This window comes from Neofelis nebulosa, chromosome 6, assembly GCF_028018385.1.
Source record: "Neofelis nebulosa isolate mNeoNeb1 chromosome 6, mNeoNeb1.pri, whole genome shotgun sequence".
Taxonomy (NCBI): domain Eukaryota; kingdom Metazoa; phylum Chordata; class Mammalia; order Carnivora; family Felidae; genus Neofelis; species Neofelis nebulosa.
The window spans coordinates 148294085-148582442 of NC_080787.1; the positions used below are offsets into that span (position 1 = coordinate 148294085).

Below are 288358 nucleotides of genomic sequence, written 5' to 3' on the forward strand. Positions count from 1 at the left end.
GAGGTGACAGGTGAGTGGTAGGCACCGCCGAATGAGCTCTTGAGGAGAAAGCATCTTTGTCAGAAGGTGACCTTCCAGCAGTTAGTTCTCTAAACTAGCCCAAAGTATATGTCATTGATGGTGTTCTTTAGTTTCTTTTTTGCGATTAAGTTTTTAAAAGATTGAGCTTAAAGCTTCCTGAGATCTTTTCGGAAGCTGACACTGAACGGCTGACTCTGGGAGACTCATTTCTCCGGCACGTTGTGTGTTCACCTTCCCTCCTGGGCGGTAGTCCCCTTCAAGAGATGAATGGCCAGAGAACGTTGGCATCACAGCAGGATTATACAGACACTTAGATTTTTTAAAAACATTTCAGCTCTTTCAAACAGCTCTTTGAGGTAGAATTCACCTGATCTTGGACGGATACCATTAGGTGACTCTCCGTAATTAGTTGTACGTTTGTACAGCCGGCCGTCTTCACAGTCCATCTCAGAACACCCCTCCACGGAGAAGCCTCGTATCCGCTTGGATCCCCCTTCCCTAGCCGTAGGTGACCACTCAGCCACCTCTTCTGATAGCTCGCCCTTTCCGGGCATGCCATTCAGACGAATTTGACTGTACGTGGTCTTTTGCGTCCGGCCTCCTTCACTGAGCTTGGTACTTCTGAGGCTTATCCGGGCCCTTGCACGCACCGGGACTTTCTTCCTCTGCGGTGCCGAGCGCTCCAGTGAGTGCAGATGCTGCACACGCGACTTCTTCACCGACGAGCTCCATGCTTTGCTTATTCGGGGGCAGCGCTGCTCTGAACATTCACTCGCACGTGTTCGTGTGGACAGACGTTTTCATCTCTCTCGGCAGTGGGACTTCTGGGCCACGTGGCGAATCCACGTTCAGTATTTTAAGAACGTGCCAAACCGTTCCCACAGTGGCCACACATCCTGCGCTCCCACCGGCCACGTGCGAGGGTTCTGGCTCCTCCATAACCTCCACGGGACTTGTCGTTCTGATCGCGTCCACTCTGTGGGAAACGCTGGCTCACTGGGGGCTTGGTCCGCATTTCACTGAGGAGGGTGAACATTTTTTCTCCTGCGTGTTGGCCATTTGTATCTTCTTAGGTGACATGTCTGTTCAGGTCCTTTGCCCATCTTTTAATTGGGGTATTTGTTGTCATCTGATTGAATCGTGAGAGGTTTTTATATATTTTGGATACAAGCCCTTTACCAGGGATATGATTTATAGTCGCTTTTTTCTCCCCGTCTGTCTTTTCTCTTAACGGTGTCTTTTGAAATCTGGCTCATTAACTTGTTCTTTATTGCATGCTCTCTTGATATCCTATCTAAGAAATCATTACCGGGCCCAAGGTCATGAAGATTTACACTTAGGTTTTCTTCAAAAACTTTTCATAGTTTCTGCTCTTATGTTTAGGCTCACCGTCAGTTTGTAGGTAATTGTCATGTGTGACGTCGGTAGGGTTCACCGTGCACTTCAAGTGACTCGTTCCCTAACTTCCACTGTGGACGAGACAGAGAAGTGGAGGAGGAGCTGCCCCACCCACCGCCACCCCTGTCCTGGAGCCTCGGCCTTTCTGCCTCAGATGCGCACCGCTCGTTCTAGACGCTGCCCCGTGTGGGCAGGGGGTGGGGTCCTGTGGTTTTGCGATGTTATTTTGCATAAACTTTAGAAGTCTGAGCCACCCTGCACAGGTTGATCACCTTTGTTAATTCTCTCCACTGCTCTCCTTCCTCATCGTTTGCAAACATCCAGATGGAAATGGCTCTGGGCTGCACTGGTAACTCCTGATTTCCTAAAGTGCTTGGGAGGGATCCCGCTAGAGACTACAGAGCAAGAAAACGTGCGATTTGTGTGGTGTAATGCAGTTTTGAAGTCCAAAGGGATTGTTATTCCAGAATCCTAACTTTGTATTCATGCTGCTTACCTCCTTAAATTTCAACAGAACAGAGATGCCAGAAATGTCAAAAATACCCAGTTTCTCCAACATGCAAAATAAGACTTTCCTTTCATATGAAAACAAAATGTTAAAGGTAAAAATTGTATGAGTCTTATTCAGTGGGAAGCTTTACTAACATGGTCGTAGGAGTATTTTCTAGATACTGAAAAGATCTAAGTAGGTACTTGATAAGTGCTTGTCAGACCATTCAGAACCTTAATATTGAAGCAGAACGAGGCTGCAGGGGCTGAGGAATGCCTCGTTTCGAGCTGCTTATCCTTCACTGGAGAAAGCTTTGCTTTTTTTCACCACCAACTCTGCTTCAACGTACCGTGTATAACGTCCTGGATTTTATTTTGGCCCGTTTGCATTTAAGAAAGGTTCTTACTTTTACTTCAGGAAAGGGAATCAAAAGAAGACCATGGAAGGTCACTTACTAAAGCGTCTGAGTCACGCCCCCTTCATCTCACCAGCCTTCCCTGAGTGCCCCGTGCCCCGGCCCTGCCCTGGAGGGCTGATGCTCTCAGGAGACATGCGCTAACCATTTAGGTCAAGTTTCCCGTACTCTGTGTCTGACACCTTAGCAGTTGGTGACAGGTGCTGGGAGTGGTACAGGATGTCATGGGTCTAGAGAAACCTGAGTACGTGAGTCCCCTACCCTCCTCTCAAGTTGTAGGGCGGTGCTTGGCAGCACCGTTGCCTTAGGACTAAAAGCCTGGAAGCCTCTGGAGTGGTTGGTTTTCGTTTACCCTTGTGGAAACTCTGGAAGTACTCAAAACCCAAGCCAGGGGTGCGGGAGCGCGTTGCAGATTGTGGTGTGCGTTCTTTCGTGGCTGACGTGCCAGGCTCCTGTGCCGCTCGGGGCGCTCGGTGCCGAGGGAGCCTCACACGGGCCCCTTGGGGCGGGGGGGGGGGGGGGAGGGAGGGCAGGGGGGCTGGCCTTGAGAAGGGACTTGCCCTTCCTCTGGCATGTCGATCAAGGAAGTGAGCTTCATTCAATCCTGGCAAAAAATTAAAAAATGGTTTTAAAAATGGTTTTTAATTAAATCTCTAGGGATACTTTTAGGAAATCCTCCTCCTCCGATGCAACCAATTCTTTATCTGCGCAGCCACAGTGTCCTCGTAGAGGCGGGGAAGAAGCCACAAATGAGGGAGTTTCAGCAGCTGGCGTGACATTCCCACGCGATTCCTTGGCAAAGGCAGCAAATGACCGTGAGTCTGGCCCTGGGGGAGGGGCCGCGCCCCCGTCCAGGGCGTCCAGCCCCACGTCATTTGTCTTAAGAGCCCCTGAGCTGGCTTCCCAGTTTGCACACGCAGCAGCTCCCGGCCGTGTGGACGCACGGGAAACCTGCGCACGCGCGTCACGGAGCTGCGTCCACCGGGGAGCCGCCTCTCGCCCCCGCCCTGGCAGCGCTAGGCGTTAGGACCCGTTTTGTCAGAGGAAGAGCATTTACGAGGAGAACCGGGGCCGGGAAGGCGAGCGGCCCTGCGGGGTCGCAGGTGGGGCGGTGCCCTTGCACCATCGCCGCCGCCCCGAACACCGTCCTCCGCAAGCCCCGCGCCAGAGCCGCTTCCGCGGAGGCTGCAAGACCCGCCCGCTGAAGGAGGGCGGACACCGGGTTCCCGGGGGAACCCGGCGCACGGTGACCCGGGGGCTGATACCGCGGGCGCCCTGCCCGGAAGCTCCGGGAAGGGCGGGGTGGTTCTCGGCCAGTGCGGACGCGGCCGGCAGCCCGGTGGTGCGGCCCCGACGCTCCTCCAGTGGCCGCGCTGGAAACCGGCTGCCCCCGGAGCATTTGTCCTCACCTGGGCCTAGCAAGTCGGTGAAGAGTCTGACCAGTGCCTCGGGGCAAGCTGGGTTGGTTAAACCGCGTTTTGAGCAGAGAACGGGTACCCTTTGGTCACTTTTGTCCATATTTAGGAGTAAGTGCTACACTCTGCAAAGCCGAATCCGTTTCGCATGGGGACCAGCCAGGCCGCTGTTCCATTCTACCGGCAGAGAAACCGGAAGCTGCCAGGGCCCCTTCCGGTGACGTCACATCATCTCTTTCTACGTCATGGCTGCATGATTAGCATTGGATTTTACTGCTAAGTCACTGTGTTTCAGATCCACTTTTACGGATATGTTGGGAAAATATTAATGGTTTTAATTTTTAAACACCAGTGGCTACTACTTTTACAAGGGTTTGCATGCACTCATTTAGAGAATACAGCAAGTCAAGAGATACTCCAATACTACTGTGTGATCCTATGAAAAGGGTTGTGGCCTCTCTTAAAAAAAAGCAAGATGATAGGCTCACAGAGCGCATGAGTTCCTCCTCCACAGTTGCTCCTGGTCCTTTAGCAGGCCCAGAATCTGTCCACTGCCCCTGGCTGCAAGCTGCATTTTGGATGGCTGGGGATTTTGGTAAAGAAAGTCACTCTGCGGAGTTGGCTTCCTAGAAGTGGTGCATCAAACTCCCTGCCTCAAGGCTGCAGGAAGCCCGGGGTGTGGCTGTCCAGAGTGCAGGAAAACGGTGTTTTCCTCTGCTACGCTGGATCCCAGCGCGGGCTCTGGGCAGGGCTGACCCAAGCTACAGTCGGATGAAAATGTCAGGACGTGAAGCTCCTCATCCAGGGCACGCCACCAGGGAGCACTACAGGGGGCTTAAACCCCAAGGGGTCTTAATTCGGGGACAAATCTACATCCTGGGAGCCAGAACGGCTCCTTGCTGAAGAGAGTCTGGCATCTGTGAGACCTGCGCACAGGTTAAGGGGCCCAGGGATGGGTCTTTCCAAGGTTCTGTGCTCGTCTCTGCCATTACAGCAGCAGGGTAGGAGGAAAACCAGATCCCCGTGCCTCCTGACAAAATGCTTCTTCGTGGGAGGGCAGACAGCCGAAGAGAGGACAGGCTCTGTCCCCAGTACCCCGCATTCTCTCGCTGCCTAAGGCAATTCTGAGAAGTTGCGCGACGAGTCCTTTCCCAGGAGAGCATTCTGCCTGCCCTCCTCCGACCTGGACCCACGGCACGGGTGCGCAGCCTGCGTCTGTCTGCTTGTCAGATCCTGTGTTTGGTCCCAGAACCAATTCAGAAAAAAAATAAATGTCTCAGGGCCCCTTTTATGTTCTGAAGTGAAGGCAGGGTATATGTTATTAGAACTTAATCACCACTGTATTGAATGGGGGGGGGGTGTGACAGGAAAGTGACACATTTTTGGACACCTCAGGGTGGTTTCTGAGCACTTTGGGAAGTCGCGAGGTGGAGGGCAGCTTTCTTATCTCTGATCCCTCTTTTGTTTAGTGCTTTAGAATTCTTACAGTGTGTTTACCCTTGAAACAGCCCAAGAGGTAGGTGTTATCACCTTCGTTTTACCAACGGGGAAGCTGGGACTCGTGGCAAAATGACTGGCCCGAGGTCTTGGAGCGAGTTAGCGGCCGAGTGCTGTGAGGGCGGACCACACAGCTCAGGGATGACGGACTCTGACCGCTTTACTCTGGTCCCCTGCAGAGCACGGAGTCCCCAGCGGAGAGCGGCCCCCACATCCAGGTGCAGGTTGACACATGGGAACACGTATACAGACACGTAAGCCGCTCCAGGGGCCTGCGGGGGATCTGCCCACACCTCTCTATTCTTTTTGCTTTGTGGGAACCGTGCGTCTGAAGCCAGCACGTGGCCTTACGCAGGGTGAGCACACGCGTGGGGCACATCCACCCTGCTCTCAGGCCCGGGCCTCACCGGAACGCCCGTCCCACAGCCAGAGTTTGTTCCTCTTCTCCCTTCTGCAGCTTATGTCCACGATACGTTACTGTCCCTCGAGCAGAGAGAGCTTCTGTAGAGATGACGCCTTTCAGTACTATTTGCCCAGCTTCTTCTGGGAGCACAGAACAGACCTCTGTCCTGAGCAGCGTGTCGCTGAGCACAGAAAGGCTTCTCCCGCTTAACTCTTCGCGCTTGGAAGTACCGTCGGTCCAAGTGCCGTCACGTCTTGACCCGAGAGGACACAGTGGCCGGTTCCTACGTGTTCTCCACCAGAAGCGTCACTGCCTCTCTTTCGTGTTTTGTGTTAGGCCTGTGGGGCCTGGCGGCGGCTTGCAGAAGCCCTGCGTGTGCCCGTCACTCCCAAGAACACCTTCCATGCCCAGGAGCAGCCCTCGTTTGTGGTGTGAGTCTGGGCTTCTGGGAGAGACGTGGAAGCCCAGGGAGTGCTTGTACCCCATGTCTGCTCCAGCCTGACCCTGCTCAGAGGAGTCCCGTGGCCCCTGCATGGTGTTTGCACCAAAGGAGCCTGTCCTCGTTTGAGGGACCCAGTTTCTACCGGCTACTGAGGTGGGCAGCGGACGTAAAGTCATTTCTCAAATCACTGCAGACCGGAATGCTTACGATTTTTCCATTCGGTTTCCTCAGGGAACCGGCCACATCTTCAAGGCTTGGGCCAGGGAGACTCCAAAAACCAGACCTCACTGGGCCTCGCGCTGTGTCCGACAGCCGCGCTCAGCCCGCCCCCGGCACCGCCACACCCCTTGAGCACGCGCTCCGGGCTCCTGCCCCTGCGCCTCCTGCCGGGAGGGCCCCTTCCGGCTGCCCCTGGCGTGCGGAGTCCCGCCTGTCCCTCCCGGCAGTGCTGCGGGGTCACTGCCACCTGGACACCAGGGCCACGGCAGAGAGCCGGGTGGAAGCGTGCGGCGGCCCGTGTAAACACGTACCACAGAGAGCCAAACACTTTAATTGGTTTGTTTTTTTTGGAGGCATAATTTAGTCATCTTACCTAAAGCGCCTTTCACTCTCTCGCGATCCAGTACAGAAAACTCAGCACCAAAGAATGAAGGGGAACCCCTCTGTTCCCCATCCCTGCCCTCCCCCTGTGCCTCAGATCCCCCCCGAATGATCACAAAATAAGGCTTACACTCAACCGCACACCATTCTTACTCATATGTGTTCTTTCTCTTACACTCACACACACACACACACACACACACACACACACACAAAGAAAACCAAAACCCACTAAAGTGTGATGGGGGAAAAAAGATTTAAGAACATCTTCCTCCCCATCTGGCATTGAGACCAGACTCCCTGGCTTCCCAGCAGGGGCTCACCCCGCTTCGTCCCTGGGTCCCACTAAGGATGACAGCGTCCACCAGTCCCCAAGGTCCCCTCTGGGTGCTGATGTGTCCGGGGTCAGTCGTTCCGTTTCTGCTTGCTGTCGATGTTGCCGTAGGCAGAGCCCTTGTCGATTTCTGTCACCCCAATCATCCATCGGACTCCCATGGAGGCTGCGGAGATGGGAAGGCAGGGACTTAGGAGGAGCCTTTGAGGGAGATGCCGACGGGAAAGCCATCTGCAAGGCTGCAGCATGAGCTGAGGGGCTAACCTGGGCCCGTTGCGTCCTGCTGCACGGTTACCCTTGAGTACGAGCGTCAGGATAGACTAAGTGACACTAAAACAGAGCAAGGCTGTTCTGCTGGGGGGTTTTATGCTCCTTCGACCCTTCGAACTGCGTGAGCCACGCTCCACTATACGCACAGGCTTATGGAATTCCTCTGCTTCCCGTGGGGCCCCCGAGGCAGAGAGTATTCCCTCACGAATGCAGGGCAGGTGCTTACTAAGGCCCCTCAGCGAAGCCTGATAGCCCCCCCAGGAGCCTGGAGATTGCTAGGGCTCAAGTATCTGTTCGGTGCCTGGCACTGCTGTTGGTATAACTATAGAGCAGAGAACAAGGAAAGTCTGCAGAAAGCCTTTTCTCCAAGCGAGGTTTGGCCCAGAGAATGGGAGGGACCCTCGTGAGAACCCAGCTGAGCCACCAGGAAGCTGGCAAACAAGGCCAAGTTCAGATGCTGTAGTTAAAGCTACTCCCTCCGAGAGGGCAGACTTGGTGAGCTCGCTCAGGGCAGGGAGCTCGTCTTAATCACCCTGATGAGCCCAGCACCAAACACCCCAGGCCCGGCAGACTGTGTCGCACACGTTTCAGAATGGATAAATGGGTGACAGCTGAAATCTCCGTGACGCACGTGTTTAAAAACGCAAGCAACGGGGCGCCTGGGTGGCGCAGTCGGTTAAGCGTCCGACTTCAGCCAGGTCACGATCTCGCGGTCCGTGAGTTCGAGCCCCGCGTCGGGCTCTGGGCTGATGGCTCGGAGCCTGGAGCCTGTTTCCGATTCTGTGTCTCCCTCTCTCTCTGCCCCTCCCCCGTTCATGCTCTGTCTCTCTCTGTCCCAAAAATAAATAAAAAACGTTGAAAAAAATTTAAAAAATAAATAAATAAATAAATAAATAAAAACGCAAGCAGCGTGGCCAGTGAACCATCGGTCAGGCACCCGTGGAGCTGACTGGCGTGCCTGAGCACAGCCCGGCCTGATGGGGCCCGGGTATCCCACGGGCCAGTTACAAACCAGCCGGGCTTCAGCCTGGGCCAGTTCTAAGGAGGACCCGTTCCAGTGGCCGAACCACCGTGCGGTGGCTGCGATGAGAGCGTAGAGAGTAAAGAGCTGCATAAAACATCAGCCCCGTTGCCCAAAGGCCTTATAAGGGGAACAAGACACACGGCAATCCAAGACAGAGTGCAGGGAGGCTGGGGCTCGCAGCTGATGAGGCATAGGGGCAGGGGGCACAGGGCAGTCTGCTCCTCCAGAGCTCCTGGGGACCGCATCTCCTGGGGGAGAGAGTTCAGCCCGTTTTGGCTGTCACCACACACCTTCATCACCAAGGAACCAGGTTCTCCCAAAGGCACGGGTCTCTGCCCCCTCCCTCCTCCCTCTGGAGACCCTGACCACAGGAGCTGCCTGTCACCCAGCCAGCAGGCAGCAGGGGGCCCTCTGGCCTGTGGGGGAGGGGGACTTAAATCATTGGAAACGGGGTTTCTCTTACACCCCCTTTTTTCTACAGAGAGCAGGTGTTATTTTAATTTGCAACATGAAAATAGACCTTTTAATTTTTAAAAAGACCAGAGTAAGGTCTGTTTGGGGAATAACAGCCAGTTTGGCCTGTTGTGAATAGTCTAGAATTGGTTGGTTTGACCCAAAAGGATGAGAGAGGTCTCGTGTGCTGTGACAAGTGCAGGGGGCCGCAATTTAGGAGGTGAAAACACGGAGCTAGGGGAAGTCCCATCTGTGTGAATTTACATACGCACGTGTGCGCGCATCTGGAGGAACGTGAGCCAAACTGCTAGCGATGATCATCTCCGGGAAGCAGGCTCACAGGGTGATTTTGTCCCGAGACGCTTTCAATTTGACACGCTTTTATACTGTTGGCGCCTGGCGCGTTCGTTCGGCGCCTGCGTGTTTCGCGGGAGTAACTGCGCCTGCCCCCGGATCGCGGCACACGCGTCTGCTCCGTCACAGGGAAGCAGGCTGCCCTCTGCTCACGCTTTCCAGTCCCGAGAGAGGATGCCTTTCCTCCCAGACTCGGGGCGACCGGCCGCTTCGGGAGGCCTGGCTCCCGGGGGATCCTGCCACGTCTCCCTCTGGCCCCAGGGGCACCTGACTGCAGGGAACCTTGGTGCGAAGAAACCACAGCAGTTCGAAACTGCTGTCCGTGAAGCCAGTACGGCTCAATGAAAACGCTGTCACCAAACCCCTCTCTCGGGTGTCGGTGCGCGTGGCAACGAAGTTCAAGAAGCACGCGCACGTCCCCGAAGGGGCCTGGACCTGCTTCGAGTGGCCAAGAGCCTTTGTCGGTTTCTGTCGGGCCCCAGGAAAAGGGTTTTCCTGGGGAGAAGGCAGAAACGACTACAGTTGAGCGGTGCTGTCCGCAGAGACCCCGTGACCGGATCTCCTGCCTCGCCGGGCCACGGGGAAAGATTCCTCCAGGCCTGGGGTCCCGGGTGTGTGTGGACACGGGCCCTGCGGTCCGCTCCTCCCTGTGCACCTGTAGCCTGCGCCCTCACTCCACAGGCCGTGCGGCACCCATGCGGCACCAGAGGTGACCCCCACTCCTGCCTCCACCTGTCTCCCCGTCAAACGCTCCTGGAGGTGGCGCAGGTGGGGTGGTCCCTACTTCCGGGCCTCTCGTCTTTACTTACCCACAAAGAAGACGAGGACAAAGCTGGCCAGGGTCAGGGAAGACCCACTGCTGATCATGTTGGTGAGGAACCGGAAGAAAGGGTAGAGCAGCAGGGAGGCCCAGAACAGCCAGTTGATGAGCGTCCAGGGCCGCCGGGGGGGCACCATGGGGGTCTCTGGGAAGGTGCCCGTCCTGTAGTACTCCTCCTGGAAGGCATCCTGGGAACAGAGAGGCGACCCTGAAGCACTTCCCTCACGCGCGACCCCGGGCTGATGCGGGCCCTTCCCAAGGCCCCGCTTCTGGGGGCAGCTCATGGCCCCCCCCCCCCCCCCCCGGACCCTCCCCCCCTGCCTCTGGCCAGGTGACCGGCCTCTGAGGCCCAGACTCCCGGTCTGCAAGACGGGCAGTTCTGCCGCCCAGGACGGGCCAGTGGGGAGCGAACTGAGGCGACGCGCTGACCCTGGCCCTCAGTGGACGCCCGCAGAACGGACCAGAACCCCGGGGCTCAGGAAGAGCCAGGAGCTCGCCCTCTTGCACCTGACCCACAACACCGCTGCACTGTCCTGATCGTCTGGCCCGGGCACCCCGGCCGCATGACCACGAAGGGCTGTGGGGGCTGCTCGAGGGAGGCGAGGTGCTCACGGAGGAGGCCGGGCAGGGGAGGGCTCAGTGCCCAGCCCAGGCCGGCCTCCAGTGGCAATGCTCTCTGTGCCTCCTTCCTTCTTCCTTCCTCAGGATCCAGCAACCGTGTGCAGTGGCTGTCAACACAGCCAGATGGCCAACAGCCTCCTGTCTTGACATTTCAGTAGATTCTCATCTACTGAAGACCCGACCCGAGACTAAATACAGGAGTTCCTCTCCCGCCCCTTCTCTGCGGGCTCCAACCCCGCCCACCATGGACGCCTGCACCTGCTGAGCCCTACACATGCCGCGTCCTTCCTGTATGTAGCCCTTGTGCATAAGAGAGGAACAGCAGTAACAAAATAGAGCAGTTCCAACAACGTTGTAACCAAGGCTCCGTGACTGTGGTCTCCCAGTGCCTTCACGCACGTACCCTCCCTCCTAGGGACGGTGTGAGATGATGAGATGCCCACGGGATGAGACGAAGGGAGGAACGGCGTGTGAGCCGCCGGCCTGCCACTGACCGGGTGCCGAGTCAGAGGAAGGATCGCCTGCTTCTGCACCGCCACCGATCGCGGGTCACAGACCGCGGGTGAGGGGACGGCCGGTGGTCCAGTGTGTGTGTGTGTGTGTGTGTCAGCGGGCCATCACGGGTCTCGGTGGGGGCACGGCGAAGCACAGGGAGCCCCGAAGCCGGTCCTGCGCAGCGAGCTCGCCCAGCTGCTCCCCGGAGCCCCCAGGTGGGAGTGAGTGACACAGTGGGACCAGGAGGCGGCCCCGAGGAGTGTGCTGCCGGGAGGGACGGGCACCAGGACACCGATCGGCACTTCCCGGCACCGTGTGAGGATGAGGGCCGGCAGCCGTGGGCAGTTTCCCCATTTCTGAATATCGGCAACAAATTAACATCTCCTAACAACACCCCGGGGGCTGACAACACGCATGCTGCCCCAAACCCATCTCTGGGTCCCGCGAGCCCCGTGTCTCAGCCCAGTAATGTCCCTGTTGTCTAAGGAGGCGAGGGTCCTGGAAAACAAGCCTCCATATGCCTGCGACTTACACCTTAGGTACCGAACTGTTCCCTTCAACGGCTTGAGATAGAAATCTCTAACATACATCCCACTTCTCTTTTCTCCCAGTCAGGAGGTACTGAGGAATATGCTTTTTGACCACTCAGGGTCATTATTAAAATGAGTCCGCAAACGGGCCTTTCTGGAAGGAGAGCCTCTGACCCCTTCTCTGGGGATTCAGGCGCTCTGCACCGCAGCCCCTTCCCAGGCCCGGTCCAAACTTTCCTCCTGCGTCTCTGCGCTTGGGCCAAATAATCAAATAATTTTAGGAGAACCGACCTGTGTGCTGAGTGCTCCCGACGCCCAAGTGACACAGAGCCTGTGGCCACAACAGACCACCTGATGGGGACATGCCCGATGCCCAGAGAGAGGGCACCTAACTCCGTCAAGGCCTCCCATGGTCCCTCCCTGCCATTAACTTGGCTGATGCTTCTCATCTCAGGTTGGGGCCACGGGAGCCCAATAACCAGATAAGGGGTTTGCTGCGGACTGATTGTGCCCCCCGCAGAATCTGCATGTGGAAACCGGATCCCCAGGGCGGTGGTTTCAGGAGGCGGGGCCCTTCGTGAGGATGCAGCCCTCATGATTGGGGCCCCCCCCCTTAGCACAGGGGCCCCAGAGAGCCCCTGCACTCCGTCCAGCACGTGAGGACACAACAGCCTGGGCGGGGGGAGGCCGGGGGGGGGGTGCTGGCCTGGCCTCCTGAGCTGCGAGAGGCAAAGGTCTGCTGTGTACAAGCCACCTGGTCCCTGTCACTTTGTCATACAAGCCTGATTGGACAAAGACAGGAGGGGGTACCTTTGCGCCTTAAAAAAACCCCAAACAGCTTTATTGAGGTGTCATTTACATATCATAAAACTCCCTCATTTTAAAAAGTGGAGTTTTGGGGCGCCTGGGTGGCGCAGTCGGTTAAGCGTCCGACTTCAGCCAGGTCACGATCTCGCGTTCCGTGAGTTCGAGCCCCGCGTCAGGCTCTGGGCTGATGGCTCAGAGCCTGGAGCCTGTTTCTGATTCTGTGTCTCCCTCTCTCTGCCCCTCCCCCGTTCATGCTCTGTCTCTCTCTGTCCCAAAAATAAATAAAAAAACATTGAAAAAAAAAAAATTTAAAAAAAAAAATAAAAAAAAATAAAAAGTGGAGTTTTTTTTTTTTTTTTTTTTTTAAATTCTTCTCTTTAATAGTCTTGATAACAACTTTTCTCTTGTGATATTTCTGCAGAGGGCCCGGTGCCACTTTCCCCATCTCTTGCCAGAAAGACACTGGCTAAGCCAACATTTATTTGTACCTCTAGCAAGAGGAAAAAGCCCTGCTTTTTCTAGGGGGTCAGAACTAATTCAACCCAGAGTTTTCTTTGTCTCTGTTTCGTTCAGAAAACTAAGACCCTTCACTGCCCCCACTGACATGGCTGCTGCAGTAACCCTTGCTGGCCTCCCCGGGGGCGTCACAGTGACTCTGTGACCCGGCAGGGTAGCCCCGAAGCACGTCTGGGGCCAGACGTTAGCTCCAGCAGCATTTATGGCCTCTCTTGGTCACGTCCCTTCTTTTGCAACGAAGTCCGGCCCTACGGGGAGACGTCTTTGGTTCACGACGCTTCCAGTTTTTGTTTCCGTGTGTTAGGATCACGTGGCACAGGAGAGGCTGGAATTGGGAAATGTGTTTAGTGAAAGGGGAGTTGATTTGTTTCCAGAAAGAGCCATCAGCCCAAAAGCGTAAAGGAGGAGGAGGCCCCCTGACGCAGGGCAGAGCCCCTGAGCACACACGGTGTGCACACAACCAGAGCCCCGGGAGGCAGGTACCACAAGCCACGCCGGCCAGAAACAGCCCGGCTGGTTGGGTTTTCCCAACGTTTGGCTCAGCAAAACGAAACGTCTTCGATGGTGCTGGGGGAGGAAGGAGGGAGGGAAGGGAAGAGGAGGAAAGAACGAGAGACAGAAAGTAAGCGCGTCTGGGCAGGAGGGACATTTTCAGAGGATGCCTTCCCCGGCGTCAGCCTGACATGGGGGCAGAACTCCGGCCTGGAGTGTGCTGTGGGCAAAGGACGGTACCACGGGGCCAGGCCAGAGACCCTGCCGCCTTTCCAAGGAGCGATGCCCTCAGTGTAAGCGCAGAGGCCCTGGCCAGCTTGGAAAACCCTCAGTTCTTATGCGTGAAGAATTTCCCGCTGGCTTCTGCACCCCACACGGAGAAGCTGCCAACCGTGGCCCCTGTGGCCCCTGCACGCCCACGAGACGGCTCGAATGCCCCTTTCCTTCACCCACTTTTCATCTGGCACCATTAAGGACTAATTCTTCACCCCTGCAGCAGACTTCAGACTGCACGCCAGGGAACTGAGTACTTTAAGTCACAAATGAAAAGTTAGCGGGGTGCCTGGGTGGCTCAGTGGGTTGAGTGTCCGACTTCGGCTCAGGTCACGATCTCGCGGTTTTTGGGTTCGAGCCCTGTGTCGGGCTCTGTGCTGAGCGCTCAGAGCCTGGAACCTGCTTCAGATTCTGTGTCTCCCTCTCTCTCTGCGTAACACTGCCCACCCCCCCCGCCCCCCCCCCCCCCCGCCACTCACACTCTGTCTCTCTCTCCTCCAAAACTAAATAAACATTAAAAAATTTTTTAAAAAAAGAAATGAAAAGTTAGAATTTGTTTAAGCCACATGACAGAGGAACCATCATGGCTCTGGGGAAGGTGATTTGGGAGCTGCTGTTGTCCCCAAAGGGGTCACCTGAGGGCGTGCCTGGTTTCTCAAAGCCCACACCCTGCAGCCGGCAGCAGTCCTGAATGCTGACAAGTGATCAACATTGTGCATTTCCGAAATGCCAAATTTGTTCCACTTAAAGGATGGCCCGGGCTTCAGAGATGATGCTCTTCCTATTTTAGGGTGTTAAAATGGCAGTCGTAGCTAATGGGTTTCTATCTATCTATCATCTATCAATCCATCTATTTTGAGAGGGGAGGGGGAGACACAGAATCCCAAGCAGGCTCCGTCTGCACCATCGGCCCTGAGCCCGACGCGGGGCTCAAACCCACAAACCATGAGATCATGGCTTGAGCCAAAATCAAGAGTCGGACACTTAACCGACTAAGCCACCCAGGCGTCCCTAGTGGGTTTCCTTTTGTGTCTCTGCTGGAGCAGAAGAAAGTGTCAGCACATCCCTGTGTGGCTGCCACCACCCTGTCCCACACTGACAGCCACTTTACTTGTCTGTGACATCAAAAGCCTGAGAATTACTGCCTTAAAGTCCCAAGCTCAAAGTCAACAGAATTGTCTTTCAACACCATACATCTGAAAGATGACGATTAAAACAGAGCCCCACTCTGACAAGCGTGGTGGGGCACCGAGATTTCTGGTATGTAAAGAAAGCCCCAGACCCAGCTAGGCTCCTGAGGAAACAGGGCTGACAGAAATGAAAGGATGCCATTGTTCCCTGCCATCTGGTCACATCTCGTCTTGGAGGCACTGCTGACCCTTGCAGTTACTGCCTAGCGGTGTTCCCTCCAGGGAAAAGACCCGCCTCAAAGGTCTGCTCACCGGCAGACACAGCCCTCCATAGAGAGGAAGAACTTGGCCTCGGGAACCCGGCTTTATTAGTGAGCTGCGAAGATGGACAAATGATGTCATTCCCTGGACCTTAATACCCTCATCACTAGCCTAAGAGCTTGGAGCCAGATGATTGTTTCAAGAATCCTCTCCAAACTGAACGCTATCATTTCTAATGCATACATGGTTTAGGGAAAACCTTCCCGAGAGAGGTCGGCAAGAAGGAAAGGTGCCTCTCCACCAAACACCCAAGTGGCTCGGTTCACACGACGGCCGCCGCTCTCGCGCCCGAACACAGGAGACAAAGGGCCGAAGGAGAAAAACCTCCTTTGCTTTGGTGAGTTTTGGGTCCTGTGCTTGTTAGATTTGTGTGGTTCTTTACAAAGCGATTCATTTCTTAGGCTTTTGCTCTTAGCACGTTTTTCTTCTTACTAATAGCGACATTTTTTTATACTGCCTAAATGACTAAACCACAAAACCGCACAAGGAAAATGCTGCCTCGTGCATGAAACCAGAGGAAAAGAGTTTGTATTCTTTGTGTGTTTCTGTCGGGCCTGGGCCCGTGGCAGCACGGAAGTGTGATAACTGGGAATCTTGCTAAAAAGCATCTGCAGTGCATTTCCAAGGGAGGGTCTGCAGGCCGCGTGTCAGAGGCGGCCTTCTAGAAATACACGTTTCCAGGGCTCCTCAAACCCACTGCATAAATCTCTGAGGCTGAGGAAGATGCATGGCTCACACTCCGTGACAGGTGTTTACTGTTGACTATTCGTAAGAGGAAACTGGATGCCCATCCCTATTACTCGTCCAGAAAAGACACGAAGCAAGTTCCGTGAATGCGCTTTTAAAGGCACCATCGGAAAATCACTTCCTTGGGAACACAGGAGCGACTTCTTGCTAAGACAGTATGAGGATCTTGATCCCCAAAATGGAGCCTCTACTTAATCTGATGGTAGTAACTGGGAAGGCTTTGGGGCCAAAGCACATTGGCAAAGGCAGGATTAAAATTCCTACCCCACTGTAGGGGACAGCCCATAGAGTTCTGGGCAATTATCTCTAGAGGGATGGGTCGGGGGGGGGGGGGGAAGACAGCACATTAAAAAGGCAGGCAGTCTGTATTTATGGAGTTTGGCAACAGGAAATCAGTATCCTGCTTATTGAGCTCGATTCTAGGTAATAAGCTGGTTTGCCCTTAAAATGTACGATGAATCAGAAATAAGTCTTTATGGGCAGTGAGGCTTGGTCATAAGGACGCCTTCCTCATAGGTGGAAGCTAGCCTTTTCTCCTTCATAAGATCAGGCAGTTGGGACAATGATAGTTAGCCTGCCTCTGCCCTGAGCAGGTCTTTGAAGAGAGAAGCCAACGGAAGGTAAGGTCCTGCCCAGAGGAAGCAGAGACGGTGTGTGTGGTGGTGACGGGGACGCGGGGGGGAGCTGAGGGGCTGGAACAGACAGGAGGCAGGGGGGCGCTGCACCAGATCAGACCAGCAAAGTGGGTCCTTGCAATGCGGATGCTGGTGGTTTTGAGACCACAGGCAGCCACGCTGCAGGTCTGGAAGCCATCGGGATCGTATGCATTACTGAAAGAACATTCCACCCCCAAGTTCCAGACGCGGGCTGTTGGGGCCGTCACTTCCTCTTCTGTCCACTACACCCATCATTCTTCCTGTGAAGCCCCTTTGACACATATTTTGCTATCTTCTTTTCCCCACTGTTGAACAGAGCGTCAGCCCCAGGGCAGCTGCTAACTAGGCAGTGGGGTCTCGCCACCGTCAGCTCCCAGAGGCCCCCACGGCGCGCCCACAGCCGCAACTCGAAACGGGGGTCGTTGGGTCCCACAGAAGCACCCGCGGCACTGACCTTCTCCTGGTAGAGTTTGTGGAGCCAGGCTGAACACTCATCCTCGTCTTCTGGGACTTCTTCTAAAGGAATCCGCCTGCAAAGCAGAGAGCAGCTAGCAGCAGGGAGGCCGACGCCAGATGCCCCCACCACGGTTTCAGAGTAACAGTGCTCGACCTCTCTGGGCTTCTGTTTAGGTAACCTGACCATGTGGCTGTGAGGAGCGCAATTCAATTGATACAGGCCCAGTTGTAATCATAGTTCACGAAGGAGTGGCCAACGGCAGGTTCAGGGACTCAGACACCTGCCTCTCTCCGTCCTCCCTCCCTACCTCATGGAAAGGCTCCCAAGACCGGCTGTTTGCTTCTCCAAGAGAGGGCAGAACTGCCTCCGTTCCCACATGTTAGAATCCAATGTATATGCAGAGAATCTACGTGTAGGTGGTAATCTGCTAATACTTCTGCCAGCCAGGTAATGACTAAATACGGTGGTGAAGTGTCTCCCATCAAATGATTCCTTTGACCTCTTGGACAGGTTAGAGGTGGATCCCGATGTAAGGATTTCGACAAACAGAAGGACGTGTATGTTGGGCAACTCCTGTTCCCCGCAGGATGGGAGAGATAGGGGGTCCTGGCCAGGCCCTGGGGCTCTTGGCTCACCAGAGGTGGAGGAGATCCCAGGGTGGCTCTGGGCTGGGGGCTCAGCCACTTGCCAACAGCCCCACTGAGCAAGGGGGAGTCACCGGACCATGTCTCCTATTGTACATGCATTTCTGTGTGTTCCCAGGTTGCTGGCTTTTGCGATGCCCAGCCGTATTCATTCACACCTGATTTTATCCATGTAAAATTCTACATCCCTCATGACTGCCATGGGTGGACTGGGTCCTCTCTCCGGCTTTGGACTGTCTTCGCACGAAGATACATCTTTAGAACTTATCCGTCACACTATAGCCCGTTACGAGAACATGCGATTTCGTCTTGTAACAGAGGCAGTATTGTTCAGGGTGAGAAATCACCCGGTAGGCCCCTACAAATACTCCCACCAATACCCTACTCCTGCGCTCTTACTGGCTCACCCTGGTTTGGAAACCGGATCTCTCAATGTGTTTCTTGAAAAAGGTTAGAAAGCCTACATGCTATTTATTCCAATAGTAGGAGTTTAAGGCAATTTTTCTCTTTTCAGTAACTTATTTGACATTCTTCACCTTGCTTTTTGAACACTTTGTATTGCGGTAAAACACAAGAAAGCCTCTCTCATTTTGAAAGGGCCCCTGCACCACGAGGAGTGGCACGGTCTTCGTCGGAAGCCGTGAGGGTGTACCAACTTCCGTGGGCCTGCTGGGTATCGCATTTACAACCGTCATCCGTACATGTGCTCCAGAGAGGTGCAGTTACCCGAGAGGTGGCCTAGTAGAGGTGCAATAATCTTGCATAGTGGGCGAAGTTTCCCCAAATAGCAGGGGCCCAGCTGGCCGCTGAGTGGCGCTTCTGCTAGGTGATAGAGTTCAGGGGACAAAGCCTCCTTTACTTCTGGAAGGAGGCCTCCCTTGGGAAGGTTGCGTTTCCTACCCTCATCTGCCTTAAACTGAGTGATAAGCCAGACTGTTGGCCGTGGCCTTAGAAAACAGTAGTATGATGCTCCCTCCTCTTTGTAAGGGGGAGCCGAAGTCATTTCCGGCTAGAAAGCTGTTTAATCCAGGCTGTCAGTCCTGGAAGGTTTGAGCTTTTTCTTGAAGCCCCGTGGTGACGATCAGCCACCGAATTTGCATCCTGTGTTGACTTTAGCATCTGTAAGGTCTTTAAAAAAATAATCAGAATGCTATAGAACACTTGGCTAGCTCTCCAGCAGTGGGCGTGTCTGAGCACCTTGGTTCGCCTTCTGGGCAGACCACCTACTGCACAAGAAACCAGCGCGATCCCTCAACCTGGTCACATGGGGTTTCATGCGTGTGCACCATTGTGTTTTACCACCCGCAGTGTCTTTCAACGGTTTCCCATTAATCTCGACATTGCAGACGACCAGGGTGAGATCCATTCTGTCAGTTGATAAATGGGCAAAGAGAACTAGCTTGTCTAAAATCTCGTGAAGTGTTTTCAATAAAATCGTAATAGCTTGGAATCTAACCCATAAGTAAGATACTGCTAAAATGGTCTCCGTTTGTTTCTAGACCTCCCTATAAATTACACACCCTCTTATCTGCGGACATCTGTGTGCAGCAGACACATCCTCCAGGAAAAGGGGTCAATGAAATAATCTCTTCACACTCAATCTCAAAATGACTATAAAATGACTAGGCTTCCGTCTGGCTAGCCTGAGCTCTACGATGAGTATGAACTGGTCAGAGAGAATCAGAAAGTAGCTGAGAAGAAACGAGGCCTCCCCTGATTATTCCCATGAGTGGCCTGTGTCTTGAGTTTCTAATACTAACACGGGTAGTGAATGGGTCCGTTTCAGTACAGATTACAGACAAGAAAATATTAAACAGATTCTCCCGGAAAGAGGTTGGCCGGCCATTTGGGATTTATTTACTTCGATGGGCGCTCTCTTTTTTGGAAAGAAAATGGAACCCACTTACCTGACGTATAAATCTGCATGATATTTCTTCCCGTTTAGGACCCCCAACAGTGTTGGATTTTCATTATTTCTGAAATTGAGTGTACAGTCATATACAGCTGAAACTATAAAAAAATAAAACAAATACAAAGCAGTATATAGCGTGTGAACCCATAGATACACACATTGGAAAACAATACTGAAATCTGCTAACTGGGTATCTCAGGATGGTGGGATTACTGGGTTCCTCTTCATGCTTTTCTATATCATCCAAATGCCTTCACTGAACACACATCACTTTCTGTAATCAGACAGCACACTAACTTAGTAGCTGAGAACAGAGTTATTACCGAGGTCAGATCAGTTTAAAGCAATACTGCGATGTCCCTTCTAGACGTACTACAACAAGGACCCATATTTCGACAAATACCAATAATAAGGTCAACGAATCTAACGCAGGCTAAGGACATGTCTTAAGTTGATGGCAGTGTAACCATTTTACCAGCGTTTCTCCCTCTAGAAAAATAAGATAGCTACAAAACTAGAAGTGGATGTGGGGAACCTTTTAAGGAATTGAACTAGAGTCGGCTGAAACATGACAGAGAAACAAAGAAGAACGTGTGGTTTCAATGCGTCTCCCAGGCGGTGAGTTAACCCCGCAGCTTGCTGTCAGAATTCACTGTTGCAGCTTACTGGGGGGAGGCGGGGAGGGATGCAGAATGCCCGAGGGAACAGCCGTGGAGAGGGAAATACGGAGGGGAGACAGATGCCATTCCTGTGGCGTCAGGACGACAGGACGGGGCAGCAGAAGGAACAGGAGTTGTGGAGTCAGGCTGGTGCCTGCGGGATCTTTTCTCGGACAGGCCACCCAGCCTCCTGGAGCCTAGCCCCCCCTGGACCCACGATGCCCTCCTCCCACGCCTGCTGAGCTGGCGAAAGTCACCACTGTCCGCAGGGCTTGGCACACTGTGCCGGGGAGACTGTGCGCCTGATACGGTACCGAGATCCTGGCATGGGTACGGCTACTCTTCATAAAGTGGGCAGGAGGATGACGGGATGTCTTGGTTCTAGTTGGGAATATGAAGAACCAGCATTCAAAACCCGGTCAGAAAAGCACTGTCCATTAGCTTCGACCTGCTGCCTGCCCGCCAGCGGGGTCTGCGTGGGGCGCTGTGGCAGCTGGAGCTGGTCTTTGCTGAGGAGAGAGGGGCTCTGGGGCTGGCTCGCAGGAGTGCCCGGGGGGGGGGGGGTGGCCCCCCACCCCCCAGCAACCCAGACCTTTGCCCCATCCTGTCATTCCGGTGGGGAAAGGTGTGGCTCTCCAGGGGCGAGTGAGGCTGGTGGAGGCATTATGGTAACAGGCATTCGGGCTGCACCGGGTGTGGCTGTGGGGTCACCGGGTCTGGGAGCAAGAAGGGCGCGTGTGGCTCATGGAGTTCAGCGGGCTTCAGCCTCCTTCCTTCAGACTGGCTCCTACACACAAGTGGGGTGGCTTTGGTTAATTAAGGACAGGGGAGCGCCAGGGGGTCCCCAGAAGACAGCCTAAAAACTAATGACTTGCACAGTTCTCTTCGTTTCCAGAGGAGTAACCCCAAGAGAAGCATCTTGAAGGGACACAACGGCCCAGCAGGAAACCCATCTGCCTGCAAAGCCCTTGAGCCCCAGCCTCTGTGGACTAGTGGAGCCATTTGGAATAAGTTCCTTAAATTCTCTGTAAGCCCCAACTTCCCCACCTGGAAACTGGAAGTAAACAAAGGGTTGCGTCGCTGGATCTGGCAAGCACACTCTGGCCGCGCCACGCGTGACGAGCCTGCGCACAGGACAGATGACAAGTGCCCTGCGCACGCTGGCGCTCATTCCGGGGTGGGGGGAGGGGCGGGGCGGTGGGCGCACGGATGCCGCGGCCTGCAGGCCAAGCTCAGCCAGGGGGTCCGTCTGGGCGCGGCGCCGGAACCCCGCGGGGAACACCCCACCCCGAAGCTGGGCGCCCCCACCAGGGGGCGAAGGTGAGGCGAGCAGGGTGAGGGCTGAGTAAACGTTCAGTGCGCGCCAGGCCCGGGGCCGAGTCCTCTACCCGTTTTCTCACTTAACCCTCGCGACTCCAAGAAGCTTTGCAAGGTGATGCGCCCGGGGCCCCACGGCGCGCGCGCAAGCCCCCCCCCACCCCACCCCCCGCCGCCCCCGGCACTCAGGGCTGGGTCTCAGGTCTGCTCCCGACTCCCCGACTCCCCGGGGCGGTGCAGGACGCGAGCAGCTGGTGTCTTGGGAGGCCGAGGGAGGGACCAGGAACCAGGCGGGCGACCTCGGCCCCGGGGGCAGCGGGGAGCTCAGTGACGGGGTCTAGTCTCCGGGCAGCTCTGCAGGCGGACCGGGGGGGGGGGGGGGCCCTCGGTGCGCGGCCTGGGATCTGCGAGCGGCTGCCCGGGCTCTCCTTTCTCCCCCCTCCCCGCGAGCCAGCCCGGACTGACGTGCTGGTGTCTGGGCGGGAGGAAACCCCGGGTCAGCCTTGCGACCGCGAGGGGACCAGGGGGTGGGGCCGGGCCTGGAGCAAGGGAGGGGGCGGCCGCGGGGCGGGGCCGAGGGCCTGGGAGGCTCAGCTCCCCTGCGGCGGCGGCCGCGGGGCGGGGCGGGGGTAGGGCCCCCCCCACCCGAGGACTGGCTGCCCCGCAGGTAGGGGCCCGGCTCGGGCGGGTCCGCAGGGGGCCTGGGCGGGTTTACGCGCGACCCCGGGCGCGGGCAGCGCCGCAGGAGACCCCTCGCCGGACACTCAGATCCCTGTGCTCCCAAGAGGGAGACGAGACCTGGGGGCCTAAACAAAGAAGACCGTGTGCGGACAGAAGCTGTTGGACCGGCTGCCGGACTCCGGCCCGGGCGGCGCCTGGCCCCGGGGGACGTGGGCCACGAGGGTCACCAGCCTCGCTCAGGGCAGACGAGGAAGGGGGTGAACCTCTGGGAGGGGGCTGGCTGCCCGGGGATTTAAGATGAGACGGAGTCATGACCGGACGCTGGAAAACAAATGCTCCCAACTCGGGGTCAGCGGGGACAGATGGCAAGGTCACAGGGTTCATCAGCTGGAGGCAGCTGGTGCCACCAGATGGGCAAGAAATGCCACACAAAGCAAAACGGCAACAAAAATCTGGGCTAAGCAGGCGTGGGGCCTGGCTGACCCCAGGTGAGGACCCGGGAATCCACAAGGTCAGCACAGCCCTGCAGTCCCGGTGCTGAGCAGGAGGGGGCGGTGTTTGCGCAGAGTTCGTGCGCGTGTGCGTGTGCGTGTGCGTGTGCGTGTGTGTGTGTGTGAGAGAGAGAGAGAGACAGAGAGAGAGAGAGGGGGGGGGGAGGGGGGGAGAGCGAGCATTGGCCTGGATCCTGGCAAGCCATCCTTTGTCCCCCGTTTGCCCTCCCAGCGACCCGCCGCCATCAGCTGGGGCGCGCTGCCAGGGGACAGCCATTCAGATCGGGTGCTGGGGCTCGGTCTCCTTGCTGCAGGGGATTCTGGGATCTTCCTTACCTACATTTCTCAAACTCCTCACGGTGACGGCGAAGCCTTTGGTGCGTGGCAGCAGGTGGTACTTGAGGCTGGGCAGCCCCTTGGCTCGGGCCACCTGCATGCTGATCTGGTGCTTCTTCTCCGTGAAGCGAGTGCCCTCGCAGTGAATCAGGAACTGGAAAGGACAGGGCGACGGTCACACACAGCTGCCGGTCTCACACACAGGGCCCCCGGTCACGCTCATTCTCAGAGTCACGTGCTGCCCCCGGTCACACGCCTCGGTCACACACGGTCCCCCAGGAGCCCTAGGGAACGGCCCGAGTGGGGACAGCCCGGCGGCTGCGTGGCCCCCGGCCTCAGGTGGGGCGCAGAGGTGGCCTTCCTGTCTCTGAGCTTTGGAGACCAACGTTTACCCTGAGGATAGAGGAGTGAATGTGTGAGTGTGTGACATGAGTGTCCCGAGTGTGTGTGACAAGAGTGTCCTGAGGATTTATTTCTGCACCAGTCAGTTCAGAGGGAAGGACAAGTGTGCGACCGTGGGGAGGCCAGCGGGGCAGTTGGCAGGAGCGAGGCGTGTCGGGCCCTCAGAGCACCGGGGGGCGTGGCCCCGCGGGGTCGGGGGTGGGGGGTGGGGGGTCTCACGTACAAAGTACTTCTCGGGGTAATCCCGGAGGTGCAGCAGGCTCTGCGAGACGGTCTTGCGGTCTTGCTCCCACTTGCGTGTGCAGAAGACCATCTCGGTGAAGTACCACATCCAGCCGATGATCGGGACGTAGGCCAGCTCCTTCTTGGCCAGGACTTTGGAGCCCTGGAACAGAGGAGGGGGCCCGGGAGTCCGCGAGGGGGCTTTGCGGGGCCTCTCCCACGGCTGTTGGAGACGCTACTAGAAAAAGGGGAGAGGACGCGCTCTCCGAAGGCCTAAGGGGACCATCCCACAGCACAACGAAGCCGGAGCCTCCGCACCGGTTAACTCGAGGCCAAGTTTGTGCTAAGTCTGCGGGGCGGGGAGGAGCGGGGGGTTCTTAGCAGGGGTGCGCAGGCATCTGGGCAGCGTCTGGAACGGCGAGGGACATTGAAGGGTCATCGATGCTCAGCTCATTTTCCAAGCTGGCCATGCAGTTGTAACACCAAACCCTTTCTGTAGGTCTCACTCAGTCCTCAGGCAAACTTGGCTGTGCGGGCAGGGCAGGCATGATCTCCTTTCGCAGACTAGGAAATGGGGTGGGGGTGGGGGCGGTTCTCTGCATCGTAGAGCTGCAAAATGGGGGAGCCTGGAGTTGAGCGTAGCTCACCAGATCGTGTTGGGGGCTCCCCACCCATCCCCTCGCTGGCTCATCTCTAAGGCTGGCAGTGGGGTCGAGACATCCGCCCGAGGCTGGCTCAAGACGCAAGGGCTTGGCCCACCAACCGGCGGGCCCCTGAGGCCGCTCAGCCAAGGCCCCTAACCAGCTATGCCAGTCTACGTGGCCTGTGCTGGCCTGGGGAAGACCAGGGGTCCAGGCGGATGAGGGGAGACCCAAAACTGCCTTACATCTAGTGGGTTGGGTTCTATATTTTTCACCCTTAATTTTGGAATTGGCCAAGATACTCTTCGAGATAGCCGTCATTGATGAACGGCATGGGAGACCGAGGCAGTGATGCGGACAGTCGGGCAGCCATACGGACTGACGACTGTCTACTTATGCCCTGAGCCTACGAGACTTGTCACGTCCCCAGCAACCACACAGCTGCAGCTAGGTGAAGACCAATAAGCCGATACGTATCCCCTTATGCACCTGTGCAGACTGGAGAGCGGCAAAAAACAGCCACTTGCCCCCTTTATGTTAAAGCAACAACAAACATCTTGCCCCACGGTGGGGAAGACAAAGCACAGACACCGTTCAGGTTCAGTGTCTCTATGTTTTGATGGGTTTTGCTTTTGTTATTCTCACAAACCCAACATGCAAGTTATCTCGAAGAGAACCAAGCCATAAGATCTGGGGCCTGTCCCCCGAGGACCTAAGAGGCCAGTCCTGCTGGGTCAGAGAACCCGCTGTACGTGGGCGGGGGGGAGGGGGGACCCACTGTGTGCCAGGCATGGGCTGTGCACTTATATAAATTCTATTCAATTTGAAATCAAGAGAAATAGCCCCATTTTATAGATAATCAAACTGAGGCTCAGAGATGTGAAGTAGCTAGCCCAGAGTCACGTTGCTAACCGCTATACCAGCCTGGTGTCCCCTCCTGCATCCCTCAGCTTAGTGTGGGCACTGACCCAGTTCTGGCAAGGTGGCTCAGAGGTCATGGTGCCCATGTTCTGGGGCTTCTGGAAGCTTTTGCTCCATGACAAAAAGAGAGATGGCCAGGAGGCCCGGCTCTTTTTCTGCCGTGAACACGGATGCCAAGTGTCTCATGGCTTTGACCATCATGTTGTGGCCCTGAGACAACAGCCTAGAAATGCTGAGGCCACTGGGGCCGCTGGGCCAGCCCAGAAGGCGTCTGGCCACAGCCCCGCTCTCCTCTGAGGCGGCAGAATGTCTCCCAGGCCAAAGCCCCTGGGTCAGGGTTTCCGTACATCTCCAGCTGACGAGGGCCTGTGACAGAGCATCAATCACATTACTGGTGAGAATCTTTCCTACGGTCAGCTTTTTTTTCTTTTCAACATGGGGTTGCTTTAAATCCTAAAAGCGTGAACGAATTATCCTGACTTGTGCTCTCTCGCACTAGGACTGAGAAGGAAGTGCCTGTCACTCAGAACGCAAAAGCAAATGGCCTTGGGGATCATCACTCTGCCCATAGGAGCCATTTAACAGTCCACCTGGTCTGTCCACTGCCAGCTTTCAGGTCGTGGGAGGCCCTGCCTCCCTTCCCTCAGCCTCCTCCTATTGACAGGGATGTTCTCATGCTCTCTGTTTCCTGTTACCTCCCTACTCACAGCCTGTGAGATGGAAACAAGAGAGAAAATCCCCCCCAGTGAACTAAACTTACCTTCTTGGTAGGTTAGGACTACTTACAAAAATTACGTATCCTTGAACTCATCCCCAAAATACCTTGTGTCGGCGTGAAGGGATTCTAAAACACGATCTGTTCTATAACGGAGAAGGGGATCATGTTCTATAAGGTAGCAGCCACTGGGGCTAGGAAGGTGAGTGGCCCCATGCTGTCAATCACAACGGCTGTCTGGTGGGGAAAGTACTCTCAGGGGCATTTCCTATTAATGGCCTATCCCACCAGACGCAAGTGGGCCTTTGGTAACCTACTGCTGAAAGGCAATGAACTTTGACAGTGATGTAGGATCTATGTGTAGACCAAAGAGGGGAGCTCAAGAGTCTATATGTCCATCACTGTCCTACTGTGTCAGAACACCGCGAACCATCTAAGTGCCCCACACTAGAAGGGCTCGATGAATTATGGTATATATGGCAGACTGTATATACAGTGCATAATATGATAGTATAGAGCAGTTACTGTAGCCCGTCGGCCAAAGCGGCTCCACCACATGCTTTTATAAATAAAGTTTTATTGGGACACAACCACTCTCCTTTGGGTACGCACCGCTTATGGCTTCCTTCACACTGCAACAGCTGAGTTGAATAGCTGTGACAGAGGCAACATGGTCCATAAAGCCTAAAATATTCACTGTCCCTCCAATTACAAAGTCTGCCAACCTTTCATTTGGAGCCACTAAAACTTGTTTTCTGCAGATAACTTAATAGCTGGGGAAATGCTTATTATATGATACCAAATTTTTAAAAGGTCTGGAATGAAAGCTGAGTCTATAGCCTGATTATGACTCCATGAAAAAAGTAAAACAGTAAAAAATAACAGTAGTTACAGCCGGGTGGTCAAATCAGAAGTGATTTTTTTTTTTTTATTTTGAGAGCGAAAGAGAGCAGGGGAAGGGCAGAGAGAGAGGGAGAGAGAGAGAGGGAGAGAGAGAGAGAGAGAGAGAGAGAGAGAGAGAGAGAATCCCAAGCAGGCTCTGAGCTGTCAGTGCAGAGCCCGACATGGGACTTGGACCCATAAATCATGAGATCATGACCTGAGCCGAATCCCAAGAGTCAGATGCTTAACCAACTGAGCCACCAGGCAACCCCCCCCCCCGCCCCGATTTTATTATTTTATTATATTTTCCTGTTTTCTTTCACCAACAAAATATTTTGCAGTGTTAATAACAACTACCATTTTGGGAAGTTCTTGACATCGGCACATTTCAACCACTTAAGTGAGACTGGATCAAAGCAGCCCATTTGGTGATGATCAACAGGGACAGAGGAGGTATTTCTGTTTTTATGGGGAATTAATACATCTTTCAGCCTTCAAGTTCCGGATGTTATCATTAGGCCTAGGCCTTGATGCTGACTATGTTTACCTGATATAAGAACTGTTTTAAAATATTGAGGTAGAAACTTTTGCCTTTCAAATCAAAGCAACTTTATTTGATTTCCTTTCCTTGGCAAGGATAACAGGATTTGGAAAGCGTTGACATCAGTCCTGGTTTCGGCCAGGCTCTACCACGGCTCGGCCGTGTGACTTTGGTCCGGATACTTAACCTTCCCGAGCCTCAGCATTCCCAGCTGTCTTCTGAGGAAAGTCATACTTATCGCGACGTGCTGTTGTAAAGATTGAATGCCACATGGAAGCAGACACAAAAGTGCCGAGTTGAGAACCTGACCACGGGTGTTCAATAACGCATAGCTGTTATTATCGCCACAGAGTAAGCACAGCGGCGAAACGTCCTTTTTTATTCCCCCCGTTTCTGAAACCATGCTTCAGCATATGGTAATAGCGAAAGGCTGCAGTTATTACAGGGCTCCCTGAGAGGCAGTGTGCGAAGAGATTTACCCAACTTTGCTCTATTTCAGACCAAGAGACTAGAAACTTTCTCCTCAGTGTGCTTACGGTCCTCCCGGAAACTCAATGTGCCATCACTATCATGACCCCCCCAGGCCACGCAAGGGTTTCTGTGTGTGGACGGTAACGTCTTCAGGAAAGACACTGTACAAAAACAATACCAATTTTGTTGACTCTGGATTTATTTTGAGGGTAGACCTGAGAGGATTTACAGAGGAGTTAGATTTACCACAGGCCCCTCTAGACACTTTGCATATCTGGAAGATCAAAACTGTTCATAGGAAGCGCAACTTCCTGTGAGGAATCCACAACGACAAGGACCTGGCCGTTTCTAGTAGCTGTGGGGAGTTGCTGATGTGATATCGCGTTCTGCAGTTTATGAAACTTTTGAGTGTGTGTGCGTGTGTGTGTGTGTGTGTGTGAGAGAGAGAGAGAGAGAGAGAGATGGTGTGTGTAGAGAGAGAGTATGTGTGAAAGTATGTTATCTATATGTGTGTGTTTGTGTGAGAAAGAGGGAGTGTGTATGAGAGTGATTGTGTGTGTGTGTGTGTGAGAGAGAGAGTGTGTGTGTATATAGAGAGTGTTGTGTCAGAGAGTGTGTGCGTGTGAGAGAGAACCATCTTACTACAGCTGCCCAAGAATCTAATCAATCGGCCCATAACCTAGTTGGGACCACCCAATAGCTCAGGGAAGCAGCCAACCCCACAAGCCCCTTCAGCACCTCCAGCCAACTGGTCGACCCCTGTGCAGACACCGTGTGGTGCCAGAAAGAACTGCTCTGAAGATACATCGAGATCCGGTCCATTCCAACCCTGAGACCGTGTGGCTCTTGCCTCACTTTTCTCAGCTCCACAGCCTCTGTGATGAAAACTGGGCAGAATCAGGGCTTTCTAGCTGAGGGCTTTCTCCAACATGGCCACCCGCCGACTGATAAGATGAAACTATGAAGTGTCCATGCTGGGTTTGTAGGACGGTTGGAACAGGTAGGGCATCCTTTCTTTCCACGGCACCCCCGCCTCCTCTGACCGCTCCGAAAACACGATTAGGGACTAACACTAGTCAGTAGGATGGTCCCTGGTCACTGTGTTGTTTGTATAAATATCTCTTCCTGGTTTCCAAGCACATGGGCGTTCCTGGAGGTTGACCAGTACAGTCACCAGTTAGTCATTTGGATTCACCCCAGGTCACGTATTTCTATTAAATATATGAAATACCTGGCTGGGGTATCTTAAGTGGAACTCCGAAAGCCGGCTAAAACATCCACACTTCAACCCTTTGGATGTTTTCTTGACTGTGAGTGAGGCCCCATCTCTGCAGAGGGCTAGCAAGTCAGCCGACGGTGCAGCCTCTTTTCTGATGTGTGGGCTTTACCATCAAGACTGTTCTGCTGGGGCGCCTGCGTGGCTCAGTCGGTTGAGCGGCCGACTTCAGCTCGGGTCATGATCTCGCGGTCCGTGAGTTCGAGCCCCGCGTCTCAGGCTCTGTGCTGACAGCTCAGAGAGTGGAGCCTGCTTCCGATTCTGTGTCTCCCTCTCTCTCTGCCCCGCCTCCACTCGCACCCTGTCTTTCTCTCTCTCAAACATAAATAAACATTTAAAAAAAACACTTAAAAAAACCCTATTCTGTTCGGTCTATGCAACAAGTGTCTGTTAAATACCTCCTTTGTACTGGGCACTGTGACAGGTGCTGGGGACACAGAGATGAATAAGGTTACCCACGGCCTTGAGACGCTCAAAGTGTCGTGGGAGGAGAGAAACAGAAAGCTACCAACTTCTGTGTTACCTGTGCCACTCTGCGAACGAGCGGAGCACACGTGCTCTCTGGCAAAAGAGATCGGTGCAAGAATAGAAAAGATGGGGCTGGAACGTGTCTCTGAAATGTAAGTCGCTCACTACAATAAAAGGCAGGAGATAAGACTAGAGCTCAAAACAATGAGCCGGGCGTGTGTGTATGTGTATGTGTGTGTGCGCACGCGTGTGCACGTCAAAAGGTGAGACTCCGTTCGTGCCAACTGGGGTAACGTACACGTGGCCTCATTCTGCTTGCCCTCATTCCTTTCTCTTGCTGTCTCCCTTCTCTGATGCTAAAAAAGAAAATGCTGGGGACCTCGCACTACCAGAAAAATCTCCGGAGAGCCTGAAAACAAAATGAACACTGTTCCACAATTAGTCACAGCCACAGGGAAATGCACAAAACAAACAAGAGACAAAAGCACTCTCTGAGAATTCATCTCTCTTCGACCGGAAATAAACGTGCGCCATTTATCCAGGTGGAGCACGACACTCAAAGCTCTTCATAGCATCTCCTCCCGCCCTCCGTCCCCCCTCCCCAGTCTACACCCCTGCCCTTACCAAACCCAAAGCTCTCCTTAGTTTGCCTGGTGCGCAGATGCGGAGTGGGGAAGGAAAGGGCATTTGCAGGCAAAGTAAACTCTCGGGCGTTGGGTATTTATCACACTTGACTCTGCTCAGCGGATCGGGGCTCCCTGTAAAGCAGATGAGAGAGGAGCCCCCCACCCCCACACAATGCCCTGCTCCTCTTTCCTGAGCACAGATCCGTGTGTCCCCTTCCCATCCTCTATTCTGAATGGCCCTCCTGAGTCCTGCCCCAGGTGGCCCCGGGCCTGGCCAGATGGAAAAACAGAGCACAAGAAATCCAGGGGCGGGGCTGGGGGACCAGCGCTCCGCAAGGGCAGAAGGTAACAGGACAGCTATACCGCCAACCTCTTGTCACCAGCAGGTGTTTGATAAGCCATTGAAGAGGCACAGGGAAGATGGGGGCATGGAGGGCCCCGAGCACCTTAGGACACGGGCGTGACAAATAGGGAGCAGTTACTGGGGCCCAGCACAGTCAGAGCCGGTTCCCATCACCGGCTTGGGAGGTCTGCTGAGGGCTGTGTGAAGAGCAGGGAGGAAGCCCCATGGTAGGGCTGCTTAAACAAGTCTGGATTTACGATCGGTTGGTGTAATCCAACCCTGGCTTGTTAAAGACATTGCCAGAGGATCCTGTTTAATAAAAAAAAGACCTTGGTGTGTCGAACTCGGCACTACGCTTTTAAAAATAAAGTGTATGCTAACATGGCCAGGAATATACTCAGGTAAGAACTCAAGGTGCATATCTGTATTTCCACGGAGCTGCTGGCTTGTGTCCTTAGCCAGTGAGTCATGAGGCCCCCCGGGTTGTAAGGGGCCTCCCCTCATCACTATTCTCTCGGTCTCCTTATCTGTGTCATGCCAGATCCCTGCATGCCTGGCCTGATAGGTCAATACTTAGAGGCAAAGAGTGGCATCCCTGCCCACTCTTAGTATAGTGGGTGGTACCCGAGTGCAATATGGAGGCTGCTGATCAAGCCCCTGAGGGTGGGGCGGCGGGGGGTGGGGGAAGCATGCTTCCCTCACGCCGTGTGATACTGGCATTGAGCGTGGTGCAAACTCACCCTAAGGGAGCTGATAAACCATAGCTGCAGGTGTATCTGATGGGAAGGAAAACAAAACGTTTCTCCCCATCTAGAAACTTCCAATCTCTCTGGGGCCAAAAGGAACCTGACTGCCATGTATGAAGAAACCAAGAGAGAGCGAATACAACCACACTTTGCATTGCACAAAAATGATGGGATGGGGGAGGTGTCAGTTGCCTGGGGGTCTAGCACCAGCCAAAGCCCACTTCATAAAACCTTTGTTCTCTCTTCTGTCTTCCATACCCTTTCCTCCTTCTTGTAAGATGAAAACATTCAATGAAAGGAAACTAATTAGGGTTAAGGAAACTAATAATTTTTGCACGCCTACTTTGTGCAAGGCACTTGAACTAACTATTTTACTTATACTCATTAATCCGAGGCATATATCCATTAAGCCCTATATATTTACTAAGCCCTTACAACACCACATAAATGGGAATTATTAACTGCGGTTCAGAAAAGTCAGATAACCTCCCCAAGGTCGTGCAACTGGTAAATGCAAGAGTCAGGGTTCCAAGTCCCAATCTGTGCGACTCTAAGACATCGGGTTTTTGTGTGTGTTTTGTTTTTTGTTTTGTTTTGTTTTGCCTATACATCTATGTCTCCCCTGCCACCCTCAGGAGAGAACTGTTCTGGAGTAAGTAGAGGGAAAAAGAAAAAATTGCTCTTGATATCTGAGCACAGAAGGCATGGATTCATCTCTCAAAGTGTCCACTTTCCTATTAAGTTTTACATGTTTGAACACAAGACCCAGGAAACCTACAATTTGAAGGAATGTTATAGTTGACGGAGGTTTATAGGTAACAACAGTCGTGCAGCCTTTCTAAACAAATATGCGTTGGTATTTTTCCTGCAGGAAACCTCTAGTGAGAAAAGGGCTCCTTTTCGTAATCAAACATGGAGAAATGCTGGTTTTCAGATACATGTCAACCTTTCACAGAGAGAACCATATTCAATGTTACGGGCCACAAACGTCTTGGCAAAATTAAATCGGGGCACCAACACTTTGGGTTCCGTTCTTGTTTCAGCCCCTGAGTGATTTCCTAGGGCTTTATGACATCTGCTGGCCGTGTTACCCGGAGCTGTGCAGGCCTCCACCTCGGCCCAGATGGGTCCGCCAAAATGGCAGCAGCCTGCCCACACCCTTCTTTCTGACTTGCCTCAGTAAGTCTGAAAGCAGCCCACAGTGGCCTTGAGCTGGCGGCCCGTGACACGAGTGGGAAAACTAATACGCACTCCTGGCCACGCCCAGACGGCGAAGAGGGGCGTGACGGCTGGCAGACGGGGGCCTATCTCTCAGGGTCTCCCTTTAGGCACCTTCCCACCTCTATGATCATCCCTTCATCTACATCTCCCGTGGCTCCTCAAATCATGCCCTTGAGGCCTTGGTCCAATGCTATCACCTTCTGGAAGTCTTCTGTGTCCCAGGGGCCCCACAGCCCATGTGCTGGTAGGCACCAGAATGTTACATCGGTTGTGAAAATATTGAAACCCCTCCCCACAGTTTGGTCAACAGAGCTGCCCCAAATACCCAAACTCACCCCCCAATATCCCACCTGTACCACAGTGAACCCAGCTCGTCCCCAGGCCCTCCAGGGCTAACAAAGGGGTGATACTCGGAATGACGGAGGCCCCCAGGATAGTGCTGTAGGGCTGACTGGTCTGTGATTAAATGCGCCGAGTATCACCACCGCCCACCCGCACCTTGCCGCCCCAAGGGAACCGCTCAGCCCTATGTTGTCACCCTCTTCAACCCCCTGTGTCCTGTGGCAGGCGAGTTCCTTCCTTACCTCTCTTGATAGGTTACAAAATCACCGAAGGCAAGGACTGTATTTTCCGATCCCCCTTTGTATCTTCCTAATGCCCAGTGGTATCATCTACAGAAACGCAGTCCCCTTTTGTTGGGAAAGTATTTTGAAGATGCCTCAGTGGCTGTCGTCGCCATCCTGAGAGCTTTGTGAGGGACATCACGGTGCCCTCTGCTTAGGGTAATGATTCTACTACTCTCCTTATACTTCTCCCTATATGAAGAAACGCAACAGAAATTCAATCTGTTCTCAGGCTGAGCTATCATATACTATGTTTATGTGAGGTCTGAGAGCAGATGTCCTGCCGTGGTGTGGTGGCAGGGTCTACACTGGCCTCAGTGGTCCTCGCCTCCTGGTATCGAAGCTCTCCTGTAACCCACCCTACTTCCTGGAGGGTGGGCTGGACTCATCTGCTCACTTCGGACAGATACGACGTGACCAAGCGATGATGCCACTTTGGAGTTTTGGCCACAAAAAGGCTGTGGGTGCTGTCTCGGGGGCCTTTTCCTGTTCTCTCCGGGACAGCTCCCCCTGGGGTAAGCCAGTGGCCACGTCCAGGGGAAAGCTGAGGAGAAGCCCAGGGGAGGGGTCAGGCCTGGCAACAAACACAGGGACGAGGGTGGAGGCAGGTCACCGCACGGCGAGCCTTCCGATGAGACCACCACCCTGGCCGGCAGCTTGAGTACAACCTCCAGAGAGACCCTTGCCGGGACCCCCAGCTGAGCTGTGCCTGGATCCCAGACCACACGGGCTGAGCCAATACGTGTTCATTGTTTTAAGCTGCTGTGTTTGGTGGCTTGTCTCACTGCCACAGATAGAACAGATCTGGGCTCGTTAACAATCTAAAGGACAATATCCCAGTTGGCCTCCACATTAACCTACAGGCCGCACCTACCCAGCAGGTAAATATTGACCATAGCCGCTTCTGTGTATGGAACGCTCACCAGGCACCTGGTGTCGCTCAAAGACCCAACAAATATGACCTGGGGTGACCTGCCAGGGCCACTATGAAGTGACACGTATGTATTTTGCTGGGACAGAAAGAGAAGCTTCCGGAAGCTCCGGAAACCTGGCCCCTCTGCATTGTATTTTTGCTGGACGCTTTAGTGATTCATGCTCTTAACTGTCCACCGGCCACGCCCGTCCCCAGGCAGGAGGGAAGCACGTGTATTCTTCAAAGTGATAACTGGAGCCTTTGCCATAACCCTGGCCTGTGCCACGAAGTGCCAGCTCTGAGGGGAGAATAGGCCACTGGGATGACTGTGTGGGTCCTCAGATGCTTATAAAAGGCAACAAGTCTTTTTCCTTTTTAAGAAAATCCCACCCCTTTCCCCCCAAAACCAATTTCATATTTAATGACCCCATTCTCAAGAATTTCGGCAAATTTCATGGCTTCACTATGAACGCACATCCTCGTGGGCAGTTGCACGGGCAGGTGAAAACTGCCCCCTTAAGAACTCCGTCTTGTCCCTTCTTCTCTAAGAAGCTTCTCTAAGAAGCTCTGGAGCTCCTTAGACTCCAGAAGGATCTCGTTGTCACGTGTTATTTATTTAGTCATTTATTTTGGGGGGCAGGTGATTTAAGGCCAAAGGGCACTACTGAACAATTAACGTAACAAGACACTGCTCTGTGGACGCTGAAGGGTGGCAGGAATAAACGTGCCACTTTGGAAAGAGGCCAAGCGGCTCATCTGGCATCACGGCCGCTGCCTGGACCTCGGCTGCTTGAGCAGCACGTGTGGATGTGAACTGTCTCCTGCAGCGCAGACAGGGCAGTCCCCGGGGAGAAGAGTCTGGCGGCTTCCCCCTGACTTGGCCCAACCCCCGACCCCGACAAGGGTCGCTGACACCTCCATCACGCTCTCCTGGCACCAGGTACCTGGCCGGCACGAGGCGACCTTGGAAAGTGCAGCCACACCACAGGCCAGTGCTCAGTGCTGGAGGACAGGGGAAGGCGGCCACCTCCCGTCCCTGGCTGTACTCTCCCTCCCGTCCCGGCAAGGACTCTGGGGCTTCCGGAAGCTGAGGCCCCACTGAGTAGGGCTCCCCAATTCCAGTGAGAATGGGACATTCTTCACCCAGGCTGAGGCTTCAACCTGCTTCACAGCCAGGCAGCCTCCGAAACCTGTGAGCTCCTAGAACAGTCTCTGATGCTGGGGCTCACACCCCCTCACAGGCAACCCTGGCTGCTCAGTTTTCAACAGTAAGGAAGGAAACCCGACGGACAGGGTATCCATTTACAGAATCACAGCTGGAGGTGAGAAGTCCCTGTGCTGTTGGCCAGATGGCGGTGTCCTGTTAATAACCTTCCGGCCATCAGCACTCTTACCACTGTGCTCCAGCCTGGTCCCTGTCCTCAGGTAGCCCCGGTCATTTTCTGACGCAAAGGCTCCAGGGTCCCCAGGGCCCCTGCGTCTCTTCCTCCTACCACCATCGGGGGAGAAGAGCAGAGCTCTGAAATCAGATGTGCTAGTTACACTCCTGGGACAAATGATTTAGCCAAACTGAGGCTTTGGGAGTTTATGGAGTGTAAATAATGACAATGTCCTAAGAATTAGAAATAGCAAAATCCAGTGAATAAGTACCCAGAAAGAGCTGGTGGTCATCGAGCTACAAGGGTACGATGTGAACTGGACAGTGCCACCCAGATCATATGCGTGCTCACATCCTGAGCAGGAATACCCCCAAAGCCTTGGGAAGCCTGGAAAACACCAACTGTCCCTCAACCACACCCGGAGTCCCGGGCCTGGGGGGACACTGGCACACCAGGAAGTCTAGCTCGGAGGCAGTAGAAAGAACGTTCTAGCAGTCAGGACGCAGAGAGACTAGGCACCCTTTCTCCCAAGGCAGAAGAAGGACCCTGTCATGACCATTCGTCTCCGTGGTGGGGTTCGGATTGTGACACGTTAGGGGGTGGTCTCCTCTCGCAGAGAATCAAAGCACAGAACTGTAGCTGAAACCAGGAGCCCGAAACAGAGAAAGGCAGATGCTAAAGTGTTTGGTCTTGTTCCTGAAAACATATTTAACACCAATGTGCACATAGATACCAAGTCAGAACTGGAAGAATAAATAGGAAAACAAAGGAGAAAACCGTTGGCCGGAAGGCCTGTCCCTTTCCTAGAAATCCCTTCCGTGACTCGCTCATAGGCAACCCAGCTTTCTTGAAGTCTTAAGGTGGCAACGGTGAAGGAACACACTGTTTCTATCTCTTGAAAAACTGCTAAAGACCTTGCCTGCCTTTTGATGGTTTAAGTGCCTAAGAAGGAGTCTCATTTGTCCCAAAGACATGAATGGGACTTGATTCTAAACACATTTCCTTCTCTCTCCTTCTGCCCCCAATTTAAAAGTGCATCAACGTTTAAACGCAGATACAAAATGTAATCCGTGCAGTGCAGTCCTTCTTCATGAAGGGTCTTCCCAAATAGGCAGTCACAGGGCCCCCCCAAGTGCTGCTGGCGTCTCTGAGACTCCGCAGGCACATCGGGGACTAGACCCAGGCAGCCTCCCCACCGAGTCAGACGCGTGGACCCCATCAGCCCCACCAGCCTCCTAGGCTTCAATCTCCGCCCCTCTGAACACTACCATTTTCTCTCCCTCGTCCAAAAACAATGTGAGCAGACACCCCGTCTGTCTGCAGGAGTTGTTCCCCGCAGACGGTGCCAAACAGGAGCCCCGAGTTCTCGCTCAAGCTGTCCCGGCCCTTCCTCGCCCCAGGCCGGCACCCCTCATCCCGGTCGGGACGGCTCAGCCTAAGCACCTAGACAGCTCAAATTCGCTGATCGGATCTGGGCGTGACTACACAAAGTGATGTTTTCAAGATGATGAAAGTCAACCCAGAAAGCCCAGTCCCAAAGGCGTGCAAGAAGTCAAACTACTTGGGGGCGGGAAACAGAAGTTCGTATTTATTCTCAACTCTGACATTGAAACTCTCTGGCTTGGGGACTCAGCGTGCTGAAGCCCACAGAGGGGAAGGTGCACCCTGGAATGACTCCTGGCCGGTAGCCGGGAAAGCAGTGGAGTGCAGAGACGAAGGGCGCCTCAAACCAGAGGAGCCCGAGTCCAAATCCACTTGATAGCTCTGTGAGCTTGAGCAGATCATTTAAACCCTCTGTCACTTAGGTTGTTAAAAAGGGGAGGGCATATATCATCTATTCATAAATGTTTCTATAAGGAGCAAATAAACTCACGGTATATGAAATACCTAGCACACAGTCGTCGCTGAATAAATATCACTGTCGGTCATTAGAAGATGTTCATCTTGGGGCACCCGAGTGGCTCAGTCGGTTAAGCATCCGACTATTGGTTTCAGCCCAGGTCATGATCTCACGGTTTGTGGGGTCCAGCCTGTGCTGACCGTGCAGAGCCTGGGGGGGGGGGGTGTCTCTCTCTCTCTCTCTCTCTCTCAATAAAAAAATAAACTTAAAAAAAAAAAAGAAGATGAATTTCATCTTGACTCCAAGCAGGAATGAAAAGCAATTGGTTAAGAACATTTCATCAGGTAGAAACTGTTAATGCTTCTGCAATCCCGAGTGGTTGAGAGAAAAGGGCAAGTCATGGTGTTGCACAACGGAAGTGTGTGAGGCGGAAAAATGTGAATCCAACTTACCCCTAACACCCCAAAGCGTTCGGCCAGGCTCCAACCACAGAGAAAGTCAATCTCAAACTTGTGGTTCAGAACCACGATGGCATTTTCCTTTCCGTACTTGGGGTAGGCCTGGGGGTCTGTATGGATGATGCATTCCGTGCCCGACCACCACTCCAGCAACATCACCAGCTCTGGAACAAACCACAACAACAGACAGACGTTTATTTCACGCGTCCTTGGTGACCAAGGCTTGGTTCTACCGGGCCGGGCAGGAGCAAGGCTCTACCCTCCCGGCTGGGGCAGAAAGCAACTTCTAGAGGTCACTTTCTAGATCATTTCAGCCCAGACCCCTGTCCTTGAAATGGCTTAGAAGCAGAAGGAAAACAAGGAAGACTTCACAACAGGGTCCGGGGAAGGAGAGGAAGCGTTGAGAAGCCAAATGAGTTGCTTGCATTCCTTGATTAAGTACCTTGGGGAGAAGTAAATCAGAAAGCCAGAATCCATCAAGAATGCCTGCCCTCGTGTTTCCAGCGCTCTGAAAGGCAGCGTGAGATGATGCACAGAATTCTTAAAAGCCTGCAAAATGACTAATTGGGATTCTATTTTTTTTTAATTTTTTTTTTAACGTTTAATTATTTTGTGAGAGACAGAGACAGAGCATGAGCTGGGGAGGGGACAGAGAGAGGGGGGGAGTCACAGATTCCGAAGCTGGCTCCAGGCTCCGAGCCATCAGCACAGAGCCTGATGCGGGACTCACGAACCGTGAGATCATGACCTGAGCCGAAGTCGGACGCCCAACCGACTGAGCCACCCAGGCGCCCCTAATCGGGATTCTTATAAACTCCATCAAAGAACACTAAATACCTAATTTCTCTCTCCCATTCACGATGTTTGTGTGCACCTGAAATAATGAAGACCCACGGTGTCAGGAAGCCAGGATACATTAGAGCCATCGTACTGCAGGCCTTAGTGAAACTGTTCAAATATTCTTTACAGGAAGGAGCTTGTGAAAATAGAGAAGTCCTTCCCCCTCCCCCTGCCCCAGGCAATAATGACCAATTTGGCTTTATTCTTCAGTGATAGCTTTATTCCTGGTGACCCCTTTCCAACCTGGTTGCCTCAGGAAAAGCCTGCCTCGATGGTAGAAATGGCTCAGAAAAATAGTTGCATGTTGGGGATTAAGACTCTATCTACTACATGGCAGCCTTAAAATGAATTTTGAAAGTTGAAGGTGTTCAGCAGGTGGATGGGTGGTATGTGAGGCCTGTGCCCCAAGGCCATAGCCCTGTTTATCACCGGTTAGTGGGGTACATATCTAGCAGAAGACTCACTCCTCACCCACCCCCTACACACACACGCGCGCACACACGCACACATGAGCAGGTGCAGTCTTGACTGGAGGTACACCTCCTGTTTTAAGGGCGTCAGTGGCTGCCCTTGGAAACCTTTCTCCTTGAGGCTGGAGACTGATGCTTTCTAACTGGAGCCCTAGAACTCTCTAGAAGGCATTACAGGCTAGTTTCTAAGCAGTGAGCACTGTGGGGCTTTGGACAAGTGAGCCTCCTGGTGCCTCAGTGTCCTACTCTTTAGAATGGATTCCCTGAGGATTAAAGAATACAGCACACAGGGGCCGATCCACACACAGTACACAGGAAGTTCCCAACAAACCAACCACTCAGGATCCAGCACTCTCATGACAGACAAACTGACCTGCTCCCTTTACTTGGTAATGAAAAGTGTCTGTCTAGTCCTCAGAGCTGAGAAAATGCCAAGTCCCCGGTCAGTTGTCCCACAGGCAATGACATCAGTGGGACCTAACACAGCAAGTTGGCAACAAGGTAAGTGTTTAGGGAGGGCAGGAGGGCCGGGCAGCACCACCCAGGACAAAGGACAGTTGTTTACCACTGGGTAGGAGGAACTTATATTGCTGTGCTGATTTCTTCTAAGAGCTTGGGTGGGCAGGACCAATCTACCCCATTACTGGCCACGGAGCACAGATAAGCCCCCAAAAGCAGAACTACGTGGGAGTCTGCAAGATAAGGCTGTTGTTCAGTTCCTGTGACTCGCATCCCACGGCCATTCTGCAAATACCCCCTGATTGCCTCTCTGGGCTCCACACCTCCCTACTGGGGGCCAGGCTGGGCTGATTCACACGTGCCGCCCCCCTGCACCCTGCCGGGACTTAGTGACAGAGCGTGAGACCAGCTCCCCTACTCCACAGCACAAGCCCTGGGAGCAAGGACTGCATCGTTGGGGTCTAATAACCCTAGCTGCAATCCAGAACCCAGCACGGCACCAGCACAGTCACGCTTTCAACAAATACCAGTGACCTAATGTGCGCGAGTTCCATGCGGGGCATTGGAGACGTGGCTCAGATGCCTACCCTCCCAGAGCCGACTGCCCCGGGGAAAGCCCGTTACCCACTCACGAGGCGGTGTGACAGGGAAGGAAAGACTTGTCCCCAGGATGGATGGTTCTGAACATCATGCTCATGGGTATGGGGGTCAGACACTCCAGACTCCGATCCCGGTGGTGCCGCTCGCCCCTTGCTCGTTTCTCTATGTCCCTAAGTCTCGGTGTGCTTGTCTGTAAACTGGGCACAGGAAAAGCTTTTAGCCTGTACCCCATGCCGTGGGTATTTAATCAGATGACATCGTCAAGGCACCTAGCAAATGCTGTGCACAGTAGGTGGTCAGCCAGTAGCCAGCCATGAACTACTGTAATCTGCATGGTAACTTTATGGCACCCACAAGGCTCTGTGACCACTGAAGGCGAGAGGGAAGAGGTGGGGGGAGAGAGACAGAGGGAGAGTGTTACAACGACTTCTGGACCAGAGTGGGGAGCTGTGATTTATGGCTTCATAATGAAAGCACTGAGAAGCCACTGGAGCATTTTTAAACAGGCACACAGCAGCATCTAATTTGCATTTTGAAAAGCGCACTCTGGCTGAAGGGGGACCAGACTGTGAGAGTCGGCCAGAAGCAGTTAGGAGGTGAGTGCAGTCGCCCAGGGAGGAGGCGATGGTGGCCGCGGCCAGGCCAGGCGTGTAGCAGCGGAGAAATAGATTCTCAGGACACCGTCAGCAAGAAATCCAAACGTTAGATCTCACTGGGAGGAAGAGTTTTCTTTCCTTGTTTTTTTTTTCACCAAGGGCTTTCAAATTTTTTTTTCATTCATAATAAATACATTTTTAGGGTCACACTGTAAGAGAATTTAAAAATCCAGATGTATATAGAGGAAAATGTGACATTTCCCCCTTGATGGCCTTGTGGCCTGTCCCTTAGGCTAGGCTGGACTAATCTCCCAGACTCCCTTGTTTGGTTTGTTTCCAGTTGGGGGGGGGGGGCACAAACACTCTTGGGAGGTCTGGCAGGTGGAGGGGACAAAGCGGCATTCTGTAACACACACACACACACACACACACACACACACACACACGCACGCGCGCGCGGCTGCAGACCTGCTGATTCACCTCTTCCGCCTGAGGCAGCATCAGCGCTGGGTCTCCAACTGCCCCTCCCCCCGCCCCGCCCCCAGCTCGTCTGACTCCTGGGCCAGGTTCTGTGTGTCCCCTCACTGACGCAAGCCCTCCTAAGGCTTCGGGTTGCACTTGGCGGTTCCAACCCCTTGATCTCCCCAACTTACATCCATCACGCCTTGATTGCCTGCCCTTGGGGTTTCAGGCTCCAACATGAGCCGCAGAGATGACACCCCCAGCTGCAGAGACAGCCTGACCCGCCCCATGGTGGAATAAGGATGGGTCCCTGAGACCAGTCCCTGAACAGGCGGCTGCCTTATCTCCCAGCAGCTCTCCTCCCCTTCCCCCTCCCGCTCCCTTCTCCAGGGTTCACCTCTAGGAAGAGTTTGGAAGGAAGCCTTCTAGTCCGTTTCCTAGGCATTTACTCAACGACGCACACACACTGGCTCATGTGTTTCCCACCCACAAATGGGTTCATATTTCATCCGCCTTTGTAAAAATATAAATATAGTGATTTTCTCCAAATGGTGTATTTTGAATCTTTCCATGTTGACACATATACATAGTGATATTAGCACACATTTGTTGGGCTCCAGCCATGTGCTGGGGACTGTCCCAAGGGCTTTGCACGTGGTATTGCATGAAATCCTCACATTAATTCTATGAGAGTAGGAGGCACTATTATTATCCCCATTTTGAAGATAAACACAGGCACAGGGATTTCTGTTCAATATATGAAACTGCCATTTGTTTTAGGTCAAAAATAACCAGAATGACAATTTCATAAAGGGTAACATAACAGCTGTGCTGTTCATGCTATGGATATACCACGATTTATTTAGCCATTCTGCTACTGATTAGCATTTTTACTGTTACAGATACGGCAATAAACACCCTTGAAAATGCATGTTTTAGAAAAAAAATATTTGTGAAAGTATTTCTCCAGCATAGGTATACACAAAAGTAGAATTATGGGTTGAAGAGTACGCATATTTTCAAATTTTATGGGTATTTCCAAATTGCCTTCCAAAAAGATCCTACCAATCCACGCTTGAATCACCAGCATGGGAGGCAGTCCGTTTCCTACCTGTCCGGGCTAACACTGAAGCGCCTAGTAGTCTGGGACCACGCGTGTCCTTCAACACGAATTCCCACAGAGTGTGGGGCGATTCTTGTCAGTTACCTCATGACACCCTCCAGGCAGCACCCACGTCCCTTCCTCTTCGTGTCTCCGCCACCCTTGTCCCAGTACCCACCCTGGTAGGTGCTCAAAAACCTTTAGTCGAATGACTCAGCAGTTGATGTTTTAGTGAGATGTGCCATGTGAGTAACTACATGCAACTTACAAATACCTCCCCGAGCGAGGTTTCATTCACCCTCTGGTGTGGCTGCTCTCGGCGCCGTGGGTCAGGGCCTGGCTCTGCGGTTTCCCAGCCAGCTGCCAGGCAGCCCCGAGAGCACCTGCCCGGTGGACTGCTCCCATGGGAGGGGGGCGGGACATCGGTCACTCGAGCTAGATGCACTCTGCCCTGTGGCGTGTTGAATGTCAGGGTTTCTGGCGGCTCAGGGCGCAGGATCCTGGGAGGTCTGCCAGCAGCTCCCTCAATGGCCTGTCTCGCGGGCTCTCACCATCTGCCCAGGATGGCAGCAGATCCTGGGATTGCTCTGACCCTCTCCCTCCAAACGACCCTGGACAGGTGAGTGGTGCCAATGACGCCCATGAGAAAATGGCGGGAAACATCACTTGTCAACTGTTGGGATTTGCAGGCCCATCAGCTGGCATTACGACGCCAGGGGGCAACAACAAATACTACCAGGGCAAATATAAGAGATGCGAAATGAGGTCTTTGCCCCCAAAGCACTGACCTTCTTGTTTGTGTATCCAAACCAACCCTCATTGAGCAATCGGAAGGAAAAAAAGCAATGGAAGTTTTTGCCTCACGAGAACTGGAGCCAATAACTGAGCAGTTAATTGAAAAATAGTGCAGCTCGGAATTAAAACAATGCATCACATCAAAACCGAAGCAGAAGAAGGGGGAAGGGGAGCTCCTCTGCCAGCCCCAGACAAGAGCCTAGAGGCTAGAGGCTGCAGCGGTGTCCTGAGAGGGCTCTCTCGGTGGGAAGATGCTGGAAGGAAGGAAACCAGGCCAGCAAAGTGCCAGCAGTTTGGAGGTTCCCAGGGCCTCCCCAGGACCCGCTCTTCCATACTCGGCGGTCATATCTTGGCCATGAGGGTGAGCGAGTGCAGGGTCTCTCCGTGGACACGTCCACTCAGGCTACCGCCCCACACATCACCGACCACGGGTAGACAGTAGGAAGGCACAAGGGAACAGGACCACTGGGGCCCCTGCCCAGGAAAGTCACTTGGGAAGGTGGCTGGGATTTGACTCTTCCAAGGTCAGGTGCTACAGGTAAAGAAAACATCCAGACAGACCTGCTGACCTCCAGGCTCCTGATTGTTTGGTGAGCCAAGGAGGTCACCCCCCTGAGGCTGGGTCATCCACGGGGGGCCTGGAAGTACTAATGGCCACGAGACAGAAAAGGCAAAGACCAGCAGAAAACTTTGGAGCGTGGAGAAGCCACTACTGTCCCTCAGTGATGTCCCCACGGAGCACCTCACTAACTAGAGCCTTTGGGTGATGCCGCCTGTGTCTCCTTGATCAGCCCGTACCTGCACTCTGGAAAAAGTGAGTGACGAGTGGACCCACGTGCGACGGAAGGTGGCTGCAGCGAGTCGTACGGAGACCACGAGTCACACAGAGACCACGAGCCACCCCCACATAGCGTCCTCAGACCACCGGAGCCACCTCCCTCCCGGCTCTTCCCGAGGCCTGCTGGTTGGGCACATTTTGCTGTAGGTTAGAATAACCGGGCTATATCAGTGGCATGAAAAAACTTCCTTCGCTGATCTAAGAAGGGACCTGGGGGTGCGGGCGGGCGGGTCCCTCCCTCTTCTTTGCTGCCCTTCCCCCAAGGAAGAGTCCTCTCCATTCTGTCCCTGAAATCCTTCTATCGGGTGGCACTGCCTTAGGTTGGGGACTCCACACGTTTTTCTGTGGCCTCTGCGGTGGCCGAGATGCTAGGGTGACAGCAGGCCCTGCAATCCTGGGACATGGGGGTGGGGGGGGGTGGGGTCTGCTGTGGCCAAGCCAGGAGCTTCCTCACCACACTGGCTGAAGTTCAGTGGGTGCAGAGACTTCTGGACTCACACTCTGTCTGGGTTCCGTCCTTAGTACCTTCTCCTGTCGGTCTCGGTCCTAGGTCCTCGAGAACATTCCCATATCATCATCAATGCAGACAGCGCTGGGTTTTGTGGGTCCCGCCCTGCCCCAGCCCCAATCCTCAAGCCCCTTTGCTCTGACCTCAGAATAAATCTAAATGGAGATATCAGTGTTTGTTCCAAGCAGACGACGGAATAGATGCAGGGGACACAGGAGGAAGGGAGGCACGCCCCTCACCTGCAGTGAAAGCCCCTTTGAAAAGGGAGAGGGAGAAACGTGAGTTTCCCCTGGATCTGCAGGGCCTCAGTCCTCACCTTCGCACCGAAACTGGTTCCTCCCCAAGCTCTTTCCCTCCTCACCCATCCCCTCCCACCCCCTCCCCGCCCCTCCTGTCCCCACCCATCCCCTGCCTCCCCTCTCCTGTCCCCATCCAGTCCCTCCCCTCCCCTAGGCAAACCAATACCCAATTTATCACATTCCCTTCCCTCCCACTCCAGCAGCCTCAAGCTGCATGTTAATTCCTTGTGGGAGGGAGGGACACCCAGTTCACCGGTTCTCCTCAGAGGCACCGAGTGAGTGGCAGGGCCACTGTGAGTGGCAGGGCCTTCGGCCGTCTGAAACCTATGACAGATAAGATTTGCTTAAGATTTGCGGCCAAGGTTCCTACAATATGATACAGCAATTTTGAAATTTCTGTTCCATCTAAAATTTTTGGTTTGCCGGGGGTGACCCGGTGGCTCAGTCAGTTAAGCCTCCGACTCTTGGTCTGGGCTCAGGACATGATCTCACGGTTCGGTTCGGTTCGTTTGGTGACATTAAGCCCCACGCCAGGCTCCACACTGACAGCCAGGAGCCTCCTTGGGATTCTCATTCTCTCTCTCTCTCTCTCTCTGCCCCTCCCCTACCACCCCTGGAATCTACACTTGGGGCCATACCTGCCTCTGCCCACCACTGGGGCCCGTTTTACCAACTCCGTTTGGAGAACCGGTGGGGGCCAATTCCCAGTTCTGCGAGGCGATGGCCAGGAGGGGCCTGGGGCGCAAGAAGTGACTTTCACCGCAAAACCCCATCTGCGGTCTAGGATCTCAGGGGCCGATGGAAGCACCAATGCCAGGTGGCTATAGAGACAGACGGTCCGGAGCACAGATTTACGTCTATTCTGTTTGCTGCGGCGCCGCTCCGCTTAACCGCAGGTGGGAAACAAGAAGTTAGAGGGACAAGGGGCGCCTGGGTGGCTCAGTCTGTTGAGCGTCCGACTTCGGCTCAGGTCATGATCTCACGGTTTGTGAGTTTGAGCTCCGCATCGGGCTCCGTGCTGACAGCTCAGAGCCTGGAGCCTGCTTCAGATCTGTGTCCCTCTCTCTCTCTCTCTCTCTGCTCCTCCCCTGCTCACGTTCTGTCTCTCTCTCTCAAAAATAAATAAATGTTTAAAAAAAAAAAGAAGTTAGATGGACAAAAGGAAAAGTGGGGTAGGAGGGGAGGCGCCTATTTTCCTGTCTGGGAAGAAGGGTAAGAAGTAGCACACACTGAGTTAGCTCACAGCATCCTGGAGAGCCAATGTCCCTGCCCCCATCTTGCCGGTGAGGACAGGGAAACGGTGGGGCAAGGCAGCCGGCCACACTCCCAGAGCGGGGACGTGAGCCTGCCGGGTGTTGAACCCAGAGCTGGGGACACTGGTGCCCGCAAGGCCCCTCCGAGGTTGCACAGACACTAAAAGCCGTGATTATAAGGGGTGGCGTAGGGGAAAGAAAGAGAGCATTTGGGGAGGGGGGCGGATAAGAGGAAGATTACGGTGAAAGGTCAACCCTGGCCTCAGGCAGACGGTGGTCATTCCTTATCTATAAGATAATCAACTCAGGGCTTCTGGTGAAGGTGAAATACACTCAAGTATTTAAAGCATTTAACCTGCAGCCGGCACACGGCTCTTCTCCGGTGTCTCACTCAACCAGCGACCAGACAGCCCTGAGGACCAAAGACGTAATTAAGAGATAGCGGAAAAACAGCCAGTTAAGAAATGATCAACCCACCAGGCGGAGTGTCCATGTGCGGACCGCCCCCCCATCTGTCATCCCCAGACACCCCGTCCTCAGTCTCGACATCCCTCTGGACACAGCCGATGCTGAGCCCACCTGACTCCGCTCTGGCGGGGGTGCTGAGCGGAGTTCTCATCACACACGAGAGGCAAACCGGCTGCAGAAAGGACCCTGAGATCCACACTGTTGAGCAGAGCTCATTGTTCGAACTTGCGTCAACAATACAGCCTCCCCCGCATCCGGACACGGGGGAGAGATGCTACAAAGCGAAATAGTAGTTTCCTAATTAACTTTATCTAATTTAAAAAATTGTACAATCACGTCCATGATGATATGTAATCTATAAACTAATACGTATATACAATTATGGGTTTATAACCGTTTTTATAATTTGATAATAATTAGGTTAAAACTTAAACCTCTCGTCTTCAAAGGACCCCAAAAGGCAAAAACAAAACTCTGAAGCATCTGGTGCATGACGTGCTGTTGTGTCTCCATCCTGTACGGAAGGCAGGCGGGGGACACGCCTCTGCCCTGGCCACGTGGCACTGGGGCCTGGGAGGAGACGGCGACATTCTCCGGTGCACCCGTCCTGTGCCCTTCACCTGGAAGCCATTCATCAAGTCGCAGGCGCCCGCCCGCACTCTCTGGGCCCCGGGCAAAAATTGGAATAAAAATATGAAACTGAAGATTTACTGGGAGCTGAGGAAACAGGGAGGTTTTGCCTGGGCTGTGGCGCCCAGCGGGGGGTCTTGCTGCTGAGCAGGTGCTGAGCGGCACGCACAGGGTCAAGGGCCGAGCGTGTGGGCCCGGGGACGGTCAAGCGAGTGAAGTTCCGTAACCAAATGCGCCCGACGCAGCTGCTGGGGTTTCTGACCTGAGAGCAGATCCTACATGCCGGTCCCCGTCCCCCTCCAGGCTCGATGTGCAGCCGCCTACCCTCCTCCTCGTCCTCCTCACTCACAGCCGGGCCCAACCAGCTGCAAACTGGCTGGAGCCGGCTCCTCCTACACCCACCTTCTCTTCCTTCCCCACTCCTGACTTCCCACCACGTCTCTCCATCCTTCCAGGCTCAGGGCGTGCCCAGATTTCTGTGACGTCTCAGATCCAAGGCCACGGAGCCAGGTCTCCCTACCTTCCCGATGCTAAGTGTGTCCCACTCATTTGGGCACTTGCTTGTGTTTTGTTCTGGGCCACTTCCCGTGAGCTCGGCGGCGGGCGCCTTTCTGCCACAGCCAGCTTTCCCGCCGCCTTCCCACGACACCACGCGGGGAGCCCAGTGCGCTCGCCACACTTGCGTCCACGCCCCGGAGTCAGCCCGGCTTTTCCCACTTCTGGGTCCGGGTCATCGGATGACGCCAAGGCCAGACGCCCAGAAAGGCACACACGGTACACCGGTGCTGTTGCCGTTTCATGGGGCCGCTGAGGAAAACAGCGTCTAGAAAGACACTGTCGGGGAGAACGAGGGAAGTTTGAGAAGCCCCGCGGCACGCGTCTGATAGAAACTGATCTGCCAGGAGCGGCATCGTGCGAAGCCACTTACTTTCGACCACACGCCCTCCTGCATCACCGCCCCTCTCCCGGCCCCCGGAAAGGAAGTGCCTGTTTCCAGGCAGGCTTTGCCCTTGGCAAGGTACGGGGGAAACGGACTCGACCTGGTATGTTCTTGGAGCCCAGATCGTAAGAAGGTAATGTTGCCGCGCCGTAACTTTCTCCTGAAGCCTTGAGCGGGGGGGCGATGAGGGGCCGTGAAAACATGCCTGAACCGCGCAAGGTGAGGGGGGTGCTGTTTCCTTCCCCACAGTACACAGAGCCTTCCAGATGAAGAAGAGGGGGTTGGGTAATGGATTTTGAGCTAGAGGTGGACTGAGAGTGCCTCACGGACTTCACAAGTACGAACGTCACAAGACTTCACAGTATGAACGGTGGAGTGAATCATGTTAAGGGTGAAAAATCAGCCTTTTATCAGGTGGAGTCAGCACTCTGCCTCCAGTTACTGGGTCAGTCTTTCAGAAAGGCAGGATGTCAAGAAGCACGACTATCTCGAGAGAGAGGAGTGTAAAAGCTGGGAGAAGCCCTATGCTTCCCACCCTCAACCAGAACCTTCAGATGGGAGGAGAGGGAAAGAAAGGGTCTAGAACCCAACCTCCCCCCCCGACCCCGCACCCCACCACTCTGGTGCCCTGACGTCTGGCTTCTCAAAACTCCCTTCCAGTTAAGCAGCTCAGAGATCACTGGGCTGTGGTATCTCCACCATCTGATTTTCCAGGCCTGGTTACGTGAATGACCTTACTTATCCAGTCATCAGATCCTGGGCCCACTGGGTACCCAGCACAGTCGGAGGTGCTGGGATATGGCAGTGAGCAAGCAAATTCCAGCCGGGGAGATACAAACGCACGGCCACAGAAACACGTAACTTAGAAGGTGGCTGTCAGTGCCGTGGGGACAGCAGGGGACTGTTGAGAGGGGGGCGAGGCTGATCTTCCAGTGGGGGTGCTCACAGGAGACCTCTCTGGCTGTCGTGGGAGTTTAGCGTGAAGCGCACCGTGACCTAATTGAATGTGAGCTGCTAGAAGGTGACCGCTGCCAGACGAGGGGCTGGTTTTGTCCACAGGGGTGTTTCCAGGGCCTACAGCTGGGAACACAGTTAAGAGGTGACAGGCTGCTGTCGGGGGAATAATGTCATTAGGTTCAGGGTGGAGACCAGAGAGCGGGCTGTGTGATCAGCCAGGGAGAGGGCAGAGGGCGGTGGACATGTGGAAGTGTGTTGGGTTCCAGCGGGTGGAACAGACAGGGTCTGTGGATGGGCTGGGTGGGGTGCAGGACAAGAGAAGGTCAGGGAGAGATTCTGAGGTTTCAGCCTGAGTAGCTGGGGTGGACGAGCTGGGAAACATGGGGCAGGGAGGGAGGTGCGGATGCCGGGGGGACGGGGGCGGGGGTTGGCACGTATTTGTCAAGTGAAGGGATCCTGCAGTCCTGGCTTGGACCCATGCAGTGGTAATGGTGCTATCCCACCTTGGCCTTCAAGCCTCCCCCTCCCCTGGCACCACAAGCCACTCTGTCCCCAGGCCCTGCCCCACCTCTTCTCTCCCAAATGCTGCTGGTCATTCTCCTTAAAACACTTTCCCGCTCAGTCACCATGTTAGGTTTCAACGCCTTCCAGGTGCTTGGCAGGACAAGAAATTGAACTTCACTAGGTCTGGAAGCAGCGATAGCTCAGGATTAGCAAGCACCATTAGCACCTGGATTTTGTTCTCTATAAACTGCCCACAGGGAGGAAAAACAGCCCTGCCGCTAAATGTTCTCTTGCACCACACGGAGCCTGGAACCATGGAGCGTTTATGCCCGACTCCCAGTTACCAGGGAGGGAGGAGCAGGTAAAACCCCACCCCCATGAGCACTCACACGCTCAGAATGTGGGACCTTCCGCAGGGCAGAGGCAAGAAGGGAAAAAGGGTGAGAGGGGTCTGTTCTAACATAAGAAAGACTTCTAGACATAACAACCAAATGCAGTATATGGACCTTATTCAAGTCCTGATTTCAACACTCCAAACGTTACAAAAACAAAAACAACTAAAGACAGCTTGGAAGCCATTGGAGAAATCTGAATCTAGATGGTATAACATGATACTAAGAGAATGTTAATTTTGATAGTGCGATAATATCGGGGTTATGTTTTGAAGGTGTACTTATTTTTTTTCTTTAATGTTTATTTTTGAGAGAGAGAGAGAGAGAGAGAGAGAGAGACAAAGCATGAGTGCAGGGGGCAGAGAGAGAGAGGAAGACACAGAATCTGCAGCGGGGCTCTGTCAGCACAGAGCCCAACATGGGGCTTGAACTCCTAGGCTGTGAGATCATGACCTAAGCCAAAGTTGGACTGAGCCACCTAGGTGCCCCAAAGTTGTCCTTATTCTTTATAAAACATGCCTTGTGATAATCTGGAGTGGTATTTCATGATCTACAAGGTCTGGGATTCACTTTATAGATGTCAGTATGATGAAAAATTAAGTCTAGGTGCTGTGAATATGGGGAATCCTTACACTATGTCCTCTAACTCATATTTATTTAAATGTTCCATAATAAAAAAGCAAAAGGAAACAAGTTCCCTCTTCTATAGAAGAGTATGTTCAGGAAGCACTGAGTCCAGGGTCAAGGGCATTCCCCCAAACACCTTAGTCCTGCCTCAAGCATTCACTGCCGCTTCTCTAGACGCAACAAGGAGAGAGAGACAAAGACGAAAATCTTATGAAGATACCCACGTGTAAAATGTAGACCAGCCCTGCAAATGGATTTCTGGTTTTTTCATTTCTGAAGGAGATGAAGATTAAAGTACAATTTGAAAATAGTTTGCATTTCAATGCCACTCTATTAAGCGATGAAAAGGTCTAAAGTTCTCCAGAGTATGAAAGCCGTCACTTCTCTGCTTTCCTTTGCTTGCTCCGTGGAGTAGCAGTTCGCTCTCAAAATCTCCGCTGTTCCGCTGTTCACGCTATCCCTGAGTCAAGTTCCCAGGCCTTGAGGCCACATGGGGGTCAGTCCATGGAAGTTGGACCCCTGAGTTTCACCCCTTCTCAGCAGAGTGACTTTGGGGAGCTCTTCCCCCCATCTCAGTCTCCTGATGTCTAAAGTGGGGACAAGGCCACCAGTAGGCTGTGGCAAAGCTCTCATGTCAGTGGTACATAAAAGCCAGGTGACTTCTTGTTAATGGTTATTGGCTGTGGACGATGTTTCCGACCTTGATCAAATAAGTCTTGCTAAGTGCTTTCTCTGCCAGGTCTGGGCATTGCAGGGTGGGCTGGGAGGAAATCCTCCAGGCTTTCCCCCAGAACGGAACCACCAAGCGAAATGGGGATTTATCAACACCTTGCAAAGGGTCTGGCTGACAGCAGACTCTCAAGGGCAATAGACTCTTACCTGTCTCCTCCATCCAACCCTGGATACACAGACACCTCTCTGTTTACCTGATCCAAATCCTAGTGCCCTTCAAGACCCCATCAAACCTCCCTCCTTTGGAGAGCTACTCCAGACCCCAAATTGAAGTGCCCTTGACTTGTGAACTACCTGGTCTCTGTGCCTTCCGCTTAGCGGTGGGAGGTTCATATGCCTCTGGGCTCTTTTATATCCTTGAGCTATGACTAAAATGTGTTTTTTAAATTGCCAGAGGTGGCTGAAGCTCAGACTTCTACTGCCTGCTCCTAAGGTCTCAGTCAGAGTGGTCCTCCCAGAATTACTTGCTAAGTTGTTTTAAAGAAAGAACGGTTTCTTAAAACCAAGAAGTATGAAGGCCATGGTCATATTCTGAAGTGTTGACCTTCCCATATGCACAAAGATGTTATACCCTTGTTAAGCCTCAGGTCCAAATGTTCTCCTTGAAGATAAGAGTCCTTTCCCTACATCCTTGAATGGAAGTTCAACTTTGCAAGCTGGGTGTACCCTACACCCGTGTGGGCGAAACCCACATTCAGCACTGGGTTTCTGCCAAAGAGCCTGGAAATAAGGCGCAACCTGGTGCTCTCACGGTAAAACTGTAAAAACATATACCAAGGGACGATGCAGGCATGTACAGAGTCACCTTAAAGAGAACCAATGGTTTCCTGGCCAAGACTCAGATACCAGCTTCACTTAAAGAAATGGATACAACTGTAGGAAGAATGAATCAACCAGAGGCATGCTGGTCATTCGGGAGTGAGGCCTGTCCACATGGCAGATACACCTCTACCACTGCATACCCATCCAAATCCCTTTGCTGAGATTGCAAATGTACTCCTCTACCTCCTGAGTGTAATCTGAACTCAAGTGCAGATCAGCTTTCAGGGTAAAAATGTATTGATCAGCAAATGTCAGCATTCACTTAACCTTATTGTCTCCATTGAGAAATAGATTAACTGCATTCTAATTTTCCTGCATAAGTGTATCAGAAGATTGCTTAATATTAGTCTGTTAGAGCCCGATTAAAATAATAATAAATCAGTGTCACAGCCTAACAAAGTGAGGATTAGACTCCGGAATGTGGTAACTATTCTGAGTACAATCAGCCTACGCGGAAGACCATCCCTCATCCTGCTATCTCTGGAGCTCCTCTCCAAACAGCCATTTATTGTGGCCAGGGATTTTCACTTACAGCTCACCCACGGGTCAACTGTGCACCCCACTATAGTTCCCCCTGCCATCCACTGCCATCGCTCCAGTCCCCAGTCCTGCTTTGCCCACGTCTACTGCTATCCACCCTCTTTTCCATTTTCAGTGGTGCCCTGTCACCCCGATGACCTTCTATCTGGTCTGTCTGCCTCCAGTGTCACATGCTCCTCTCATCCAGCCTGTGCCTGATGCCAGCTTTACCCTGTCAACACCCTTGTTGGCTCCCCACCATCCGCAGAGGCAGGGAGACTCCTTCACGAAGTCCTCCTGCTTGGCTCACCTCATTAGTGCACCTCTTCCTCCCACACACCTTGAGCTCAAGTCCAAGTGAATTACATGCTATTCCTGGAACTACCTAGAACTCAGTACCTACCCCAAGGTCTGGCCTCTTGCTCAAGCTCCTCTCTTGGCCCAAAGACCCTTCCTTTCCAAGGCATGTCAAAACCTGATCTGTCCACCAGGTCTCTGCTCACCTGAGCTCTGCCCGTGAACTTGTCCTAGATGCTACCCAACCCCTCTGTCAGAAGTGACCTGTCTCTCTTCCAAGTCCCCCCCCATTTAGGGACTCTGTGCTGATAGTACAGCCAAGTCAGACGGACCTGATTTGAAATCTCACTCCATCACCTACTAGCCTTATAACATCAGCATGTTACTTAACCTCTCTGGCCCTCAGTTTTCCCTGTAAAAAAGGAATAATGTAATATCACTCACAAAATTGTTGTCAGCATTAAGTAAGACTAATGTTTGTAGAAGGACCTACAGGTAGCAATGGCCAGTCAGCCTGATTCTCTTCTTTCTCACATTCCAGAGGCCTGTTTGGCTGGTATTTCTCCCCCCAGAGAACACACATTCCCTCGAGGGAGGGTTCGGGCTTTGCCCACTTTGTCACTTTACTGCCTACGGCACACAGAACAGGGCTTGTACGAACATCAACAAATATGTCATTCATCAACCTGGGGAACAGCACGAGTTTTGGGTAGGAGAAAATTCACAAAAATCCAGATTATGTCAAAAGTCAGTTAAGGAAGGTAGAGTCCTCAAGCCCATGACATTTTTTTTTTTTTAATTCTAAAAGCAACATTAAGAAATTACTAATCACTTTGAGAGCATCTAAAGCAAATTTTAGAATCTACTTAAGATAAATACCTGCTCTTAATTTTCATCTCTTTGCTGTCTTCGCTCACTTTCCCTTCATCGAAATATAATTCGGCTTATTTTCATGCCTCAAATTTGCTACCCACAGAGAAATACGTATAGTGTAATTTTGAAAAGGATAAAAAAATTAAGATGCTAAAATATACACAAATCCAAAAATAATTGTTAGGGTCATGTGAAGGAGAGGCTGTCTTGGGATTGTTTTTTAAAAAACCTTTTCTTCAGGGCACCTGGCTGGCTCACTGGGCAGAGCATGTGACTCTTGATCTCGGGGTCATGAGTTCGAGCCCCATGTTGGGTGCAGAGATCACTAAAAAAACAAACCTTAACAACAACAAACCTTTTCATCACATGAGACACTCCTTCTCTCAGCCTAGGACGCCACGAGGTACTTAACTTTGTTTCTTTAATACAGGACCAACTTTGGTGGAACGACGTTTAATTATCGAGAATAATGTATAAATTGGTTCTTCTTCACGCAGAACTGATAAATGAGGCTGCCAGATAGTTCTGAATCTATCCTAACACCAGCTGTTTCAAGTGAAACATCTTCCTAGTGTTTTCAACAAGTTAATATTCTGTCCCTGTTAAGGTTGCCAGATAGAACACAGAGCGCCCAGTGAAACTGAATTTCAGATAAACTACAAATGCTTTTGCAGCATAAGTATGTCTCCTGCAATAGGAAAGGAAAGAGATGGTGAAGTACGAGCCATGGGCTATCCGGGGCGAATTCACACTAAAAAATTACTCGTTGTTTATCCGAAATTCAAATTTCACTGGGCATCCTGAATTTTTATTTGCTCAATCTGGCAGCCTGAGCCCTTAGCAAGCCGGCAGTAGCCATGGCAACGAGCGATGATGAGGCTCTAGAAAGGCAGCTCTGGGATGGACCGGAAGCTCTCGGGGCTGACCAGCCTCGACGGTCCCACGGGCTCTCATGATCACCTCGTGGAACCCTGACAGCCATCCGGGAGACGGGCTTGCCCCCATCCCCCTTTCCAGATGACAAGATGCAAGGTCCAGGGCCCCCCAAGGTCACAGATCTGAGGGAGCAGGATTCCGGCTGCCATCTGGAATTCCTGGTGGTCGACGGGAGAGTTTTCTCACCTCGCTGATCTCACGAATATGCACAACACGTGTTTCTTTGAATTTTAGCAATTGTTAAATAATAAGCCTGTCTTCAATTATATCCCAAACTTTCAAAGGTCCCCGAGAAATCATTTTACTGGGGTTTGTCTGAGCTTTACCTAATCAAGTTGGAAAGCCAGTGAGTGGCACAACGATCCGTCACTAAACCCTAATTGCTCCCCGGCCCTGGGGACACCAAGGCCAAGAATTAAGAGGCTTTGCTGTCTGTGAAGTGTCCTAGGTAATCCCCACCAGCTCTGACTGCGAAGGCTACTTCCTGCAGGCAAGCCCAAGGCTGACACGAGGGCTCCGGCATCTGGGACTCACGAGATGCAAGGTAAGGGAACCCAGCCCAGGTTGACTGGGGGATGGAGCGCGGGGTGGCGGGGGGAGGGTTGGGGAGACAGTGGAAGGACACAGAGGGATGGTGCAGGAGGTGAGGGGGGGAGTCAAGGAACGAAGGCAGAGGGGAAGCACACATCGTGGGCAGGCGGTGAGCAAGGCTTGTCACACGCCGTCACCCATTACCGAGCGCCAGGGTCACCTGTGCGGGCCTGGACTCCATGTCACATTTTTATCAGTCCTGAGATGCTATTTGTTCTCGTTTTCACATGCCCGAAGGCAGGGCATCTTACGGTCAGTGGCGCAACTCGGCGTAATCGCAGTGTGTCTTTTTCTTGCTTAGAGATACCTAAGTCATGATGCACGTCACAACTGGTGACATCTTAGATTCTGTGAAAGATAGGAATTTGAAAAAAAAAAAAACTGACCTTAGGAAGCCGATGTCCTTTAGACAGGCTGCATCTGAAATGCGGCCGTGTGTTAGAGCAGTGCCAGCGGTCAGGGTAGCAGGGAGGAAGGGAGGGATGAACAGGTGGAGCGCTGGGGTGTTTAGGGCAGCAAACTGTTGTGAACGATACTGTCATGGCCCATACATGATATTATGCATCTATCAAGACCCAAAGAATGAACCCTGATGTCAACCATGGGCTTTAGTGAACACCAGCATATCAGCACGGGTTCATCAACTGTACCAAATGTACCGCACTCACGCAAGATGCTAATGATAGGGAAACTCCGTGTGTGTGTGTGCGTGTGTGTGTGTGTGTGTGTGTGTGCGTGCGTGTGTGCGTGTGTGTGCGTGCGTGTGTGTGCGTGTGTGTGTGTGTGCGTGTGTGGGGGGGGGCCAGTGGTGGAAGTGAGGGTTCCATGGGAACTAACTGTGCTTTCCACACAGTTTTCTGTAAACCTAAAACCATTCTTAAAAAATAAAGTCTATTAATTAAAACAAGCCAGGGTGAGTTGATCCTTTTATATTTCTTTTTATATTTCTTCCGTAAAAAAAATGTTACAGGGGCGCCTGGGTGGCTCAGTCGGTTGAGCGGCCAACTTCAGCTCAGGTCATGATCTCACTGTTCATGAGTTAGTTCGAGCCCCGAGTCGGCTCTGGGCTGACAGCTCGGAGCCTGGAGCCTGCTTCGGATTCTGTGTCTCCCTCGCTCTCTGCCCCTCCCCCGCTCATGCTCTGTCTCTCTCTCTCTCTCTCTCTCTCTCTCTCTCTCTCTGTCAAAAATAAATAAACATTAAAAAAAATTTTTTTTTAATGTTACAGAAAACACATAAACTATTGTTTATGTTTCTGCCCTTGCCGGTTTCTCTCCCGCCTTTCAGCTGGTGTGAGTTCTCCGTGGCCCATCAACAGCAGGCTGATGAAACACTTTGTCATGAAGAAAGCAAACAGAGGTGCTATCAGATCCCTGGCTTTACAACGCTGACGGAGAGAGGAGAAAGACTCTCCACTCCACCTTCACCTCCAACACATCAAATCTCTGCAATCATGGGGACGCGAAAGGGAGATCAGCAGCTGCCAAGCCCCAGTAGGTCCAAAAGAAAAAGGAATGATATAGACATGACCTTAAATATCCATCTCTCGGGTAAAGGCAAGCGGAAAGGAATCAATTATTATGAGAGTCAATGGCTTTGGCTCTTGGGCCATAATTTGATCTATTTAACGAATAGATAATATAATCTAAGGTCATAATGGTAGTCAAGGCTTGTTATTTGTTCTTGACAAATATACCCAGTCTTCCCAATCTAGATTTCCCACGAATAGAGGTCTATTAGACTCACTGCTACTTCTGGTATTTAAATCTCCCAGCATCATTACATTGGTTTCTGAATCCCTAAAGAATATAATACTAACAAGGCTAATGACCAGGTTCCAGGTATAATAATGTATTTATTAAGTGCTTGTTACGGGCTATGGGTAGTGGCAACGTTTACAACATTATCTTATTTAATGAAGTAGTTATCGTATAGAACATGAAAATACCAAAGTATAGAAGACTTGAGTAGACACACAGGGTCACACAGCCAGACTCTACCTAGGCCCAGTGGACTCAAATCCCACACCTTTTTTTTTTTATGTTTATTTATTTATTTGGGGGGAGGGGGAAGAGAGAGAGAGAATGCACAAGGCAGGGAGGGGCAGAGCGGGAGGGAAAGAGAGAATCCCAAACAAGCCCCATGCTATCAGCACAGAACCTGATGTGGGGATTGGTCTCACAAACTGTGAGATCACGACCCGAGCCAAATCAAGCGTCAGATGCTTAACTGACTGAGCCACCCAGGCGCCCCTTTGACCCCCCACACTCTCAAACACTATGCTGTATGAAAATTAGGAGAAATATGTAGAACAGTAAAAATTTGGTAATTAAGAATGGAAAGAAACTAGGACAATTATACCATCACAATATAAACTCAAGTATAGGGAAGTAAGTCTATGACCAAGGGAGACAACCCCCCAGACCACTGAAGTTAAGATAACAAGTGGCAGAAAGAAAAGAGGCCAAACATCTCAAATACAAGTGGAGAGATTTTCCACTTCTAGTAGTTTTTTTTTTTAATGTTTATTTATTATTTTGAGAAAGAGACAGAGTGTGAGTGGGGGAGGGGCAGAGAAAGGGAGACACAGAATCCGAAGCAGGCTCCAGGCTCTGAGCTGTCAGCACAGAGCCCAACGCGGGGCTTGAACCCATGAGCGGTGAGATCATGACCTGAGCCCAAGTCAGACGCTTAACCGACGGAGCCACCCAGGCACCCCCCACTTCCAGTAGTTCTGATGGCTGGTGACACTAGAGCCAGACAAGATTAAAGATGTGTATATATTTTCCCACCTGTCATAGTCCTGGAGACATTGATTGAGTCATTAGAGTAAGGACACAATCAAGGTTAAATTGCAGCCGTTTGACTGTTGTCGATTGACATTAAAATATCAATAACAAAGATTTTTGTCAGATGTAGATTAAGGGAACTAAGAGAGTGCATCCGCATCATCCCAGTGGGTAAAGATGTAGTTTCCGAAGAAGAGTTCCAGTTAATGTGGACAAAATTAGACCCCGACGGGGTTATTGTGCTCACGTTAAGTTCAAACTCTGGAGTCAGCACAGACTGGGTTTGATTACTGACTCCACTTCTAGGTGACGACTTCGGGCAAGTCATTTGTTTTTCTTCAATCTTGAAAGCTGAAATGATGCTTTCAGCTCAATGCCCACAGCCTAGGCTATTGTGACCAGCGCTATACGGGGTCTGGGGTGGTGCACTGCTCTCCTACCTGGACTCAGAGTCACATTATTCCTCCCACATTTCCAATGTGTCTTTCTTCTCTCTCCTTTGTTGCCTTCTTCAAAATGATCAGAACACTCTTGGCTCCTGTCTTCTCTTAGATTTTATCTGGTATGTCCTTAGTGTCTTGACAGCATTTTGATACTTTGAAGAAGATTTTCAAAAATATTTTTTACTCAGTATAAAAATATTTAGGTTGGTTTTAATTTTTAGGTTAGGTTTCAGTTTTTAATCTTTCTTCTTGCAGAAGAAGAGTGGGCAAAATACCCTAAGTGGCCATATTGAAAGTGGCTCAGTTCTCTTCAAGGTAGTTAGCTTTTCGAAGCCCCAGTGTCTCCATCTGTAAGACGGGGATGATAATGAGTGTCTACAGCTGTGTTGTCCAGTGGCTACACCAAAGGGAGGTATGCTGTAGGTGTATACACTGGGGTTTAAAGACATAGAACAAAGAAGAGAATGTAAAATGTCTCAATATTTTCTTATAATGGTAACATTTTGAAATGAGAATTTGAATGTATTGTGGTGGCAAGATATATTATAAAAATGAATTTCACCTGCTTCCTTTAATTTTTTTAAATGTGGTTACCAGAAAATGAAAGATTGCCTATGTGGTTCTCGTTAGACTTGTAATGGACAGCTCTAGTCTAAACGTTAGAGCTCCTTAGCATCTTGCAAAGACCCTTTATGAGCTGCTCCCATGTCCTTGGTGAGCCTCACTGCCAAACTTGGTCACCATTCTTGTGTGTGTGTATCTGTTCTCCATAAGACTGTTATTTGGGGGAAGGAAACACTTTTTTTCATCTTTATGTTATCAGACTTGGTGCCTACTACAGAGTAGAAGGCCAGTGAACATTTGAGTAATGAATGACTGAAATACTTTCCAAGGTAAGTCATCTGATACTCTTTATTTTTTTAATGTTTATTTATTTTTGAGAGAGAGAGAGAGAGTGTGAATGTAGGAGGGGCAGAAAGAGAGAGAGAGAGAGAGAGAGAGAGAGAGAGAGAGACAGACAGAATCTGAAGCAGGCTTCAGGCTCTGAGCTGTCAGCACAGAGCCTGACGTGGGGTTTGAACTCAAGAACTCCAAGATCATGACCTGAGCTGAAGTCAGAGGCTTAACTGACTGAGCCACCCAGGTGCCCCTGTGATCTGATACTCTCAACTTTCAGATGGGAACACCTCTCCTGACTTCTGGTTTCTCTAAGCGAACACTTGCCCTTCCAACAGCCCTTTACTCACCTGACCCAGGAGAAGTGGGGTAATTTACATGACTGGTGAGTTGGGGAAAGTTAAACCGGAATTCTTGACTTGGCTCTGCATTCCGTCTGAAACTGAGCATTCCTCTACTCTCCAGGAACTGCCGTCTTTGACCTTGGGAGGCTGCTCTGGGCCAACACTGCTTGCCCAATTCTGGGGCTCAGTCAGCGGGCCCGTTTGGCTCTTACAAAGCTACAGCTTCCAAGACAGGCTCCATCAGGGACACAGGAAATATTCTGGCCACCATCCTCCGTGTCTCTGCTTATATTCAGAAAAATAACTGAGCACAGTACTATGTATCAGGACCTCTTGGAGATCATCATCCTCGAGGTCCAAAATGACACAGATCCTTTGCTCCAAAGAGAATATAATACAATTTAATTTGACTACGCTGGAAACATTATTCAGAGCTTGAAGCGAACTCCCCATTTAACTCAAGATCAAGTTGAAGGGTAACTCAAGACCAGAAACGGGCTATTATGTTCAGGGTAAGATTCTGGCTTTCTCTTTCCAATGTCAGTCTTCCCAAATAAAGGGGGGAAAGCAATTAGCCAGAGAAGACAAGCACTGTAGGACCACGACTAGAAGGCAAACTGGAATAAACACTTTTCAAGCCAACATTCATCGTGTGATGTGTCCTGCAAAGAATACACGGTCATTCCCAGGTCTAGAGCCACCTCGAATTACAGGGATTTCGTGATCGTTAGAAGTAACACCTCGTACAGCAACCAGTCATCTTTGAAAGGCCAAAGAAGGTTTGTAGAGTGCGCTCGATGTCACCGTTCACTCAGCGTGTTCGTGGTGTGTGCAGCCAAGGCATACTTGGTAGGACCTCCTTAAAAGACTCAGAGGTTGACAAGAAACCCTGAGATAGGGGATGCCTCAGTCGTCTTTCTTCTGAATAGAATACAATTCTAGGAAAGTCACCCTCTATCTCTCAGATCCCCAAACTTCACATGCATGGAAACTTCCGACATGGGGACGGTTAACACTCCCGACGGGCTCATTCAACACACACAGTCACTCCCGATTGCCTCTTCTTTGCAGGTGCAGTGGCCAGTGGGCACGTCGATTCTTTGCCATCAGGCGTTAAGGCAAGTCCAGAATGTGACACTTCTCAAGGTTTACTCCAATCACATCTTCCCTGAAGCACTGTGATCACGTGAAGGCTCTGCTCGCTCTTGCAGAGTGACCCGTGCACCCCACTCGTACAAGGTTTCACGATTCACGTGCTGCTACACGTCTTGATAGTCAAGAGCCCTTCCAGGTGTCAGTTTTAGGACTAGCGTAGCTTAACAGACCTTAACAACCAGTCACAAAACAGAAAGGTCAGGCTTCTTGGCTGGGTTCACCATCGTCAAACACGTTTTCTAGGAGACTGAGAAATGCAGCAGGTAGGGACATGGTAGGTTACACCGTGGACACTGAGGGCTGAATTTTTACCCACATTTAAAGCAACATTAAGAAAAATCCAGGAACTGGTGAGTCCAGGAGTCTGGAGGGAAGGCGGGAGAAAAAAAGAGAAGGGAAAATTTCAAAAGACGGAAGGAAGCGGTCATGTCACGTGCAGTAGGGAAATCACATCAAATAACACATGGTGACTGGGCGGGGGGGCATCACCTCTGACAAACTGGACCTGGAGGGGAGGACATAGGACCCCAAATAGGTCTGAAGCAACAGATTGAGGGGAAGACGAGAGTTAAGGGCCAGAGTTCAATTTAACGTGTTAAATCCTAGAAGCAAGGAGAGGAAAACTGGCAATGTGAGTGTCGGGAGGGTTATATCAGGATACAGGCACTGAGCAGGCTGGGTGGCCGGCTCGGAAATTCAGCCATGAACGAGAAAAGCAAGCATCTGTCCTCTTAGACCTTGCACACTATGGAGGTGACACTGGGGGAGCAGGGAGTGGTGCGCACATTACGGGAAAGTTTGGCAGGTGAAGGGGAGTATTGGAGGAGGAGGCGGTCAGGGAAGTCACCTGGGAGGCAGTACTTGAGCGCCTATGATGTCGTCGGTAGCCAGGGAAGGGTCTCCAGCACAAGGGACAGAAAAGGCGAGTCTTGCCAGTGGAGTGTGCACAGAGAATGCAAGTCCCTGTGGGAGGGTACAGTGACTGAAGCGCGAGGTGTGAGATGGGAGTGGGAAGAGGGAGTCAGTGGACACAGGCCAGGCCAGGCCAGCCTCAGAAACCACTCACTAGAAGAACTTTGGATTTTACTATAAATGTGATGGGAAGCCACGGAAGGGTTTCAGCCCTGGAAGGACTTCATTCACCTGGTGTGATTTTAAAGATGGTGTGAGGCTGGAAAGTGGGAAACGGAGAGGTTGGGTTTCCGACTAGAATATGACTCTGTTTCTTCAGATGGGAAGAGAAAAAGAGTGGAAGTTGGGGAGGGGAGCTTGTGGAACGTAGGGTTCAGGGCGGTCCAGTCGCACCAACGGACCTGTGTCACAAGCCTCTTCCAGAAAAGCTGATCACAACTGGTCCAAAGCATGCAGACTTTACCCACACCCAAGAACACTTTCCCATACTCTGCCCCACGGAACCCCAATTCAGGAACACTATTAGGTGACATTAACAAGTGTTTGGGGAGATCGGCATTCAGGGAAACAAACAAAAAAAAAGACACATATCAGTGTCTTCACCACCAGCCTTCTCAGGACACAATGTGCTGATGAGACTTTTCAGAGACGGGTCTTGGCACCCACCTCCTGACCTCACACTACGGCGCTGTTAAGGAACTAGTATTCCAGAAACCGTAATCCCTGATGGAGTAAGTGTACCCGTCTATCGTGATTTCTTAATGTTTTGTTTCATGTAATCTTGGCAAAAAGTCTCAATGTCTAAACCTGGTTGCCCCATCCTCTGGGAAATCTCCCAGAGTACCAACCCAGCTCCCTCCTGCCTCGGCAGGCAGGCCTGGATGGAGGTACTGACATGGACTGACTCACGTTCCTGTTTTTATCTCCCAAACCAGGTCTGGAGTTTCCCTGCTGCTCTTAACCCAGAGAGGTCATCTTGCAGAAGCTCCCGGAAGGATGGGGACACGTGCGGGGGGGGGGGGGGGGCAGGGGAGGAGAGCCTCTGATGACCCAGCCCCTTCTCCCAGTGAGATCATGGCGGAGGGCACCGGCCAAAGGGTTAAGTGCCTGCGGGCCCTCAAGTTCTGGGAACACCTGGGCTTAAGCGGAGATCGCACAATCAGCCAATATTCACTAGTGACTGATTGAAATTTGGTCCTGGCCTCACCGTCACCAACCTGAGCAATCCTGCATAGTTGACCCAAATTCAGGCTAGCAACTTGTTAGCTCCTTTTTAACGTGCTGTCTGTCGGGGAGGACGTATTTTCCGCTTCGGTTTTTAACCCCTGCTCTTCCTCAACGTCCACATCTCTTTCTTCCTCACTCGTCGTGTATTTTGTACCTTTATGGTTGTCCCTCCCCTCCTTCTCTAACGACTGAGCATACTTCCATTGCAATTACTGACACGCTGATAGAAAAGTTCTGTGTTTCTCGTTCTTCATTTTAAAAGTGGATTAGGTACAATGATTTACATACTCTTTCCAAAATGTAATAAAAGCCTAGAGATTACACAGCTTGCTTTGCATCCCAGTGTGGCCACCAGACGGCTTTTCTCTCTCCAGCAGTGGTTTTTCAGCTGAGAGTGCCATTTGGCCACGTCTGGAGATATTTCGGGTTGTCACGACTAGGGGGTGGAGCACCACTGGCATCAGGGAGTTGGGGCCAGGGTGTAGCTAATCCTAAAACGCGCAGAGCAGCCCTTGTGACAAAGACCTACCCGGCCCCAAATGTCACTAGTCAGCAGAGGCCGACAAACCCGCTTTATGACCGTCGACAGTGAAAGAGACGGGCCGGGTTGGCCACACAGTTTTACGGTTGGATCTGGATCCGTAATTGCTTGGTCTGCCTTGAATTCTAGCTCCATTGTTTACTGTCGTGAGACCCTGAACAGGCTATTTGACTTTGCGGAGCCTCAGTTTCCTCCTCTGTAACCGATCTGAGGTTTCAGTAAACTAGCACATATAAAGGACTTGGGACGGTGCCTGGAGCATTTGCAGACTGTTGTTTTGTTTTGTTTTATTTCCTTTTCTTGGGCAGATTGTGTGCATGTTAACAGAAGAAATGACCCAGAACTCATCTGTGTCTGTAAATGAATACAGAATTACATAGCTTGTTAAGGAAAAGATACCTTACATTATCCAACACTTTATATTTTAAACTCTAGAAAATCCTCAAACCCTCACATACCGGAATTCCTGCTAATATTAATTCATTCTCTGAAGTCCTAAAACTTGTTTTTGAAATCCATGGTGCAGTAGGCCTTTGGAACAGATTGTCTACATTCTCCACATGGCTCACTGGCCTAGGACAGAACATCTGGATATGACATGCCTAACAATGCAGGTTTTAAGAAGATTCTAGTTGGGTAATTGTAGAGAAATTACAGAAAACATTCATTGGTGTCTCTTCTGCATAAATGATGCGTTACGAGACCATGCATCAGACTTGCACAAACATATAAAACCCTTCCTGCAGGACTGCGAATGTTTTGACCAGGCATTCGTTTGCCATTTCCTCCATGCATCTCCTTGTCGCACTCCCCCCTCCTACTGCTCTTTTACTGTTCAAAGCACAGGGCCAACGAGGCCAGAGTGAAGGTCTCTAATCCCACATGGGCACCGTGGCTTCGTTCCAGCCATGGGTCGTGTGATAGCAGGCTTCTGTGTTAACTTGTCTGGGCTGCGGTGTCCTGTTATTTAATCAAACCCGATCTAAATCTAGGTGTTGCTGCTGGGAAAGGGCTTTGCAGACGTGGAGATTATTATTGTTTTGTTTTGTGTGGGAACCTGACTGGTGCCGTTGAACACACCAACCCCTTACTGAACACAGTGGCTGGCCAAGAGCCGGGGAGGGATGGCCACATTCATCACCACCACTGGAGAAACTGCCTGGGTTTATGCACTAGGCAAATTCTTGCATGAAGAATACATACCCCTTGGGGCACCCGGGTGGCTCAGTACGTTAAGTGTTGGACTTCAGCCCAGGTCATGATCTCATAGTTTGTGAGTTTGAGCCCTGCATCGGGCTCTGTGCTGATAGCTCGGAGCCTGGAGCCTGCTTTGGATTCTGTGTCTGCCTCTCTCTCTGACCCTCCCCTACTCACTCACTCTCTGTCTCTCTCTCAAAAATAAAAAAGTTAAAAAAAAAAAAAAAAAGAACGTATACCTCTTGGCCTCCAGGAACATGAACTTGCCTTTTAAAATCTCGCAGGACCACCATTCTTAAAAAAATTTTTTTTTAACGTTTATTTATTTTTGAGACAGAGAAAGACAAAGCATGAACGGGGGAGGGTCAGAGAGAGGGAGACACAGAATCTGAAACAGGCTCCGGGCTCTGAGCTGTCAGCACAGAGCCCGACGCGGGGCTGGAACTCACGGACCATGAGATCATGACCTGAGCCGAAGTCGGCCGCTTAACCGACTGAGCCACCCAGGCGCCCCGAGGACCACCATTCTTGAGCACGAGCACAGTGACAGAGAGACTGAGGAAAAGGCACTAAAGAGTGTTGCCGGGAAACCCAACTTTGAATTGGGATGACTCCAGGCATAATGGGGAAGGAGGAAACAAGGAAAGAAAGAAAAAGGACAGTCTTCAGCTCTGCATTTAGACCCTGTAAACCTGTATCACTTCCATGAGAAAATCACACTAGAATACTGCTAATAATATTAGTGTTAACATTTATATATTTACTACTCATATAGAAGGCATTCAGTAAGTGTTATTAAATTTTTAATTAAGCTCCGTGTACCAAATATTACAATAAAAGATTTACAGGCCAGGGGCGCCTGGGTGGCGCAGTCGGTTAAGCGTCCGACTTCAGCCAGGTCACGATCTCGCGGTCCGTGAGTTCGAGCCCCGCGTCAGGCTCTGGGCTGATGGCTCGGAGCCTGGAGCCTGTTTCCGATTCTGTGTCTCCCTCTCTCTCTGCCCCTCCCCCGTTCATGCTCTGTCTCTCTCTGTCCCAAAAATAAATTAAAAATGTTGGAAAAAAAAAAAAGATTTACAGGCCAGTAGGTAATGGAGCGGGCTGATTCAGAGAGTATTATCTTCTTTTTTTTCTTTTTTAACTTTACTTATTTATATTTTGAGAGAGAAGGAGAGAGAACGTACAAGTGAGGGAGGGGCAGAGAGAGAAGAAGAAAGAGGGAATCTCAAGGAGGCTCCACACTGTCAACACAGAACCCAATGCGGGGCTCAAACTCATGAACCTTGAGATCATGACCTGAGCGGAGATCAAGAGTCGGACACATAACCAACTGAGCCACTCAGGCGCCTCTAGAGGGTCTTTTCTTAAACAATATGCCATTCCATCCCCAAATAACTGTAGTAAAATTCTAATTATCTGAGAAGATTTGCATTCTTTTTCTCTCCTTCCATCTCTGTCCAGTGTCTTACCAGCCTAGGACTGGACAAGGAGAGAAAAAGAAACACGTGTCTTTAAGCATGACAGTGCCACATAATCTCATGTTTTGATTGCTGAAGAATACTTCGAATTTATCTATGCCTATTGTCCTCTTCAATAATCATGTTTATTATGCTGACTGGGTATACCAGAGGTCCCTGCTTTCCTAGTAAAGAATGAGGGACAAAGTCTTCCAAAACATACCAGAGGGGACTCTCCAAACTCATTTTATGAGGTCAGCATTATTCTGACACCAAAAACAGACAGGAATGCCATAAGAAAAGAAAAGTATAGGCCAATATCTGTAAGGAACATAGATGCAAAAATTCTCACCAAAATACGAGCAAACCAAATTCAACAACACATGAAGAGGCTCATACACCATGGTCAAGTGGGATTTATTCCAGGGATGCAAGGATGGTTCAACATCTGCAAATCAATCAAGGTGAAACACCACATCAATGAAGTGAAGATAAAAATGATACAATCGTCTGAATAGGTGCAAAAAGAGCATTTGACAAAATCCAACATGAATTTATGACAAAAAATCTCAACAAAGTGGTTACAGAGGGAACTTATATAAGAAAGGCCACATATGACAAGCCCACAGCTAACATCATACTCAACAGTGAAAAGCTGAAAGGCTTTCCTCTAAGATCAGGAACAAGACACTCTCAGCACTTTTATTCAATAGTAGCACAAGTCCTAGACAGGGCAATTAGGCAAGAAATAAAAGGCATCCAATTGAAATGGAAGAAGTAAGGTTGTCACTGTTTAATAGACAGGATATTATATTTAGAAAACCCTAAAGATTCCATCAAGAAACTGTTAGAGTAAATGAATTCAGTAAAGTTGCAAAATACAAAATTAATATAGAAAGATTTGTTGCATTTCTTTACAGTAATAACGAACTATCAGAAAGAGAAATTAAGAAAACAACCCCATTAACAATTGCATCAAAAAGAATGAAATACTTAGGAGTAAATTTGACCAAGAAAATGGAAGTGAAAATATACTGAAAACTACAAGACATTAATGAAAGAAATTGAAAAAGAAACAAATAAATGGAAAGCTATTCCATGCTCATGGATTGGAAGAATTAATATTGTTAAAATGTCCATGCTCCCCAAAACAATCTATAAATTGAGTGTAATCCCTATCTAAATTCCAATGACATTTTTCACAAAACTAGGACAAACAATCCTAAAATTTGTATGGAACCACAAAAGACCCCAAATAGCCAAAACAATCTTGAAAAAGAACTAAGCATTATGCTCCCATTTTTTCAAACTATATTACAAAGCTGTAGTAATTAAAACAGTATAATATGGGCATAAAAACATAGATCAATGAACAGAATAGAGAGTCCAGAAACAAAGCCATGCATATACAGTCAATTAATTTATGGCAAAGGAGCCAAGACTATGCAATGGGGAAAGGACAGTCTCTTCAATAAATGGTGTTGGGAAAACTGGACAGCCAAATGCAAAAACAATGAAATTGGACAAGTTTACTATACCATACATAAAAATTAACTCAGAATATATTCAGACTTGAAACCAAAGAAGTCCTAGAAGAAAACATAGGTGGTAAGCTTTGTGACATAGATGTTGGCAATGATTTTTTTTAACTGACACCAAAAGCAAAAAAAAAACCCAAAAAACAAAACAAAAGCAAAAACAAGCAAGCGGGATTGCATCAAACTAAAAAGCTTCTGCACAACAAAGGAAACCGTCAAAAATATGAAAAGGCAACCTACTGAATGAGAGAAAATATTTGCAAATCATATATCTGATAGGGTCTAATATCCAAAATATATTTAAAAAAATACTCCTGTAACTCAACAGCAAAACAAACAAACAAAATCTGATTAAAAAATGGGCAGAAGATCTGAGCAGACGTTCTTCCAAAAAAGACATACGATGGCCAACAGGTAGATGAAATGATGCTCTACATCATTAATCACCAGGAAAATGCAAATCAAAACCACAACGAGATATCACCTCACACCTGTGAGAATGGCTAGTATCAAAAAGACAAGATAACAAGTGCTGGTGAGGATGTGGAGAAAAGGAAACCCTTTTCCCATTCTTGGTGGGAATGTAAATTCGTGCAACCACCGTGGAAAACAGTATGGGGGATCCTCAAAAAATGAAAAATAGAACTACTGTATGATCCAGCAATTCCATACTTCTGGGTTTCTATTTACCCACAGAAAAGGAAAAAACTAACTTGAAAAGATACATGTATACTCATGTTCATTGCAGGTTTATTTACAAGAGCCAAGATACGGAAACAACCTAAGCGTCCATCAATAGGTGAATGGGGAAAGAAGATGCGATGGGTGTGTATTTTACTATTATTATTCACCAATAACATTTTTCACCAGTAATGTTATTCACCAATAACAAAGAATGAAATCTTGCCCTGTGCACCACCACACATGGACCCCAAGGGCATTATGCTAAGAGGACTAAGACAGGGAAAGACAGATATCGTGTAGAATCTAAAAGTAAATAAACAAGCTCATAGAAAAAGAGAATGGCCAGAAGTGGAGGGTTAGAGGTGGCAAAAATGGGTGAACCGTTTCAGTTTGTTTTTTAGTTGAAATATACTGAACTTAGAAAATGAGTAAAAAAAAAAAAAGTATCAGGGACGAACAAATGACATGTTTAATTCGAAGGAGGATCCATCTGTTCTGGGCCATTTGGCGCACGGCCATCACATGGCTCTAGTCTCTGAGAAGGGCATTCTATTTGGCCATACGACCTATCCAAGTTCATAAACATAGAGATCTCCCACCACCTCGCTTCAGAACGACTCCCTGTCACAGTTCGGTTCACTGCTCTCAACCGAAACAACACATCCAGCCTGGGACTGGCAAGCACGGGGCTACACCAGCTGGAGGACCCTTCCATGAGCAGAGAAAGGAGAGCGGCAGCTGCTAACAGAGGCAGCCTGTCCTCACTCTCCAGCCAGCCGCCAAGGTAACAGCTGAGCTGAGGAAGTCGTCATGAATCGGGCAGTGTTACAAAGGAAATCTTGTCCCATTGATCAGCTCGGCTTCCTCCACAATATTGATCTTCCAGGTCTTCCTGGAGAAAAGAAGCTGGCAGGGAAGGGGGGGCTGGAGGCTTTTCAAGGCAGACTTAATTCTATAGCTCATCAGAGAAGGCGAAGGTTAGGAAGTCATTCAGGAAAAATGACGGTTGGCCCTGGGGACTGGATTCATGAGCGCCACAGTCCTAAGGGAGATGTCGAAGTACCAAAAAGAAGAGGAAATTACAGGAACTGATTCCCCCCCCCCTTTTTTTTAAGTTTTATTTTTATTCAAAGAGCACTTTGGGTTAAAAATAGAACACAGAAGTAAGAAAGTCGATTGCGACAACCAGGCAAGATGGCTTTCTGCTTCTTATATTAGTCACTGGTTTTCAAGGCCACCATGTAGATTTCCCCACCATGAGCTCTACCTATGAGGTGCCAGGCACCCTGCAGACGGGCGGGGGCGGGGGGCGGCGTCCGTCCCGTGTAGCAGGGCCTCTCAAACTTTCATAGGCATGTGCACCACCTACAGATGGCTTTACGACATAGTCTTCGGTCTTCAGTCTTAGGGCTTAGATCTGCCTTTTTAACTCCAGGCTGATGCTGAGGCTGACCTAGGGGAGACAGGTAGGTGGATTACCGCACCCCATCTAGGGCCGGGTCCTGCTCTCGGCTCTTTGAATATATTAGTTCTCTTCAGTCTCTGAATGGTCCAAGAGGAAAGCCCCATAACAGACAATTAGTTAGACTCCGGTCACTGTTCACCCATAATTCTGTCCCTATTTCCATTGTTCTCAGGTGGCATTCCCAGGTTCATATTCCTTAGCCTGCCATTCCCAGTCTGAGCCTTTGAAGGTTCGTCACATGTGTTTCCTCCTCCAGGAAGCCTTCCTGGCCCACCAAACCTAGACAAGGTGGGCCTCCTATACATGCCAACACACGCTCCTATATACTTGTTGTACAAGATGTGTTGGTTATTTATCACTTTGTAACAAGTGTACCCCAAAACTGAATGGCTCAGAACTACAAGAAACACTTACTATCTCTGAGAGCTTCTGGGGTCAGGAATTATTCAAGACTGACAGGACCGAGTGGTTCGGGCTTAGGGTCTCTTGGGAGGTTGTGGTCCGGATGTCGGCTGGGGCTTGACTGGGGTTGGAGGGTCTACCTCTAAGGCAGCTGTTCACACAGCAGGCTGCCTGCCGGCTACAGACCCCAATTCTATTTACAGGCAGCTTGAATGTCCTCCTGAGGTGGTGTCAGGCTTCCCCAGAACAGGAGCAGCGGTGAGGGGAGTGAGGGAAAGGAGGAGGGGAGAGGGAGGGAGGGAGGGAGGGAGGGAGAGAGGGAGGGGCAGAAACTATACTTTTTATGGCTGAAAATTCACAGAGCCTCATTTCCATCACTCAGTTTGCTAGAAGAGAGTCACTAAGTCTAGCCAGAATTTGAGAGTTAGAAGAATTAGGTCCCACTTCTTGTAGAAAGGATTGTCAAAGACATATTTAAAAATTACCATCCTGCAGCCGGTTGAATTTTTCACAGATAGCTGCAGCAATATCTCCTATGCCCCATAATCTTCTAGAATGGGGTCATTCCTCCATCAAGAAGTAGAACAAATTCCCCACCCCTTGATTCTGAGAGGGCTGCCAACTTACTCATAACCAACAGAATACGGTGGAAGCAAGATGCGACTTTCAAGGTGAGGTGATAAAAGGCAGAGCACCATTTGCCCTGGGAGCTAGGACAGGACACTCACCTGGGAGCCCTGAACTACCAGCTAAGAAATCCTACCCCCCAGAGGCTGCCATGCCACAAGGAAGGCCAGATCACATGGATAGAGTGCCCAGCCCCAGCCGAGGTCCCAGCCAACAGCCAACATAAACTGTTAGATCAGCAAATAAGGGATCTCCCGCTCATTCTGGCCCCCAGCTCTGGAGTCTTTCCGCTGAGAACCAGACATCCTGGAGCAGGGTATAGCTGCTCCCACGGACCACTGTGCAGTTTCATGGCCCACAGAATCGGTAGGCATCACGGAATGGCTGTTTTCAACTGCTAAGTTTTGGGATTCTGGGCTACACAGCATTTAGTAACCGGAACATACTTTGCATTATAATTGTCTGTGCTCTCTCACGCCCTCCCCCGATACGCTATTAGGCTGAAAGCTTTCTAGGGCACAGAGCTGTGTCTTACTCCTTATAAAGCACCCAACATAGTGCTTGACATGTAGTAGATGCTCAACAAATGTTTGTTAAACGAATAATGAATGAATAAGAATTCATGGAATTGTGAGGCGTCTGGGCGGCGCAGTTAGTTCAGCTCAGGTCATGATCTCACGGTTCGTGAGTTCCAGCCCTGCATTGGGCTCGCTGTTGTCAGTGGTCAGTGCAGAGCCTGCTTCGGATCATCTGTCCCCCTCTCTCTGTCCTTCCCCGGCTTGCACGCTCTCTCTCTCAAAAATAAATAAACATTAAAAAAAAGAAAAAGAATTCATGAAATTGTGGCAGAATAGTTCTCATTGGCTGGAATTCCTGAGATCCACTGGATAGCAGTCCTATAGTAGAGTTACCACCATTTACCAGTCCAGCTCACGTGCCCATCTCCCTGCCCCTCGCAGAGTTGGTGTTCCTTCCTTATCTTCTCATCCCACCCTTCTTTTGACCTTCTAAATTGACCCCGAAAGCATTTAATCAGGACTCCTTCTGCTTCTATGCAAAGACTTGCATACTATTAGCATAAATAAATAGTAATAACGATCATAAACATGGCTGTGGCCTCAAAGTCAAAAGGTACTTCCATTTATTTATTTATTTATTTATTTACTTACTTACTTATTTATTTATTTATGAGAGACAGAGCACGAAAGAGGGAGGGGCACAGAGAGGAGACACAGAATCCCAAGTAGGCTCCAGGCTCAACACGGGGCTGGAACTCACGAGCTGTGAAATCATGACCTGAGCCAAAGTTGGGCACTCAACCGACCGAGCCCCCCAGGTACTTCCATTTAATTTTGATTCTAGGGTAAATGTTTGGAAAACAATTTTAGGATTCTGGAGTTGATTTTACCTTCTCAATTCCAAATATAGGGGCTGGAAGATGTGTTTGAAAAGATTAAATTTATAGGGGCGCCTGGGTAGCTCAGTCAATTCAACATCCGACTCTTGATTTCAGCTCAGGTCATGATCTCACAGTTCGTGAGATGGAGCCCTGCATTGGCTCATAGCAGGCGTTGGGTCTGCTTGAGATTCTCTCTCCCTCTCTCTCTATCCTTCCCCAGTTCAAGCGTGCACACATGTGCTATGTCTCTCTCTCTCTCTCAAAATAAATAAAAACATTTTAAAAATTAAATTTTTTTTTCTCAGTTGCATTCAGAGGAGTTGAATGCATTTAATCCTTACGTTAATGAATGTATAAAAAGGGGATTGTGTGTTTATTAACATTTGTGTGTCTTTCTACATATAGAATATATTAAAATATATATTTCTACATAAGTATAGAATACATTAAAAAGTTTTTTACTGTTTTTATTTATTTTTAAGAGCCAGAGAGAGACAGAGCATGAGTGGGGGAGGGGCAGAGAGAGAGGGAGACACAGAAACCGAAGCAGGCTCCAGGCTCTGAGCTGTCAGCACAGAGCCAGACGTGGGGCTCGAACCCACACGGACTGTGAGAACATGACCTGAGCTGAAGTCAGATGCTTAACTGACTGCGCTACCCAGGTGCCCCTAGAATACATTTTAAACATGTCTGATATTTGAGAAAATGGTGTTTTAGTCAGTCTGGATAGACATTTCAACTCGCTTGAGCCTGTGACTTTATTTATCATTTTATTGGATCTGATAACAATGAATGCCTTCAATTTAATATTCATATACCCAAATTTATAACTGGCACCAGGCTTGAAGGTAAATACCTCAGCTTCTACTTAATCCCCAACCAAAATTTCCTTTTCCTTCTATATTTACCCTGCAAAGACAATTATCTAGAAACAGCTTGGTTCTCATTATCTCATTATGTCATGATTAAGTTTAACTCTCCTAAATTTTACAAATGCTAATTCAATCTAAAAAAGCCAACAAAATGTCAATCAAAACTGATCTACAGTTGTCTGTTGCCAGCAGCTGTTTAAAAAAAAAAAAAAAGAAAAGAAAAAGGTTGTTCCTTCAAATTCAAGGAATTTGTGTGCATCAAGTATAATAGATATGGGTACACTCTGATGTAAAAGAAGCAGGATTTTTGACCCCAGGATTAAACACATACTTGGAGAGAAGTAAAGCTTCGAATGACTTTTCCTCTCTTCCTTCCTCCCCACGATCGTCCTGTGTTGTAACTTCTTCAGAATCCACCGTAGAAATAAGTAAGTTGTGGTTAAAAGAAAATGAAAACCGGATGGCCCCCATCTGTGAAAGATTGCCAAGTTTAACAGTATCCCTGGCGTAAATGCCCATGTGGCATTATTGATGGTGAAATGCTGGAGGGGAACCAAAGATGGCACCAGCCTCAACCCCACCACTGGCGCTAAGCAAGAGGAAATCGACACGGGGGCAGACAAAGGTTGATGGCCTTCCACGGAAGGGTGCATGCAGGGAAGTTTTACCTGCGGACGCCCTGGGCGGTAAGGCAAGCGTGAGGAGCACCGCGTTGCCGACTTGCCCAGGGTCGAACAAGTAATGATTCACTGGCATGACTGCTCCTAAAACGCAGGCCTTCCACCTGCCCCCTCCAGGCTGCCCAACAGATAGTGGGCGTGCATGTCCCACTAACCTCCAGGTCCCGTGCCAAGCAGCTCTCCAGCCTCAGCCAGAGAAACTGAGGCCGTGACACCAAGGGGCCAGAGGCAGTCCAAACAGGAATCAAGGGCAGTCCTGTGCCCCCTGGAACAAGGGCACATCTCCCTCGTGTCTCCTTCCGCCTCTGTTCCCTGATGCTGAGGTCAGAGCATTCTCTTCCTGCATCAGCTTTGGTCAATAACTCAGGCACCAGATGGATACCTGGTTCTGAAGCAAGAAACGATAGCACTTTCAGGTGGTGGGGGTGGGGAAGCGGCAGCACGAATCTTCGTACTGGCAAATCACAAAAAACATCAAAACAGAGTGGAAGTGAAATCAATTTTCAGGACTAGATGAGAGGGGAAAGGAAAAGAAACTTTGTAAGAGTTGAAATTCAACAACAACAAACGTGCCGACCTAAAACTCCCTATTCTTTGTCGGTCCCCTTTTCAAAGTTGGACAAATTCTAAAACAGGACATTACAATAGTCCTTCTAGACTTCTGGTTGTGGGACAAGATGGAATGGACGCGCTCGTTCAGGGTGTTGTGTAGAGAAGGGGCACGTGAAGACCGAAAGGTGGAGGGAAAAAGGCAGGGGCCAGGATCAGAGGAAAAACAAGGTGGTGCATTCCCTGGTGTTCACATAGACTTTATCGTATATCCCAGACTGGGTGCCGTAGGCGTTGGCAACCTGGAAACGCCAATGGGATGCAGATGAAAAAAAACACCCTCCCCTCCCATCCCCCCACTCCTGCCCAAAGCCTCCTCTTTATTTCTTTAAATGTTTTTATTTGTATTAGAGAGAGAGAGAGAGAGAGAGCGCGAGCGCCAGTGGGGGAGGGGCAGAGAGAAAGGGAGATAGAGAATCTGAAGCAGGCTCCAGGCTCCGAGCTGTCAGCACAGAGCCTGATGCGGGGCTTGAAACCATGAACCGTGGGATCATGACCTGAGCTGAAGTTAGACGCCCAACTGACTGAGCCACCCAAGCGCCCCAAAAGCTTCCTCTTTCTAGCTCAAGGATGAGGCAAAAAGTAGTCTGTAAGACAGTCTATAAGACATTAACCGCCCTGCTCCAACCAAACATTATGGAAAAAACTGTAGCCCTACTCTGATTCATTTCAGGAAAGGCCCGGTGGGGGGGGCATGGGGGACCACTTTCAGGCTATAATGAAACATTCCTCTCAACTCCCCCACCTGCTGGGTGGTTCTGGGAAGGCTGATATTGGGGAGCTGGGACTTTCACTATCCTCCGCTGGTCATGAACCTTTGAGCCCCCCAGGTGACAAGGCAGACCTCCCTCTCCCAGCCCGGGTATGGTCAGTGGAGGCCTGGTGGGAAGTCTCAACTCCCACCTTTGCTCAGCACTAGCAAGGAACCCTTCCCTTCGGGGCGTCGGTGGTACAGCGAGCAATCTGCACTTACCCTTGCTGAACAGTAAGTAGGAAGGTGGCAGCTTTTCCCCCACTAACACAATGTCAGAGGAAACCTGTTAAAACAGGTTTAAAGAAGATCCAGGGGCGCCTGGGTGGCGCAGTCGGTTAAGCGTCCGACTTCAGCTCAGGTCACGATCTCGCGGTCTGTGAGTTCGAGCCCCGCGTCAGGCTCTGGGCTGATGGCTCAGAGCCTGGAGCCTGCTTCCGATTCTGTGTCTCCCTCTCTCTCTGCCCCTCCCCCATTCATGCTCTGTCTCTCTCTGTCTCAAAAATAAATGAACGTTAAAAAAAAAATTAAAAAAAAAAAAAAAAAAAAAAAAAAGAAGATCCAGAGTCTCAAAACATGACACCCTAAATGTCCAGGATACAGCTGGAAATTCACCAGATGTACCAAGAACCAAGAAAAAACTCAACTTCTATGAGGAAAGGCAACTGACGCTTATCCACACTGAGATGCTATAGATGTTTGGCTTATCTGGCAAGAGTTTTAAAGTGGCCATGCCAGAAATCCTTCGGCGAGTAACTGTGAGCTAACTGTGAACACGCTGGGAGGAAATGAAAAGTAGAAAGTCTCGACAAATAAACAGAAGATGCAAAGAAGAATCAAGTGGAAATTTTGGAATTCAATAAGCAACAGCAAAATAACAAAGTCGCTGGTCGGGCCTAACAGAACAGAAGCAGAGAAAAGAATCCATGAAGTCAAGGGCAGAACAACAGAAATTCCAATTGGAGCAACAGGGAGAAAACTAAGGCAGAAAAGCAGTCCTTCAAGTTACTCAGTGGAACATTCCAAGGAATGCCTGGGTCCCTAGAAAGTATAAAGCTATGATCCAGGCACCGTTTCCAATGCAGACATGAATTTAAGAGTCTCGTGTTTCCACAAAATCTATGCAGGCTGAGCCCATCTCTCTTCTGCAAAGAGTGAGCAATCCATTAGTGATTCTAGAAATCTGGAGGCACAATTGCTAAAATGTCTTTGGCTGCTTAAAAGTGCCAATGGAATCAGTCACGGAAGAGATAAGAGCCCTCTTGCTCCTGGTGCACTGGATTGTGCTGCTCTGTTCTCCAGTGAGTACCAGGACCCTGCCTCACTCTGGGGTGGATCTGGGTGAAACAAAACAAAACGGAACAGAACAAAACAAAAAGCTCCTGGGTCACATGATTAGCCTCCAGGCTGTTTTGGTACCAACTGTCATTCAGAGCACTGGCCTATGCTATGAAGACGCTGTAAAACTGGGTAAACACATTCAGTAAGAAGATCAAACAAACATAATGCAATGAAGGAATTCTTCCAACAAACATTTACTGGTGCTGCTAGTGGAAAGCACTGCTCTGTAGAGTTGGAATACATACGTGAACTCTAGACAGAAGTCCCTAGAATAAGCTCAAATTCCAGGGACGTGAGGGGTAGGCGGGGTGCAGAGAGATGACCGTTAACAATGAACATCAAAAATAAATAAATGAGTATTTAAGAAAATTATAGTCCTCTGGTTGAAAAAAAAAATAAAAAAGGAAAGAAATGGTGGGCTAGTATCAGGGGCATGCAGGGGGAGTGAGCACTGGATACGGGCGAGGGAGATGTAGAGTCACTGAGAGCCAATATGGCAGCCCATGGGCTGAGGCAAAGAAAGCCCTATGAGAAGCAGCTAATGGCACAGGGGTGAGGCTCGTGTAGGAGCTGCGGACTGAGAGATGTGGATGTAGAATCATCTGAGGGATGCCTTGGGGTATTTAAAAGAAATTTTTTTTAATGTTTACTTATTTTGACACAGAGAGAGAACAAGTGGGGGAGGGGCAGACAAAGGGGGACAGAGAGATTCCCAAGGAGGCTCCATCAGGTGGGGCTCGGACCCATGAACCGTGAGATCTGGACTTGAGCCAAAATCAGGAGTGGGATGCTTCACCGACAGAGCCACCCAGGAGCCCCTGCCCTGAGGTGTTTTACTTTACATATTCTTACCAGAGGTAAAAGAATGAGAACCAAAGGCAGTATCGGCAATCCTTTCGTGGGCTTTTTAATGTCCCCCTTACTCACAAGGTGAGGCTGAGTTCCAATTCTTTTTTTTTTTTTTTAACATTTATTTATTTTTGAGACAGAGAGAGACAGAGCATGAACAGGGGAGGGGCAGAGAGAGAGGGAGACACAGAATCTGAAACAGGCTCCAGGCCCTGAGCTGTCAGCACAGAGCCCGACGCGGGGCTCGAACTCACGGACCGTGAGATCACGACCTGAGCCGAAGTCGGACGCTTAACCGGCGAAGCCACCCAGGTGCCCCGGCTAAGTTCCAATTCTAACAAGGAGGAAACGGTCAGTTTAAAAAGAAACAGGTTTTCTGAAAACCAAGGATATATTTTACGTTCCAGTCTTGCTTTTTTGTACATGAACATTAGCTACCAAGAAAAAGCCCGCCGCCGTACTACAGAGTAAGCTAGTCGGGATTCCGACAAATCTCTCAGGACGTTTCCGACATGGACTTGCCCTCATGGCACGCTCTGGCCTGTTCATCATCTCGGCACCTGTGGCAACGAGGCTTCTCTTTGTTTCAACCTTGGAGTCCTTTGTTCTCAACAGCTCGTGCAACATCTCAACAGATGTGCAACATCGTACACACACTCGTGTCCGCAAAAGTACACAACGCACGCATGCCAGACGGTACTGACATCCACAGATCTGAGTTGCTTTTATTTTTGTTCACAACACTCACAAAATCTAAGACAAAATCCAGTAAGGCACACAACAATTCCTATCTCCACGGGCCACGTTAGAATTCACGCAAGTCAACAATAACGAAAATGCCTGCAAAGAGCAACTTGGTTGAAAAAGTCGCGATCGCTCGTCACTTACATCGTCAAGAGTCACAGCCACGGAAAAAGATGGCAAGACATGGCAAATAATCAGGTGTGCTCAAAAGGAAATGATTTGTGGCTGATTGGTTTGAATAAAGATTTCTTTTCCAAGTATTTACATAAGGTACAAAGTGAATTTGCATTCCATGAATTTATAATTTGTCACACTCAAATAGAAGCCAGGACGAAATGTGTCGCCGCCCAACAGGAAAGGGCGGTTAATAATCAGACAAAACGTGCGATCAGAATCACCCCGGGGACCATAACTGGGGTGGGTGTGCAGCACTGGGAGTGATCCCTGTAAACAGCACCACTGCCCCGTGTGTCAATTACCGGGAGGGCATGAGTTCATCTCACCGGGAAACCTGGCTTCCTCAAGGAGACAGAAATGCAAGCCAAACGGAAAAAAGTTGGGTTGCCCATAAATCAGCTTGAAGCCTGGTGACGAGAGGGCAGAGCCGTGCTTTCCTGAGATGCAGTCCCCAGGGGGGTGGAAATCTGATGTGTGGATGACACTGTCTCCCTCTGGAGAACAGCTCAGCAGAAAGGCACAATCAGAAACCCCGAGCCTCGCCCAGAGGTGATGGCCCAGAGGTCTGTTTGCTCCTCTACTGCGCTTGAGTTCATCCAAGCGCTCACATCACCGTCTCCCACGGCTGGTGATCCAGCACGTGGCACCCGGCTGGATCAATGCGCTTAAACACCGCTCATTTACGAGGGAAACGTTGCCAAGCCCCTAGAAAAAGTTTGCACGAATTTAGCTATAAAATATATTAATGACTTAAAAAAATTTTTTTAAGGTTATTTATTTTTTGAGAGAGAGTGAGAGCGGAGGAGGGGCAGAGAGAGGGGGGAAGACACAGGAGCAGGCTCCAGGTTCTGAGCCTTCAGCGTGGAGCCCAATGCGGGGCTCAAACGCGTGAACGGTGACATCACCACCTGAGCCGGGGTCGGACGCTTACCTGACTGGCCACCCAGGCGCCCCAAATATGTTAATGATTTTAACAAAGGCAGAAAGATGAGGGAATTTTTCTGTTCCTTTATTACCAGCCTTGATAGTCTACACCCAATCTGACACACGCTGAGGAGCTGGGACCAGCGGGACAGGGGGGCATCTGAAGCCACGGGCCAGGAGAAACCTGGAATTTATAGACCTGCAAGTGGGCGGGGTGGGGCTGGAGAGCGGGGTTTGGGGGGCTCACAAGTAGCAGGACCCCGCGTCAGAGGCTAGTCGACTCCTGGAGGGTCAGCAGCCATGCCCACGGGGACGGAAGCCCCAAGCGAGAGGGAAGGTGTCCTCAGTGGTCTGCCCGGCTCCCAGGACGGTGGGCCGCAGAAGCAGGTGCTCAACAAATGTCTGTTAAGTGGATCAAGGAGGCCAGTCAAGGCACAAATACAGGTGAGGAGTTGGAGACCAGACAAGGATGTGCTGAAGAACCCAACTGCCAGGAGGCAGAACAAGGTGAGGGACGTGTCCAAATCCCCAGGTGACAGCTGGGACGGAAAGAAACAGGCAGAAGCCCGGAGCCTAGCTGAGGCCAGATTAGCTGAGGGTCCAGGATAAGTCAACCCTGGGGCCTCGGAGCAGTCTCTCGGAGGCAGAAACCGAACCAGCCTGGCCGGCCTGGGTCCTGGAGCTCATTGGGCATCTGCCTGAGGGGAACCGAATAAGGGAGGGAGTCGCTTCTCTGGTTCGCTCTGTTTCCCTATTTATGCACCGGAAGAAGTCCGTCGGCACCATTTCCGGCTACCCCTGCCTCGGAGGGGCTGCCAAAGACCATTCAACTCTCAGGCCAGCAGGGAGGTGCCTGGTGCCTACACTCAGCCCTCAGAGTCCTCCCCGGGAACGTGCCTGCAAGAGGACCGTATGGGGTTGGGCTGCAAGTTGGTGTCTCTCAAAACTATGCTTTTGGAGGCTCCCAAACCTGTTGGGCCAGCTTCCTTAGACAGGCCTGGGATAAAGGCAACTGGGCCAGCCACCTGCAGCCTCCGCAAGTCGGTTCACATCCAGCTTAACAGTAACAGTCGTTCCCTTAGAGAGGCTACAGCTATGGCCTCTCTAGTATTTTAAATACTGACTTTAAATCCCCCAAAGGGAACATCTACAGACACTTCTCTCTTCCACAGACCTCAATACAAGTTGAATACTAATATTAAAAGAGTCTTCACGATTGGACATGACAGGCTAATCCTATTTAACTCAGGAGGCCACCTCTACCTACGCCTAAGCTTTGCATTTCTCATCGGTTGCTGGCTTTGAACGTGACTTGCCAGACGTGAGTTCCTGTATACGCAGGGGTTGAAATGTCTGCCCGGCCCAGTGGGCAGACTTGTGCCGGATCTCCAGCTCCTGGGCGTTACAGCTCCTCCCTTCTCTGCTACTTTGCACACTCCTGAATCTGCTTGATATAAAGATCCAATGATGGGGCGCCTGGGTGGCTCAGTCGGTTACGGGCTCGACTTCGGCTCAGGTCATGATCTCGCGGTCCGTGAGTTCGAGCCCCGTGTCGGGCTCTCTGCTGACAGCTCAGAGCCTGGAGCCTGTTTCAGATTCTGTGTCTCCCTCTCTCTCTGACCCTCCCCCATTCGTGCTGTGTCTCTCTCTGTCTCAAAAATAAACGTTAAAAAAATTAAAAAAAAAAAAAAAAGACCCAATGACCGTGACTCAGCCCGGGCTGGTTCCCGCGACTCACGCGGAAATATTCCGGTTCCGTTGCATGAGTGCTTCTCCCGGGTATGTCTTTCTGGCACAGAGAGACATAGGCAGAAACTGGATTTTAACCCATAATAAGTTCTTTGTGAACCTTAAACATCCTAGTCTTTGATGTCCTGGAGTCAAGCACACACATGAGATACAGAGATGTTTGCCAGAGAGAAGAGGCCCATCGCTTGAACCACCCAGTAGAGAGCTCTCCCCCATCTCAACAAAAATCCCGAGGTTCCTATTGGTGGCTCAAACTCTAAAAGTCTCAACACCAGTCTACTATAACGTCCCTTTTCTTTAAGTTTATTTATTTTGAGAGAGAGAGAGAGAGAGAGAGAGAGAGAGAGCAAGCGAGGGAGGGACAGAGAGAGAGGGACAGAGAGAAAGAGAATCCCAAGCAGGCTCCGTGCTGTCAGCACAGAGCCTGATGCGGGGCTCGAACTCACGAACCGTGAGATCATGACCTGGGCTGGAACTCGAGAGTCGGACACTTAGCTAACTGAGCCACCCGGGAACCCCTACAACATCCCCTTTGTAGGTGCATGTACCCACTTCCTTACTACTGACACAGCATTACCCTCAATGCACACCAAATTGGACGGAGGAGACAATCGAGCTGATGTCTGTCTGCAGGAAAGACTGGCATGCACCCTTCCACGAAGGGCTGTCAACCTTTCCCTGCCCCCAGAGCTGGGGAGCTGTTGCAGTTCAGACAAGCTTGCCTCTCTCTCTGCTGCTCCAAGTCCTGTTGACAGGGATTACAGAAAACAAACCGAAAATGACATTCAACTAAAGCCAGATGCGCGAGGCCACCGAGAGCTCACGGGCCTCCAGATCTGACAAGGCTGCTTCGCATCTGACGAAGGAGGGACTGTAAGACACCTCCACCCAAAGACTAGATGCCTGGTTCAGAGTCCTGACCCCACGCTGGGGTCATGGGCTGGGCTGAGAAGAAACTAACGGACGAGGGACACAAAACTAGGGCTCTCAGGGCTCCTGGAAGAAAGCTGTGAGGCAGAGAGGCCACCCCGTTGCCAGCCTCTCTGTCCTCAGGGGACCCTGTGAAATTCGCAACCCTCTTGCATCAGGAGGGCAGACGACCTGTACCCCTGCCTTTGTGAACTCTCTCGGGCTCTTCCATCCACACAAAGGGTTTCCACGCACCCCCTCCCTCCCCACGCGTCCCCTCCCTCCCCACGCACCTGCTTTGCGCTACTCATCGAAGCTCCAAAACTGCTTGGGCAGCATCTGGTACCCCAACTCTCTCTTTTAAGGTAATTTCCTGAGTGATTCCACCCCCTGCCTTGACTTCCTCCAGTCCCCGGGCGTGGGCTTCCCTTCTGCATTTGGCCTCATCTCCCACCTGCTGATACTGCCCCCACGATGCACTTGCGCTTTGCTCCCAGGCTTTCCCATCAGGATTTCCTTTTGGGCACAGCATGGCTCTGGGCTGACTCACAACATTTCTGAATGATGAGCAGATCAACAAGGAGGCACGCTGGGGGACAGAGCAGGGCAGGCGCAGGTGTGGAGACGCACAGAGACAGGAGTGCCGAGGGAAGCGCGGTCCTTTTGCTGGGAAGCCGCGGCAGGGGAACGCAGCGGAGGGTGGAGGTGGGGGGCACGAGGCCCCTCAGGTCGGAACCTGGATCCCAGTCATCTGTGGGCGCCCAGCACCTAGAGCACAATGCCTGCGACGTGCTAACAGTAGGCGCTCGATAAATGTTTACTGAAATGAATGGAAGGCATTCCATTGTTTGCGTGTGCTTTTCAAAAATGAATCGGGTGTCAGGTGGAGGATGCGCTGGGGGAGGGCAGGGGCGGGGGCCTCTGTTCAAAGCTCATTGCAACGATGCCCACAACATGGAAACCTTTCCCTGCATCTACCTGGAGGGCCAAGCATGCGTGTGCTGACCCAACGTGAAGGTGCTTGACTGCATCTTACCTTCTCTCTCATGAGCCCCGCCTCTAGTGGGGAGATAGAGGGCTATCATCTGTTCCTTTCTGCTTAGAGATATACATTGTACGTGAGTAATCACCTATTTACGAGCATCCAAACTGTCCTGGTGAAAGCAATGGCCTGGCAGGGACATCTGCTCTACTTGGCACATGGAGATTTCCAGTGAGAAACGACCCACAGCCTTGGAACAGAATGAAAGAGTGCAGCCAACAGCCTCCCTTCCAGCCCAGCCAGGAGGCTCCGTGGCCAGGGGCTATCCCGGGGCACTCAGCACAGCTCTCCGCATGGCTGGCACTGCCTGCTCCCTGCGTGACCCCCACGAGATCGTGGTTGGGCTTCAGGATGGTTTGTCATTTTGGTTCCCCTGCCTGCTCACCTCTTGGTCTAGAGCCTGTGCTACGGTGATACCTACCCAGGCCTCTGAATGTCTACTCGTCCATCACTGGATGCGCTCTGTGCTGGCTGGTGTCTTTGACCAGCTGGATCCTCCTTTCTTCGAGTAATAGAAGCATACCCTTCAGTGGCGGGCACGTGACCTGGACAAGGTCACTTCGGTAATCTTCCCTGTCCAGAGTGACAGTGCAGACAGCAGTGTACTGGGAAATGTTTAACAACTAGCTCTCCAGGGGCGGGGGCGGGGGCGGGGGGGAAAGCCTCGATTTATGGCTTTGCCGACTTCCACGGTGTAAATCTGCCCACTGCGGTTAATGTCAAACTGCCAATTTGTAACCATTGGATGCGGAGTTATATAGCATTTTTACCGTATGTATAGGGCTGATATAAATAACCTCCAGAAGAGACGAGGTAATGGTAAAATGCAACAAATTAACTAGGGAGTGACAAGTTTGGAATATTTATTACCTTTGTTTTATAATGTAATATATTGTGAGTTTGTGATGGCTGTGGTTAATTGACTTGGAAAACTGCTGATTTAGCAGCTCGCTCTGGTGACCCAGTGCTCTGCTGGTTATAGAGACGATGGGCTCGTGACTCAGCTTGGGCCAGGCACTGGAGCTGGGGGGTGGGGGGTCCCGTTTCCTTCTCGGTAGCAGAAGTGATGAGGACGTGGGGGGGGGGCGGGGGACCCCTTTCCTCCTTGGTAGCAGAAGTGAGGAGAATGAGAGTTTGGAACTTCGGGAAGCCATGCTGGGTGACGAAACCCCACGTGCGAAGAAGCAGGGCCACCAGCACAGAGAAGCTAAGTGAGCTAGTCTGCCAGCCTCCTGGCTGCTGTGGCCAGTGGACGCCGATCCGAGCCACCCTCCCTGTAGTTTGCTATTGTGGGCTGGTAAAGTCCCGACGGGGCCTTCAGCCCAGCTGGGCGTCAGCCCCACGCAACTGAGAGTCCTGGTGCACGGGTCCTCTGTCCCTCTCCTCACCCCGGGTTCCCATTCTCCGAGGTCCGGCTGACATCATTCCCTTTCTAGAGCCTTCCCTGACTAGTCCAGACTCTACTAACTAAAATCCTACAAGACTCAGGTCTCTCCCATATTACTTTGGAATGAGTAACATAGTCTTCTGTTCCCTCATGTGTGTAATACTTAGTTGCACGGGGAAACTAGACCAGTACCCAATAATAAACAGCCTTGGGCTCATTCAATAATTATGACTTGAGAACACTGAAATGCAGCCAGTGCCTCCGAGTATTCCAATCACCCACACCTGGGGGCTACATAAAAATGCCTTCAGGGTCAAGCGGGGTGGTCCCTGTGCACAGTGGCTCACTCTAGGACTGGGGTGGGGCGTCCCCTGGCTTATCCACATGACCTTCACAGAAAGCGCTCTTGCTCTGTGACAGGAGGGTGCTGGCTGCCGGCCCCACGGGGAGGATGGACAATCAAGCCTCGCTGCCCCCAGGAAGTTCACATTCCCTACAGCAATGAGGGAGGTCAAGGCAGAGACAAGTGCCCGGGAATCCTAGGAAAGAGAGGGACTCATCTTTTGAGTCATGGTTTGAGGGTAGGAGCCAACATGGGCTTCCCAAATGGCGGGACTGAGTCAGAGTTGCCGAATTAAGACTTCAGGTGCTGAGTCACATACTAACCACTGGTCTTCACTGCACACCAGCCAGGACCTTTGCTGGAAGGCATCACCTTATTCCTTGAATGTGGTAATCCCCTCTTTTAGTCCAAGAAAATAATCGTAAGCACCTCACACATTATTTTGATGCAATGACGTGGAAGGTTTTTTCCACTTGCATATCTCAGCCAGGAACTGTCCGATCTAGTCCAGCCTTGGCCGAAACAGTTATGAGAATAGCATGACAATGACCTCCAAGGCAATGTCAGCCAGGCATAGTCGCCCTCTAAACAAAAACCTCACATTAAAAAAAAAAAATTACTGTTGAATTTACACAGCTCCTTTATAAAGCAATACAAGTGAAGGCCATGTTTACAAAACCCAGATGATTAGCCGTCAGGACGTTCAAAATAAAATGTCACGTTGGAGTGTCTGTCAAAAGATACTCCTTTTGAAATGAAAAGCGGCGAATTCATATGATAAAAGGCAGGTTCAGTAAAAAATTAATGCGTGGGCGTGCACACAACCATAATATTTCTTGTCCTTGGCCCAAGGTCACCCACAAGGAGCAGACAGTGAACATTAGCTTGTTTCCTTAGTTCTGGAGATGGGTTTAGGCCTGGGTGGCTGTGCCTGAACCCAAGTTAAGGAGATGAACTTGTTAGTTTACCTGGGGCTGTTGGGATGGTAAAGTTGGAAATCCCACATCCTGGGGATCCTGCCCCTTGGAGGCAAACCCAGAAGGCTGGTCGCCCTCAAGACCCTCCACTGGAGTGAATGGAACCCATAGGGAAGGAAGAGGCAGGTGGGGGGAGGGCCCTATTGATGTGGGAACTCTCCCCTCCCCCACGCCCATCACCTCGCTCCTGGAGCCATGGTTAGGCGAAGCAGTCACCAAAGGAGGCCTCTCCTTTCTAACCTTCTGGCCGGTTCAAAACGTTATTTTTCTTACCAAAAGTATTTGATTCTATCGTCTTAAACATAATTTGTTAAGTGCCTCCCTCTGCCCATCTAATGGAGGCCATGCCAGCCTCTCCCTCCCTTAGCAGGGAAACATGACTTATACCTCAGTCATCTTTTCATCTGTCCCACGCCTACTTCTTCTGAAGCAAGTCCCCGTATTCTTGTAATCGTTTGTTGAGCTCTGAGGGTTACCTCAGCAGAAAGCCTCCAACACTGTCTCCTCAGCACCCACGATGTGGCAGGCACCCTGCAGCCCTGTTTCCCCATGAACGTTCCTGACTCAGATTCTTAATGTTGGAAGGGATTCGGAAGGTCGTCGAAGGGATTCGGAAGTTTTCCACGCAGACAGGTGGTTTGAAGAAAGCCCTGTAACACATTCCCCGCAAAGGAAGGTCTCCCGGTCTCCTCAGAGTCCAGGGGATGGGCTCCCCATTTCCTAAGCCGCCTTGCTGCCCCCAGTCTCCACCATTACAGATGTGACGGGGATGGCCGTCTCCTTCCTTCCCAGGCTATGGGCTACATCGGTAGTCCCTTCTCCACGTAATGTCCTGCTAGTATTGACACAGCTATGGCGCCTCCCAGGCCGGTCTCCCTTCCCAGGTTCCTCCACCTTCCCAACCACTCCCTCCTCCCCCATCCCAGGTTCCCAGAGCTCCTCGTAGGGCATACTCAACCCCATCTGGCCCACACCTGCTGACTAAGTGCATAGTAACACCAAGAATACCTTCACCTTACATTTTTATAGTGTGTTAAATTTTATTTCCCTCATTTTGCACATGGAAAAACAAGTCCCAGTCACCAAGCTGGTTAGGCCAGTGCACAGGAAACCAGGACGCCGGGCTCCAACTGCAGTCTCCTTCCGGGAACACCAGAGCAGGACGCCCCCCACCCCTGCCCCACAGCCCTAGACACAATACATCCAAATAAATCTACCCCGGAACAGCTGCATGGGGACCGCGAAGGCAGCCCGAGAATGAGAGAGAAGACCCACTCTACTCCATGCTTCCCACGGGATGGACACACTGAGATGGACAGTGGCCAACTATTATGATAAAACAGTGAAAAAATCATTATTTTTCTCCAAAACAAAATGCGGAGGCGAGGGAATACTTTTAATCTGATATCTCCCCTCCTTTCTGAAGACCCAGGAAAGAGCCTGAGAAAGGATGCTTCAAACTGTTTGAAACTGCCTTGTCTCCCATCTGGACCCAAGATAAACTGAAATAGAGGAAAACAGGGAAATACTTTTTGCCATTAGTCTTTCCGTTTCTTTGGAACTCATGTCTATGAAGCCGGTTTCTTCCTTGCCTCAAACTCTGTGTCACTTAAATTCTATCGTCAGTATGCTCGTACCCAAATCCACACGCTAAGGCAGTGGTCTCCAAATGCTTTTGATTGGTTCAGCAAAAGAAATTAAATATGCACTATTAGCACATGCAAATTGTTATGTATAAAACAATTGATGTTTTATATAAAATACTTTAAATGTCTTTTATCTTATCCGTGTGTATATGATCAAAGAAACAAATTAGAAACAGAAATTTCTTTCTATACCCTAATGGCTTCTCTTGTTTACCTCCTGGGGAACACCCACACCCCATCGTCTTCTGAAGTTATGAGACACCCAAGTCCAACTTATAACCTAATTTGAAAGTTGTAACTTAAGTCGCAAGTGAAACTTAATGCTTGCAAAAACAAATGTCAACCTTGGCTGAGAATTAATTTATTTATAAACCACATCAACAGCTAAGACACCTTGCTCCAAGTCAAGCGTCTGCTCATACAATTCAATATCACATAAGTATTCCTAATTTTGCTGTCTTTTTACTACCCCTATTTGAAATTTGGAGCACTCAGGCTCCCTATCTAACATATAATTTCCAGGGGCAGCTGGGTGGCTCGGTTGGTTAAGCACGTCTGACTCTCGGTTTTGGCTCAGGTCATGGTCTAGCGGTTTCATGAATTCGAACCCTGAGTCGGACTCTGTGCTGACAATGCGGAGCCTGCTTGAGTTTCTCTCTCTCTCCCTCTCTCTCTGCCCCTCCCCACTCATGCTGTCTCTCTCTCTCTCTCTCTCTCAAAATAAACTAAAAAAATAAAATATAAAGTAAAAAATAAAATGTAATTTCTTATACAAAGGATTCTATATATTATATGTAATATATATCTCTCTACTGTGTGTGAAACGTATATGCACACACACACATATATTTAAGATACGGAAACGGATGTGACTCAAGTTGAACGTGGCATATGCTCTATAGTTACATTGCTCTTTAAAAACTTTTTTACAAGTCCGGTGCCACTTAACATGCTCCTTTCACTGAACCAGTTACAAAAGATACGACCAGTTGGCTATTTAATGCGCTTGCAATCGCCAGGAACACGAAGCACGGGGCCGAGCTATTTCTTGAGGGGACTGAGCTAGTAACATACTTCAGTCGTTGGATCTCAACCCCAATACCTCTTCGCCCCGAAAAAAAACCCCAAAAAGGTGGCGGTACAAAGAACTAATTTTGTAACAAGCTTTGCATGGTAAAGGCTAGCAAAGTAAAAAGGTCAGTTCTGCGCTAACGGTCTCATCGGGAGGTGCACGGAGTGTAACACTGATCACAAAGAGACGACATCGTATCTGAACGAAGCTGGGCAGACACCGTCCTTGATACTTGAGAATACAAAATCCAGGCACATGGAGGCCAGAACAGACTGCCTCGCTGAGATTGCTTCATCTGCTATGACTTCTTTATGCAAGGCAAGTAGGGGAAGAAAAGATTCGTTACCTCCTTTATGGCAGAGAGGTTATTACTCAGACAGACTCAAGTATTGCATTATATGTAAGCGATTCCCTTTCCTTGACACTTCTGAGACCTTTCTCCAGGGTTGAAGAACCATTTAATTCTATTTTTCCCAGGCAGATTGCTTTTGGTGGTTAGCCAAAGCAGATCTGGACTTGAATAGTGTACTTAAAGTGATAAAAATAAACGCCAGTTGGAAATACAAGAAATAAAGAATGAAAGAAGCATGCAAGCCATCTCTATCCACTGGAAGATCCACATGCCAATCAAGGCTGGACCCGAGCCGGACTGCCTCCTCCGGGCCAGCGCGTCACCGTCCGCGTGCCGTGTCACCAGCCCCACTTCACCGAGATCCCTGACTTTAAGGGAGTCCTTGGCTTGGTCCACAAGCGAGGACAAGGCTAGCTGCGTGACCTGTTTCTTGTGCTTCCAGTAAAACAAGCCAGGGTGGGCGGAAGCCAGGCGAGGGGGAAGAAGGTGAAATAAACGCAGTGTCCACACTTACTGGTGCCCATGGATTGGGCTTTACTTTGTGTTTCACAGCCACAGTGGAAGGAAAAGGACTTAGAAAAGGAAAGTGTGCTGGTTTGCTGGGGGCGCTATAACAAACTATCCCCAACCGAGGCGCTCAAAACCAGAAATACAGTGCCAGTTCTGGAGGCCACAAGCCCCACATCAAGGTGTAGGCAGGCTGGCTGTCACTGAAGCTGCTGGAGAGAATATGCTCCAGGCCTCTTCCGCCTCGGGTCTCCCCACGTGTCTCCCCGTGTTTGCTCAGTGCACATCTGTCACGGTGTCCCAATTGTCCCTTTTTATAAGGACACAGTGCTAGTGGATTAGGGTCCACTCCACTGAATGCTTCCTAATTTGATGATCGACAAAGACCCTATTTCTTAATAAAGCCACATTCACAGTCACGGGTGGTTACGACTTTGCAGGCTCTGGGGAGGCGGATGCAGCTCAACCCATAACCTGAACACGCGGCTCTCGGGTCACATGTCCCTCTCACTTCCTTTCTACTGAATCACTGCAGTATTTGTGATGGGGTTCACTGTGCTGTATGCGATCCCGGGAAGGTAGGGCCCGAAGATCGTCACCCGGGTCTCCCTGACTTTCGCCACACCCAGCCTATACCCAGCCTTACCACACAAAGGACTCACTTAATATTTCCCCCCTCGACTGCCTTCCATCAGCCACTCTCTATTTAGTTCTTCTTAGTGTTTGGGTTTTTATTTTGTTTTGGTTTCTTTTTTATTTTGTGGGTTTTTTTTGGTTTTTTTTTTTATTTTGGTTTTTTATTTTGGTTTTTTTTGGTTTCTTTTTTATTTTGTTTTGGTTTCTTATTTTGCTTTGGTTTCTTTCACTTTAGAAGACATGCTCCACGTATGAGATAGAAGACATTCGGAAAACACAAAGTCAATTAAAAAAATTTCTAATTATAATTCCTAAAAATGGCACTCTGATGAATTTATGTCCAGTCTATATTTATGAGGTTGGTATTATATTGTACAGTTTTGCATCGTGCTATTTTTACTTAATATTATACTTAGGGTATAAGATGGTTCAAAGAAATAAAGACCCAGCTGGGTATCTTTCTATAAAAGATTATGTGTGAACAGATTTTTCAAAAAAAAAAAAGAAGAAGAAGAAGAAACCAAATTAACAGTTTCTCAAGGCACATTTTGAACAATGCTGCTTAGAGCAAAACAGAAATAAATCCTGACGTAAACTGATGTTCATAACGCTTGGAATTCCCGAGGACGAACACTTGGGGTTCATCTAGGAGACCAGGAGCTTCGAGTCCACTCTGCACACGTGTCTTTGCTGTCCTCCTGGCCTGGGGGGCTGCAGCTGGCTCCAGTCTCCTGACACAGGAAGGTTCTTGATGGGATTTGGTAGGACCCCCTCCTTTGGATGGCCGACGGCCTGAAGAAACCCATTTGTCCCTTGGAGACGCTAAAATAAGCCTTTTCCTCAGGCCAGACCATCCTTCCTCTTCTTGCTAACACACTGCAAATCCTCCGCATTCCATAACACCTGGCTAGTGACATGTTTCAGTAGAACACGACTCTACCCTCTCACGGGATGGGCTGTCCTTTCCTCTGTTCCGAGTTCCTCCACCTTAGCTTTTCTGTCATGCTCCACAATGGCTTGTGTCCTCACGCCTTCCTCATGAGACTGGATCTCTCTCAGGGCAACCGACCAGAGCACCTGCTGAGCAGGGACAGGCATCCTGTAGGGTCACCTGGGGCCAAGACTGTGACTTAACATGCCCAGGGTGGATCTTAGCAGATGTTTGTTTGACATTAGCCATGGGTGTTAAAAGAAGAAGTCTTATCACACACTATCTATGTTTGTTTCAAAATATGGTAGGAAAAAAATGCATTTTGGGACCTCAGCTCTCCTACTTACTAACTGACCTTAGACAAGTCACCTGACCTCTCGGAGCCTCAGTTAACTGAGCCACAAAATGGGGGATTGTCTCAAAATCCCTCAAAAGAGGGATTATAGCCTCAAACAAGGTAAAGGATATAAAAGTTTTAGCATGATGCCTGATTGCCGAATACAGAGTCAACACACAGACCGCAGTGACAGCAATGATTAGAAATGAAAATAACTACCCATTATGATTTCCCTTTTCCTTTTTCCACGGCCCTGCAGAAGGTCATGTACTACAATCGCCACTTGGACATTTGGCCTCAGCCCAGAAGCCTGGTCCTCAGCCCCAAGGCCACACTGGTAGCCCGGCAGAGAAGTTCTGTGCTGAGACTTCCTGGATATAATCACGGTTTCTCCGCTTCCTGGGTTACCCTGGGCAAACTGCTTAACCTCTCTGTGCCTAAGTACTCAGAGCAGTGTTAGAACAATAGGTGCTCTTGTCCTATTAGCTGGGCAGAAGTCCGCAGAATAAAGGGGGCGGACCTGAGGTTTGTTCCGCTCACCCTACACGTGCCAGCATGCCCTTACTTTTCTCCTGTGCATCATTCTGGCATCGTTTAAATTCAGACACTCAAGTTCTTTTACTCTGGAAGGAATTTTAAATGAGATCTAACCTCAGTCAATTTCTGGATCGCTTCGGCTATATTCCTGTAGGAATGCTAACTTGCTAACCTGGTATGGTTTTCTGTTTGTGCTATCCAAGAGGCCTTACTAAGTGAGGAGAAAATGGAGGAGGTCTGCTTCGCCCAATCCTGGGACAAACGAGAAGGTTTGGGCCCGGGAACAATGACGGCTGTGGCATGTGGCAGGCAGGACGCATTAAAGATGCCTTTGTAAGATGTTATGATGAGACCTTTAGAAGACCAGACTGGAAGCTCCCTGGGGGCAGAGCTTCCTATCTCACCACTATGTCCCCGGGACCACAGTGCCCAGCACATGATAGGTGCTCAAAACTTGTTGAATAAATCACCAGAAAAAAAAAAAACCAAAACGCTACGGAGCATAGGATCTCTGTTGCTTGATCCTTCTCATGTCATGGATCTTGTCTTTGGATTCTGCTGTCATCGCCTGGGTCGACACAGAGGTATACTCCTTAGAAGGGGGGATTAGGAGGAGGAGGACGCTCTTTGCCGGTTCCTGAAAGCACTCGTTCAACATCACCGTGGACGTTGAGGAATCTCCCAGGTCAAGCCACCAGAGGGTGACTCCAGGTGAAGCCAGCAGCGTTTGCTCGGTAAAGCTGGGGGTGGGGAGACCAATGCACTTCAGGGGACACAAAGGGTGCCAGCGGGTGACAGAGCGCAGAGAGGAAGGGGTCCCCATAGAGAGCTGAAGGTCCCTCAGGGAGCTAGGCTTTGCCTTCCAGAATGGTAATCCATAGGGGCGGCGCTGAGGCACCTATCATGAGTCCTCAGAATCCCTTCATTGACCACTCTTCGAAGCCACCATCCGATCACAGAGCTGTAGCAGAGGAGAGAGCGCCAACCGTAGGCTTTTCTGCTTCTGTCCATCTACAGCCCGGCATCTGTGCCCTCCGGGGAGGTGCTCACTGCCTGGCACCTGCGAAGGATGCAGCCGGAGACCTGTGATGACAACGCCCAGGTTTCGGGTCGTGGCTCCCAGCGGAGGTACTGGCAGGTCCCCCCCAGACCCGCATTTCAGCAGGAGCCGAGACAGCGTGTGCAGGGTCAAGACTGGGAGCTTTGGGATTATCTGACAAAGAGCCTCTCTGACATCCTGGAGGAGAGACCACTGTGGCAAGTGAAGGGGTCAAACCTCTCCAGGACTGAAGAGTGAGAAATCAGTTTGGACTGAAATGAGAAACTCAGCCCCGCCCTCAACCAGGCTGGGGAGAGAGACATGGATCAGCCAGCTGCCAGGTTCACAGGACGTATCGTTTCTCCCAAGGTCATGTCGGAAAAGGTTACGGGGGCGCCTGGGTGGCGCAGTCGGTTAAGTGGCCGACTTCAGCTCAGGTCATGATCTCACAGTCCGTGAGTTCCAGCCCCGCGTCGGGCTCTGTGCTGACCACTCAGAGCCTGGAGCCTCTTTCGGGTTCTGTGTCTCCCTCTCTCTGACCCTCCCCTGTTCATGCTCTGTCTCTCTCTGTCTCAAAAATAAATAAGTGTTAAAAAAAAAAAAAAGAAAAGGTTACAGCGGCCCCTTCTTTGCTGGGTCACTCTCGCACCCATGACTCGTGCTGGCTGGGGGAAGAATCTGGTCTCTGTCTCAGGAGGATGGGGCTACCTCCCTCTCCCCATGGTCTTCGATTCACACGCATCCCCGGAATCGAATGCCTCGGGGACACACCGCTTCGTGGGCGTCTCAGACCTTCCACCCTGCCTGCGTGCGCGTGCCTTTGTTGAGGCTGTTCTGAAAAGTTCCTGAGCCCCGATCCTTCCAGAGAGGATCACAGACTGACTTCTGCCAAGCTCACCAGACTGCCGAGCCCTCTTCTCAGGTCACAACTCCGAAGTGACGTACACACCCCAGAGTCCATTGCCAATGTGTATTATTATTACAGCAGGAAAACTAGCGTCTGTTCCAAGGCAGGACACATGTAGGTGGTGACCGGAAGCTCGCTTCTCTCGTCATGCTCAACCACTGCCTACTACTGATTAGGTGGCCATCAACCAGGTCAGGGGAGCAGCAGGGGTGGCAAAGACAGGAGGGAACCTCTTCCCAAGGGCAAAAACAAAAATCTAAACCCTTACCTAGAAAAATCTTGGAATCTTGGTCAATTCCACCCCATTCCTTTTCTTCAAATGTGAGTTCGTGTTTTGGAGTTACCTATCCAAGGAGTTAAGTGCCACCGTGGGAGAAGTGAAGAGTCAGGCTGTAAGCAGGAAGGTAGGACATTCTCTTGTACATCTTGGCACCGTAGATGCTGGCTGCCCCCTCGCCACCGTACGGCCTTGGCCCTGGAACTATGCGTCAGGCAGGCATCGTGACCGTGGGTACCTCAGTCCGGAGGAACTAAATGGCATTGCAACTGCACAGGGCTAGTGAAGAGCAGCAGGGAATTTGGCAGTGAGGCCCCGGGGCTGGGGGGGTGCGGGGTGGGGGAGAGGGAACAGGGGTGTCTCCATTTTGCTTTGGGCTCACCAAGAGTCCTTCCCTTGCTGAAACATTAAGTCATCCGTAGTCCTCCCCTGCCCCACCCCCTCTTAAAAACTCTGCCATTAACAGGTTCTTTTAATCTTTGGGGTTTTTTGTTGTGTTTTTTTTTAAACCTGCAGTGTCAGAAGGGAAGAAAAACAAGCCAGCCAATCTTGGCTACCTTTCCCTGGATATTAAAAGGCACATCCTGTGCAATGGAAAGGTAATTCAATTCTACTCCTTGCCTCGCATCTTGTCACTTTCTTCCTGCTTCTCTCCTTGCAGAAGCTGACTCCACCCTGTCCGTCCCCACTCAGCTGCCTGCCTGTCTTAGCCTTTCGTGCAGGCAAATCTAGGGGCAAGTGAGATACAACACCCCTCCCAAACCCAGCCATCTAGATTAAACATGCCTTCAAATTGTTATTCATGATGTCAGTCCTGGCCACTAGACTGAAATTCTCTGCACCGTGTGTCTTGCCAGTAACCATGCTGTCTTTGCTGCATTTCGTCTCTACTTGTCATTCACATCCGTGTGGCCTTTGGCACGTGCGTTTCCCCACACCAGGGCTGCGGATTACTTCAGATTTACCTGGCACAACACCAAGCTCTTAACAAACATTTAAAGAAAAAGGGATGATGACACAGCCCTGTTGGTAAAGTGAACAGGGTGAGGGAGGGGGCCTGAGTCTCCAGGAGACAATTTATTCTGCCTTTTTTCTTAAAATATCAGTGGCCAGGGATGGCTGCTGCCGATTTTCTAAGCTTCGGACTGATTCATACGCCAGAAGGCACAATCAAACCCCACAGACAGTTTTCATCTCAACTTGGAGAGAAGAGGAGGAGGGTGAAGCCAACAGAAGGAACCTGACCGTCTCCTACTCCAAGCTGCCGAGGAACCCACGGACCATAACCCGTGACCTTCAACGGCCCACAGTCTGTGTGTTACACGTCCTCTGTTGTGGTTGTGAAGCACTCAGGGAATAAGGACATCTACCAGCTAGAACAAGTGAAAGGAGAAAGAGAAGGAGAGTAGCTTTGCCGTGTAACACATGCCAGGGCAGCAGGGGTGAGGAATCTGCTTTGCATGGGACTCGTTATAATGAGGTGCCCCCAAGCCGGGCCCGGGATGCATTGCCCTTCTCTCCTACGACGTTCTCTTTCCCCAGGAGCCACGGCTGCTCCTTCTCTTCTCTATTCACATAGCTGTACAACGGCCCTGCTTCTATTCAGTCCAGAGCCTGCGGGAGCTTTCCTCTGGGACCATAGGCACAGAACACTGTGGATGGATGTACTCCCAGGCCTTGTAGTGAGACTGTCTGTCCATCACACTCTGTGTGGGGAAAATGCTAGTTGTCTTGGATGGTTAGTTCCTGAGTTCCATTTGGAATTATTCTAAAATCACTCCATCAATTTGTGATGGGTAAAAAATGCACTTGCTTTCTGAATTTGTCCCCCATCTTAATTTCCACCAGAAACAAGTGGGCTAAAGCACTCTCAGAAGAATTGGACCTTATCCTGCCATAGCCTTGGGTGTCTTCCCCACCTACTACAAGCAAAATCGAGTACTCTTGGGAACTCACCTCCCGAATTCTACCTCTTTCTTCTTGACTCCAAATGAGAAACCCAATTCCGAACCACGTGCTTGACACTTGGTTGGGGTTGTGACAGTGCCAACAGGCATGGTTTCAGCTTGCAAACTGACAGATGTTGGTATCTCACAGGTGTGTGCGCGTCACATAAATACAGGTTTCGATGAAGAGCGCAATCAGCGTTGCTTTGTTAAATGTGAGTTTTGTTTAAAGAGATGCCGATTACCGGAGTTAAAATTTTACCTTAAAATCATAAGGTACGTCTCAGACAGTGATCGCCTTCTCTCGACTATGCAAACTCTTCTCTCTTCAAACAGCTACAATTCAGCTCAGACATCTCTTACTACGGCCACTGTGCTCTGAAGAGTCGTTCCCTAAGTACCACAGACCAACGTGAGAGTAAAATGTATGACACGGAGACTTGCATTATGTACTGGGGCATCGGGTACCGCATCCAATATGCCATAGACACATGGCTTCAAGACTCTCTCTTTTCTTTTTTGAAGTTATAGCTTGCCTTTAGGATGTTATGAATATTTTCAAGACATATTTATATAAAACACACTAATAAAAGACTTAGGGGTCTAGCACTGACACCCTATCAGAAATAGTATCAGAGAGATTTGTAAGTTCTGAGTTGGTAAAAGAAATCACGGATAAGGATGTTTCTATCATTTTCTTGTCACAAGTCAGTATGTTGAGGTTTAAATTAATAACTGATTGGATCAGTAGTAATCCATTTGGATAATTGTAAGCAGCCTGTATTGTCTGGATTCAAATTCACATTTAATTGCTTCATTTAAAGGGTTTCAGGAAGATGCCAATAATTTTGGACTCTTGGTGCATCTAATATAGCTGAGATTTTTAAATTGCCTGATGTGAAAGAGCTCATATTTTTAAATATATTCACACCCATATATATAATTGGTAATGATACACTGCCTTCCATACTCTTGAGAATAGGTACAGGTTTAAGGTCAATCAACAACAAAACTCATCTCCAGGCACTCCCAATATTCTGATTTACTTCTTTTCACTTCAGTTTTGAAATTCGGGCCAGTGGAATTAGTCACATTTAAAATAGCTTAGTATTGGGGCGCCTGGGTGGCGCAGTCGGTTAAGCGTCCGACTTCAGCCAGGTCACGATCTCGCGGTCCGTGAGTTCGAGCCCCGCGTCGGGCTCTGGGCTGACGGCTCGGAGCCTGGAGCCTGTTTCCGATTCTGTGTCTCCCTCTCTCTCTGCCCCTCCCCCGTTCATGCTCTGTCTCTCTCTGTCCCAAAAATAAATTAAAAAAACGTTGAAAAAAAAATTAAAAAAAAAATTAAATAAAATAGCTTAGTATAATCAAACACAGACACACAAACACACAAATCAGTGTCCATAAAACTGGAGAAATCTAAATAAGGCTGGTGGATTGTGTCACTGTTGGTTTTCTTGTTGGGATATTATACTGTAGTTATGCAAGAAGTTATTTCTCACTAGGGAAAACTGCCTGGAGGGTATAGGGGAGCTCTCTGTGTCATATCTCACAACCTCAGGTACGTCTACAATTATCTCAAAATAAAAAGTTAAAGATGCAGGGCAAAAGAACAATACGTTACATTGCCATTTCACTGTTAAAACTATTATGTATCCAAACATATCCACGGAGACCCACCTGCATACACACATCAGAGCCATAAATCCGTAAAGATCTCAGTACACAAAATAATGCCATTTCCATAAGGGCAACTAAGAAATCGTTAACACTGGTTGCTGCTGAGGAGGAAAATGAACACACAGACAGAATGTAGATTTACTTTCCACAAGCTACCCTCTGCGCCTGTTGAGCTGAACCGTGGGCTATTGGCATCACTCGGTCAAAAATTAGCTTTTGAAGAGTGAGGACAAAGCAGACATTCCCAACCTAAAACAAAGGAACGGACACAAAAGAACAAAAAGCAGCTTGGGCCGCCGGGCAAGCCCGGGGAGCCGCTCCAAGCCCTGTCTCCGACACCCCGCAGCGGTGAGGATACAAACAGAATAAACGAGACTCTTACGGCTGGAGACGCAGTAGGACAGTCTGCAGTTGATCCTCCTGAAGAGCTGCTTGTTAATTGGCCAGAGAAGGAGGGTGAAGAGCTGAACGGTGTTGATTATTAGCCCCGAGGCGATAAATACGTAACAGAAGACGAGGTGGCACAGGAACTGAGACTTCAGCAACCCGAGGAGGTCCATGGCGCGGGGTTGCGTTGATTCAGACAAATAAATACTCGCAGGAGAATATTTCCAGAAGGAACCAAGGTCCGCCACCCAGGAAAGTGTCTAGAACACAAACCAGTGTTACATGTTACAAAAAAATAAGACGTGCTTTTAGAGTCAGGGGGGGAAAAGAAAACCCTCTTAAAATAGACTCTTACGATGAAACACTTTGTACACGAGTTGGTTTCTTTTTATTCGGCAGTCACGTGGCGCTTACTTATGTCAGGCCGGGTTTCAGCCCTTTAAAAGTTAATAGTTCCTTTCATTGCCCTAACACCCCGTGAGGCTGGGACTGTTAGCACAGAGGAGGGGACCGAGGTCCTGGGAGGGTAAGCAGCCCGGCCGCGGTTCCACGGCTTCTACGGCTGCCAGCTTCACAGGTGGCCGAGCTGGCTCGAGTCCTGTGGCTCGGCCGCTGTGCGAGCTCCTGTCTTTGGTGATCACAGCAGAGGCTGTGTTTCCGGGTGTCCCCTCCTGCTGCCACCTCTGCCTGAACACCCTCCCCCCGCCCACTTCTCTTCCTCCAGATCTTGCCTGCTCCAACGTCCCTTCTGGCAAGCTGGCCCGCGTGACGTTAGGGATACCCCTGGGGTGGCCTCTGCCTGCCGAAGCACCTGTCCCAGTGTGTCCCTGGAGGACACCCTCTGCTCTTCCCCCTTCCCCCACTGTACCGTCACTGCTCCCAAGTACACGGTTCTCCTGAAGATCATCATTTTCTCTCCAGTGACTGGAACAGTCATCGGCAAATAGCTGGAGCTTAATTTTTTTTAAAAAGTTTATTTACTTATATTGAGAGAGAGGGAGTGCACAAGCAGGGGCGGGGCAGACAGAGAGGGAGAGAGAGAGAATCCCAAGCAGGCTCTGCACTGCCAGCACAGAGCCCAACGTGGGGCTTGAACTCATGAACCACAAGATCATGACCTGAGCTGAAGTCGGACACTTAACTGGCTGAGCCACCCAGGCGCCCCTCGGGGAGCTTAATTAAAAAAAAAATGTGGAATGATTTAATGAAGGTAGACAAGGAATGGGCTTTGAGATATCAGTAAACACAAATGACCAAGTATGAAGGCAAGAGAACCACGCCCACCACACCCCACACATACACACACACACACACACACACACACACACACACACACACACACACAGTTCTAAAATCAGAAAGAAACTCAAATAGCAGCCAGGTATTGGCTGCTAACCAGTCTCCGATCCCAAAATGGAATAATGATATGACTTTACAGTGTAATCACGGCCTGGTAATCAGTCTCCGACCCCAAAATGGAATAATGATATGACTTTACAGTGTGGCAAAAAAAGCCTTTGAGGGCAAGCGTGAAGGCAGGAGTTTCAAATACTCTGATGGCAAAAGGAAGAAAGCTGAGGCAGTCACGCACAGCAGCCTGGTTCTCCTGGAAGCAGGATCTCACTGCAAACTTCTCTAGAAGCAGCCCAAACTTAGCATAAACCCTCCAACAGTAATAGTGGAGAGATCAGTCTTTGTTAATAACACCAAAAAATCTACATAATAGTTTCACATCTATTATATCATTCTAAGCTTCCCATGAATCTAATGAGAAGAGTATTATTATTATCCCATTCTTCAGAATAAAAAACTGAGATGACTCACAGGTTGGGTGATTTGCCTAAGGTTGTCACTGCCCATAACTAATCATAGGTCTCTGTCTTATCTCCAAGTTCTTTCTTGTGCACCTGCCTGGGCTGCTTTGTTCCCGGGGTGGGAGCTGGGGAGCTCTCTTGGGCTCTGCGGAGCAGCTCAGAGATGACCCCAAAGGCAAAAACGAGCGCAGCCTTCAGTGGAGTTCAAAGTCACAAGCTATATTCAGAGTGGGGAATGGGACTTGCTTCTGGTCACCCAGACTGGTTTTGAAGATGGCCGTGGGCAGCAGGACAGACATAAGGTGTGTTCCTCTAGAACATTTACACTTGCTTAGATGATCTGGAAGGTACACGGTACTCCCGCATGGTTTCCATATGTTTCTGGTAGGGGGAAGTGGAAAGTAATGTTGGGGCTGATTTCTCTGGAGTCAGCTGAGACACCTGACCCCCCCAGAAGCCCTGCTCTCTGGCACAAAGCCAAGGGTCTGCAGGGACTGATTGATGCATCATGTCTCTGACCTTTCCCAGGTGGCTTTTCCCACAAACATCTCCAGGTTGTCAAACTCCTTAAGACACACTTGGTTCCAACACACGCAGTCTCTCTCTAGTGAGCAGGCATTAAGCTGGCAGCCCCCTTTCAATGCACTTGACTTTTAGGAGCCACATAAAGAGGAGTGATGTACGTTGGTTTACAGTGTGGCAGCAGTTACAGGATGATGTTGAATATTCATGCGCTTTATTCACTGTCCCTAGATGAGCCACTAAAAGCTTCCAGACAATCTGGCCAAAAGAAGTAGGATTCTTCCCTAGGTTTCTACGATCTAGTACGTGTGAAGTATTTTGCAAATCCTTTGCTATGCTGACTTAACACTAAGAAAAGGAAGATAATGGACTTTGGAAACGCAGGGAATTAAATGCTGCCTTCCTCGACTTCCAGTCAATAGTAGGACATTACAAAGAACATGGAAGATTTTTTTTCCTTGTAGAAGACCAGGAACCACCATGCCCTCAAGTAAAACCTTCGCTAGTACCGCACGAAGCAGGAGTCTATGTAATACTGGTGATGTTTAAGGGGGAATCACAGGCAGGCGGGCCTTGGTTGCTTTGGTTTTGCACACACTTCCTCAAATTCTCTTCCTAGACTAGTGTGGTGGCCGAGCGTGGGCTTGGGTCCAATTGTCTGGGTTGGAACTTCTGCTGTACCTCTTACTGGTCATGTGCCTTCAGGTAAAGTAACCCTTCTGAATCTCAGTTTCTCTATCTGTAAAGAGGGATCAAAATTCCAAAGAGACTATTGTTTTTCTTTCTTTTTTTTTTTTTAACCTAAACCGATTCTCAAATTTATAGGCAAGAGCAAAATAAAAGACTAGCCAAGGAACTGCCTGAAGAAGAACAAGGCTGGCAGGTGCCATGAGTTTGTTAAACAATTTGACTGACTTAGTCTCAGAGCTGATTAGTAATAAAGAGACACAAGGCTAAATCATTTAAGGAGGTAATCTGTTGGGTAAATATGTGTTGTGTGTCTTAAGTTTATTCCAGATGGAAGTTTGGGGGGCCACCCTACCCATACTGAATAAGGAACAGCTTTTTTTGAATGTGGTCATCAGCCAATTCGGTGCCCCACTGAGGAGAGATGATAGAAATATCTGACCAGTGGAGAAAGCAGTTAAAAATACTTTGCCTACTTCCCTTTCAGATGCGTGACTACCTAGAACGTTAGGGGAAGAAACTTTCCAGCAAATTCACTTCAGCAGCTTATACGAAGCAAGGAAATGACAAAGAATTTTATTTCACAGACTGTCAGAACAAGTAATTTATGGAGTTTGTAAATCAACAAATAACCATGAAGCTGTTTCTCTGTCATATTGCTGTGAGCAAAGATATTTCTTATCATCAAGGGCAATGATGAAGAACCTATGTGCCTGAAAGCCCAAACGAGATGCTGCCATGGTCTGGTTGGGATTCTTGCACAGGGCAGAGTGTGGACGGCACATCAGGGGCTCCCAAGTGGCCTTTAACCCAGTCCGTGGGCCCCTCCCTGGCACTCGCCCACAGGCCCCGAGAGCTGACTCCAGGCTCGTGAGGTAAAGCCCCTTCCATCATGTTCACGAAGGTAAATCCAGCCCAGGTCATCTTTGAGGAGGGGACAGAGGGGAGAGGTGACATGACTGGGGCTTGGCACACAAGCTGGCTGTGCTGAGAACAGGAGCAGGGGTCTTGCCAGATATTGAAGCCCAGACCAGTCACAACCCAGGGAATGCAGGTGACATGTAGGAGGAATTGCCAGAACAAGAAAACATTTTTTTAAAGTTTTATTTATTTATTTTGAGAGACAGAGACGGTGAGTGCGAGCAGGGGAGGGGCAAAGAGGGAGGGAGAGAGAGAGGGGGAGAGAGAAGGAGAGAGTGGGAGACGGAGAATCCCAAGCAGACTCCACACTCAGCATAGAGCCCAACCTGGGGCTCAATGTCAAGAACTGTGAGATCATGACCTGAGCCGAAATCTAGAGTCGTCCGCTTAACTGCCTGAGCCACCCAGGTGCCCCTGAAACATGAAGACATTTTAAAGAGAAATCGTAGAGAACAGGGAAAAATGCCAGAAAACCCAACCTGTATACATTATTTGGATTTTTCAGAAGGTAGAGTCCGACCATCACCTGAAAATTCCTGAACCAGCATTGTAAACACAGACAGAAAGCTCCTGTCACCAGGAATCAAGGTTCAAGGAGGGTAATAGGTTCAAGGAGGATAGTTTACTCCAAATTACCTTCATTTCCCAGCTACTGATGTTTAGCAGAGTTTGAACTTAACTCATCATTTGAAAAAGTCTCTGGCAGTCCTTGAGGGCACATTGTTGCCCACGAGTCTGTTAAATCGGCTCACAGCTGTTTGAAAAAGCTGCCATTAATGTTGGAGGAGGCCTCTTATTCAATGGAAGGAACCTCCTGAAGTGCCACTGGGAAGTAAAGAAGCTGTTCATCCAAGGAAGGGAGAGACCTGGGGTCATACACATGGGGGACGTTGAGCGACCATGAACCAATTGTATAACAGAGGCATTAAACGAGCTGGTATAGGCCCTTGAAGAATATGAGAAGACACTGAGTGAAAAACGGTAACAAAGAAGCATGATTCCGATTTGTAAAATAATAATGTGTATATTTATATCATTCACATCTCTGTCTATTTCTATATTCATGGCTGTCTATTAATAGTGGCTAATTTTGGGTGGAAGAATTCTGGCGGTTTCTTTTCTCCTGTTTTATTACTCTTTTCTTAGAATGAGATGAGCTCTTCCTCCTCTGGACACAAGAAGGGACCCAATCCCGGCCTGCATTGCGGTTCCTTGTGGTCAGATGACGGAGCCCGTGTGATGCAGAAGGGGAGACAGCCCAGGTCGTCGAGGCAGAACAAGTGTGCTGCCTACAGACCTGATGAGAAGGACACACCCCCTGTCAGGAGGGCGCCAAGGTGAGAATCCAGGCTCTGACCGTGTGGAGGCTGGATGCCACCCTGCATCCCAGCACAGGTGCCTGGGAGGAAGTTGGGAACAGGGAAGGTTAAGGGGCCATTGCGAGTCCGGCAGCTCTGGCTAGAAATCCAGGCTCAGCCCATCGGCAGCTACGGAAGTTCCTTCCGTGTCTGTGAAATCAGAGCAATACCTTCAACACCAGGCGGCCATGGGGCTCAGATAATAACGCATTTGAAACACTTTCCGGAATGCCTGCCACACAGGCGGCGCCCAAATAGTGGGAGATTTTTCTTCTCGTGGCAAGAAAATAAAGAGGCAAAGGGGCGCAGCTAAGAAATGTGATTTTAGCATTTCTGGGAAAGCAGAGAGATAGAAATCGACTTAGTTTCCCTTCTCACTACGTATCTAGAGCCTGACATTTTCCTGAATTTACCTCCAAGCGTGTGAAAACATTTCCTCCCCCGTTTGTTTTCATTGTAACCTCTACTTTTCCGTCGGTGACTCAGAGACGGGAAACGATGTGTTCACGAGAGCTCGCGGCTCTTCACCTTCTTCACTGAGGAATAATCTTCCCAAGTGTGGAGTTGGAGAAGCGGACCCCAGAAGGAAGGCAGTCCGAGCCGGGCCATGCTTTCGGGGACGCTGCGTTTCCCACGCAGCATTCCCAGCAAGGAACTGAGCAGACACCGAGGAGAGGAGCGGCCGTGCGCCCCAGCAGCCAAGCGCACCCTAGAAGCCGCGCGCACCCCAGCAGCCCTGCACAACAACCCCCCCCAGCAGCCCTGTACACCCAGCAGCCACGTGCACCCCAGCAGCCGAGGGCACTCCAGCAGCCCTGTGCACCCCAGCAGCTGCGTGCACCCCAGCAGCCGAGGGCACCCCAGCAGCCCTATGCACCCCAGCAGCCGCATACACCCCAGCAGCCAAGGGCACCCCAGCAGCCCTGCACACCCCAGCAGCCGAGGGCACCCCAGCAGCCCTGCACAACAACCCCCCCCAGCAGCCAGGCGCACCCCAGCAGCCCTGCACACCCAGCAGCCACGTGCACCCCAGCAGCCGAGGGCACCCCAGCAGCCCTGCACAACAACCCTCCCCAGCAGCCAGGCGCACCCCAGCAGCCCTGCACACCCAGCAGCCACGTGCACCCCAGCAGCCGAGGGCACCCCAGCAGCCCTGTGCACCCCAGCAGCTGCGTGCACCCCAGCAGCCCTGCACACCCAGCAGCCCTGTGCACCCCAGCAGCCAAGGCACCCCAGCAGCCAAGGCACCCCAGCAGCCGCGTGCACCCCAGCAGCCCTGCGCACCCCAGCCCAGCACACCCCAGCAGCCGCATGCACCCCAGCAGCCACGCGCACCCCAGCAGCCGTGCACACCCCAGCAGCCGTGCGCACCCCAGCAGCCCTGAGCACCCCAGCCCAGCACACCCCAGCAGCTGCATGCACCCCAGCAGCCATGCGCACCCCAGCAGCCCTGAGCACCCCAGCAGCCGAGCGGGGCCCCGCGGGGCTCCTGAGCCAGTTCAGCTCGGTCAAGCAGATGGCACCACACGTTGCCCAGCCTCCGTCAGTGGAAACATAAGCAAATAAAGAAAGCTCGGAATGTCCCCAGGAGAGAATTCAAACTGCATCCTCCTCTAAGTGCGCACAGAGAGCTTCGACGGAAAGCATTCGAATAAGGCGACAGATAGAAGAGACTTCGTGAAGACTTAGGTCCTCTGCCTTCCTCACTACTCTGAAACCATTAAATAAGCACGACCTTCAGGCTCAGGCAGGAAGAGAGAAGGAGTCTGAAACGGGTTTAAGTCCTTCAGTAGCTTGTTTCTCGGGGTTTGGCTTGTTTGTCACACTTATTACAGCGCCGAGCCAGGGCAGGGTTTTAGAAGAAGCAAAACGTTCCTCCAAAGAAATCAGTCCAAGTGGAATTGCTAAAATAATACCCGTGACCAATGTAGTATCATCACTGAAATCAAAACAACCCCTCATTTTAGGCTCTTTTAACTCCAAGCACCAGAACAGGTCACAAAGCAGAAAGAAGATACGAGAAATGCAAATACTAAACAAACAGAACCTTTTTTTTTTTTTTACATTCCAAACTAAAATAATAATACATTCTGAAAGACTTGAAGGGAAGTGGGACTCTCACCCTCCTTGTGAGAACAACCGCTCAGTCTTTTTAGAAAAGCAACTTGACACGCGTACAAAGCCCTGAAACGTCTTCGTACCGTTCAATCTCGTAACCAACTTCTGGGAAACACTCTTAAGGACAAAATTAACTTTTAGACTATTCTCTCTGCCTGAAGATGTTCAGCAAGCATTATTTATAAGCACCTAAAATTAGAAACTGCTTACATTTCCACATGTGGAAACAATTAAGTGAATTATGGCAAACCCACACAATTTAAGTATCACTGTAATAGGTTTATAGTGAAATGGATACATTTTCAATGTATTAAGAGCTAAAGGACCCCGAATCATATCTATGTATATATACATACACATATATAAATAATAATCACATTAAAATCAAGTATAGAAAACGTACTGGAAGCCAAGAACGCCTTACGAAAACACTAACAGTTATTTGTTATAGACACACACAAACACACACACACATACACACATCCCACACTTAGACACGTCAGCCAACCTGGAGTCTGTTGGGATGGCCTCACTACTGCTTTAGAATTTTCTTCCTTAGGAAGACAGTGAGTAGGCGAGCTCCAAGATCTTTGACAGACAGAACAGTCTCTGATTCTAATACAGGAAATGTATGTCCTCACAAATCAGGTTTTCCGGTCATTTCAGTGGGGTCTCCTCAATAGTGATTAAGGAGATCCTTCTCTCTTCCTCAGCTCCCATGTACAGAGAGGGCTCTCAAAGGGGCATGGTCAACTGGATGGAAAGAAAAAGAAAACTTAAGGGTTGGTGGAGAGTAACACGGACTAACGTGCAGCTAGCTGGTGAATTTTGTCTCTGGACCAGTATTTTTGGTCGGTAGAGCACAGAATGCCCGGGGCCAGTGGTGGTGGCCCTGGAGGAAAGGGACACGGATGTAGTCCCAGGGGGAAACGAGTGAGGTATGTTCTGCTCTTGGAACATTCAGATTCTGCGTGCCCCGTGAGGGTGAATGGATTTAGCAGAAATCTCCAAAAGGGCAGCGACTACCTTGTGGAAGCCTGAGGCTTCCACTTAGGGCTTAGTCCTGACAAACAAGGATAAATTTAGTTTTTGGATTCCTGCGCGTTAGACTGGCCCAAGGCCCAAAACAAAACAGGAGAGAAAGTGTTCTAGACTGAATTTAACTGTCTCTGGGACCATCTGTAACTAAAATACTCCTCAATTAAAAAAATGATCCCCATCGAATGGTTTTGCAGAGAAGCCTATTAAAATTAGCTTATGTTAAAATTTTATGGACCAGTCCTCTGTCCAATATCCCTGTACCGTACATGATGTCCATTAAAACAAACCAAGCTCCGAAGGAGTCATAAATCATACTCAAGGTTTTCATTACGTCCTCTAATAAATAACACCGAACCTTTCTCCAAAGTCTAATTTTAGGATGATAAAAACTTAGGTCTATAGAAAATTGAGGCTTCTGAGTTTATATTTAATAGTTGATTCTGAGTAGCTTATAAGAGCAAAACACATTCTGAAGAGCTTTTCTGTCCAATCCAAGGAAACCAAGACTCTGAGATAAACACTGATGGATACCCTAGGTACCTTTTTATGAGAAAAGAACAAAGATAGAAGGAAATTTAATTAGATATTCTCTAAGGCCTTTTGTAGCAGTAATGACTACAAGATTAAAATGTCCAGAGTTAAACATGAGATTTTCTGAGTAGTAATCAGCACAGTGAGGATCAGCACACTGAATGTTTCACACACATTATCTCAGTCACCGTCACAAAAGCCGACCATGGAAGGTATTATTATCCCCATTTTATAGATGAGGAAACGTGGGATTTAGCTAGCCTAAGCAGTTAGACTATGCAAGGGTCAAAGAGTGAATAAATGTCTAAAATCCAAACTCGTGCCCTGAGCGATATTATGCTGCTTTGACACAGCTGAGGTAGCTGGACTGCACATGAACTTGGGCCTTCATAGCACCATTCCATATTTCAATTCATGGTCCCATTTCTGACACTGGGGAGATCATGGGTTTTGAGCTACTGCCCCGCCAGTCGGTCCTGCCCAGCCCTCAGGAACACCCTCACTTCCAGAACAATGCCTGCCATTTCTACACCCCAATCCAGCTCTCTCACGGTCACAGGGTACGGGGGGCCCTGACTTCACGACGTTTGGGCAGTCCGAGGAGCTAGCTGGTGGGTTGCATTTCCAGCAACCAAGAATGTGTGAACTATTTTACTAGGTACTCTGTGGAAAATGCATTGTGAAATTATGTTCCACCTTTGGAAGTTTCCCCAAGATCCAGTATCATGAAACCAAAAACTGAAATGAAATGGGGGAACACTAATCTTCCCATTCAGGAAACATGGACATTTCTGCTTTAAATAAGAATATTCCAATTAATAATGAAGCCTTTTCAAGTACAGAACGAAAGCAAGATGGATGTTGAATGCAAATTGTTGGTTCTTCATCACCACTCTTGTTGTGGCAGATCGGTGGCCATCGGTCCAGTAATCTACCTGTGACGGTGGAAATAGGAGGGAGCAGTTAGCCCCTCAGGTCTCTCCAAGTGGGGAAATGGCCCGGGACCAGCCCTGGGCCTACTGAAGCAGGCGCAAGTTCGATGCAGCACCAGCTGGCACCAAAAACGAGAAAAGAGCTTTATTCAGCGTATAAACCACCTCCTACTCTAGTCCCACTGTCACCAAGGCAACGTGGTCAGGACTGCGGTCTTCCAATGCCTCCTTCTCCCCTTCCCACATGGGCCGTGACAAAGCCGGGTGGCCAAACCAGAGATGGAGAAGCTCTGCAGAGAGATGCTGGGTTTAACTCCCCACTTCCTAACTGCATGACCTTGGCCTCGTCATCTCAGCCTCAGTATCCGCGTCTGTGTAATGGAGGTAATAATCCCCTCCTTCCAGGAATCGTGGGACGCTGACCTGTGCCAATGTATAGAAAGAAAGCGTCAAGCTCAGGCCTGCATGAAGCAGCTCCTTGGTACCGGCGGCCCGGGCGTGTCTCCTCCTCCCTCAGCTGCTTTACCCACGACCCCAAACCGTCCACCATCTTTTCTTACTAGCCTTTCCACTCTGCAGTTCTCCTAATCCATTTCTCCTGTTTGTTTTAGTAAGATTCCTCGTGTGCACATTTGTTTTTTCTGACCCCCACACACTCCAGGACGAGGTGAGGTGACTTGTAAGACCCCCAAAGTCCACTCGCAAGTTTTAGTTAAATGATTCGGTCCTCATTCCTCTCCTCAAGTAAGATAGTTCAAAACCATTGGTTCTGAAGCTCTCTTCAAAACGATGGACGATACCAGTGAGTTATCTATATAAACTGCATGGAAGGAGTAAGTTGGACGTACGATACGTGACTTGCTTTTACACCGTGGAAGAGAAACAAAAACCAATATTGACAAGATTAAGACCACAGTCATCTTGGTGCCCTTGGAATGTCACAGCATTTCCCTGGAGCCTTGCAATAAGAAGCTAAGGACACACACACACACACACACACACACACACATATATACAAGATATATATATATATATATATATATATATATATATATATACACACATACACAAGATAGATATACATATATATAAGAGGGAGCAGATAATAGATGTGTCTGTATCCACCAGGAAGCAATGTGCAGGGGGCTGACTTCTGAACAGGGTGAGGTTGGGGACAACTTACTGGTGCGGACAGACAGGTGCTTAGGTCATCAGCAAATCATGGCGCCTAAATTTTTTTCATAAAATCTGACCTTTAATGTTTCAAAATAGGTAAAATAATAATAATAATAATAAAAAGCCTTTAAAATTAAGACTTGTGGCGGGGCACCTGGGTGGCTCAGTCAGTTAAGCATTTGACTCTTGATCTCAGCTCAGGTCTTGATCTCAAGGGTTGTGAGTTTGAGCCCTGTGTTGGGCTCTGCACTGGGCATGAAGCCTACTTAAAAAATTAAATTAAATTAAGACTTAGGGCAAAATGTAAAATTTCATCAGAAATTTCCTTAAATTTATTTTATAATTTAATATTTCCACTCTCAGTACCCATTGAGAGAGTGGTACAACTCTAATCTTTTCAGTATTTAGAAGCTCTAACCTTAAAGCAGGCTTCAGTTTGGCCAGACGACACATGGTCTGGGAATGGCCAGGCCAGGAAACTGTGAGGACACTAGTACTGAATCACCAGAGATAGCCAAGCACATTCTCTGGCATTGTTTTTCCAGTAAAGTTGATAAGATCGCACAAATCTCTTCACTTATTCTGGCCTAGCCCACCTAGTCTGTCTGGGTCAACAGCTCATTAGGAGTCATGACTCTTCGCCGTTACGCGCAGGACAAAACATTGTCTGTAGCCAGGTAAACAGGGCCTGTAACCAACAGAGGTCACCAGCCTCAGACAAATGCCCAAACTGCCAGTCCTGGGGGAGTTCTGAGCATTAGATATGAAGTGAGAAAACCAAGAAGATGTGAAGTGATAGGGAACCAAAGCTTGAGGGCTATGTAACAAAACCACATGGACATGGGATGCTCCTGTACACAATAGCTAACTTGATGCAAATACAGGGGGTGCCGGGGGTGATACACTGGGAACTTACCTTGCCCTGGCATGTATCAACCAGACTAGAATTCTCTTTGGGAAGGTAGAAATCATGACTCTACCAGTGGTCCACAACATAAGTACAGAAAGGGAAGCACCAGTATTGACTCGGGTCTGGATTTGACTCTTGGCCGTCTGTGTGTCTGCATCAACCTGGCCATTGGCCTCCAGGAATTTCAGCTTGGTCATCTGTCAATTGAATATGACAGATTCACTGGCCACGTAGAAGGGTGGTGGGAGAGTTCAGTGAGGTAAGGGATGAGCAAAGGCTCTGTCAAACCCAATTGTGTGGCTCAGAAAATGGGAAATGGGGACACTAGTCTACATGCTGTCAACCACAGTGCTTCTGATTCATAGGAACTGCCATAGCATTAATGCCCTGGGGTCCCTACCAGGGAGTTGAGCTTGGAAGAAGCCCTCCACTCGTTCTGTCAGGATCAATGGGGCTTATTTCAAGGTGGGTAGGTTCTGTGAGGGTCTGCTCAGAGGCGGTAACTCCGGGCAAAATAAGCAAGTGGCCTTTTTCTTCTGTGTCTCAGACACCAGTAAATGGGCTCTTTTCTCTGGCGGGTTCCTCACTGTTGGTTAAGCACCCTTGACCTTTGAGTTCTTGGAGGCCCTGTTGTGGCCAACTCTTCTTTTCTGGTAAGAAGTGTGTGGAAGGTGGGAGATCAATAAGGCTGGATTTTAAATCTTTCATTTCTTTGATTTTCATAAAGTGATGTCAATGAACCCAGGCAATTTCCCCGACTGGATTCATGCATAATGGACCCGAAGAGGGACTTATTAGAAAACAAAAGCACTTAAATGCTTTCCTGACATGAATCATTTATTGAAGACAAAAATGCTGGCTGTGAGGGCCCAAAATAAGTTGACTTACAGTATCCTTGTTTCTAGATAGGTCTGAAATATGACCACAGAATATTGAAGTACTCAGACAGGAACAATGCTTTTGAGGTCATTACAGACTGGCTATTCCTCGAAAAGTTTCATTAATAACAGCAGTGATAAAACATGAAGTGGGCCTCCTCTCTCTCCCTTTCTTTTTCTCCTTTTGTCACAAAGCTCCGGAACAGAGGATGCTTCGTGAAAGCAGGTATGTTCTTTTCAACTTCTGTTCAGTAGAATCCAGGACAGATATTCTTGGACCCGTGCAAACATTCATCAGTCCATTGATAACTCCATTCATGCATTAGGTTGTCCACAAAGCTACTCATTCATCCATTCAGTTAGAAATTCATTGATTCGTATTTATTGTTATAACTTTATACCACTGCATTAGACTTCTGAAGGTAAGCACAGGGGATTGTTACAGAACCCCTCTCTGTGTCTTATGTGGGTCAGCACTGTGCACAATAAACTAAAGCTTTTTACAATAAAACTAAACACAAAAAAACTAAACACAATAAAACTAAACTTTAAAATAAAACTAAAGAGTAATATTTCCAGGCTCAGGAGGAACCTCCACCCCTTCCCTTTTTTTTTTTTTTTTTTTTTAATTTTTTTTAATTTTTTTTTTTTTAACATTTATTTATTTTTGAGACAGAGACAGAGCATGAACGGGGGAGGGTCAGAGAGAGGGAGACACAGAATCTGAAACAGGCTCTAGGCTCTGAGCTGTCAGCACAGAGCCCGACGCAGGGCTCAAACTCACAGACCACGAGATCATGACCTGAGCCGAAGTCGGCCGCTTAACCAACTGAGCCACCCAGGCGCCCCCACCCCTTCCACTTCTTACAGAATAAGTAGATACACCATAAATGGTGACTCAATCGGAATTTCTAGACGATCTAATATAATTTAATCTTTATACCAATAACTCCGGATCGTCAGAAGCAAAGTGCAAAAGCGAAAGCATGAACTGATAAAGTCCTAGGTTTCTTTCCCATTAAATTAAGCACAGGTCAGATGACCCAACAATTTATTCTCCTTGCAAAAGCCATGCAGATAACCCCCCATGATTGCTCCCTAACCCATCAAATCGTGTGTAACAAGCATAGAATTCTCTTTTACAAATGCTAAAATTGCATGAGGCAATATATCAAACTGACATGAAAATAACTCAAAATGAAAGCAAATTACCTACTTGAACTCCAGTAGGGGAGCTCAGATGTTGGTTGGGGACCAGAGCGGACTGGTTTTGTTTTGTTTTTTTTAAACAAAAACTCTTCTATTAAAATACAAATCTGATAAAAGTAAAGGAAACTATATGCTCTATGCAAGTCACTAAGCCATAGTCATGGATATTTTTAAAGATTATTCTCCTCCATTATAACAGTAATTCACATTCATTATATAAAAATTTGTCAAGTTCTAAAATGTAGAAATTTTAGCACCTAAAACTGTCACTGACATTTTGGTTTATTTTCTTTCAGTCTTTGGTGAATGCATAGGCTTTTTTCCTTTTTTCTTTTTCTCTTTGTTAGGTAGAACTTACCATAAAAAGGCAGACGCCTTTTTTGTTTTTAAATATGTTGAACTCTTAGGTCGAATCAGTTTTATATGCCCTTTTGTTAAGCTTTAGTGAGATCATTTTCAATGTGTCCAAATATCACAGTATAACTCGTCTAGTACTTATACTGGGCACATCATGATTATTACCTTACTGCCTCATCGTTGTATATTTAGACTTCTTTTTGCCTTTTTAATACTAAAGCCATGATTAATAATTTCAGGCATAACTTTTCTTCTGAACCTTGAGTTAGGTCTTTAGAACATATAGGATATCTGGGTTCAAGGAATAAAAGTTTAAGGTATCTGGCAAATATTGCCAAATCATTTTCCAAAAGTTTTGTGGTTACTTATGTTCTTAGCAGCAAAATACAAAAATACCCATTTTATCACATTTATGTCAACAATAAAAATTCTCATCTAAAAACAACAAAAACCAGACTTGCTCTTCATACATTAAAAGTGTGTCACATTGTTTTAATTTTTGGAGTGACAAGTAAAGCTGGATATTCTTTAACATTTATTAAACTATGGCTTTTTCTTCATGACTTGCCTTTTAATTTTTTGCCCATTTATCTCTTGCATATTGATTTTTAAGAGCTTTTCATCTATTAAGGAGAATAACATCTTCCTATTCCATTTAGAATGACCATTTTTCTAGTTGGCTTCTATTTTTAGCTCATTGGGGCTTTAAATTATTGTGAAGAACAGTGATTTCTTTCATAAAGTTTACACTTAGAAAGTTTGTCCTTCTACCCTCACTTTTCAAACGGCACAAAACACATGTCACTGTTTTTCCAGGATTAATTTATTTTATTTTTTATTTTTTAATGCTTATTAGAATTTTTATTTAAATATTATGGTCCAGAATTAATTTTATTTTTAACTGGTTAATCTATAGCTGACATTTATTTTGGGCTATGATAGTCCATGAAGATCTAAGTGGGTCTCTTTCCAAATATTTCACCAGTTGTATCCAAGGCACTTATTGAAAGACCCTTCCTATTCCATTAATTCATACTATAATTTCATCTATTAAATACCAATAAAAAGAGACTGCAGGGGTCAATACTCCGACTACTCATTTTCTAGATGAAACATTGGCCATCGAGACAGTCAGGTGACTGGCCCCATCACGTCACTGGGGGGTAGGGACAAAGCCCTGAGTGCTCTTTCTTCCTGGCCCTGCCACCAGATGCTATTTTCCTCTCTCAGAGGCAGCAACTGTTACTGAGTCACAGACCAGCCTTTTTTCAATCACTAGTTAAAAATCCATAGGAAATCATGAAGCTGTACCTTGGAACTACACTCATGCCGACATAACCTCAGCTGGGAGTGAGGGGAACCAAGGTGAATGCAGAAGCCACTGCCTGGGCCTTCCTTTGCCCATCCAAAGACCCAAGAAGTACTCTCACTACCTGTAAGGGCACTGCCAGTTCTGATATACTTAGCTACCTATACGATAGATTCTGTGGAAGGAAGAAAAAACAAAAGCAGAGAGGCAAATTGTTTAGATTTGTAAAGAGACACACTACCATTAGAGATTAGGGAATGGAAACCCTAGCACAGCAGGGAGTTTAGGTCGTGGTCTTAACTGGTGCATCTCCAGAACCCACATCAGGAATGCATCCAGGAATAGAGGGGACAGTAAAGCCTCACAAGGCCTCTGGGCCACTTCCTGCTGAAGGACTGACAGCCTAGGACACAGTACAAAAGGGAGACCAGAGACACAAGTAAACCGCAAAGCATCCTGGGGCACAGGGAACCCACAGAACATCCTGGGACACAGGCAAACCACAGGGCATCTGGGAAACAGGAAAAACTGAAGGGAGTCATGGGCAACAGCCAGTGACAGAGTTTGGGTCGCCCGAGGATGGGCGAATCCTCTTTCCAAGCCAGGCACTTGTTTGATTAATTGTTATTTTTGGTCATAGTAAACTAAAGTTCCATACTGACTTCCCAAATTTGAGGAATTCCTTAGGAAACTCCATGGGTTCTTTGTGCCCTAATTAAAACAGACTTTAATTTCACCTCTGCTTTTTAGGTTATGAGCTCCTTCAGTGTCAGAAACCAAATATATCTTAGGCGGATTAGAAATAATTTCGAATTACAAATAAATAAGTAGAAAATAATTGAAAAATATTAACAGGAAGCACCAGCAATTTTGTTTGTTCTAAACATTCTTCTCTGAGTAAATAATTAAATTGTAACAGTAAGACTTATGAGGCACAGGGAAAAAAAAACAATGAGAATGTATATTTAGTGACAAAAGACGTTTACAATATGCAAAGTCAACAAAAACATGCCCAGCACAGGAGCTAACTTTTGTGAGACAAGAAAAGTGTTATCTCTATGCTTAGGAAATAGTCTGGATGATAAGCCATCAAACGTTTTTTAATTTCTGAAAAAAAAAATTTTTTTTTGAGAGAGAGAAGAGAGAGTTCAAGCAGGGGAGAGAAGGGTAGAGGGAGGGAGAGAGAGAGAGAGACAGAGAGAGAGGGAGGGAGAGAAAGAGAGAATCCCAAGCAGGCTCTGCACTCAGCCCAGAGCTGGACTCGACCCCACCACCCTGGGATCATGACCTGAGCTGAAATCAAGAGTAGGTCACTCCATCGACTGAGTGATCCGGGCACACCAATTTCTGAAATATTTTAAATATACAAAACGTCCGAAATGTTTTACCTCATTGATATTTAGTCACATTTGATTTTTTTTTTTTTTAAGGAAATAACATAGTGTAGATACTGAAACCACTTCCCCAATCTGAGATTGAAATTCGTGTTTTCTTCCATGTGTCTATTCTTCTACTGGATATATCTGTATTCACAAACAATCCATAATTTTTGAGTTGTAAAGAGGTGTGAAAATAATATTTGAATCCTTCTGTGATTTCCTTTCTACACTCACACTATTTTTTTTGAAATTTTATGCATGTAGTTTCGTCGTTTTAAGTGCAGAAAAGTATTCTTTTCTGTGACTACACCAAATATTAATGTATTATCACACTGATGAACACTTAGGGTATTTCCAGTTTTTTTTCTCTATTCTAGACGACGTGTTAATGACCACTGGAGTTGGAATTGCTGCATTATTCGGACAGTGCCCTTCCAGCTTTCCGAGATATCAACAAATGGCTTTTTTTTTTTTTTAACGTTTTTATTTATTTTTGAGACAGAGAGAGACAGAGCATGAAGGGGGGAGGGGCAGAGAGAGAAGGAGACACAGAATTGGAAGCAGGCTCCAGGCTCTGAGTCATCAGCCCAGAGCCCGACGCGGGGCTCAAACTCACGGACCGCGAGATGGTGACCTGAGCTGAAGTCAGACGCTTAACCGACTGCGCCACCCAGGCGCCCCAACAAATGGCTTTTTAAAATGGTTGGACAATTAACACTCCAGAAGGATGTTCTGAGTTAGAGATAATGGAAAATAGTAATTTTCTTCTTGATGCTGGTAAATACCCCTGGTAGAAGGGTATTGGGGTAATGCACTACCCCACTTGGGTAATGTATTTTATTTTATTTTAGGCAATGTATTTTAGTTTAAAAAAAAAGAGCTCAAACTTTTGCACCGCATTTTTCAGATTACTTAAGTATGTTGTATATCACTTGGGATTGATAATGTTCTGTGATTTATCCATGTACCCATATAGATAAGGTAATGGAGGCTCAGGGAAGTTCTACAACTTGTTTAGTTTGCTCCCTCAGTTTCCTTTTCGGTCATTCCCATCAACCTACCTCACAAAACTACTGGGGATGAAAAATAAGACAATTTGTTTAAAACGCTACAAAATATTAAAGTGATTTTTATATATGTACAATTCATTGGCTGCCTTTTTTCATAGTTATGCTCTTTATATCTCCATCACTCTTCTTACAGAGTAATAACTAAATATCAAGAAATATGGGGGAAATACATTCTTACAAAACCTCAAGTTACCATTTCAACTGGTCCTCCCCATGGGCAGAAGTATAGTTTAGCAAATGGTTTACTGCTGGGAGACTTACTCTTTTAATCCTTGATCTAAGCTTTAGTCTAACAGTAATTTAATTCTTAAAGATCAGTAAATACTGGCTCAAATGGGAGAACAAAAAATGGATTCAATACTGAAAGCAAGTGCTTCTGGGTTTCAGATAACGCTCTTCACAGAACTTCCTAGTTTCTAAGAAAGCAAATCCTGGCAGAGTGGAGAGCTCTGGAAATACAATGCCTGGATGCAAAAAAAAAAAAAAAAAAAAAGCTAGTGTCTTAAAACTGTTAGAAAAAGGCACCCACTGGGGCACCTGGCTGGCTTAGTCGGTAGAGCACGCTAGTCTTGATTTCAGGGTCGTCTGTTCAAGTCCCACATTGGACGTGGAGTCCACTTAAAATAAAAGTAAAAATAAAACAAAAATAAGGAGAGAAGGAAAGAAAGAAAGAAAGAAAGAAAGAAAGAAAGAAAGAAAGAAAGAAAGAAAGAAAGAAAGAAAGAAAGAAAAAGGGACACGGTGCTAAACACACCCAAGAAACCATTTTTACTGTTTTGAGGGCAGTACAGAGATACATCAGGTCAGACAGGACACAGCCCTGGTTCCCTGTCATAAAACCCCATGTAATTACCACTACGTGAGTTGAACCAAGAGCCCTTCTGATAGTTCCTTCTTCGTTTCTTTCCTGTGGCATCTCATGCATAAAATTCTCCTGCATCAGTTCAATAATATCATTTTCAGATAGGCCTGACTAGCAAAGGGGCTTGATTTGAAAGTCTGAGACATCTCTGCAAAGCCTCAGTTTCCTTGGCCTCAGAGAAGATTTTAGGCAGTGAATGAAAACACCGAGCTCAAGTTCCCCAGATGTTTTTGTTTCAAATATTTTTTAAAAAGTTTATTTATTTATTTTGAGAGAGGGGAGCAGAGAGAGGGAGAGAGCGATCCCAAGCAGTCCCCACACCGACAGCACATAGCCCGATGGGGGGCCCTATCTCACAAACCTCTGAGATCACGACCTGTGCCGAGATCAAGAGTCAGACACTCAACTGACGGAACCACCCAGGTGCCTCTAGTTTCCCAGATGTTAAATAGTTACCATATGACCCAAGAATTCCAGTCCTAGATATGCGCTCCAACCAAAATCGGACACCCCAAATCTGTATGTGAATGCTCATAGCAACATTGTTCGTGAAAGCTAAAAGATGGAAACAGCCCTAATGTCCATCAGCTGACGCACAGATAAACAACAGGCTGTGTATCCACACAATAGAATATTATTCAGTCACAAAAAAGAACGAATTACTGATACATGCTACAACATGGGGGAACCTCAAAAACATTAGACCAAGTGAAAGAAACCGGTCACAGAAGACCACATATCATCTGGATCCGTTTATAGGAGATATCCAGAAGAGGCAAATCTGTAGAGACAGAAAGTAGACTAGTAGTTGTCCAGGGCTGGAGAGGAGAAGTGACAGCCTATGGGTATGGGTTTTGGGTTTTTTTTTTTTCTTTTTTTTCAGTGATGAAATCCTCTAAGGGTAGATAGTGGTGATGATTGCACAACTCTGAATATACTACAAAGAGTGACGGGAAATCAGCCCTAGGCATGCAAGACCACAGAAGCCATTGCCACCACGTAGGATAATTAGGCTTTGGGCTTAAGATCCAGAGAAAATCTTCTGCGGGTCAGAAGTTTTGAACACCTGACATTGAATCCTGTCATCGCTTTCAATGCTACCCACCCAAAGACGTGATAGGCTGTATTTGCTACAGCAGACTCATGGTGATTAAATCTGATGAAATTTCAGGGCTCAAATATGCGAAAGAAATTTTACTAGTGTTACCAGGTCAGTTACCCTTTGATGCCCAAACAGAGCAGAAGCTGACAAAGCTTCTCTGGAGCACAACCCTGGGAGGCAGGACTGACGTCTGGGGGCTCACCCCATCCCCCCAGGAGCCAGGGCAGAACGGACGCTTACAGAAAGAATTCGTAAATGGAATTCGGTGAACTGTCGAAAGCTTCACTTAAGCGATGAAATCCATGGGGCGGTAAATAATTGAGTGGGGAAAAGTGGGTTCATCAGTCTGGCAACATGGACATTTTTACATTTTTGGGGGTGGGAGACAAATGAGCCACGACAGGAGTCAGGAATTTATATTCCCTGTTGTCCAGTTTTAGATCTGAGAGACCTGCTCTTTCCCCCAGATCAGAGCTGTTAGCTTGATCAACCTACAGCGTCCAAGTCGAAGCACCTGCTGCATAGTCTGAGAGAAAGACACTGTGGCCGGGGACGGTGGGGGCAGCTCTCCTCACTCTTCCTCCAAGCCCTTCTGTGAATGTTCGTGTCCCTCAAATGGGATTCTGGGGATAGGGATGAAGCAGTAAAGAAAATGGGACTTATTTCCAACCTGTACTTTGAATCAGGAATAAAAGCAGTAAACTTACTGGGGCACCTGGGTGGCTCAGTCAATTACGAGTCTGACTCTTGGTTTCAGCTCAGGTCATGATCTCATGGTTCATGAGTTCGAGCTCCACATGGGGCTCTGTGCTGACAGGGTGGAGCCTGCTTGGGATTCTCTCTCTCTCTCTCTCTCTCTCTCTCTCTCTCCCCCTCCCTCTCTCTCTGCCCTTCCCCTGTTCACATGCTCACTCTCTCTGCCTCTCAAAATAAATAAATAAATATTAATTTTTTTTTAAAAAAAAGCAGTAAACTTAAACCTGGATGGATGTTGAAAACCATACATCCATCACCAGGTGAATGAATAAACAAGATGTGGTTAGTCCATCCAATGGACTACTGCTTAGCAAAACAGAGGAACAAACGATTGACCCATGCAACACATGGACAGGTCTCAGAAAAACTATGCTAAATGAAAGAAACCAGACACAAAACACTACATGTTGAGTTATTCCATTGATAGGCAGCTCCCATAAAAGGCAAAACTGTAGAGACAGAAAATGGACTGCTGATCACCCGGGGCTATAGGTGCAAGTGAGGATCCCATCGGAACAAGGCACTTGCTGAGGGTGACAAAAAAAGGCTCTGTGATGAATGACCATTACACAATGGTGACCATTGCAAAACAGGATACATTTACCATCTCATTGAACTACACACTTAAAATGGATGAATTTTATGATATGTAAAGTATGTCTCAAAAAAGCCATCCAACAATTACATGAATGAATGGAAGAATTGTAAAAAGTGGTCAAATTCCTAACAATAGAAAAGAACGATAGGCTGATCCTTTGAATAGGAGGAGTCAGTTTCAATGAACTGTCTTCGTGAAAGTTAAAAAGGAATGTAGGCAGGAATGAATGAGAAAGAGATGTAAAATAGAAAAGAGGAAAGACAGCATGAGTTCCATCTTCTGTTTCATAGTGGAAATAAAAACATGCCTGTTTCATTGTTTCATTAGCTATGAGTCCAGCTGGTCTTCCTTCCCCCAGCTGCCCTGTCATATACATAAAAGCATATGGGTACATTCTGTTACAGTTTTACTTAAATAAAGATAACACCTTTGCTCTGGCATTTTCCCCATTGACCCACCCAATAATGGTACCAATGAAAACATTAGGTTAAGTCAACTCAACAGAATTTAGCTACAGTGGATGCTGGCTCCATGTGATTATTTATTAGTTAATGAACTGAAATATTTGGGGCCAAGTCCTGCATACCAGAATAAAGGCCCCAGTATTTATGTTTCCCAGCTTTTGCAAACAGGGAATTTCACTTGTCTCCAGTCGTATGATACTTTTCCAATTTCCCCACGAGATCGCCAAGAGTGAGAATGGCAATTCAGAGATGAAAACTGTAAATTCTCTCCATTCCTTAAAAAGTGATTTGTCTTGGCTGGAATAACTGAAAGAATTCAAAATGGCAGCAATCCCACCTTTCCGTTCTTCTATCCTTCCCCATTTGAAAACAGATTTCCCATAAACAGGGTGAGCAGAATCTCCAAACACCTGAAAGTATCTACATATTAATTTTTAGAATTTTGTTTTTTAAAAAGTTATTTTCTACCGAATATAAAGTTGATGTTTTTCACAGAAAACTTGAAACATATATTTTTTATTCAGGTCTCGAGTCAGAAAGGCAACCAAAATACAGAAAACACACACACACACACACTTAAACGGGCACAGGAGAGCAATAATCTCTCACGATCACCAGAAATGATTTCTCTTAGTTGAGGCAACTCTGGCCTTGGATTTTGGCATCTTCGTATGTTGGAAGATGGTTCTATTTCCCCCCCCAAAAAAACCATGGAAACACCATCAACAGAGAGCCATTCTTCAGACTGAGTTTCAGGAAGATTCGGTTGAAAATTTAATCACATGGCCAGAGGTAAACAATGTGTGGGAACAATTTTACCACAAGCTTTGCCCAACAAACACACCATCCTTCCTACTCCGAGATGGCCTCACTGACGCTGGCAGTGGCATCCATGCCCTGAGCTGCTGGTGGTCACGGACGTATCTTTATGTGGCCGTCTTGTCTCACACAGTCTTGCTTTTGAACAGCTGTCCGCAGTGAGGGCAGAACTATAGCCCCACCAGACTCCCTGGCATTCACGAACACCCAATAAACCTCTCTAGACTCAACGCCGCCGTAGGGACTAGATCATTTTCAGGGCCCGGTGCAAAATGAGAGCGTAGGGCCCCTTGGTCAGAATTTAGGAAGAATTTCAAGACCGTGAGCGCAGAGCTCATACCAAGCGGGAGGTTCTGTGCGACGTTACAGTTCACACACTGGGACCCGCACGGGCCACCACGGGAGGACTTCCACGGCCACGGGGCACTGCGTGTGTTTGGGGCTGCCGCTGAACTGCATCCTCTAACGACAGAAACATCTCCTGGGGAAAGAGGTTCAGTGCCTCCGACAGAAGCCCTGCTGGCCCGGCAGCTTGTTGCTCTGATGTGGTTCAGGCTGCAATAAAACTGGCAGCATCATCGGTGGGGGGTGGGGGGGGGTTGGTGAGAGAGGCTCCCCCTGTAAGGACCCCTCCCCGGAGGATGCCTGTCACTCCTTCCCCAATATTTACTGAGGCACCACCCAGGGGAGTGGAAACGCCCCATGGCATCCAGGAGCTGGCTACACAGTAGGGAAGGAGGAGGAGAGAAATTTAAATGATAACAGCTACCCTCCCAAAATGCAGTGTGTTTTTAGAATAAAAAGTGAGGGCGGGCAGGGCAGTGAGGAGGTCAGGACGGTTTTCCTAGAGGGCACACCTCAGTGGTCATTTTGCCCCAGCAGGGCTCACTGTCCCACTTCTGCACTCCGAGTCTGTCCCATCTGCCTGCTGCCCTCCCTTCCCCCTCCCCCAGTTGACTTGCCCGGCGTGTGCTCATCTTTCCAAACCCTGCCCTAGCCTGTACCACCCAGCTGCCCTCCCCCAAACCGAGACATGCCCTTTTCCCTGTCTTCTCAGGGTCCCCTCTAACTTGGCTGTGAAGTTCAGGATTCAAGAACTTAACCCTTGCATGGTAAAGATTACTTACTGCCTGGGGAAGTGATGTAAAAGGTTCAGCACAGTACCAAGGCCGTGTAACATCAATGAATGTTTTCCTTTGTGTATCTGTCTGCCGTCCTACAGCCTGAATTCCTTAGGAGCAAAAGTGCTTTCGTCTGTATCCATGGTGTCCAGCGCGTGGACCCGGCCGTGGCAGGTGCTTAGCAAAGATTCATGACGTGAATGACTTCAATGGTCAGTCACATCCACCACACTGGTCCAGACAAACACCCTGCTCACCGCATATGAATAACCTGACACAATGTCAGTGGAATGGAGCTGTGACACAGCACCCAGATCGGGGCATCCTCGTAGTGAAGCAGCCTTCATACAGGCAGGTGGGACATTTTACTTTCCATCGCTCCAGCTGATAATGTAATGCCACCAAGCTGTATTTGACGTGGGAAAACTCAGTCATGTAACTCTATCTCCATCCTAGGAACATATGTCAGTCAGAGATGATAGAACCTTCCCGACTCTTTCTGCTATGACTTTCTACCACCACATTAAAGTGAAATCCAAGAGGTGCCGGACAAAACACAAGGCAAAACAAAATCAGGGATGAGGGGATTTCCTGCAACTGGTTTCATCCGCTTTATTCCTTTTGTTTTAGTTACGAAGTAGGCTCTGAGCTCCTTGCTGCACTCTTGTAACACGGAACCTTGCAGACTGAGTATCTGAAGAGGCTGTGTCATGGAAAGTTATCAGCCTTAACACCAGGGCAGGGACTCAAGAGCCAAAGACCTGCTTTGCCTTTACGGGCTCCACGACCCCGGGCAGATTACTTAACCTCAGTTTCCTCATCGGTAAGATGGAGACAGTAGGTCCTACTTCACGGGGTCATGGTGAAGATTAGCTGTTTCTGGAACCCTGCCTGGCGCATGATAACCGTAAATGTGGCTATCATCATCATCCCCATTGCTTGTCTCCTGGTTCTGGTTTCTGTTTGCCCAGTCACTGTCTTACTAGCCACCCTCTTTCCGTCACCCGGCTCCTGTTCTCCCAGCCCCTCAGAATCACCTAGAAAACTTTTTTTTTTTTTTTTAAATTGAGGAACCAGAGACTCAAGCACCTGGTCCAAGGCAGGCAATTCTAACAGGCAGGCAAGGTTGAGAACGTGGGCAAGGCTCTGGCACGGAGGCCTGGGGACAGGAGTACAGGGAGTGAGATGTAGCTGGCTGGAGCCACGTCTTCCCTCCGTGCCATCTGTGGCTGCGTCCCCAACTCTGCCTCTGCATCAAAGACCGAGCCTGCCAGGTCAGCAGGCCAGCTCCACGGAGGCTCACCCTTTCTTCCTTTGATTCCTTTCCTTCCACTGGAGTCTGAGGTTGGAAGGAGACTGAGAACAGGGAGCAGACGCTCCAGGAGACTCCATCTGGACCTGGATGGCCAGCTCAGAGCTCGGCTTCCGCGCAGGAGGGCTACGGCCCAAGGGCAGGCAGCTGGCCTCCTGGACTTTACGTGTAGCCATCAGCTTCGTCACCCCTGTGAACCAGGGACAACTTTCTTTTTGAGTGAAAATAATTTTCGGCAAAGCGAAAATTTAGAACTAAAGTTGCCAAAACCGTTCTTTGTTTTTGATGGCAACTTCTCTTCCACTAGCATCTGGACTCTCCTCCCTTAGTAAATGGAGTAGGTTAGATACCACGCCAATGGCTCAGGACCTCGGTTCTGCCGGACGTGAGTGTGTCTCAACCATGGACGATTTAAAAAAAATTTTTTTTAATGTTTATTTATTTTTAAGAGAGAGAGAGAGAGACAAAGTGTGAGCTGGGGAGGGGCAGAGAGAGAGGGAGACACAGAATCGGAAGCAGGCTCCAGGCTCCGAGCCATCAGCCCAGAGCCCGACGCGGGGCTCGAACCCACAAACTGTGAGATCACGACGTGAGCCGAAGTCGGACGCTTAACCGACTGAGCCACCCAGACGCCCCCGGACAAGTTTTTTCAGTCGACCATTCCTTCTTTTCCTACCTTGCTATCGTGGTTGCTTTTTCACAATTTACGCAGGCAAACAGGTGACCACCCTTGTTAAGCCAGTAATTTCGGTATTATACACGCCGTAGGTTCAGGGTAAAGTCAGATCTGGCCTCATAAAGTACATAGGCTTTTGACAATAATTATTTCCCACTACAGATTTGGGGCTGGCTCCACATGGTCGAATCCGTCCCCAAGTAGATATTCTACCATCTCCTAAATGGAATGCACTTTGGCAGACTTGCTGGTTTAAACTAAATTAGATAATAAACCCCTGTGGTCACAGAGTACCTTTTCTCTACTTTCAACAGGCTCCACACCATAATGCAGGTCGCACCATCCTGTGTCACACAAATATGCAAATATACATTGCACTGGAATATGTGGTAAGACTTCTTATGTGCAGACATCACAGCAGCCTAATAATTTCACAGCGTTATTCGCATTTTCAGTGAAATGTTGGGCCAAGTGACACAGCATATCTATGCTTAAGTATATGGCTTTATTTACTTAAGTAATTTCTACAACCAATGTGGGGCTCGAGCTCCTGACCCTGAGATCAAGAGTCACACGCTCTACCAACCAAGCCAGCCAGGTGGCCTAATAACACGGTTTTAAGAAGAGTACGGACACACACACACACACACACACACACACACACACGAGGTCGACCCTTCTTCCTTATTATTCTCGAATATACCAAATAAAACATGGTTTGCTTATGCCTGGGCAAAGTCCACAGTTCAGAATTTTTTTTTTCCTCCAACAAAGTTTAACTGGAAAGGGAAAAAAAGTGGTTTATTGAGGGTAGTTAGGTGTCGGGTTCTCCTCTTTCCCTCTATTACAACAAGGTCTATCCAGCCTTCTTATTTACAGAGGTTTGACTTAGGTTATTTTTCTCCCCACTGGAGAGCATGGAGTAATGGGTACCTTTATGACAGCTTGTTGGGATTAGAATCGGCAAATTTTACTTGCCTGTTTCGTCCAAATTTCAAAAGATAATCCCAATGAAAGAAATACTTATGAGGATGGGAAGTAATGTATCATAAACTGACAATAAGATAAAAGATAGCTGCAGGCAGTAGGAGTTAAAGTAACTCCTTATTCGAGAGATAGTCAAGGCAATGGGAGAGGAAGAGACATTAGAAAGAACAGAACAAGGCACTGTGCTAATCCAGAGATGGGGTTATTCCAGTAGAAGGGAGGAAAGGCCAAAAAAGGTGGGTGGTGGGTGACCAGAGCCAAAAAGAGACCCAAGCAACCCCCATCAGTTATACCATCAGGAACAGAGAGAGGAGAAAACAGAGTCAAGGCAGGCCAGTTCTCAGAGATGACTCAAACCCTGCTTCCCCCCACCCCATCCCATCCCCAAGACTCCTCATTTAGTGACAGTGGTAAAGAGGAAAGGCATTGGAAGGGACAGCACAATATATCGACTCTTCCTTCCCACAAAGTCACTTAGAGATCATCCGACTCAGCACTCTAGAAGTTTCTGCAGAAATGTTCCCTTTAGCAGAGGAAGCTAACTCCAAAAGGTCTGGAGCTATGGCCTAAAGCCGTCCAAACAATCAAGCGTGTTTTGTGTTAAAAATTCATGTAAATGTTGTGTGTTATATCATGGCACATCTATCTTTGTTGTCTTTTTTTAAGTAAAATAAGTTTTAGATCTTCCGCAAAACGGATGCCTGGGTGACCTGGGCCCAGTCTCTCCCGCAGCTCAGCACAATTGCTGGCACACTCCCCAATAGGACCCCAACCTGTGGGTGGTTGAAGATGTTTGTGTCTACGCCTGGACTCCTCCCTGACCAGACTGAGAAATGAGGCCACAGGACATGTGAGGCTACCTCCCGGTGCCAGGGACAGTACCCACCAAGAGACAGCTCCTAGTTTCAAGAAGCCCAAGGTCCCACTGAAAGGAAGCAGGTGGCTAGGACTGGGGCCCCAACCCAGGCTTTGCTACCCTGCCCTGGTCCTCCCTTGTGCCATGCTGCTTCTCATTGTCCCGAAAAGACCCCCAGTCTCTGTGGCCCAGCAGAAAGTGTCTAGGGAAGGAGGCGGGACAGTCACCAGATTCTCGCTAATGAAATATTCCTGTGGCCTTTGACAAGGACTGGACACCTTGACTCCCCACCTGCTAATCCTCTCCCTACCCAGAGAGGCAGGCAGGGTGTGCCACATAGCATAACCGTTCTTGGGAAATTGCAACTCAATGCTTGCCCAACACCCACAGGGAACAACTAGATCCCAGCCTGGCTAAGCACATGTTCAAGACAGGTACATCTTCTCTGGGGAACCAGGCCGGAGGGGAAGCTGTTAAGACCAGACTGTCTTTTTTTTTTTTTTTTTTTTTTTTTTTTTAAAACGTTTTTTATTTATTTTTTTGGGACAGAGAGAGACAGAGCATGAACGGGGGAGGGGCAGAGAGAGAGGGAGACACAGAATCGGAAGCAGGCTCCAGGCTCCGAGCCATCAGCCCAGAGCCCGACGCGGGGCTCGAACTCACTGACCGCGAGATCGTGACCTGGCTGAAGTCGGACGCTTAACCGACTGCGCCACCCAGGCACCCCAAGACCAGACTGTCTTAAAGGCAAATCACAGATTCAACCGTTTGAGAAGACAGAAGGAGTGGAAGAAGGGGAGGGGGGATGAAATCTCAATCTAGCTAAAATTGGACCCAATATAAATAATTAAAACAATCAGGCACATTTAAAATATCTCTGCAGTCCTTTCTCCCTCTTTCCCCTACTTAAACTTTAACCCTATTATTCTGCTAGAAATGGAGGCCAAATGAGGATTTTAGTGACACCACAAAACTTTCATTAGATTATTTGGTCTTAAGTAACTTCTTAAATTTCCACATGATTCAGGGGTTAAGATGTAGAATCTCTGCTCATTTTGAAGCTATGGAAGGTCCTTTAACCCTGAAAGAAGATCCAGGGACGTTACGGGAGAGAGCACATCATGCAAGTGTATGCAGTGCTTTTAATAGTCTGTCTTATCCCCATGGGCAGACTCCGTCTGGCTCATCACTGTACCTTCAGTGCTCGGCCAACCATAGGCTGGAGACAAGGGTTCAGGAAGGAATGCTGTGAGAAGGTTCTGGAATTGTGTGGGAGTTTGGAAGAATAGACCCCACCCCCCTGCCACGCCCATCCTTCTGGTCCTGGAAGGAAGAAGGGAGGAGAAGGGCAGACACAACACCTGGACAGACTAGACGCCTAGCGTTGCCGGCACCGGGCTGGAGAGCTGCTGGGGAGCCGTTGGGGAGCCTTGGGGATGCCGAGGTGGGGTGGGGGGAGGGGGGGTTTACCTGAAGTAGGAGCTGGTCCCAGGACCAGCAATAAAAGTGACCCTCTGGCTTCAGTGAGAAGGCAGGAGAGGCTTGAAATGCCTACAGAATTGGAGGTGGGCACTAAGAGGCAAATAAAAAGAGGGAGACCTGGGTGGGGAGCACACTGGTTGGCCTAGAAACTGGGAATTAATCAGTAAATCCCAGCAGACTCACCCGAAGTCAGGAATACCGAGCTGTTCTCACAACTCTTTCCTTACGTATGTTAATCCATCCCACCGGGACTGGGGAGTGGGTTGTCCCACCCAAAGTTTAGCCCCCCTGCCCACCCCGGACTCAGCCAGCTGAGGGGTAGGGGCGACCTAAATGGAATCCTGGGTAGGGGGCCACATTTGATTATTTTGTGCTTACACCTGTGTTCTTATTATTTTTCAATTCCTATCAATTGATTTAAATGAGCGAATTGCCCCTTTGGTTGCGGCCATTGTTATAAAGCTGGTGAGTGCAAGTTAGTCCTGAGAGATGAGTTCTCTTAGATCACCAGCCAGCTAACCGGGTTTCTGAGTGTCAGATGTAAGAGTTCCCTAGAGTTCCCAATGGCAGGTAACTCCGCCCTGCCAGAGTACATTTAACAAAGTCTGGAATGTTTCTGGCTGTCACTCCTGGGGTGGGGAGGTGACTACTGGCATGCAAACATCCCGCAGTGCACAGCAAGGCCCCACAACAAGGAATGACTTGGCCCAAAATGTCAACAGTGCCCAGGTTGAGAATTGGTCCTCAAGGAAAGTCAGCCTGGGAAGTCCTGGCGGGGGCCATCTGACCCCTGACTCCTTGCGCCCACCTTTCTCTAGGCTACAGTACCCATTCAATGCCAGACACTACTCTGTGCAAGAAACAGTGCAGTTAGAAAACCCCAGTCCACCGGGAAGCACCCAGTGCAGTCATTAGGATAGAACCATAAAGGGGCGACTGGGTGGCTCAGTGGGTTCAGCATCTGACTCTTGGTCTCAGCTCAGGTCACGATCTCACAGTTCATGTGTTTGAGCCCCACATCGGGCTCTGTGCTGACAGTGCAGAGCCTGCCTGGGATTCTCTCTCTCTCCCTCTGTCTGTACCTCCCCTACTCATGCTCTCTCTCTCTCTCTCTCTCTCTCAAAATAAATAAGTAAACTTAAAAAAAACTGAAAAAAATAAAAAGGATAGAACCATAAAGACTGAATTGTCATATAACATAATGGCATCTCGAGTGAGTTTTCTAAAGCACGTATGATGGGATGGAGGAAAACAGAGGCCAGAAGTTTGAGAGATAGACCCAAAGGGTGGTGCACATTTGGGGAAAGAAGCTGTCGCCATATCTCCATGCAACCTGCCCTTCCCCACAGCAGAAGAAAGAAAAGGGGGGCATGAGCTGGTCCCAGTAGGAAGGTTCGGGGACTGCACTGATTGTGTGCTGAGAGCGGCAGCATTCTGGGAAGAAGCACTTTGAAATTTCATCAGCCTGGGTTAACCTCTGCCCACAGAGAGGTGACAGCTCACGAGGGAGCCGATGGAGATGGGAAAAAGACCAAATTTCCCTCCCCATCAATTCATTTCACCAGGTCTTATTTCAAAGTTTGTCTGAGATCAGCACAGGCAATGTCTTCCCAGATGACACTCTGCCTTTACACTCGGTGATAGATTTGTTGGCAATCAACAGCAGAAAAGAGAGTCGGACTCTCCACCCACAGCCTTGGGAGCCTTTCAAGAAGCCACCACAGGTGTCCTTAAGAGCAATTTCTAAGCAAAGTTCAACCCTTGGTTAAAAATGTGTTTTGAGAACAGTTCCTATTTAATTTGATGTGATGCCGTGCACTGTCGTTCAGATATTTTAGCAACAGGGCCCTTCCCCTTCCCCACCAGATCACTTCCCTGGCTAAACCAGAACAGCCAAGCTCCTTGAAAACCACAGTAGCGTGACTTATACATTCTGCTACTGGTTTTTCCCCAAGTTCAAAACCACTGCTCTCTCTTCCAGTATTTCTGCAGCTCCCAAAAACTAAGACGAAAGGGATACAGGGGAAGGTCTGCATGGTGGAGATCTGATGATTATGTCAGAGATGTTTGCTGCGTGTCTGTTCAGCATGCAGCACCGCGCTGGCCCTGGGCACAGACAGATGGATACAATGCCAACCAGCCATACGGAGGGCACAGTGGTTCCAAGCTGGGCTCGGGAAAGCTATGGTCTTGGTTCAAATCTTAGCTCTGTTACTTATTATGAAACCAGGTGAATAACTCACTAATCTTTGCCTTCTATATCTGTAAAATGGAAAGTAAGAAAACTTTTACCTGCTTGGTTTGTTAGAAGGATCAAGTGAATTGATACATGGGAGGTCTCTGTAATAGACACAGGAAGTCCTCGTGAAGGTGGGCTATAAGCGTTCTCAGAGAGCCTACAGGTTGGCCAGTCACCTCAACATCTCTGATGGCTTCTGCAAGTTACCTGTCATCCCCCAGACTGAGCGATAACCTTCTGCAGAAATTTTAGTGATCAGCTTCAGACTCCTAGGAAGTCCAAAATGTGGCCTCTTCTCTTGTAGGAGCCCACATAGAAATGACCATGAAATAGCTACTATGTACAACCCAAATTCAGAAGGGAGAGATCTATGCCAACCAGAATTATCTGGAACTCTGCAACAACTTCATGCTGGAGGAAGAAGCTGACCTCATATGAGATCAAAATAACTAAGAAGGGGAACTTGCTAAATGTTTTCTCTGAAGGTCTGACAAGCAGAGGAGGGTGGTGTTCCAGAAGAACTTTTTTAGGTTGCCCATATAAATTCCATGATGAAGGTAGGAAATCAAGTGGGCACAAAACAATTCTAAGAGGAGCTTCATGACCTCAGGAAATATAAACAGGAGTACTCCAACAAAGTTTTAACATTCTGTATTTTGGATATTTAGATTTAAGGTGCTGAAACCTAAATCTAGGGTTTGTAGGAAGGAGACTTAGACTTGCAATGTTATGGGAAACCTAGCTCTAAATGCCAAGAGGCTCTCTGGTAAACCACTGGGCATATAATTTTGATGAAGGGGGAATTTCTCTTTTAAAAATGCTATACATTGAGTGCATCTGGAGGGAGCTATAGTCCCATGGAAGTCTACAAGTAACTCGCTACGAGGGAACTTTGAGAGATTAAGGCTTAGTTTGTACTTTTCAGAAAGAGAACATGTAAGTCTTCTGGACTCTATTCCTCTATGGCTCCTGGGTCAGAAATCCTACCTCTTCCCATTTCATTAATCAACAAATGTTTACTGACACCAGCCATAAGCTCAACCAGTGTGAAAGATACAAGAAAACTTTAACATGGACAATGGTCAACAGCTAACCATTCTTTCAATTCTCTGCCCAGCACAATCTACGTATAAATTTGTTCAATGAAACAAGAATGCGGCACCATTAGCCAATAAATGCATCTCTCAAAGATAACACCCTCTGGCTTAAGGGGCTGTTTCCACATTTCTCTCCCCGTTAGTTCCTGAGCTTATTTAGGAGAGAAACAGTTTCCTATTTATGGCTATATCCATCATTTACAGTGCCTGACACATGATAGTCAATATCATTTGTTGAGTGAGTGAGTAATGGATGGGTGGATGGATGATGTAAGCATGAATGTATAAAGGGATGAATGAAGGGTGACTGAAAAGTAGGATTTAGGATCAAAGGAAGAAGTGGAACAAACCCAACTAGAGTAACAAAATGAAGACAAAATCAAAAACAGGTAGAAAATCTTTGGTGGAACAAGAGTGTGTCTTGAAAAATGGAGGAGACATAGGTTAGACAGATCATCCCATGGTAATGCTCACCAAAAACTGCTCGTTTTAAGACATTTCCTCTTACTCAGTCATTAGAAGAAAATGGAGATCAGCAAGTCACATTATCTCCCTGGAAAAGGCTTCAGATATTTGAAAACTGTGGCCGTTTACTCTGTATCCAGTTTTGCTCACAGTTGTGTCCATAGCACTCGACAGACAATAGACGCACAATGCATATTGTTAAAAGAATGAGTCCCTGATTTGAGCTTGCTCTTTCCCACAGCCTTAGCCGTGGTTTTCCCTGGTCCGTACATTAAGCCAAATTTCAGAGTTCCAAAACTTGATTTCCAAACGGATTCTGTCTTGGACGAAGACTACTGAATTAGAGTTGCCCACGCTCCGGGTAGTGTTGGATGATTACTAAGCAGGCTTGATCACATAGGTCTCTCTACACATTTAGGTATTAAAAACCATTTAGAACTGTGAATGTAGAGTCTTCACATAACTCGTTAGACCTCCTTTTGAGAATATGGCAGACTGCACAAAATGTAGTTAAGTTGGCCCCACGCTCATCTGACCATCCCACAATTCAAAGCGATGGCAAGGGTAGGTATTATTAGGATGATGTCACAGGGGCATGTGGGGCTCCCTGTCCCAAATCTCTTACTTGATTGAAGTCTGGCCTTCACTTCTTGAGCTTCAACTCAACAATCATTGGATGAGGTATGATTCCACCACCTACTCACATCATCTTTCTTCTACCAGTCTTTCTTGCTCTGGTTTAGACAAAATTCTGCCCCTGAATCTATATCCACCAGCACAGGGTATACCTGCTCTATTCCCACACTAAAGACAGACTTCTCCCCACTTGGGACAAGAACTGAGAACCATCTCCTACCACCCACCCCTGTTAGCTGGGACAACGTTGTCTTATTCCCCTTGACTTGTCTGTCTCTTCTCCTTCCAACCATCACATCCTCTTCCCGGTCATAGTCTTCTCAGACTAACCACGTCTGCTCTCTCTCACCTCCCTCCTGCCTGGTCTCCTGCCCTCCAGCCCTCTGCACATCCGCACACGTCATTCACACCTGTTTGGTTTTAACTTGGGTTTTTCACTTGATTTTTAACTTTTAATTTGATTTTTAACTCGGGAGCCCAGACCACAACTTCTCTTTTCTTCGCAGTTTCACGGCACCCAGTTCAGAGCCTTGGAGTGAGGCCCCCACTCAGCGGCAACTGACGCCAATGTCAAAAGGTCTTTCCTTGGAACCAACCAACTCTATTCAGCCTCTTTCATGGCGTCCTGAATTTGCTTTGCTCTATAGCCTCCCTGACCTTCCCCAGGTCAGGGCTATTATTATGTTTTTAAGCTCTGCTCAGGGTCCATTTATAGGACAGTATTTATTTATTTATTTATTTCTGGCTGTGCTTCCCAACGATTCTTGCCCTCTGGACTCCATGCCGGAAGGCTTTTTGTTGTGAAACTGCTAGGTCTGGAAACTCCAGAGCGCCCCCCATCACAGACTCTGACTCACACACCATCCATCTGCTTTGCGGGGTCAAGGGGGAAATCTACATCCCTGAGGACCATTTTCAGACTAGGAAAACAGTAACTTAGCAAGACTGCTTTCCACGCTCTTTGCGAGCATCGGAAAACCCACAACTCAAGTGCTCAGGTGTGCCAACAGGCGCTTTTCAAAGTGAGAGGCAGATTCTTTTCAACGACACTTTGCTTTTTGCTCTTTAACTAGTTCTCTTGGCTTTAACTCCATTTGGTTCTGGCTAGCCTCGTGCCATGCCATGCAGTCCTCATTTTCAGGTCCCTTTTGTATCTGAAATACTTGAGACCTCTTGCATTATAGTAAGTTTTAGAAGTCCCAGATAATGGCATGTTTAGGTCAGGATCTCTGCAAACAGAACCTCATTAAAACCACCCCTTCTTCCTGCTTCCATGCTGAGGGGTTAGCCTGAGGTTTCTGAGTAATGTTTTTGGTTTCAGGAACGAGAAGGGACTCGGAGGGCTGAGCGACCTTCACAAGTCTTTATTTAAAATTACAGATAATTTTAAGAATCGAGAATGAGACGACTATTGATCTATCTTATAAAGGCTAACTTGTAATTCGGGATTATGCCCATTAAGAAAATAGTGTCCGTTATCAGATATTTCCTCACACTTACTGAATAAAAGACTCTCACCTGTTAACAGGCCCATTTGGACTTTCTAGCAGACATGTCCTTGATTCTAATCATATTTGACTTTGCTTATTACCAGAGAGATGATACTTTTCTCTTGTATTCTATACTTTTCCTGAAAATCAATTCTTTTTCTCCCCATAAAGGATGAGAAGATTCAGTAGCTTTAACTTAGGACTTTGATCCTTGCCCACCTACACACACACACACACACACACACACACACACACACACACACACACACACACACACACACACACTTTCTCCCTCCTCTCAGGATACTTTTCTCCAACTGCAGACGTTTGCCTCGTAATCATAGATGGGTTAATGCTTTCCCGGTTTTGAAAACGAGGTCTACGGACCCTGACCTTAATGAGAGCGGATGGCACAGGTGATCCACATAAGGAAGATGTGCAAAGAAAAACAAAAACAAAACCAAAAAAATCCAAACAGAGAATCCTGCTAGTAGTTACCTTTTGTCACCCATTCGGACTTGTTGAACTTGGGTTTTGTGCTGAGTAAGTTCAGGCTAGAGCAAAGAACCCTCTTTTGCATATTTGGGCGATGGGGCACACCTGGGCAGATAATAACGTACCCATCAGCGCTGGTCCTCAAACACCCTCTAAAACTTTTCTCGAGGACCTCACCTCCTATAAAGAAGTGCATGCTCGCCCCTTGCTTAGGCTGCTCACGGCATTAATACCACGTCTAGAAAACTGTCTTCGTTTCCTAAAACAGACCAGAAACGGAGGACTCGCATAAACACAGAACCCTTCCTTCCATAATTCCTAGATATGACGGAGAAATTCATAGGCCAAAAATTAAGTAAATAAAGAGGTAATCCCAAATGCCTGTTTCCTTGACAACACCCCTCCCCCAGCCCTCCTCCGATAGGGAAAAACCAAAATGAAAGTGAGGAGGGGGTAGCCACAAAGCCGTGCTGGATTTTAGCAAGCGGAGCCCATAACCGGGTCCGGAAAGCAGCAAACTCGGAACGAAATACAAATAAATCAATTGATATCGGGGGCTGCCTTTTGTGGAGTATTTTTTTTTTTGTGGTTGCCATAGAAACGCCAGGGACGGAAGAACGTGTTGCATGACACAGGAGACCGATCTGTAACAGGAACCTTCTCCCCAGCTTCATCTATCGCAGAGAAAACGCTTCGGCCCAAGGGGAGGGGGCCGCAGGGGGAGGGGGGCGGGGAGGAAGCCCTGAACGGCAGCTCGAAATCCCCACCGGGAAACGAACGCTCGCCCAGCTGAGCACAAAGGAAGGGTCCTTTTGTGGCTGCAGAGCCCCCGTGCCTTCCAGGCTCTGCCCCTCCACGTCCCCACTGGAGCCTGACTTCCTTCTCCACCTTCCACGCTTCCTCGTTCTGTACCTACCCCTTCCAGAGGTTTTAGTGAGGTCCAGCCCCGCAGAGGATAACAGTGAGACACAGACACTCACACACAAACATCCGCCACGCCCAGAGGTGAAGTCGCCTGGAAATCGCACGAACGGCACATACCTCCTTGCTGGCGGCCCCTGGCACATGGGCTTGGGAACCAGAAACTGAAAGGGAGCAGGCTGGGGTGCAGAAATTGCCACTAGTTTATAGGAGCTGTAAGTCAGCCAACACTGGAAAGAAAAAAGCGAGACTCCACCCATGGGGTGGACCCTTCGGGAAAAAAAAAAAAAAAGTGGTCCTCAGCTGACGTCTCTCCCCACCCCATGTCACTTCCTTTTAAAGCTACAATTTAGCAGTTACGGGGAGGGAAGCTACGAGCCGGTGTAACATGAGTCACTCCCTTCCCCTTGCAATTAGTGTAAGGAAGTGCCTCCTCGGTCGGCTTCGCGTTCCAAAGCCTCCGGCTCGGGGAACCTGCCGGAATCCGAAACAAAGCCCGCTAGGTGGCCCTTCTCTTCCTGCCGCGGCTCCCACGCCCTGTTGCATCCCCGGGGCCCCGAGGGCTCCTGCAGGCTCGGCCCGGACGCACTCCGGCCCCGTCCGCGCGGCGACCTGGAAACGGTCCCAAACGGGCTCGCGGGTCGCTCGGCGGGTCTGGGGGGGGGGGGGGGGGGGGGGGGGGGAGATGCCCGCGCTCTCCGATCCCCCCCGCCCTCGCTGCTCCGCCCGGGGCTGCGGGGAGATCGCTCTCCACCCACCGGCGCCCCGAAGCACCTTCAAGGAAATAATGCCGGAAAGTCCAAGTGATCGCAGACGTTCCGAACTGGGAAAAAGAAGCTCTGGGGTCGGTGTGTTTTCTCCCCGCCGGGGTCGATTACCACGCACACGCGCGCGCGCGCGCGCACACACACACACACGCACGTGGCATTTGCACCCAGTGTGTTGGAGTGGGTCTGGGCACACCTTTAGAATCCAACGCTGTCATCACAACTTTAAAAAGAGTTTCAACAGCAACTCTGCAAATACCGCGTCTCCAACATGCCCACAGCATGATTTCAACCTCCAAACAGTTAAGACGTATGCCCTTCAAATGTCCACTATTAGAACCATAGTCGCAAATAACACTGGAGCCTTTGCATAGGACCCCTGTGTTCACCCCCATTCTTTAGATGTTGACAGCCCACGGGGAAGAATAGAATGCTCGCGGATAACTAGACCACACTGCAAAACTACTAAGACCCACAGATTGCTAAAACCGAAGGAAACCAAACCAAAACCCAAGCAAAACAGTGCGCCATGAGAGCAGAGAAAGAGAACAGAGAAAGAGCTCTGCTCCGTTATGGTGGGAGAGAAGGGGGCATCCGCAATCGACAAAGGGGGGTTTGGACTATAAGGTGTGTGGCATGCTGGTGGCACGTGTGATGGGAGAGAGGCAGATGGGACATGGATGGGGAGGGGGACGTTAAAGGACATCGAAGGCATAAAAGAAGAATCTGAACAGGAATCTGGACAGAAAACCCATTTGTGGCAGTGTCTTCTTTTAATATCCATGTGAAAATTAATTTGACCATACAGAAATGCGGGTGCCTGGGTGGCTCAGTCGGTTGGGCACCTGACTCTGGGTTCTGGCTGGAGTCGTGATCTCTTGGTTTGTGGGTTTGAGCCACATGTGGGGCTCTGCCCTGCCAGTGCACAGCCTGCTTGGGATTCTCTCTCTTCCTCTCTCTGCCTCTCCCCTGCTCGTGCTCTCTCTCTCTCTCTCTCTCTCTCTCTCTCAAAGTAAACTAAAAAAAGAAAGTTTGACCATACAGAGATGCTTATAAAAGATGTTTGTAAGACCTTTCTTACAGCCAAAGCGATTTTTGAGAGTTTTTATAACTTTTCAAATTATGTTTTAAAGTCCATTTATTTCTAGCATGGGGGAAACTTGCAAAGGTTTTTCAAAGTACTTCTCAAGTAGAGTTAGACTGTTTTTCATATTTGAATCTTGAATGGAAATGTATTTCAAAATCTGCAAATTGCATAAAGTTGTGCTATATTACAAGGGTAATTTAGTTATTTATTTTGAGAGAGAGAGAGAGAGAAACACCAGCAGGGGAGGGGCAGAGAGTGAGAGGGAGACAGAGAATCCAAAGCAGGGTCCGCACTGCCAGCACAGAGCCTGACTAGGGGCTCGATCCCACAACCGTGAGATCATGACCTGAGCCAAGTCAAGAGTGAGTCGCTTAACCAACTGAGCCACCTAGATGCTCCTACAAGAACAGTCATTGATTTCAATGGAAACCATATGAAATTAAAATTTTTGACAATTGCCAGTCTTATTCTGATCTCAGTACTTTAATATGTCTTGATTCCATTATGATGATAATTATTATGCGTGTTATTGCTACATTAACACTTTGTCTATTTCAATGATGTTACTCACAGTCTCAATTATCTCAGCAATATAGCTGAGAAATACAGGGGAAAGTCACCACTTCTAAAAATTTAAAGTGGAAGTACCACATTCATGGACTAAATCTTATACACTTTAGACTCTGTTCTTACTTTAGATATTCCTTGTTCAGCTGTTTCTGTCTAGACAAGGAATTGTGAAAATTCCCAGTTCACAATCTAACAAATCAGTTCAACAAATATTTATTGAGTGTCTGCGCTTTTGTTGCTGAAGACACAAAAACGTGAATAAGATGTGGACATTGGCCCACGGCGCTCAAGGTCTTAGGAGCGAAAGACCTGTAAACAGTTAAGATACGGTGTAATGGAGGCAGTAACTGAAGTCTGTACAAGGTTCAGAAACGGCCCAAAGAATGGGAATAGGGAAGTGGAGGAGAATGTCTACACAGTTTCTTAGCTCACAACAAACTGTAAGGGGTGAGAGCAGGCAGTACATTCATCAGCAAGACTGTAAAAAATTAATGCTGACCCGTGGAGCGATTTAAAAGGACATAAAAGATATAAACTATAACACACCCAAAAAGGATATACAAATAACCAATAAACATCAACAACAAATATACAACCTCACATAAGAATACAGGAAGTGAAGGGGCGCCTGGGTGGCTCAGACGGTTAAGTGGCTGGCTTCAGCTCAGGTCATGATCTCATGGTTCATGGGTTCGAGCCCCCTTTGGGCTCTCTGCTGTCAACACAAGAGCCCTGTTTAGCTTCCCTGTCCTCCCTCTCTCTGCCCTTCCCCCACTCATGTTCTCTCTCTCTCTCTCTCTCTCTCTCTGAAAAATAAAACATTTAAAAGAAAACATACAAGAAGTGATGTTCTTTCTTTGTTTATCCATTTGTCAAATATTCAAAAACCAAATATACAAAGGTAAAGAAGATGCTATGCAATGGGTTCTCTCCTCTCTTGTTGGTGACAGTAAAGTGGCACATTATTTTTGGAACTCAATTGAACCAGATCTGTCATGAGCCTTTAAAATGTTCACACTCTCGGGGTGCCTGGGTGGCTCAGTCTGTTAAGCATCAGACTCTTGACTTCAGCTCAGGTCGTGATCTCGTGGCCGGTGAGTCTGAGCCCCGGATCTTGGGATTCTCTCTGTCTCCCTCTCTCTCTCTGCCCCTCCCCTACTTGCTCTCTCTCTCTCTCTCTCTCTCTCTCTCAAAATAAATAAAATAAAATGTTCACACTCTATCCAATAATTCAACTCATACGTATTTATGCCAAGGAAGTAAGCACAGGTCACCTCAAAGGCACATGTAGATTCGTCAGAGTCATGTATGATAGTGAAGACTGCAAACCATCTAATGTGTGAAGTTGCAGGTCAGTTATGTAAATGATGTGATATTCATATGATGGAGCATACTACATAAATTTAAAATGCTATATTTGAAAGACGTGAGGAAACATTCACAGTATATTAAGTGAAAAGGGAACTGAGCTATATAGCTAACATAAACTCTTCTTTATAATTATACAAATATATATTAGGTTGTGTGTAATGGGTTGGATAGAGGCCCCCTAAAATTCATGTCCATCCAGCACCTCAGAATGTAACTGTATTTGGAAACAGGGTCTTTGAAAATATAATTAGGATGAGGTCATCCTAGATTAGGATGGGCCCTCAATCCAATGACTGGTGTTCTTACAAGAAGAGGAGAGGACAGAAAGATACACACGGAGAATGAGGCCATGCGATGCTTGAGGCAAAGCCTAGAGGCAGAACGTCAAGGCTTGTATTCTGGCGACCACCAGGAAATAGGAGAAAGGCATGGGACAGATTCTCCCTCAGAGCCTCCAGAAGGAATCAACCCAGCTGATACCTGAATTTCAGACTCCTGACCTCCTGAACTGTGAAAGAACAAATTTCTGTTTTTAAGCCACTCAGTGTATAGTCATTTGTCATGGTGGCCCTAGGAGACTCATACTGCATTGAACTGTTCATGATTATTTCTGGCCTGTGAGATTGAGGATGATTCGTATTTGTTTCTCTCTATTTTATTGCCTTTGGAAAAAATTTCAACACTGAACATTTATAACTTTTATAAAAGAAAATGATTATGAATAAAAACCAAATAACTCAAGGTTTCTAAAGTCATAGTGTTCTAGGATGATTTAGGACAGACGCAAAGAATAATTGATGGTGATTATAACATGTATCCCAAAGATTAAAGTATTTTGAGAACCTTCTGTTAAAGGAAGAATGCTATGTGTTTCAGAAAAGTTTTTTCTTAACCTAAATTTTGGCACTTAAAATGATAAATATCATTTATCTAAAATAGTAAGTTACATATCATATATTTGACTGCCAGGCTAGATGCTGGAGTTATTTCATGAGTATTTCAAACAGCCTGTTCTCTTAATGCCTTGTTAGCTGTACACTGATGATAGTTTTGCTTTATTTCATTTGCCTGATAGTATGATTACAAATATAAGCAAATCCAAATAAATCTATATACACACTTTGAAAATTTCCTCAAATTATAAAATATAAGCATATCGTAGATTTGCAATTGTAACTACCTCACTGTGTGCTAGCTAAATTAGGAGTTCTGGCTATTTCAAGTAGACAAAGAAAAATGCGTAAAGAGTAAAGTGAATGTGATATTTGGAATCTTTAACCTTATGTTTAATCGTTGCATATTTAAATCAACCCTTATTAAGCCTTAGTGATATGTTGCATATCATTTTTAATGGCCAACAAGCTCTTAAGACTATGTTGTTATTACTGCGGTCGTTTTGAGCACATTCAAATGTCTTTAACATGAACATTTAACATGCAAATCACGAAATGGCAGAGGAACTAAGCACTAGATTTCCTCCTCGATCAATGATGATTACGACCTGAGTCATTCCCCCAAATATTAGTGCGGATGCAGAACCCTAAGTCCAACAGCTGTTAACGTTCTTAACTTGGATCGTGTTTTAAGTCTCTTAAAAATTCTCAGTATTCGCTCATCTGCTTTCTCTTCCAGATAGCTTCAGGTCAATGCAACCTGGCAGGGATGATCAAAAAGTCATGGTCTTCTCCTCTAGCCAAGCAATGAACAACTGGAAATCATATGATACAGGAGCAAGTCTACCACGATAGGAGGAACTGAATTCAAATCGATTTGTGCCGAACTGATGGACAGCAAATTGAAAAAGTTACCAGCTTCATGACCTGACTTTAAGAGACAAGGTAAAACAAAGGAATACTGAAACTTAGCACCTGACTTCTTCATGACCGAGTGAAAAGAGAGCACGCTATTTTGAGTGGTATTTAACTCTGGATGGTTTTCAGCCCTTGAACTTTATATATTGTGTGTTTAAAAAAAAATCATTGATAAGCCTGAATTATTTTTATAAGTGGAAAACTAAAGCATCTTCATTTTTAAAAATAAATATTGTTATTAATTGTGACCTATGCTTTTCTTTAGTTGGCAGCCCTTAAGCTTATAGCCTAATGGCTCCGTAGAGGGTATTCTAATTAGAGGGTGGCTTGGGACCATTAGCATGGGCATCACCCGGGGACGTGTTAGACATGCTGAGTCTCCAGCCCCACCTCAGACCTGGTGGATCAGAAACTGCATTTTATTTTATTTATTTTGTTTTGTTTTGTTTTATTTTATTATTGTTTTAAATTTGTAATGTTTATTTTTGAGAGAGAGAAAGAGAGAGACATTGAGAGACAGAGCGCAAGCTGGGGAGGGGCAGAGAGAGAGAGAGACCCAGAATCTGAAGCAGGCTTCAGGCTCTGAGCTGTCAGCACAGAGCTTGACGTGGGGCTCGAACCCACGAACTGTGAGATCGTGACCTGAGCTGAAGTCGGAGACTGAATGGACTGACTGAGCCACCCAGGCGCCCCAGAAACTGCATTTTAATGACATCTCCAGGACAGTCATATGCACATTAAAGATTGAGAAGTACTCGCATTAGTCCGCATCTCTCATTTACAGAGAATCTGTCATATCAGAGTCTGGGAAGGCTGGGTCCGCTTGTCCTGGGTACACAATGAACAGGAAACAGCTAAAGCAGAGGCTCGGTTTTTAATGCCTCCTACCCCAGAATTCTTTCCTCGGTGTTTCCTAGGCTTTCAGATGAAAAGCAAGTCTGAAAGAAACTCCACTGGCATAAAAATGCTAAAAATAATTTTTACTTAAACTGTTGTTATTCTAAGTGTGGTTATTGAAAGCCTATCTATGCTCCATGCATTTGAATTTATACATAGAAAGTTGGTTTTACCCAAAGTTAATCCTGGAATATCGGCCCAACGTCGGCAAAAAGCATAGGACAACTCCTCTCCACCATCATTTTATCTTGGTTGCCAGCCAAAGCCACATCTAATTCAACAAAACTGAGCTTCGTGACTGATTTCCAAGAGGCTGTAAAAAAGAAAATGGTCTCTCTGGGCCTCATGGGTTTGCTCTTGCCATTTTTCAGTCCTCTCGCTCATTACCCTGCAGCCTGTGCAACATAAAAAAGGAGCATATGGGTTTTCCCTCTCTCGCTGTCCTTGGGTGCCACGAGAGTCCCCTATATAATAAATTCCCTCATCGAGCTAGCTTTGTTACTTGCAACAAAGGGTTCTTTTTTTTTCTTTTAATTTTTTTTAACGTTTATTTATTTTTGAGACAGAGAGAGACACAGCATGAACGGGGGAGGGGCAGAGAGAGAGGGAGACACAGAATCGGAAGCAGGCTCCAGGCTCTGAGCCATCAGCCCAGAGCCCGATGCAGGGCTCGAACTCGCGGACCGAGAGATGGTGACCTGAGCTGAAGTCGGACGCTTAACCGACTGAGCCACCCAGGTGCCCCACAACAAAGGGTTCTAATTCTTTATGAAGTTTTCAGAGCCTCAGCTTTCTCGTTTATAAAATTCATGGGTTGGTGGTTTAAATGAGACAGGAGGTGGAAGCACCCGAAATGGGGTAGGACCTCAAAAACTGGTCCTTCCTTTCTCCTTTTCCTCAACCCATTCATGAACGTAAAGATGACTCACAGACCTAGGAGTCCAGTTGGCATCTCTCTGCGAACCTCGGACATATTTACCCCATAACCTTTGTCTTCATGGACCTTGTCTTCATGGACAAACCCTAACTGCACCCCGCGCTGAACAGGTCCCCTGACGGACCTCTGGCCCGACTCTGCCAGAACTCCACAGTTTCACACAGGTCCCTGGTTCCCTGCGTTGGTGAATGGTGATTCCAAAGTTTGCTTTGACTCCCCCCTCTTCCTCTTGCCACTCTCCCTCCCCACTCAGCGCTGGCAACTCTCTTCTCAGAGTTACCTCCAAGAAGCCTCTCCTCCCACTGTGGCTGCTGCTGGCAGAGTACCCCCCCCCCTCCACCTCTCGTACCTCCCACTGCCACCTCCGCCTACCCCCCCCCCACCAGCTTTTCTTGGTTGACTTAGTTATTACCATTTGCAGCCATTTTTCCATGAGACCTATTCTTATGCATTGACTATGTTTCTTCGGTCCTGGTATTTACCATCTGCGTGTAAACTGTGATTGGTCGATCTGTGTCTTCTATGATCTCAACTGTTTCAGCACTCAGTTCTAGTTTCTACGCCTTGTCCTGTCATTCCGTACTTAAGTACTTCTTCTGAGCTCATCCTCTGTGTGTGGTCTACGGTGTTTAAGGTGCTTAGCAAATTGCCATCCCGTCCTGCCATTTATTAAATAAATCCTCCCTTGTTTTGAGTGTGCTGACACAGAAAGAGCTTGGGCTTTAGGAGAGAACAGATGTGAGTTAGGACCCCGGCTGTGGAGATAAATCCTATTGTGATTGGGGGTAGCCTTTCCCAAAAGGGTGTGCACACTCTCCTATGCTCCAGCAGGGCTCAGAGATGTGGGACGGAGGGAGATAATGAGGAAGACCGTGATCCCCTGCCTCATCCCACTCATCCACCCACATCCCACCCACAGGGCACCCCTGTCTTGAGGACTTGAGTTTTTGTTCCAGGTGAAGATTCAGGACACAGGAATGCCAGCTAGCCAGAGGACCTTGTCCCAGAGGACCTTGGGTAGCCCAAGGCAATGGACATTTCCAGTCACGAGAGGCAGACCTGGAGCAGTTGGCTGGATGTCTTAACAGCCACGATCTAGGGGGCACCTGGGTGGCTCAGTCAGTTCAGTGTCTCACTTCAGCTCAGGTCATGATTTCAGGGTTTGCGAGTTCAAACCCCATATTGGGCTCTCTGCTGTCAGTGCAGAGCCAGTTTTAAATTCTCTGTCCTCCTTTCTTTCTTCACCTCCCCCACTCATTCTCTCTCTCTCTCTCTCTCTCAAAAATAAACAAACATTAAAAAAACAAGGAAGTTCTGGCTAAATTGTGAAATGAATGTTTTCAAACCAATTCTATAGTTGAGCCTAGAGGAAAAAAATGAATCAAGGGCTTCAAACATTCTATTGAAGAAGAAAATATACCCTTCCCTTTCCTCACCCCCATTACTACCCACCACTCCCTCCCTCCCATCCTTTCCTGGTAATCTTAGCACTGTCTGTGTCATTGTATAGACTATTCTTCAAAATAATTGTGTCTTAGGATTGTAGGGAGAGCAAACTTAACAGTATGATAGAATCACTTATGGAACAATGAAGAAACGAATCAGTGAAAAAGCAGTAAAAAGTGTAAAGATGGGAAAAAAAGAAATAAAATTCCCTTTATTTGCAATGACATGTTTGTACAAATAAAGTTCCAAAAGAATCTGCAGATAATGAATTAGAATCGATAAGTGAGTTTTGCAGGTCAACAGGCTTACATCAGTGGTATCTCCGTATCAGTGACAGGTTATATTTTCCCAAGATGCCCAGGAAATCTCTGCCATCCCACCCACTCTTCTTCAGTGTGCGTTACCACTCCCTCATCAAGAAATGGTGTTCTCTTCCCTTTCCTTTGAATATCAGTGGCCTTGGGACTTGACTGTAACCAAAAGAGTGTGGTAGAGATGATGCCATAGAACTTCTAGGGCTCAGTCGGAGAAGTCTGGGAAGCTTCCTCCTGGGTCTTTGGACATTCTTGGGCTCTGTAGGGCTGCTCTCCCTGGTCTATGTCTCCGAAACTAGCCACTAACCTGTGAGAAGCCCAAGCACACAAGAGGTCATGTGATGGGCTTCTGTGGGCTGTCCCAGAGGAGGCCAGCCCATGAGTCAGTCCGGCCCTGGTGCCCATCACACCAACAAAGAAGCCTCCAGATGGTTCCCGAGCCATCTGGGTCACCACCAGTTGTTCAAAGTCTTCTCAGCTGAGGAGACCCTGGAGCAGAAGGGAGTCCTTCCCATTGTGCCTTGTCTAGCTCACCCACAGATGCCGTGAGCATACTAGAATGGCTGTTATTTCACAACACTAAGTCTGGGGTAGTTTGTCACACAGCTTTGGATCATCAAAACATACACCCATAGCAGACAATTAGAAAAAGCGGAAATTTAAAAAATGAAAACAGTTACAATAGTATCAAAAAACTCAAATGCCTACAGATGAATCTAATGAAAGATGTGTAAGACCCTTACATAGGAAACTATAAAGCTCTAACAAGAGAAATTAAAGAAGATTTAAATTGTTTTAATATTTATTTATTTTGGAGAGAGAAAGATACAGAATGTGAGCGAGGGAGGGGCAGAGAGAGAGGGAGACAGAATCGGAAGCAGGATCCAAGCTCCAAGCTGTCAGCACAGAGCCTGACGTGGGGTTCGAACTCACTGACCGCAAGATCATGACCTGAGCCAAAGTCGGATGCTTCACCAACGGAGCCACCCAGGTGCCCCTAAAGAAGATTTAATCAATGGAAGAATATGGACACAAATGCAAATATTTAAGTAAAGATGTAAATTTTCCCTAAACTGATCTATAGTTTCAGTGCAATCCATTCAAACCCAGCCGGTGTGTAAGCTGATTTTAACGTTTACATGAAAATGCAAAAAGCCAAGCAGAAAAGGAGGGAGGACCTACAGTTTCAGATGCAAGAGTTACGGGTGTGTATTATAAAGCTACACTGATTAAGACAGTGCAAGAATAAACAACAGACCGATGGAACAGAATGGAAAGTCCAGAAATAGACCTATGTATTTATGGGCACTTGATTTAAGACGATGATGCCACCATAGGACAGTTGGGAAGGAACAGTCAGTGAAAAAGAAAAAGAAAGAAAGAAAGAAAGAAAGAAAGAAAGAAAGAAAGAAAAAACAACTCCTGAGTCAATTGGATAGGCACACAGAGAAAACAAAACTTAACTGATTTTTCACACCATACACAGAAGTCATTCCCAGATGCATTGTAGGTTTCAATGTGAAAGATACAATGGTAAGGCATCATGACGACAAAGTAGAAAACTATCTTTATGAATTTGGGGTAGAAACAACTTTCTTAAACATGATTCAAAAAGCATTAACCATACAGGAAAAGACTGAGGAATTGGATTACTCTAAAATGAAGAAGTTCTGTTCATCAAAATACAGCATGCAGAGTCGAAAGGCAAGCTACATAGAGTGTGTAGATTTTCGTTATGTGAATGACTAAGAGCTCTTATCTCAAATGTATTAAAATATGCTCCAAATTGGTAAGAAAAGGTCAATCTCATAGGAAATGTGAAAAATCTCAATAGGCACTTCACAAAAGAGAGCATCCAAGTCATCAATACACAGTGGAAAAGGTGGCCGACTTCACTGGCACACACCCATCGTACACGTACAAAAGATGAAATATACCAGCTGTTGACAAGACCGTCGAGTGATCAGAACAAACGCTCCTGGCAGGGAAGTAAACAGACGGTGCGCTTTGGACAATCATGTAATGTGTTCTGATAAAGTGGAACCCATGCATCCTCTATGACCCAGCAATTCTACTCTTAGGCATATGCCCAACAGAAGTGCACACACGTGATTCAGTCGTCTTCAGAGCAGCGTTCTGTGCACTGGCAAACAATTGCAATGGCCTGATTCACAGCTAAAGGGATCGTGTAGAGGGCGAATAAAGAAATGGTGGTGTATATATGCTATATGATGCCATTCCCCAATGGAAATAAACGGAACTCAAGTAAATGCGACAATGTGAAAAAATGTCACAAATTTTGACCTAACGAAGTTAGACCTTAACGACAACCTATTCCGTGATTCACCGTTAAATGTGACATTCTGAGGATCCTCCTCTGAGTCCGCTGGAGTAGTCCATGGGTTGTAAGTTATGTTACAAACCTGTGTGGTTACCTTTGGGGATGTGGGAGGGTAGCAAATGGGGAAGAATAAGAGATGCTGAAACTGTTCTATTTCTTGGTTTGGTAGTCATTTTATGGGTGGACTCACTCTGGGGACAGTCACTGATATGTATACACTTAGGATGTGCACCCTTCTCCACATGCATATTGTTTCCATAAAAAAGCTGCGAAGAAAAACTGTTCACTCCAATTTCTCCATCTGCTCTTCAAGAAAAAACTCTAGCTCTCCTCTCAAAAACAACAGATTTGAGCCTTTTCCAGCCCAATATTAATGTGAAAGTAAATTTCTCTTTGATCACGTTACCCAGGAATACAACTGAGTCTCGCTGTGGCGTATGAAAAGGGCTTCAGGAAGAATAGTGTAGGTAAGATGGCCCAATGTGATCAGTATAAACTGAAATAGTTTGGCATTTGTGGAGAGATTCTTTGTGTAATTATTTTGAGGGTATCCCCCCCCAACAGTGGCCTATTTTGATTTTTTTCCTTCATTATAAGGATGTACCTTATAGTTTAGTATTCTTTATATTAAAAAATAATCTATTTTATCATGCCTCTACTACTCGATACCAACTCTCTGGAGACAAGATTGATAAGTATTGCCAGGAACCAATTACTTAACCCAGTTCTATTCTGGGAAGACATTGTATCTTGTGGGTATATAATTTGGACTAAAAAGTATCTTGACCAGAGAGATGTTTTAAGATTATAGGCTTCTAGGGAGCCTGGGTGGCTCAGTCGGTTAAACAACTGGCTCTTGATTTTGGCTCAGGTCATGATCTCATGGTTCATGAGTTCAAGCCCCACATTGGGTGCTGCACTGACCGTGCTGAGCCTGCTAGGGATTCTCTCTTTCCCTCTTTCAGCCCCTCCTGCTCTCTCTCTCTCCCAAAATAAATAAACTTAAAAAAAAAAAAAAAAGATTACAGGCTTCTTATGTTATCATCATGGGAACAGCCAAGTATCTGGCCTGGGCAAAGAAGTAAACTCTTGTCTGACCTCCAAACATTCATTGAAGCAAAACCACACCCTCAAGGGAAATGAGTTTCACTTTTCTTGGAGAAACTTAGTACTAGTTAAGTTGTTTTCTTGGGACCCAGCAGCCAACATCTGTCACTTCTCTCAAAATGGAAATCACTATAATTTATTGTGTGCACACTATATTCAAGGCACTATGCTAAATAATTACGTTCATATTTCTTTCTTTAAAACATTTATTTATTTTTGACAGGCAGAGAGAGACAGGGAGACACAGAATCCAAAGCAGCCTCCAGGCTCTGAGACATCAGCACAGAGCCCTACGCGGGGCTTGGACTCATGAACCGTGAGATCGTGACCTGAGCCAAAGTCGGACGCTTAAGCGACTGAGCCACTTCGGCGCCCCTACATTCATATTTCATTTGTGTTTTATAACACCTCTTTGGCGTAGCCTCCCTATTTTATAAAAAGGGAAACTGAGGCTCAGAAAGGCCAAAAGCATCCCATAAGGGAAGTAGTGCTGGACCTTCATCCAACTCATTAGCCTGAAGCCCATGCCCTTGGCACCATGTCACCTTGCCCGGGACCACATGCTCACCAAGTACGATGAGTCCTGACTTGAGGCTGCTGTGGAGAGTGGGGTCAGGGACTAGTCCCAACCTGGTTACCTTGTGTCTTCTTCTTGTCAAGATGAATAAGACCCTTTATCAAGCAACTTTGATCGGTTCTACCCTTATCCCACCCTTAAAATGTGACACTCTGAGGATCCTCCAGAACTTATACCCAGGAAAATAACCATTGATAACCAAGTGATAGTGCTTAGCACCGCAATCACAGTGGTAGTCATTCCGTCAGTGTCATGTGACTGCTTATGGGTTTATTAGCTCCCTAGAGACGAATATGGAACTACAGAGTCCAAGAACAAACAGCTGTCTGCCAGCCAGGAGGTTAATGATTGGCATCAAGAAAGCTTATCTCTGGAAACTTCCTGGGTGGCTCTTTGCTGTGACACCCTTCCTGGGACTCCACCCAATTGGAGAAACAGGGCAACTGCTTCTTGCATTTAACTTCAAGGGATAGAAAGGGGGTGGCAAGAAAGGAGTCAAAGGGTGACTTAAGTTCTGCAAATGATCTCTCTTCTGTTCTACCCTGTGGACCGTGCCCTGGAAGAGCACAGACTGACCTGAATCTGTGTGCCCTGCAATCATTTCTGTGTGTCCAAGCCACAAGCACTCTTTCGTCTGTTCATCCAATAAACATTTATGCCAACGGTGAGGCAGGCCCTCTTCTGGGTGCCTGGCACACACCAGGGAACTGAGCAAAGATTCCTGGGGGTTGTGGGGCTTTCTAGTGGGAAAAGCCTGAGAACAAGTGATAATTTAACGAGTATGTTTGTAATACAGTAGAAGTCGATATCACTGGCAAAATGATGAGAAGAGTTGGAAAAAAGGTGTCTGGGGTGCCTGGGGTGGTAAGTAGGTCGGAATGGGAATCAGGTGGTCAGTAGCCACTCTGAGAAGGCAAGATATGAGCAGAGATTTAGGGGAGGGACAGATCTTCTCCAGGCAGAGGGGTATCTGAGGCAAGGGCATTCCAGGAGGGAGGAAGGGGCCACCAGAGCCAAGGGTCTGGACCATGCCGGCTCGCTGGAGAAACAAGGAGGCTGCAGGAATGAGTGGCTGGAGGGGCCGCAGGGGCAGATAATGTCTGAGGGGGCCTGGGACACTGCAAGATGAGGTAAGGACCTTTGGCTTCTAGGCTGAGTGGCATGGGGAGGCTTGTGGAGTGCTGGGCTGAAGAGTGGCGTCATGTGACTAATATTTTCAAAGAATCTTGTCGGCATGTGAAGAAAAAACGGTATGAGGTCCAGGACAAAGCAGAGGAGGAGTAGAGGGTGTTTGCACTGATCCAGCAAGAGATGCTGGTGGCTGACCAGCCGGGACCAAAGCACGAGAAAAGAGGAGAATCATGTGCTCAGGGATTTGGCTGAGCAAATGAGAACAAAATTACCTGTGAGCAGAGTATTTGTGGTAAAGATGAGCCTTGTTTTTAATATGTTGATGTGGAGACATCCATTAATTATCCATGTGGCAATGGGGCGTAGGCGGCAGGAGCCTAAAGTTTGGGAGGGGGCGATCCAGGCTGGAGATAAACATTTTGGGAGGAGTCAGCATCTAGATGGCATGAGAGTCCCGAAACTGGATGAGATCATTTTAGGGTAGACAGATGAAACACAGGACACCTAATTAAATTTGATTTCAGATAAATAATTTTAGCATAAGTATGTTTCATGCAATATTTACTTGTTAACCAAGTAAATACTCGGCACCATGCAATATTGGGGACATATGCGTACTACGAAATTATTAGTTCGCCTGAAATTGTAACTTAAGGGGGACTTCTGTATTCCCATTTTGAAACTCTGGCAATGCTACATCAGGAGTGAGTGCAGGGAAGGGAGAGGTCCAAGGACTGAAGTGTGGGTCCATAGCAGTTGGGGAGAAGGAGAAGAGCATGTGCAGGGGACAGAGAGATAAGACTGGAAGAAGACAATCCAGGTGTGCAGGGTCCTGGGCCCCCGAGGGAGAAACCAGTAATGAGGAGGAGGTGATTAGCTGCTCTCCAGGAACACAAGGACTAAAGCTGATGAACGGCATCTGGCAACGAGGAAGCTGCTGGTGACCCTGGCCGGTGTCCCCTCCCAGCGCGTGAGCACCTTGTAGTGCTGAGTGGACTCTCGGCGCTTACAGATAAATGCTCTTCCTCCTTCTGGGGGCCTGACGTGCAGGACCTCAGTTCACTGGTGCTGGATTGATTGATGAAAGGGGTCAGGATGACTTTCACTTTTGAGTTACGGTAGACACTTTCTATCTCGAAGATGCCCCAGAAAGAACGCAATCAGTGGGGTTTTAAATAAACTCACTGGACACCTCCATCGGGAAAGGCAATCCCGAGTGTGGATACAGAATTGAAGTAGGTGAAAGTAATGTGCATTGGTGAAAATGGGGAGGCGGGCTGAAAAGGGAAGAACTGAGGGACACCTGACGGACGCACTGAACCCACTTCCGGGTCGCACCGGAAGCAGCAAGTTACCCCTGCCGGGGGCATGACCATTCCAGGGCTGGAAGGGCCCACACGCCACAGCATACTTAGCCACATTCCAACGGCCAATACTTTTTTTTTTTTTTTTTTTGGAAAAAGAAAGCAGCAGTGGTACCATTTGAATCCTTCAGTACTTTTAAAATGTGGTTGTTACCACTAAGTCCCTTAATTCAAGCAAAAGACAACCTCCTTTCTTCACTTGTTGGCTTGGCCTTTGCTACATTGAGACATAAAAATGGTACTGAATGTGAAGGGTCAGGTGATCTCGCCGAGTGTAATATCACCCCATACACAGGACATTCTCTTGCTCTGAGAACAAGCCAGGGCTGCAACTCAAAAGAACATTCTGCCTCACAGTTGATAACACAGAGCTCATCTTTGTGTCCCATCCAAATAATATCATGACTGGAAACCTTAGTCAGCCTTTTGTATTGGAAAACGAGCCAGAGAATCAGCACGCATAACTGCTAATTGTTAGGGGTGTTACGTTTGTTTCTAAAAGAAAAAAAAAAATAACATTTACTCTCACAGCGTTTTGGCTACGTGTATAACCTATCTACTTAAATCTAAATACATTTAGATTTTATAGGTTATCCCCCTAAAAAACTCAATGATGTGGCTTTGAAAAGTAAGCTGCAAAGATCTCTGTAACTCAATTATTCTATGGCTTCATCTATCTGTGAAAGCTTTATGCATGTTGTACATTTAATCAGATAGAGACGTCTGGTTAACTGCAGCACTGTTCTTAAAAAAAAAAATCAAAATTATTTAATTGCATTAAAATAAATGGGAAGCATTACATATTTATCAATTGTGAAAATTTACTTACCTTGGTGCAGGCTGGTTACCAAATGTAACGAGTCCAACCTATTCCTTCTAACATCTATGGATACTTGACTAAGTGCTATTCTCTGTTTGCCATCCTCCTAAGAGTAAAGTGGTAAGGATCTACTTCACACAGCCCGCAAACTCAGTACTTTATTTACATCAGGGCAGTGGTTCTCAGAGTTGAAGGCACTCCAGAACTATCTGTAGGCTGGTTACACCACAGAGCTCTGGGCCCCACCCCAGGGCCATCCGCTGACATTTCCCTCCTGTCTGTTCTGGACAGAGAGGTACCAGTTCTTTTCCTCTTTAAGTCAAAAGGGAGCCTATTTTTATATTGCTTAAATTATGCAGGTTCTTTCTTCCTTTTGATGACAGGCAGAAAGGAGCTTGATTTGCGGCTAGAGGGATGAAATCACCATTGTGAGCATCAAGAACTTTCACATTTCCGGCGATACTTCTTTGAACTTGAACCCCGGTGTTGCTTGTCTCTCACGATGATTCATTATGCCCACAGTCCTTCGGGAAGACCCTTTCCACGGGCCCCTGCTGAGACCTGACAGAACCCTTCATGGTATGCACGTTTTGGCCCACACACCTCCGCCCCTCTACAGGGCAAGGGACTCACTCCCAGTCACCGAGAACATTTAGCTGCTTTCCATGCCTTTCTGCCTGCCTGCCCAAGCATCCCCACTCTAAGGGCCCGTGTCCTTGTGGTTAGGGGGACTCTGGGAGGGCTCCCTGCTCCCCAGAACTGAGGCTTGCTCTCACTTCCTCTACACTTGGATATCCACAGCTATCTTGAGGGTTCTGCTGTCCCTAGTCAGGGCTTGGCAGGTGGCTGATGCATTAGGCAGTAAACCCCCTCCCACACTCCTACCCCAGTCTAGAAAGGGAAGCAGTGTCTTTCACCATAATGTTATCGCCGAACTCGTTCGAGTCCCATGTCGGGCTCTGTGCTGACAGCTCAGAACCTGGAGCCTGCTTGGGACTCTGTGTCTCCCTCTCTCTCTTGGCCCCTCCCCTGCTCTCTCTCTGTCTCTGGCTCTCTCTCCCAAAATAAATAAACATTGAAAAAAATTAAAACAAAAATAGGTCAGTGTACAATTTTATGTTGTATCTTATCACAATAAAAAATGGAGAAAAACAGTCAAAAGCTAAGCAATGACTCTTTTGGTCTCCTTTTCTGTGGACTAGCCTAGCTTCCTGGGCTGGAGGAGAATCCCAGGCTAAGGGAAGGAGAGTATAGTGATGTCCTTTGCTATCTTGGTGTTCATTGCTGTCATACTGCAAAAAGGCAAGCTACATCCTTGTGCAAAAGCTCTGGGCGCATCACAGCAGGAGCCACTGGCTCTGAGGGGCCAGGGTAGTGAGGAGCGTTCATCCTAGGCAGGAGCAGCATTGCCCTCTTCTCATTCATTTCTGAAGCCACAACCAGCAGAAATGGAGGTCAACCCTAAAATCTCAGGCCAGGACCCAGGTAACTGGATTCCAGTCCCTCTTGTCACTAACAAATTCCATAACCTCCATGCTGGGCAAGTCACTTCTTTCAGATCTTTGGTTTTCTCACTGCAAAATAAGACAATGGTCCAGATTATTTAGAAAATTCCTTGAAACTCCAAAATTCTGAGAGTCGACCTGAACAGCATAGGCCTCCCACAAATGTTTGTTGAAAGAATCAATAGAAGCATACATATTTGCATTCTCCTGAGAGAACACTGAAGAAGGGTCACCAGGTTCCTCTTCGGGGCAGGGAGGGAGACGAGCAACTCCGAGCATTAGCATTGTCACCTGTCAACAGAATGTCCAGGAATGCCACCTTACTGCAGGAAACCATGGAACCAAATCAGTGGTTCAGGCATTCCAGACAATTGATACTGAGACAATTATTCTTTTCCGTTAAGCAAGAATGTTCATCTTAGAATAAAATGAGCCAGCGGAACATATGAAAAAAGGACCAAAAGTCTAGATAAGTCCTGAATCTGGAGGTGAAGGCAGAGGGATCTCAAGCAGAGAGGGGCTTTGCAGGCACTTGCCTCTGTTCCCATGCCCTGTACTGTGTGTCTAGCAGGCGGGCACCTGCTGGCCCTGCCAAGCTGTTCTCATCTGATTTGAGGGGTAAATAAACCAGAAGTGAATGTGACTATCTAACAGGAAAGAGACAGAGATACAATCTTCATGTCCCTTTGTTTTGATTTTGAAATAATTACAATTTTCAAAATAAATTGAAGGCAGATAAGATTATCTACAGATTCTCAATACTTGGAATCCACTGACTTCTTAGGAAAGAAGGTGCTAACTGCATTATAAATACCTAAGTTTTGGGGTTTTTTTTTTTTTTGGATAATCCTGCTTCTGAAAGACAAGTGGGATTGATTAGATGTGATATGTCAACTTTAAATGCCATTACACTCCCTGAAATAACATGCTGTTTCAGCCTGTGGAAACTTCTGACCTTGAAAATGCACGATACATAATCTCCTTGTGCCCAGAAGGTTCTGAGGAAGTAAAGCGGTACAGACAGGTACGGTTAGTCCCCATTTAGCATCAGAAGGGATGAGAGGCCCCACTAAAATTCATTCTCAGTATTTCAACCCTACATCTGTACACAACAAAATGGTTCTCAAATTCTAATAATTCTGGCGGAAACATTTTTACAATAGAATACGTACTTGCCTGTTTTCTTAACTAGAATAATCAGAACATAATTTAACCTTTTTCTTGTTGACTCACGGTGAATCATCATTATGAATCAAAACCAAAGGATTTTAGTACAAAAAAGGCCCTTAGCAGCTAGCGCCATTTCTAGATGCACAAATGGAGGCATGATAGGAATGGAGAGCGGGAAAATGCAGTTAGGTTCGAAGGCAGCTGGTCCAGAAGCCACGGCTTTAATTCTTGGTCCAAGGTCTGGACTGGCACACCCCAGGCCTCCTGCCTTCCAGACTGGTGAGTGGGGAGGTACTCTTAAGACACTGTACGAGCTGCAAAGTCCAGTTTCCTATTTGCAAAATGGGCTCAGACTCTTAATGCATTTTGCACTTTTTACATCTGCTGATTATGGTTTTTCTGTGTTCTCACCTATTGTTTGTAAGTCTGTGGGTGGGTGTGGAGAAAAAGCATTGTCTGCTTCTGCATGGAACCCTACTCAGTTGGGGCTCCTGCTTTGCTAGAAAATGTCAGAAGTGGGGTCTCGCCAGGGTCTTTCTGCTGGGAGCCCCGGGGTCACTTTCCTGCGCACAGGGCCACTTCCTTTCCTCTTGGGGCTGCCTCCTGTGCCTCCCCTTTGCTTACTGCTCCGAGGATGAGTAGAAAGTGTGTTTCACCTTTTTTTTGTTGCTCCTGTGGGTGGGGATTTAGGCCTTGCGTTCATTTGCTAAGGCTGCCTTAATAAAGTACCACAGACTGGGGGGCTTCAACAACAGAAAGGCATTCTCTCCCAGTCCTGGAAGCTAAAAGTCCAGAAACAAGGTGTCTGCAGGGTCAGCTTCTTATTGGCTTGTAGTTGGCTGTCTTCTCCCTGTGTCTTCACGTGATGGTCCTTCTCTGCGTGTGTGTATCCTCATCTGTTCTAATAAAGCCACCAATCATTGGATTAAGGGCCACCCTAGTGACCTCATTTTAACCTAATCACCTCTTGAAAGACGGTGTCTCCAAAGGCAGTCACCTCCTGAGATCCTGTGGGTTAGGACTTCAACATATGAATTTGGAGGGGGCATACAACTCAGTCTATAACAGGCCTTTTTCACTTTTAAAATTACCATGAATCACTCTAGGGACTAAGACTATTGTAATGTTTCCAGAATTTCATAAAATTCTTATAGTTAAGGTCCTTGAATAGTAGTTACAGGCTTACTCTAAGACGATAACTGGAATGAAGAATAATTGATACATTCATTCATCCTGAAAGGATCTGTTCCCACATCATTCCAACAAAGGCAGTGATTGATATCACAAACTGGAGCCTAGAGACTGTTTTCTAGGCCCTGCAGGGGAGGGAGGAAAGGAGAAGGCCAGCTGGCTGCCTCTGGGCTGCAGAGCAGGGAATACATGGAGGGAGCTGAAGGGCACAGAGCCCAGGCCATCCAGAAATGGGGGCACTAGAAGCTGGACTGAAGCTTGGGCTTCCGGGGGCTGGCAGTTGTCACTACTGATTCAACCTCCTTTTAGTTCTGTGCTTTTCCTCTTCAGCGACAATGGGCTAAGAAAAGGCCACAGAAAAAGTGTCAGTCACCTGAGTGCTGGAAAGCAATGAAAAACCAACTGGGCAAGAGATACCGTCTGTCTGATGAGAACAAAAAGCTCTCTGTAGGTACAAAGGACTCAGAATTTAACATCTGGCCACCGTAAGAGTCTACTGAATGTTCAGTCTCCACAGCTGCTTCCTAAGTCCATCCCAGAAACCTGAATGCTGTCTTTCCACTTTATGCCTTCCTAGAGACCCTAGAACTCAGTCTAACTGCTTCTCTCTCCTCTTTAATGCCAAGAGAACTCTCTGACCCTCAGTGTCCCCTTGTTTCCCATCCTTGCCTCACCTCAGGGTTGACTGTAGAGGGAAAAATGCATCTACTCCTCCACCCACCATCCACCCAATATGCACCCACACCTCCACCCAATGTGTATCCACTCCTGCACCCAACATCCACCCAACATGCACCTACCCCCTCACCCAACATGCATCCAACATGCATCCACACCACCACCCAACATTCATGTATTCCTTCCCCCAACATCTACCCAACATCCATCCACTCCTCCTTTAACATCCATCCTTCTAACTCTTAACACAAGTAGGGTACCATGGGCCACTCTACTTCCTTAACATTTTTTTCTCCTGAAGATGAATTCCTGAGAACCCTGACAACCAAGCCTGTCAGAGGAAACTGAGGTCTACACCATGGTGTAGCTAACCTGCCTGAATTTCAAGAATGGTTCGGGTGACTATAATGGATGCTCTTTGGCTTCTTCATCTCTTGGTCCTGAATAGGTGAAGTGTTTTTCCTTAAGAATAATGTTACTGAAAAAGAATAAAGCTGGTTTGGAGGGAGAGAATTGATTGATATCTTTTCAGAAAACTCTAGGAAGAGACACCAAGGAAAACATGCATTACAAAATGTAAATGACTCGTAGACAAGGCCCTGATCATACATGGGTTAGAAGGAGGCTTTGCAATGCTAGCAAGGTCTTCTAGTCTATGCAAAAAGTGCCTTTTACAAGGATGTGTGGATTTGAATTTTTGCACTGGCCATTGTCTAGTAAATGGACTCTTTCTTTCCACACCCAGGGAACAAAGTTTCAGCTGGGAATCAGACATTAAAAGTTCCCTGGGGAACAGGGAAGCCTATGCCAGTCTTCCTAAATTAATTTTACTCTTATCTTGTAAATTTAATCTGCATAAAGACATCAGCTCTTGCTCGTCTTAAGGCCTGTCTCTGGCCAGAATCCCATTCAGAAGAAATCCTGTAATTGAAAGTAACTTGAGCCTTTACTGTCATGTCTCTAAAGGAGTACATTCTTAACACACGCCAGCTTCTCTTAAAATCCTCTTTGCCCATTCCTTCTGGCTCTCAAAATCTCACACAGCTCATGTGGCAATAGCTTCCCCCCCATCTATCCCCCAGACTCCCAAATGTCTAAGACTTCAGCTTTATGAGTGCTCGTCCCCCGATCTGGCTTTCCTCCACAACCCTCTTCTAGATCCATTTTTCTTTTTCCCCTGAGAAGTTGCTCAACCCTTAAGGTCAATCCAGTTCAGTTTGCCTTTCCAGTTTTGCCATTTTTTCTTCTGCCCTTGACCCTTGGATGCAACTGCTTTAACCAACAACATCTAAATTCCCCTGGAGTAGCTGCTCAGCCAAGGGTCGGGGCTGGGGTGGGTGGGAAGAACACTCAAGGGTTATTTATTTTGTTATTCTTATCACTTAATGTTGGTCATCAGTTCATCAGCCACAGCCTGACAGGAGAAGGATAGGAGAAAATAATTAAAAAAAATTTTTTTGAAATAATCTAATAGCTTTGTGCTTATCATTTTTGGAAAACCATCGTTGCTTCTAAATGTTGAAGATGTCTAAATCATAAAAAGGTATTTAATTGCCTTAAGAAAGCCAAAAGCCTTGTATGAAAAATGGGGGAAGAAAGAAAAAGCAACTTATTTTAGTTTCATCATTTAATATTATTACATATATATTAGAACTCTATTCCAATCAATCAGATTATGCTTTTGTACTTGCATGTAGGGGCATTTGAAGGCATAAATATTAAAAAAGATAACCTCCAATAAAGACTGTGAAGGATGAAAATGTGAAGAGAGACAGATCTTCCTGAACACAAGGGCTGGTTCTGGGGCAAGCTCTCCAGGTTCTATTCTCAGAGGTATCTCTTGGTTCATTTATTCTCTTTGAACCCAAGACCCCTCCTTCTGACACCAAGGATCTTTCTTATAGGAACAATGGGTTGTGTTTGCCAAGAACTTTGGCTTTCTCATCTAGCTCCACAGGACAGAACAAGAAGTTTCTAGAACAGAGGAGGGGAGAGCTTCTTATCTATAGCTCCGAAACAAAGATTCTGTCTGTGAAGACAGAAGAAACATGCGTCCCTGCCTGCTCTGACCCTGGACAAGAACCTCTAGCTTGGATAACCAAACTGAATATACTCTGAGAGTTCAATTGTTTTTTTATTTATTATTTTTTAAATTAAAGTTCTTTTTAAATTTTTATTTGAGAGTGAGAGATAGAGAGAGCGAGAGCGAGAGCGAGAAAGAGAGAGAGAATCCTAAGCACGTTCCACGCTAAGCCTAATTCAGGACTTGGTCCATGACTCTGGGATCATGACCTGAGCCAATATTAAGAGTCGGTCACTCAACTGACTGAGCCACCCAGACACCCCTCCTCTAAGTGTTATAAAATCACAAAACAGTATTTCCCTGAGCCAAGAATTACCACTGTGAGAACTGACAATATTGCCTTTTAAGAGTTATATAGGATGGATTGGCAGGAGGGGCGTGAGGTCAGAAAGTCTAGGTGGAAGCCCGATGGTAGTGCCAGTGACAACAGGAAGGTGGTGACAAACTCGAGGCACCATAGGTGTTGAAATGGGAGAACAAATAACCCATGAGAGAGAAGAGAAGTAATGCAAGGCACTGTGGAGATATGAAATGGCAGGAGGCTGCTTTGGTTAAATACACGTGCTGAGCTTCAATCATTTGCTGAGGGGTGACAGAACACCATGGCCTGTGCAGGGCTAGACTCGCTGATTGCACTACCCATGACATCCCACAGGAAGGGGTGCAGGATGGAGCAAAAGGAAACCGCGTACCTCGGATTCTCTCAAGTGGTGGGTTTAGAAAGCATGGAAGCTATTTGCATCCAGCATGTTCCACACTGGGATGTACCACCATGTTGGTGAAGAACTGGAAAACAGACCCACCCCAGTTTAGGACTCAACAGGTCAATGACCTTCTTTGGTTTGTACTTTAGAGCTATGTTTCTGGGACAGGATCTAAATGGAGCACCTATGTCACAGTTTGTGTCTTAATTGCCTCACACTCTGTTGGCTTCCTTGGTGTCCAGGCAGGAAGAATTTGCCTTTGGCTTGAACACCAATCTCTGGTGCAGGCAGTCATAGCCGGCGTTCAGGCTGGCTTCCCTGGAAACACGTGGTACAAGCCGTAGAATCTTTATGCCCCAGAACATTCTATGGCCACTTGTCTTGGTGGAGGAAAGCGCTTTGGGTTTCATGATCTGTGAGGAGTGTCAGAGAAAGATTGGATATGCTGTCTGGGAACAAGGAGCCCCAAACAGAGTGATCAAAAATCTCAAAAATAAGGAAGAATAATTAAAACAAGACCCTAGAGGGTGTAGGAAGGAGTCAAAAGCAGAGATGAATGAGGGGTTAGCTTTGTCAGAGCAAAAAATAGTTCTTCCTGAAAAACAGAAGCACGGGGATGGACGCAACTGACTTAAGGATTTAGGAGTTAATAAAAGGTACAGTCAAGTGCTTTTTACAACTAAAAGAGACCATGAGGATCATCTGCACAGTGGCTGGGACTCAGAATGAATGAGAAGGTATTTCAGGTCAGAGTGGGGCCCCAGCTGGAGTTTTAGAGCATGATCTTCCGGTGGAACAAATCTAACAAAGCAGAGAAATCTGGGCCTGGGAACCAAGATGGCAAACAGGACTGGAGGTCAGGGCAGGCACCAGGCGTGCGGGGATTGTTACGATTGCTAGATGAGGTGACCCACAGGTCAGAAGCATTGCAGGGTCAAGAAACACAAAGTCGGGACATTAGAAAGTCCCACAGGGGTGCTAACGTCAGCACACAGGACTGGAATGACAGGAAACCTTCGATTCTGGGTCAGATGGTGAGACAGCGTCCTGTGGTTCTGTGAGTCCACGGTGGCACAGAAAGACTCGGGCTTTGTCGTGGAACAGGCTGAGGTCTGAGTCCTGGACCTGTAATTGGCTGGCGATAGGGAGAGGATTACAGCTCCTGCCTCGGTGGAGAACATTCTCTCCAGGGTCCACCTTTGCTCTTCACTCCTGAGAGTGTTTCCCCAACTTCTGATACTGTTATTTGTGACGGAGGGGACTTGCTTATAGCGAGCAGTGACATCTCCCTGCAGTAATCATGTAGCGGAGAGGGAAGGACGATTAAGCCTCACAGCTTCGCAGGTGGCTCTTTGTCCTTGGGGAGAAGGCTTGGCTGTCATCCCATCCTGGGTGACTCAGGGGTTGCAGGGAAACCTCAGCTTTCCGGGCCAAGTCAACACCAGCCTGGCCGTGAGGTCATTAGAGCCTGAACCTGAGCCTTGCTCTCAGGTCCGTAACCCCGACCCCTTCCCAACAGGCCCTAGAGCCACTCTTCTCTCTTCGTCCTCTTGCGTTAATGCCATCAACAAAGAAGCTCAAGCTTCTTCTAGTCTCATGGCAGCACCAAGCCCCCAACAGTAGCAGGGAAGAGCCCCACAGCCCCTGGCTCCGTTAGGCTTGGCTGGCCAGCTGCTTTCCCACGTTGGTTTCCATCACCTTCTGTGAAGTCCTTCTGAATAAAGACAAAGCAGGGGAGTTTGCTCCACATTCTTTCTGATTTATGTTCCTAAACATCCCCTCTACTTTCCTTGTTACTAAATATCCATTCAAGCATTACCTGGCCATCACTCGGTGACTGCAGGCACCTGTAACATGAAGTTGGTGGCCTCGCCCCAGTCACGGTGTTGCCATTGTCATCTCTGAGCAGTGGGGTAGGAGACCCCCTCCAGGGGCTGGGGAGGAGGGCCTCCAAGAGCCTTGCAGTGTTTGTTTCCTGACAGCATCCACCGTGGGCTCGGCTGGACCCAAGCGCATCTGCCTCGGGCCTTCCTTTGTTATAGCTCAGTTTGTGGGTGTGGCCACAAACCACCAAGACCTCCTCGCCAAAGAGTTCCAGCCTTGGTTTACCAGTTTCGACATCCTTCCAGTGACTTTGATCCTACATTTAAATTTCATCTTTCTCTTGGGGCACCTGGGTGGCTCAATCCGTTAAACGACCGACTTCGGCTCAGGTCATGATCTCACGGTTCGTGGGTGCGAGCCCCATGTCAGGCTCTGTGCTGACGGCTCAGAGCCTGGAGACTGCTTCGGGTTCTGTGTCTCCCTCTCTCCCTGCCCCTCCCCACTCATGCTCTGTCTCTCTCTCAAAAATAAATAAACATAAAATTTAGTCCTTCCCGATCTTCCTTTTTTATTAGAAAAAATTGATCTCTGGATAGTAAGCTCCTTGAAGTCAGAGATGATAAATTTTCCTCTGACTTTGTATTGTGAAAAATTTAAAAACAGAAAAAGTGCAAGATAAATGTAATGAACACCCCCATTCTCTTGACATAGATTCACCAATCATTACTATTTTGTGACATTCGGTCTCTCTCTGTATGTGTGTATATATACATATACATATACATATACATATACATACTCACACATATTTACTTTTGAAAAACTTTTTAATAACTGCCCACATCATGACACTTTATCCCTACATATATATCTCTTAAGAACAATGGCATTTTCCTACATAATGATATAATTATAATCTTAAGGGATTTAACATTGCTTCAATACTATGATCTAATACAGTTTTCTTTAAATGTTTATTTATTTTTGATAGAGAGAGACAGAACATGAACAGGGGAGGGGCAGAGAGAGAGGGAGACACAGAATCCAAAGCGGGCTCCAGGGTCTAAGCTGTCAGCACAGAGCCCGACGCGGGGCTCGAACTCACAGACCGCGAGACCATGACCTGTGCCGAAGTCAGATGCTCAACCGACTGAGCCACCCAGGCGCCCCTCAATACTATGATCTAATACAATGTTTCTATAGGTCTTTTTTTTCCAGAGATGATGTAATTTTCAACCTTGAAACTACTCTTTTACCCCTCCCTGCTTAACCAGCCCAACTCAGGATCTGGCACAAGGTGACACACAGAGAGTCCAGAAATAAACGTTAGTTGAATGAATGAGGGGATGGATGAGTGAATGAAAAATCCTTTTCGATGTGTCTTCAGGTTGGAACAGGCATGTGACCGCGTGCAGTGCATGAACCCCACGTGGGAACTACACAACCTTCAAGCTCTTCTCGCTGATCTTGGCAGAAACCTTACACCTGACAGGATATATATTTTGCCACTGTGGCTTTTTGTCATTAGTTGGGTGATATTTATGTTACTCGTGGCTAGGGGAAGCGTCGGGGAGTTGGCAGACCTGTTCAAAGGGAAACAGAAGTTCCTGGGATTGTACCTCATATCTTAGAAGCTCCCAGGCCACGGCACCACTTAAACTATTGGGGAGGCAAACCAGGATTATAAAAAGGAAAGCAGGAGGAGGATGAAGCTCTGCATTGTAGGATTTCGCGTCCATCCACAGAGAAGGGCCCAGCTTCTGCTGTGATTGCATTCATTGTATCACATCTGCCACAAAGAGGCTTTTGTGGGAACTGACAGCACATTCATTGCCATAGGGGACACTGTTCAGTAAGGCAGACTTTCCCCCTTCATATCTAAGAGGAAATTTTTTCTCTTGTATTTGGTACCAAATAGTGCCAGCAGAAAATCCTATTTAAAGAATCCCCTTAAAGGAGACCACGTGTGCAAGGTGTGGGACTCTGCACACAGCAGGTGCGTACAGTTCTGACTGCTCCTCTCCTTTAAAAAAAATAATATTTATTTATTTTTGAGAGAGAGATAGATAGAGCGAGGGACAGAGAGAGAAGGAGACACAGAATTCAAAGCAGGCTCCAGGCTCCACCCTGTCAGCACAGAGCCCGATGTGGGGCTCAAACTCACGGACTGCGAGATCATGACCTGAGCTGAAGTCAGACTCTTAACCAACCAAGTCACACAGGAGCCCCTTTTGCCCCTTCTGCTCTGCTCCTAACTATGTAGCAGAGCATTTAAAGAGACCACTGAAAAAATATATTTCATAATCATGGTGACTTTTTTTAAATATTAGAACTTAAGATAGCCAAAATTCAGTCTTTCTCTCCATTATGGCAGTGGATTATTTTCCTTTCTTTTCTTCCATATTTCCTATGCTTCCTTTCAAGATTTTATGTATCTCACGTTCTAGCATAAATAGATCAGCAGTGAGTTATTGTTAAGTACAGTAAAACCTTGGATCGCGAGTAGTATGTTCTGTAAGTGTTCTGTAAGACGAGCAAACATTTCTAATAAATTTTAACTTGATAAATGAGCGATGTCTTGCAATGAACCGAACGTGATGCCAAACATCACATGGTCACAACTGAGCCAATGGTTCTTGAAATTCTCTTTGATATACAAGTGCTTTGGATTACAAGCATGTTCCCAGAATGAATTATGCTTGCACACCAAGGTTTTACTGTAAGTTTTATGGGCACACCAGACAATTATCCTAAAGTGTCCCAGGGAGCAAGGTTACTTAGGTCCTGCATGTAGAGTTGACGTGAATAGCGATGTTCTTTAGAAGACACAAAGTTATGGAGAATTTTCTTTCGTTTCTTTCTTTTTTCATTTTGGCCTCCTTCTCTCCTCACCACTTTGTTTGAAAGACTGAAATTTGACTCTTGAGGTTGGAGGATGAGTTTTTAAAAACTTCCCCAACTCCTAAGACTCCTTCCACCCTGCACCCAATTTCTCCCTTCCTCGTGTTCTACGGAGCACTATGTGACATGTCCATGGCCTGACGAAAGCCTCACTGTTCCCCATCTGGACCAATCTCTTGGTGCACAACTGAGGGACCCCATCCCTGTGGTCTATTCTAGGAACAAGCTGGCCCCTAGCAGCTTGATAATCATCCATTGTGCAGGCAGAGGCTGCTTTATATTCCTGAAAAACGTGTTCCAGAGTACATTTGATGTGATGTGGTCACTCTTCATTAAATCAGGGGGAAGGAACTGGGCTGCTTTGGGCAGGTGCACTAGGATGTGCCCCAAATTCCATTTGTTTTGCAAACTATAGATTTTCTTTACTCCTGCTTCCTTTATCTGTGTGAATCTTTTGGATGGTTTCTTTTAGTCTAAATTCACAATATTTCCTCTTGCATGGTGATTCTTCAAATATTACCCAAAACAGTGAGGGGCAGGGGCTCTTAAAAACAAACAGTTCTATCTTATCACACTTGTGACTAATTTCCTACAAGATATAAAAGACACTGGTAACAAGAATATCAGTATCTGTGGTGTTGGTGGCGATGTTAAAATAGTGGGATTAAGGACATATTTTGGTTATTTTATAAACTGCATCACTTTAACTTTTATCTTTAAAATCCAATGATAGATTTCTTAAAGGAAGTGATAAAACATCAGAACAATCACAAGAGAGGGTAAATAACATAGCATCCAATAAAATTGCCAACTACTTGGATGAAAGGAGCATTGTAATTTTCCCACTGTGAAGGGACAATACTGACCTTAGATAAAAACCAGAGAACAGAAATTGTTGACAAAATCAGCCAGTAAATTTATGGAGCCCTGTCTTAAGTCACATTTCGCTCGGTCACTGATGTTTTCCGATGACACCACGTGTACGCTTTGGTGCACCTCTGGGGTGTCAGAACGTTTGATTCTGATGTGTTTTCAAAAATCTGAATTAGTCAATTGACCATACTTGATAGATTGGGTGAGTAAATAATCCTGCCACATAAACTGTTCTCTACCTGATATGATGCGTTCTTTTTGAAATGAAAGATACATGTGGAATAGTGTCTGCATTGATGACCCCTGACCCTGAACAATGTGCTGCACAGCAAGGTGGTTAAAACCCAAAGCTCAGCCCAAGGAGGCAGGTGAGATCACTTCCCACCTGGGTGACCTTAAGCAGGTCAACCTCTTCATGGGTCTCTCTCTTCCTGGGTCAGATGAAGTCAACTCTCTCTGAGGGCTGTGAAAGAGAAGGCAAGATGAGGTTGTACATGTGAAATTCTTCCCACAACGCCTGGCACGTAAGTTCTTGGTACATGATTATTGTTAGTTATTACTATTAACTCTAACAAGATATTGTGTGTGTTTTTTTCAACAAGAGATGCACTCACAAACATCTGTTTCGATCTTTCCATTAACGGCAATGACAAACAGAGAGACAGAAGTGAAGCTCTTAATGCCTCTTTCTTCAGAGGGAAGCAAACTCATTTCCTTGTTCTGTTACCTCTGTGCACTGTAGTTCGAGAGCTGGGTCTTAGAGCTCAAGCATTTTATTCTATTTGTGCCCTGCCTGAGTTAGAATGAGCCTCAAGGATACAAGGACAAGACTTCAGATACACGGATACTTATTTTCAGGTTCAGGGGAAAATGTAGTCTTTCACCTTCATTCAAGGTACATTTTTAAAAAGCCTTGTAGTTGGGGCGCCTGGGTGGCGCAGTCGGTTAAGCGTCCGACTTCAGCCAGGTCACGATCTCGCGGTCCGTGAGTTCGAGCCCCGCGTCAGGCTCTGGGCTGATGGCTCGGAGCCTGGAGCCTGTTTCCGATTCTGTGTCTCCCTCTCTCTCTGCCCCTCCCCCGTTCATGCTCTGTCTCTCTCTGTCCCAAAAATAAAAAATGTTGAAAAAAAAAAAATTTAAAAAAAAAAAAAAAAAAAAAAAAAAAGCCTTGTAGGTGACAAGTATGAACATACTACCAACGAGATAATTTTTCTCTCAGGATTTCTTGTATTTCCAATCGAGGAATTTTCTTTTAACATTTATTTGTGTCTTGCAAATTCACACGATACTTTCTGGCTGGAACAATCAGCTTCATGTCTGAAAGCAAAATGCACTGATTTGATGTCAAGTCAAAATGATGGAATACTCAATATCTGTGAACATCTTTAAAAGGTTTATACAGTGGCAAATCTTATGCCAGTATCCATTCTATTGGTGAGAAATTGTCTTTTTTTTAAAACAATTTTTAAATGTTTATTTATTTTTGAGAGACAGAGAGAGACAGAGTGTGAGCAGTGGAAGGGCAGAGAGAGAGAGAGCGAGACACAGGATAGGAAGCAGGCTCCAGGCTCTGAGCTGTCAGCTCAGAGCCTTTCACGGGGCTCAAACCCACAGACTGTGAGATCATGACCTAAGCCGAAGTCAGACGCTTAACTGACTGAGCCAGCCAGGTGCCTCAGAAATTGTCTTTTATAACATGGAAAGTTCTAGAATGTCTACCTTTGACTTTGGATTCTATGGATTTGTGTACCTTATCTACTGTCCTTGGACTTCGGGCTGCAACCGGCTCTCCTTTGCATCTTTGGAACCTGCAAAATGCTCGAGCGAGACAGCAGGTTAAATTGTTAAGGAAATAAAGAAGAAGGAAACAATAAAAAGCTGATAGGAGATGGTGTGGCTCAAGGAGGAGGGGAGGAAGGGAGCGGCTGTTATAACAAGCTGTTTGATCAGAGGAAATACAGAACAGAGGTGTTGTGGGGGGATAGTTCTCCTTTTCATGCATTCCAGAGAGAGAAAAAAGTCAAAAGAAACTCTTGGAGTCTCCCCGCACAGAAGAGGAATGGGGTGAACGTACATAACATCCAGTAAGAAGCCTACTGGGCATCTCCTAAGAAGGCAGCAGAGGGTGACATTGTCTGCCCGGAAATAGGGAAACAAAGGAAGCATCGTTACTTACATCTGGTTAAATTCCCAGTCCAGAAAACATGGCAAAAAGCAGTGCCTCATTAACATTACTCTTAGAAATTCCTTAGAAAGGGACGGCCATCGTGGAGACCAATCTATTTCTCAATAAATCCAACATGATCAATTTTTCTTCCAGGGCTGAAACAAATGACTATTTCTCAGGCTGAGGACCAGCTGAAATAGCTGATTTGTATAAAATCAGTTGCAATGTATAAAAATAATATAATGGAGTCATACTCATGGAGGCCAGATATAAGAAAGAGCAAAGAAATGGCACATCCAGTATGGACATGCACTTTCTCAGTGGAGGGGCCAGTGGAATTGCCTGCACTGTTTTGTGCATGCTGTTGTGTCTTTTCACGGTTCATAAGCAAGTGTGAATACTCGATTTTGTCTCAGTGGAAAGTACAAACGGTAAGACTCCACTGTACTAATCATCTCCCGATCAGCCACCAAAAAGAATCTTTGAAGAAGAACCATTGCTTTCTCGAGCCAACTGAGGTTTTATTTCAACCTTTCAAATGGAAGGAAGACAGAGCTCTTTAAGATGTAGTGACAACAGGAAATTAAATTGTGTAGGTATTTGCCAAATATGTAAAATACAGTGCACTTTTCAATAATAGAAGCTGCAATCTAGTTGGCATTGTGAAAATAATGTAGGGAAAAGTCATGTGGATCCATTCTGTACTTGGCCCATTATTTTGTACCTGGGAACAGGATTTGATATAGAAATATTTGAGTGCCTGCAGCATACTTTTAATTACACAAGTAATGGATGCCATCACTTCTCATTACAGAAAATCTTTTTTTTTTTTAATTTTTAATGTTTATTTATTTTTGAGAGACAGAGAGAGTCAGAATGCGAGCAGGGAAGGGGCAGAGAGAAAGGGAGACACAGAATCCGAAGCAGGCTACAGGCTCTGAGCTGTCAGCGCAGAGCCCGACGCAGGGCTCAAACTCACGAACTGTGAGATCATGACCTGAGCCGAAATCAGACGGAGCCACCCTGGCGCCCCTGCTCATTACAGAAAATCTTAATAGCAATTAGAAACTTCCTTGGGTTGAGAAACTGAGAACTTTGGTGGGGAACGCAGAAACCTTGATTTGGTTATTTTGCTTCTGAGAAATTGGGTTTTTATTTTAAGTGAATTCAAGCATTCTTGACAGGTACTAGAAAGGAATTGTGGCCTACCCAAGTACAGGCACTGTTTATCCACAGGCAAAGTACAGCGTGTGGAATTCAAGATTCTCCTGAATTGCCTTAATTGTATGTTTTACCTCTCTCAGAGGTCATCTCTCCTGCGGCTAAGAGCCATTTACAATTTACTACTGGAATACCCAGGGACCGTCTCTGAAACAGTCACTCCAGAGCACGTCTTCCCATAGGAAATGCACTGCTGTTACTAGGTAATTTTAGCCAGATGAGAAAACAGTTTGCAGAACTGTTTGAATTTAGGTAAAAACTCTCCTGGTGCAGACACACGGGGAATTTGAAAGGAAGATTTTTCTAATGAAATAACATTATATAAGCAGGCAACACTCTAGAAACATGGTAGGGTGGTGGCTCTCGAGGGGGAGTGACTTTGCTCCCCAGAGGACATTGGACGATGTCTAGAGACATTTTGGGTTGTTACAACTGGGGACGACAGGGAGGGGACGGTCACGGCATCTAGGGGAACGAGCCCAGGGACGCCACTAAACGTCCCACAGTGCACAGGACAGCTCACAACAGAGAAGTACCCAGCCCCGAATGTCCTCAGTGCTGAAGCTGAGAAATTTTGTATCAGAGGAAGCAAAATAAGTTTCAGTTCATGGGATGGATGAGCCAACAGGGAGTTTGCATGGCCATTTATTTTAATTTTTTATTAAAAAATGTTTGTTTAATGTTTATTATTTTTGAGAGAGACAGAGAGAGTGTGAGCAGGGAGGGACAGAGAGAAAGGGAGACAAAGACTCTGAAAAGCAGGCTCCAGGCTCTGAGCTGTCAGGACAGAGCCCGACATGGGGTTGGAACTCATGAACCATGAGTGAGATCGTGGCCTGAGCCAAAGTCGGACACCTAACCGACTGAGCCACCCAGGCACCCCTGCACGGCCACTTATACGTGCTTGATTTGTGAGTTGGCATATGGCTTTAAAGAGCTGTTCTTGCCTAATCTTTTTGCAGTGAGGTCATGCACTTTCTCCGAGATTTTTCTGGAAGAAATCTGTAGCTGGTGGTGGTGGACAGGTGGAGCCCTCTTTGTTCCTGGCTCAGACAGGACTACCCCGTGGCCCCGGCCCCCTGAAGAGATCCCTGCTGGAGGTAAAGGAGCTGCAGTAAGGCATGAATGAGCTCTTCTCCCTGTAAACTCATGGTTCTGGAATGTACTAATCAAGGTACGCCACTCATTTCATTTTTTCTGAGACCGTGACACATACTTCTTTCTTGCAACTGTCTTGAATATTTACAACTTCTAGTTGTGTTTTCTTAACACTATGAAGAAGATGTGACAGTCATCACTGTTCTTATTTTATAGATGAAAAAAAATAACTCAGGCACAGAGGAGTTAATTACCTGCCTAAATTAAGGCTGGCAAAAATCAGTCATCACTACTGCGAACTGTAACAATTTGCTCATGAGCACTTCCTGTGGGCAGACATCGTGCTAAATACTTTGTATCTATGTTTTCCTTTTATCCTTCCATGGTCCCCACAGGTGGATACCGCCATTGTCCGCACTGGTTTCACTTGAGGCCTTGGGGTGGGGTGGTGGTGGTCCAGAGATGTCCCGGCTTCACGGCCGGTGAATGGAAAACCTGTGACAGCACCAATCCCGCTACTTTCTAGGACTCCCTCCCCTGAATGCAAATGCAGAGTTCTTACACTTGTAACTAGGAAGGTTCCGTCAAATATATGGAGGAGCCTTTTTTATTTAAATGGGACTACACACTTAAATCATGGAAATTGTATAGTCTCCATTCATATTTTTTCAAGACAGACTTCCTCATTTATCCTTACTAAGTGGTATAGATACATAGCAGCCAGGGAAGGGTGCTAAACTCAATTCATGCATCCATACTTTCACTCACGAAATATTAAGCACCTTCTATGTACCAGGGATAAGTTCTAGGCTCTGAGGGAGGAGAGAGTGGTAATCAAGACGATGAACTTTTACCGCTTTTCTTAATGTGGTCACAACTTAGTGTGGGAGCCATATTACCAGACAGAATATGATGTGATCCACTCAGAAGAGAAGTGTGAAGTGACAGGGAAGAAATCAAGCCTGGTGGAGCTGAAGGGGCCAATCTGCCTGGAGCCTATGGTGTGTGGGATGATTAGAAGGGGATGTGTCTGGAAATGGAGCTCTGACAGATCTGATAGAACCTGGTTACATTATGGAGTTTGGCTCATATTCAGTAATAGATGAGGAGCTGTCTTGGCCTCCTCACCTTTCGGGGTTTTGTCAGTGATGTCTGAACTCATAACCTGGGGCCATCTTGGTTGCTCATGTCTATTTGGTTACCAAGATCTCCATATTTTTTTTTTTTTCCAAATGGCTTCCACATAGAATGGCCTGGGATACATTACGTACCTCTGTGAAATCACTTTTCTTCATTTGTAACATGGGTAATGCACATGCCATTGTTGTAAATGTTAAACGGGAACACAGGCCAAGGACCAGGGCGTGGTGGTGTGGAGAGGTGTGCTCTGTCCTCTGTGCCCCCCTCTTTACTTCCTGTCTGTCTTCTTTCCCCACTTCTCTAGGCACTTAATGTCATACCACAACCTGGATGACTTCCTGGTTTGCTCCTTCTCTGCTAATCCAAACATTTCTGCAACTACTCTCTGGTATGAACTTCACTCTTTTATCCAGGAAATTTAAACAAGTGAGATTGTTGAATTAGAAATAACTTATTAACTTGATTGCTTACAAACTCATTGTTTTCCAACTCATAAACGTGGCTTAAAAAACTTATTTCATTGGGGCACCTGGGTGGCTCAGTCAGTTAAATGTCTGATTTCAGCTCAGGTCATGATCTCATAGTTTGTGGGTTCAAGCCCTGCGTTGTGCTCAGAGCCTAGAGCCTACTTCTGATTCTGTGTCTCCCTCTCTTTCTCTGCACTCCCCTCCCCGCGATTGGTGCCCTCTCTATCAAAAATAACTAAATAAACATTAAAAAATCCCTTATTTCATTGATCTTAACATCCTGAATCAAGAGTTTGGTTGGGGAAGACCTTTTGCCATTGGCATCCATACATCCATGCTTTGTAAGCACAGTGACATTACCTTCATAAAAGAGAAACTCCAGCCACCTGGCTGAAAGATGGAACATTAAAAATATATATGTAGGGCGCCTGGGTGGCGCAGTCGGTTAAGCGTCCGACTTCAGCCAGGTCACGATCTCGCGGTCCGTGAGTTCGAGCCCCGCGTCAGGCTCTGGGCTGATGGCTCGGAGCCTGGAGCCTGTTTCCGATTCTGTGTCTCCCTCTCTCTCTGCCCCTCCCCCGTTCATGCTCTGTCTCTCTCTCTGTCCCAAAAATAAATAAAAACATTTAAAAAATATATATATATGTAGATCAAGTTTTCCTCCTCAAATTGAGTTAAAGTCAAGGTATATTTAATGGACCCCTAATAGGTAAAGACATGCTGTTCTGACATCAAACATCAGGTGGCCCCAGTTTTAACCCTGAATTCCAACTGATTGCAGGAAAGGGTGTCAGGAGAGTCATGATTTTGTTTCTTTTGAATGTGCATTATCGGAGTTAATTGTTAGGAAATTATTTTATTTTATTCATTTATTTTTTTTTAATTTTTTTTTTCAACGTTTATTTATTTTTGGGACAGAGAGAGACAGAGCACGAACGGGGGACGGACAGAGAGGGAGACACAGAATCGGAAACAGGCTCCAGGCTCCGAGCCATCAGCCCAGAGCCTGACGCGGGGCTCGAACTCACGGACCGTGAGATCATGACCTGGCTGAAGTCGGACGCTTAACCGACTGCGCCACCCAGGCGCCCCGAGGAAATTATTTTAAACGTAATTGTTTACTGAAAAAATGAGAAGTGTTCCAATGTAGAGCAGGAATCCAGGCTCACTTGATATTTCTGCATGTTTGATGAAGGGCAAAAGACCACATTTGAATAGTTACCCGTGAGACCAGAAATGTACATAAAATGCAGTTAATCGATTCGCTAATCGTTCTTCCTCATGTGAACATCTGTTTAGTGGTTACTATCTCTCACAGATACCCTACACAACTGAACTAGAACCCGGGTCCCAAGCCCCGTTCCATGCTTTCCTCCCTCTTCCCTGGTGTGGAGAAAGGTGCAGGAGTCTCTGGCAGGATCTGAGGCAGCTCTGTGCTGACGGGTCCCATTCCCCGGCTTCCCATGGAATCTCTCACTGGTGCACTGTCTCTCCCAGTAGGTGAGGCAAGTGGCCTCCCGTGGAGTGTCCTCGGAGCAGGTGCAGCCTCAGGCACAGACTCTGCCTTGTCCGCCCTTACTTGGGCAGCAGGATTGGTCTCATTCCGAAGACACACTGCTTTTCGTAAAAGGGGGCAGTCATTAGCAGTGCAATCTGAGGCTCCTGCCAGCCTTCCTGCCTGAGGCTAGTCCTCCTTCTGTAATCATATCTTTTCTAGAACAGTCAGTCACAGTCTGCACTTTCAGCTTCTCTCTGTGTGTGCTGGCTCTTGCCCTGTAGGCACGATCCTATCTTAAAACAAACGTCTTACCTCCACCCTTTATCTCTCCCCCTACCGAGGGCCCACCAAGTCTCTCAAAAGACCAAGGTCATACTTGTTCTTCTCCATGTTCCATTCATTCTTTTTTTTTTTTTTTTTTTGCTAGGAGCTTTACTGAGATTTCATCCATATAGCATGCGATTCACCCATTAAATTGTATAATTCAACAGCTTTTAATAAAATTCATAGGGTTGTTCGCTTATCACCAGAATCAACTTTAGAACATTTCCATCACCCCAGAAGGAAAGCCTGTACCCGGGGCACCTGGGTGGCTCAATGGGTTAAGTGTCTGACTCTTGGCTTTGGCTCAGATCATGATCTCACAATTCGTGGGTCTGAGCCCCACATCGGGCTTTGCGCTGACTGTATGGAGCCTTCTTGGGATTCTCTCTCTCTTCCCCTTTCTCTCAAAATAAATAATCTTTGAAAAAAGTAAAAAAAGAAAGAAAGTCCCCATTCCCTCCACCCCCAGCCCTAGGCAATCATCAATCTACTTTCTGTCCCTTGGGCTTGCCTATCCTAGACAACTCATATAAAACTCATATAAAAGGAATCCTACAATATGTGGTCTTCTGTGTCTTTCACTTAGCATTGTTTTTAAGGTTTGTCCATGTTGTAACATCTCTCGGTACTTCATTCCTTTTTATGGGCAAATAATCTTCCTGTCTACGGGCACATCACATTTTATTTATCTATTCATTAGTTGATGGGCATAGGATTGCCTCTACCTTTCTGCTCTTATGCATAAAGCTGTTCTGAACATTCCTGTACAAGACTTTGGATAGATGTTTTTATTTCTCTGGGGTGGGCTTGGTCGCCTTCCCCTGTGGCTGAATAGGAAAGGAGTGAAAACCTAGACAAAATCAAGGTCTGTCAGGAAAAGAGGGAGAAGAGGTGAAGGGTGAATAGTCAGTCACGGTCACCACAATGTTTCTTATTGTAACGGGGGTTAAATTTAATGAGCACACCTATAGTTTCACCAATGAGTCACTTCTTTATCAGACGGAGACAACATCCTTCAATTTCTCATTTTTTAAGTATTGTTCGATAAGAATAAATGTTTACTTTTACCAAATGTCATTTTGCCATCAAATGAGATCATTTTATTTGCCTATATTGTGAAATGCTATATTTATAGATTTTTAATATTAATATAACATTCCATGAATGGTATTGAAACTTACCTAGTTATAGTGTGGTTCTTTTAATATATTGGTTAATATATTGGTGAAAACATCCTTGCAGATCTTTATTTAAAGTGCTCACATTTCAGGCGTAATACATGGGTAGAGACTCAGTTTTATGGACCATAGGCAATGTAGCTTATGCACGTGTAGTAGGATAAGCTACTGATAAGAACAGGAAATGAATATTAATGCAGAGACGTAGTAAGGCACCGGGGAAAGGACATTTAGCAGCTGAAGGAAATTTCGTGGCCTGAAAGCCTACATAGAATTATCCCATTAACGAGGGCTCTCCAGAAAGCCCCCAGGTACCTGGTCTGCGCGGCTACCTTCCCCACGCCCGTCTGGACACGCCCATCAGGACAGGAGCCCTGGCCATAGTTCAAACTCACTATTCAGACTCATTTGGACACATTCAGGTCAGCAGATGGGATTTCAGCTGTAATAGAACCTCTTGAACACCCTGAAGCACAGTGACCCTCTCCACCTGTAGGCTCTCCCCACGTGGGCACTGCAGCGTGGCCATGAACCCTGCACATGAACCCCACTACAAACCCCCCGTACACATTCACAAATAAGTCTGGTCTATAGATTTCTGTTGGCCTTCTGTCTTTTAAGTAATGAATTGTGGTATTTTTTTCTCTAAAAATGATGACTGTTTGTCATAAAAAATTCAAGTACTATCGAAAAACACAAGAACAGAAAAATCACTCCAAATCTCACCATCCCCAAAAGTCAGCACTGCTTTTGGTAAGTTTCATGCCAACCATCAAACTCCGCCAAGAGTCCAGATGGAAGGGTCGGTGTGCATATCAGCACGAATGTGAGTTCGTTTCATAGAAAGGGAGTCATAGTAGACACGCTCTCTTGTCATGTGAAATACTAATTTTCAGATCATGTGAAGTTAATAGAAAGAAAAGAAAATGAAAAAAGACAGGCAGATAAACATATAAATATTTCTTCAGATGATAGATTATTTCCCCAAGTTGCCTCTAACGTTAAGAAATTGCAAGAACCACTGAGGGGTCAAGACTGTATTCCTGTGCCACGTTCTTCCAATGTTCGATGATCTGGATTGACGCTACTCTGAAAACGCAGGTGAGAAGCATCCATCCATCTTCTGACCTCTCTTCTGTCTCAGTCAGGTGGTTTTTGCATAGATTTGAGGGGCTGGGCACTGAGCAGGAGGGTGGGCAGGAGCCCCTGGGTTGATTATTGATGGTTATACTTTAATCTAACATTAACAAGACAAGTGTAGCAAATGAGCTGTCCCCATAGTTAACATTCTAGTAGGGGAGACAGGCAGAGACGAGATTAACAAGTAAACTGCACAGTGCATTCAGGGACAGGTGAGTGGTGTGGAGAAAAGCAAGCCAGGATGGGGGACAGAGAGGGTGGAGGAGGGACAGGGAACAAGTGCCTGCAGGGAGGGAGGGAGGGCACAGGCGATGTGGGGAAAGAGGGTGTCCGATTCAGACACCGCATCTGGAGGTCACTGCAGGGGCACAGGCTGTAGAGAGTGAGGGCTCGCTGGGATGATGCACAGAACAGGTGTGAGATCATGACATCTGAATGTCTTTGTGACAAACGGCCCCCAGAATAAAGCCAGCTGCTCGTGCAGAGAGACATTTCACAATTTAGGGATTCTCAAATACCACTTGATGGTCCCTCGTGAGTATCAAGGGCTTACTGCGGTTCCAGTCGATCCTATTTTTAGTAGGATAAGCTCCTTTGGGAGGCATCAGTGTCCAAGATGTTGGCCTCTTGAGGAGTCTGGCTCGAGCACGGATCGGGGAAGCCTCGGCAGAGGCCGGCTGCACAGAAGCAGCAGCGGCTGTCAGGGAGGTGACAGGACCTTCCGGAGGCCCCAGCATGTGGTGCTGCCCGGGGCCGGCCCTCATCCCGTGGTCTCCACCCAACACTGTCTCGGCATTTCAAATTTTTAAAAAGAAATCAAAATGACTTTATTCCATTTTGTTCAATTTACTACACAAAAGAGAGAAGCGGGTTTGTATTTCCCATCACTCAGGAACAAAATAAGGTCATCACCCCTTGCATGACATTGATTTGAGTTCTCACACTCTGTTAGCTGCCGCCGGATTATTCCAGCTTCCTGACATCGATCGAGTCCGCACTGGGAGAGATGCTTTTTGAGCGAGAAGTCAGAAACATAAAACCTTTTTTCCTTTCCTATGAATAAGACAGAAGTGGCCATGTAGGTTGGCACGCTGACCTTCTATTTCTTTGCCTTTTATGGAACAAGAGTCTTTCCAGGGGTCAGGACCCCTCTCCGTGCTGGGCCGAGCAGGTGCACGAGAAGCTCAGAAACGGCACGTTCGCGCTGGGTGGCCAGGGCCATTGCACCTTCCCAGACAGTCAGCCCCTCAGCCCACCTCTCCCAAATCTGTTGGCTAGAGTTCCTCCGAAAGAAGCAGTAGAGTGTGTCTGCTGTTTTGTTATTTTAGTCAAGTTCAGGTACTTCAAGAACAGAATTACTAAGTGGAAAAAGCTTCACTCCTTGGCCGCATGCAAGATCAGCCACTTTAACTGTCACAGGAAATTAAAAAACTATTATTTTCATTTAAAGTGAGTTTTCACACTGCCAAAAGACACGGAAAGTAGAGACAAGTAAAAAAGAAATCACATATAATTTTATCACCATAGCAAACTGCATTTTAATGTGTGTTCTTCAATCATTTTTTTCTTAGAATTTTTCCAACAGTTTTAGTTACAGTACACACACAATTTTGGTAAACTCCTTTCACTTAACGTTATACTGCAAACATATTTTCTCGGGCTGCGGGATACTTTTCATAAGCAAATTGTTTAATGACTATATAAAAAACATGCTTTTGATTTAGATCTGAAAGCTTAAAAGATTAGCTTACTTAATTAGCATACAGAAGACCATGTTGAAGCCCTGGAATATTGTCAATTTAGAAATCTGTTGACAGGGGCACCTGGGGGGCTTAGTCGATTAAGTGTCCGACTTCAGCTCAGGTCATGATCTCCTGGTTCATGGGTTCGAGCCCCGCGTCGGGCTCTGTGCTGACAGCTCAGAGCCTGGAGCCTGCTTCAGATTCTGTGTCTCCCTCTCTCTCTGCCCCTCCCTCACTCATGCTCTGTCTCTTTCTCTCTCTCAAAAATAAATAAATAAATATTAAAAAAAGATATCTATTGACATAAGAAGATGTTTTATCATATGCTTTAAGTAGAAACACGTAAGATGCAAAATAATTATTTCTAGATGGTGGTTTTTCTTTTTGCCTTCTTTATGTTCTGTAATGAGCACATACTAAAGGAATACCTATTTTATAAAAAAAAAATAAAAACATAAGGAAAACTATACAGGGAAAGAACACTGAGTGGAGATTTGATTGCAAATAGCATTCTTCAAAAATGTCACTGCAGTTTCCCTGAGGTTGAAATTAAAGATCTAAGAATCGTGGATGAAACAAACCATCTGTAGAAAGGAAACACAGTGGAGTAAGCCTTTGCTGCTGGTGCAGTTGGAGAGTTTTTAGGAACACTCGACACGTAGGTGAGGTCACCTGGGGCACTGAGAGGAAGGACGGCAGTGAAGTCATAATAGGGAGTTTAAAAGTCCAACCCTTTGACCACATATCTCAGAAACTCTTTGAGGTAATGTTACCGCATCTGACACCAGGGTTTCCTGGCTTGTGTCTGATACACGTTTGTAATGGAAAATGATACATCTGTCCCGGGAATACTGGTCAACACATCGTTAAGTCACTGAGCTCTGAGTCTAGGCTCAGCAAGTAAGCTTTTCACTGAAGCTTGATTTTCCGTGTAGATTTCTTCAGAATTCAAGCATGAAGTTCCCTGGCTAGGGAGCCTGGTCTGTGGCAAGCCTAGGGCTAGAGACAAAGGTTAGCATGATAGTTCTGTTCTTATCTGCTCCTGGGAGGATAAATGAGTGAAGTTTTACATAATAAATGCCATATATCTATATTTACACATATACTTATTATAAATATCAGATATAATTATACTTATATATGTAATATAAATATAAATAACATATATACTTATAATAAGTATAAATAAATATAAGATACATATTTGATTCCTGGCACATGGCTCTCCAAAGCTTTGGAATCTCTGTGGAGTGATGAGTGTCTTTTGTATGCTAATGAGATGACTGTGGTTGGGGGGGGGGCCCAGATGGCTACAAGATGGGGGCTGCTTGCCAGAAAAACCAAGGTATGATTAGAGGCTGGAACTTTCAGCCCCAGTCCGTAACCGGTTGTCTCCAGAAGTCTGGCGATGGAGTTAATTACTAATGGCCAATGATTTCATCAATCATGTCTACTTAATGAATCCTCCATAGAAACCCCTAAACAACGGGTTTCAGAGAGCTTCCCACTTGGTGCTGAGAAGGCGGGGCCCCTGCAGAGGACACGGGAGCTCTGCACACACATCTGATCCCATCCCATCCCTGCCCTATGCATCTCTGCATTCAGTGATTCTTGAGTCTGGATTCTTCATCACGAGTCCGTAGTAGTAAGTAAAGCACTCTCCTGAGTTTTGTGAGTCATTCTAGCAAGTTACTGAGCCTGAGGAGGCAACCATGGGAACCCCGGATTCATAGCCAATGAGAATTACACGTGGTAACCTGGGACTTGCACCACGTCTCAAGTGAGGGTAGTCTTGTGGAATTGAGCTCTAACCTGTGGGGTCTGACACCTACTCCTGGTAGTGTCAGAATTGACTTGTAGGACACCCAGGTGCTATCTGGAGAGTTGGAGAATTTTCTGGTATTGTTGTGATGTGGGAAGAAGCACAGCTCTGGGAACATAGACCCTCAATGAGCAAAGACCCTCAATGAAGGCCAGGATGGCAAGAGAAGGGTTTCCGGAAAAGCTGATTAAATGGAGACCTGAGATTGGTCAGCCAAAGCAGAGAGGAGAGGGTTGTGAAGAGGGCTGTAAAAATTCTAGGCAGATGGAAAATCACGTGTGAAGACCAGGGTGTGAGCTTCTCATTGTAAATGTAGATTTAAATTGATGTTCTAGGTTTTGTACTTTGTTCTCTGAGAAGTTGGATTAGCGTGAGTCAGTCTTCCGGCATCCAATTACCTCTTGATGCTGACAAAGTTGATTCTCTCAGTCTACGCATCACATCATGGGATCAGGGAACACTGTGGGCCCATCCAGACGGTGTCACCCATTGTGTGCCAAATGTCTTCCCAGATAACACTTCTCATCTTATTTTTTGCGTGATTATCCAAACCACAGTGGAAATTCTTAAACGTTTGGGGTTGGACAGTTTACTCAGAGGGGGTGGGAGGCAGGTTCAATGTTGTTTTGAAATAGGGTTTCTTGGAGTGCCTGGGTAGCTCAGTCGGTTGAACATCCTACTCCTGATTTTGGCTCACGTCATGATCCCAAGATCATGGGATTGAGCCCTGCACTGGGCTCCTCATGAGCATGGAGCCTTGTTAAAATTCTCCCTCTCTCTCTCTTCCCCCCACACTCCCACCCTGGCTCATGCTCGCATGTGTGCTCTCTCTCTCTCTTAAAAAAAACAATCCTTAAAACAAAAGAAATAGGGTTTTCTTCTAAAAACTGACATCGATACTTTCCATGGTACAAGACATGGCCAGGCAAGGGTGCTGGTGGGAGCCCGTACCCCACCCAAACAATGATGCTGGCTTTCCCCCACATCTGCTGCTTCTTTTCAAATAAGCCCTCCACCTCTGTGCTTATTCATTTCCACTTACGACACCAGCTCTCTAATTTAGCGCCGGAGATGAGAGTCAGCACCAGGGCCACCCTTCCTAACAACTTTGTGTTTCTTCAGAGAGTTTCCTGTGGTGCTTGCTACCAATGGGCCCTCATGGCGTGTGGCTTGCCTGCTATATGTATAGGAGCTCTCCAAGAACGTTCCATTCCAGATTGCTCAAACACAGACTCATTGTCAACTCACAGCCACTGAAATAGTTCTAAAGAAATGCGGTGTCAACACACCCACGTCAACAGCGACGCAAGGTCACTGAGCTTTTCTGAAATGACACTACAGAGAAAATCCTTGTGGTTTTTCCTGACTCAAACTTCTGTTTCGGACATTTGTTAGAAAAGTTTGCTGATAAGGCAGGAAAGTGACCGTTAGATTTTTAACTGATGGCCATAAAAATGGCCATTGCTTGACCAGGCGATCCCTTCAGGCCACGGGGGAGGCTCCCGGAGCGAGGTGTCCTGTGCTTCCCTCCCACACCTTCAGCATTTATTGGAAATATATCTTCAGAGAGGGACTCAACAGCTTTTTTGATGCTTTTATTGATAAGTTGAGTACAACCTTAGATTTAGTTGTCAAATATTCCTTTACACATTTCAGAGAGAAATATTCTTCCGCAAAGATTCTATTTCTACTTTTTTGATACATTCACATTTGGTTACAGCATTCATGCTCAAACACGTTCATTTGTGGTGGTTTGTGATTCATATTCATTTACAGACGCTGTTTTTTCTTTAACTTGTTTCAGTGTCCTCCTCTGGGAGAAAAAATAAAAGAGACCACCACCAGGAAAGGAGCAGAGACCTAGAAACTTCTACGGTGCCCGAACCCATGAGAGCAACCCTTGTTCGGGCTTCACACATCCAACACACCATGCAAACTTGGGAGGAAGCAAAAACGACAGTATCGCTAAACCCCAAAACTCTAGTGGATATAAAATACTGGGTGCTCCACATGACAGAGGGAGCCATCGGATTTGTCACGTTGGGTCGCTGTAAGAAGCTGCTACTTACTGGGATTGTCAGTACTGTGCAGTCGGGCCCTGAGTGGGTTTTGGACTGATCACTGATACTGGGACACGTGGGCTCATGCCTACTGACCCTCCCTTTTCTCACACTCACAGGTAATGGCTCTCCGGGACCTCTCTGTGATCTGAAGGGCTTCCTGACATGAGTCTGGCAGCTTTGGGGTCACGTCAGGGAGGCTGGATTTTCTGACAGAGCGAAGCCAAGTGAGGCTGTTAATGCCACTGTGGCTGCCACCCCCCATCTTGTCCCAGGTCTAGCCTCTGAGAGAAGAGGGAGATCAGGCAGGACTGCCCCTGGATGGATGGTTAGGGAAAGAGGGACGGAGGTCCTTGGGAAATATTCTGAGGTCGTTCCCTCTTTCTCCCTAGCAAGGATTTCTGGTGCTATGTCTACAAAGAGAAGCCTTGCTACTGATTTGATCATTTCCAGGTGCCCTACATCCAAAGAGGACCCCATGGGCTAGTGAAACTCATCATGCTGTGGTCACGATTGTCCCTGAGAAGACAGACAATGGGAACAAACGACGGTGGTTATACGTTTTCATCTGTAGGGTGTGCTGTAGGAAACGAGGTTTGTTGCATTTAGTGAAACGCATCTCTTTTTGATGTGTTGTGGATGCCTCAAAAAAGAAAAAAAAAAGACAAAAACTTGGTGAAGGCTCCATTTCGATCCCTGTCAATGTGAGGAAACCTTCTGGTGTCACTGTACTGTCCTAGAGAAAAGGGCTCTCCCTGGAGTAACCCACTGGGTAGGCAGAGCCCCTGGGGTGCGCAGATGGGGGCGAGGAGCGGGTGCAGAGAGAGCTTAAACTCCTGTGGTGCAGAATCAGGTTTGGCCTCATTTCCATAGCCCCGGAAATGCTCCTTCTTTAAAGATCCTGCTTTAATACTCTGCACTTTTGTTACCATTGAGAACCATTATAAAGCCATTTATAAAAACGTCTCCCCTCTGGGCCCCTTATCCATTAAATTTACAGCGAAGCCAAAGGTACTAGCTTGTTCTCCAAGCCGCAAAATGAATGTCTGAGGTCGAATTATAGACTTCGTAATTATTTTCAGAAAAAACAAGTTCTTTCTCAAGTCGCAAATAATTAAATAGAATGGAAGTACATGGAGTTTTGATTTCTCTCCTGGAATTTAATCATTCAACATTCAAATCAGCTTTCATAATTTCTCACTAGTTGACAAGCCGATTAGTTGATGTTCCGTCAATGTTATATATATAATAGAATTCTTGGGGATAAAGGCACAGTGTTGACTATTGCCAGTGGTTCTTCGGGAACAGATGCTCCCTGAAACCTTAAATGAGAACATTGCTCTTAAAGTTGTGAGTACAGTGCTCAGAATCCGTCGCGGTCAGTCTTACAGAGAGCCACCCGCAACAGTCCCTCCAGGCTATTTCCTCACCCAGTCGTTGCTGAAGGTAAAATACGAGAAATGAAAAAAAACCTGAGGAATCTCTATGTACGTGTCTAGCCTGACTCGAAATGACGCGGGAATGGCCATCCGCACAAAAAAGCCGAACCACACTTTCACCTCTGCTCTGGGTTGTGCGTATTGCTGAGGCCTGAGAATACTTCTCGCTCTTTTTCATGGGCACAAAGCAAGAGATGCGAGGAGCTTCTCCTCTGACTTTGTTTTTGTAGTTTTGGAAGGACCTTGAGGGCTGCGTGTGCGTGAGAGAGAGAGAGTGAGAGAGAGGGAGAGAGAGAGAGAGAGCGAGCGTTTGGAGACAGAAGACCAGGGCATGGCGGGACTCGCGCGCCTTTCCGAGCCGGCCGGCAGGGGGCGCGCGCAGGGCTGCAGCTACACGTCGAACCAGTGGTCCCCCATGCAGGCGCGGTTCCACTCGCAGCTGCAGGCCCAGCACCACTCCAGACGGCACTGGGGCTGCGGGCACTTCATGTGCATGCATCCTCCTGCGGGCAAAGGACACAGGTGAACGCCTGGACGACACCACTTCCCGCACCGGCACCCCGGTCTAGAAATGCCTTTTGGCTCACCTGGGTGGCTCAGTTGGTTAAGCATCCCACTCTTGGTTTCGGCTCAGGTCATGATCTCGCGGTTGGTGGGTTCGAGCCCCACATGGGCGCTGTCCGCGCACAGCCTGCTTGGGATTCTCTCTCCCCCCTCTCTCTGCCCCTCCCCTGCTCGCTCTCTTTCTCAAAAATAAATAAACTTACAATTTTTAAAAATGTTTATTTATTTTTGAGAGAGAGAGAGAGAGAGAGAGAGAGAGCACGAGCAAGGGAGAGGCAGAGAGAGAGAGGGAGTCACTGAATCCAAAGCAGGCTCCAGGCTCCGAGCTGACAGTGGGGCTGGACCTCACCAACCCCGAGATCATGACCTGAGCTGAAGTCTGCCACTTAACCGACTGAGCCACTCAGGCGCCCTGTAAATAAATAAACTTAAAAAAAAAAGAGAAAAAAAGAAAAAAAAAAAAAAGAAAAGGGTTTCTAAGGGAATGTCTCAAGCAATCCAAGGGCAGAACGTGGACTGAGGCAAACCCGCCGGAAAGCTCCCTGGAAGTTGTGCAGTTAATGACCTTCATCAAGAAAGGAGTGAAGACGAGGGGCGCCTGGGTGGCTCAGTGGGTTAAGGGTTCCTACTTCGGCTCAGGTCATGACCACACGGTCGGTGGGGTCGAGCCCCGCGTCCAGCTGTGTGCTGACAGCTCAGAGCCTGGAGCCTGCTTCGGATTCTGTGTCTCCCTCTCTCTCTGCCCCCCCCCCCCCAAATAAACATTAAAAAAAAACATGCCACCCTCATCTAGGACTAATTTTATTTATAAATCTGACTTTATTTACTTCTCCTGAAATGGGACTTAGAGACAAATGCCTTGTGTTTCACAAACGGGGTCGATTCCTTACTGAAATATATATCAAGGTTGATGTTTTAAATAGATGTCCATATACTTAGCAACTTAATACGGAATATATAATATAACTTGGCTTGAAACAGGAGTTGGGACAGCAGTATCGAAAGTATTTCACAGGGAACGCAGCCCTTAATGCGATTCAAACTTTTATTTGGGGCGAGCAGACGGGGAGAAGTAGGGGCGCTGCGTGTACCACCTCATTCACTCCTCAAAAGCACTTTGTGAGAGAGCGGTGTTACCCTGTTCTAGAATTTTCTTAAGGCCAAGGACTTTTAAATGGCAAAGTCTGAGATTTAACCAGGATCTGTTGTTCTTTCACGGAACAGGGCCTTTGCAGCATGAGATGAAAGGTCCCTTATTCGGGGATTCACTTTGGGGTTCCGCCCCTTCCCACACTTGTTAAATTCATTTCTTATTTGCTTCTGGGGCTCAGACATCAAGTCTGCGGTGGAGTGCAGAGGGAGTTACTTGTATGAAGTTACATGTAGACAATGGCTTCTGATCGAATTTCCTAGATAATTCAGGCAAAAGCGGTTCTTTGCTTGAACTCGATATGACATTGGATGTGCTCTATTATTCAATTTTACCAATTATCTTGTTAAGTCATTTTTTTTCTTGCCAAAATTTCTAGGTAATTGCTTCAGTACTGTCTCATTTTTATTATTAGAAACCTGGCATAAGAACTTCCACCGATTTAAAATATTTATGAATATGTAACTGAAGGAATTTGTTTTAGGAGAATTTAAGGGCATTTAAAATCCCATACTTTCCCAACTTCCTTTTGGTTTGTTTTAAAGATCATTTAGGGGTGGGAGGGAGAGGAGGATGGGTGATGGGTATTGAGGAGGGCACCTTTTGGGATGAGCATTGGGTGTTGTACGGAAACCAATTTGACAATAAATTTCATATATTGAAAAAAAACTATAAATATGCAGAAAATCAGGGGAAAAACTCACCTATGATACTTTCAACTTAATATTTCTCATTTAGGATTACACATTGGCAGGACTGTGTAATTTTCCACACATATTTAATGACTGTACATTTATGATATAAATAATATAATGTTTTCCTACCATACCAAATTTTCACGGGTATGGAATACTAACATTACAAATGAGGTTTTGTTATAGAAACTAGAAACATAATGGCTTTGTAGAATAAGAAGAAAGGAAATAGGAAGAAAGAATATTCATGTTATTAACTTTCTTTTCCACCTTGGTGCTTAATATATGCAAGGCAGTATGCTAGATCTCATAATATGGAGAAGAATCAGGGACTCTAATTCTAAAAACTCTGCCAACTTCTTTTTTTTGTATTTATTTATTTTTATTATTTTTTAAAATTATTTTGTAATGTCTATTTTTTTATTTTTTAAAATATATTTATTGTCAAATTGGTTTCCATACAACACCCAGTGCTCATCCCAACAAGTGCCCTCCTCCCTGCCCATCACCCACTTTCCCCTCTCCCCCAACCCCATCTTCCCTTAGTTCTCTGTATTTAAGAGTCTCATGGTTTGCCTCCCTCCCTCTCTGTTTGTAACTATTTTTTCCCCTTCCCCTCCCCCACGGTCTTCTGTTAAGTTTCTCAAGATCCACATATGAATGAAAACATATGGTATCTGTCTTTCTCTGACTGACTTATTTCACTTAGCATAATACCCTCCAGTTCCATCCATGTTCCTGCAAATGGCAGGATTTCATTCTTTCTCATTGCCAGGCAATATTCCATTGTATATATAAACCACACCTTTATCCATTTATCAGTTGATGGACAGTTAGGCTCTTTCCATAATTTGGCTACTGTTGAAAGTGCTGCTATAAACACTGGGGTACAGGTGCCCCTATGCATCAGCACTCCTGTGTCCCTTCAGTAGATTCCTAGCAGTGCGATTGCTGGGTCATAGCTTCTCTTTAAAAGTGTATTTATTTGAGAGACAGAGAGCACAAGCACACCAGAGTGAGGCAGGGGCAGAGAGAGAGGGAGAGGGAGAATCTGAAACAGGTTCTGAGCTATCAGCCTAGAGCCTGACTTGGGGCTCCATCTGACAAATGGTGAGATCATGACCTGAGCTGAAACCAGGAGTTGGATGCCTAACCAACTGAGCCACCCAGGCGCCCCAAAGCTTTGCCAACTTAAAAGTAAATGTGACCAAGAAGCTGACAACTTCACGTGACTTTGAGGGCATTTGAATGAAGAACACATGGCTTCCCTCATCGAGAATTCTATCCACCGACTGATGCTCAAACCATGAAAAGCCCAGCCTATGCCCCGTCAGCCCCATGGCTGGGGCCAGCCACTCTTTCATTAGGTTTAACGACAGAGGAGAAGTTCTTGAACATCCTGGCACTTTTTGATCAGGGAATGGGACTGGAATCTCATCTGTTTGAGGCAGAAATGAAGGAAGCCACTTTCCGAGGTGGAAGGCTGCGGGAGGAAGTGCAGGCTTAGCCTATGTTTAAGATGGAAATGAGCCTCATTTTCATTACGGCTTTGCTGCACGAAGAACTACTTTCTGGGATTCAGATGACCGTGAAATAGATCATGAATTTACTTTGAGGACGAGATCATGAAACGAGCTTTTCTGGCCCATAGAGCTCACATGTATCTCTGCTGCATGCTTGAAATCAGTGGAGACTATCATTAATAAGTTTAAAGTCCCAACTTTTCTGTTCATAGGTTAAAAATCTATAGGTGAAAAATCAGTGCTTTCCATTTATACTAAGTCACGCTATTTCAAAGAAATGGTGGATGGGGGAACCTTTTTTGAAATAATTTTTAGGGGCACCTGGGTGGCTCAGTCGGTTAAGCGTCCGACTTGGGCTCAGGTCATGATCTCACGGTCCGTGGGTTCGAGCCCCACATCGGGCTCTGTGCTGACAGCTCAGAGCCTGGAGCCTGTTTCAGATTCTGTGTCTCCCTCTTTCTCTGACCCTCCCCTGTTCAAGCTCTCTCTCTGTCTCAAAAATAAATAAATGTTAACAAAAATAAAAATAAAATAAATAAATAATTTTTATTTTATTTTAGAAAGAGAGAGAGAGGGAGAGACAGAGGGGGACAGAGGATCCAAAGCAGGCTTCGTGCTGATGGCAGTGAGCCCCATGTGGGGCTTGAACTCAGAAACCGTGAGATCAAGACCTGAGCGGAAGCCGGATGCTTAACCCACTGAGCCCCCAGGCGCCCCTCCGGGAAGGCAACTCTTAGCCCTCAGGTTTTGCGCTCTGCTAGCTTGCTTTCTCTCTCCTATTTTATATAAAATGTCTGTTCATATATTTACTAGCTACTTGTTAATTCAACAGATATCTGTCAGGACTCTTCTGGGCCTGGGGGACAGACAGACAAGGCTCCTGACCTTTGGTGATAACAGGACGGTCTCTCGCTACTGAACTTGCATCGTGAAGTGTGTGTTCGTGAAGGGTCTCTGCGTCTCCTCTGACTTCAGGTTGTCAACACGGCATCACCGCTCCAGCGGTGAGGACCGGAAGAGGTCTTGCCCCTGGCTCCGCTGACGTCCTCTGTGCGCACTGGAGTGTCAACCCACCGCACAACCCAGCGCACGGAGGAGAACAGCGGCTCACGGTGCACGCGGATCTATTTGTTGCCGGGAGACCACTGACTCGGCGCCGGGGACCTGGCCTGAACTGAGCCCCGTTCCTGCCGCTCTGGGATGTGCTCGCACTCTCCCCTTTGCAAGAATAAAGACCTCCTAAAGGGCATGACCGAGGAAAGAGACGGGGGGGTCGCACCTCCAGACTGCCGGGCTTCACGCCACGGCGAGCCAGCGGTTAGAGGCCTGCCGGGCAGGTGCCGCTCATGCTTAGTGGGGAGAGTGTGGGAAAAGTGTACCTGGTGCTTCGTTTTACTTCTCATCGGGCAGGGCTGCCACCCCTACCTCACCCATGCAGAGGTGTCTGACACTTAGGACGGGCTCCAGCACCAGGCTGTGATGGCTTTAAGCTGGCCGGCACATCCAGGACTGACCGCGGCAGGTACCCCACTGGCTGCTGTGGGGTATCGGACTGACCGTGAACGGGTTGGCCCAAAGTACAACTCTGAATATAGACTGAATGCCGCAGAGCAGGGGCGGGTTGTGCAACGATGGCCGGCAGGCAACAGGACTGCCACGCGATCGTGGGAGCAGGGCACACTCAGGAGGAGAATAACACCACAGCTGCAAGTGTAGACACAGCATCGCGGAGCTGAGTGGGCCTCCCTCCGTGTCCTACAGCGTATGACAGGGGTCACTTGTCCATTAGGACGGGATCAGGAAGGGCGGTCCTTCCGTCTGCCAGCTCTCCCCAGTATCTCCGTAGGCATGGTGGCCTCCAGCATTTATGAGGAGGCACGGGTGTGACAGGGTGTGTAAGGAAGGAAGAGCAGCCCCTCTTGGGAGTTGATGCCTTGGGTTTGGAGCATCGTCAGGGAGAGAACCGTTGGAGTGTGGCTCCTGTGATTCTAAGCCTGTTGACTCATGCAAACCAGGGCACAACTGTGGGCTCCTAAAAGACCACCTGCGGATAATGTCAGCTAATCCAGCGGCATCCCCAAAGTTTCAGTTCACGTTCTCAAAATTTAGAGAGTAGTTGGTAGAAGGCCAAAGGAATACCTCTATTGAGAAACAGATTCATGCAAACGATACTCTAATAAAGGGGGCAAGTGTCGTAGTAATGTCGAGGACTAAATGTCCCACAGCGGGGATGGGGACATCAGAGCCCAGAGTGTGTGCTGCCATTGAAAGGTACACAAGTGGGCGTGAAGAGGAAAAAAATATCATGGCCAAAAAAAGTGGGAACCTGTCCATTAAACAAAATTAAAGATTTCTTTTACAGAAGGAAGTCTGGATTGCCAATGTATATTGTGAGCAGGGATAATAAGAATAGCTTCCTTATGCGATTCCTGTGAGGGCTAAATGATGTGATAATTGTAAGGAACCTAGAACAAGCATAGAACAAATGCTCAATACAAGTTAATTGTTTGTGTTGTTGGTATTATCCAAGAGGGGGCTCTAGTAGGAATGACCTGGCAAATGTATTTGGCATGGTGACATTCCCCCTTTCCCCACTGAGTGTCTCTAGACACCAGAATACTATGGCGGATACACTGAGAAATACTGGACTAGGATACTGGACTAGGAAATATATATATATATATATATATATACACACACACACACACACATATATATATACACACACACACATATATATATACATATATATATACACATATATATACATATATATATACACATATATATATACACATATATATATACGTATATATATATATATTAAAATATATATATAGTAAAACCTTGGTTTGCAAGCATAATTCATTCTGAAACATACTTTTAATTCAAAGCATTTGTGTATCAAAGTGAATTTTAAGAACCATTGGCTCAGTTGTGATCATGTGACATTCGGCATCACGTACGACTGGTATTGCAAAAGATATCGCTCATCTATCAAGCTAAACTTTATTAGAAATATTTGCTCATCTTGTGGAACACTAGCAGAACAAGTTATTCACAGTCCAAGGTTATATATATATATATATATATATATATATATATATATAGTAGACAACTTACCAGATACAAATTGCCTAATATTATTAATAATAAATAATAATAAGGGTAATTAGGGTTTATGGATTGCTTTCTCTATGCCAGGTACTTGGCCGAGTATCTGCCCTGCATGACGTCTCACGCTTCTACTATTGGGGGACAGCTTCTGTTTTCATCTCTATTTGACAGAGGAGGACCGTGGGCTTAGGCAGTTAAGAGACTTGATGTGGGACAGCAGAGAGATTTGCACTCTGGGCAATGGTTCCAAATTCCCTGAGTGCTGAACTGCTATTCAGTTACATATCCTCCTAGAATTCCTGACTGTTATAACCACGCAGCTCATGTTCTCCAAGAAGCTCACCAAATCCTCACTTTTTCCGTAGCCCAGACTCACCATTTTTTTCAACTGGCACATGGCAACGGGGACAGGGCTTGGTGGTTTTCTTGATTGTCTCTTTAGAGGCCTCTTCCCACCGAGCTTGTTCTGCGGCCTTCTCATCAACTCTGTAGGCCTGCGAATAAAGACAAAAAGAGTTGAAATTCGGATCTTTATGTCAGGGTTGAGGTTCCTTGAAACACCGATATGGGAACTTCTTCGAGACAGAAGTGTCTTCAGGCAGCACAAACACAAAGTCACTTGGCAAGTGGTGGACAAGGTTTGACACGGATGGGATATACTTCTCTTGGCATGGGCCCTTCGCTTGCAAGCTAAGAAAACACGGCTTGATTTTATAGTGCGAGATCCTCTCTTTTGTTGTTTTGAATAATTGTAATAAATAACATCTATCAGGTGTCCAACGTGCAGGCAGGGTGATCAGTGCTCTACAGACACTTCTTTGTTCGATGCTTTGTCAGGAGAGTGTCCTCGCTTTTATTTTCCATCGAGGATCAAGGGAGTTACACAGTTGCCCAAAGCTGGAGAGTGGGACATTTAAATGTTCTTCATCTTGTTATCCTTCATTCTTGCACCTGGGGAACGGTCTTCTGTCTTCAGGAGCCAGAAGAAGGAAACAAAGTTGACGTGGCTGGGGATGCAGAGAGAGCCGGGAACAGCCCATGTGAGGACTCTGGGCTCAGGGGACATCTGCCCGGGCTCCCATCCCGGCCGCAGCCGGGTGGGTGACTCTGAGATGCCCCTTCACCTCTCTGAAAGGTCTCATCTCTTAGATGGAAGTAAAAAAATGCCTAGTGCCTTTGGGGGGTCTCAAGCACGGAGTGTGTTTCTTTGAACGCGTGGGACTAGTATCTGACACGTGTCGTGAAGTGATGCTATGAATTACCTCGGGGTCTATCGCACGGCAAGCTCTCAGAAATGTTTGCAAACACTATTCACTCAGAGGACTGAGTCATCCCCGACCCTCAGCACAGGAGGAGGGGGTGTTTCATGCAACCACTGCAGACATTCATTCTGCTCCTGTCTAATCACTCAGACGCTGCTGTCCTTCCCGCTTACTTCGATATTGGATGACGTGTGCAGAAAAAGAATTAGTACGTTTTAAAAAGTGATTATTTATTTTGAGAGAGAGAGAAAGAGAGAGCAGGGGAGGGGGAGAGAGAGAGGGAGACAGAGAATCCCAAGCAGGCTCCGTGCTGTTAGCATAGAGCCCAACTTGGGGCTCGATCTCACGAACCATGAGATCGTGACTAGAGCTGAAACCAAGAATTGGACACTTAACCGACGGAGCCACCCAGGCGCCCCGTGGATTGGTACATTTTTGGATTCAGTACAAGAAACGTGTAGTCTCGGTCTATATCTAAAATATTTCAACATGTTAATCCAAATAGAATTCCTCCATTTTGGCTTCTATTGCATCTAAACAAATTTTTTTGTGAGCATTCAAGTCATTTGGTTAACTTGTAATAATTATTTTAATATATTCCCAGAGCTAATTTACATTAAGAAACTACTAAAATTAACTCCTTACTAACTTTAAATATAAAGTAGGTAAGAAATCAAATACCAAAACATGCTCTAACACTCTGATATTACTCTAATAATAATGATAATGATAATACTCAACAAATTCATAACACTCGTTTTTACACGTTGACTCCCATCATTTCAGTTGCTTGTCATAATAACCTAGAGGAAACGGTGCGGTTTCTAATAAGTTAACAAACTCACAGATGAGCCCTCTGAGTGACAAAGGTCAGGTGCCAAATTCAGGATGCTTACACTTATGCAGCAGCATCAGTGCCTCTCAAATGCAAAAATTTGGAAAACCTGAAAGATGGGAACTCAAACCAGAGGTGCTCACACACAAGTTCCTCGCCCATGACACTGTGCTTTGAGCATCAAACTCTGCCCAACACCATCATGCCTAGCAGGTGGCAGGTTTTCTAGGTGGTGAGCATGAAGGCAAGAGCTAGTAGGTAGTCATCCTCTTATGGCCCCGGTGCAGGGAGGCACTTGGATCTAAGACGCCACTTCTGGGGAGTAGAACCCTCCGTCCCATGTTCGAATCCAACGTCCAGCCATTCACTGTCACATTCAAAATACTTTTGAAATGTTAAAGTGTTTCAGTTTTAATAAAGACACCAAAAGTAAAGGCAACAAAAGCAAAAATAAACAAGGGGGACTCAGTCAAACTAAAAGGCTTCTGCACAGCAAAGGAAACGTTCAGCGGAATGAAATGGGGTAAAATATTTGCAAATCAGATATCTGATAAGAGGTTAATATGCAAACTGTATATAAGGCTTCTAGAATTCAATAGCAAAAAAAACCCCCAAGAAATCTGAGAAAAAAAAATGGGCAGAGGATCAGAACAGACATTTTTCCAAAGAAGGCACGGTAAAAAGGTGTTCCACATCACAAATCACCAGGAAAATACAAATCAAAGCCACTGTGAGCTATTTACCTCACACTCGGTAGAATGGCTATTGCAAACAGATAAGAGATCCCAAGTGTTGGTGAGAATGTGGAGAAAAGGGAGCCTTGGGCACCGTTGGTGGGGATGTAAACTTGTGCAGTGGCTGTGGTTAGACAGTGTGCCGCCGCTTGTAACAACTCAGATACACCCTGGAGGCATTATGCTCAGTGAAATAAGTCCAAGAGAAAGACAAATACCGTATGATGTCACTTGTATGTGGTACCTGAACTTGAACTCGTGGCTACAGGGAATGGACTGACAGTGGCCAGGGGCGGGGTTCGGGAGAGAGGTAAGTCAAGGGGGTCACAAGGGACAAACTTTCAGTTATCAAATAAATGAATCCTGGGGATGTCATGTCCAGCATGATGACTATAGTTAACAATACTGTATTATATATTTGAAACTTGCTAAGAGAGCAGATCTTAAAAGCTCTTAGGAGAAGAAAAAGAATTGTCTACGTATGGTGATGGATGGTAACTAAACTCGTGGTAATCATTTCTCTGTCTATATATCAAATCATTATGCTGCGCACCTGAAACTAATATAATGTTATATTTCAATAACATCTCAAAAAAGAATGATGTATTCTGAGGTAAATAGCTATGCTTGTACCCAACTTGCAGCATTTAGTGGTTTTTACTGTAATTCGTATGTATGTTTCTGTTGTTTCCAATAGAAAGCGAATTTGTCCAGGGCCAAGATCACGTTGGTATCTTCCTCCCACGACCAGGATCTGCCTGGCACCTGGTAGCCACTCGCGATGTTTTGGCTGAGTAATGAAGGAATGACACTAACACGATAAGCATCCAGGGATAAGGCCCCAAGAAGCCGGGGGGGCACGTGGGGGTGCATCCTAATGACGGCCTTGCAGTGAAGCAAATTTCTTTCTGTGAATTAGCTATCCCATTCACAAAGGAGGCCTCCTTTATAACTCAGAGGGTGTCATGTGATTTGTCAATACTTTGTTAGGATAAAACAGAGTAAGTTTACTGGCTAAGAATAACCACAGGTACTGAGAACTTCCTTTGGCCCCGGGATGATTTAATGATGACTCTGGCTGAGAGTGCAGGGTGATAAAGCTGTGGTTGATGACAGCAGTTGCAAGATTTAGTAAGTAGGTTTGTATCTTAAGTACACATCTTCCAATCAGCTCAGATTCACCTGTGGGCTTAATCCTCAGTGATACATAGCAAACATCCCCTAACCATATGCTCCAAGATTTTCTTTTTTAAGGTCTGGGAGCTCGTATCTCTAAAGTGATGCTGTAAAATTGTTTGCGGGGGCATATACATCAGAGAAATACATAGTTCTACTTAGTAAAAACTAATTTCAAAATTCTTTTCAGCAATATGGCTCGCTGTACAATAAATGCAATTCTTCTCAGGTCTATGCACCTAAAAATGATGGCTGAAATATGAAAGAAAAATCTTTACTTAATGCATGGCTGATCTGGTGGGAGAATACAGGAAATCCCTGATGGCTAGAATAAGAAAGAGAGATTTTAAAAAGTTAAAAATAAATGGGGGTGTCTAGGTGGCTCAGTCGGTTGAGCATCTGACTTTGGCTCAGGTCATCATCTCGCGGTTCTTGAGTTCAAGCCCCGTGTCAGGCTCTGTGCTGACAGCTCAGAGCCTGGAACCTTCTCTGGATTCTGTGTCTCCCCTCCTCTGCTCATACTCTGTCTCTCAAAAATAAATAAGCATTAAAAAAATTTAAAAAAGAAAGAGAAAATCCTCTTGGGTAAAGGAGGGAGGAATCTGGGGTTTGCTATGGGGCTGTATTCTTTGTCTCAGGGTGCCCAGAGCTGGGTCTTTACAGGCCCCGAGAGTATAGACTGGACAAAACCTGGACCGGAGCAGGGTGGAAGGTGGAATCAAATTTTCCCATCACACACACACAACCTAGACTCCGGAGGGGTGATATCCTCAGCTGATGGGAAAAAAATTTTCCCAGAAGAGAGAATTGGTAAAGAATTAATAAAGCTATGTGCTGGTCTCAGCCTTATGGTGAGGCGGGTTGGGGAGACAAAATTTGAGAATTCCTAACCACCAAGCCTTACACCCAAGGTTTTGTGAAAAGAATGCATACTACCTGATTACCTGAGAAAAGAACCCAAGCCAAGAAGTTAATTTGAAATACTCAGAATGCTCTGGTAGCATACCCATGAACCTGGCTGAAGCAAAACTATTTTCCATAGAGTACTGCACTTCATTTATTTACTTAAATTTTTTTTAAATGTTTATTTTTGAGGGAGAGGGAGACAGAGAAGTAGGGGAGGGACAGAGAGAGAGGGAGACACAGAAACTGAAGCAGGCTCCAGGCTCTGAGCTGTCAGCACAGAGCCTGACGTGGGGCTCGAACCCATCGACTGAGAGATCATGACCTGAGCTGAAGTCGGACGCTTAACTGACTGAGCCACCCAGATGCCCCTAGATTAATGCACTTTAAAAAGCCAAACTTCAAAAAAAAAAAAAATCATACAAATAAAATTCCAAAAAGCCTGAGATCACACAAAAAAGTTGCAACCATAGGAGAAAACAAACTATCATGAGTGAAAGTGACAGAAATATAAAACTGAAGAACCTGACCAACAAAGGTGTGGATACTGGAACAATCAGATACAGAACACAAAATAAATACATTTGATATGCTCAAACACCTAAAGGATAGAAAGTGTGGTAAAGGCATCAGAGACTGTCATGATTAACCAGGCACATTTGGAAAAGACACATACTTCTTTGTTTCGTGCATTTCTTTCTGAACACAAAGAAACTAATGATTAGAATTAGAAACTCACTTGATGAATTACATAGCAAATTAGACACAAATGTGGGGTAACTCGTGAACCGGAAGATACAACTGAAGAAATAACACAGACTGCAGATCAGAGGGCAGTCAGTACAAAACGTGAAAAGTACAGTGAGAGTCAGTGCGGACAGTGAAAAGGTAGAACACTTCTCTAGAGTTCTAGACAGAGAGAAATAGGAGAAGACAGTGTTTGTACACAGAGTGGCAAAGAAAACAGATTATCTACAAAGTAACAGTTATTCTGACAGCTGATTTCTTGACCCCTGGATGCCAGCAGACAGTAATAGAATGTCCTCAAAGTACTGAGAGAACGTCAGCCTACTTAGAATCTTCTACAGGCAAAATTAATTTTCAAAGTGAACATTAATAAAAATACTTAGAGGCGTAAGATACAGAGGATTTCTCACCAACAGACCTTCACTAAAGGAACAGCTACATAGGATAAAGTCCAAAGGAAGAGCTGAATCACAAGAAGGAACTGTGAGCAGGGGCGCCTGGGTGGCTCAGTTGGTCAAACCTCTGACTTCAACTCAGGTCATGATCTCACAGTTTGTGGGTTCAAGCCCCGCGTCGGGCTCTGTGCTGACAGCTCAGAGCCTGGAGCCTGCTTCAGGTTCTGTGTCTCTCTCTTTCTCTGCCCCTCTCCCACTTGTACTCTGTCTCTCTCTGCCTCTCAAAAATAAATAAATGGTTAAAAAAATTTTGTTTAAATAAGGAACTGTGAGCAAAGAAAATGGTCATATGCGGATAAATCAAAGCAAATACTGACTATACAAAACTATCAAAATCATGTTCCATTGGCTGGTTTTAAAAAACCAAGGTAGAACTAAAATGCTAGACAAGAATTGCATGTAAGTAAAAGGATTAAGTGGCTCTAAGGTGCTTATGTTATTTAGGCTGAGAGTCATGGACTTTGTTACACTGATATATGTTTACATTTCTAGTGTAATCATTAAAAGAAAAGAGAGAAAGCACTTGGCTTCTAAACAAGAAAAAAATTAATGGAAACAGCAGACCAACGAAAAGTCAAAGAGAAGGCAAGAAATGGAAGTATAGAAATATAGAAAGATACGGAAAGCATAAAATAAAGTGGCCGAAATGACCGCAAATACATCCGTACCCACAGTGATGTGAAGTCGACGGTAATCTAGAGAAAGGGTAGGTAAACAATGTCCCACGGGCCATGTCTGGTTTGCCACGGTGCTGTGGGTAACGTTTTATTGGAACAGCCATGTCCATTCATGTACATATTGCCTAGGACTATTGGCAGAATTCTGCTGCAAGCATTTGCAGGATTGAGGACTTGCTTCCTGACCAGCTGTCAACTGGGACTCATTCTCAGCTTCCAGAGGCTGCCTGCATCCCCTGGTTCTTGGCTCCCTTCGTCAACAGTAGCGGTGGATGGAGTCCTTCTCATGCTTGAATCTCTCCTGCCTCTTCGTCTGCCCCATTTCTCTGACTTCATCTGGGAAAGGTTTCCTTCTTTGGACCCACTGATTATCTAGGAGTCACTCCTTAATCGCGTTTGCAAAGTCCCTTCTGACAAGGCACCGTATCCCCAGGGGTCAGTGAGTCGGGTATGGGCAACTATCTATGAGGGGCCATTACTTGACCTACCATACTTGCCCCTGGTCTAGAGTGGGCTTCTCAACTTTTCTCTCTTGTGCCATGGTTCCCTTTGGCAGTCTTTGGACTTCTCAGAATGTTCTAATATAAAATTCAGAGGATTCCAGCTATCTTGAAATATGGTTATTAAATAATAAAATAATAGCTTTTGACGTAATGCTGTATGGGTTTTGTTGTTGGGAACACATTAGTTAGCAGGATCCAGGGGTTGATGTAAAATTACCATTATTTTGAAATTGTGATGAGTGTAAGTGATACTTTAGGTTATCTGTAACAACTGTAATGTGATATGAAAACAGATTGCTCCCAAACGTCTGTGTATCCAACATCCCCGGCCCAAGGTCCCTCCAGATAGGGTACTGCGAACTCACACCCGGAGTAACAAAATACTTCTTGTGTCACCATTCGCACGTGAGCCTGAACTGATTTGGATCTGGCAGTCCGCCTGGGATACCTCAGCGGGCTGGGAGGTAGGTAAGGAGGTTTTGATTCATGGGAGAAGAGGGAAAAGGAAAACGCTAAAGCAGCAATTTCTGTTTTCATCTTCTGGCTTTTGCTTTGTCATCATTTCCTTTACAGACTCCGGGTTTTGAAGAGTTTTGTGCATGGAAGAGAGCATATCCCTTCCTTATTTTAAACGTGTGTACAGTTTCTGCAGTATTAGAAATACTGAAAATTTGATTACTTATTCTAGGGACCAGTTAGGATCTGGAGCGTTAGGTTGGCACCGCCTGGGCTAGGCATGGGCTACTGCACAGGAACTTTCCCAAGACGCCGAGGGGGAGAAAAGCCCTAGGCAGATCAGTGGGCGGCACCGATAGGGGAGGTGGGGGTGGGCACAGAGGACAGACTTCTCATATTGATAGGGTGACCATATGGCCTTGCTTGCCTTGTGTATCAGACGTCATTGTATTCTGATGCTCTGACATCTGGGGCCTCACTGACACCCGAGAGACCACCCCTCCCAGGGCTAGCTAATTCCTGGAGATAGATGGGAGCATGCTGCTCATACGCAAACCAGCCAGTCCGGAGCCCATACCCCAGCTGTCTCCTCTGCTGGGCTCGCACACTCCTGGCCACCGTGTCCTGTCCTCATCACGCCCGGGCCAGGTAGGCACCAGGCAATTAGGGATGGCTCTTGCACCCCAGATCTCATGGAATCGTTCAACTGAGCTGATCCAAAGCCCGCTTTCCCTGCCTCACCCATTCCTTCGCATGGAAACCACCAAAAGCTCTTGTCCACGTTTCCCCTGCTCCCTGTGCCTCCTGACCAACCCTGGGGCTTCCCTATGTGGTCCCGAAGGGTGTCACCTGCCCTCCTCTCGGGATCTGTGAGTAATAGACTATCTTTTCCATGGCAGTCATTTCCTAATCTGCTGGGCTTCATATTCCTGAGTAATAAAACCTGTCTTTTAGAACACCTAAGATAAAACCGGTGTATATCTAATGTCCCAGCAAAATTATTAAAATGCCCTTCTGTCTCAGAAGTATCCTGGCTTGGATGATAGGTCATTGGGTGTTGTGTTCATTAACAATTAGCAGGTTAGCAAGCAGGTTGTTTTTATATAATGAGAGGTGCCATTTGTTGAGAACCTACTATGTGCGAAACGCACATTGTTTCTATCACCTTTAATCCTTGCAATAACCCCACACGTAATACAGTGCAAATGCTATCCTTATTTTGCAGATGAAGAAAATGAGCCCGGAGAGGTTATATCGCCTCCCCAAGGAGATATAGATGGAAACGTAGACCTAAGTCTGTTTGCTTCCTGAGCGTCCACGTTCCCACCACAGTGTGGTCATTCAGGAGCCAATGCCGAACCACAGGCACATCTGGAGCATGAGGACGGCTTTAGGTATGAAACACGGGGCGGCAGGGGGGCAAGCTGTCACTGACACTGGCCAGTCAGACCTTGCACGACAGTGGGGACACTTATAAGATTGAGGGGTGAGGCATGGGAAGAAGACGTGATATGGGGGAAGGACGAGCTGCGGGCACATGGCGTGTCCAGTCACTGGCTGGCCAGCCCGGTAGAGAGGTCCAGGAGGCAGCTGGGGGTGTTGGAAGAAAGCCCAGGGACCCACGGTGGGGTGGGGGCGAGAGATCTCAGTGCCCGCTCTTCAGAGAGATGCCTGAAGCTACGTGGATGCCTTAGGAGCACAGGTGAGACGAGATGCCAAGGACACTTGTGGAGATGCCCACGTTCAATGATCTGAGCCAAGAGGAGGAAGCCTGGGGCCGGAGGAATTAGCCAGCACCTTAGCAACAAGGCCAAATGGGGATTGTGTGAAATGTTTTTTAGTTCCGTGCTCGAGGAGTTTCTGATATGCCTGCTGTCTCTTGGGAGAGGTCGCTCTGACTACCTACCTACCGCCGGTTAGGGCCCAGGTGTTTTATAGCCTTGAAAAATTAGAAGTTAACTCGTAGAAAATTGCTAAGGTAGGATTTTCCTTTTTTTCCTTTCTTTCTTTTTCTTTTCTTTTTTCTTTCTTTCTTTCTTTCTTTCTTTCTTTCTTTCTTTCTTTCTTTCTTTCTTCTTTCTTTCTTTCTTTCTTTCTTTCTTTCTTTCTTTCTTTCTTTCTTTCTTCTTTCTTTTTTGGTGGCAGAGGTTACTTCCCTCCCTTCCCCCACCCCAGGGCATTAACTAGTTTGTGTATAACTTAGAAACAGCATTTCAACGTCCTTTCCCAATAAACAATAGGGCATTCCATTCCTCAAATGCTCATGGAGGCAGCTTTCTTTCTCGTCCCTTTGCTGGTTTTTCTGCTGAGTGCATGGAGAAGACTTCACTCGGTGTGGGCTAACACAAAACTGTGTTAGGAGTCGTGCCGAGACACCGTGAAGTTGTGGGTTTGCAGTCTGCAGTGAGCAGGTGCAGAGGGAAGGGAAGCCGGCTCCTCTGGGATCTTGGAGGCCAGGAGGGAAGGGTTTGGAGAAGAAATGGTGACAGTGTCTATCGCATCAGGAAGAGTGCTCTCTGTGTCAGGGGCTTAATGGTGTTTTTTTTTTTTTTTTTAATGTTTATTTATATTTGTGTGTGTGTGTGTGTGAGAGAGAGAGAGAGAGAGAGAGAGAGAGAGAGAGAGAGGAAGGGGCAGAGAGAGAGATGGAGACAGAATCCGAAGCAGGCTCCAGGCTCTGAGCTGTCAGCACAGAGCCCAACGCGGGGCTTGAACTCACAAGCTGGGAGGTCATGACCTGAGCCAAAGTCGTATGCCCAACCAACTGAGCCACCCAGGCACCCCAATGGCGATCTTTAAGTTAGCAATTGTAGCCTCCCTAAAAGGCAGGTTTTGTTATCAACTGTCTCTGCTGAAGAAACCACAGCTTCAAGAGACGGCAGAACGTGCCTGAGGTCACGCAGTCTGTGAGCAGCAGAATCGGAATGTAAACCCTGAGCTCTCTGATTTCATACCCTCACGCTCTTGCGACTATAATCACTAGATGTCACCTGCTACAAAGAGGACTAGGGGACTGGAGGCCGTGACGAGGTCATGGAGTACTTCTACTCGCAACCAATAGGCAAGAGGGAGAAACCTTGGCTTCCCCTGCCACAGCCACGGAGCCCCACTCGCCTGCTTCCTTCAGCACCACTCTCTGTTCTGCCATCACTGTCATCTGTCTGGCTCTCCCTTCCACGTGGCCTGTTGAAATGGTGCTCAGAGGGGACAGGGGTGAGGCCCCAGCTGCCGAAGCCGATGCCTTCTCTTTGTCCTTATCACCTCGAAGCATTGCATGGTGCCTTACACTCCTGGGCTTCCTTCCTCCTGGGCAGAACAGAGTCCCCCAGAAGGCCCTCGGGAAGCCCACGCCTGCACAGCAAAGTTACTCCTGTTGCTTCCTGGCTCACCCGCTGGATCCACAAGGCGGGGGAGGGGGACAGTCAGAGACTCACCTCACTGCTACAGCTCTAACCGACACTTATTTCTAAGCCACGAAACAGTCCTGGAGCATGCTTCAAGAGGTCCATCTGTGCCCAGGTGACAGTCTGTGTTAGACCTTTGACGGTCAATTCCCGGGGGAAAAGGCTGTTGTTATCAAGCCCTTTTTACTGACATGAGCCCATCTTGGCTTAGCATCCTTTAGGAGTATCTTTTTTTGTTGTTCATTTATTTCTTTTGGGGGGAGGGGCAGAGAAAAAGAGAGGCAGAGACAGACTCCCAAGCAGGCTCCATGTTATCAGTGCAGAGTCAGACGCAGGGCTCCAACTCACAAACTGTGAGATCATGACCAGAGCTGAAATCAAGAGTGGGATGCTTAACTGACCGAACCACCCAGGCGACCTGGGAAACATATTTTTGAGAAGCTGCATACACTAAGACCAGACTCCCATGTTCCAGGAGTATCTTTAATACTGCTGTTCAAATCCATCTGGAATGATTGTAAGTGGTGGCCAGGTGCCCACTGCTTCAGGGTCACAGAGGGATTTAAAAAAAAAAGATTCTTGAGCTCACACCCTGAAGATTTGGGTTCAGCAGGTTTGGATTTGAATCTTTAAGAACACCGTGGGGAGTTGTGAGGTGTAGGGAGGTTTGAGGACCATCTCCCTTGGTTGGTAGGGTAAGCTTTTTCTCTGTTATGAGTTCAGTTGTCGAGCTACAAAGCAGTGGCTGGTGTTGCTGGGAGGTGAAGGTTTTGTTGTGATTCCGCGTTATGGCTCTATGTGCGATTAGCTCTGTCTCGTATGGGGCCTTGCAACAAGTAGGTTAATTGCATAGGCCTGCTTATTGCTTATTGCTTACCCATCATGAGAAGGAATGGTGTGTGTGTGTGTGTGTGTGTGTGTGTGTGTGTGAGAAACAGGGGTGGGAGTGGAATGTCTTCTGTCTTCCATATTAGATGGCTAAAGACAGCAATTTCCTGCATTTTCCTATATGTCTTCCAAGTTGCATTAGCGAGGTGAAATGTTGGCCTGACACCTGATCTGTGGCTCAAAAGAGGACGAAGGTTTTTGTTCAAGCAGTGAACATTTGTAAGTGAATATTTAGAGGTGTCTGTGTCAGAGGTAGTGGTTCAGAGTGGGGCTTTGAAGTTATCATGCCTGAGTTAAGCCCCAGCTGCGTTTTTTTACTTGCTGTGTAACTGGACACGTGGCCAAACTCGGTGTCTGCTCATCCCTAAGTGTGAAGAATGTGGTACCTACCTCACAGGGTTGGTGTGGGCCAGTACGATAAATGGGCAAAGGGCTTAGTACAAGGCCCGGTACCCCTGAATGCTAACTTCCTGCTTCCTCTCATCACGATCGTCGTTATTTTGCCATCACTGCCACCATCATCATCGCCTTCATCATCCTCACCCTCATTATCATCACCATCATCTCTGGCTTATAGAGGTGGGAATATCAGACTATGCGAGTTTGTATAAACTAAAAAGGCTGCTGAAGGTCTGGATTGGCCTTAAGTCTCCTTTGAAAAATACAGGTAAATCAAAGCGTCCTTAGAGAGGTTTTAAAATTTGTGCCGAGGGGGTGTTGCTAATGTATACGTAAGTTAGAACAACGTGAGAGACTACTGTTCACATGCATTTTCTCTTTCCTGCTTTAGGAAACGTATTTGTTACACCTGTTTAGCCAGCACTTGGAAAAGTAAATCCCAATTCTAAAAGTCAAGAACAAATCTATTTTCCAAAAAGGATTAGATTGTCATTAATCACCGAAAACATAGTTGGTTCAGTTCAGATGGGAATGTTTGCAGGTGAATGCCAGCTTTGAAGTGTCATCACTTTTGTCACCAAAATCGAATGTCCAGGTAACGCCCCTTGCCACCTCGTTACTGACAACTCCCACCTCTGCAGACAGTGGCCCTCCCAACTTTCCCAGAGTCCCCCAGCAAAGTATAACGGATGTTCTCCTTGACGACCACTTCTTGTGAGCGGCCCGCCCCCTGCTGGTGAGTCAGAATACTGCAGTACCTTTCAGGCACAAGGATGTCAACAAAATTGTTTTTGTTCTCACATTTTACAAACTATTGCTGTCTCTTTGGGGGGAATACATATACACATTATTATTAATATTACACAATTTCAAATTAGAAATAAATAGGTTAGAAGTAATTTCTATATATTTATTATATATCTACAGATACAGATGTAGATTGCACATACACATATATTTGGAAAGAACTTGTTGGAGTACTAATATGTAATAGAGTGTCTGGCCGAAGGCTGTATAGGCTACTAGGCTCCACTCTCATCACTAAGTTCTAAATTTCACAGGCCACACTTTAAAATGAAATTTAAAGAATTTTTTTTAATGTTTATTTTTGAGAGGGGGGGAGGGGCAGAGAGAGAGGGAGACCCAGAATCCGAAGCAGGCTCCAGGCTCCGAGCCGTCAGCACAGAGCCCAACGCGGGGCTCACACCCATGACCGTGAGATCATGACCTGAGCCGAAGTTGGACGCTTAACTGACGGAGGTGCCCAGGCGCCCCTAACTTGTATTTTTGATAACGAAGATCTCTGGGTCATGGCTGGGTTAGGTAAGTAATTACTAGAATTATCAACGTAGACGGGAGTTTGAATACGGGAGCACCACTAATACAAAGAGGAAGCCAGAGCAGAGCACATAGCTTGTGCTCTGTGCAAAGTGAGGCTGTGCTGGTACAAAGCAGACCATTATTTTTCTTAGGGCTGACACAGAGATCTATTCATTCAGTAAGCAAGTGTTGGGTGCCCACGATGTACCAGGCACTGTCCCAGGTACTAGAGATGCCCTAGGAAACACAAGAGATGACAGCAAACCAAAATGTCCCTGTCGTGTGGTGCTTACCTTAGCAGAAGAGTCGTCCTCTTCGGATGCATTGGCATCACCTGGTCGGCTCCCTGAAACACAGACTGCCACACACCCTCCCCCAAAAGTGCCAACCTCGTCTCTGAAGCAGGTGTGGGGTGGGGCCCGAGAGCTTGGGATTTAACACATTCCTGGGTGACGTTCATGCTGCGGTTCCGTGGACCAGCGTCTGAGAAGCCGCTGGCAGAACGTATGCACTGTGGTCCGCACAGACAGAATGGATTCAGGGCGTGTGGCCCCAAAGTCCCCCCATCTTATGTAATCCTGTAGGGATGGGGATGGATGTGGAAAGATGACCTCATCCAGCTTGCACTGTGATTTGTCAGGCTCCGAGCTAGGCATCATGCATTCGTTATTTCAAGAAATCTTCCCGGTTTTACAACGTCATATTACAGATGAGGGAAGCATGGCTTTGAGAGATTACATGGTTCACTTAATAAATTACTACAACTAATGTCTCAGTCAAGGTTCCCCAGGGAGACAGAATGAATAGGATATGTATATATAATATGTAGCATGTAACATGTAATATGTAATATACGGAGTTATTTTAAGGAATTGGCTCATGGGATTGTTTGAGCTGGTCAGTTCAATACTTGTAGCACAGGCTGGTCGCCTGGGAACTTGGGCAGAGTTTCTGTTACAGTCTTGAGGCAGAATTCCTTCTTATCCGCAAAACCTCAGTCTTTGCTCTGAAGACCCTCAACTGATTGGATGAGGCCCACCTGCATTTCGGGCGTCCCCTTTACGGAAGAAATAAACAAATACCTAGAAATGTGGCCTTGACCAAATCTAAAAATACCTTCACGGCAGCAGCTAGACCAGCGTCTGACCAAACAGTGGGGCTCCACTGCCCAGCTAAGTGTCACGGTCATGGAAAGTAACTGTGACAGCCTGTCATGGCTGCGACTCATTTTCGAGACCAGATCCATTGGACTACAAAGCCATTTTGCCTTGCCTGGGATTCCTCATGGAACAAGGCCAGGCAGATGAGCGGCACAAGTGGTTCTTACAGAGGAAAAGGACATGAAAACTGGGCAAAGAGCCGGAGCACCTGAAGCGTGCTGCCCCCCTTCGTGCTGGCATTTGGCACCTGCTTGGTTTGCGCGGAGGTGATCGGGCAGAGCAGATGAACCATTTTCCCCACAAGTGGTCAACAAGCCTCCCGCGGATGACAACACCCATCTCCCCTCGTTTCTCATCTATCAACGAGTGAAGGATTTACGGGAGCCGGTAGTCAGCTCTCCCGTGGGACCTGTCCTCTGGTCCTCCTGGCCCCGGGGGCCGTGGAGAAAGTGGCAAAGGGTCCTCGTTTCCCGGTCATTTGCAGGTGGCCACGGGTTCTTGCAAAATACCGTCTCCCTTAAGGATGTAGCGCCATCTGGTGGAACAGAGGGGCTCTGCAGGTGCTTCCCTCTTGCTGGAGAGGAAATCCAGGCGGGCTCGCCTGGGCTTGTTCTCCTGGGTGGAGATAAAATAGTCTCTGGGGTGTGTGTGTCTGTGGGGTGCATGGTGTATGTGGGGTGTGTGGGATATGTGGGATGCGTTGTGTGTGGGGGGGGTGGGAGCGGCGTGTGGTATATGGGTATGTGGGGGTGTGTGTGGGTGAGTGTTTGTGGGGGTGCGAGGTGTGTATGTCGGGAGTCTGATGCATGCGTAGTGTGTTTAGGGGGCTGGGGTGTTGTGCGGTGGATGTGTGTGTGGGATGTGCACGTGGGGGTGTGTGGTGAGTACATGGGATGTGTGCATGTGTGAGTTTCTGTCACACGAGATGCAGACTTGCAAATGAGGGTGAAGAGTTTACATTTGGCCCTTTTCTAGCAAACTGGCCAGGATTCCATCCCAGCCCCTCCCGGATCCAGCACCCTAGAGGTAGCCCCCTGTTCAGGTGAGCCTGCCCTGCTCCCGGAGGTGTTCCAGAGCCTGGGGAAGGTCGGGGACTCCGGGCAGCTGTCTGGCTGGGGCTGGGGTATGAGAGCTCAGGTAGCCTGGAGAATTGTGTCCCCCAGTGTCGACACCAGGCGGGAAGGGACTCTCGGAGGGGCTGGGGCGGCTTCTGGAGAGGAGGGGAGAGGCCCCATGGGAGGGGCTGAGCCCCAGGAAGTGCTGCATCTGGGCTCAGTGTGAGCTCTTCCTACAGTGACAGCCCCAGAGGAGAAGGAAAGAGTCTGGAGGACAGGAGGGTCCTTGGAGAGACAGGGACATGGTCTGTGTGGTAAGGGTCTGACTCCCGGTCGTGTCAGAGTGTGTGTGTGTGTGTGTGTGTGTGTGTGTGCATGCCTTCATTTGGCCTCTGGTGTTGTCTTTCATTTTCTTTCTCTGTAATGCCTGGTATTTTTAGCATTCAGCCTTAAAAATACCCAAAGCCCAAGTTTGACCATTTTGTAGTACTTTACAGCTTATAGAATGATTCACATACATTCTCATTTCATTATTTATAGCGCAGTAGAGCTTGCTGGCCCCATGTGGCAGATGAGGAAAAAGTGCTGTTAGAATTTGGGTGACTTGCCTGGAAATGGAGAAAACCGGAGCCCGTTCTTCAGTGTACCAGCCCCGCTCCCCCAGAGCCTACCTTTCACGTGCTGAGCACTGGGGAAATGGGCTACCGAGGGCTGGGGGAGGGGAAGACCCCTCCTCAGCAACTTTCCAGGAGTGACACGCTGGGACGCACCTGCGTAGACCGCAGATGCCTCCCAGCCGTTCGCGTCCGCGAGGCCATTCGCATCCGCGAGGCCATGAGGCTGTACGTCCAGACCCTAGGTCTTCAGGGAGGTGGTGATCAATCAAGCTGTTTTGCCTAAACCAACACGTGATTCCGAACTACACTCCTAAATAACCGGGACCTGCACCTCGGGGAGAGTAAGTTTCATCCGGTTCCCAGTTCTGGGGCGGCACTTGTGCAGAAGTAGTAAATGGCCGAGAGATGAGGGCGATGAGATACAGAGGCAAAATATATCCAGGACTCCAGTCTCTCCAGAGCCTCCTTGTCTCATTCTCCACCACAGGGAGGCCCCCTCCCAGCCCCTGGCTGTAAACCCTAGGGGGCTGGGGTAGGGATCGTGGCTGGGGGGCCAGCGACTGGACACTATTAATCTTGTGGCTTATCCTTGGCTCCCGCCTCCTCATCTGCTCTAAGGCACTCTATGCATCCGTTCCTTGGTGGGCTGTTCACCTGTGCTCAGATGCCCAAAGTGAGGTCTCTGTCCCTACACACTCTCTGCTCTTCCTCCAGTGTTTCCTCCTCCAGGTAAGGGCACCACCCTTCGCCCAAGTTAGAAATCCAGGCATTGACCAGAACTGTTGCTTCTCTCGTTGCCAAGGTCCACGGACCCTACCTCCAACACCCCCTCTTTTTCTCCTAAGGGGCTGTTCCTGACAGTGCTTCCCAAGTCCCTTCTGGGTGCAAGTCTCAGGGACTCTTTCCCTGGGAACCTGACCTATGACAGTTGGTACTAGGAGTGGTCCTAGAACACAAATTCTAAAATGGGGGGCGGGGAGGTGGTGGAGGTAGAGACCCACCAGGTGGTGGCCACAAAGGAGGCCTACTGGTGGCAGATGAGCACTGGCCCCTTGGAGGGGGTCCAGAGCTGCAAAGGGCTATGCAAACAGTCTCTGCCACAGAGCCAGGGTATGCAAGGTTTCTGTGGCGGGAAAAGACATCACGCGTTTATTGCAATCACAGTGATTCACAGTGATGGCATCTAGGGCCCTGCAGCCGAAAGTAATGCACCATTTGGAAAAAAGCTCCCTGGCACACTCCTGACCTGTGGGGCTGGTCTAAGCAGCAATCCTTTCGATAGCGAACGGTCAAGTTCGGTAGTTGTGGCTTTAGTATGGTATGAAACTAGGGGCCTGGACCATTGGGGACGAAAGGGGTGCGAAAGCCTGGCCCCTCTGGGATGCAGAGCAACTCTGAAGGATCGCCCCAGCTCGTCTTTTCCGTCTCAGATTTCATTTCTTCCTGTGACCAATTCCTTGAACGTCTCAGAAGACTAAACGTTACAGCATCCCCAACTTCCCGATTCTGCCTCTTAGCATACGATATTTTAATTGTTAGTTTTTTTTATGTCACTAGAGTATAAACTGCATAAGATTGGGGGTTGCTCTATTTTGTTTAATGCTGTATCCAAAATACCTGTAGTCTTAATGGTACAGGGTAGATTTTATATAAGTATTTACTGGATATCCCTCTTTTTTCTCGTTTTTATTGATTATGAGGAATTAAGACAGCCAAAATAAAATTCCAAGTCATGTAACAGGTGTAACACAAAGGTTGGAGACAAAATTCTACCTGTAGATAGATGTGTTTAATTTTTATGGAGTTAGCTCCCAACACTTAAAAATAAGGATATTTAACATAAACACATGAGTTTCGAACTACCGAAAAATTAATCAATTTGGAAAATCTGGTAATGTTGGTCCCCCATTTCTACTTGGCCAAATTGGCTGGAGCCATGTGCTTCCAATTTTGCACAGACCACCCCACTCCCTCCCCTCCTCCGACATAGGCTAGGTGCAATTGTGTTTGCAGAGAGTTGTTTTAATGTGATTTTTTCTTGCTGTATTTGTTTTAAAGGAAAGCTAGAAGAGAAGTAAAATGTGTCTTCATCCTTGTCAACACATGGGAAAGTCCACGAATCGAATCTAATGTATACTACTATGAGTGCCACCCTGGTATAATATTTCACAAGCCAACAATAGCCTACACATATCCCCTTTTCAACATGCAGTGTGACACCAGTTAGAACTATTGATTGTCAACTCTATGACCCTGGGTGTCTCTGTCTCCCTCCCTGTACCTTGCCTATGATCTAAGTATGTGGTATAATGTTGTCAAGAGGCTCGAAATGAGATGGTGTATTTGAAAGTGCTTTGTAGGGGCGTCTGGGTGGCTCGGTCGGTTCAGTGTCCGACTTCAGCTCAGGTCATGATCTCACCATTCGTGGGTTCTAGCCCTGCATTGGGCTTTGTGCTGATAGCTCAGAGCCCGGAGCGTGCTTCGGATTCTGTGTCTCCCTCTCTCCCTGCCCCTCCCCTGCTTGTGCTCTGTTTCTCTCTCTCTCAAAAATAAATAAACATTAAAACATTTTAAATAAAAAAAAGGAAGTGCTTTGTAAATAAGTACTATACGAGTGTACATTATTATTTTTATCCCAGGCAAATTGGAGGTTTATTCTTCTAATTTAGGAGGTAGATGGAGGGAACAGTGTGGTTTGCTGTGGGCAATCTTGTTTTCTCTTACAATTCAAAAGATGGCCAGGACAAAAGCCAACCCGGAAGTTACTGCCCATTCTTTTTAAAAATTTTAAATGATTTATTTTGTTTTATTATATAAAACAAACTTCATGGAGCATTTTAGAGTGAGCTTTTTTCCTGATTTCCTAATTTTTTCCTAATTATGAAAGAAAGTAGCTAGAATTTTTTTTGCCTTTGAAAAGACATGAGTGTGTCAGATTTTGCTCTGAAAAATATTTTCCATCTGAAAATTTATCTACATAGTGGTTCTCTTTTCAGCTTTATTGAGGTATGATAGAAAAACCAGACTGTAAGATATTTAAAGTATACAACGTGACGATGTGATATATCATACATTGGGCAAGCATTGTCTGCATTGAGTTAACACATCCATGACCTCACACAGTGCTGTGTGTGTGTGTGTGTGTGTGTGTGTGTGTGTATGAGAGAAAGAAAGAGAGAGAGAGAGAGAGAAAACTTTAGTTTTATTCGCTTGGCAAATTTCAGCTACAAAATACAGCGCTGTCAATGATAGTCACCAGGTTATACATGAGATCATTAGTCCTTATTCATCTTATAGTTGGAAGTTTGTATCTTATGTGTTTCCCTGACAATCACTTTTCTACTCTCTGTTTCTATGAGTTTGACATTTTTTTTTGATTTCACATACATGTGATACCATGAAGTATTTGTCTTTGTCTGGCTTATTTCACTTAGCATAACGCCCTCCAGTTTCATCCACATTGTTGTCAATGACAGACTTGCCTTCTTTTTTAAAGGCTGAGTAACATTCCACATATATCCTTTTATCTGTTGACAGACACTTAGCTTGTTTCCATAATCTTGGCTATTGTGAATAGTACTGCTAGGAACACGAGAGTGCAGATATCTCTTTGAGATGTTGACTTTATATCCTTTGAATATATACTCAGAAGTGAAAGTGCTGGATCATACAGTGGTCCTCATTTTAATTGCCTGGGGAACCTCTATTCTGCTTTACATGGTGGTTATGCCAGTTTCCATTCCCACCGGCAAGGGTTTCCTTTCCTTCACGTCCTCACTGGCACTTCTTGTGTCCTGTCTTTCTGAGACTAGCCCTCCTAACAGGTGTGCAGTGGTCTCTCGTTGTGGTTTTGATCTGCATTTCCCTGATGATTAATGATGTTGAGCAACTTTTCATGCACTTTTTGGCCATTTGTATGTCTGATTCTTGCATGTTGATTTTATATCCTGCAACTTGGCTGAAATTGTTAGTTCTAACAGCTTTTTGGCACAATCTTTAGGATTTTCTGTATATAGTGTCATGCCATCTGCACAAAGAGATGCTACTTCTTCCTTTCCTATTCGGATGCCTTTTATTTATTTTTCTTGGTTAATTGCTCTGGATGGGACTTCCGGTACTAGGCTGAATAAAAGCAATGGGCATCCTTATCATGTCCCTGATCTTAGAAAAAGAACTTTCAGCTTTTCACCATTGCATACGATTAGCTGTGAGTTTGTCATATATGGCCTTTATTATGTTGAAGTCCGTTCTCTCTATACACAGTTCATTGAGAGTTTTTAATCAGGAATGGATGTTAAATTTTGTCGGATGCTTTTTCTGCATCTATTGAGATGCTCATATGATATTTATCCTTCGTTGTTAATGTGCCGCGTTATATTGATTGGTGGATGTTGAACCATACTTGCATTCCTGGAATAAATCTACTTGACAATGGTGTAGGATCCTTTTAATACATTGTGGACTTGAATTTGCTAATATTTTGTTGAGGATTTATGGATCTGTGCTCATCAGGGATATTGGTCTATAATTTTCTTTTCTTATAATGTCCTTGTCTGGATTTGGCTTAGGATAATGCTGACCTTGTAAAATGAATTTGAAAGTATTTCTTTTCTATTTTTTGGAAGTGTTTGAGAATAATTGGTGTTATTTCTTCAAATGTTTGTTAGAAGTTGCCACTGAAGCCATCTGATCTTGGACTTTTGTTTGTTGGGAGGTTTTTGATCACTAATTCAATCTTCTTTCTTGTAATTGGTCTGTTCAGATTTTCTGCTCCTTCATGATTCAGTCTTGGTAGGTTGTATATTTTTTTCTCCATTTCTTTTAGATTGTCTGATTTGTTCGTGTATAGTTGTGCATAGTAGTTCCATGATCCTTTGTATTCCTATGGGATCAGTTGTAATGTCTTGTCTCTCTTCTGATTTTATTTGAGAACTTTATTTCTTGCTAATCCTAGTAAAGCCTTGCCAATTTAATTATCTTTTAAAAAACAACCCAGCTTTTAATGTTTTTCTATTATCTTTTTAGTCTATGTGTCATTTATTTTGATCTTTGTTATTTCCTTTTCTCCACTCTCATTGGGTTCAGTTTTTTTTTAATTAAAAAAAATTTTTATTATTTATTTTTGAGAGAGAGAGACAGAGTAAGCGAGTGAGCAGGGGAGGGGCAGAGAGAAGGGGAGACACAGAATCTGAAGCAGGCTCCAGGCTCTAAGCTGTCAGCTCAGTGGGGCTTGAACTCATGAGCCATGAGATAATGACCCGAGCCAAAGTCAGACTCTAGTTAAGAGCCACCCAGGCACCCCAGGCTTAGTTTGCTTGTACTTTTCTAGCTCCTTAATGTGTAAAGTTAGATTGTTTATTTGAGATTGTTGTTGTTTCTTGATGTAGGCTTTTCATTTCAGCTTGAAGAACTCCCTTTAATATTTTTTCTAAGATTGGTCTCATAGTCATGAACTTCTACAGCTTTTGTTTGTCTGGAAAACTCTACCTCTCTTCCAATACTTTTTATTTTATTTTAATTTTTTTAAAAGTTTGTTTATGTATGTATGTATGTATATATGTATTTATGTATTTATGTACTTATTTATTTAGAGAGAACAAGTCGGAGAAGGGCAGTGTAGAGCCCGATGTGGGGCTTGAACTCATAAACTGTGAGATCATGACTTGAGCTGAAATCAAGAGGAGGATGCTTAAATGACTGTGCCACCCAAGCATCTCTCTCCTTCCATTATAAAGGACAACTTTGCTATGTAGAGAATTCTTGGGTAGCAGTTTTTTTTCTTTCAGTACTTTGAATATATCACTCCACTCCCTTCTGGCTGGCAGTTTCTGCTGAAAAATCTGCTGACAGTCCTATGGGGATTCCCTTGTACATAACAAGTTGCTTTTCTCTTGCTGCTCTTAAAATTCTCTTCTTGTCTTTAACTTTTGACAATTTAATTACAATGTGTCTCTATGTGGATATCTTTAGGTCTTATTTAGTACATTTTGGACTTCTTGGTTTTGGATGTCTGTTTCTTGCCCCAGGTTAGAGAGGTTTTCAGCTATCATTTTTTTGTATAAGCGTTCTGACTCTTTCTCTCTTCTTCTCCTTGGACCCCTATAATTTGGATATTGGTCTCCTTGATAGTGTCCCGTAAGTCCTTCATGCTATCTTCATTTTTAAAATTCTTTTTTCTTTTTGCTGCCCTGATTGGATGAGTTCCACTGGCCTGTCTTTGAGCTTACTGATTTTCTTCCACTTCATCTAGCCTGCTGTTGAATCTGTCTAGTGTATTTTTCAGGTCAGTTATTGTATTCTTCAGCTCTGTGACTTCTGTTTGGTACTTTCTTATATTTTATGTCTCTGTTGGAATTCTGTTTTGTTCATGCTTTGATCTCTTGACCTTGGTGAGCATCTTCATGACTGTTATTTTGAACTCTTTATCAGCTAAATCACTTATCTCTGTTTCACTAAGATTTGTTTCTGGAGATTTACCTTGTTCTTTTGTTTGGAACATATTCCTCCATTTATTTTCCTTGATTCTCTGTGTTGGTTTTTGTGCATTAAACAGCCACCTCTCCCAGTCTTAACAGAGTTCTCATGCAGGAGATGAGCCTCACCAATTAACTCGGCCCAAGCTCCTAGCTGTCTCTGAAGTTTTTGTGATTGTCCAGGTCTCCTTCTTTGTTCTGAGCAGCTTCCAGTAGTTGAGGCTATGTCGAGACCTGTCAGGATACCGAAGGGGAGGACGGCATTCAGCATCTAGATGCAGGCTGATTAGAAGTGGGACCCTCAGGCAGCAGATGGGAAAGTAGGTAGTTAGTTAAGTCCCTTTCCAGGGAGAATCTGGGAGATGAATGTTTTTGCTTGCTCCTTCCACGTTGAGCCCAGGTATACAGCCACAGAGTGGTGGTGGTGCTCCTGCACCTGTTACAAACTATTTCTTTGTTTGCTATAGTCTTGTAGGAATTGTGAATGCAAACCCCCTTGGCTATTGAAGCCAGGCGATAAATCTAAGTGCCCATCTTTCAGGTGGAAGCTGTAAAAGCTGGGGTGCCAGATGTATGTACAAGCTCCTTCCAAAGAGTTACTGGCAACTTGGTTCTATTATTGGAGCAGGCTGAAGGGAGAGGGTGGGAAAAGCATCTGCTGGCTTCCCTTGTCTCTGGGGAAGAGTGCAGCCAGTCCTTAGATGCCTGCTAAAATAGAAGCCTGGCTCTTGGGTGGCAACTTTTAAAGTATTTTGATAAATCCCTTTCAGGGAAAGATGGGAGATAGTGTTTTTTGCCTGCTTCCTCTGTGCTGGGCTCTGGGGGGATAGCCAGCTAAGAAGTGCTTCTTTGTTTGCTATAGTCCTGTGGGACTCCTGAATGGAAGTCTCTTTGTCTCTCAGAGCCAGGGATCGGAGCCCCATCCCTTGGGCCATGAAAGTCAGGGTGCGGATGTGCTCACAAGCTCCTTCCAAGAGGACACAGGTGCCTTGTGGTGGATGCGAGGGAGAAGGTGAGAGAGGTGTCCTCTTGCTTCCCTGGTCTTTGGGGAGGAATGCAGCCAACTGCTAGTGCCTGCTAAATTAGAAGCCTGGTCCCGAGACAGCAGCTTTCAAAGTATGCAGGCAAACCTCCTTCACGGAAAGGGTGGAAGGTGGGCAGTTTTGCCTCTCTCTGTGCTGAGTCTTGTGGGGATAGATGTGGTGCTTGTGGTGTGCCCCTGTAGGAATTGCTTCTGTGTTTGCTATAGTCTTGTGGGTCTCATTATTATCAGCCTTGTTGGCTGCAGAGCCAGGTGTTTGGCACCCAGTCTTAACAGTGGGGGTGCTAGATGTGGGGTCAAAACCCTTTGCTACTCTGCGAGAAGCAGGGGGTGGGGGCTTTCATCCTGAATGGCACAGTGCCAGTAGTGGGGTTCATGACAAGAGTGTGTCTCAGCCTCCCCATTTTGATGTGGGTATTTTCTCATTCATCTGATAGACAGGAGTCGCTTGGCTAGTTTCTAGATCTTTTTCAGAGGGCATTACTCCAGGTTTGATGCATCTATGGGGGTTGGGAGCTCAGGATCCTCCTATGTCACCATCTTGGATGACTCCTCTCCACTCATTCTTGTAGAGTGCTTGCCCAGCTTCATGGTGAGAAGGGAGGGTTGGGGATGAAGGAAGGAGTTGTCATTCTTTCAACAAGCACTTAATGAGTACCTACTATATCGTAGGCATCCTAGGCACTGGAGCTAAAAAAATAGGTACAAACCTTGCATTAGCAAAGCTCATAATTTTAGTGAAGAGACAGGGAAACAATATTTCAGTGTGATGAATGTGTGACAGAAGTATGTACTGTTGTCTGAAAGCTTCAAGGAGGTTGTAGGGTGGGCAGATGGGTTCACGCAGCAGGTGATGTGTGATCTGGGTCTTGAAGGTTGAGTAGGAGCTTGGCAGGAAGGGATGGGCACACTCCCTTTAGACACTGTAGATTTATTACTCAGAAAGAGTGCTCACTGTTCCTGAACCATTTTGATCAGGTGATGCCACTGAAAATGATTTCCTTTGTGTCTTTGGATAATGCCATTAAAAATCTAGAAATCTCAGTTTGCCTTCCTGTTGAATAGGGAGAGTAACATCTACTACTTAGAACCACTGGGGGGAATGAATCAATTTCTGTGGTTTGCAAGAGCAAGTGTTTACTTATTAGAAAGCCTCCAGAGGGAATTTGTGGAAGGGGACGGAGCATGGGGAGGAGAACAACCAGGCAAGAACAAGGAAAAGCAAATGGGACTGGACTCTCATTAGCTTGTGACGGATCGATCTTCTGTCACTGATTTCCCAAATGCCCAGCAGTTTTGACCTAAAGTGTGTTCAATATTTTAAAACCAATTTAAAACCAATTTTTGAGTTTGCTTTAAAAAAATTATTACATTAATCAAAAAGTGCATTAAGTTTAGGGTCAAGCAGCCCAGCTGATGGAAAAAGCCTGACTGGGCCCCGGGAGACATGGGCTTGCCTGGCTGGGTAATGTAATATCAAAGTCCAGAAACCACTCAGCTTTCAAGGGAGAGCAGTGGACAGTGGCCACAAATGCTGAAAGGAAACACCTTACAAGCGAATTGAACCAGAAGGAAATGTGAAGAGGGTTAATGAGAGTATTTTGTTTGTATTAGCAGACTTTATCCATGAGGCTGCATCCAAAGCCTTCAGTCCCAAGAAGGGAGCTGCAATTAGATTTCTGTGGTTGGATGTGTAGCGTGTCCTCTTTCAAAGATTTCATGTCTGTGGAATTGCAGAGGTGATCCACCTGGAGATCACTCCCATTTGAGCGAAATACAGGAACAGAAAACAAGCTGGCCCTATTAGAATAGAAGTCCTCTTTTCTCTTAGTGAATGGAATTGGGTCTTTTAGTTTGATGAAATAGTTCATTTGGTTCATTTCTTTCCAGGCCCAGGAGGAGCTACGATTGAAATCGAGAGGTTTTGGAGACGTGGTAAATCAGATCATAGGAATACACTGGTCATTCTGCATTCTTTCCCCTCCCCTCTTCTGCACCTGGAAGGCTGGCTCATTCGGACAGGCTGTGTCCCTCGGACCCCTCGAGGCTGACTTTCGGTTGGGTGTGGCCAATGGGAGACATTAGCAAGAGATCAGAGGACGGGAGAGAGAAATGGAGATGTCCCTTCATTCCCTTCCTGCTGGGGGCCCACCTCTGTCAATGCTGGACCCTCTGTGATTACACCTCCTGCCAAGAGGCCCCGCCTCCGTGGCTCCAGCTCACAGGATTATTTCCTGTGTGACACCATTCCTTCCTCTTGTCCCTTCAGAGTTAGGGGCTCATGGCTCCTCACTGATGCTGCACTTTGAGGCCCTCCACATTGTTTGGGGGCTCTTGTGACCTTTCCCCACCTCTGTAGGCCATCCATGACCTTTCAGTTAAAGTCTCTTCATGTGCCCATCTGAGCTGAATTCTCTTTCCTGTAGGACCTGAATAAATCGGACGTATGGAAAAAGGGCAGCAAAACCCCAGGAAGTTGCCTTCTGTTCTCAGACAACAGTGGACGGACAGGCTCTTCCAGTTTGGTTGGTCAATTTGCTTTGTTTTCAAATAAGGGGAATATGAGGTTTGCCTAGGAGTGTGAACAAGGCAGGGAGGAGCCTCATTTCAGGGACGTCTTATTTCAGGGCCACCTCTTCTTGGATTCTTTCCTGCACATCTCTGTCCTAAATTAATGATTCTTCTTCTGAATTCCTGTTATAATGACTGTTGGTGCAGCCAACAATCTCACCTCTGTGACAGCAGGTACTTTATCTCCAGAGCCTAGCATAAAGTCTAACGGATTATAGGTGTTTAATACATATTCGTTGAATAAATGAAAGAATGTATTTTTCTTTTTAGAAGCCACAATCATTCAGCAAACATCTATGAAATATCTGTGCACCAGATAAAATTTTTGCCTCTGTATCTTTGTCCATGCAGTGTTTTTGCTGGAATGTTCTTTATCATCCTTCTCCCACTGTCCTTTTGACACTCTTACCCACCTTCTATGACTTTTCTGGGGAAGTGTTATGCAAAGCTAAAGATTTCCTGAACTTTGTTGTAGCACATTACTATTATTATATATTTTTCTGTAAGTCTCCCCTATGACTCCCTCATGTGCTTATCTGCACAATATACTGAAAAGAAATACTTATCTGCAGTTTTCCAGCAGGATGTCTGGTGCATACAAATGCTGGACTTAATGTTTGCTAATGGGTGGTCTTTGCAGACACAGGCCCCTGGGTACTGGTCATCTATGCTTCAGCCCAGCTCTAACTTTCTTTCTCCCACTTTCCTGAGTTGAACATTAATGCTTTAATAGTTTAAAAATTTGGGGGGGGGGAGGAGGGCTACCTCAATCTTTAACACCAAGGTTGGTTAGTTCTTCTTGAATGAATAATGAAGGGAATTATCTAGTGCGTCTGGCACTTGGACAACTATAGGTTAATGTGTTCTCTTCTTCACCCTACTTCTACTGTTTTCCAATAAGTGGACATTAAGGTATCACTTCTTAGAAGGCTTTGTGCATGTTTGCGGTCATAGGAGCCCAGGGATATAAGTTGCTAGACCAAACCCACTTCTTAGAGCCTCAGTCTAGGCTAGCTCTTCTGGGCTACCATGGTCCTGAGGCAGGGGAGTCTCAGGATCAATATTATTCCTGACATCAGTATGCAGTGAGCTGGTATTTGAATGCCCCTGAGCTAAAATAAAATCAACAGAAAGAGCATTTGCTGCCTCTGTTGCAGAAATGGCAGTTCAGATCTAAATCTCCCCATAGGCTCATAGCCAACATTTTAGAAGCTGATAAGAAGACCTGAGTTCACTAATTATGTTTATTTGGTTGTGCTAATATTAGTAAATATATCCACATAATGCCTTACAAAGATATACTTCTTTATGCTCTGATTTTAGAATATTCAGATATTTTGATGATTTTTTTTGATGTTTATTGTTTTGGAGAGAGAGTGCAAGTGGGGGAGGGGCAGAGAGAGAGAGGGAGAGAAGATCTGAAGCAGGGTCACGTGGTAACAACAGAGTGCACGATGCGACGCAGGGCTCGAACTCATGAACTGTGAGATCATGACCTGAGCTGAAGTCAGACGCTTAACCCACTGAGCCACCCAGGTGCCCCAGAACATTCAGACATTTAAATTTTTCTACTGTAAAATTGAAATGTTCTGAAATTTCTATGTCTGTTTCTGAGGTTCCTGTCAATAAAGTAACTAAAAGATTTATCCGGATACGTTTAATGTTTAAAACCTTGTTAACATCTATATCAGTAGAAAAATAATGAGTAAATTCATCAACTGTGCTGAAATTTTATTCCTTTCCTCTAAGGTTTAGTTGATCATAATTAATAAATAAAAGAAAATGTATTTGCATTTCCCTAAGCCTGATATAGCAGATTGGAGAGTAAGGCTCAGTAAACACATTCTTTACCTAATCAAGACTGAAATACAATTTAGCATAGTTCATGATATTGCTAAAAAACAGTAATATTCTTGCATCATATAATACTTCTATGCATATCATAGTTTCACCAAATATTTTAAACAAGACACTTTTGAAAAAAAGATATAAATGTAGGGTTAATATTGCTTGATCTGATTTGGAAATTGTTAAATTGTTTGTTCCTCTAAAGTCTCCTCTCATCACGCTATTTTCCTTTTCCCTATTCCATATACCCCTAGGGAAAAACTATTATGAAAGTATGGACATATCCCAGTGGCCATCTACAGCCCTACCCTGAGGAGGTGGTTGGTTCTGGAAGGACTTTGAGGGTGGAGTAGCCAGAGCCACATCCCATGGTTGTTGGCTACTTAGTCTGGTTTGGGGTTTATATCTCATCTTATCTTATCTTATCTTATCTTATCTTATCTTATCATTTTTTAAATGTAATTTATTGTCAAGTTAGCTAACATACAGTGTATACAGTGTGCTCTTGGTTTCAGGGGTAGATTCCCATGATTCATCGCTCCCAGTGCTCATCCCAGCAAGTGCCCTCCTCAATGCCCATCACCCATTTCCCTCTCTCCCCCCCCCCCATCAACCCTCAGTTTATTCTCTGTATTTAAGAGTCTCTTGTGGTTTGCCAACCTCTCTGTTTGAAACTATTTTTTTTAAAGACTGAAACCCTCCCTGGGCTTCAGGAAGCAGCTCTTGTCTCTCCTCCATATCCTGAGCCCTGTTTTATGGCAGGAAGAGGTCACTGTACCTGAGAAACTGCTCCTGAGGCTTCAAACAGGGTGCTGCATTCACCTTCATGGTACGCTTCCTTACAGTCCTGGCAAAAGACGAACTGCAGAAGAACACACATGTGTTAGGGACAGGCTTGTGGGCTGCATCTGGACATAACATGTTTTCCCTTTTCCAAGCTCATTGGATTCATTCCTCTGACGTGTGTGATGGCTTCTGAGCCAGATCACTTTTTGCAAAGAGGAAACAAAGTTATATTTTGATGGTATTGTTAATTCTTTACTAAACAATGTTCCAAGCACTATAGCAGGGTTTCAAGGATGCATGAGTCATGTTTCCTTTCTTCGAGATGTTTCCAGTCTGGCAGAAAAGATAACAATGCAGATAAATATCTGTAGTAAAGTGTTTTTGGTGTTAGTTATTCAAGAATTTCACATCTAGGGGCGCCTGGATGGCTCAGTTGGTTGAGTGTCTGACTCTTGGTTTTGGCTCAGGTTATGATCTCATGGTTTGTGAGTTCCAGCCCCACGTTGGACTCTGAGCTGACAGCACGGAGCCTGCTTGGGATCCTCTCTCTCTGCCCCTCCCCTGCTTGTTCTCTCTCTCTCTCTCTCTCTCTCTCTCTCAAAATACATAAATAAACTTAAAAAGAAAGAATTTCACATCTGGTATTTGTTTACATACTTAGTGGATTTCTATGTTCATATTAATGGACTTGGTTTTGCAATGACAGCCTATAATGGAAAGAAGAAATAAATGGTGTCCCCTGAAAATTCATATGGTGAAGTCTTGACACCCAGGACCTCGGGGTGTGATTGCATTTGGAAATAGGGTCTTTGAAGAGGTAAGTAAGGTAAAATGAAGTCATTAGAGTGGCCCTCATCTTACGTGACTGGTCTTTATGAGAGGAGATTAGGACACAGACACACACAGGGGCTGAGAGACACAAGGACACAGTGAGAATGTGGCCATCTGCAAGTCAAGGAGAGAGGCCTCAGTAGAAACCAAGGGGCTTGTTCTGGGGCTTCTAACCTGCAGGACTGTTTCTCAAAGTTTTCTTTAAGAGTTTTTGTTGTTTGAGGCCCCCAGACCAGGGTGCTTTGTTATGGTGGCTGTAGGAAGCCAATGCTTAGTCTGGAGAGGATCTCCTCACCTGGTGATAGTGCTCCAGGGAATGGACGAGATCTGGGGACCAACCAACTGCCCTCTACCGTTCATCTGCAGGGAAGGAAGCTATGCAAGTGAATGCTGGAAAAGGAGGCTGTCCTGCTAGCATCTGGCATCAGTAGACCCTTCTAGAACTACTTCACAGTCACCCGCCATGCTCCAGAGGTTGTGGCTAAGGGTGTGGACTCTGCAGTCAGACACACGGGATTGAAGTCATCATCCCATCGCCTGTCCATGAAGATACCTTGGGGAGCCACCTTGTCACCTGGGCCTCAGTTATCCTTTGAAAACCCAGGATAACACTGGTAACTATCTCCTCTGATCACTGGAAGAGGTAGGTGAGATAATACGTGCTAACTGGTACACAAGATGTTCTAACTGTTACACAGATAACGGCCAGGGACTGCTTTTCCCTGACCCCATTTCACAGCTGAAGAAGGAGTTGCTTTACTAGAAAACTGGTTCCCTTCAGCCAACATTCTCTACCTCGCTGGAGAGAAACAGGTCTCACAAAAGAACCAGTGTGATTAATGAGCATGGTGTGTGGGCAGTGGTGGTGATTTTATAGCATGGGCCCCGGATGAGCGGGTATTCCTCCCATGGAGAGGTGGGTTTGATGTCTCTTCTGCTTAGATACGGATGTGCTCACTACTTGACCAATAGCACATGGTGGAAGTGATGGTGTGCTGCTTTCTGGGCCCAGGCCTTAAGAAACTGGAAGCTTCCTCTCATGTGAGTGGCTCATGAGAGGCTCATGTACAGAGGAACCAAAGTCCTTGGCCAAGAGAATTGGCTGAGTGCAGACGGCCAGCACCAACTTGCCAGCCGTACGTCTGAGCCATGTTTCCAGGGGATCTTCCAGCCCCTGGATGAGTTGGCCCAGATGACCCTGTGTGGAACAGAGACACGCTGGCTTTACGGGACACTGCCCAAATTACAGCCTTGTGGGGGGAAAGAGAATATAAAGCAAAACAGGAACAAGATTGTTGCTGTTTTAAGTCACTAAGTTTCTTGGTGTTTTTTACCCAGCAATCGATAACCGATATAGTAATGGCACTGAGAATCTGGAGGACTCAAGAAAGTCCTGGATGCTTAAAGTTCTCAAATGACTATTCTATAGCATGAGCCAGGAAGTTGGCACAATTTTGCTTCAGATAAGACTGATGTGAACTGATAAACAAAATCACAAACAGGATACAGAAAGTCCAGCTTTATGCCCCAGTACATCGTCATCCCTCCTTGCCTCAAAAACAGCCCATCCAAGGCAATTTTCCTTCGTGCTGTCTTCACCACAGAAACAGATTTCCCTTCTTCCCCACATCCAATTTCTTGTTTTAACCCCTCGTCTGAAAATCGTCTTAATCTCAGCACATACCAAACCAGAAAGGCAAGTATTTTATAAGGAAAAGGTCTCTTTAGATACGATACAATCTACCTTCTATCCATCAATTTCAGGATACTGTAGCTTTACTTCTTCTCACAGCAAAGAGCCTGACCTCAAGTTTGTAGTATGTAAACTTTATTTAAAGATTCAGATTGGCGGGAGAGGGCTGTATGTCAGGATGTCTTTAGGCAATTCGCCAATACCATCAGGTTTTAATTCCTGGCATTTTCATTTTCCCTGAACCGAAAGCTGATCCAGGGAACGGCGAATGAAGTGCATCTCAGGGCTTCCATTTCAGATTAAAACCATTTTTTTTTTTTTTTTTATTAATGTCTCCGCTCATCTGTGGGTTTGCCTCAGAGCCATTGCTCTTCTCTTACGTGCTCATGTTGGAAAAACGTAGACTGCGTGCTTCGGTCACCGAGAAGAGCTTTGCTGTGTGATTTCATCCCACTGCTTTCTATGGAAGCAAGTCTGATCTCTCGGCGTGACAGGGAAAACGCTTCACATCTTATTAGCTAGTGGATGAGATATAAAATCAGTTTCATGGTAGAGGAACACCCTGGAGGTTGATCAGTTTGTCAGAATAAATAGGCCTTTCCTGACACAAAGACATTAAATTCCCTTTCACACTGGTACTACAAAGAATGGACTAAGAAAATAACAGAAAGGGAAGAGCACGCAGAAATGAAGGCCTCGCCATTTCAGCCTGGCAAAAGGCAAGCAGAAGCTGCAAGAATACGCTGGGGATAATTTAATACTAATGTGCTTGTTGATTTGCTTCTATGCAGAAAGTATGACTTAAATTTAGAGATACCATGCAGTGGGGCCTCCTAGGTAAATAACTTGAATCTGTCTCATACAAAATGGGGAAATATCTAGAAAGTCTGGTTTGATCTTGAAAATGTTCAAGTTTTTTTTTTTTTAATTTTTTTAAACAATTTATTTATTTTTGAGACACAGAGAGACAGAGCATGAACGGGGGAGGGGCAGAGAGAGAGGGAGACACAGAATCGGAAGCGGGCTCTGGGCTGATGGCCCAGAGACTGACGCGGGGCTCGAACTCACCGACTGTGAGATCGTGACCTGAGCTGAAGTCAGACGCTCAACCGACTGAGCCACCCAGGCGCCCCAAAATGTTCAAGTTTTTAATCGTGTTATTCAGACTTCAACCAGGAGCTTGTACAAATGTTTAGACCCCTCAGTTCCCAAACTGTGCACCAAGGTACTCTGGGGCATAACAGGCTCTCAGGGGCGCAGTGGGAAATTTTACATCTTTGAGAAAATTACAGTGATACTATCTGTTGGATGCTACGTGAACTGCTAACGCAGGGTAGTTCATGTTGTTATCGTGGCTTGTGCTCTCCTTCGTTTGATGACATATCTTTGCAAAGATGGGTTTTTGGTTATTGTGATAGAAAAACAACTAGCATGTGAACGAACATCTGTTTGCTACAGGAGATGCAGTTATTTAAGAATGAAATAAAAATCGTTTTTCTTTCAATTTCTGCGAACTATCTTTTCAAATGGCTATGAAGTTGCTAAGGCATTCATTCTTATTGTGTTACTTGGATCTAAGTATTTAATACACAAAACTGCTTAGACCTAAGTATTTGATACACAAAACCACATTTCTTTTGGCCTAGGAACACCATGAAAACCTACTGAGTCTCTAAGGGCATGACAAACAGAGGAAGGTCGGGGACCTCCGGCATGGGCAGATGCTCCCAAGATAATGTTTTGGGACAGTCTTCAAACACTGCCAGTGGCACAGAAATTTCTAGAGAAAGAGCTTGAGAAGACAGATCTGGCTCCAACACTTTCACATTCAGTCTGCTGACTTTGTATATCCCTCGCCTGGGACACATGAATCTTGTTCTAACCGACATGCAGGGAGCTGCAATTTACCTAGGGATTTGCTCTTAACTAACTGTGGCCTCACATTTGCTGAAGATACCTTCTAAGCGAATACTAATTGAATAGAAGGGACTGCCACACATTTACGTAGTCTACTTTTCCTGCGTTGTTCTCTCTTGAGATATCTGATAAGTGCCATCAATTTCTGTAGTTAAAAAAAATTGAAAGCCTTTAAAAATTATAGACGTAATACATACTTACAATTTTGCTTCCCTCAACTCTATCCCTTATTAGATTTAATTAGAAAGCAATCTATATGGACTGAATCATCTTAGCTCCTATGATGTTAGCTTTCGATGTCAACTTGGCTAGACTACAGTCCCCAATTCTTCGATCAAACACTAATCTGGGTGCTTCTGTGGAGGTATTTTGTAAGCCTATAACATCCATACTCAATTTGTTTTAGGAAACAGAGAGGATCCTAGATAATCTAGGTGTGGCTGATTCAATCTGTTGAAAGGTTTTCATAGCAGAAGTGAAGTTTCCCCAAGAAGAAGAGAGTCTGTCTGGGAACAACAGCCAGGCTGTGGGCCGGCCTGCCCTTCCTGGAGGCCTGCCTGTGGAGTTAGGACCGGCCAGCTCAGCCCCACAGTCACTTAGGTCAGTTCTCTCCCTGTGTATGTGGATATGGATATGCTGCTATACAGATATATCGGTCTGTATACCTGTAGATCTCTGGGGACAGCTGAGTATATCTATAGACCCTTATCTATCTGTATCACATATAACTATATCTGCCTCCTACTGGTTCTGCCTCTCTTTGGGAATCCTGGCTGATATAGCTCAGCTGCTACAGAAAAAATTTTACTAGGTCAGTTAATTCTTTTGCAAATGGATATCATGTTTCCATATGACATTATCTAACATGACATTAAATCGCTACTTGAATTTTCCATGTTATTTGCAAAATTGTAGTTCAAATCTCTTTCCGTGTGTGTTTTTTAATCCCAGGTACACACAGGACACTAGCTCTTAGAATTCAACATCAGGAACAAGGTCATCACTCCCAACAGCGTGACTGTGACTGTGTCCCTTTATGTGACAACGAGTATGCTAATCCAATTCATTTTTATCTTCAGATTAGCTGAGCTGCCCGGGAGTTTTGTGCCCAACTTTCCACTTAACTGTAGAAACTAGCTCATCCTCGGTGCCTAAGATGAGGCATACAACTTTAAAGCAGCTATTTAGGGGCGCCTGGGTGGCGCAGTCGGTTAAGCGTCCGACTTCAGCCAGGTCACGATCTCGCGGTCCGTGATTTCGAGCCCCGCGTCAGGCTCTGGGCTGATGGCTCGGAGCCTGGAGCCTGTTTCCGATTCTGTGTCTCCCTCTCTCTCTGCCCCTCCCCCGTTCATGCTCTGTCTCTCTCTGTCCCAAAAATAAATAAAAAACGTTGAAAAAAAAATTAAAAAAAAAAATAAAGCAGCTATTTAGTAAATGAAAAATTCAATAAGACAAACTTTTTGTAAGAAGTAATAGCTAAACTACTGTTATCATTCAATTCATATTTTATTGGCCTTGCAATTAATATGTGTTGAGTATTTGCTTTTAGGACAAATAAAATCTTGGACCCGGACCACACATAAAAGAATAGCACATTGTAACACATGAAGTCACATAGTAGGCATATATTTTTAAAAGTCGGACGTACTTATGTTTAAAAGTAGAGCCTCTGAAGTCAGAAAGACCTAGGGACAGAGGCCCTTCTCTACCATTTATTATCCTGTGTGACCCTAAACATTTCTTTCCTTTATTATTTTGTAAGGAAGAAATAATAAGGTGATGAGTATTTAACACAGTTTCTGGCATAGAGGAATCAATGATTTCCTTATAGAGTTATGATGCTTTATAAGCAATAAAGTTCGACAGAAAAGTAAACTGACAGTGAAGCACCTTGGTAATGAAAGCAGTTCCCACTATTCTGGTAATAAATGTGAAAGTCCTTGTGAACTTGAGGACCTCCTAGGAAACGCCAGGCGTGTCTGCTCCCCTAACTGCTCTATGGAAAGGGATGCCTCACTTTGCTCGTGTATGTGAAGAGGTAACTCCATGGTCAATCCCCTCAGACCATCCAGTGCTCAGACCATCCAGAGCTCTGTGAATTGCCTGTCATGTTTATCATTCAATATCATGCCAGTAGAGGAGTCATTTGATTGATGTCGGAGTTTGATTTCCCACATGCCCATAATGGAGACGTTCCAAAGGAGACATATGTATATTTCCTCTTTGGAAACACGAAAAGGAATCAAGTGAACAGTCTCCAATGCAATCAGAACATTCAATGTCTGCTGATCAATAAAGTTGAGAGTGAGTTGGTACCTATAAGCAATGACCCTCAAATAAGGGTTTGATCCTTCAAGTTGAATGATGTCTATCTGATCAAATTTCTTCCTGCGTATTTTCTGTCATGACAGCATCGATTATAAAAGCATTTTGTTATCCGCCATTTATTTTCTTTTCCATAGCTCTGAAGTTTTGTATTAAAAGAACGGGAAAGAATCAAATACTATCTTAGGACCCCCTACTATAGTCAAGGGAAACATCAAAAGCGTGAGGCACACATCTGTCTGTGCTTCTGTGGGATCAGATGAAATATTTTTCCCTTAGGTGTACGACTTTCCAGAAGATGGCAGCAGTGATATATATGATCCAACCTCGGTGTGTTAAAAATAGTGTATCAAAAGAGTAAGGCGCCCCACGGGTGACCAGCCGCTGATCCATGCAAAATTGTTCTGACAAGACCGGAAGTGGTGTTAGATTATAATGCACTAAAACACAATTTTGAAAAGAAGAAAGTCAGGTTGTTTCCTTTCAAGTACACATCTTAAAATCACAGAATCTCATGGTGGGAAGCAATCTTACACTATGCCATGCTCCAAATGTAAACAGACTGAGACAATCTTTTGCACATAACCTCCAAATGGCTAAAAAGAAATTATGAGGAAGCTGAATATAGCTCAGTGGCTGAATGCCTTTGTCTTTTTCAGATCCTATAGGAATCACGAAGGAGGGTTAAATAGTGCCATCTAGATTCCCGCAAAATACGGTGACATTGACCCTGCTCATCCCCCACATTAGTTTTGTTTTAGGTTTCCTACTACAAAAGGCCCTTACTTTCCTTGGTTTAATTTTCATTCATGGGGCGCTCTTAACCGAACTCTGAAAATTCCCTGTTCTTACATCACAGGATCTCATCAAGTACTGTGGTACCCATTCAATCTTTCCGACGTGCAGTGCCCTAATTCATACATCCACTGTGAGTACAATCTAGTGGAAAACTTTTTTTACCATCTGTCTCAGAACCAGGACCTACTAGAGACGATGAGCTTGCAAGATGAAGGGACCATGTCCCCTCGTTGACCCTTAATAAGGCTGACCTCCAAACCTCAAGTAAAAAGGGGCACTTCATCAGTTCTCCAGACAGTGGTGGGGGGGTGCCCTTGATGATGGCTGCTGGAAATTGACCTGTCCGATATATAATTATAGACCAAGATATTTAAACTGATTTCCTACTTCAAAATGTTTATAGTTTTTCAAAACCTAAAAATGTTTGTTGGCCTTTTATTTTACCCTTTCTTTAACAGCTTTATTGAGATAGAACTCACAGAGTCATGGGTTTTAAAAAGTAGTTTATATGGTTTTTGAGCGGATCATACGTGCACACAGTACCCACTCCAACGGTGCAACATGTATATGGTGAAGAGTAAGTCTCTCTTCCTCCTTGAGGCTACAATGCTCCTGGGAGATAATCACTGTCACCTGTTTTTACCTTTCAGGAAATTTTTTACACATTATATTTGAAGGCAAAATGGCATATAAAATATCGCCTTATGTCTTGTGCTTTGCTCCTTGCTTTTGTTTATGACATTCACAGCCTGCCTTCCATCAGTGCATGTTGAACAGCTCCGTTCTTCCTAAGCAGCTGCACAGTGTTCTAGTTGATAGATGTACCTTCCTGCATCTAACCAGGCCCCTGACGACGACGGTTTAGGTCTTTTCCAATATTTTGCCATTATAAACAAAGCTGCAGGGAATGTCCTTCTCCGCAGGTCAGTTTGCACATGTGCAAGAAAATCTGTAGGCTACATTTCTAGAAGTGAAGTGGATGGGTCAAAGGGCATGCGGAGTTTAAATTTTGATGGCATTTGCACACCTGCCCTCTGTGGAAGATGAGGCCGGGGGTCGATGCCCAGCAGCGAGGTGTGTGAAAGCCTGCTCCCCGCCTCCCCTGCTCACTGTGTTACCGCTGACGACTGACCGTGGTCAAACAATGGCTTGAGAAGGATCTCAAATAAACGCAGCATTTTTGCTAAGACCCTCTTTATCCATGTTGTATCACCACAGAGACAGGCTCCTGGCCAAATAACTAACCCCGAGTCACTTCCGAGTCTTGTCCATTTGGCTGAACCAGAGTCAGAAGTGGCCTGTGGTCCGTCCCCACCTGTCATTTCCCTGCTCCTGGTGCCCCAGCTCTGAGACTAGATGCACCCAGCCTGTCGTTTCCTTGTTCGCTCTGGCCCGAATGTGGTCCTTTGCTGGGAAAGGACTTTAAGTGGATGTGAGCTTGGTGACTTTACACTCTGACGGTCAACATCCTGGAGGTCCAGGTCAGAGAGAAGGAAACGGGAGACAAGGAAGCAACAGGCTTAGTAGCCAGGGCTGTGTTCCGGGCCTTCACTTTGAGCAGAATTGGCCCTCAGTGCTGCTCACCGGGCATGGCTTACAGCAGCAGTGGGCAGGGACCCTAGGGGGCCAGGACAACGTGATTTATGGCAGTGATGCTCTCCCAAATCCCTCCACTTCCTCCCCCTGCTGTAACCATCGTTCTGTAATCAACCACAGAACAATTCCTGTGATGATGGCCCTCACCCCCATCCACGGAATCTCCCGGCTCTGGCCTTCACATCATGGCTTACCATGTTTCCAAAGGGTAAAGCAGGATTTGGCCATGAGCTGGGACTCTTGTATTTATAATGTTCACACCATCCACGGTCATCTGGACAAACTCCTTGGAGGCACATTTCTGTATCGGACTGAAAATTCCCTTTAGCATCTTGCAAGGCCGGCTCAATTTTGCTTTAAAATCAGCATTTCCCAGACCTTATGGAGCATTTGGCTCCTTCCAGAAATGGAGCACTGGTCACAGAGTATCAAATTCAACACCACTTTCAAATATTGCCATTCATTAGTGGACCCATTCAAATATTGCCATTAATTAGTGAACATGTTTGAATATGGCCATTCATTAGTAAAATGCACAGCATATGCTTTCTAACATTTTTAACTGGTCTCTAATCCTTGTGACCTTATCATTTACAATCTGTAGCAAGGCACTAGACTTTGTAAAAACGATTACGCTATGCCAGTCAAAATGTGAACTCCAAGCCATATGGCAATTTGAGCCCAATTTGTCCCATGTGCCTCTGGGCATCCTTCTGTTCTCTTAGCATAGCAGGGGGACCGAATGCTTTCCTTGAACACCTGGGCCTGACCCCAGGCAGCTTGGGTCAGGGTCAGTTTTGGGAAGGAGTCAGCCAATGATTCCCCTTTGGGAAGGAGCCAGCGAATCAATGATTCGCCCACTGATCTATCAACAGGAGGCTTCACTGTGCACCGAGCAGCTTCATAGGTGCCTTGTGAGCTTACCTGCTCCTGCCCCTCTCCCCCCAGCCTCAGCCAAAAAGTCGGGGTGCTTTTCTATTAAGAACCATCTTTTCCTTACACATTCCTCTATTAAAGGTTTGCCACTCTGTGCAGAACTAGTCTCGCTTACCGCCTCTTCTACACTGAGAGGATTTGTGTCTTATTTATCTCTGTTTCCCCAAGATCCAGTGTCCGGAACCCAGGAGGCGATCAATGTCTGTTCTGCACACGCCAGGTACCCAGCTCCAGTAGCTTGTAGCCGAGCTGGGGAGGCAATGCCTACGGAAAATGAAAGAGCTGGAGAAGAAGAGCCTACGATCTACGGTCCTGTGCTCAATTATTTGCAGGAAGCAGGTCTGTAGGGACTCGGAGACTCTGGGTACGTCGGGATCGGTGGGACTGGCCTTTGCTTTCCTGCCCTTTGAGCTCCTTTCTGTCCTCAGGCAGCGCTTCCCAACAGCATCTCCCACCTGTCTGCAGACAGCTTCTCAAAGTATCTCCCCACCACCCCGCTCCCGGCCTCCGTCCTCACTGTTGGAGAAACAGAGAACTGGGGCAGCAGGGCAGAAACTCAGGGCCAACCGTGCAGCCAAGAGTGAGGGATGAAGGAGGTTGGAGCCCCCACTCAGTTCCCGGAGCAGACCCGCCGCCCACGTGGCCACACGTCTCGGGAGAGGCCTTCCCTCTTTGCCCGTGATCTTCACTCACATGCTCGGCACGGGCCCCTCATCCCCCCAAATGCTGAGCCTGCACCTGCCCGATGCGGGGAGGTCTCTCCTGCGCCCCCACAGCATGGGTCCACGTCTTGCTCACGCAGAACCCATGGCGGTGCAGCATTGTTACCCGCTTCTGCGCACATTCTCCTCACTAGGCTGGAGGCCCCGTGCGGGCATAAATAGCTTAGCCCTATTCATCCTCCAGGGCCTGACGGAGCAGTTGTCACATGGCCGGGAATGGACCGACGTGTGCAGAATTAACAAGCAGGAGGAGCTAGAAAAGTCTACACTTCAGAGAAACACAAGGGCGGCGCAGTGTCGGGAAACCGAGCCCTGAGAATGCGGAGGAAGGAGACCAAGACCTTCAACGAGGGGGAGTTCTTTCGTGACCTTGGAGCCCACACTTTTGGTGCAATGATGCGATTACTAGCCAAATTCGGAAGCTAAGTCCACAGGGCTGAGGGAGTGCAGAGGGCTTCACCACGGAGGGATCCGAACTGGTGCGAAAGCAGAAAAAGAAAACAAAAAGAGGCTATGAGATGCTAGAAAGAGAGGGCGTAGCAGTGGCAGGAACGCCCTGGAGCTGGTCAGGGCCGGGGAGACCCAGACGCTGTCAGAGGACAGTGGCGGAAAGGAGGAGGGCTGGGTCTCCAGGCTCCTGGGAAGGTGAAATCCAGGGACAGCACCACGCTGGCGAGAAGACTGTCTGAAGGAGACCCCGCCTGTGCAATGCCAGCTGGTGATCCTCTGGAGTCAAGGGGAAGAGGGGGGTCGAGCAGACCTGGATTAGTCATTGTCGTCAGGAGATGACAGAGTTGAGAGAGGTCAGTACACTGAGGACCCCACTGACGTAACAGCACTACCCTCCGGTTCCCTGACCAGCAGCATCAGCATCACCTGGGGCTAACGTGCTGAATCAGAATCTGCATTTCAGGGTGCCTGGGTGGCTCGGCCGGTTAAGCGTCTGACCCTGGATTTCAGCTTACATCATGATCTCATGGTGCGTGGGTTCGAGCCCTGTGTCGGGCTTGGTGCTGCTGATAGCATGCGGAGCCTCCTTGGAATTCTCTCTCTCTCTCTCTCTCTCTCTCTCTCTCTCTTTCTGCCCCTTCTCCCGCTCACATGTCACTTTCTCTCCCTCTCCCTCAAAATAAATAAACTTAAAAAAAATTAAAAAAGAAAAGAATCTGCACTTCAGCACAAACCCTGGCTCGTGCACACACAGAAGGTCAGAAGCACTGGTCTGGCCAGTACTCACGACAAAAATTTACTGAGCACGCTCACTGTGTGTCCGGCAGCCCGTGGGTATAGAGAGGTGTAGAAGATATAATTCCCAGTCTTGTATGAGTCACCGTTCACCCCCCCCCCCACCCCCTTTTCCTCCCTTCCTCTGCCCAGACCCCGTCCACTCGACAGGTGTTTATGGAGAATGTTCTGGAGCTGTGCTAGGTAGTGCGAGTGGTGAACATGTCAGTTATTCTTCTTGACCTCCTTGAGTTTATATTCCCTGTGTCATAATCGTTGTGGTGGGCGAGGCTCCGGGTGAATGAAGGGTATGAGCACGCACTACCCTGGGCAGTAATGCCTGGTCGCCAGGAGGAAGTGGAGGGTAAACCGAGGTCCAACCGAGTTCGGTCCAAACGATAGGCCCCCTAATAGTGCTAATTCCAAGTGTTTGAACAGTGCAAGCCCTAGAGTTGGAGGGGAAGGACGGCTCCTCTCGCTCAGCACCACTGGCTTGGAGTTGCTGAGCGTAGGGGAGGTGGTCCCAGGCATGGGGTGGGGCTGGGGTGAGAGTGAGGGGAAGGGCTGGGAGCGGGGCTCTGTGGGCGGCTGCGGGACTCTGGGCGGGTGGCTGGGGCAGGAAGAGGGGACGAAGGGTGCAGGTGCAACCAGCCAGCGGTCAGACTGAGCCGGGCTGGGGGCCCGGGGAGCTGGAAGCCACAGCACGGCCGTGTACGAGGTCAGGAGTGGGTGGTGGGAAAAAAACACTCATTTAGAAAATTAGTGTTTGATACTGTGAATGCGTTACCACTAAACCCCAGCTGGAATAGAATCTCCCAGTGGAATTCTGGAGCGTTTTCGTCTCTTTAATTCTGAAACCACTGGCAAAAGGACACAGTCCGGGGGCACCCGGGTGGCTCAACTGGTTAAGCGTCTGACTCTTGATTTTGGCTCCGGTTGTGATCTCATGGTCGTGGGATCGAGCTTTATTTTTAAAGTTTATTTATTCATTTCTTTGACAGAGCTAGAGCCGGCGGGGGAGGAGCAGAGAGAGAGGGAGACAGAATCCCAAGCAGGCCCTGCACTGTCAGCACAGAGCTTGACACGGTTCGAACTCACGAACCGTGAGACCATGACCTGAGCCGAAACCAAGAGTTGTACGATTAACTGACTGAGCCACCCAGGTGCCCCAGGAGTAATTTTATATGTGCTTGTAGACACATGAAAAGGTACAAAAGAAACAGGTGAAATAAATATTTAACCCAATATATCCTAAAGAGTATTTTCAACATGTTAGCAATATAAAAAGTGTTGTTATTTTCCGTTTTTTGTTTTCACCAAGTCTTTGGAATCTGGTGGGTTTTCTATAGTCATTTTGCATCTCGGTCTGGACCAGCTGCCTTCCAGGTGCTTGGCTGCCACACGTGGCTGGCCGCTACCACGCTGGACCGTGACGCTTTAGAACTTTCTAGGCTGAGGGCTACTGATGATGACGTAGACGGTCAGTTCAGGAACAAGAGAACAAAAACAGCAGAACACCTTCAACATGGTCTACATAAGCAAGGCAAGGTGAGGTGGGGGACAAGAAGATAAGAAAATGAAGAGGGTTCATGGAAAGAAATTCATATAATTTTTTCTTTAAAATTTTTTTTAAAACATTATTTTTGAGAGAGAGAGACAGAGACAGAGCATGAGCAGGGGAGGGGCAGAGAGAGGGAGACACAGAATCTGAGGTACGCTCCAGGCTCCGAGCCGTCAGCACAGAACCTGATGCGAGGTTCGAACTCACAGACTGCGATATCATGATCTGAGCCGAAGTCGGACGCTTAACCAACTGAACCACCCCAGGTGCCCCAAAATTCATATATTTTTTCTACTGAGGTATGCTCTTTATTCTTGACCTTGGAAGACTGGCTTTGCATTATGATGTAAGAAAGAACTTACAGAAACAGAAAATCAGTTAAAGAAGAACAAGGTGTAACTGTCTCTGGTGATAATCTCCCTGTCACACACTGTGAGTTACTTGTTTAAAGAAAGCCCGAAGATCAGTACTGACCCAAGTTATCGCTGACTTTCCTGGTGTCATGGGCGCCTGCTTTACCTGCCTGCTCACCCTGTCAGATTGCATACCAGGGGCAGATAGCGTCCCACCATCAAACACCGCACAGGCTGCCGATCTGACTTGGGCACCAACAACCGTTTCTGAGTCTGTGATGCAATCCTTCACTTAAGTGATATCACGTGATGAACTGAATAAATAGAAAGTCACAGACACCTGCAATTCCAGTTATGTTAGTTTGACCCGGGATTGTTCGAGTCTTATAAGTTAGCCAAACACAGGATTTGCGTGAAGGACATTTGCTTTTTTATTTTTTAATTTTTTTTAATGTTTATTTATTTTTGAGAGAAAGACAGAGCACGAGTGGGGGAGGGGCAGAGAGAGAGGGAGACACAGAATCCATTGCAGGCTCCAGGCTCCCAGCCGTCAGCACAGAGCCCGACGTGGGGCTCGAACTCACAAACCATGAGATCATGACCTGAGCCGAAGTTGGATGCTCAACCGACTGAGCCCTCCAGGCCCCCCAAGGACATTTGCTTTTATGTGTGAAGTATCAAGCTGGAGCCCTGCGTGGAGAAGCCTCAGTCCCACATGATTTTAGCAAGAGGACTTTCATTTGTCATAGTTTAGACAGATCCTGGTGAGTTAAGTAAAGGGCCAGTGACCCCACAGCACCAAAGAGTTCATGGTAGGTACAAGCTTCCAGTTATAAAATAAATACGTCAGGGGGATATAATATGCGGCCTGGTGACCTAACAGATAATAATACGGTGTGCATATTTGAAAGTCCCTGAGACGGTATATCTTAGAAGTCCTCATCAGTAGGGGCAAAAACATTTTTTTGTAACTATATGTGGTGATGGATGTTAACTAGACTTACTTGGTGATCATTGGGTCCCATATACAAACATGAAATCATTATGTTGTACACCTGAAACTAATATAATGTTCTATGTCAATTAACCTGAATTTAAAAAAAAAGAACGTATTTTGAAAGTTAGAATCATGACTTGAATTTCACCCTTGAGGTTTGCACACACTAATGACAGAGGCTGAAACAAATCTCAGGCACTCCGATCCTTTCCATGTGTGAGTCATTACATGCAGTCCTGGTGTGCTATTTGGATCTTGGAGGCCACCCGTCCCCTATTTAAGCTTCTGCTGGACCTCGGGTGTTCTCTGCCCCAGGACTCCTGGCCTGAATCATTATTTACGACTATTCCAGCTCGAAGCTTACGAGGAGGGACGGAGAAGAAGGATCTGGATGTTCATTCACATGCCAGTCTCCATGGACCTAAGCCACTTAACACTTCTGTTTATGTTCTCAACACCTCTTCGAGAAAGTTCGCAGCCTGCGCGCTTGATCATGGCGGGAACATTTCCCACATTATCGTCCCCTGATAGGTATCTGCGCCCTGACCATCAGACAATGGTGAGAACTCACAACACTTAGAGAGCTGGTCCCCACGGAGTGGAGGAGCAGGCATCCCTGTCTTCCATGAAGGTGGGGCAAAGACAACTCAGGACAAGTGTTAGCATAAGATAACGCCGGCCTATGGGGGGTTTCGAGCGGAAGCCAAGCCAAGGGCCTTCGGGGACCTGAGAAATGTTATCTCTCAGCAACACACACCTTGCAGTGTCTGACTCAAGTGTAAAATCAAACCCAGACTTACAGGACTCTCTCCCTTCTAAGTTTTTTTTTTTTTTTTTTTTCCCTCCTGATTTTATTGCTTTGCTAAGGAAGTAGAAAAAAGCTAATTAAGTGCAGCGAAAGATCAACTGCCAGACTCCTGAGTCTCAGGGCTGCTAAGATAACAGCAGATTGCAGGGGACAGAAACGAAATGTCATCGACGTTGCTGCCTCTTTACTGGTGGCTTTTTGTCCCAAAGCACAAGAGACCTTCATTAAGCCGAATAACAATGAATGGAGAAGCGTCAACTGTTCCCTTTGGCCACCCCTCTCCTCCCTGTGGATTTGGTGGTGGAGGATGTTAGAGCCTTGGGGCCCCTGCAGAGCGGATCCATCATCTTTACGGTGGAAAGGCACCCCGTTTCTTCCGCCATTCTTACTCATGTTGGGACAAATATTATTCTGTATTTAAAAAAAATTGCCCAACACTTTGGATGATGCCGAGCATAATGGACATTTAGTGAGTATTTTTAGGGGTGATTATAATGATCTAATACCTTATTATTTGAAATTCTAGTTCTGTCTGTAAGTAGAATCAAATTTTCAAGAGGCTAATAGCTCATAAAGGAACCTTTGCTATGATCCTGTGGAGGGAAGGCAGACTGTTCACCGGGTCGGTTGTTGGCTTGAATGAAATCACTCGTCCATTCTAAGAGCATTTTCTGGGAGGCTGTGCCACACTGGGCAGTATGGGACCCACGGAAAGGGCGCAGAGAAAAGGGCCGGCAGGCCTCTGGGAGGCTGGGTCTCTGCAGAGCCACAGTCACGGCTTCTCCTCGTGAGTGTCCCCCGTGGCCCTCCCTTCCCCAGCTAACCCGTAATAGTGGGACTTTGATTCTCAACTAGGAACTTACTTTGGACAGACTTCCCTTACCTCAAGCCTGGGTTTGCTGCTCTCCTGGCACGCTCACCAGTCCGAATCTCACCCTAACCTCATTCCCCTCACCTGTGCTGGGTGTGTCCTTATCCGTCATACCCTCCAGACCCAAGTTTCTTGAGGGTGGGGACGTAGCAATGCCCACCCGTGCATCTTGAGTGCCGCTAACCCCAGCATTTGGCCCTGTATGCGTAATAGAGGGTGACGCAAGGGGGCAGGTGAAGAGAGAACAGAGACCGACTCAGACAAGTGCACTATAGACCGCCACAGACTAGGGAGTGGCTTGCTCCCTCCAGGAGTCTGGCCAAACTCAGCAGCCTGGGTGACACTTCCAGGCTTGAAGGGCAAACTGGATTAAGTGAGACGAGAATAGGACAGTCCTACAAACTAAGCTTGAATATGGTTTCCTGTCTCAGCGACCCCGAAGGCCTCAGCCAATTAGTTGAGATCCAGAATTAAGATAACAAAATACACCAAGGTTTCCCCGTTTCAATGACCTGTAATTATACATTTCTATGACTCCGTGTTCAGAAAGGCTTTCCTGTAGAGAAACCTACCACGGTGTGTATTACTCCCTGCAGACGACATGAGTCGCAGCAAAATTCCTTCATTAGCAGGCGCTGCGTCTAAGCAGTGAGATGCTCATTCCAAACAAGCCACAGAAAGGCGCGGATGGCCACACCTTCTCCTTTACTGTTCTGCAAAACCTGACACCCTCCTCTTTCAGTCAGCAGCAACAGACTCCTGAAAACTGTAAGAGTGCAAGGTTGTATTTACGAGGCTGGCTTTCCAGCAGAAAAGTATAATCTCCTTGGATTCTTTTTTTTTTTTTCTTTTCTTTTTAAAGGAACTGATTCTTCTATTCGGATGGTTTGACATAGGTTTATTATTTTTTATTTTCATTGAAGGCAGCAAGACTGACTAAATGATAAAGTTGCTTCTTACCAGCTCCTTCAGCTCAAAGGCTCTTTGCCCAGAATACTGATTTACGTCCCCAGGCATCTCACAGATCTGTAGTTACTACAGTCCAAGAATCAGCCGCTAAGGGTGAAACGGACTTGGTCACACAATGACAAGATTTACGGTGGGGTTTGGGGGGAAAAGGACTTTAATTGACATTTGTTGCCCTGTGATCATGTACTCTTTCTCCAGATTGCTGTTTGTTTGTGGCAGGTGAATTTGCCACGGGACTTTAGTGTGAAGTGGGTCCCCCACGATCAGTGTCTACGGCCGGGTTCTGGAATGTGCGCTGGAACCAAGGGCCCTTGAGGGCTCACAGCCAGGCAGGCTCATGTTCCGAGTTTCACGTCCTGTGGGGTAATTTAGCTGTCGCGTGTTTAGCGACAACAGGGGACCAGGCATACGATAAGCCGCAAATCTACACCTGTTGCTTTCAATATGGCAGTTACAAGAGTGGATTTTTTAAAGTGGACTTTTGATCCTATGAGTTTTGAAAAATACACTTTATTTTGCTGAAGGAGGATAAGTTAGTCTCAAGAATTAAAATAAGGTTCATGTTGGTAATAAACCCACTAACTAAAGAAGCTAATGAACTGTCTGTGTACAGGAATGACCCTTACGACCCCTTGATTTAATTTTTTCCTCATAAATATCTGTGATTTGATTTGACACAATTCTGGCATTTACAATGAAATCTTCCCATTTAGTGTCTAATTTTCTATTTTATTTTATGTTATAAAGTTTAATTTGGTGCTTTCTGAAAGGAAGCTTCACATTTTTGCGATTTCTCAAATCCATCAAAACCGTAGGGTGGGCGGCTTCCAAGTTCTTCTCTTGGAGCGAGATGTCAGATTTAATGCTTCAATCACTGTGACTTGATGGGAACATCTTAGTCTGCTCTTCTGATCTGTGACCTGAGCCATGTTTGAGTAGTGCCTTCCACATCATGACAAAGTGGCTTCTCAGTCGGTATTAGCTCAAACGGAATGCCTGTTAGGCTAATGGCAATACATTGACTTTCAATCAGCAATTTCCAAACTCCTTTATCCCCAGTAATTTCCATTCCGCTCACATGAGATGGATTCTTCTCCCTCCGGGTTCAGGGATCAGCAATGTTGAAATGCAAGTACAACTTGCTTCTGCCAATCTGTGCAATGCCATCACCACAATTTGGAATTTACAAATTTGTAATCACTCCTCAGGCAATGAACCATGGTGTCAACACAATTACATCATCTCCAAAGAATGTGGGAATGCAGCTGGAACTAAGGAAGAATGTTCGGGCACTTACAGGTAAGTGCAAAACTCTGCACTGTGTTGGAGACATTATGTGTACTGGCCAAGCAAGGCTTTAGGTTTGTTTGATATTTTTTAATAAAATAGAACTTTAGAGGAATTTGGGATTTAATTTTAAGATTAAGATTAATTGAAAATTAGAAATTTTAAAGTATTTATTTATTTATTTTGAGAGAGAGAAAGCATGAGCAGGGAGGGGCAGAGAGAGAGGGAGACAGAATCCCAAGCAGACTCTGCATTATCAGCACCAAGCCTCATTCAGGGCTCGAACCCACGAACTGTGAGATCGCGACTTGAGCCGAAATCAAGAGTCGGACGCTTAACCGACTGAGCCACCCAGGCACCCCAAGACTAATTTAACATAAATGATATTAACTTCAAAGGTTCTATAATGAGTATGCTATATCTGTCATTAAAATTTCTTTATGTTTTCATAAATATGATTTCACAATTTTTTGCATGGAAACTCAAAGTCATGCCAAAATTATTACAATTATCACAAGACACAGTAATTGTAACAAATTATGAGTGAGGCATAAATACAGAAATGTGCTGGCCTGATGAACAAGAAATAACAGTGCTTATCATCTGGCAAAGGCGAGAGAGGACAGGGGTGGGGAAGTCACCAGCCCCTCTGAGTGCAGGAAGGCCACTCGTGGCACCACTGTTTTCTGGGAGGTGACTTCACGCCCTGGGTGGCTTAATTCCACGATGACGCTAATTGTAGAAAGCACCTTCCATCTCATAACAGCTTGACAGAAGAAAGAAAAAAAAAAACCCACTGCCATTATCCACATTGACTTAAAACATTAGCCTGAATTCAGAAATGTTAAAAATCCATAAAGATGTGCTTCTTGGAAAGGAGGAAATGTTTGCATGCCTTAAAAACATGCACATACTTTGACCCTCAAATCTGTTCCAGGAATCCTTTCTAGAAAGAAGTAAGAAATGTAGGAAAAATTAGGCCACAGGAAGAGTGTCACTATTCGTAGGATAAATACTTAAATAAACCATGCCAGGGCCTCCTGAATGGATGTTAGGTCACCGTTAAGCACGGTGGAGAAATGCAAAGATATTTGCGACGTGTGTTAAGGGGAGAAAACTGCTAACACAGCACATCTGTACGGACCCATTTCTGTTTTAAAAATGTGTGTGTGTGTGTGTGTGTGTGTGTGCCTGAGAAGGGCACCCAGAAGGTTTCTACAGCAGTGAGTCAAAAACCCCACCTCTGACTATGCGGGATTGTGGTTGCTTTCTTTTTATTCCCCTTCAGTGTTTCTATAATTTTCTGACACGTTTATGATGAGCATGCATTGCTTTTGTAATACTGAAGAATCTTTTGGTTTTCATTGGACAAAAGTATTTAAATTTTTTTAATGTTTATTCATTTTTGAGAGAGAGACAGAGTAAGTGTGAGTGGAGGAGGGGCAGAGAAAGGAGACACAGAATCCGAAGCAGCTCCAGGCTCTGAGCTGTCAGCACAGAGCCCGGTGTGGGGCTGGAACCCACCAGCCGTGAGATCTGAACCTGAGCTGAAGTAGGACGCTTAACTGATGAGCCACCCAGGTGCCTCGGGACAAAGATATTTTGGGTGAGTTCATAGGCTGGACTGTTCCTGGACCAACACGGCTGAGGGCTGATGAGCACAGACATCCGCCCCGCCCCACCCCCCACACTGGTCAGAGGGTCAGCAACACTGTGGACAGATGCATATTGAATACAGGAAGGATCTGAAGAGGGAAGAGAGACCTGCATGGATGCTGCTGGCATAATGACAGCATAAATGGCATTTTTGTACACACAAAACATCACTCGAATCATCCACAGAGGTTCAGAAGGAATCCAGATCTAATTCACCACGACGCCTCCTTCCTTGCTTTATTGAAATATGGTATTAAGAAATGGCAAAAGAAGTCCAAAATGGAGAGGCCTTGCCCATCATGGTTCATAAACAAGTCTTGCAGATGCCATATTGGAAAAGTCAATTTTTCAAACACTGCGGTTGTGTGGTTGAGAATAGCCTTCAATACTACAAGTATTTTGGACAGAAAATCTCTCGGACTATTAGACCATTATGTGTTCTCTAATGTGCCAGGCTATAATGACTGTATGGCTCCCAGAGTGGCATCTTCAAGAACAAATTACCAAATGGCACATACCACACTACTAAATACATTGAAGCGGGGAGGCACCCAGAGTTTTTGGTGTGGCACATTTCCAGGAGCATAGACAGTGAGTTTCATTCTGGAAGTGCTTTTCAGTTCAAAGGAGAGTTGTGTGCTTGCTGGATATTTTTAGACTGCCAGAAGGTTCCATGGAATCACATAAGGCTGTCACTATAAAAATGAAAGCAAGCCCCAACCTTGGTTTGATACTTTGTAATAGATAGCAATCCGTGGAATCAGAATTTAAAACCCTATTTGAAATCACGTGTTGCAAACCTAGTTCTCTTTCACAATCTGATCCGCATTACCCCGCCACCTTCAGACCTGCTTAAAGAAGCACACATTCTTGAAGGCAGTTTGCTTTTTTTTTTTTTTATCACCAAGTTTCTTGCAGTTCCCTTAGATCAATAGAACTGCAATGTATCTATATAAATCCGAGTAGCAGATCCATTCTCATAAAGTTTACCCTTGTCTTGCTTTTCAGCTGAGAAGCAGAACTGAAAAATATTTCAGAGAGTATTAGAAATGGGAAGATTAAATTCTGTCTTATGTGGATCATGACTTCACGTGCTAAGCCGGGCACCAATGTTCTTTTTGGCTCCTGGGTCAGGATGAAAAGGATCATGGGTGTAGGCGCGGAGCTCCCGTGCACCTGCTGAGTCAGCAACTTGGCGCCTTGAGTGCTGGCTGTCCTCAAAGAGGTGGACGGAGAAGATGTCTGGCATCCAGTACCAGGAGTGGCAAAGGTCTGGGGCAGGCACATGGGCAGGGAATCTGAGAGTGAGTGTGAGTGGGTGTGTGAATATTAGTGAGTGTGTCTTACTTGGGGGCAGCGTGTGGGTCTGATGGAGGCATGGCTGCCCCAAATGTTTGTGTAAGTGGCACAGGCCAAGTGGCAGCTGGTAGCCCTTGTTCCGGAGTAGGTGGCCTGCTGGTCCCCTCTGGTCATGTGTCTGGAAATGGTGGCCAGTGTCACTGCTGTTCCAAGTTCGGCTTTCGCCTGTAAGACCCACTTCTTTGTCAGCTCTGTCCTGGCCTGGCAGAGGCACCTACGACCCCCTAGCTATGATCAGCTGTGCTTGGCCGTGGTCACTAAGACCAGGGGCCCCTGGGTGAACTGTGGGCTGCCAGTTTGAGCCTTCAAGCCCACACAGCACTCGTGGCTGCCTAACGCCCTGCTTCTGGGCTGATGCTCCAAGGAGACTGGGGTCCAAGCCGGCCAGATGCTCCTCAGCGAGATGGGAACAGGGAGCAATTTCCTGCACTCTGGCTCCCTGGCTCGCATCAGGGCCACACGGTTGATTATGAGGAAGCAGACAGAGCTGAGGAGGTACCAGGAAGGTGGGGAGGAGGACTTGGTAGCTGCGAGGACCAGGAAGAAGTGCCATTTGAGATACATCACCTCGTCTCATGAACGTGGTACCTGAGAGGTCTAGATGCCAGATGCCAGGAGCACCAAGTACAGAAAGTTCATCAAGGAGGTGATGGAATGTTTCATCCTGAGAAGGATTTGAGACTCCTTACACCAAAGCCAGACAGAGCAACTTATCTATCACCCACACGTAAGAATTGGAGGAGGGGCCGTGTGATGGCTTCATGGCAGTCATAAATTCTGGTGGCCGGCGGGTGGGGCCTCTTCGTCTGAAACCATTTCCTCCCATGAAAGAAGGCAGCACACATGTATGCTGCCTCCCCTTAGCTGATTTTACCGTGCAGATCAATAAGTTAATACTGTAAGCAATAATATAAACCATTGCTGTCTTTCAAGGACACTTGTAAGCTCTCTTTTCACCATGAGGTCAGATTTATTACCTCTGTTTTGTTGATGAGACCCCAGAGACCCTGTTTAAGAGGGTCTGGGCACCATGGCAACAAGCATAACCAGAGAGGTAAATGTAGGGGCTGTCTGCGAAAGCTTCAAGTGGCGTAGCTCGTGGCCTGGGAACACATTCGTTCATTCATTCATTCATTCATTCATTCAATGTATGCTTATTAAGCAACAGCTATGTCATTCCTGTGATTTGTACAAAGATAGAATGGTGATCTGTCGTCTGTGTCTGCCTCACTCAGCGTCTTGTCGGATGAGCTAGAACACTCACTACTCACCACACTCACACAACACTACAGGACTAGAACATCTCAGGATTCAACTTTGTTCTGACTCCTGTGGAAACTGCATTACCTTTTCCAAACATCTAAATAGCACAGGAGGCCTGGTTCTGAGAAGGCCTTAGGAGAGGACTGCGTATTGGGCAGTGTTGCCCTTCATTTTTGGAAACCAGCTGTGCCTCCTGCATGGGGGCCTCCAAAGGATGACCTGGGAGGTCTGTGCCAGACCTTCCCTGGCCCATGGACAGGGCCCTGCCCTCCTTCTCTTCCCCCTTCTCTGCTCAAGTCTCCTTCCATTAGGAGAAAGGCCACTGGAGATTCATAAAGATACGTATTGTAGTAAAGGGGATGATGGTTTTAGCAATTCATCAGCACATCAACGTAGGTTAACTGAATGATTTGCAGAAGGCTGGGGGTGCGGCCAGCTGAGGGTGGAGCCCAAGGCGGGGGTGTTCCAGTGGGGGCTGGGGGGGGAAGGTGGGAACCGGGCAGGTTCAGGTACAGCACAGGGTGGGCTGGGGGGGTGGCGAGAAAACCTTGGACAGTGGGGCTGGCACAAAGGGGCCGGACAAGGGAAGTCCACATTAGGACAGGGCCATGTTGGTCCCCACATGGATGGGCCATGTTAGTCAGGCTGAGAAGGGAGACCTGTGTCATTCCTGGGGACAAGGGTAATGTCAGACACATGAGCCGTCCCATCACCCCAGCTCTGAGGAAGTTGATTCCAGGGTGTAATTTGTAGTGAAAAGGCAAACCGCCCGGAGAGGAAGGCATTTGCAGCATGAGGCAGGAAGGTAGGCCGCAGGCACCCCTTCCTCTCTCCTGTCTCTCCCTCCTGCTGTCTTCAGAGGAATCTGGGAGGAACTAACGAGGCTGAGGTAGGAAAAGGAGACAGATCCCTAAAGGGAGGGTAAAGGAAGAGATAAGGGAGGGAAAGTTAGCCCCTCTGCGGCACTTTGTCAGGAGCCAGGTGGGGAGGGCAAATGAGGGTGGGGTATCGGTGAGATCTCCCTCCGCAGGGCTCTCTTTCCAGGCCCTAAATGCCTCTCTGGAGCACACACTGTTCATTTTGCTCCAGAATGCTGCGGGAGCAGGCGGAGGCCCCACAGTAGGTTCTGGGTCTCTGCACGCTTCACAGAAGAGGTTCTCTCCAGAACTCTCTCCCAAACATCATAGCCGTGCACCTGGCGCGTCCCTTCTGCACGTGGCTGGGACTGCCTCACCTGCGGTGTTCAGGGTCTGGCTATGTCTCTGTCTTTAGTCCTGAGATTCCCAGATTCTGTTTACATTGACCTGAGTCCTGTTCGAGTGTGCTGACTGCCCGAGACAGTCCTGGGCAGCTATCCATAGCTTCTGCTCAAACACACCGAAGAGCAAAATACTCCTCTGAAATGTTCTCCAAACTCCTCTTTGAGGCAAAGAACTGGGTGTGAAAATCTTAGTTAAAAGACTAGCTGCATAATTATTTATTAACTTCTGGATTTTGGGCTAAGACTTGTGTTAAAAAGTAGAAGTCAGGTAATTTGGCCTTTTGTCTTGTCAAATGGCGCTCTCCTCAATATTTCCTATCTGCTTCGCCTACTGTGACTATGGCTTCTGTTGTGGAGTGGGCAATCTCTCCCTGGTGACAGGCGAGGCTCAGGAGGTATGAAAGGCACATTCATCTCCCCAGAGGATGGTCTCTGTGCAGCAGGGTGGTGGCAGAGCCCAGCCACATGACGACGCCTCCATCGGCAAAGACTATATATACTTGGACTGGAAATTAATGGGTTTGCATTTTGAGTACCGACTCTTATCATTTGCAGGAAATTAAGCTTCTTTTGAAAAGGAGTTGGCATGTGAGCAATTTACTTTCTTCAACCTAAACACGGTTGGCAGCTCCTCTGAGGGAAGGGCCATTGTGCAGAGGCACGGAAGTCCCCGTCACCGTGTGATCTGTTTTTCATATCACAGCAGGTGCAGGCTGACTTATTGTGAATGAGCAGCAAACACGGAACAACCGGAAGACAAAGATCTGTGGTCCATCTGCGGGACAGGTGGCTCCCAGAAAACCTCAGGAAGGGCGTGGCTAAGTAACTCAACAAAACGATGCCTGAAAGGACACACACACACACACACACACACACGACACCTCCTCAGTGCCAGGGAAGTCTTCATTCCTCACAGAAACCATTTGTGTAGGTAGGCTCACAACCCCAAAAACAAGAGCCTCATGTTCCACCCACTGAGCTAGCCAGATACCCATTACTCGTTTTCTTCTTAAACTTGTTTTCTAGGTGTGAGGAGTGGAATCTCAGAGATTATGAGCCAGTTGAAGATCACAGATAGTATGTGATTTTGGTGAGACTCACACCAGGTTTGAGAGACTTGGTATTAATGACAATGATGATGATACCAACGCCTATTGGGGTCTCACTAAGCAGCAAGCCCTGGGACGAGCACGTTACGTAAATCAATGTAGTGAGTCCTCAGATTCTGTGGTGCCATTATTGTCTGCAGGTGAGGAACCTCAAGATTGTGGAGGTGTCTTCATGCTTCTTCGCTCACACCCTGCATTTGATCCTTTGGGAAATGCTGCTGCCCCTGGGCTCTAAGCCACGGTCACGCCTTGCTCAGTTACCATGATAGTCCACTGTCGCCTCTAGACCTGGACCCAGACAGCAGCTGGAGCAGCTTTCTTCAAATGTCAAGTCCGATTCCACCACTCCTGCTCAAAATCTCTGTATTTCTGTCAGTAACAGACAGACGTCCTTAGCTGGTCCCCCTGCCTGCTTCCCTTCTCCCTGTGTTGTCTACTTTAGCCACATTGCCATTCTTGCTGTTCTAGAAGATGCCGCAGGCTTCAGCCTAGCTGCTCCCTTGGCTTGGAATGCCCTGGAACCCACGGATACCCACTCGGCTAAATCCCTCCCCATCCTATCTTTGCTCAAATCATACCTTCTCAGTGAAGTTCATTGTGATCACCTGACTCCATGCTGAAACCGCCTTTCCTAGCTTGGCCCCTCTCCCCACAGCCTACCATTTCCCTTCTCATAGTGAGTGCCATGCTCCGACACAGGGGCAGTTAGGACTTTATAACCTTTTATTGGTGCAAAGCCACACACTCCATTGTGTTTTGCTATGGCGGCTCTCACACGACAAGGGAAGAGTTGAGTCGTGCAACAGAGACCAGTGGCCTCAAGTCCAAAATATTTACTATCTGAACCTTACAGAAAAAGTTTGCCAATGCTGCATTAACATCTGGACAATTTAATTATTTACGGGGCTTCTTGTTCTTGGACTGATGTTAAGTCATGAGGGCCAGGATCTTTGCTTCTTTTGATTACTAATGCATCCCCAATACCTAGAACACAGATGGCACCCAATGCATATTTGTTCAATCAAGGCATGAATGAGGCCAGAGTCATTAAACACTCACCCAAAGTCACTCTGGTGACCAGCCAGGCGCTCTTGGTGTCCAAATTCAAACCGAGACAGACTGACGGAAATTGAAACATGCTCTTATTCAGTACCCCTTCCTCTCTACCCAAGCCCACCAGTGCCTGCTGCTTCATAAGAGACAAGCTTTCCTTAGGAGCTCCTAACAGTCAGATAGGAAAAAATACATGCTGCCTATTAGCTCTTAATCTTATCAACATAAGCAAAAAAGAATGACCCGTATTTCTAAGCAGAAAAAAGACGAATTGCTTCTAGACAAGTCCTGGAGATTTAGAGCTCCTTTTTGCATCTGGCGGGGCTGGCTGAGGGCTTGGATCAATTATTTTGTGCCATGACCGCTCTGGTGGGTCAACGCTGTTATACCTACATTTACCACCCATCTGTCCTGCCCAGAGGCCTTTCCTCCTTGGGACCTCCCTGTCTAGATGTCCAGCAGGCCCTGTAAATGGAGGATTGAAGGCTTTGCAGAGAGGTCAGAATGTAAGATTTGGTGTGGGAGGCCATCTGTATGGAAGTGGTTAAGGCTGTGGGATAGGGTGAGCAAGAAAGAGAAGGAAGACAGAGGAGAGAGCCTGGAGGGGGGAGAGAGTCAAGGAAGAAGAGTGAAGTGTGGTTGTGCTCACTCCTATGAGCCTAGGGGGCTGATGGCCCATTGCTTTCTCTAGACCCTGGTCGAGAGTGAGGATAGGACTTGCCTGTGGGTCTAAAGTTTAGGCGACTGGTTCTCGATGGTCACTGATCCAATGACTTTAGGGCCATATTTCACTTATTTAATTTCTGACGTAAAATGTATAAATTTATCTTCCCACACAGCTCTGAGAATGAGATCTGTGTCTTATAAGGAGGAAGAGAAAAGGAGCCCGTGTTTGTTACTCACCAGGCCTTGGGCTGGGGGTAACATATCTTCTGTCTCCTGTAACTTTAACCGTCCTGCAAGTCAGACATTTTTACAGATGTGAAAACTCAGGTAATAGCTTTCACAACATGGTGTCAGAGATTTGGGCTTTCCATTACTCATCCCTCCTGCCCGCCTTGGGCATTAACCTCTACACACAGGGAATGAAATTGGACAAAAACACAGGCTTTGGTAAGTCAACAATGTCCAACAATTCCCCAAGTGCAGGGCCCCAGGCAAAGCTGAGCTGGAGGAATGAAGTCTGACTTACTTTGCATTCCAGGCCCCGGGCTTGCTTTAGAGCTGGAGTCAGTGACCCATCCCTGGTGACAGTGACACCAGGGAGCCAGCCTCACTTGCTTTTCATGGGGATTTGGACCTGGGTGAGTCTGAGCCCCCTGGCCATCCTTTCTCTACTCTTCGTGCTCTGTGGCACCAGACATGAGATTACAGTGTGACCCCCCTGCCCCCGCCGCCGCCCTACAGCCAGCATGGTGTTGTCTTCTCTGAACTTGATTATCCTAACGAAAACTTTCAGGATGAAACTGTCAGTCAAGTTGATGATGCCATCTTGAAAAGGCATCATTGCATGTCAATAAAAATATTTGAATAACAAAGTTACAGAGAGGGAAAATATACTTTGGAAATATTAATATGTAATGAGCTAGACAAATAGTGTAGAGAAATCTCTGCCAATCTGTTTAATCGATGTAGAGAAGAAAACCAGGTGACTCAGCCAACATTTTTACTTGGCACTTGAACTAAACCACTTGGAGCAGTTCTGTTGAGCCTATTTTTATGGAAAACACACACACACACACATACACACACACACACACACACACACACACACACACACACAATTTTGGAGGAGAAAAGAGCAATCTTCATACCAGAAAGTGAATTTGCCTATATTCATGTATCTGTCTCTATGTGGTTTGATCTTTTTCTTTCAAACTCTGGTGTTGGCTCTTTGCCCCCTGAAATGAAAACATTAGGCATTATTTTGGGGATCATACATACACAGCTAAGCGAGAATGGTAGCTTTTCCTAGTAAACAAATATTATCATCTTCAACCGATAGGTGTCACTGTTCATTTACCATAAACCATAGAGGAAAGCCAAGGCAATTGCCTCGGCTAAAATAACAAGCATGTTTTCTGGAAATAAAATAACCAGTAAGTACTGGGAAAGGATTATTTTCTTTCACAGGTGTCTCCAAATCAAAGCTGAAGTGTGAACAACAACTCACTCTTTCTATGGCCTCCCACGTCGTATTTGCTTCTAGAACTTCAGCACCATTGTAAGAATTCCTTCTAAACCGTATTTGTACCTCACATCTAACTGCCTGACCCTATAAACATTTGGCGATTGATTTTGCTTATAAAGTACATTGGTATTTACAGATACGCGCAATGGAGGGTTCCAGTATTTCAGCACAAGTCAGAAAATGATACCTACTGCTGCCTGCGTAGAAACACGTGCAAATCAAACATTATTAAAGCAAGTCTCTGAAAGTATTTTAAATGCAAACACATCACTTACACCATGGATATAGAATTATATATTCACCCGGTAACTGTTAAATTAATAAAGAACACATGTATACGTAATGAAAATAATACACTGATCCCTCATCGAGCATAATGCGCTAGGCTTGGAGTTATATGATTTGCAGACATATCTCACTTAGCCCCCCTCTTATGTACCCATTTTACATATGGTGAAACAGAGGCTTGAGGAAGATGGTGATGTTAGGTAGCCATTGAGGTAGGACCAACCCAGATGATATCGACCTAGAAGCCAAATTCCTCACCACCACACAGATGACCTTTCCTCTGACTTTTGATTCTGTTTGCACCAAAAGCTCCTCCACTTAGGCTGTGGTGCCCTGGGTGGTTTGCTCACCCTCTCTGAATTCGACCTCCCCCACTGGCACATGGAGAGTGATGCCTCCGAGAGGGATTGCTCTAGGGATTGGAAAGGGTGTGTCTGTGATAGTTCCTAGCACAGGGCCTGGTGTGTAAGAGACACGATGCATTTTAAATTTAAGTAGGTAAATAAATAACGATAGGTGAGCGGTAAATAGCCTCCTCTCAAGTGTGCAGTGAGGAACAGGTGTTCATCTTCAGCAGTTTTCAAAGATGGAAGTGTTCACTTTCCACCACTGACACTACGGGGCATTTAGGGAAGCCTTCGTCATTTGGTGGGAATGAAATCCTACGGAGCCCAGTTCCAGGGAATCCTCAGCCTAATCAGAGATGATGGAAGGCTCCTTCCAAGTGGCTCCAGAGGGAGAGCTGAGCCATGGGTAGGTTTTGTCTAGGGGAGGAGGAGTGAGTGGCTCGTGCTTGGTGGCGGACAGCTTCTGAGCAGAGTTCAAAGGCTCCAGAAAGGGAGTGAGTTTGGGCATCTGAGATGTTGACGAGGGTGCTTGTGGCTGGGGGGTGGAGCGCCAGGGGAGTCAGACCCTCCTCTGAGGGACAGCAGCCAGGCACCTTGTTGCTGCTGACAGCCGGGAACAGGACTGGGGACAGGGTGTGCTGGACAATGATGACAATGTGCATTTGAGTTTGCAAAGACCTCAGGGGGCTTTTAGAAATCTGAACATTGAGGCAGGAAAGAGATGAAACCAAGACACAGCTGAATGGCTTTCCCTTGGAAAGTGTGGGCAACCTGGCAGTATTAGTCTAAGGAGCAGAAGAGAGACTCTACTCCCCACCAAGGGAAGTGACAACAGAAAAGCCTGGAAGGGAAAGGGGCTTCACCCTGGCACTAAACCAAGAGGACAGCCACCATTGTTTCACACTGTGCTACCCATTTTGCCCACATTTCTTTTAACTTTCACAACATTTCTATAAAGGTAGTTAAAGAAACACCTCTACGTGCAGATAAGCTAAGTTCCGCAAAGTTCTAAAGCTGCTTTATTTACAGGTTTAAAGTGACAATATACAAATTACTACAAATGTCAATTGTTGGTACCAGGCAGAGCTGATGGGCTTTTGATATGATGAGTGGTTTTATTTCATTTTGATATTAACATCTTGGTTTTACAAATGAGGAAATTAAGGCCTAGAGAGATTAAGTTACATGTCCAAGGTAACATAATTGAAGAGAGAATTTGAACCCAGATATGGCAGTATGCTGGGTCTTACATTTTTCCCATTTTGCCACATTAAAGAATGTGCTATAGAATTCATGATCTTCCTCAGCACCATGGAGTTGTAAATCCACTCACTGAAGTTCTTACTTTTCTGAAATTCGTATCCCCTGCTAACTTTACTTTTGTACCTGAGCCATTGAAGGAACACGGGACGGACCAAAAGACAGTCATTGGAAAGAATATACATAGAGAAAGGGAGTCTTCCTTTTCCTTGTGCTTTTGAGAGATGGTGTAAGAAAATAACCTGAAGTTCATCTGGATGAGTGTCAACCCTCCAGGCAGCCCCGGGGATGCTGAGGCCTGCCAGAATCCACAACCAGGAAAAGTCCAAGCACTTACTACTCACTGCTGTTTTGAATGAGTACTTAGGTTTGGGCACTTACATATTAATTTAAACACACTAAATTCTCAACATATATGGAGGTACTCAGGATACTCTGAATAGCAAAAATCAGTCTTTTCTAAACAATTAACTAGCGAGTGCAGAATCTCCATTCAAAAGTTGTAGAAAAGTGGTCAGAAGGGAGTTGGGTATTGGCAGTTATGCCTGGAGTTTAACTGCTTGCTGGGTCATAACCAATGCCCCGAGCCCATGCAGTAATTACATTTAATCTTCACTAAAAATTAAGAAGGATCAGCGTGGGGGTGCTTAGAGAATATGTTGTAACTTCTACAGATGACGTTCCTTTTTCCATGCCCCCAGCACCATGCAAGAGGCCCCTGAGATCACAGAAGGGAGCTAGACCAGAAAGTTAAATCTGCCTCTTGGTCCTGTTTCCAATCCTGGATGTTGTGTACTGTTCTAAAGAGACCATAAATTAGAGGGAAATTAAAGTGCCTAATGTTAGCATAAGAAGAGGCCTCTAATCAAAGAGGGGTCCGCATCAAAGATACTAACCTAGATTCCATCTCAGTTCAGCACCCAAAGCCAAACAACATCAACCAAAAACAAACAAAAAAACCTGGAGAAAACAAGGATAAAAACAAAATCCCAAGAAAATTAACCTTATGCCTATTTCTTCTCTTTCTTTGACCAATGCCTGTATTCTTCTACATATTCTTTCTGTTTATACTCCAATTTCTTGTTTCCTTACTATGTGCCTTTTCTCTGTACTGAAAAAACTATGGAAAAGGAGGAAATTCAAAAAGGGGAGAAAGGAAGGAAGGAAGGAAGGAAGGAAGGAAGGAAGGAAGGAAGGAAAAGGAAAAAAAATGTCCAGGAGGCAAATGACTTGTATTTTAAAGCTACTTCTTCTAGGCTGGCAACTTCCAGATGAGAAGTCACGTGCTGGCCTTGCATTCCAGACGTGCATAAATAAACAGGGATGATGCCAATGATCACGTTGCCAAGGAGAGCTCTCTTCTAGTGTAGCAGGCATCAACTGCCACATCACTCACAGCATGTGGACCAAAATAGGAGACAGGCTGGGCATGCATTCAGACATTTTATTTGTGGCTTTTAGAAAGCATTTATATTTCCAATAAATCCACTCACATCTCAGTATCGTATTAAGTGAGAAATGCACTGACAACGGAAGGCCTTGATTCATCAAGAGCAGTGGCGCTCTCAGAACAGACCTGACAAGTGCAGCGGGTTGGGGGATATCAGCATCCTTAATTTACGACGTCCTCACATGAGTCTGGTTTGACGTCCTCATTGGAGAAAATCTGCCCCCGAAATGAACAGCAGGGCATTAAAGACCGTTTTTCTTCTCTAGAATCTGAACGGTTATCATCATGCCTTTACTCTGCTTCCCCATATACAGGGTGTCAGGAAGCCAGTGGATAACAGTTGATGGATATTTTGTAACTCTTGGCTTACATGTGCATAACAGGGAGGTGAGTGCTGTGATTCAGTTACGCATTGTAACTTTCTGAATCTTATTTGGGAAAACTTGTACACTTATCCATGCATGAAGAACACTTATTTGAATGGTGAATAGTCTGCGTTTGTCAAGCTCCGTAATGCGGATGACAAAGCACATCTTAAAATTCCTTGATTTGGGGCCGATGACAAGCAAAACATTTGCAGATTTAGATTCCTTGTCAATCGCAGGCTAGGGTTCGCGAAGTTTGCTGATCTCAGGTTAAAGTTGCCTCTTTGGAGAGGTCTTCTCTAAGTGCTCTCACCAGAGCACCCTCCCTGTGTCCCCACCACCCCACCAGTTTCACCCCTTAGAGGATGTCATTTGTCACCACCATCTGTCTATAAGAGGGCAGGGACTTTGGGTTTTATTATTGTATATCTATTGACCAGAAAAATACCTGGAACATAGGCAGTGCTGATAAATATCAGTAGAATGAATACAGTTTTTGTTATTAAATTTTTGTTTTTTTTTAAAGTTTATAGACTATATATGCACAAGGCAGAGATGTTCACTGATGAAACACGAAGGTAGCTTGCAGACTGGAGTACGGCCCGTAGGACCTGCCAGCATGTCCATAACTTTCCCCTAGAGAGTCGTCATAGCACTGCGGCCACCTCTTGTACCAAAATGGGGAGTGGAGGGTTTGGAGAGGATTTAAGCAGACCTACTGAGAACAGTCAAAGTCTCGAAGGAATTCCAGTATCTAGGAATGAATATTACTTATCCTGGAGTAGTGGTTCCAGTGGATAAGCCAGTGGAGGGGCTTTGGGTGACATGAAACCGTTCTGTATCTTAACTTTGAAGAGACAGTTGCTAAGATACAGGCAGAACTTCCTCGTTAAAAATGCTCTGAAGAGTGGGACTGGGTTGTGGAGGGGGATTAGGGGACCTTCTTTGTCTGTAGGTGCTTAAGAAAGTAGTGGTGAGTTCCCAGCTTAATCATAGGCATAGGTTATATATGTCCTGCCTAGGGGTTTCTTTTTATTTCTGTGAATCTTTGTGGAGATTTATCTAATACCTATCTAACTAGGTATTTCTCTCTCCTGGTCTCTCTCTCTCTCTCTCTCTCTCACACACACACACACACACAATTCACACACACTCACATGCATGCACACATATACACTTTAACATAGCAGAAAATTGTATCCCAGAGAGGTAAGTAACTATTTCCTCTGTTAATAAGTGACAGAGCTGGGGTTCAGACTAGCTGGTTTGATTACAGAGTCCCAAGTCCACCGAAACCTGTACAGCAGGGGGTAGATTGTACTGAGAACACTGTGTTTCTTCATTTCATGGCTTTGCTTTACCCGCCCCACCCCCATCAAAATGTGGCCTCTGGAATATTGTCACTGCATACATTAAAATCCCATATGAAATTTTGTAACTCTTGCTATTCTTGTCTATCACAATCCATCACAAAAGATTCCAGTGGCTTATTCATCAGGCACTGAGATGAACTTCAGGGAGAGATGGCTTTAGGTCTGTGGCTCAATCTGTATCCAAGGCTAGTCCCAAAGTCTCTCAATATCCCTCATCTTTTGAGATCAGAATCCAGGCAGTGATTCCGTTTAATTGTTTTTCATTTTTTAATTATTATTATTATTATTATTATTATTTAGAAAGAGAGCGTGAGTTGGGGAGGGGCAGAGGGAGAAAGAGAGAATCTTACACTCCACGCCCAATGCGGAGCCCTACATGGGGCTTGATCTCACAACCCTGGGATCACGACCTGAGCCGAAAATCAAGAGTCGAAGGCTTAACCGACTGAGCCACCCACGCGTCCCTACTTGTTTTTCATTTTTGATAGACCAGACCATGGACTAGTGGCTACAGCTACTTCCGTCTCAGACAAAGCAAGGTGTTTCATCACTCCCCAGTGAACTATCTTCTGATGGAAGTCAAGAATGCAACTGCATTTGGGGGCAGACACGTTCTTAAAGGATTGTGAGGAGACTCATTTGTCCAAGCACGCAAGAGTTCATGTTTTATACAATATGGTCTTATGTATGTATAATACAGGTTCAACTCATTAGATGCACTAATCTCTTCATATTCACATGGTGCCTCTGTTCCTCAGGAGATGAGTGGGCCCCCAGGATTTCTGTGAGCTACAGTGGTCTGTCCCCTCATCCTTCTGAAGACAAGTCCCTGGTGTCAGAAGTGGGTAGGGATGACCGTAATGCGTTCCCAAGTGGGATGTTCAGGGGGAATTAATGAGGATGAGGGATAGCTATCCAGGTTATTAATGAAGAGTCTGAATACAAGCTGTAGGGGTGTGAAAATAATATGAGGCAGGAGGGGAAAATTAAAAATAAAACGAATTCAAAAAGAGGAAGAGAAGAGAAAGGAAATTAGTAAAAAGGAAGAGAGAAAATGAAATACCCACTGCCTCTCAGTATCCAAGGCCTTAGAAGTTGAATAAGCTTGGGCGCCTGGGTGCCTCAGCTGGTTAAGCTTCTGACTCTTGGTTTCAGCTCAGGTCATGATCTGACTGTTCATGGGTTTGAGCTCCATATCAGGCTCTGCGCTGACAGCACGGAGCCTGCTTGGGGTTCTCTTTCTCCTTCTCTCTCTGCCGCTTCCCTGCCCGTGCTCTCTCTCAAAAAATAAATAAATAAACTCCAAAAAAAGTTGTATAAGCTACCCAAGGTACCAGCTGACAGAAGACTCAGCTGGGAGAGAACTCAGATAGGCCTGGCTCAGTGAGTTGGTTTTTTTTTTTTTTTTTTTTAATTCCTCTGAATTACTGAAAAAGCCACAGAATTTAAGGGGCAATATCATAAGCCTATCTCTTGTCTGAGTTGCTAATAATTAACAATTATTACATGAAATCTGACATGTGAAACGTAATTACAAGGCATTTTGAGATACGGATGTAAGATATCTATCATCTATCTATAATCTAGTATCCATCTATTGTCTATCACTTATCTGTCTTAAGGACAGAGTTGCTTGGCTTCCATTGTTTTCTACATTTAGGCGTTTGGTGAGCCTGGGGGTATTCAGATTGATACACAAAGTCCTCCATAATAGTTGCATTTAACAAATGTCATGGAAGGATAAACTGTAGGCCTTTCAACAAGTCTCCCATTTCACTTGCAATGTGCAGATTAACATAGGTTGTGTTCAGCGGTTTGTGTTGCCTCCTCTCATACATGAAGCAAACCACTTCTGTCTAGGCACTATTTCAGACTAAGATAAATCCTATCAATGCACCCAAAAGCAGAAGTGTCCACCACTGGAAAGAAGTTTTTGGTTTGGAGAGGTGCTTGGAAGGTCCTAGCAGAGGGGGACACACCCATCATCGCAGAAGGGGGTTTGTTGGCAGCCTGAGTCTCCATGGAGCTCGGTATTTGGTTCATCTGTAAGTGATGCTCTCCAAACATTACACTCTGGTACTTGTACAATGGGGAGCATTTCCTCAAAATCATAAATCCTGATCCCAGTGCCTTATAGGCCAAGTTCTTTCTTTACTAACATTCTGAATGAAATACATTAATAATTGCTTTAAAAGAATTCAACCCTTTATCAAAGGACTCCAGCATGTCCCCATACAGAGGGTGATGACTTAATGACATCTCATGGTGAAAGGTGTCAAATTCCTGCTGGGGCTGGCAGAGATGGACAGAGGGGCTATTCACACCGCTGGGGTCGGGGAAGCGGATGGAACCCTGTGAATCACTGGGCTCTGCTGCCTTCATCAGCCACACCAGCATCGAAGGAAGACAGACGGTGTCGCTGGCGACCACTTCCGGGGCAGCGACCAGAAGGGTCATTGAGCCTTTTTCTGTTTCTAAGTGTGCTACACTATGGCTGTGTTTGGTCATTTAGAGGGTTTGCTGTGTTCCGTGTTTTCCCATGTCTGAAGGGTAATTTGCGACCAACTATTCCTGCCCGACTCAACAATCTACAGTCGACACATATTAAGGTTCATAATGAAACACAGATTCATATTTTTCTTTTATTTTTCTACCTGAGTACTTCTACCTTTGAAGACCTCCATCTTCTTGTGTGTGTGTGCACATGCACATATTTAAAACCATATTTTTTTTAGAAAGATGGCTGTGTGAGCACTATGTGGCCATTCTGCCAGTGTTGCTAACCAGGCCCATGGCATGAGCTGACCCATGGCCCAGGGTGCTTGGCTCCTCCCCACCTTCTTCCTGACGGGCAGGTTTACTTTTATGCCCTAAGATTGGAATGGTGGCATATCTATTCAGGTTTGCTGGTTCAAGAAGGGGGGCAACTTTGCTCATGACCAAGAGATCATTTAAAATGTGCTGAAGTGATACTTCCCTTAGGCAGGACACCTACAGACAGACCATTTACTGACCTTGAACGTGCCCTGAGATATATACCTTTCCCTTAATGCTCTGATCACCAATATCACACTGCATGGCATATAAGAGAAAACATCTGCATTCTTGCTCATTTGCCAATTTACTCATTTATAAATCCACCCAACAAATATTGACCAAGTGTGTGATGCATGCCAGGTGCTGGCCTCAGTGTGGGATATACTGGGGACAAGGCAGGCGAGGTTCCTGCCCTCAGGGAGCTGATCGCCAGGTGTGGGCAAGTAAGAAGGTCATTACAATAAAATAGTGTGTGAGTGTTGCTTATGTGTGGGTGTGAGACACAGGATGCAAGGGTGAGGGAGGGACAAAGTGTGCCACATGGGGCGGTGGGCTGATCCCTGGAGCCAAGACCCTGGTTAGGTGCAGCGCAGGGAGCCGAGTCCCAGCACAGAGCTGCATGCAGGTTCTGGTGGCTTGCGGAGGGTGGTTGGGGGGTTGAGGCTACATTTCATGACAGGACGCTACTGAGATATTCAGGTGGGATATGCAGAGCAGAGTAGGGATGGAGGAGACAGGGCGCAGCCAAGAAAAAGATCTGTGAGATGAAATTGGGAGACTGTGAATGTGGAGGGTAAGTCACTGTCCTGTGAATCACAGAGACCAGTCACCGGCAGGTCTCAGGTCCAGGCTACAGCTGACTAATGGGGAAAAGGAGTCTAGGAAGAGGCATAGGCCTAAGGGTATGCGGGAGGAAGGTGAGTTCTGGACTCATTCTGTGGGCAGAACAATTGTCCCCTAGTGAGGACAAGTGTTTGAGTGACTGGAAACGCTATCGGCAGGAAACTGCATTTTAATTCTTGTCAGGAACTGACTTGTCAAGAACTTGACCCTTGTCAAGAGGGTCTGAAGTCTGGCCCTCCCCGAAAACTAACAAGTTAGCCTGGCCTAGATTCATGGATCATGGCAGAAGATAAGAGACTCCTGGGTCAGAGACAAAGGATCATGTATTATTCACAGTGATATCTTTATTCTTGTGCTGATCCTCCAAATCCCAGCTCTCATAAGGTGCTATGAGGTGGACCCAGGTGGTATCTGCATGGGCAGTGGGTGTTACAGGTGGGGAACCCTGAGCTTAGAGAATCCAAAGTCTTTTATAACAGGCAGTGAGCCAGCCTGCTCTTATCTCCAAAGGGAGATATTATCTTTATTATCAGCAAACTTACCCTTTGCTCTGGAAGGGGATAGTATTACTACCCCTGTACAAATATCCTTGGAAAGATAGTCTGTGCCTCTTCTTGAAAATCATGCAGAAATGTGAGAGACCTTTGGAGATTTCTCTACTTTGTATTCTGGCTTCTTTCGAAGTAGGATGCTAGGTCAGAAGACCATTAAGAACTCTGCCTCTGTTCTTAGAGAGGACTGCTCAAGGCTGCTGGGAGGCACTGATGGAGGGAGAAAAAAAGTAGCCTTCTGTTGCCCATGAAGGAGCTGGACCTTCATTTCCCAACTCTGGGATATGTCAGGCACGAGTGTGGTTCAGTCTATTCCTGTTCGGAGTCTTTATTCCCCCCCCAAACACTTTCCTACAAGTGACCATCAGATAATCAGGGATTATCAGAGAGTGTGGTTAATTGATTATCCTACTATGCATGGTGTTGGCCTTAGCTCTGATACCTGAAATAGAGGACCAATTGCAAAAAAAAAAAAATTGGGAAATACTGAAAATAATTTTTCATTCCTCAATGAATTATTCCTAAACACATATGGCATAATATACAGTAAAAAGGGGGAGTGCAAAAATCTATTTCTATCTTTTTTTTCCTCAGAATGCTCCTGAGAAATGCTTCAGAGGTTGGGTTAGTAATTTAGACAAAGTAGTTAAAGTCCGAGGTCCCCCTGGGATATTCCTGTGGTCCCCATCCGTCAGCAGCTAATTGGAAATGAGAGCCCAAGTGCTGGGAGCAGGGAGCTTCTTTGCCAGATGATTCTAATCTTTGATGTCATCCATCAGCAACCCAGAATCCAGAGAGCATGCTCAAAAGGGTGCCCCAGATGGGCCTCTCATTCTGGCTGGCATGTCACTGAGCCCCCAGGCCTCTGCTTCCTCATCTCTTAAATCAGAGATCTGTATCAGAAGATGTCTCAGGTCCCTTCCAGCTGTGACTCTGAAGCTCTGAGATGTAGCTGTGGGCGAAACCATGACAATGACATCAGTTGGCACCAGGCAGTGACGACCTCCAGGCGGCCTGGACTCAAACAGGTACTGGAGTTGCCCACCTCTGGTCTCCCACAGGCACCTGTGAGCCTCACTAGGTCAACAGCATCACCACTGAGGCTGCTTACACAAGTGACCTTGGACCCCTGGGGCATGGTGAGAAGACTTTTCCAAGCACAACGAGTTTAAGGGAATCCATTTCAGAGCCTCCATTTCTGGGTGCACTGGATCCTGGCCTCATGTGGGTTTTCCTTTCCCACGTTCCTCCTTTAAAAACAGCCCTTCTTGGGGCGCCTGGGTGGCGCAGTCGGTTAAGCGTCCGACTTCAGCCAGGTCACGATCTCGCGGTCCATGAGTTCGAGGCCCGCGTCAGGCTCTGGGCTGATGGCTCGGAGCCTGGAGCCTGTTTCCGATTCTGTGTCTCCCTCTCTCTCTCTGCCCCTCTCCCGTTCATGCTCTGTCTCTCTCTGTCCCAAAAATAAATAAAAAACGTTGAAAAAAAAATAGCCCTTCTTCTACTTTGCAAAAGCAAGACACCTTCACCTTCTGCACTCTCACTACTGGGGTGGAAAAAATCTCCTGGGCACCAAACGAGGATGATTCTAAAATCTATTTTGGGCAAAGCTTCTTTGAGGAAACAATCAGGCATGAAAGACCCACCTTAGCACTTGAGGTGTTTCCAGGTCTTCTAGAAATTGTACTTAAGCATGAAGCAGGTGACCTATATGGGGAATTTTGTCCCTCATTAGGATGTTCCAAACTCAGGCATATTGTAGAATGTGGGCAGTGGGGAGGAAAGCAGGTTTGGCTCAATTTTTGTTTAATGGTGTAACCTTTTCTTTCTCCTATTGTCAGTAAATGCACTGCTCTTGGGGAGGATTCTGAGTGAAGAGAGAAAATGGGTGACAACTACTGAATGCTGAAATGGCTTTCCCCCCATGTATTCAATGTAAGCAATTATGACGGGTAAGTCTCAATACTCATTCCTAGGGTGTAACACTAGCTGGAAAGAAAGACATTTTGAACAGTTGAAACAGCTCATTCTTTTCAATGTAACTTAAATATTTTCAGGGACTATCAAATTTTTACATTTTGTACTGGATCAAATCTGCAGATAAAATTTGACGTGGTTCCTTTTAGATTTAGTGCACAAGCAGGGGAGGGGCAGAGAGAGAGGGAGGGAGAGAATCCCAAGCAGGCTCCGTACTGTCAGCACAGAGCCTGATGTGAGGCTTAAACCCACAAACCATGAGATCATGACCTGAGCTGAAACCAAGATGCTTAGCTGACTGAGCCTTCAGGCACCCCAAAACCTGTATTATTTTGAATCACATCATAAAATATTTAAGAATAGTCAATACTCACGGTATTTCATATTATGGTGTTTACTATTTCCACCTCCTATTAACGAAAAAATAAAATGATATGCTGGCTGCTGAACCAGAAATATACATATATATTTTTATATATGCATATACACATATATACATACCTATATGCCTTTTTTTAAATATGTAGAAAAAGTCCGATTATTGATGGAGTCATTTCTGAATTATTGCACATGGCTCTTAATAATTCACAGATGCTTAACACCAAAATGCATTTAATATGTGCACACCCAGGCAATATCAAGGGATTCCAGGCCATCCTCGTTTCATAAACAACATAAGTTCACCTACATATAATATTCCTTTATTACAAATTTAGTACCAGAATAGTTTATTCTTGTTTCTTAAGCATTATGAAATGGTTAAATTAACAGACACTGTCATTCTGATCCTGAGTTTCATAATACGTCTTGCGAGGTGGATATCTATTTTTAGTGACATTCACAACGTTCTTCGGAATTCATATTAGCATGGTTATTTACATCAAAAAATAAATCCACTTGGTCCGATCTTGTTGATTGGGTTGATGATGAGGACTGAGTTTGCATCAAAATACTTGCATCAAAAGATTTTACTGGCAAAGGTATATTAAAAATAACAATATTTAGATTTTTTTCAGTCCTCTCTGAATATATTAAAGTAAACAAAGGATTTCTAAATTTACAAAATAAAGGTATAATTAATAGTTACTTGTTAGAGCCTCATAAAGCCTTTTTGGTATACTTCCCAGAAACTGAAAGCATGCATTACTATGCTGGTTGGGTAATAAATTCTTTTGTTTCTAATTGTTTGCTTCCCAAAATTTGAAAATTAAAAATAGTTTTTGATGATAGACCATTGTGACATTTTCTGGCATATACCTGCAAATGAGTTTTTTAAAATGGAATGACACTGCTAGGAAAAGACTTCTATTATAATCTACTCATAGGAACAAAGTTATTTAGTGCATATTAATAAAAATTAAATACAGAAAAAGAATTTGCACTGAACTCTCCCTCATCCCAGAGGCCGATAGCATTTGTTCATCTCATTCAGATATGCATTACCATTGACATTTGGCTTTTTGTCTGATGATTATTCATCAAAATTTGCAAGGTATTCTTGTTGTTTTGATTGTGTAGAACTAATCACTAATTTTTTTTAATGTTTATTTATTTTGAGAGAGAGAGAGAGAGAGAGAGAGAGAGAGAGAGAAAACGCATGCAGGGGAGGGGTAGAGAGAGAGGGAGAGAGAATCTCCCCACTGTGAGCCCAGAGCCCAATGCAGGGCTTGAACTCAGGAAGTGTGAGATCATGACTTGAGCTGAAATCACAAGTTAGACACTTGACTGACTGAGCCACGCAGGCACCCCTAGTACTAATCATTTTAATGAGAACCCAGGGAAGATAATAACAGTAGAACATCCTGTTTCTAAAGAAATTTAAAGAATTTAAAAATTTTGCACATATTCTGGTAACAGAGATACATACTAGGTGACCCATTAAATATCTCCCAACATGAAAACATGGTGCTTTGGGGATGGGGAGTGGGGTGGGGAGTGGACTGGGAATGCCAGAGTGAAAGGCATGACACGAATTCCCTGGTAAAGATCTTGTGCACATATTTATAAAGTGAGTGATGTGGATATCGAATCCCTACAGCATATAGATCCTACTTCAGTCATTCAAAGGAGTGCTATTTTACTTCTTGGAAAAAAAAAAAAAAAGGTCAGTATTTACATTCAAGAAATGTCATTTTTTTTGCAAACACCTAGGAAGAAATGTACAGATGAACTTAAATGCTTGTGAGGAGGTACACGGTTTTCAAAATTTTGTATGGGGTGTGCAGGGAAAATAATTTGAGGACCCCCTGCTTCGTACCATTCTGTTAGCAAGCATTCTCTTCATTGGCTCCTTTGCCCTAGAGGCTGTGTTAGTCTGTGATTCCAGCTCAGCAATGCCATAAATCATCCGGGAAAAGATGATTTACTTAGAAGTTCACCGGGATTTCCCTGTGTGCTCCTTCCTCTCTGCTATTATCCCAGGCTAACACCTGCTGTGCATGGTGGGGAGGGGCAGGCTAACACCTGCTGTTCATGGAGGAGGGCAGGCTAACACCTGCTGTGCATGGTGGGGGGGCAGGCTGACACGTGCTGTGCATGGGGGGGCAGGCTAACATCTGCTGTGCATGGGGGGGCAGGCTAACATCTGCTGTGCTTGGGGGGGCAGGCTAACACCTGCTTGCATGGGGGGCAGTCTAACACCTGCTGTGCATGGGGGGGGGCAGGCTAACACCTGCTGTGCACGGGGAGGGCAGGCTAACACCTGCTGTGCATGGGGGGGCAGGCTAACATCTGCTGTGCTTGGGGGGGCAGGCTAACACCTGCTTGCATGGGGGGGCAGGCTAACACCTGCTGTGCATGGGGGGGCAGGCTAACATCTGCTGTGCTTGGGGGGGCAGGCTAACACCTGCTTGCATGGGGGGGCAGGCTAACACCTGCTGTGCATGGGGGGGCAAGCTAACATCTGCTGTGCTTGGGGGGGCAGGCTGACACCTGCTGTGCATGGGGAGGGCAGGCTAACACCTGCTGTGCTTGGGGTGGCAGGCTAACACCTGCTGTGCATGGTGAGGGGGGGCAGGCTAACACCTGCTGTGCATGGTGGGGGGGGGGCAGGCTAACACCTGCTGTGCATGGGGGGGCAGGCTAACATCTGCTGTGCTTGGGGGGGCAGGCTAACACCTGCTTGCATGGGGGGGCAGGCTAACACCTGCTGTGCATGGGGGGGCAAGCTAACATCTGCTGTGCTTGGGGGGGCAGGCTGACACCTGCTGTGCATGGGGAGGGCAGGCTAACACTTGCTGTGCTTGGGGTGGCAGGCTAACACCTACTGTGCATGGTGGGGGGGGGGCAGGCTAACACCTGCTGTGCATGGTGGGGGAGGCAGGCTAACACCTGCTGTCCATGGTGGTGTGGGGGCTGGACCCTGCCTGCCTCTTCTCACACTTGTTACAGTGTCCCCTGCTTTTCTGCTTCTCACCCAGACTCTTCTTGATGTCAGAACAACCCCAGAAACGGGGCCCCAGTCCCTCCAGACAGCATCCTCTCCGAGTGAGCTTTAATACTCAACCGTAATGTAGACTGTTCTAGAATCAACACACATTGGGGCCTTTATTTTACTACACGTAACTGCAGGGTGAGTCATTCCATCTCCCTGGAACTTAGTATTCTCATCTGTAAAGTAAGGCTTTACAAAACACCTTTAGCCTATCTCCTGAGGGTTATAGCAAAGCTCTCTGAAAACTCTAACGCATAATTACATGAGAAATCTCTAAGCGCCTCTTAAATTGCTTGGCATGCTGAAGTAAATTCAGCAGCATTTTCTGTTATAGATGCATCTTTAAAAATAAACAAAACAAAACAAAACAAAGCAGAACATGAATTTGGCAAACACCCCACCAAGGGTAACATGGCGTGTGCGTTTCTGGGAGAGAAGGGAGGGTAGGCTGGAGAATACTGGGAAGAAACCCAAACCCTGGCTGTAATTTGCTGAAAGCCCTCGTCTGGCATGTCCTCCCGCTCTCTTGTGCTCATGACAAAGAAATATAACCTTTGGCCAATTGCGTTTTTGTTCCACTGGTAACTGGGTTAATGTGACCTGACAGGGCTGGGTGAGACACCACAGGAAGAAATAATATCTGCACTTTGGTGCAGTTTGATATGACAAAGGTAAACTGGGTTGAATTTAAAGGTTTGCCAGAAAAAAAGAGAGATTATTTCACTATAAAGGATGTTGCAGGAGAACATTTTATAAGCAACCTTTTTGATATACATTATAGGTGGTTACAAATTCCCCCTGCCCTCGAAAATTCCCAGAATAGTTGTACCTAAGTTTAATCAACCCACACTTTTTATGCATCCTGCCTGATTGACACTAGTCCCTCACATGGGAGGTTAGCATGAAGGTAAATGAAATAATTTTGTTAATGTTGTTTTATAAAAAGCATCGAGCTCCTAATTTGTGCAAAAATGCATTTGCACTTTACAAATGTTAGTATTTATAAATAAATATTTATCCTTCATATAATAAAGAAGGGGTTTGTATCCTGTCTCCTGGAGTCCGCGCAGGACGGGGGCTTCGGCAGGGGGCTGGGGAAAAGGTTTGTGAGCTTGGGAGCAGGGCTTGTCAAGTAAGGCTGTGGGTGCTTATGTTAGGGGTAGTAGCTCAGGCAGCCGCACTGGTCCAGCGGACTCTCCACTGGGAAGTTAGTCCTGGGCTGAAGTGTGGGTCTCCCGGAAAGAGACTCCCTCTGACTTGAGAAAGTCAACGGGGTAAGACCAAAGAATGCAAGCTTGGCTGAGCTGGGATGGTCCTTGTGTGAAAAATAAGCATCTTAATTCTGCCATCATGTACGCATGTGTTAATAAAATGAAAATTAAAATAATGCCTTTCTCAAAATATTAACGTTATACTCTGCCTACGAACCACACCTCAACCGAGCTAGTCTGTATGTGGACTATATGCATATTGTATATCTGGACAGCATGTTTCAGAAGTGGTTGTTACACGAATATTAAATAAGCAATGCTTTCCTCCCCCCCCCCCCCCCCCCCACCGAATAGGAACCCTAGTGTGACCGTCACAGGCAGGTTGCTTTGACTACTTGATTGACAAACGTTTGCTTATTCCTCCTGTAATGGACACAGCTATTAGGTGCGTCTAAGTCTGTCCACATACTTACTACCTGCTATTGTTGGCAACATAAGCATCCACACCGTTACTTGTTTAAATACAGAACTTGTTTGAAGATGTGTGAAGTCAGGGCGACTGTATCTAGGGCAGAAATGTGACGTTCCTTGAGTTAGGGGGTAGCAAAGCAAACATACTACAACATCTGAAAAGTCCACTCGGGGGGCGGGTGTCGGGAGGGGGGGGGAGTTTGGTCCGTCCTAGAGGTTTTGTCTGTCATGTGGAGTTGGTGATGTTTCTGTTTTCTTACAAACTTGTCTACACAGAGAGTCCCATTAAACTTTATATACAGCAGGCAGGATGAGCAACACACTTTGTACCCACAGGTTGCTTGCTGTCTGTTATTCCCGCAGGAAGGGAGAATCGGGCACGTGGGGAAACAGGGAACTTTCCAATCCAGGGCTCGTGTGAAAATAGAAAAGAAAATAGAAAAATAAACAATGGCTTTTATTTTTACAGGATTAATAAATTATAGAGATGCAATCAGATATTAGCTATCCGAATGCTCGTCATGCATATGGCTCTTTTGAGCAACGCCGTCTGTGTTAGTAGCTTGGGAAAACTAACGACACACATTTTATTCAACTCACTGATACACCTTTTACCGAAAGCAGGACACACGAAGCTGTCTTGTTTATTTTAAGAAACAGAAAGGCATGAAAGGCTTAAAAAGGTAGAGGTCGCCTGTTCTCAGCGCCAGGGCTAAATTCTTAATGGAATTTTTTGTTTCAGTAATTTCAGATTAGGCTACGGGAGCTGATTGCTTCAGACTTTTTGTTTTTTAAATTGTGCTTCTTTCCGAGACAGAAGGAAGGTCAAGCTCACTTTGTAAGAGAGAAAGAAAGGTGACTCTTGTCATTACAGCAAAATGCAGCGGGTCCCCAGGTGTAATCTGGAGAAAAAGGAGACAAGGTCCCGTATAATGTCGCAGCTGAAAGGGAGCTGCCACCAACGAGCTTCTCAGAAGAACAATGACTCATTATGCCCGGGCTCCGCAGCAGATGTGAGTCCCCCAACAACTGGCTCCCCTCCAAAAGCAGGGAAGAAATAAAGAGGGCAGAGCCGGAGGAGGCTGCCAGAGACTCGCCTGATGGGGAGCCTTTCTAGTAGGCGTAGAGCAATCAGAAAAGTGCTTTGGAATCACAAAATTAAACAACAAGTGTCAGCTGTGGGAGACGTAGAACTGCAAATAGGAACGAATGCAAATAGGACGGATAAATGGAAGTGTGCAATCACCCAGAGCTATGTTTACAACCCGAAGGCAACTCCGTCTATAATTAGCTGGGTGCCATTAACGGCGTGGGAGCAGCTATCGAGGGGCATATAAAAGATACCACCTGAAGTTAAACATCTTCCCTTTCCGATGATAAAGCAAGATCTCCAAGAGCATTAAATCTACCCTGAACTAAACCAGTTTGTGCACAAGGGCTAGGAGCTACCTCTGGTGAAATAAAAAAGCTGGATTTTCATTATTTACCGCACATTTTAACATAATCCTTACCATTAACTAAAAAACAGAGGACAAGCACGCTGAAACCTACCACATTATCTGGCTGGATTCTCACAGCCCCTTCCTGAGACGGGGGTCCTGAGCTCTCACAGATGTGGTCAAGGTCACCCAACCAAAGGGCACTCAAGCTGGAATTTGAGCATCAGCATTTTTTGACTGGGGGCTTTCCATTGTACCACAAGATCCCAATCCGGGGAGATATTGCTTGCTTCCGCACCCCGTACTCCCCCACCAGGGGCAGGGGACTCTTGACAATGTTCAGAGACATTCTTGGTTCTCAGGAGTTGCTAATGGCTTCTAGTGGGTAGGGGCCAAGAATGCTGCTGAACCTCTTGGTGCACAGACTGCCCCCACCACGAAGAACTGTCTGGGCCTGAATGTCGACAGTGTCTGAGACCGAGGTGGAGAGAAGCCTTGCGTGACACAGAAGCTGCCACTGTGTAGGGCCAAACCTCAAGACAAATAGAGTTGTTCGGGGAGGAGGCAGCCTCAGACCCGGAGTCGTTTTCCAGGGTCTGGCAGTGGCTGGAAGTGAATAAAAAAAACTCGTGGTTCCACCTCATGGACCGGGAGGCAGACAAGAGGTGAGGCACTAAAAATTCATAACGTATCTGTCAGAAACACATTCTGAGATTGCTTGGAACTAAATTGCCCTTTCAAAACCCAAGAGAAATTTCCAGTCCCACCCGAAGCTCTTGATGGCTCCCTAACACCATTCTGCACTGAAGTCAGAAAGTCGAATGGATCTGGGTTTTCCACTGGTTCTTTATTTGTCTTCTGGAATATTAAAGACTGACGCCTCACAGAATACAAATCAGAGGCTAATGTGGTAAGAGGGCCGACCTGATGGCGTCTCCAGAAAAATTTAAGACGGAAAATGTCAGTTGAAAGACAGAAAGATGGGCTCACTTTTGAAAAATCTCATTGGTAAAGATCCAGAGGATTTTCCTAACAAAAACTGTTCTAAACTTAAAGCACCTCAGAAGGATTTTGGTTTTAAACGAGCTAAACAGCATCAGGGGTCCTGGGGGTGAAGGGTTAGTCAAGCAAAGGCAGAAAGGGGATGACTGTGATGGAGTGGCTGACACCCTGGGAAGGAGCTGGACAGAGCCACGTGAGGGAGGGCCTGGGGGAACAGCTCAGCTCCCCAGAAAAGCACCAGGCTGAGTCATCCCTGATCCAATTGAAAAGGAAGCACATGTTGATCTCAGTTTTAGGTGTTGGTTGGGAGTCTTGTGAGTAGTCCATATTTTTATTAATTTTATTGATTTGTGAGTTCCAGAAAGAGCCTGGGGTCTTGAGAGCTCCAGGGCTTTCCCAGAGTGACATGGGCTGTGTCCCTGGTGCAGGTTGGGCGGCCAGACAACGAACGTCAGGGGCCCCAGGAAGTGCTGAGAAGCTGGTAACTGAGTGCCCGAGGGCTGATCCGTCCTGAGTCTCCCCACCTTACTTCTGGAGCAGCTGACTCTCGGAGTGCTCCTGGGGAGGAATAATCTCTCAGGGAAGTGGATGAGCCACGTCTTTTCCAGGCGACAGTCTGCTAAGCAGACAACCCTAGTAGAGTCTCCAATGGGAAGCCATGCCAGTGAGTGTCTGATGCTCACTGCAGCGTCTATGGAGACATATGACGTAATTCCGTGAGATAACGTGGCCGAACCGATCAGTCTTATTTTCATCCCAACTTTAATACACATACATGTGCCCAAATAGCTCTGAATTACTTAAAATTACAGCAGTCAGGAGAGAGGTCTTCTCAGAGTCTGTCAGAAGGATTTTTAATCATCTTTAAGTAAACTTCGATTTCTCTGAAATTGAAGGGGAATTATTTCCCCACTTCAAAATCCAGCACAGATCCGTGGAAGGGGCTATTAGTGACAATAACGAATAGCCTTTATTCAAAACTGTTCCTCGATATGATTTACAAAGTCCTAGGCTTAATCTTTTTGCAAATATATATACCCACTTGTACTTTCGTAGGGGAGAATAAGAAGGCACTGAACAGAATGTCAGGCCCAAAGCTGCATGCTTGTCAGGGGTGGGGGTGGGGGGTGGCTGGGAGAATTTTCCTCCGCCATGGAATGGAGATGGAAAGGAGCCGTGGGGGCCACTGCCTGTTCGTAGGGTGGTGGTCCCCTGGAGCAGGGGTGGTTTTTGTTGGCCTGGACAGGCTGGCTGAGTTCCTAGCTGAATGTGGCCCGTGATTTAGCGGTTCGTTCAGTGGTTCCACTTACATACAACACCCATTTATGCTTTCGGGATAAAGCTGCTGAAGTGGCGAAGGCAGAGATCAATGCTTAAGGACAGCATCCGAGAAGGCGGAAAGGGGGGCTTTCTCCCCTTTAACTCTGGAGATAATAGCTAGGCTTAACACTTATATACTTCCCTGCTGACACTTTCACATAAGCTCTCTCTCACTGATGCCAGTGGCCACCCTGCTAAGTAGTTACTAATATGTCTATTTTAGAGATGGGAGGACTGGGCCTCGGAATGCTTAACTGACTTGCTCAGGTTAAGAAAATGGGGATTAGAATCAGGAAGTTGAGGTCCTCTGACACCTGTAGTCCTACCCTGTGCGTTAGCCTCTGCGTGCAAGGGGGCGGGGGGCCTGGCTAGACACTGACTAAATTAAAGCAGTGTTTTAGGCACCGGGAAACGGGACAGGGTGAGGGACTCTCTGAAAGGTAATCATTAAATGTCCCCTTGAAGGTAAAGCTCATTATCTTACTAGATCCACAGTGCCTTAATGAAGGATCAAGCTGACAGCAGGTGTGTAAATCACACTGTATAGATTATTAACCATAAAGAGTTGGCCCCGAGAGAGGTGGGTGAACAGTTATTTATAGGAACAACCACTTTTTAAAATGGTCATACCCACCTCCCCAAGTGTCCCCCCTACAAATCCTGCAAATCTGCAAATCTGCACAGTAATGTTTGGTCAATATTATCTTTGGTGAAAATCAATGTGCTCCAGCTGCTAACATCCCTCCCACGAATGCTGGTATCCAGGAGGCGGAGTCAGGCATAAATGGAAAGACTGGAGGAACCTGAGCATTTTGCTGGTCTAGATACCCCTCTTAGTGGTCTTCAGCTTCCGTAATAAACACACTACTGAACTGTAGTCACTGAGGATTCTGTGACTTTACATGACAAAGGTAAAAAAAATGCTAGTGTGAGTAGTCTGTTAATCGTTGATTTATACAGGATTCAGTTCAAACGTGAATGGACCACAAGGTATTGTTTAGGCTTTAGATGTTCCAAGTCGAATCCTGTGGGTGGGTGGCCGGCTGGGGGCCAGTGAGCGGTCTGGCTCCCATGTGCTGGAACTGGGCAGACCAAGCCCCAGGAGGTGGGGACTCCAGCTCAGACACCTGTCTTCACTGAGCTCCCTTGGGAAACTTGTGCCAGGAAGAGGCTCTCTCAGCAACTGCATATCTGTCTCCACCATTTAAGAGATGATTAAGATTCTCCCCCACAAAGACACATTCTCTGATGAACAAGAACATGATCCATAATGTGTTTAGCCAAACAACCAAACCTTCCTCCAGCAAGGTGGGTAAACCCCCAAGTTCATCGGATCTGGTGGACTTGTTAACAACGTTTCTGTTTCCAAGCGTTGTTTTCCCATTTAGACTGTGAACTAGAGGCTCACCTAGTGCTTGCCATGCTCTGAAAAGTCCCCGCAGCCCCCTGGTTAGTGGCCCATATACAGCAGGCATTCGGTCCACAAATATTAATTGATGTGGTGAGGTTGTGCTCTGAAAAGCTGAATTCCTCCTGAGAGGCTAATTCACTGTGCTCAGCCTGTCTGCGGGGAGCAGGGGCTTCTGAGCAGAAGCGAGTTTTGGACAAGAGCTACTGTGTGGCGGTGAAGACATTTGTTCTGGTGATGGATGAAATGACACTCCTGACATGCTGGATGGGCAGATTCCTTACATGTAATTTATTTTGCATTTCAATTACTTTAGAAAAAGCCTTCCCGGGGTTTTGGCCAGAGGTATGTGTAAGTTATCAGTCTAATGGATTTATTCCTGTTTTGCTAAGGTAAGTAACATTTATTAAAAACCCCACAAAGCCCCAAACGCTCTCGTCTGCATTTTCATTTACTGTTAGTGCGGTCTGATCTAGGAAGGGTCTTTGGGGCACCCTGCTATCTGTTTATGTCCAGGTAGCCCCTGCCTGCGTTTTACTCCGGATTCCGGGAACGCTTATGCAGGGCTTCTGCAGCCTGAAGTCAAGGCTGGTACCTCCTTCACCGGACACCCATGACCCCTGCAACCCGATGTGCTCAGCCTCACAGAAAGCCCACGTGGGTGGCACACGTCCCCCTGCACCTGTGCCACCCGGACCAGATCAGGGAGAGAGAGAGGCGGAAACCAAACTTTATGCTAACCACTCGGAGGCTGCCTGACCTGTGGAGGGAGAGGACAATGAAACAAACCCCGTGACAACCTTTCGGTGCTCAGAATGGGTGCAGGGGACGGAGGGTACCTGGGCCTGGAGTGAGGGCACCACTGCCAGTTCAAGAAGGGTAGATAGACGTTTTCTGGCCAGAGAACTGAGATCTTAGGGCCACCTTCCTCTTTCTCCTGCGAATAGACACGTCTGAGTGAACAAAGGTACACTCCTAAGTTTCAAGGCCCCCCGTACCCATTTCCCAGACTTTAAAGCATTTAAGTTCATTGGCTGCAGTCCCAGCGGCTGACAGCAGATGGATGGGCCAGCACCACCTGCGGCCCACCTGTTCTGTGGGCCCACCTGTGCTGTGGCCACGTCTGATGAGTGCTGCATCCTTGAGGCCGACTGACCAAAGCACAACTCCACACCTGTCAACAGTCTCCCTTTGGGTCAGCTTGTGGCCCCATCACTCGGTGAGAAGTGGGCTGAACCCAGCCTCTTTCCATGGGCCCACCAGTCTCCCCACAGCCTCTCTAGAGCAGCCTCCATCCAGGGAGTGAGTTCCTTTTTCCTTGGGGAAAGATCGGAGCCTGGTGTTCTGGAATGCCGCTCTGGGGAGATGGGGCAGGGGAAGGAGCCAGAGAGGAAGCAGGGAGCGGGCAGGAGGGCAGCTGCTCAAACAAAAGGAGAAGCTTCCAGCCTTTGCTATCACCCAGGACACGAAGGCTGCAGAAGCTGAGCACGGAGCACCGTGGTGCACCGTGGTCACATTGGTCGTGGGTCTTCTGTGGGAGGTTTTGGTTTCCATGTGTGACTTGCAGGAGCTGGGAGGCACCAGCCCAGCCATCGTGGCCCACAGGGGTCTGGCTTGGGACTCCCAACCCGCCACGGGAGGGTCAAGCCCTGGAAGAACCCCGATTCTGGTGCCCTGGGGCCTGGTGACTGAGCCAGCTTCAACTTCGTCTAGAAGCATACCAGGGATAGGATGCTTCCGGGATCTGAGTACCATGGAAGGAATTCATGCCCATTCCTAGAGCAGCCTATTTTTACCCTTGTTAACCTGAACTGTACTTTAAAGTTTAAACTAAATGGAGCCTCTTTTCTACCCGTGATTTATGAGGCCTCCCCTTTTTATCAAATTAAAGCTCTCCACAGATGAAACCATTTATCCCTATCTCGTTTAGAGCCCCCCTCCTCCACGGAATAAAGAGCCAAGTGTGGGGGCGGTACGCGTGGGAAGTTACAACGGCACAACAGACATCTCTTTGCATTTCTTTAAATTCCCATTTAATTCCGTGATCCACGCATTTTCCTGCCATATCCACGCAAAACGACAATCACAGAAACCTACTAAATGTGTCTAAATGCACTTAGAAACTGTTCTCTGCAGCCCCGGGCACCACAGCAGCCCAGTCTCTCCTTCCCAGGTGCAAAGGTGAGCTTGTTATTGTAAGGCTAAACAGAATTTCTTTTATTCCAGAGCAGAGCAGGTGACTTCTTAATTATTTTTAAGGAAAGAACCCAATTGAAGGAAAGTACCCGTTTTAAATCCCATTTTCCTTCTCACCCCACGCCAAGCTGTTTCTATAGCAACATCCTACCTGCTCTCAGGACAGCTAAGTGTCCCTGAGAAGGTAACCTGGTGCTGCCTTTTCACTCAGAGAAGGGACTGCTGTTCATTGACCAGTTTTTCCCTGGGTGTCTGAATTCTTCAGTTCTCTAGAACATGCTTAATCTGGGGTTTCCTGTGGCTATAACCTAAAATGCACTTCTAAACTCCCCGACGGTTTAATTCTCCAAACCTTTCAGAGCTGAACTCTGTAGAAGAGAATTTACATTATGTTTTCAGTAGGAATAACTTCTCTTCGGTGCATTGGCTTATGTTTAGGAACGGCCCCTATAAGTAAAACCGTTTTGGGGAAAATCTTCCATACCCCTCTGCCATCGCTTTTCTTTCTCCCTTCACGTCTTTACATGTATAAGATCTATACAGTATATGAAATATTTCCAATACACAGAAAATACAAAGACGAAGGCAGTAAGCACTCAGGTACCCACCTCTCAGGCTGACCGAATGCCGACTTTGCAGGGGAACATTTATGCTTCAAATTTGTAAGAGGTAAAAGGTTAGTAGCAACTGTTCTGAGGTTCACGCATATATTTTCCATCCCAGCCTTTGCACTTTTATTACAGTTTTATGTGCAAGGCTTTTTCGGGCAGCTTATCCTATTTGAGGGAGGGATACTGGACGTCTCTGGCTGCAAAGATGTTCCCCGCGCTTCTGGGAAGCTAAGTGCCCAGGACCGTTGGCGGTTCCTATGCCCTGTTGTCTAGTTGCTGGGCAATCCTTATAAGCTGGAGTCCATGTTCACGTTCCCGAATGAGTGGACATACTACTTGAAAATAAAAGCATTCAAAGCAGAGGGTGATTTTGGGTTCTGTGCAATGTAGGAAGCCCAGTGTTTTCTCCGCAAGGTCACACTAAAAAGGTGGTGGGTCTGAGATCTTGTCTGTTCAAAATAAGATGATAAAGGGTCGATACAGAGAAGACAGTCATCACCCTGGGGTGGATGGCTCTCTTACGGGCATTATGAATGAGGCTATCGGGGCTCAGGTGAGAACATTATCTTGGATAAATGGTTTGTGGTTATCGATCTGGACCAACCTGACAGAAAAGAAGCTCTATGTATTATTGCTACAATTACTTGATTTATACTTGCAATTTAGAATTGTATGCTCAGTCAATTCTGTCAATATCAAAAAGCAACACTCTGGTTTCAAAATGTGACGTTTGGATTTTGTCCCATGATTTAGTATGTCTTCTAAGCAAAACAACTCGCAACCCAGGTCACTTACCTTCAACGACCACTTGAAACACAAGTAATTAGGGGACATTAAAAAAACATTCAGGGTTTACAAAAATAAAAGAAAAAGACCCTTTTCATTTATCACTACACACTGTCCCGTAGCTCATCATGTGCCCCATGGAATGGGTATTTTCTGGAAGGAGGTGACTCAGAAACACTTCAAGCCATGACCTGCTAAATGTCTGCTTGACAAGGGATCTCTTTCTTCTCTATTCACTTGCCATGGAAATCTAAGTCACAGCAAAAATCAAATAAACTGGCCAACAAGCACACAAAGAGAAGAGGACAACCAGGAAAAACTGGTATCTATCTAGGATATCTATCTTTCTGATTCAAAGGAGTCAGAACCTGCAGGAGAGGTTTGGCATTCTAGAGGCAACAGGTGAAGGCTGGGGGAGGGGCAGAGGCAGGGCGCGCCGAAGGTAGCTTTGAAACCAATAGTCCTTTACAAGTTCATAAAGCATCCATGCCCATGCTTTCATCCTACATGGACAGGTATAGGGAATCAAAGAGTGTAAGTGCAGAAAAAAAGATGCCTGGGGAACAAACGTCCTTGGTGGGTACTGGTAACATCCTTAAAATTTTTTTAGTTGATTAATTAATTAATTAATTAATTTAGAGAGAATGAGTGGGGGAAGGAGAGGGAGAGAGACAGAGAGAGATCGAGAGCGAGAGAGAGAGAGAGAGAGAGAGAGAGCGGATCCCAAGCAGGCTCCACACTGTCAGCACAGAGGCCAAAGTGGGGCTTGAACTCACAAACCATGAGATTGTGACCTGAGCTGAAACCAAGAGTCTGATGCTTAATGGACTGAGCCACCCAGGCACCCCCCTGGTAACTCTCTTTTAAATGCACTGCTCCCTCCCCCACACCCACCCAGGAGAAGTGTCAAGGGCAAGGCTCCACCTCTGTTTCCCTTCCTCATACTCCCCACAGTTGGCTTCTAGCTTTTGTCTCAAAAGGTAAGAGAAGACCTTCAGAGAGCATCATCTTCTGCCAGCTCCCTCTTGATCTTGGACTATAAAGTTCCATAGATGACCCTATTAGTATAGATAGAGCACAGAGGAAAACTTCCCTGTGCCCATCACTACTCTTTGAGGCAAGACACCTCCAGGATGTCACCTGCTCGTGGCCCCTCTCAGGACCCTGTTGTCCACAGCCTCTGCTTCAAGGGCAGCCTACTCAGTCATCCTTAGGTGGGTAGCCAGTGACCTGTGATGTGGCATGACATAGATGATACTCTGTCCAGATTCCCTGTCTCAGGAATATGAGCAAGACAATTCCAGGGGCAGTGGTAATGGATAATGTAGGTAAATGTTGGATGGGCCAGGTGCAAACAGGGAACTGCAGACACAGCGACACCCGCTGGCCAATGAACAGGACCGAGAGAATAAGGGGGCTGCTGTCTCTTGGCCAGCCGTGTGGAGCCCTCAAAAATTAAGTCTCTCAATTCTGTAGAAAATTGGTGCCAACTTCCAGTATTTTGGACTGTATTTATAAATTCCACATATTCTTATGTACTTCTAATGCCAGATTTAAACATTTTTTTTCTGAGGACTTAAGTAACTCCTGTGAATAAATCAGTAAATCTGGTGAGTCTTAAGTTCTCTTAAGTTTCAATACTATTTGCAAACTCGAAGAGTTCAATTTATTATCTCAAGTCTAAATCAATTACTTAATTAGGTATTTCAACCTAAGTCACAAGGCTGACCTGTTTCCTTAATTAAGCACATTCCTTTATTACAAGTTTGTAACATTTTGAATAAATATAAATTCTTTCCAATAAAGTATTAGTCCTACAATTTATTCTCCAATAAAGTATTAGTTTTGATTCTCTTAAACATTACTTAATTCTAAGTATTTACAAAGATGAAAGATGATTAACCACGAAGGAAACGATTACCTTATCCCACACAATTATACATAATTAAATGTATATATAAAATATAATTTTGGGGATTGTCTTCTCAGCTTGCATGAGGTTGCATTGTACCCAGGCGCTGACTGGATTCTTGATGGTGACCCATGTAGGATCTATTGAGTTCTGTATATAGTTGCCCTGATGATGATTCCATAATTCCATAACTCAGTGAGGTGAGCATGGAGCCCCTGACCCAGGATATATATATAATATATTCCCACCCAGCGGGTAAATCACTTGACTGAATTTTGAACTATTAAGATGTAAATATATTTGCGTCTCAGGATCTTTGGACTCAGTAAAATCCTGTATTTTATATGGGGCCACACACATTTTTCAGATGTTAAAATTTTTTTAAAAAAATATAATATATCATCAAATTGGCTAACATACAGTGTGTAAAGTGTGTTCTTGGTTTTTGGGATAGATTCCCGTGGTTCGTCACTTACATACAGCACCCAGTGCTCATCCCAACAAGTGCCGTCCTCAATGCCCATCACCCATTTCCCCCTCTCCCCCACCCCTCCCTTCAACCCTCAGTTTGTTCTCTGTATTTAAGAGTCTCTTATGGTTCGCCTCCCTCCTTCTGTGTTTGTAACTATTTTCCCTCCTTTTCTTCCCCCATTGTCTTCTGTTAAGTTTCTCAAGACCCCCTTGCACTGTTGGTAGGAATGCAAACTGGTGCAGCCACTCTGGAGAACAGTGTGGAGGTTCCTCAAAAACTTAAAAATAGAACTACCCTATGACCCAGCAATAGCACTGCTAGGAATTTACCCAAGGGATACAGGAGTGCTGATGCATAGGGGTACTTGTACCCCAGTGTTTATAGCAGCGCTTTCAACAATAGTCAAATTATGGAAAGAGCCTAAATGTCCATCAACTGACGAATGGATAAAGAAGATGTGGTTTATATGCACAATGGAATACTACTTGGCAATGAGAAAGAATGAAATCCTACCATTTGCAGCAACGTGTATGGAATTGGAAGGTATTATGCTGAGTGAATTAAGTCAGTCAGAGAAAGATGTCATATGTTTTCACTCATATATGGATCTTGTTAAAATGTTTCTAATTAAATATGGATGTTTCCCACAGCTTTATTTGTTAATTCAATCACAAATTCTAAAGTCATTCAAATCCACATAATCCATTTGTTGAATGTTTAAAAACCAATAGAACAGTTAATTCCTTGTGGTCAATAAGGGCTTGAACCTTGAACTTCTGAGTAGCACTGAGTATTGGTAAAAAGTGAGAAGTCTGGAATCAGACTCTCTGGGCTTAAAATCTTGCCTTTATGTCTTTCCTACTCTTAACCACTATGCTATAGAATTTCTCATAAGTTACGTGTGTGTGTGTGTGTGTGTGTGTGTGTATGTATGTATGTGTTGTGTGTGTGATAGTACCCAGTTATTTAACCAAATACACTCTAGGTGTTACTATGCATGTATTTTATAAATGAGGTTAAGATATACAATCAGTGGACTTTAAAACTAAAAGAAATTACCATCAATAATATGGGTGGGCCTCATCCAGTTGAAAGGCCTTAACTGAGATTTTTCTGAGAAAGAAGAAATTCTGCTCTAAGACTGTAACATCAGCTCCTGCCCAGTTTCCATACTGCTGGCCTGCCTGACAGAATTCAGCCTTGCCAGCCCCCACACTCATGGAAGCCAATTCTTTGCAATATAGAGAACCCTGGATAATGATTTCCTTTTTTCTTTCATTTTCTTTCCTTCCTTTCCTCCCTCCCTCTATCCTTTCTTCCTTCCCCCAAATGCAAGAGAGAAAACTTCATGATTATTCTTTCTGGGAAGGCTAGTAGTTGCTACACATATTACCAAGGACAAATCAGTAACGTGGCCATTGGTAGTTGAATTCTCCTTCAGGGAGGAAGATTAATGTCTTATTTTACGTTTAGTGAAATGAGGAACTAAAAGCACGTTGTTCTTCTTCACTACAATATATAACAGAAGAATAGAAAATACTTGGGTCTGCAATGTTAATTGTCTTGCCAACAAGTACATACATTAAGAAATGGTTTGTCAGGCACAGACCACATATGGCTTCTTTTCATTTCTTTTTGAGGAGATGGAAAGAACTTTGCCTAAAAATAAAAATTCACATAAATGTTGCTTGGTGGGGGGAGGGTCAACAATGTTTTGGTGATGTCCCCGTGGGTCATAGAAAGGCAGCATGGGTTGCCTCATGAGTTATGACATGCAACCTATTCCTTGTGAGCTCACTCCCTGAGTCCCCTGGGTCCTGCACACGAGAGGAAAGAACTGTGGTTCCTCTTAGGTTGTTGGATGGACAATTCTTCATACTCTGAAGTTCTTGGCGAGATGAACTGGTTGGCATTGGAATGGCTTTGAGGAAAACTTCACCGTTCAAGAAATCTTTCCCCATTCTTTCACTGAGTAGGCAGAAGTAGGCCATTCATGATCTTGTATCCAGCTTCCAGGGTTCTGGGTGTGGTCTGTCTCTCTTGTATGCTCCCTACTAAATGATAATGATAGCCCAGAACTTCCCTAATAACTGGATTTTTGAGCTTGTGAATACCTGCATGATGCCCAAGATTATTTTAGGAAAAACTTGCAGAAGCTTTGAAGTTACACTGAAGCTTAGGATGTGTGAGTCAGAATGCACCAAAGCCAGCATGCAGAATCCAAAGGCAAGATCAGGGCTACTGAAACTCTATTAGCTCAACTCTCCTGTCTGGAGGTCAGTTCCCTTTCGCTGGGATTTCCGTGTGACTTGATCTGCTCTTTAACTTCACCTGGGTCTCTGCTTACATGTTGCCTCCCGGTGAGATCACCTTACCTGTCTGAAGTTACCCCATTCCTCGCCTCCCCCAGTAGTCTCGAGCCCTCCATAGTTTCTACCCACCGGGCTATATATATTTTTTTCAAAATGCTGGGTTTTTAGACATTATATTATATATCGCTATTATTTTCTGTCTCTCTTATTAGAACATAGCCTTCAAAGACATGGTCTTGGTCAGTTTGTTCTCATTCTACATGCTGTGCTCTAAGCACCTAGCATAGTGCTCTGCACACAGTAGACATTCCATGAATATCTGGTGAGTGAATAACTTGCTGTTTATATCTGCCCACTAACTGTCATCAGTAAGTAGAAAAATTTCAAATGAAAATATCCTCAACATTTCTCTCTTATAGATACCTATATGTGTAGGCATTGATCTAACTAAATAAGTCACATTGGGTCCCTGGTCTCATGGAAATTCTAGAAATGCTAGGTCAATAGAAATAAACACAGGTAATTTACAGCAGGTAAAATACAGCAAAGAAACATGGAAAATTTTCTAGTTTGGTCATGCGCGCTTGTGGATTTTTCCATTTCAAAATTAACATTTCAAAAAATATTTTTTTTCCCCTCAGGAAAATTCTTTCTGACCTCTAGGGGAAGTGATAACGGCTCAATGCTTCAATGGTTTTAGTCCTGCCCAAGTACAAACAGGATCAAGGGCAAGACATTGTACCATCAGAAGAGAAAGGCTGTGATTTGGGTCTGAGTACACTACCATTGGTCTGCTTTGCAAGAGTGGTCACAGAGTAAAAGGGTTTGGGGCACATATGTGTGTTCCTCTCTTTTTCCTCCTTTACCCATGTGGCAGGAGAACTTAGGGGCTTCCTCAGGAGAAGACCTGGTCTCATTGCTCAGAAACTTTTTTCTCTTCTGCAAACCTGGACCATTGTGGTGGCTGGAGGAGGCCTGGGGTTGTGTTTGACATTAAAACCAAGTCCTTACCCTCCGAGAGCCTTTTCCTTTACTGTGAGTAAGGGTGGTGGTGGTCCTAGGGTGCTGAGTCCTGGGACTTGGGTTTGGGCATGGACAGGCAGTGTGAGAGCAAGGCAGAACAGAACAGTCCTGTTTGCTCATTTAACACATATACACTGAGAGTTTTTTTATACTCAAGGTCTCTTCTTCTTGATGCTGGGGAATTCAGGAGTTCTCCACCTGGTCCAACTTGGTTTATTGGTGTGGTCCCATAGGGTCTGGGGATAAAGCTCTAGCTAATAGTAAACTATTCGGTTACTTTTCTTGCACATATATTTCCCTCAGACACTTCACAGGGAAGATGGGCAGCTATGCCAATACAGTATTCAAATATTCCAGACTCCTCTACTTAAAAAAATATATTAATATCAAATCTTAATGCACCTCCAGTGAACACAGAACTATAATAATTTCTTTCATAAATTTCAAGGAAATCAACAATGTCAGTAATTCAGTAGGACTTACTTCCAATTGCCTTTGGATGACCAACTGGATTCTCAAAGGATACATGCGTGTCATGCAATAATTCAAAAGCCATGTTGGTATCTACATATATTGCCTAGGACAGTGATGCTACATGTTTACTGAGTGTATAGATGGATGGGAAGGTGGGTAAGTGCATGGACAGACGCATGAATGAGTGTTGTGTGAATGGATGGACAGACGCATGAATGAGTGCTGTGCGATCTGAGTGCAGAAGACGTGTTTCACGTAAAGCTTGAGACAAAGGGCCGACAGCACAATCAAGGAATATAAAAATGTATTGTTGGGCACAAATATGCTTCTAGAGGAGAGACTGGATCTGAAAATACAGAGACTGGAAATCACCAGCTTCATATGTGCTTTATCATACTATTTAAACTTTCATGATGAGGGGGCTAACACTTTGTAGCAAACCACAGACAGAAGTTTTAATAAAAAAGGCAGTCTTCTTTTGTCCTTCCTTTGTAGCTATTTGGAAAAAGAATGATAATAATCAAAAGACCTGTAAAAAATGTGATTTGGTATTTCAAAGGTTGTGGGCTATTATGTGACACAAGCTGAACTACCATGCAGAAAATGACTACCTTCTGAATCACTTGGGATGCTCAAAACTCTGGAGAGAAAAATAGAACACCATGGCCTGTTATGAGCACATTAGAAGAAAAAAGACAAATACTGCTTTCCTACATTCAAATTTTCTTTGCTAAAAAAGGCCGACTCCTTTAAGGAAACCTTTGGTGATAGGACATAAATAAATCCCAGGGAAGCTGCTTCTCTGTCTAAAGAAGGTCGGGTGTCTCTCATACCACTTACAGATTTTAAAAACGTGTTGTCATTCTTTAAACATGGTCATTATTGGAGAATATGATTGAAATTTTAATTATTGAGCAGAAAGAATTGTAAAGTACTTCCATTGGGCGTTTGGTGTGCTTGAAGTGATAGGCCATCAGCACAACTGATGTGACCGTGGAAGCGTGTTATCACAGCACTGTGACCCCTGCTGAGATGGAGGGAGCAGTCTGTCTACCTCCTATGGGCTGCCTGTCTCCTAAAATGTCTGCACGCTGTTTACTGCAGAGCCAGTGTTTAGACCAAATGCTCAGTAATGTGAAGACATCAATTATTTCCTTCCTATATTTAAATGAAGGATGATCGCCCTTGATTTAATAGCAAAGGAGCATTTCCAAAGCACAGAAACATTTCAGTCATTAAGCACAAAGGTTATTCTTAAAAACATGTTTGTTTTCTTCTTCTTCTACAGGGCGATGGAAAGTAAATTTATTAGGTTCGTGCTCACCCTGATTCCATGTCTGCTGAGTACTGCAGCAGGCTGGTAGGCAAGCTTGTCCAAGGAGAAAAATTTTTGCCAGAAATTCATAGGTTTGGGGCAAAGTGAGGAGCACATGGTTACCATGACTCAGATTACTTTCGTCTAAACCTTATACTCACCAGCATCCATTTTTGGTGTGTTTCTAAAGCTACAGTGACTAATTATTTGGAGAGCCTTAAACCCCTTCAGCTTATCTGAAGGAGGGACAGTAATAAAAACAAGAACCACAACCACCGCCACAGGAGTGATTTTAAGGCCAGGCTGAGCTTTCGAAATCTGGCAGGTGCCTTCTTTGCTTAGACAGTGTCACCTGTAGTCCAGCGTCCTGCTGGAGGGTGTGGGGGCCAAAGGAAGCCACTTTCAGATGTGGTGTGTCTGCTCCTGTCCTAGGTGGCTGCCACCTTGCAGGTAAGATTTGTACCCCAGTTTCATTGCATTGGAAACCCAATCAAACTTGACAGTAGGTATTTTGTGGGGTTCTCTTCCTGCTCGTCTGCAGCCTGAAGGAAATGCTATATTCTCTCTCTAAATCATGAGAACATTTTGAGAAATGCACTGAAGGTGATTATTAACTCCAGAATATGGTGTCAATTAAATGATCCATTTGGTTTTAGTTTGTTTTTGAGACAGTCCAAGCTAGGCACTTGTTACACCAAGGGTCGGTCTGCAAATGTAGTCAACCTTTCTTTCTTATTAGTGAAGTGCAAGTTGCTGGTTTTAAGCAAATGTATGAGAAGGATGGAGTTTCCTAAATCCCTTGATCTGTCTACAGGGATGGCTGGAACTTCGGGCCTCCAGGGCACAATGGTCTTCTTAATCCCCCAGCTTCTCAGAGACCCGCCTCTACTCTACTGTCTGGAACTCCCTCACAAACAAAATGTTTTCCTCATTTTCTCACTTCTGTTTAGAACTTTCTACTTATAGGTAGAGTTCTTTAAGGTCCCAGGAAAGTGGCTAATGTACTTCTGGATATAATTACAACATTGAGTTTAGGTTTATCTTTGCGTCTTTCTCCTTCATAGTTTAACAAAGGCTTTCAATGCCTTACCCCCTGGGGGGAGATTGTAAGTCTAGAATTGGGTCAGCAGAAATAATTACATGGAAGGACACATTTTACCCACCAAATCCTCCTTTCCTTAAATTCAACCATCATCCATCCATTCAACTTTTATTATGTGGCCACAGGATGTAGCAGGCACAGTATATGAAGAGTAGAAACATATACGAATAGTGGTTGATCCTGCCCTCAAGAAGCTTTCTGCTTAGCCTTGGAGGTAACACAACCAAAATTTATGTAAAACTGTCATCTGTGGTATTTTATGAAGTTATAGCAGTTGCAGTGAAATTGTTATTTATGTCTGGGTGAGAAGGGCTTGATGGGCATTGTGTGTTTACAGAGGAGAGTGGCTTTGCCCAAGATCTTGAAGAACGAATTATCTGTGGTTTGGGAGTCATGGGAGAAGGAGGTGCAGTATGCCTCTGTGTGGTCTTAGGCCCAGCTGGACATTTAGAGTCACAAGATTATAATAGGTCACACCTGGTACTGGATTCGCCTAGAAGGATATAGGACAGGAAGCACAGCATGCCAGGAGAGAGTGTCAGAAAACATTTCTTTGAACCCCAATAACCACACAGGTTTGGGGAACAAGATCACGTTGGTGAGTGAGGTAGCCAAGCTGGGATAGAAGTTCCAGGCCCCAAGTGGGCTGGGAAGAGTCCCTTGGATATAAGTTCAAGCTATGGAAGGCACCAGTTCTACCTCCAAAGCATGACTTTTAGGAAGGTCCACAGCTGTGGCTCCCTCCATTCAGTCCTGGCTGTTAGGGTTCAATGTAGCAACCAGGAGTCATATTTTATTAGTAGCACTTACTACTAACTCAATAAATACTTCCCCTTCATCAGCCCTACTAGGTACAGAAATGAAGGTCAAGTTTGTCCTCAGAGAAGGACAAAGAGTTTTGCTAGCCAGTGGCAGCAGTATATGTAGAGGTCTGGGAGTCATAAAGAGCACAGAGAGTTCCAGAACTGGAAATGCCTCAGTGTGAGTTAAGTACAAGGTTCAGCTAGAGATGACAGGAACAGCAAAAGAATAGGAGAGAGGGAGGTGAAGCAATATGGTAGAGGGCTCAGGAGACAAACTGGGCCATACTTGAGAGGTTAGATTTTTAGCCTACTGGGAATCACTGAATGGAGTGTGTTATGATTATACCCAAATAGTAGTGATATAAAGAATGGAGTAGTGGGAAGACACACTAGGCAGGATGAAAGTAGGTTGTTGCAGATGTTGAGGCAGAGGATAGGAGGACCCTGAGTTAACAGGAAAGAGGAGATAGATGTAAGAAACATTTCCCAGCTGGAATCAATGAGTGATCAATCCCCTACTGGGGATAAGAGTCTAGAACACACCAGTGGATGATCACAGGTGCCACGTACTGCAAGGGCTGAGATTGGAGGAATTAGGGCAGGTTTGCATGTGGCTGATGGAAAAGGTGCAAAAATGAGTTCAAATATTGAGATTTTGCATTTGACGTGTTTAAGAAAATTCCAAGTGGAGAATTCCAGTAGGCAACTTGAAGTATCAGTCTGGGGCTCAAGAGAGTGGTCTCACTAGAGAGATGGGGGTACATCAATGATAGACAGGGATGAGAGCCACAGATATAAATGAGATGGGCGGAAGGAGGACTTGGTTTGAGAAGAGTGAAGGACCAAGGGTGGTCCCCTTGAAAACGCCAACAGTTAAAGCGCAGGTAGAAGATGAGCTTTTGATGTAGACTGTGAAGATGGAGTTAAAAGGGGTTGGGGAGGCAAATGAGAGGGGGATGACAGGAGCTGGTGGAGGAGGGAGCATTCAACAGTATCAGGTGTGGTTGCAATGAGCTGAGACTCATGCAGTAAGGACCCACATATCTGTGATTTGTTTTATTTTCTTCTTCATTACATGACATTTGCATCCATAGACTCTCTCCCAGTATAATCAGAGTCTACTGTATCTCGAGAGATCAGATTAAAAGTGAGCCTGGGATTATTTATGTTTAACAATTTTCACAATACGGCATTAAAAAAAAATTCTTATCACAATGTCTAGAGAAGACCTGGGTTTCCAGCTAGCTCTGGTTTGTAAGCTGGCATTTTTCTGTCCACAGGAGGAGGCGTTTTAGGGCCTGATTTGGTATTCAGTTAGTATTGTAGCACATGCTCTTCCATTACCTAGAAGCTAATGACTATCTAAATTAGTTATATGGCCCAAAGCAAAGATAAGGTGGTTAGTATGTTTGACCAGTCATTAAAGTGTGTCTTTCTGGAAAAATATCCTCTCAAGTGAATTGACACCATGATGTTCTATCAGCAGTATAGCTAACCCTTATTAAAAGGTCTACTTTGAAGGTCTCCCCAGGGTAATCATATAAAAAAAAGAATCAAAATGTAATGTGTCGTTAGCAGAGGTTGACTTGCTGAAAAATAAGCTGAATTAGTTGAGAATTGCTACTAAAACATTTTGTAGCTGGCAAATATTACTCTGATTCTCTAGAGAATGGTAGCAATGAAAAATACATGGAGTATGTTTTGCATCCTTAAGTTGGCATTCTTGAAATAATCAGTGATTTTTGTTCAAAACCAGTTTAATATCGCTTGTATACAGAGACCATAGCCTGAGGCCAATAAAATGTTCCATTTCTTCAGAATTGTCTTGCTCAATTTGTTTGGTTGTTATGTAGAGCACTCACCATAAACAAGGCAATATAAAGATGTTGGAAGTCCCGTGTACAGCAGATGACAACAGACTAGAAGTGTCAGGAAAGGCACAGAGATACGTACTTACATAAATACTACCTAAAGAAAGAAGTGCCTAATGGTAATTCTGGGTAACTGAGCACTAATGAGTTCCCTGGTCAGAGTAGGCACTTCTGGCTGGGATGGTCGGTGAAATATTACTGGAGAAGGTGGCCTGCTGTGCCCAGAAGAATTCCTCTGGGAGGCGGGTGCCAGCTCAGTGCTACCTTCCGCTGGTGTGTTTCCTGAAGTATCCCCCACCCGTCCTTGGCAAGGATGCTCGTGCTTTCTCAGCTTTCAGGATTATTATTGTCCAGTTGAGCCCGGCCTATGCGTCCTGACCACATCCTCCCTAGCCTGTTGTAGAATCTTGTTTGCTAGATGTCAACTGAGTCCAAGCAGATAGTAGCAATCCTACAATGACCATGTGATATCCTGCCCCTCCTTGATCTTGGACAGACTACATTTGGGGTCTGGTAACTCTTTCTGAAGATACCAAATACCAAGGTCTGAAGGACCTGTGGATCAACCTGCATTACATCTACTAAATGCTTTCTCTGGCCATGTTGTCTTCAGATATAGAATATTCCAATTTCTCAGGCCCTATAGACTGAAACTTTGCAGTCAAAGGTCAAATATTTATGATCCTTTAGAAAGCCCTTTGAATCATCAACTTGGGCCCTGTGACACATACAGACCGTATGCGTATACAGACGCATACAGCACCAGGACAACGGTTCTAGAAGATCAGTCCTCATTCCTGTAAGTAGGCCTGCCTGAGTGGGATGTACTTCAGGCTGTGGTGCCCCTGGGGGCTCCGCTGACCTTCTTTACAGGTATGTTTGCTGACTGTGGTGGCTCCTCTTGAGGACTTACCTGCTTTCTGGCCTGTTTCTCTCGGTAATGACAACTTCTTGACATTAGGATTTTCTTTTTTTATCCTCTTACATCTGATCTACATTTTCAGTTTCTCATGCTAGTCTACTGAAGATGAATTGCCAGCTTTTGTCTGTCTGAAAATGTCATTACTTTGGCCTTTATTTTGAGGAGGGTTTTTTTTTTTGGGGGGGGGGATATAGAATTTTAGTATGACATTTTTTTTTTCTTTAAATATTTTAAAGTGTCGTTCTGTTCTTTCCTGGCCTCCATTATTTTTGATGGGGAAGTCAACCCTCATTTTCATACCTGTTCCTTGTGTGTAATGTATCTTTTTTCCTCTGGCAGCTCATAAGCTTTCTCTCTTTATCTTGAGTTTTTAGCATTTTGACAATGATGTGTTTACGTATGGTCTCCTTCTTATTGATCCTGCCTGGGATTTGTTACGGTTTTTGGATCTGTGTTTTAGAGTTCTAATCAATTTTGGAAAATTATCCATCATTATAGATGGATGTCATTATGACTCTTGGTATGTATGTCAGACCCTTTGTTGTTGTCCCACAGATCTTAGGTCTTTTTGATTTTCATCACTTTTTCCACTTTGTATTTCTGTTTCAGTAGTTTATAGTCACCTCTATTCATGATGATGAATACCTCCTCTGCTCTTTAGTTTTCTGTTAACGTATGGAAAAAGTCAATCCTGAAAACATATTTTTTATTTCTAGCACTTCCAACTGGCTCTTTTTCATGGTTTCCATATCTATGGTAAAAAAAATTCCTATTAAATAAAGCTTCCATCACTTAAAATATATTTTAGCATATTTTTCAGGTTATTTTTAAATCTGTGTCTAATTATCCTCATTCCTGAGGTTGGTTCTATTTCTAATGACTATTTCTGCTCTTGACCATGGATCACATTTTCTTGCTTTTTTGCATTTTGCATAATTTTTCAGCTCTGTGCCAGATATTGTGTGTAAAAGAACAGTAAGACAAAATTAGGTGACATTTATTTTACTCCCAGGACAGGGCATGCCTCTTTTCCTTTCAAACTGTTAGTGTGATGTGTAATTGAGGTGGATCTGTGCTTTGTTGCTGCTTTAGCTAGATTCAGTTCACCACCAGTTTTCAATATTTGGAGGGAAGGATCAGGTCTTTCCCTTCAGCAGGGCTTTAGATCTACACATGGCCTGGGGCACCAAGGTGGCTCAGTTGGTTGAGCACCTACTTCAGCTCTGCTCATGAGCTTGCTGTCTGTGAGTTCAAGCCCTGCATCAGGTGCTGTGCTGGTACTTCAGAGCCTGGATCCTGCTTTGGATTCTGTGTCTACTTCTCTCTGCCCTTCGCCTGCTCTCTCTCTGCTTCTCTCTCTCTCAAAAATAAATAAACATTAAAAAAAAAATCTGTACATGGCCTGACTCCAGAGAGCTCTTAATTCTTTATAGCCTAGGCTTCAACTTTTCTTTTCTTTTTTTTTAAATTTTTTTAATGTTTATTTATTTTTGAGACAGAGAGAGACAGAGCATGAATGGAAGAGGGTCAGAGAGAGAAGGAGACACAGAATCTGAAGCAGGCTCCAGGCTCTGAGCTGTCAGCACAGAGCCCGACGCGGGGCTCAAACCCACAGACCGCGAGATCATGACCTGAGCCGAAGTCAGACGCTTAACCGACTGAGCCACCCAGGCGCCCCTAGGCTTCAACTTTTCTAACTACGGGAGATCTCTTCCTGTTTTAAGCCTGGATATATTTTTAGTCACTATATGGAATTCTCTTGCTCACTTGTGCTGTTCCTGGCTTTGTGCTCTAAAGAAGATCTATATGTATCCTGACACCTGGCTCATCGTCTGAGAGGTTTCTGTAGTACTCTCAGTGAGGGCCCAGGCCTATGCATAGGTATTTCTCTCAGCAGCCTTGCTCTGCCCCTGACCTTTGGAAGCCATTGCTTTGCATTCTGTGAAGGCATGATGTGCCTGCTAGGGATGTCTCTCAGTTCTCCTGCTTGGTCCCCAGTCTTTGGCAAACCCACTCCTGAGGGGTTCAGACTCATTCTTTGTCTTTCTTGACCCATTCTTTGGGTCTTCAGATTCTACTTGGTGACTTTAGGCCACATGTATCTGTTAAATGTCCTTTAAAACTCCAGCTAGTCTCCCGTTCCTCTGTGGCAGATTTCTCCTTCTCCTACTACCCTACCAGGTTTGAAAATAGATGGGAGTCTTTTCTCCTCCAATAAGAACTTGTTACTTTTAGACATTTTTTTTTCCTTTAATTTTTTTTCCATTCTCAGATCTCTGATGGGTTAAAAAAAAACCCCCAAAAATGTATATCCTATTTGACTTGTTCTCGATGGGAATCTAGAAAATATTCTTAAGTTTCTCCTTTAAAACTAAAGGAGACCTAGTTGTCATTTCTACTTACTCAAAAACCCAGAGGCTGTGTGTATTAGGATTTGGAAGTACAGCGTGCATATGAGAAGATAAGCCAGCACACCTCTGAGATGTGCCTTCCTTTCTGGAGAGGAACACGCTCACTGTAAGATGAGCGCCTAACTTTAAATATATACATGGCCATACATAGCTCTAGAGCAGATGTCTACACATAGACACATAGAAATGCAAAGACACTCAATGACAGGCTTTCTGACAAGTGATTGACAGATTTATTTTAAAGCCATCAAGTATGGCACGAGACTAAGAGGGATCTCAGGGTCTTCTCAGTGAGGATGTGGTTCTCAGTCTTAGGTACAAGCTGCTTCCTTTCTGGGACACTCAGGCAAAGTTAGACAGTGCTGGATTCTGCTCTTCAGTTGGTGGTGGCAGAACTAAAGCATTCTTTTTAGGGTAAAGGAATGAAATCTAGTCAAGAGACATAGATTTGGAGCTTCTGTCTGGATTAGAGACATCATATACAAGCCGACCTTCTCTCTGCAATGTGTGCTACATTCTAGAAACTAGATTTGTTTGCCACTGATTTCACTTTTTTTCCCCTCGATGTTGCCTCTGGATTAAGAAGCCTCTCTCATTACTGCTCATCAATGTCCTGCTGTTAAGGGAACCATTAGTGCTGATGAATAGCTGTCTCTTTAAATGTGCTGGGGAAGCAGCATTTTGAGAGAGACTTCTTCCATCTATGCCTTTTAGTCTTAACTATAATCCATTGATTCATTCATCAATAAATGCCATTAAGGGTGGGCTACGTGCCTGGCACTGTGTTAGGCATTTGATAGAAATATGCATAATATGTATACAATTCCAGCCCATAGAGGAGCATATAAATTATTAACTTCAGATGAATTCAGCTTAACATACATTTACCAGGTTTTCATATGTGCTGGGCATATGGCACAATGATTCCTCAGACAGGCTTCTTGTTATAATCTTATAGTCCGGTAGGGAAGACATAAAAATAATTTCAGCACAATGCCTTAAAGTGCAGATTGCTATCAGAATACAGACTAGGAAGTGTTGAGCCTCATCTGGGAATATGGGCAAGACTTTCTGGAGGTGACAGTGCCTGAGACGGGTCTTGAAGGAGCCAGCCAGGAGTGACCCAGACCACTAATGCCTAACTGATCCCCATGCTTCCCTCCTTCCTCATTAACAGAACTTCAGTGATGTGCCTAGAAAAAGACTACTTTTCCCTGCCTTACTTGCTGGTCAATGAGCTATAAGCAGAAGGTTTTGGTGCGCCCCCCAGGAAACTACTTGCTCAGAGATGGTTTAGAAATAAAGGGCCTGGGTCCCTGGTGATAATGCAGGCCTGATACTATCCCTTAATTTCATACTTTCAGTCTTCCCCTATGTGAGGAGGCATGAACTTATGTCCCTTCTAACCTCCCTACCCTCTACTTTTTAAAACCTTTTAACGGCCAAACCTAATCATAAAGCTAAAACTGATATACTAGGTGAAGTGAGGCTGGAAAAACCGATTTGTGGCAGGTGTAGAAAGGGCAGTCTGTAAGAAAGCTTCTAGAGGAGTGAGGCACAGAGCCATGACAAGCAAAGCGGGCACCCCTTGAGTACAACGTGAGGGCTGGAGCACTGTGGGTCATGAGGCTGGAGCGGTGGGTGGAAAGGCCTCCCACACAATGCTGAGGAGCATGGGCTTTATGCCTTAGACTGGTAGAGGCAGTGTCTACATCAGTTTCCAACTGAGAAAAATCAATGCGGGAGGAATAAAGAGAATGGATTTGGAAGGGGCTTGGTGTTCATGTAAAAGATTATCATACAGCAATAGAAAGTACAAACACTCATAAAATAAATAGGTCCTGGGATATAATGTACAGCACGGTTACTATGTGCGATATAGTAATATGGTGTTGCATATTTGAAAGTCGTTAAGGGAGTAGATCTTAAAAGTCCTCATCACAAGAAAAAAGCTTTGTAACTATATTTGGTGACATACATTAACTAGACTTATTGCGGCGATCATTTCACAATACATACAAATATGAAATCATTATGTTGTATACCTGGAACTAATAGAATGTTTTATGTCAATTATACCTCCATAAAAAGGGGCACAACCTTATTCAAATACATGCAACAAGGTGGTTGAATATCCCAATAGCCCACTATGGTGAGCAAAAAAAGACAGACAAGAAAGAGTGTGTATATATATATATAT

General features: G+C 46.8%; 2 protein-coding genes across 10 annotated transcripts in view; both read right to left on the bottom strand.

Moving 5' to 3' along the window:
- Window positions 1–6611: 6611 nt before the first annotated feature.
- AGPAT4 (1-acylglycerol-3-phosphate O-acyltransferase 4) lies at window positions 6612–134764 on the bottom strand. 8 transcript variants are annotated; one of them, XM_058735847.1, is made up of 10 exons: window positions 134612–134739; window positions 105830–106074; window positions 97897–98161; window positions 37704–37873; window positions 23647–23808; window positions 23022–23175; window positions 19533–19635; window positions 16979–17054; window positions 9926–10124; window positions 6612–7181 (listed from the first exon to the last, which is right to left on the bottom strand). In XM_058735847.1, exons 3-10 carry the CDS (start codon window positions 98072–98074, stop codon window positions 7087–7089), a joined length of 1137 nt encoding a protein of 378 aa, XP_058591830.1. In that variant the 5' UTR covers window positions 98075–98161; window positions 105830–106074; window positions 134612–134739; the 3' UTR covers window positions 6612–7086. The 8 variants fall into 8 exon arrangements, with proteins under 8 accessions (XP_058591830.1, XP_058591829.1, XP_058591826.1 ...); XM_058735846.1 differs by lacking the exon at window positions 105830–106074 and having other exon boundaries at window positions 134612–134764; XM_058735843.1 differs by lacking the exon at window positions 105830–106074 and having other exon boundaries at window positions 134551–134739.
- Window positions 134765–181248: 46484 nt separating this feature from the next.
- Window positions 181249–288358, bottom strand: part of PRKN (parkin RBR E3 ubiquitin protein ligase) — a 1360952-nt gene continuing 1253842 nt past the window's right edge. For both annotated transcript variants that reach the window (XM_058736213.1, XM_058736212.1), the window contains exons 10-12: window positions 217609–217692; window positions 188682–188799; window positions 181249–181759 (exon numbers count right to left, since the gene is read on the bottom strand). In XM_058736213.1, the coding sequence (XP_058592196.1) occupies window positions 181647–181759; window positions 188682–188799; window positions 217609–217692 (315 nt within the window). In that variant the 3' untranslated portion in view covers window positions 181249–181646. The remainder of the gene's footprint in view (window positions 181760–188681; window positions 188800–217608; window positions 217693–288358) is intronic.

Bases quoted from the DNA above. Each gene is read 5' to 3' on its own strand.
- AGPAT4 (XM_058735843.1), bottom strand. From the start codon at position 134,637: ATGTGCCAGGGGCCGCCAGCAAGGAGGTATGTGCCGTTCGTGCGATTT. The intron at 23,176-23,646 runs GTACGTGAGACC...TGTCCTTTCCAG, and splicing joins ATTACCCCGAGAAGTACTTT to TTCCTGATTCACTGCGAGGG. The intron at 10,125-16,978 runs GTCAGTGCCGCG...CTCTGTTCCCAG, and splicing joins ACAAACTCTACCAGGAGAAG to GATGCCTTCCAGGAGGAGTA.